This window comes from Vulpes vulpes, chromosome 2 (assembly GCF_048418805.1).
Source record: "Vulpes vulpes isolate BD-2025 chromosome 2, VulVul3, whole genome shotgun sequence".
In the NCBI taxonomy this organism is placed as follows: Eukaryota; Metazoa; Chordata; class Mammalia; order Carnivora; family Canidae; genus Vulpes; species Vulpes vulpes.
In genome coordinates this window covers 107,960,158-108,200,513 of record NC_132781.1, presented here as the reverse complement: position 1 = coordinate 108,200,513, position 240,356 = coordinate 107,960,158, and the positions used below count along the sequence as shown (strand labels likewise).

At 42.0% G+C, this 240,356-nt stretch overlaps 5 protein-coding genes across 21 annotated transcripts; 2 read left to right on the top strand and 3 right to left on the bottom strand.

The window, feature by feature from the left end:
- Positions 1-74,263: 74,263 nt before the first annotated feature.
- OPTN (optineurin) lies at positions 74,264-115,859 on the top strand. Of its 4 annotated transcripts, none has more exons than XM_026016493.2 (14): positions 74,264-74,474; positions 82,135-82,311; positions 82,920-83,122; positions 87,308-87,490; positions 90,091-90,164; positions 92,077-92,211; positions 100,014-100,116; positions 101,393-101,508; positions 102,925-103,074; positions 103,429-103,522; positions 106,383-106,541; positions 108,876-109,006; positions 110,909-110,988; positions 114,964-115,859. In XM_026016493.2, exons 2-14 carry the CDS (start codon positions 82,146-82,148, stop codon positions 115,089-115,091), a joined length of 1,722 nt encoding a protein of 573 aa, XP_025872278.1. In that variant the 5' UTR covers positions 74,264-74,474; positions 82,135-82,145; the 3' UTR covers positions 115,092-115,859. The 4 variants fall into 4 exon arrangements, with proteins under 4 accessions (XP_025872278.1, XP_025872268.1, XP_025872274.1 ...); XM_026016483.2 differs by having other exon boundaries at positions 110,906-110,988; XM_026016489.2 differs by having other exon boundaries at positions 74,282-74,474; positions 82,117-82,311; positions 110,906-110,988.
- Positions 115,860-127,063: 11,204 nt separating this feature from the next.
- MCM10 (minichromosome maintenance 10 replication initiation factor) lies at positions 127,064-208,594 on the top strand. Of its 11 annotated transcripts, none has more exons than XM_072749515.1 (22): positions 127,081-127,151; positions 127,707-127,780; positions 129,205-129,296; positions 132,103-132,444; positions 133,418-133,519; positions 133,654-133,791; positions 135,472-135,646; positions 138,277-138,442; positions 140,038-140,205; positions 141,302-141,418; positions 143,388-143,587; positions 144,955-145,055; positions 146,147-146,257; positions 146,344-146,461; positions 148,089-148,317; positions 149,569-149,713; positions 150,717-150,835; positions 152,559-152,672; positions 155,001-155,146; positions 164,430-164,472; positions 164,556-164,655; positions 170,269-170,884. In XM_072749515.1, exons 3-21 carry the CDS (start codon positions 129,290-129,292, stop codon positions 164,637-164,639), a joined length of 2,625 nt encoding a protein of 874 aa, XP_072605616.1. In that variant the 5' UTR covers positions 127,081-127,151; positions 127,707-127,780; positions 129,205-129,289; the 3' UTR covers positions 164,640-164,655; positions 170,269-170,884. The 11 variants fall into 11 exon arrangements, with proteins under 11 accessions (XP_072605609.1, XP_072605613.1, XP_025872254.1 ...); XM_072749509.1 differs by lacking the exon at positions 170,269-170,884 and adding an exon at positions 207,852-208,594 and having other exon boundaries at positions 127,104-127,151; positions 133,651-133,791; XM_072749510.1 differs by lacking the exon at positions 170,269-170,884 and adding an exon at positions 165,427-165,560 and having other exon boundaries at positions 127,115-127,151; positions 133,651-133,791.
- Positions 173,788-183,587, bottom strand: UCMA (upper zone of growth plate and cartilage matrix associated). Its single transcript, XM_025982725.2, has 5 exons — positions 183,482-183,587; positions 183,100-183,165; positions 182,905-182,997; positions 178,448-178,546; positions 173,788-173,964 (listed from the first exon to the last, which is right to left on the bottom strand). The coding sequence occupies exons 1-5, from the start codon at positions 183,537-183,539 to the stop codon at positions 173,867-173,869; spliced, it is 414 nt and encodes a 137-aa protein (XP_025838510.1). The 5' UTR covers positions 183,540-183,587; the 3' UTR covers positions 173,788-173,866.
- Positions 201,092-226,998, bottom strand: LOC112933299 (phytanoyl-CoA dioxygenase, peroxisomal). Of its 4 annotated transcripts, XM_026016451.2 has the most exons (9): positions 217,525-218,057; positions 215,806-215,864; positions 214,300-214,410; positions 213,321-213,489; positions 210,338-210,419; positions 208,819-209,000; positions 206,398-206,547; positions 203,754-203,888; positions 201,092-201,407 (listed from the first exon to the last, which is right to left on the bottom strand). In XM_026016451.2, exons 1-9 carry the CDS (start codon positions 217,597-217,599, stop codon positions 201,354-201,356), a joined length of 1,017 nt encoding a protein of 338 aa, XP_025872236.2. In that variant the 5' UTR covers positions 217,600-218,057; the 3' UTR covers positions 201,092-201,353. The 4 variants fall into 4 exon arrangements, with proteins under 4 accessions (XP_025872236.2, XP_072605620.1, XP_025872245.1 ...); XM_072749519.1 differs by lacking the exons at positions 215,806-215,864; positions 217,525-218,057 and adding an exon at positions 226,887-226,998; XM_026016460.2 differs by lacking the exon at positions 203,754-203,888 and having other exon boundaries at positions 217,525-217,896.
- A 2,443-nt stretch (positions 226,999-229,441) lies between these two features.
- On the bottom strand, positions 229,442-238,011 carry LOC140597922 (phytanoyl-CoA dioxygenase, peroxisomal-like). Its single transcript, XM_072749520.1, has 4 exons — positions 237,818-238,011; positions 233,004-233,085; positions 231,620-231,801; positions 229,442-229,728 (listed from the first exon to the last, which is right to left on the bottom strand). Exons 1-4 carry the CDS (start codon positions 237,938-237,940, stop codon positions 229,486-229,488), a joined length of 630 nt encoding a protein of 209 aa, XP_072605621.1. The 5' UTR covers positions 237,941-238,011; the 3' UTR covers positions 229,442-229,485.
- Between the last annotated feature and the right edge of the window lie 2,345 nt (positions 238,012-240,356).

Below are 240,356 nucleotides of genomic sequence, written 5' to 3'. Positions count from 1 at the left end.
ATGAGGGGGACACCTGGGTGGCTTAGTGGTTGGGTATCTTCCTTTGGCTCAGGTCATGATCCCAGGATCCTGGGATCGAGTCTCACATCAGGCTCCCTCAGGGAGCTTGCTTCTCCCTCTGCCTATGTCTCTGCCTCTCTCTCTGTGTCTCTCATGAATAAATAAAAAAAATTTTTTTAAAATAAGAGTGAGGGCTTCTCACAGATAAGAACTAATCCCTCCATAGCTAGTAGTCAGCCTAGACCTTCGATGAATTTTCCAGAAAAACCAGTTATCATTAGAGGGAATCAAGTCAACAGTCGTCCTGATGATATGACCCCTCCCCCATACACACACCCTGTGGTAGATACCAGACTTTCACAATGGGTAAATGGTGTTCAAGGATGACTTCCAACACCATTTGTCAGCACTGCTCACTTGTCTCTCACTGAATATGTAAATTAGGAAACCTTGTAATGTCATGGTCATAGTCTACTAGGGCTGCCGTAACAAAATACACAGATGATGTGGCTGAAACAACAGGCATTTCTTTTGTTACAGTTCTAGAGGCCAGAAGACCAAAATCCAGACGTCATGAGGGTTGGTTTCTGGGGAGGGCTCTCTTCAGGCTTGTAGACAGCTGCTTCACCCCGTGTCTTCACATAGCCTTTCCTTTCCTGCATGGAGAGAGAGAGATCTCTGATGTCTCTTCCTACTCGTATAAGGACACCAATCCTATCAGATTAAGGGCCCAGCCATGTGACCTAAGGATGTAATTACTTCCCTAAAGTCTTCATCTCCAAATACAGTCTCATTGGAGGTTAGGGTTTCAGCATGTGAATTTAGAGGGAAAGGGAAGGAAACACTACTTGGTCCATAACAGATATTTAGGAGGTATTCTGTAGGTTTGCTAGAGAAGGAAAGAGAGAGGATATAAAATGCTTGATATTCCCAGCAAGCGGACTTCAACCATGGACAAATTATAATATTAACAACTGCTAACATGTATTCATTGCTTACTGTGGGCCAAGCACTATTGTAAGGGCTTTGAATGTGTTATCTTAATTCTCCAAACAACAATCTGGAAGTACATACTACTCTCATCCTCCTTTTGTAGATAAGGAAACTTAGGCATGGTGAGTTTAATTGATGTACTCAAGATTACAGAGCTGGAAAGTGACTGAGCCAGGATTCAAACCCCAGCATCAGACTCCAGAATATATACATTTAACTACAACATGAGAATATGGACAAAATAGGCAATGTTTTCAAGATGCAAGTGAACCATTCATCTAGAAGCAAATATATGCATAATAATAACCTTAGCATACTCATCAGTGATGGCTAGAGCAGTATGTAATTGGACAAACATTCATTTTGTATTAACCAGCAGCCCTGCTCTGTGTTAGTCTCATGCTGTAACTTAAACAGATGAGATGGTAAGAAAGCTTTTCCGTTGCATCTTCAAGCATCTCAGAAGCCTGGGAAAGATTTGTTCACTTCAACAGATCTTAAAATCCTGAGTTTTCTTTCCATTTAGACAAGCAAATAAAAAATCAGTATGCATAGCTGATTTCTCCTTGCATAAACTTGACAAAATCCAAACTCTCCCAACACCATGCAGAATGTATTTTCCAGAAATGAGCATCATTGAGAGATTGTCTTTCTCCTAGACTTTTTACAGAAACATCAGTCATGCTTCTCTTCTCTGTCAGGTCTGGCTGAGTGTCACACTGCCTGGGGTTCTTTCTCTGGGGTCATAGGGGGTGTCCTCTGGTGAGCAACTTCTCTTTGGAGACTAAGAATTCCATATAAGCCAAGCTCAAGGTGGCCAGGGTGGGAAGTAAAACTTCTATCAATAAATGTTTGGGCTTAAAAGTGAATGAGCCACTTCTACTCCTTGATTCCAAGACCCATATGTTCTGACTATGGGAAAACAGCACCCTGTATTGTTCCAGATGCTCAAAGCACATCTGGAATTCTTTAATATAGCACCTGTTCCTTTCAGGGTGGGACTCTCAACGGACATAAATGAGTCTTCAGTAAGCCATTAGTGAGCTTTCAAAACTTGTCCAGTTGCTTCTAGTTGATGGAGCAAAGGATAAGACCAGTTGATTCCATGGCCAAGAGCCCACTGCTATTCCCTTTGCAGTAGAAGAAGCAATGCTATGGAAATCACTGATCAGAAACAGTGCTATGGGAGATACCATGATGGGGGGTAAGGTAGTGCTACTGACAGAAGCACTGTGTGGCAGGGAAGGTGTATCCATGTCCAGAACATGCCTGTCCCAATGAGGACAAATCTCTGCCCCCTCCAAGATGGAAGAGGTTCAATGTAATCAGCCTGCCACCAGCTGGCTGGTTGGTTCCCCTGGTGAATGGGACTATATCAGGGGATCAGTACTGGTCTTTGTTGTTCACACAGTAGGCTCTCCGCTGTGGTGTTTGCCAGGTCAGCCTTGGTAAGAGTAAATCTATGCTGTCAAACCAATGCATAGCCTCTATCCCTACCACCATGGCTGCCTTTTCATGGGCCTGCTGAGCAAGCACTGGAGTGGCTAGGAAGAGACAATGATATCCTTAGAGTACATGATTTGTCTGCCTAGTTACTGAGAGCTTCTCTTCAGTGAATGCCTTTGGTCATCATTTATGTGGGACACAAACATCTTATAATCTGACCATTCCAAGAAGTCTATCCACATACCTCTTCCCCAGACATCCTTGTCACCTATTTTCCAAACCTATTTCTTTCAAGTCCCTGGTAATCTATGATGGTTAATTTTATGTGTCAGCTTAAATGAGCCACAGGGCATCCAGATTAAACATTATTTCTGAGTGCCTGTGAGGATGTTTCCAGATGAGATTAGCACTTGAATCAGTAGACTCAGCAAAGAAGGCTGGTCCTCCACAATATGGGAGGGCATCGTCCAATCCACTGAGGGCCTGAATAGAACAAAAAGTGGAGGAAGGAGGAATTTGCACCCCATCTTTTTTTTCTTCCTGCATCACTCCTTTAGCTGGGACATCTCATCTCACCTTCAGAATCTACACCATTAAGTCCCCTGGCCCTTAGGCCCTTAGACTCAGACTGAATCATACCACTGGTTTTTGAAAGGAGAATAGTCAGATCCTGAACAAGGCATAGATTTGATCCAAACTCCTAGAGCTTGGTGCTGGGACTATCCCGTTGGTGCTTGCCCAGAGGCTCCTTACAGCATTCACATTTCCCATAGACACGTTAGATATCACTGGACCTAATGGGTAAACAAAGACCCAAGTGATACAGTGGCTTAAACCACAGCTTGAACTTGCAGTGGGGCATTCTTTTGCTTGTCTCAACTTAAAACTGGTAGCCTTATAGTTGACTCTGTAGACAATCCAAGTAGCACATTCAAATGCTGTATATACTGTATATATTGCTGCCCAAGTACAAAAAGGCTCACCAAGCATTTTTCCTCTTTTTTCATTGCAGGGGGTCCTGCAAGAACAGCTGCAAGAACAGCAGCTTTACTTTCACTTCAGAAAAGTGACATTTTTAAACCTCCAGAAACTTCACTGAGTTCATGGGCCCCTGAGTTTTTGTAGTATCTCTTTCCTACCTTCTAGTTCACATTAGGAAGGCCTCTAAAGTATCTACTACTTTATGAACATCAGAGCCAATCATCATAATGCCATCAACAATGTAGAGAATGATCTTTTGTGGAATGTCAAGACAATCAAGATCTCTATAGAATAAATGTACCAAAGAGTAGTATTGGCCTAGCCTGAGGCAAGACTGTGAAAGTGTACTGCTAGCCCTGACAAGTAAAGGCAAACTATATCTGGTGGTCTTTACAAACTGGCATAGAGAAAAAGACATATACCAGGTCAGCATCTCCGGAGCAAATGCCAAGGAACATGGCAATTTGCTGTAGGAAAGATGCCACACTGGGGGCAGCATTTGAAATTTTAGTTACTACCTCATTAGTTTACAGTAGACTGCTCATTCTTCAAGATCTGTGCGACTTTTGCCCAGGCCAAACTGATGAGTTCAATGGAGATGTGATAAGTATTGTGTTTTGTGTCAGTCTCAGCTGGAGACCAAAGTCTGGACCAGCAGCCCTTGTGGTTCTTATTATGAATCCTCAGCAATAACTATCAGGAAACTTTGAAAAACATGTTTATTACTTACAGGTCCTGGAAATTACACAACACATCTGAAGCCACAGAGTAAGCTCACAAGGTAGAAAAACAGAGCAGGGGCCACGAGTTCTCCTTTTATTGGAGTTGAGGGTGGGATGCCTAGGCTTTAATAGACTCATTCTTCATTGGTGAATTTAAACTGTAAGAGCAGAAATTTAAAGCATGGGAATAGAAAAACCAGCTGCTCAGATGCTCGTTATCAAAATCAACTAAAATCTCTAAAAGAAAGGAGCCTGAGGGCAGCTTGACTCTTCTTGAGTCCTGTGGCTGGCACTGTGTTTATTCAAGATAGCTGTCTTTGAAGTGCATGCTTCTTTGAAGTGCACGCCTCAGCAATCAAAGCTTAAATCAGGAATTTGCATCACAAAAAAAGAGAAAAAAACAACTGTCAGGGCTTACACTACAGTGCACTACCTGCACTTCTTTCAGGGCTTCAGTGGCAGCATTAGTTTGTGCAATCCCCCCAAGGATTGCAGTATTACTTCTGTCTTACTTTCTTGGTGTGAATGGAAGTCCTAGGGGCTTCCACTTAGCCCTTCCTACCATAGCAGCCATCACCCAGGGGTCAAAGAGCAAATATAGGGATTCTGCTAGTTGTCAACCATGTCTATTCCACTTATACCTTCAGAAACTGGGAAAACAACCAATAGCTGAGTCTCTGAACCAAACTGGCCTGATACAGATCTGATTTGAACTAAACTTCATCTATAATCTGAACATTATAAAATTTCACTTTGGTCTTGAGGCCCTCTGGGATTAATATCATTTCAGAGCCAGTGTCTAAAAATCCCCAAAAGGTCTTGGTACTTCCTTTTTCCAATGTAGTCATTCTGGTCAATTGCCTCTGGTCCTCTTAAAAAATCTTAGAAGAAAAATTGCAATGTATACTTGTGGCAATGGTTTGGAGTCCTTCCTCAAGGGTACCTGGCCTACCCTTCAATCAAAGGGCTGTGTCTCTGTGAATTTACCTATGTCTGGAAACTCGGTAAGAGGACTCTCCTCCGCGGCAACTTAAGTCCGGTTTTCTTCTATGAGGCTTACAGTTTTTCCTGTTATATAGATCAAGCAATATTCTAGTAGACTCCGTATATTTACTTCTGAGGGACATCATGATCAACTAGCCACTGCCAAAGAGCTCCAACATTCAAAACATTCTGATTACTAGTATGTCCCTCCTGTCCTTTACGGTAAATGTATTCACCTGCATTAGGCAGTTGAATGTGACTGCTTGTCCCCTGCTATTTCAAAATCCCATCATCCCCTTTGAAACCAGGAACCCAACTAAACAGTGGCATTCTCTACAGTCATACTTTGCCTAGGAAGAAGAGCAACCACAGAGATTTTTAAGGATGTGGGTGTTCCCCTCACTAATATATATCTCATTGCTTTTGTGAAGGGAGTACCTTTGGGCCATCTTGTGGAATGTAGTTGGGAGTTGGCCAAGCAGGTCACACATAAAACATTCAGTTCAATATTCCTAACTTCATAAGCCTTTGGATTCCCTCCTCCACATTATGCCATGGAAGCTCTGACATATCAGCCTCATTAAATAGATGCTATCATGGACTCTAAATTTTATTCAACCAATCAAGGAAACTATTAGAGCCACTCTAGAAGTACATTGAATCTACAATCTCTAGTAAATGTGTCAGTATCAACAAATTTGGCCAGAACTGGTGTTATACTCAGCCCACTTTAGTTCCACCCAGATTCTTTTGATATATATTGGCAAAGTCTTGCAATACCTTTAGTGTGTAGGCTATTTCCCCCTGGGTAATAGTTGTACCTGCCCCCTCAAGCATACTGAGCTTTGTCCTTAAACACAGCTCTAGCTGACCTTAATTGTGGCTTCAGCTGCCTCGTGGGAGATTCTCCTGCAGTGACAGAGCTGGACCATCCAAAGATGGAGAGACCCAGTACTGCCAATATGTCATTTCCTTCTAAAATAAGTTTGACAAAATCCCAATCAAAAACATGATGCAAGTTTTTTGAGTTTGATTTTAAGAAAATTATTCTAAGTTAATCACAAAATGTAGATGAGGGGCAGCCCAGGTGGCTCAATGGTTTAGCGCCGCCTTCAGTCCAGGGCATGGTCCTGGGGACCCAGGGTCGGGCTCCCTAGATGGAGCCTGCTTCTCCCTCTGCCTGTGCCTCTACCTCTCTCTCTCTCTCTCTCTCTCTCTCTCTCTGTGTGTCTCTATGAGTAAATAAATAAATATTTTTTAAAAATGTAAATGAGTGAGTTCTTCCTCTTCTTCCTCCCCTTCATATCATTTCCTGAAAAATTCAGTCCTAAACCCTTTGTTTGGGACCAAGCATGTTACATGTCCAACCTGGGGTGGGAAGAGATATATAGGAGACCAAACAAAAATAAGCAGTTTTCCAAACATAACTGCCCATTGCAGGCATGAGCCACAAAGGGTAAGGACAGCTCCATGCAAAGGAGTGGCCCAGCACAGGATGTCAGAGCTCCAGCAGGGTTGGGAGGGAGTCTCTGCATATGAACTGTACGTCATGGGGTTTTGGAACCCAAGAAGGTGAGGAACGTAACCGTGGGGGAAGCAGCCTTTGCAGAGATGCATGACTAAGTAGGCCAAAAGGGGGCCTTGTACGGGTAACAGCCCAACATGGGTTTCACAAGCCAACAGGGGTGAGGACACTCACAAGTGTCTAGTACAGGATGTCAGTGCATAAGCCAGTGGGAAGGGCTTCCACGTGGAAGGTGATAACAAGTGCAGAGCGTCAGAGCATGGTCAGAATAAGGTGGTGTGCATGCAGAAGAGCAGCTCAAGGCATGGAGTCGGAGGCTTAGCAGAGTAAAGGGGGTATCCATACTGGGGCAGGCATCAGCAGTCCAGTGAGCGTCAGAACCCAGGTGCATCTGCAGGAGGTATGAGATTGTGGCAATGATAGGCTGAATACACACAGGAAGTTAACCAATTATGCAAATACATTAAGGATAATGGAATCCAGGTTTCTACTGTCAGAGAAAGGAGTTTACAAATATGAAAAGGGAGAGAAACAGAATAAATCATGTGGCTCATGATTATAACAGTTGAAAACAATTATAAATTGTTTTTAAATAATGTACAAATATAAAGGTGTGTGACTATGCATGTATGGATATACATCTTTGCCTCAAAGTCTTAGTGCAACTTCAAGCTTTAATAAACGCAGAAATATACGTGTTACATGCTTATAAGAAAGAGAGAGAGAGAGAGAATTCTTGATTAAAAGCTCTCAGGAAACTAGCAATAGAAGAGAATTTCTTCAACCCAATACAGAGCATCTGTGAAAAATCTCTTGCTAACATTAATGTGAGACACTGAATATTTCCACTTAAGACCACTCTTACCACTTCTATTCAACACATTATTGGAGGCTGTAGCCAGCATTAGGCAATGAAAAGAAAAAAAAGGCATTGTGAAAGGAATAGGTAAAATTCCATTTATTTACACTTGACATAATCATGTATCTAGAAAATACAAGTGAATCTAGAGAAAAACTACTAGGACTAATAAGCAAGCTTAACAAGGTGCAGAATGCATGATCAATAGACAAATGTTGGTTGTATTCTATACACTAACAATGAAAATTAGAAATTGAAATTTTAAAAATACCGATTTGGCACACCTGGGTGGCTCTGTGGTTGAATGTCTGCTTTTGGCTCAGGTCATGATGCTGGGGTCCCGGGATCAAGTTCTGCATCAGGCTACCACAGGGAGTCTGCTTCTCCTTCTGCCTATGTCCCTGCCTCTTCCTGTGTGTATCTCATGAATAAGTAAATAAAATCTTTATAAATAAATAAATAAACCCATTTACAGTAGCATCAAATACATGAAATAACTAGAAATAAATCTGAAAAAATACGTGGAAGATCGTACACTGAAAACTAAAAAACATTTACTGAGAAAAATTGAGGATTTTGAGAAATGAGGATATATCCTTTGCTGATCGTTGGAAACTCAATATTGTTCAAGTGTCGATTTTAATCAAACTGATCTGCAAATTCAATGCAATCCCAATCAAAATCCCAGCAGAACGTTCAGTAGACATTAGCAAGCAGATTTTAAAGTTCATGGGGAATGCGAACATCTCAGAATAGCCAAAATGACTTAAAAAATGAAGGGCAAAGTTAGAAAGCTAATATTACCTGGTTTAAAGACATTATAAAGTTAGAGAAATCAATAAAGTGTGCTTTGCTGTTAGTCTCATAGACACATAGGTCAATGGAACAAAATACAGAGTGAAGAAATTAACTCATATATGATTTTCTACAGCTGATTTTCTGCAAAGATACAGAGGCAATCATTGAAGAAAGGGAGATGTTTTGAACAAATAGTGCTAGAACAATTGGATATCTATATGTCAAAAAACAAATCAAAGCAAAACAAAAAAAAAGCCTTGAATCCATACCTTGCATCATGTGCAAAAATTACCTCTAAAGCTTTTAAGAGAAAGCCTCTGATAACTTGGGGTAGACAAAAATTGAGCTTTATCAAAATTTAAAACTTCTGCTTGGGCAGCCCGGGTGGCTCAGCGGTTTAGCGCCGCCTTCAGCCCAGGGCTTGATCCTGGAGACCCAGGATCGAGTCTCACGTCAGGCTCCCTGCATGGAGCCTGCTTCTCCCTCTGCCTGTGTCTCTGCCTCTCTCTCTCTCTCTTTCTGTCTCTCATGAATAAATAAATAAAATCTTTTAAAAATAAATAAAATAAAACTTCTGCTTTTCAAAAGACATGGTTAAGAGAATGAAACATCAAGCTACAGGCTGAAAGAAAATATTTGCAAAGTCTTTATCTTATAAAGGATACATAACCAGATGCAAAAAGAACTCTCAAACCCAGTTTAAAAAAAGGCAAACGACCCAATATAAAAATGGGCAATAATAATAATAATAATGGGCAAAATACTTGAAAAGACACTTCACCAAAGAAGATATCAGGTTGGCAACTAACTGCATGGAAAAATACTTAATATTGTTAGTCACTACAGAAATGCCAATTAAAACCACTGCAAGATACCCTACAAACTTGCTGGTATGGCAAAAATTAAAGAGACTGACCATACCAAGTATTGCTGAGAATGTGAAGCAATTGGAACTCTCATGCTGGTAGGAATGTAAACAATACAACCACTTTGGAAAACAATTTCTTTAAAAGCTAAATATATGATCAAGCCATTCCACTCCTGAGTATTTACCCAAAGGAATTAAAGCATATTTAATACAAGAATTTGTATATCAATGCACATAGCAGCTTTGTTTGAAATAGTCAAAAACTGGAAACAACCCAAATGTCTACCCACAGGTAAATGGGTAAACTAACTGATATATAATGAAATATTACTCATCAGTGAAAAGGAACGAACTATTAATACACAAAAAACATTAAAGAATCTCAAAATAATTATGCTAGGTGAAAGACACCAGATGCTTCAAAAAGTAATATATCGTATGGTTTCTTTTACACAAAATTCTAAGAAATGCAAATTACTATGTAGTATCAGAAATAAGATTAGGGGTTGCCTAGAGCCAAGGGAGATGTGAGAATTATAGAGAGATGTAGTGAAACCTTTGGAGATGATGATGAATATGCTAGTTATTTTTATTGTGATTATGTTCTCAGGAGTATATTCATATGTCAAAACTTACCAAATTGTACATTTTAACATGTGCAGTTTAGTGTATGTCAATGGTAGTAAAGAAAACTATGTTTTAAATTTACATAATTACTATATTGCACTACATACAATTTTAGTCCATTTTCAAATTTTATAACATAAAAGATTTCCTTTATAATTCTAGCTTTCAGATGCTACAAAAAATTAGGGTTTTAGACTCTCATTGGTTTTGCTTTTCTTACTGAGACATAATTGGCATTTCATAAAATTCACTCTTTTAAAGTATACAATTCAGTGGGTTTTAGTATATTCACAAGGTTGCATAACCATTGCTGCTATGTAACTCCAGAACATTTTCATTACCCCAGCTTCAGACCCCAGACCCATTTCCAATCACTGCCAATTTCCTCTCTAATTTTTGGTAACTGTTAATCTACATTCTATATCTATAAATTTTCTCATTCTGGACACCTCTTATAAGTGGACTAAAACAGTATGTGAACTTTTGTATTAGGCTATTTTGACTTTGCATAATACTTTCAAGGTTTTTGCATGTTTAATATTAATTGGTGCTTCATTCCTTTTTATGGCTGAATAATATTCTATTGTATGGAAATATCATATTTTGTTTATTCATTAATTACTGAACATTTAGGTTGTTTCTACTTTTTGTCTATTATGAACAATGCTCCTGTGAACATTCATTTAGAAGTTTTTATATGAATAAATGTTTTCAATTATCCCAGGTAAATACATAAGAGTGGAATTGCTGGGTCATAAGATAAATATATGTTAACATTTGAGGAATTGCCAAACTGTTTTCCCAAGCAATGACACCATTTTACAATTTCACCATCAATCTATGAGGGCTCATATTTCTCTACATCCTCACCATTATTTGTATGTGCTTTTGATTCTAGCAATTGTGTGTTAAACCAATCTTGCATTCCTGGGATGAATCTGTAGATCACTTTGGGGAGTATTACCATATTAATTCTTTCTTCAATGAATGTGAGATGTGCTTCCATTTATTTAGGCCTTCTTTAATTTCTTTCAATGGTGTTTTGTAGTTTTCAGTATGTAAGTCATGAACTTGTTTGATCCAATTTATTCCTATGTATTTTATTCTTTTTGATATTATTTGTAAATGGAATTGTTTTTCCAATTTCATGTTTGTCTTGTTCATTGCTAGTGTGTAAAAGTACAACTGTTTTTGTATATTGATTTTGCATCTTGTAACTTTGATGATCTCATATATCTGACAATATTTTTTGTCAATTTCTTAGGATTTGTCTATAAAATATCATGTCATTAGCATATAGAGGTAGTTTCACTTCTTTACCAATCTTAATGCCTTTTTATTTCTTTGTCTTGCCTAATTAGCCTAGCTAGAACTTCTAATACAATGTTGAATAGAAGTGGCAAGAACAAAATCCTTGTCTGTTTCCTGATTAAAGACAGAAGCTCTTAGTCTTTTATCATTAAACATGATGTTAGCTGTGAGCTTTTCACAGATGCTCTTTATCACATTAAGGGTGTTGCCTCCTATTTCTAACTTCCAATTTGTTGAATTTTTTTCTTTAAGGATGCTGGGTTTTGCCTAACATTTTTTCTTTGTCTATTGATTTGATTATGTGTTGTGTTTTACTTCTATTAATACTGTGTATGATTTTCATGTGTTGAGCGAATCTTTCATTCCTGGGACAAATCCTAGTTGATCATGGTGTACAATCCTTCTTATATGTTGCTAGATTCAGTTTGCTAGTATTTTTTTTAGGATTTTTACATCTATATTCATGAGATATTGGTCTGTATTTTTCATTTCTTCTGGTAATGAAGGGTTTTTTTTTCTTTTGTTTTGATATCAAGGTAAGACTGGTCTTATAGGATGAATGAGAGAATGACCTCTCATCTTTTTTTTTTTTTTTTTTGGAAGATTTTGTGACTTGGTATTAGTTCTTCTTTAAATGTTTGGTAGACTACACCAGGGAAATCATGTGTTCCTGAGCTTCTCTTTGTAGAAAGAGTTTTGATTACTAACTCAATATCTTTCTCTGATATAAACCCATTCAGATTTTCTAATTCTTTTTTAATCAGTTTTGGCAATTTGTGCCTTTTTAGGAATTTTTCCATTTTACCTAGGTTCTCCAGTTTGTTAGAAGAATGTTGTTTTGATGCATAAATAACAGTTTTGACAAGAAAAACCTAATGGAGATACATCAGGTAACAAATGTGGCCAAGCAAGGGAACCTCCTCTACTGGGAAACAATCCACTGGTCTTAGAAATTCTCATCCATAAAACTATCACAAATAAAACCTTAAAATAAAAATTTATTATTCAAAATTCAAAACACGAAGTGTAGAGAAGTATAAAACTAACCTTCCCAATGATTTTTATTTATAGCATATGTACTTCTGAAGTTATTATAACCTAAGACTGCACTAAGACTTAGGGACACCCTGATATGCACGCATGCACACACACACACACACACACACACTCCCCAGCTCTGTCTACTGAGAGAACCTAGGAGCCATAACACGGCTCCTAGTGCCAGATCTAGGTTTCTAAATATCATTCTACAATAAAGGAAACAGGGCTCTTTGGAGAAATGGCTGATTCCATAGAGTAGTTATGGAATGAGTCAGGAAAATTGCTGTGCCAAAAGTCAAAAAGTAAGGGAGTACTCAGCAAACAATAGGGACATGTCAACACACACACACACACACACACACACACACACACTATCTAGCCTTAAGGACCTCCCAGTGATCAATTAAAATTAATAATGATAGTAATGGATTATACCCTATAGTTTATTATTTATGACAATTGTAGTTGTAAATAGCTTACTATTTAAAATCGTAAATGCATACATGAATGGATAAATAGAACATTTTAAGGATATGTTTACCTGGTTACATATAGCTCCAACAACATATTTGTTCATTACAAAGGAAAAGAAGAATAATCTATGGTTTAAAAAGCCTGGCAAATATCACCTTCCTCACAATAAATATCCTGAGTAATGGGACACATGGAAATCACATGATACTTGATAAAATGCAATGAGAATATCACTTCTATGATGTTCCTGCTGAAGGTAACACAAACAGTGAAGAAACATCAGACAAACAAAACTGAGGAATATTCTACCGAATAACTAGCCTATAGTCTTTGAAAGTGTTAAGTCCACAAAAATCAATAGAAGACCCAGTAGCTGTTCCAGGTTGAAGGATATAGAAAAGACATGCAAAAGTGTAAATGCAAAGCATGATTCTGAACTGGGTCCTTTGCTATAAAGGACATTATTGGGACAAGTTGCAAAACTTGAGTAGAACCTGACATTTCAATGATGACAATATATCAGTGTTAATTTTTTATTTCTATGGCCTTGAGTGTAGGAAATGCACACTAACATATTTGCAGGTAATGGGGCATCATGGACCAATTTATTCTCAAATGGTTCCAGAAAAATTTGTTGGTACTAAACCTGCAACTTTTCTGTTAGTTTCAAATTTAAAAAGGAAGGAAAATTACTAAGTGGAATAATATTTAAAAAGGACTGGCAGGAAAAATTTGCCCTTCCAGATATTAAGGTATACTGTGTAGCTACAATGCTTGAAATGGTAGTAACTATGCAAGAAGCAACTGGCATATCGGAGAACAAAAGAGATCTTGTTCATAAGAACTTAATATAGTATGCGGGAATGACCCAAATTGCCCAAAATGAGGGACTGCTTTATAAACTGTCACACATTTATAGATTAAATATTTATCACAATTGAACATATTTTAATAAATTCCAAATGACAGGCACATGATGTAATGCTAAGTGAGAGAAGAGTAGAAATGATCTGTGTTCACATGATGAATTCTTAAGGTTGTCTTGACTGTGGTGGTAGCCATATGGTCATTAATTTTGTTTCATAAATCTGTTCTACATATTTTCCTGACATTTGTTACAACAAAATATCTTTAAAGGACATCAAGACCCTTTATCATATGGACTATATTTCAAATATTGAGCTGCTAAATAGATCAAATTTTAGCAGTCTCCCATGCACATGAGAAACCATGTTCCAAAAAAGTTAAACCATTGCTGTCTGGGAGTGGATAGATACCAAGACCAGGATGTGGACTCCTCTGTGCTTTGGCCACAGCACTACCCTGTGTCCTCAGCATTAGTGGTGAGAGGGACAACAGCTACTGTGATTACATGCCCCCAAAAGTATGTCAGACAGTGAGCTGAGCACTTTACACATATCACTCATCTAACCCTCACGGTAGCCTGCAAAGAGGATATATTACTCTCAGTTTTCAACTAAGGAAAAGCACACAATATTGGTGAATGAAATAGCAGTTCAGACCCTAGTACACTCATTAGATGAACACCAATTTGCAGCTCTATGTCAGGCTCTGGAAAGATATTGGAGACATAAAGATGTTAAGACACAATTCCTACCCTCCAGGAGCTTACTATCTTTTTTTTTTTTTTAATCTGCTTTTCCTTTTTATTTTATTTTTTATTTTTATTTATTTATGATAGGCACACAGTGAGAGAGAGAGAGGCAGAGACACAGGCAGAGGGAGAAGCAGGCTCCATGCACCAGGAGCCCGATATGGGATTCGATCCCGGGTCTCCAGGATCGCTCCCTGGGCCAAAGGCAGGCGCTAAACCGCTAGGCCACCCAGGGATCCCTGGAGCTTACTATCTTAATGGACTCCAAATTTAGGCCGTTCCATCTATGCCTACAGCTGTTCTCCAACAGGAGTTCCTATCTGTTTTGCCTAAATACAGCCCAGTATCAAATACTTCTCCCAATAGCAATCAAGTTACCTCACCCCAAAGTTAGCAAATGAACAAAAACCCCCAGTAGCTATGATTTAGAGTTATCCTATCTGAATTAGATTCAGAACTTTCTTTGTACGTTTGTCTATTCTTTTACTACTGTACATAGAGAATAGACCCAGAAAGATTGACCAGAGACCAACTTAAAGATAAAAGATGTTCTTCCTATTATATCATATTTCCTACTCATGCAGTGCCTTTCTTGGAGGCTCCCAATGCAGCTATGTAAATGTTAACTCGTTCTTCCTTCTGGTATCCTTGGGAGGCAGGAAGCCAATGTTATTTCATAGATAAAGAAGCTGGAATCCCAAGTAGTGAAATGCCTTACCCGGGGTCACATAACTATAGGCAGTTAGGGGTGCTGGGAATGGGGCATGGGGTTAGGAGTCCCTGCCTGTGGCCCCCTGGCTCCCAAATGGGACCTCCTTCTTATGAAATAACTTTGTATGTTAAAACTCTGTTGGAATCTTGCCCCATCATAGGAATGTTACGGGACTGCTGAGAAAAAACTTTAATGCATGGTACGTTTTCAGGAGGTGGATTTATAACATGTAGCCACTGTCTATAATAGTTGAAAATACATCCAATTTGGAGACTAATATTTAGCCAAAATGACCCTTCCAGTGACCATGAGTCTATGACAATCTGTCCTATCGAGAAAGGACAGAAACAGGAGCCTAAAACTCATGGAAGACATCTCAATCTACGCCATTTTGGTGTCTACATTTCAGGGGGGGGGAAATGAGCTAAGTTTGGAGTTGACACGTACCCCATAACAATGCAGTATGCTTCCTTCCTTACTCTACTGCCCTGGTGAAGACACTACCAACAGCCCCCTTCACAGCTGGAAAAACAGAAACAGGAAGACCAGTTGATTTTTCAAGTAATGAAGATGAGGCTTTCAGATTCTTGTTATAATTCTAAGTCCATCAAATCAAGTTCTCAACATCCTCTGTGTAAATTTTCAAATATGAAATGGAAATACAAGGCATGGGTTGAGCATTTTATACTCTACTCTGTAATCATCACTCTGTATTTGTTTCAACATCTATGTTTCAACTACTATGGGCCAGGCACCATTCAGGTCCCTGAAGGAATAGAAATGAATAAAATAGAGATCACATGCCCATATGGGGTACACACATCCACCAAAAGTCAAATTGATACTATCAATAAATTGGGGAGAAGAAAAATGGCCTTTGAAGGCATAACCCTTTTCTTAGAAAGAACAGCTTGAAAATCTAGTTCAACACCCTCTTTAAACACCTTCATTTAAATGTATGTGTAACTGACAAGGTTAAAGTAAAGCATGCCAGGTGTCAGGTGAGTCCCTAAGAAGATACGCCCGCTTTATTTATGTTATAAATAACAAGAAACCCTTGGAAGGACAGCAAAGTGGTTTTCACTGACCATCCTTTCACATCAATATCCTTGGAATAAAATGGTAAAAAAAAAAAAAAAAGTCAAAGTTAAGGAGGGGTGGAAAGAGGGTATATATGTGATTATCATAAAGCTGCCCTGAGTTTCCCTGAGATACTGTCAACAAGTGGCTCTTTCCCATAGGAAGTGAAGTCTCCTGGGGAGATAGTAGAAGCCATGGAGGCTGGAGTGGAACAAAGTTCTTAAAAGGGAAGAGCCCTCCTGCTGACGGGAAGGCCCACAGCTGGGCCCACTCAATAGACTGTAAATTCACAAACTGTGCATCCTAGACCAATTTTCACCTCTGCGCACTTGCATGATATCTCAGCTCATCAGTATCTGCTCAGGGAATGTGCACAGCCGATGGAATAGCATGCATGGGAAAGTTTACAAAGACTCCAAACATACATACCACTACGTGTTTTCAATCTGCTGGTTCAATGCTTTTGCCAGCTGACGGAAGAGTTAAAATCCTGTTGAAAAGCTTGCGGGAGAAATGGCTTCTTATTCTAGAGGAAGGATCTCACAGGATTTTTGGCTTGGTGGGACATTGTGATGACCATTAAGAAATGAATAGAATGGGTGGAAGAAGTTTAGGTATTCTCGTGTTTCCTACAAAAGCACTGTATTAAAGGGCTTAACAAATATTGCTCTGAAACATAAATGAAAGTAGATAGTGCTGATTACAGCCCTTTTTGGGCATCTAACTGATTCGTTTATAACAAACCCCAAAGGCATCACAATTAATGTTTTTTCCCTAAGTGATTTTTCACTTGCACTCTGCATTTACTAACATTTCTATCTGTGCTCTCATTGCAAAGACGTAGTTGTGGTACTTCAGCAACTTCTATGCCTAAGGTAAAGTACTTTGTAGAAGAATATCTGCTTTTTCCAAATTTTCCATTACTGACTTTATTCCACTTAAAAATATTATGACTTAGCGCCAGTGACCCCACTTTTATATGTTACAGCTTTTAAAAATAAGCTTTCCAAATCTGCTTTAATAATATGAACACTAGATATAGTGACTGGCACTCATCAGGCGCTCAATGTTTGTTGAATGAATTAACGGATATGTATGTTCCATAGCTATAAATGTACAACTTCAGCTTTTTGAAAGTTTGTTCCACACTAAAACTATTTATTCAGTTTACGTGTTCTCTTGTGTATTGAATTTGTATGTTTAAACTCAAAAGGGTAAAAAAGAAATAAACTCCAAAGGGTGGGCTTTGAGGGGTAGATTATAGCTATGCTATAAAAGAACTATAAATGTTCTGCTAATTATTTACAAAAATGAATTTTGTGGAAATAACTAAGCTTAACATTTACCAATACAAAGTACATCTAACTCTTCTGGAACAACCTTTTATTTTTGTTTGTTTGTTTGCTTTTCCTTTATTTTTTTATATAAATTTATTTTTTATTGGTGTTTAATTTGCCAACATATAGAATAACACCCAGTGTTCATCCCATCAAGTGCCCCCCTCAGTGCCCGTCACCCAGTCACCCCCACCCCCCGCCCACCTCCCCTTTCACCCCTCCTAGTTCGTTTCCCAGAGTCTCTCATGTTCTGTCTCTGGAACAACCTTTTAAAGTAAACCCATTCAAAGTACACCTGTTCCTTCCCATCTTCGTACTCTTCTCAATCACAGCTTGATCTTGCCCCCATTTCTAGATCTTCACTAAAGAACACTTCCCTCCATTTCAAGCGTCTTTGGAGTTAGTGCCCTCCTAGTTGTAGTGCCAAACTTTAGGAAAACTTGTCTTTAAAAACTCTTGCAGCTTTTCTCAAGAATAAGTTATGAGAATTTCAACTCAGACAAGCTCATGTCCTATGACCACCTTCTCTTAGTCTTTTGCTAAGGTGGTTCTGCCCAGAGGAGAGCAATTCCTTTGCTTAGTTCTCTCTCCTCCTTTCCATGGGGAGAGAATGAAGAGAGAAATACAGAGTGATCTGCCCTGAGAGTGTAAGACTTGTCTTGTTCCTCAACTGGTGACTTCCCCACATCTCATCACCCAATGGGTAGATTCTCCTCCAGGAAGATGGTTATTGCCAAGGGATAAGATTCTTCAGTCCTCTCTTTCTACTCTTCTATTTCTCTATCCCCTCCTACCTCCATCCTCCCACAAAGGATGAAGATTAATTATTTTATTGATGAGAGCCCAGGGCATTCACTAGGTCCCAACTACCAGTGGGCAGGTTCTTGGTACCTTTAGGGGTGCCAAGGGTAACAGGTTAGCAGACCTCTTTCTCTTCAGCCTCCTCCTGTGTAGACTGTGAAAAAGCTGAATTCTCAGAGCATTCATCTATCCTTTTCCCACCTCTTCCACACCTGTAACAGCATGCTAGAACAGGCTTGGGGATCCACACTTCTCTCTACTTCTCTCCCTTCCCGAAGTTTAACTTGAGTGGGTTGTGCCAAGATTTAGATTCATGGTGGAAAGTAGGAAACTCCTCTTAGACCATGAACCTAACACACATGCTTCAAATCAGCTTTTACCAAAAAACCCAGCATTATCTGGTACCAGGGCCTGCTCAGCTATAAATATAGCAGCACAGGGCATCTCTCATTATATGAACATACGTTATCTGATTGTTGAAGAGAAGCAAAGTCATCATAAAGCAAAACTATGTATTGATAAACTGACTTCTTATAAAATTAATCTCCAACCAAAGCCCTTTTCATTCAAGACATCAATATCTACCTCACCATTATAGCAGATAATAAATTCAAATACAGTAGAGGTGTACTGTGGAAAGGAATGGTAAATACTGCAAAAGATGCAGAATTTCATGAAATTAATGAAAGAAATGTTGCAAAACTATTTGAAATATATGATGACATAGCACAATTTTCCAGTTAACAAAGAGAAAATAAACAAGAACAATAACATAAAATATACTTTAAAAATAAAGATATTCAGGTCACTCGAGTGGCTCAGGGGTTGAGCATCCACCTTTGGCTCAGGGCATGATCCCAGAATCCGGGATCGGGTCCCACATCAGGCTCCCTGCATGGAACCTGCTTCTCCCTCTGCTTGTGTCTCTGCCTCTGTGTGTGTGTGTGTGTGTGTGTGTGTGTGTGTGTGTGTCTCATGAGTGAATAAATAAAATCTTTTTTAAAAAATATTTTCAACTATCAAAAGATTAACAAGCACTTGGAAAAAACTAAATATAACTTTTGAATACTTTTACAAAGAATAGCCCTTTGATTATATGGCAAAAGTCAAATGTGAAGTGAAAGATATTTTATCCTGTTGTTACACAATTTTATCTAAAAAGTATTAGCTTTCTGTTTGGCTTATCCATTGCTGTGTAAACAAACCAACCATACATTTAATAATTTAAAAGAATGACAGTGTAATATTTCTCACAGTTCTATTAGTTCATCTGATAGCTCTTCCACATCACATGTTATTGACTGGGATGCTGGATTGACAAGGAACTCCAACATGACATCATTCGCATGGCTGGAAGTTGGTGCTAGCCATTAGCTAGGTGTCTAACTTCAAGTGTTTTCTGAAGTCTCAGTTTTCCTCTGCATGGTTGCTTGGGTTTTTCATAACTTAGTGTCTACATTTCAAGAAGTACTGCCCCAAGAGAGCAACACCCAATGTACAAGTGCTTACCAAGTCTCCTACTGCATCAAACTTGCCAAATTCCCATTTTCCAAAACTAATCACAGAGCCAAGCCCAGAGTCAATGTGGGAGAGAATACCAGGAGATAAAGTTCACTGAGGGCCACCAAAGTACAGTCTACCCCAAAGAACCCTCTGGCTTCTAATGGGTCATGTCTATTCAACATTCAAGATACACATACCTTCTTCAAAGATCCCAAGGCCTCATCCCATTATGCCATCAAGTACAGACTCTCATCATCCAAGTCAGGTCTAGAAGCAACCAAATTCTCTTGAGTGGAGCTTTTTTTTTTTTTTAACAGTTTTGTAGTATTAACTATTTTATTTTTTAAAAGATTTTATTTATTTATTAATGAGAGAGAGAGAGTGAGATAGAGAGAGAGGCAGAGACACAGGCAGAGGGAGAAGCAGGCTCCATGCAGGGAGCCTGATGTGGGACTTGATCCCAGGACTCCAGGATCAGGCCCCGGGCTGAAGACGGCGCTAAACTGCTGAGCCACCCAGGCTGCCTAGTGGAGCTCTTTTTGATCTGAAGAAGTGTGAACTAAAGAGACAAGTTTCCTGGTCCTCACACAGCCAACATGCAATGAAGAATTAAGACAAAGAAAGCTGCAGTAGATACTTCTACTCAAAAAGGTTGAAAATGGGAGGCACACAGCAGTTACTGGTCCACGGCAATCTTGAAATCCAGCCAGGCACATGTAGCCAGTTTTTTTATAATGATTCAGTTCTATTCCCTGAGAATGATTTTCTGTGGCTCTAACCTCCACCCTCTGTGCTCTAGACTCTGTTATGAGCTATTATTTTCCAAAGAGAAATGACCCAGGGGTACATTTTTTTTTCTCAGCTTGCTTTCTCCTCCCCATAGGAGTTTGAGGATCTTGAGGCATCTTCTTATTTTGAATTATCTCTGTCCTTTTAATTGTGTAATTTCATCACATACTTTGTATTTTTTTGAGAGAGAGAGAGAGAGCATAGAAGGAGAGGGAAAGGGAGAAGCAGACTCTCCACTGAGCAGAGCCGAACACGGGGCTCAATCCCAGGACCCTGGGATCATGATCCAAGCTGAAGGCAGATGCTTAACCAACAAAGCCACACAGGTGTACCACATACTTTGGTTTTTTTAGATATCAAATTATAATTCACCTTATTAAATAAAACCACACTCACGAATCTCTTTAAGAAAATCCTCTCTGTTTGGGACTCCAAATCAGAATCATATGGGAAAATATCCCTTAGATTCTTAGAAGTCTTCTTGTCTAGGATCTTTGAGATACTCCTCATATCTTTCAGAGGTCTTACTACAGACCTCGACCCTGAGGGTATATTTCACTACCAGCACCCTGGGTTTCATCTTCAAACCAGGCCATTTCTTAGTTGAGAAAATTGTTTTTTATAGAGCCTGGGAATGAAAAATAGCTTTATTATCAAACCCTCACATTCTAGCCACTCTTTAGCCCAAATTCCACTGGAAATTTGTACCGTTCCTTCTTTGGCAGAACTTGTTCCCCCTGTGCTTTAGTATAGGCAGCTAAAAGAAGCCAGATGGTACTTTCCACATATTCCCAGAAATCTCCTTAGCCACATCCACAAGTTCACTAGGTACCCTTTCTATTTCCCATAATACCACAAGCAGTTTTGATCATTGTTCTGCCAACACATAACTCAGGTTCCCTGTTCTTCAGCTTCCGATAGGAATTTCCTCACTAACTTCCAGCCTCCACTAACAATCTCCTTGTGATTCCTCCAAATTTCTCCCTTCCTTCTACAAGACTCAAAGTCAATGCCACATGTCATGGCAAGACCCCACTTTCAGGTAATAGTTTCTGTTCTAGTTATTTGTTCCTGTATGACAACCCACCCCAAAATTTAGCCACTTACCACAATTTGTTACTTCTTAGAACTCTGTGGGTTGACCTAGAGATTATTATGCTTCACATATTGTTGGCTTGAGATGTCTAAATGGACTCTAAGTGGAGTCTGTCTAAAATGGACTCACGTATGTGGCTGGAAATGGTACTAGCTACTGGCTGGGAACTCAATTAGAGTTGGCTAGAGGGCCTCAGTTCTCCACCATGTGGGCCTCTTCTCGTGGTTGCTTATGCTTTCTCATAGCATGGGTTCCTAGAAACATCCCAAGATAATAAGGCCCAATGTGCAAAGTCCTTCACTTGCATCACTCTTGCTAATGTTCCATTGGCCAAAGCCAGTAACATGGTCAAGCCCAAAATCAACATGTAAGAGGACTCATACAAAGAAACATGGTTCATTGAGGGCCACCAAAGTGTACCACACCCCTCAAACCAACACTTGATTTATTCAGCAAATGATTAATGCATAATTATCATTATAAAATTATTTTATTAATTATGAGCTGAAATAAACTTTTATAAGTTTTTGTTTTATTTTTCAAAAATCCTGTTTTACATTGTCTACTATGACATTTTGGTTCCTACTTTAAGTGGATTCCATTTGAATGGACTTTTTCTGGTTATTCTATTTCCCATTTGGTTTTTGTGCCTTAGTTTCACTGTCAGGTCAAGATCCCTTTGCAGAAGAAGAGTTACAAAACAGAATCTGGGCATCACTAGTCCTTGGAAATAATACAATCATAATAGCATCCACATATTAGCCCTCATCCTGACATAGTTTCTTAACTTCACTCATAGAGAATTAAATGGTCACTCTCTCAGCAGCCAACTAGGCACTGGTAGGCAGATGTGGCTTGAAATTATATACAGTAATACCTTCCTCATCAAGCCTAATAACCTACAGCTTTAACAAACTGCTTCTGTCTGAGAATTCTACACAAATTAGTTCTGAAAGGCCTAGAGTCTATACAAAGAACATTTAAACAAAGACATACTTTTTAAATAGAGGTTTAATTTTGTTCTCTGCTACATGTGTAAGTTTTAAATGAAACTTTAAAGAATAAAAGCACTTCATGTTTTATAAGACTATGCAGTCTACATTTGGCATTGGATAGCTGGGTTATGTCTTCTTTACATAACGATAGAAAAAATCTGGAGGGTCTGAAATCACTGAGATTTAGGGTGCACTCTCCATTTTTATTTAATCCTTGATGAAATTACAGGTAATTTGTAAAGGACAAAAAACAGATTTAAAGTCCAACTAAAAGGTATATATGTTGACCATTTTGTTTTTCTCCCATGAGATTCTCTGCTTAATCTATACTAGTCTATGTAACATAAGCTTTTTTTTTTTTTTACCCCAGCATAAATCTGACAGGTAGTATAACTGAAACTAATCAAAATGCTTCAACAGAGCCAATGATTTCAACAGTGCTGTTTTGAGCCTCCCCAAGGGTGTTGTTAACTATTTTTTCATTTCCTTTTCTTAAACAGATCTATCATCTTACTAGGCACAAACTTTCTATTCCTTTCACGTAACTTCATAAGCAATTAACAAAGAATGTCCCCGCCTTGGAGTTTTGTCATTTTAACTTCAGTTTCCATGGTAATCTCAGTCATTTTTAAAGGACCTATAAATGCTGCTTCAGTATGAGCTCTGTTTCTGTCACATTTGAAAACAAAACTTCCAAAGGCAAACAAGCTAGTCTGTCACCAAGCAAGAAGGTAGGACCTTTATTAGGGATGAGTTTGTGAGAAGCATCAGTGTCTAGGGTTCATACGTGAATTTCAATAGCAATTCCTCTGCTAACAGCATTTCCCAGAACCCAAAGTATACCTCAGGATGTGGTCCACTGTACAGCAAACTCTTTCAACAAATGAATACTGTCTTATATTAAAGAATATAATAAGAAAGAGATTCAATAGCTTACTTCAGAAGTACTTTCTGTTAGTTATAATATATCAGGAATTTCTTCACATCCCTTAATATTGTGAAGTCTTCCCCTTTTTCTTTCTCTCTGAATTCTCAGTACAGTAAAACACTAATCATTCATTCATCCACAGACACCATTCATTGAGCAGCCACCATGTGCCCATATTATATATCAACATTCTACTGGTTACTTTATCATTTCATCACTGTAACCTTACAAGGTAAATATTTGCTCCATCTCATTGATAATGAATTAAAGCAATAAAGCAACTATTGATAATAGTTAAAGCAACTGTTGCTTTAACTTGCCCAAGTTCTCATGGTTATACAGCTAGTAAACGCTGGAGCCAGCATTTAAACCTCATACTCTATCTTCTCAATTAGTGATGGAAGCCAAGATCAACACTCCTTCTAGGGAGATATCATTATTCTGCAGTAGAATATTTACCATATGTTTGACTAGGACCCCTTGACTTGCATGACCAGGTTGATGCAAAAGACAGTGTCACAATGCCAATAAATCAGAGGAATAGCCCAAAACAGAATTTAGAACACATGTGACCCAGACCACCCAGACACTTGAATGACCTTATTAGGGTTTCAAGTTTATTTTTTTCTAATGTGAGTACTCAATTCTCAATTCATAGAGCACCCACAGATGATAGAGAAGAACCAAACTTCTAGGAAATTAAGTGGATTGTCTTATTTCTCATACACACGCACAGGCACGTATGCGCCCACACGCGTGCGCGGATGCACAGGATCAGTAGAGTCCTACTACTAGTCCATAGGATCACCTCACATAATGTTGCCAATTTTTTAACAACCTAGACCTCATCCACTAAGTAAATGGTTTGGGCAGAAGTACAAGGAAGATTAATTGATGGCGTACAAGTACATAGAAATAGGAAATAGATGGACAGTAAAATCTAAAGGGCATTGCCTCTCTAATAGTCAAATCTACCAAAACCAAGATTCTGCCCCTTTACAAACAAGGTATCTTTCCAGACATTGCTGGACTATATAAATGACCTGAGGACAGGAAGAACAGTGTCTTAGTCCCTACCACACCACAGTATCCTGCAAAATGACAGCTATATATTATTAACACTCAACAGATATTGATTAGAATTTCCCTATGATTTAGAGTACCCTGTTCTACACCTAAGCCAAGTACGTGGGTATGTGATCAAGGATGAACGTGGACCCAGATGAGTTACCAGCTTCTCTCCCTGTGCTGCTATGGTGTACTCTGATCCACTGCTTTTACCACAGGTTCTACCTCCAACTCTCAAACTTCTGGAAATTTCCACAGCATAAGAAAAGTTGTTTTGACATTGCCTCAAAAATAAGTTTTGTTTTGTTTATTTGAATTCAAAACACGAATAACTAAAGGAAATTTACAAAACCCAGTCCTAGCATCATTTCAGGATGCCGTAAATAGAGAGCACTGTTGTGCTCTCCATTTCCAGATCGTTGTCTTACAGATGGAGCCTTTACTAGGTGGAAGTGGCCTCTACATGGCTTCAGTACATTTTACTCCTATTTCTGCTCTAGCATGTCTTAAAGTATTTTTTCTTCTAACTCCCCAAGAGCTAGACAAAAGAAATTCACTTTTTGGCATGACTCCTATTCATGGTCTGGTAACTCGGTTCTGGAATGAATGACCATATCCTTCAAAAACACTTTGCCCGGACAGGCCTCCTACCCTATGGGACCCTTTCAAAAAAATTCAACTTTCCTGTGGTTCCACATTTGTCATTTTGGCTAGACCTGTGAGCTTTTCAAGGACAAGAAACATCATGTTTATATATGTTCCACTGAACCAAGATTATTCTGCTTATTTGATTCGTATTAAGAAAGGGCCATGTTATCCAAAGGTATTTGTTAAAATATCAAGAATACTAAGGAGCTCCTAAATACATAAAGCAAATATTAACAGACCTAAGGGGAGAAGTAGACAGCAATATAATAATAATAGAGGACTTCAATACCCCATTTCCATCAATAGTAGATCATCCAGACAAAATCAATAGAAAGCATTAAACACATTGAACCAAATGGACTTGACGTTTAGAGAAACTTTCATCCAACAGTAGTGGAATACACATTCTTCTCAAGTGCACATGAAACATTCTCCAGGATCAATATTAAACCACAAAAACGTCTTAATAAATTTGAGATTGAAATTATATCATCTTTTCCAATCACAATGGTATGAAACTAAAAATCCATTAAAGGAAGAAAACTAGAAAATTCACAAATATATGAAGCTGAAACAACGTGCTATTGAAAAACTAATGAGTCAAACAAGAAATGAAAGGAGAAATTTAAAAATACCTTGAGACGAATGAAAATGGAAATGCAACACACTAAAAGTTATGTGATACCGTAAAGCGGTTCTAAGAGGGAATTTTATAGCAATAGACACCTACATCAAGAAAAAAGAAAGCTCTCAAATAAATAATCTAACAAGGAACTAGAGTAAGTTAGAAGAAATCAAGCCTAAAGTTAGCAGAAGAAGAGAAATAAAGATGAGAGTGAAATAAATGAAATAGAAATTTTAAAAAGGCAATAGAAAAAATAGATAATTAAAAGCAGGTTTTTTAAAAAGTGTAAACAAGTATAGTCTAGACAAGGCTAGCTAGACTAAACAAGAAAAATAGAGGACTGAAGTAAATAAAATTATAAACTAAGGAAAGACACTATAAGTAATACCAGTAATACCATACAAAAACAAAGGATTGTATGAAATTACTATAAACTATATGCCAATGAATTTGACACGGTAGAATAAATTAATAAATTCCTATAAACATACAACCAACCAAGAATGAATCATGAAGAAATAGAAAATCTGAATGGATCAATTCCTAGTAAAAAGACTGAATCAGCAATCAAAAATCTCTAAGGAAGGAATGTCCAAAATCTTCAGACTTGTCCAAATTCAGCAATACATTAACAGGATCACACACCACAGTCAAGTAGTATTTATTCTGAGGATGCAAGATAGTTTGACATCCACAAATCAATCAACATGATACACCACTTTAACAAAATGAAGGTTAAAATTTTTATGATCATCTTATAAATATATTTGATGTGGAAAATGCATTTGATAAAATTCAACATCAATTCATGACAAAAACTCTCAATGAAGTGAGTACAGAAGGACTGTACCTCAACATAATATAGGCCATATATGACAAACCCATAGCTTGTACTCATACTCAATATCATATTCAATGGTGAAAATGGAAAGCTTTTTTTCTAAGGTCAGGAAAAAGATGAGGATATCCACTCTTACCGTTTTTAATCAACATACTACTGGAACTCCTGGCCATAGCAATCAGACAAGAAAAAGAAATGAAAGGCATCCAAATTGGAAATGAAGTGAAGAAGTAAAACTATCTCTGTTGAAGAAAACACAAGTAAATGGAAAGATATTTAGCATTCATGGGTTGGAAAAATTAATATTGTTAAAATTTCCAACTACCCAAAGCAATCTACAGATCCAATGCCATCCCTACGATGGTATTTTTCATAGAAATAGAACAAACACTCCTAACATTTGTGTGGAAGAGAATTGTATGGAAAACAATAGCCAAAGCAATAGCGAGCAAGAAGAACAAAGCTGGAGGCATTACACTTCCTGAATTCAAACTATATTATAGAATTATAATAATCAAAGCAGTATAGTACTGGCATAAAAACAGGCACATAAATGAATGGAACAGAATAGAGAGCCCCCTCCCAAAAAAAAAAACCACCCATATGTGGTCATTTTTGACAAAAAAGTTAAAAATATGCAACAGGGAAAGGACCATTTCCTCAATAAATGGTGTTAGGAAAACTAGACAGCCACATGCAAAAGAATGAAATTGAACCACTTTCTTATACCACACACAAAAATAAACTCAAAATTTTCTTAATATTTATATGTTAAAGACCTGAAACCATAAAACTCCTAAAAGAAAATATAGAGGGTAAGCTCCTTCACATCAGTTTAAGCAACGACATTTTTTTATTTAACACCAAAAGCAAAAGCAACAAAAGTGAAAATAAACAAGTGGGACTATATAAAAGTAAAAAGCTTCTGTACAGCAATGGAAATCATCAACAAAATGAAAAGACAACCTACCAAATGGTGAAAAATATTTGTAAATCATATAAATGACTAAGCGGTTACTATCCAAAATAAATAAAGAATTCATACAATTCAATAGAAAAAAAATAATTAAAAAGTAGACAGAGATTATAAATAGACATTTTTCCAAAGGCATACAACTGGCCAATAGATATATGAAAAGGTGTAAACATCACTAATCATAAGAGAAATATGAATCAAAAACACAATATGAAATATCACCTCATACCTGTTAGAATGCTATCATGAAAAAGATAAGAAATAAGTATTACTGAAGACATAGAGAAAATGAAAGCCATATGTACTGCTGGAAGGAATGTAAGGAATGTAAACTGGGGCAGCCACTATGGAAAACAATATGGAGGTTTCACAAAAAATTTAAAATAGTAATACCATATGACCAAGCAATTTCAAAATATCAACTTCTGAATATTTATCCAAAAGAATTGAAATTGCTATCTCAAAAACATACATGTACTTCTATGTTCATTGTAGCATTATTACAATAGCCAAAACATGGCAATATCTTGAGGGTCTACTAATGGATGAATAAAGACAGTGGGATAGATAAATAAAATATTATAATATATAGAGGTATATATAACACATGGAATATTCCATACATTACTCACATAATATTCCATGTAACATATGGAATCATGAAATATTATTAAGCCATAAAACAGAAGGCAATCTTGCTATTTGGGACAACATGGATGAAACTCAAGGACATTAGGCCAAGTGAAATAAGTAAGACAGAGAAAGAAAATATTGTTATAATCTTATATATGGAATCAAAAAGCAAAAACCAAACTCATAGACACAGAGAACAGATTGCAGTTGCCCAATGGCAGGAGGTAAAGGGATTGGTGAAATGAGTAAAGGTCATCAGAAAGTACAAACTTCCAGTTCTAAGATAAATAAGTCCTGGGGATGTTATATAAAACATGGTGACTCCAGTTCAGGATACTGTATCACATATTTGAAAGCTGCTGAGAGTATAGATCTTAAAAATTTTCATCACAAGAAAAAAATTTTTGTAATTATGTATGGTGATGGATGTTTAACTAAACTTACGAGGGTGATCACTTGGTGATATATACATATAGTAAGATCATTACATGACACACCTAAAATGAAGACAATGTTATATGACACTTATATATCAACACAACATATATTATTTAAAAAAAAAGAAAAGAAAAGAACAACAAGGTGTTATGGTCACCACCCACATACAACTCATGGTTCTTTGACTTTAGGCATCCTACAGTTGGAACCACTTGGGATGACATTTCAGAAAATGGACTTGAGCGGAAATGTTCAGACAAACAAAACCTTTTCCCCTAGGGAGAAAAGCAAAAAGGAGCTGAAGTGTCTAATACTACCAGGAAGTGCCCATCCACCAGTGTGAAGGAATAAGAAGAACGTGGGAAACAGATTGCCCTGGTGAAAAGAGCTGTTACCATGAATCCTACTTTATCTCTTTTGAACTGTGGACATCCATATGTTTACCAGTATTTCCAGAACATTAAAAAAATCCATAAAATATATAGAATTTTAAATTTCAGGTAAACTGTTCCAAACTTTGCACAGATACCTCTTTCCCAAAGGGTTTAAATGCACAATTGTTTTTAAAACTACGCTTTCTCTAAACTCGACAGAAAGTAAAGGCCTTATATTGAGTACCTTTATCACACAACTAACACCCATATTTCTATATAAGATATTTAATTTTTTGTGTTAAATTATTTTGATAAAAATTTCCAAATGTACCCCAAGAGTATAACAAACCCCAGCTACCAGTTATCCACTTAATAATCATCATTTTGCCATATTTCTTTATCATTAATAACTTTTTTTAAGGCTAGAATAGATTAAAGCAAGACCAAGTTTTCAAGTCGTTTTGTTTCAATAGGCATGTTAAAAGAAAAGAATGCTCTAGCACATAACCATAATGCCATTAGCATCCCAACAAACTAACTTGATACCCAACTTCATAAAAGTACCTCAAATGTCTAAACAATCTTTTTTACCATAAGTTTGGTTGAAACACTATATAAGGTATTATGCATCTTAAGTCTCTTTTATATTTCTTTTTTTATGATTTTTATTTAAATTCAATTTGCCAACATATAGTATAACACCCAGTGCTCATCCCATCAAGTGCCTTCCTTAGTGCCTGTCACTCAGTCACTCCATCCCCCCACCCTCTTCCCCTTCCACAACCCTGTGTTTGTTTCCCAGAGTTATGAGTCACTCATGGTTTGTCTGCCTCTCTAATTTTTCCCCACTCAGTTCCCCTCCTTTCCCTTGTAATCCTTTCACTATTTCTTATATTCTACATGTGAGTGAGACCATATGATGATTGTCCTCCAATTGACTTATTTCATTTAGCATCATACCCTCCAGTTCCATCCATGTCGAAGCAAATGGTGGGTATTCGTCCTTTCTGATGGCTGAGTAATATTCCATAGTGTACATATATTACCTCTTCTTTATCCATTCATCTGTCAAAGGACATCAAGGCTCCTTCCACAGCTTGGCTATTGTGGACATTGCTGCTATAAACACCAGGGTGCAGGTGTCCCAGCATTCACTACATCTTTATCTTTGGAATAAATACCCAGTAGTGCAATTGCTGGGTCCTAGGGTAGCTCTATTTTTAACTTCTTGAGGAACCTCCACACTGTTTTCCATGGCTACACCAGCTTGCATTCGCACCAACAGTGCAAGAGGGTTCCCCTTTCAGCACATCCTCGCCAGCATTTGTTTGTTTCCTGTCTTGTTAATTTTAGCCATTCTCACTGGTGTGAGGTGGTATCTCATTGTGGTTTTGATTTGATGCCAAGTGATGTGGAGAATTTTTTCATGTGCTTATTCTCCATGTGTAGGTCATCTTAGGAGAAATGTCTGTTCATGTCTTCTGCCCATTTCATGACCAGATTGTTTGTTTCTTGGGTGTTGAGTTTGATAAGTTTCTTATAGATCCTAGATACTGGCCCTTTATCTGATATATCATTTGGGAATATCTTCTCCCATTCTGCAGGTTGTCTTTTAGTTTTGTTGATTGTTTTCTTCCTGTGCAGTAGCTTTTTATCTTGACGAAGTCCCAATAGTTCATTTATATTTTTTTCACACTAGAGCATTGTCCTCCCCACTTCCTCCCCATGCCGTTGGGTAGTTGAAGAAACTGGATCAGTAGTCTTTAAGAAATTGTCACACTCTGAATGTGGTTTCAAAGCCACTCCTAAGCTCTGAACACTCTGGTCAGGTGAGATTTCCCAGAGGAACATTCTTGGGTCTTGTGGGCACTCTATTGCCTTGTTTAGTGAAACTGGCAGGTGTGCAATCTGAGTGTCCACACAACCCAGTTCCCCTAGATCTCGGTGAAGGGATGAAACCGATCACTTAGAATCCAAGACACAGCTTTTTCAGGGAGGTCCCTAATAGATTTTACTGGAAAGCTGGAAGACCAGAGTAGCATTCCCATAACTCATTTATGAGAGAGAGCAGCCTAGCGCTATGTAGGAGCTCTGCTGGGAAAGAACAAAAGTTGATTGTTGAAGAGGGGGGGAAAAACAACATTTATTTCCAGAAGAGGAAGCTCGTATCACAGACAAATATATAGGACTTACTAACGCTTAAAAGTAGGGGTTTAATGTCTCTTGTTGGAAAGGCACGTAGCAAGAAGCAGCCTGGGGTGCTCAGATGCGTTTGTTTTGTCTACCCAGCCCCATTCCTTTCTTATTTGCAACACAGAGCCCAGGATCTGCAGATTAGAAACAACAATCAAGATGATGTTTGTACAGCACCTTGTTCCAGGCAGTTCAGAGCACTTGGCAGGCAGCCTCTTGCTCAAGGTGCTAGAACTCCCAGGTGGGAGGGATTTATGGGCTGGCAAGGAGGCTTGCTCTGTGCACCTCTCCCAGCAGTCCCAATGGCTTGTTTTGGCCACCTCTTGCACACCTGCTTTCGAGGAGACTCCTTCAGTTCCCACTCAACCTGGACTTCTTTCCGGGGTCCAGTTTCCTCTCCACAATCCAAGCAAGCCAGAACCAGAGCCTCTGGAGTAATCAGAAATGAAACTCCAAAGATACACCTTTTGACAAACTGGGAGAACTGCTCAAATGCAAACATGCCTTTGCCTCGGGTCCAAGGAACAAACATTGGCCCGCTGCCAGCTTTATGCCAGGCTTAGTGCTGGGACGTAAAGGGCATGTTCCAGACCTGTCCTCTGGCAGCTGTCACTCTGGGCACCGCTGTGCTCTTCTATGCATCTGTGATCTGTCTCTAAGAAGTACTTCCCTAATGGATTACCACGTAAATTTTTATTCTGTCATTTACACTGTTGTTCAAAGTGCCTTGGGCTACAAATCGATAATAAATAATCTGAGATATGTAGTAGGTTTTGCCTAGGACTATAAAACATTTCACCAACATTGCCCATTAATAGTAAATTAACACCTTGTCTACAGATGGATAGTAGCAGTAGGGCAATAAATTCAACAGATGGCAGAGGAAAAATCTGACCCCTCTACTAATTTGCATTCTGACCTCAGGCAAGTCACTCCCCACTCCCTGAACCCTGGCATCCTCTCTATACACAGCATTGTCAGCTGAAAGTCCTATGACCCTCTACTCCTCTCCCCACCGTATTTGGAAATGTCACAGTAACTGCAGCAGATGCATTAATGATGTTAGGGGCCAGGGCAGGGTGCTGTTTCTCCTGCACAGGAACATTTCACAGAAAAAGTTTTTCTGGCCCCAAATGTCAAAAGCCTCAAATTGACCCTGGGTGGTCACTTACACCCAAGTAAATGACCTCTAACCCCCTACCCAGTGTGACAGACTACGTACAACTGTCTCCGAAAGTTCAGCCACAAAGGGATTAGGCTCTATGTTCAAGCAGTCCGTCTCATGCTCAGTGACGTTTCAGAGGGCGTATCAGTACCAGAGGTGAGCAAAGAGAACCAGCAAGGTGACTACCATCTGCAAGGGCCCCACCCACTGTTTCCCCAGATTTGCTTTTTAAGTTCCACCGAAGAATTTAATATTTGTAACCCTGTCAACATGTGTTAACATGTTCACCAGCCCTAGATCAAGTCACAAAAGCAAGCAGGTCCCAGCCTGAGTAACCATCAGGTTAAGCTGTGCTCCAAAGTAAACAGCTGGAGCCAACCAATGAGAACAGGTTTAATAAGTTCCAGGTGGCTTACCTCCTAGTCATCTGCACGCGTGAACTTCCAGGTGGTCTTTGAGGCTGATCCCCGGCTGTTTACAATGCTTCAGTTCTCTCTTTAGCAAATTATTTCTTTGTGTGTGCTAAGAGGCCTAAAATGATTTACCATCTATCTTAACTACATATTTACTCCTTTACGACTAAGAGAATCCATCACTTTTAGAAATCCCACTTAAAATGTTCTTGAAGGGTCAGCTTCAATGAAATACCTCACACTGAGGAATCAAAAATCAAGGCCCCAAAAATAGAGTAATTATTTTATATTTTATATTTAATTAATATATGTCTAGCAGCTTGAAAAAAAAAGATCTCCTCAAAAGTTTGCAAAAACACACACACACACACACACACACACACACACATAAAGCATAGAGAAAGTCAACTTATTCAGCCAGAAATACCTATTAACTTGGGCCTTTTGAGGTTAATTGAAACAGATTTAGCACTTCAGTTAGTTTCTAAAAGTCTTTGTCTTTAATTAAAAATAAAAACTGAAGCTGGATGATTGGTATTTTGACATGCAACCAAGTGTTATTTCTGGTACAACTATACAAACTAAAACGCCACTTGCAGCAAATCTTGTGCATTTTTATGTGAATGTTTGTTTCTACTCATCTCATCTTGGCTCCACACCATTGTATCTTGTTCCACATCAAGTATGCATATGTGTTGACTTCCCCCTCACTGTCTGTAAGTCTATTCCAAGCTTCTGGCAAAGAATCTTGATGGAGACCCCCAGGAGGGGCCAGCAGACAAGGACACTGCACGAACACCCCACCAGCTGGTGGGCTCACTAAGGCCATGAGAAGTGGGCCTCTCCAGACCTGGGAGATCCCAATTGCTTGCTTTCACCTTGGACTAGAAAAGACTCTCAGTGGCAGTGAGACATCATAGATAAAGCATAGATTTTTTTATGACAGAGGACCCAGATCCAGGTGTTAACTCCACCATTTCTTGCAAATCACTTCAATCCTCTGAGCTCCAACTTCTTCATCTAATGCAGCGGGTTGTGCTAGAGAGTAAATGAGAGAAGAGGGAAGCACTTCAAAGACTGAGAACCTACAAATTAATGCTAATTGTTGAGATGGTGATGGATGGACCGGTCTCAGAGGCCTGGACCAGCTGTGAGCTTCCTATTATCTGAGAGTTTCTTGGATTAGGGCAAGAATGATGTGAGGGCATGTAAGGCAGTGAACCAGGAGGTGTCCAGAGGTCAAGTTAACACCGTTGGTTATCAAGTCTAAAGGGAAAGAGTGCTGGGGCAAGGAAGAGGAGGATGTTAGGGGTAAGGTAGGACATTACATTGGGCAGTGAAAGACCTAGAGCTGGAATGATGGATGGATGGATGGTTGGATGGATGGATGGATGGATGTGCCAGACCAGGGCGAGGGCTCCATAGAGGGAGGAAGTGAGAAATGGGCATGGGGCAGGAGGGACAACCCGAAGCTGATTCAGGCCAAACATTGCCATCTCTGGGTCCATACCTTTTCCTTCTCCTTAAGTGCTACTAGACCCAGAGGCTTCAACTTTCTGCTCGGTTGCCCCTGAAAATAATTTTTTTAAATGACATGTCTTCTCAAACCCTTTAAGGTTAACATCTAAAATATCTCTTCATCAGTTTAAATAGTTACAAAGGATATAACTGCTGGCAAATGGATATACTCGACACTAAAAAATAAAACTCATATGACCTTCAAAACTGTTTCCAGTGCAATCTAATGCCATAGCAATTTGATATCCACCATAATTCATTTTAAATATACACCAAGAAGCAAAAAATTATTTCATTTACTCCTAAAATTATATTTCCATTCTATTTTCCCCACATAAATGTATGATAATGTAATATTTTCTGCCTGAAATCCTTTTATTGATCACCCATAATTATCTGCAGCAGAAATATGTATAGAATTTGAAATTAATCTTGCCCATTTTAATTAATTTGAAGTTAATGTTTAAAATTTCCTGTGACTATATAACTCTAGGTACCAAAGAAATATTTCCAGACTGAGTTATTATAGATATTATTAATACACAACTTATGAAAACAACAGAAATACAATGTTTGCAAATAATTATTCAACATAAGATGAAAAATTTTTTGGAAAAACTACTCGTCTTCAGACTTCTTAGTAAAATAGATGGGATTTCTTATGAATATTATTCCCATCTTGCCATTATGGTTGCTACAGTTATTGTATGCACTCCGAGGCCATTTTCATAAAAGTAAGATTAGAATGGAAGGGTTTTATCATAGCTATGTCAATTACTGAGCCCCTTCTGTACGGCAATCTATCATCAAAGTTATTATTAATGATCTGATTCGCTGACAACTCCATTCACTGACAACTCTTCCCTCAATTTGCATGAAAGCAAAGAATTAGAAATCATCAGAGTTGCAAGATTAGTCAATAGACACATTCACGTTCTCAAAAAAAAAACAGCATTTGTCAGGCACCCCAGAGAGCTGCGTATCCTGGGGCAATGGAGCATCATAAGAAGGGCAGCCAGTGTGCAAGAAGAACAGAAAAGAGGCTCCACATCCTGCAGGAATGGCTCACTGCCACCCGGCTCTCTGCAGAGCAATTAGAGGCAAATGTGCCCATGGAAGTGGTGGACCTAGAATTTTTTTTTTAATCCTTGCATTTATGTACTCTTAGCAAACCTTTGTGTTAATTCCCACTAGGTAGGTCTCCAAATGTGAAGCCCATTGGGCTAGGACCTGAGTGTCACTGGAGCTGGTGACCCTGGACAGCTGGGGCTTCTCTGACTTCTCCAAACGGCATTCTCCCAAACTGGGTTTTGTGGAATTTTAGTGCCCTTTGAAATGTTAGAGATTCCCAGTGAGGAAGAATTCCCAGGTCAAAGATGCTTGGGAAAAGCTTCCTATTATTATGTACCCCTCTGAAGAGATTCACAATAAAATCTCAATATTAAAGGCTGAAGAAACCTGTCTCTTAATGCAAGTTTTTTTTTTTAATGCAGGTTTTTAATGCAGAATTTCCCAAACGAAATTTGATCCAGTCCCATTTTCACACACACACACACACGCCCTGGAGAATACCTAGTTATATATAAAGGCACCTTAGTAGTCTGCTATGGTCCTGACAGCTCCAAGCTGAATCTCCCGTGTCTTCCACTACGTGGCCTGACTTACCCAGGACAACTGCAGATCTCTCGAAAACACTCCAAAGAGACCAAGACCTCAGACTGCTTTGTTTCACGGACTCTGGTACCTACGACGGAAATATTACCTTTTGCTGTTGATTTCCTATTGAGTTCATCCATTTTTATTTTTCAATTTTTTTAAAGAGCTATTTATTTTAGAGAGAGCAAGCACAAGTTAGGGGGAGAGGGAGAGGGAGAGAGAATCTTCAAACAGACTCCCCATTGAGTGTGGAGCCTGACACAGGGCTCCATTCCAGGATCCTGAGATCACGACCCGAGCTGAAACCAAGAGTTAGATGCTTAACCAACTGAGCCACCCAGGTGGCCCGAGTTCATCCATTTTTAGATAGAGGCCCTGATAGAACAGGAAGGTTTCTAGGCTGTTGACTTTGGGTAGCAGCCTCTGGGGCCATGAACTTGAAAGTGCTTCCCAAAAAGCCACATGTGGATGATCAGCTTGGTGCTTTCCCAGCTGTCCCCCTGGGTCCCCTGGTCCCCTGGTCATAGGCAGTATAGAACAAGCCAAAAGAGGGTTATAATTAGATGCAAAGTAAAAACCCAAACATATATGAGTGGGATGTGTGTGTGGGAGAGAGACATCGTGTCTCCGTAGATGACTGTTTTTCATTATATCCATGGCCACGTGGGTTTTAACCATCTATTTTGAATTTTCCATATTTTCATTGCAAAACATGAAAAGTCAGCTATATAATAATAATGGTTATGAGCACACAAAGTTCATGTGTCACAGCTGGAGGGAACAGTCCAGGAACGAGGGCCAGGTCACCTGATGTGACTCCTGGTTTAGAATGTCTTAGGTATCTGATTCCTATAAGATATCACCATTGAAAGTAAACAAAAATATGCCCCTGCTACCCTTTCCCTTTATTCACCGAAGAGACTACCGGACTCCAAGTTAGAAATTACTCAGTATCCTGTACACAAGCCCTGAACATGTTGGTTAGTGGGGAGATCCAATTAGACGCTCCATTCTTGACTGGAGCTCAAAATTCAAACAAATCAGTCAATACCTGCTGGAAAAGGAGGTTGGAGAGTGAGCCTGCAGAGAACCTTTCTTCTTGGAATACAGGAACCACAAGGCATGTCTGTGTCTCCATTCGCACTACAGACCTCCTCAGAGCAGGCAAGGTGGATAGAGCCAAAGGCCAACAACACTGATTACTGACTCTACCTCAGGCAGAACCCACTTTGCTCTTTGGAAACCTCTGCCCTCACCTGTGAGGCTGGAAACTCATGCATTTTTATGAGCCTCTGCAAACCAAGGTGCACAAAACTCAAAATAGCTGCAAGAAAAGAGATGAAGAATCAAAACTCGCTTTTGATTGAAACCACTTGAGATTTCTTGGAGAATTATCTCCCCTAATCCCTTTCGTGGGAAGAGAAAGGCAGCAGAAGCCAAATGATTGGCCTGCAGTGTCAGAGGGAGTGAGCCTGGGAATATGAAGGAAATAGAAGAGCCCTCAGCCCTCCAGGTGTGGGGTTCTAGGAGCTAAGGTTGAGAGAAAGCCCCCCTGGAGTAGCTGGAAATAAAGAACAGGAGCAGGACCAGCAGCTGGACACTCACTTGAGGGGAAGGAGGTTTTCTAAAACCCTCCATCAGCAGGCCGTCCCCATCGGCTGGGGGAAATGCACAGACAGCCAGGGGCTGTCACCTTTCCCTTGGCAAGGAAGGGACCCCCACCCCGTTTCAGGACAGCTGATGCCCTACGTCCTGGTTCCACGTATGCGGGTGCGGAGCGCAGCTGGAGCGGATTTTCAGCACGCCTGCCTCGGCCTCGTCCCCAAGAAACGATGTTCTCTGCACCAGCACCAGCGCAGCTCTGGGGGGAGTAGCTACGGGAGGGGGGTGGGGCATAGAAGGAACCTGCGACTCCAGGACGCTTTCCCATCCAGCCCCACAGCGTTGCGTAAATCTGTTGTTCTGTTTGTTTTAAAGATTGTATTTATTCATTCATGAGAGACACAGAGAGGCAGAGACACAGGCAGAGGGAGAAGCAGGCTCCCTGCGGGAAGCCCCATGTAGGACTCGATCCCGGGACCCCCGGATCACGCCCTGGGCCCAAGGCAGACGCACAACCGTGGAGCCACCCGGGCGCCCCAAAGCTGTTGCTCTGATTCCACTGGAGACACAGCCGCAAACCTGAAAGGTGGACAGGTGAAGTCATCCCAGGTGTTAGCCAGAATGTGAGGCGGACTGGAGGGAAACTCTGTCATGGCCCCGGAGGCGTGTGGCAGGGGAGGGTCTGGTTTCAGCCCGTGGAAGTGGTTGCGCCCGTGGTCGTGGCCGTGACTGGGGACGTGGCTGTGCCTGTACATGTGGCCGTGCCCATGGATGTAGCCATGCCCATGGACATGGACGTGCCCGTGGACGTGGCCGTGCCTGTACATGTGGCCGTGCCCGTGGATGTGGCCGTGCCCGTGGATGTGGCTGTGCCCGTGGATGTGGCTGTGCCCGTGGACACGGTCATGCCCATGGACGTGGCCGTGGCCGTGCCCGTGGACATGGCCATGCCCGTGCATGTGGCCGTGCCTCTGGATGTGGCTGTGCCTGTGGATGTAGCCATGTCCGTGGCCGTGCCTGTACATGTGGCCGTGCCCGTGAACGTGGCCATGCCCGTGCATGTGGCCATACCCATGGATGTGGCCGTGCCTGTGGATGTGGCCGCACCCGTGGACGTGGCCGTGCCCGCAAGTCTTGCAACCGAGGGAAGTGCAGCCCGCAGGGGCAGCGGGCGGGCACGGCCGCTGTCGCTGTCACTAGGAGGGAGGAACCACATCAGGTGGACTACCCAAAGCTCTAGACGTTGGAATTCCTTTAAGTTATTATTCTGACTGCCCCCAGGTGAACCTCAAGTATCTCCAACTGCTATATTTTATTTATCTATTTTGATCACGGCCTGCAAAGTAGATTGTTTGCTTGGAGAGGAAAGGGGGACTTCTCTTTCAACACTGCTTTGACGTTAATATAACGCATCCCTCAGTACGCTGGGTACTGGTGAGGAAAGCCCTGGGGTGTGGCAGAAAGATCTCGGCTTTGGTCGCAAAGGGGTCCTTCGGGTACAAATCCCAGCTCGGGTGTCTGGGCTTACAGTCCCAGTCACAGTGATGTGGTCCCAAAAGGGGGAATGACAGCGTTCCCCTTAAAGAGTTGTTGTCAGCTTTGGAGACTATCTGTAAAGCACAGAGCACCAGGGGGCATACAGATGGCAGTTGTCACTACTGTTTCTATGGTATGATTACTGTTCCTTCAAAATCAGGGAAACAGGAGGGGGCACCAGTCCATTAAGGACAGAGTGTAGATACCACCAAGGCAGGGCTGGGGTAGCAGCAGCAGCGGCTGCTGGAGATGGTGGCCAGGAGCTCAGGAGGTGGAGTGCCTGAGACAGGGAATGATCGGCGCCCCCACCCAGGGGAAGGGAGGGCTGGGAGGATGGTGGAAAGGTAACATCCAAATCACCAGACAGGAGGAAAAGTACTAGACTGGGCAGGAGCAGGCTTCAGGACCAAAAGTTCTGCAACAAGATAAGCAGACATGGACCAGAGCCTAGAAAAGTGCTGCTGGGGAGGTGACAAGAGGGGCTCACTTGTCTAGGTTCCTCCTGCACAAGGTGTGCAGCTACTCACCTGAGGGATAAGGATAGGAGGGCCCCTCCTGTGGGACTTTAGGAGGAATCTGGAATGTGCAGACTGCTAGGGTGTACGTTCTCCAAACTTTGTTTATTGCTTACCTGATGAAAGTAGGTACTTTCCATATACATATTTTTATTTACACGTTATTCATCTGCATTGATTACATATAAAATATGGCTTAGATTTTTAAAACACATACATAAAATGGGGTACCTGGGTGGCTCAATCCATTGAGTGGCCAGCTCTTGATTTCACCCTGGGTCATGATCCCAGGGTCCAGGGACTGAGCCGTGAGTCAGGCTCCACACTCAGCGGGAAGTCTGCTCCAGCTTTCTCTCTCTCCCTCTTCCTCTGCTCTTCTCTCCCTCCCCACCCCTCTGCCCCGACTGGCTCACTCTCTAAAATAAATTAATTAAAACACACACACACACACACACACACACACACACAGATCTCCTGTACAACACCATACCCATAGGTAACAGTACTGTATTGTGCACTTCAAGATTTGTCAAGAGAGGAGATCTCATGTTAAATGTTCTTACATAATTTTTTTTAATTGGAAGTTTCAGTGGCTTTTTTTCCCCTGCCCCTCAGTGGATCTTCTTGCACACCCAATTTTGGATACTCCTCACCCCCAAAACGGGAGGTGGAGGAGGCAGAGGAAGGGCATTCGCCTCCATTCTCAGAAAGGTAACAAATCCTTTTTCTTTCTCTAATACCAGTCATCTGAAAGTGGAGTTATTCGCATTTTTTGTTTCTGTTTCTGTAGGTCAGAGGGGTAAAATCAGAGAGAGAGGAAAACGTTTGACTTATGTAATAAAAGCACACGGAGCCCACAGCAATGCTCTTTAGAAAAACAGGAGGTGATAGAAACAGAAAGATTACCACTTCTGCAAGTGAAGGATGTTGACTCGTTATCTTGTGTCACTTACCCTGTGCCTGGTACTTCGTCTGTACACCACTGGGACCAAAATAGGAGCTGCCTGCTCTGCTCCTCGTGAGGTGTATGGGCAGGCTCTAGGTCACACAACTCAACGTGTCAGTGGCACAGTGTGGCACTGGGTGCAGCCAGGTAGCCGTGGTAAGGCCCAGAGATCGCAGCAAAGGTGAGCCTCACCTGCTTTACCTGCTCTCAGTCCAGCTATGGCTCAGCCTTGTGTTTGTCCTATTTAGGGCCCGGATTCAGCTCTCCCCATCTTCGTGCCTACCCTCCCGCTGCCTGGAATGCTTTGGTTCCTCCCCTGCAATCTTCTCCAGATACTCCTTAAGTCTACTCAACTTACAAACTCAGCTTAAGCTTTTCAAAATGGATCGCTTCCACTGATTTCCCCCCAACTCAGTATCAGTTACAAGAACTAGTTGTTTATTTGCATTTCTGTCTCCCTCTGTTTTGCCATGAGCTCCATGAGGGCAAGGAGTGGGTCTCCCTGGCCTAAGAGTCTCAAGCTGACAGGGGGGACTTCAGTAATTCATGCTCCTGGAACTCCCCCAAGTGTGGGTCCAAACTGGGGAGGCCTCAGCTCCATGTAGTCATTCAGGGACTCAGTGTGGTGCCAACTCTGCCACCTTCATCCTACGATTCCAAGGTCATCCTGGGCATTGATACCCAGCTAGAGGAGGAGGGGAAAGCACAGGAGACTCATAAGCCAAGCCTGGAAATGGGGAAGATGAGGATCACTTTCTGCCATACCACACTGGCCACAGCTCTGGCACTGCAACCAAAACCAAGAAGTATAGTCCAGTTGTGCGCCCAGGAGGTGAGGAAGCAAGCTCAGTGGTGAACCAGCAGCCTCTGCCACAGCGTCCCCAGCCGACTCCCACTCCCTGTGAGCCCTCAACCCCAGAAGAGGTGGGTGAGCTTGCCCTTGCAATGAAGGCAGGGTTTTGCAGGGAGCTTGAGCACATTTTCTCTCAACATCTTTCCAGACTTGTGCACAGTGCCATCTGCTGCTCGGAATCAAAAGCAGGAAGGGAGGTGGCATTGGGTCTGGGGATCTGAGGAACCCGGTTAAGATAAAGAGCCAGAATTTAGTGCTCTGGAATCTTCACTGGCTTGGTAACCAGAGGAGATTAGAGGAAATTGATAAGGCAGTCATTTTCTTTTTTTTTTTTTTTAATTTTTTTTATGATAGTCACAGAGAGAGAGAGAGGCACAGCCAGAGGGAGAAGCAGGCTCCATGCACCAGGAGCCCGACGTGGGATTCGATCCCGGGTCTCCAGGATCGCGCCGTGGGCCAAAGGCAGGCGCCAAACCGCTGCGCCACCCAGGGATCCCCAAGGCAGTCATTTTCATCTCCGACCAGTAACTGTGAGGACAAGGGAGAGGAGCTGCTAGGGTGGTTTTGGAAGACTTAATTTTTCTGTGAAATTACTAGGAGGTAAACAGAGAAATGAAAATCAAGAGGAGTATGTGAGCGTTCCTATGTTGGAAGGAGCTAAGTCCAAGGGAACATTTGATTGGAGTCATAAGACCTAGATTTGACCCCTGGCTTTGCCACTAGCAGGCTGTAGTTTCCTTGGTTTTAAAATGAGGGAACAAGAAGATATTTGCAGGGCAGCTCCCGTGGCCCAATGGTTTAGCTCCGCCTTAACCCCCCGGGGTGCGATCCTGGAGACCCAGGATAGAGTCCCACATCGGGCTCCCTGCATGGAGCCTGTTTCTCCCTCTGCCTGTGTCTCTGCCTCTCTCTCTCTCTCTCTCTCTCTCTCTCTCTCTCTGTGTGTGTGTGTGTGTGTGTGTGTGTATCTCATGAATAAATAAATAAAATCTTAAAAAAAAAAAAGAAGATATTTGTAGAACCCTTCCAGCTGGGAGTTCTAATCCAGTCATATAATAGACCCTTTTTTTTAAAGTTTTTATTTAAATTCTAGTTAGTTAACATACAAGGCAACATTAGTTTCAAATGTAGATTGAGTGATTCAGCACTTCCATACATGACCCTGTGCTCATCGGGAAAAGTGCGTTCCTTCATCCCCATCACCTGTTTCACCCATCCCCCAGTCCCCCTCCCCTCTGGTGACCATCTGTTTGTTCTCTATAGTTAGGAATCTGTTTCTTGATTTCTCTTTTTTCCCCCCCTTTTTTGCTCATTTATTTGTTTCCTAAATTCCACATATGAGTGAAATTATATGCTACTTGTCTTTGACTGACTTATTTTGCTTAGCAGTATACCCTCCAGCTCCATCCATGTTGCTGCAAATGACAAGATTTCATTTGTGGCTGAATAAATATTCCATTGTGTATATACACCATATCTTCTTTATTCATTCATCAATTGATGGACACTTGGGCTTTTTCCATCATTTGACTATGGTAGGTAATGCTGGTGTAAACATAGGGGTACATAGATCTCTTTGAATTTATATTTTTACATTCTTTGGGTAAATACCTAGTAGAGTGATTGATAGGTCATAGGGTAGTTCTATCTTTAACTTTTTTGGAACTGCCATCCTGTTTTCCACAGTGGTTACACAAGTTCGCATTCCCACCAACAGTGCACGAGGATTCCCTTTTCTCCACATCCTTGCCAACACTTGTTTCTTGTGTCGTTAATTTTAGCCATTCTGCTAACAGTGAAGTGATATCTCATTGTAGCTTTGATTTCCCCGATGAGAAGTGAATTGAGCATCTTTCCATGTGTCTGGTAGCCATTTGCTTGTCTTCATTAGAAAAATATCTATTCATGTCTTCTGCCCATTTTTTAATTGGATTATTTGGGGGGGGCATTGACTTTAATATGTTCTTTACAGATTTTATATCAGATATGTCATTTGCAAATTATCTTCTCCCATTCCATAGATTGTCTTTTAGTTTTGTCGATTGTTCCATTTGCTATGCAGAAGCTTCTTGTTTTGATGAGTCCCAACAGCTTACTTTTGCTTTCATTTCCCTTATCTCAGGAGACCTAGCTAGAAAAAAATTGCTAAGGTCAATGCCAAAGAGGCTACTGCCTGTGTTCTCTTCTAGGATTCATATGGTTTCAGGTCTCACATTTAGGTCTTTATCCTATTTTGAATTTATTTTTTTGAGTATGGCATAAGAAAATGGTTTTCCCAACACCATTTGTTGGAGAGATAGTATTTTTCCCATTGGATATCCCTTCCTGCTTTGTTAAAGATAAGTTGGCCATATAATTGTGGGTTCGTTTCTGGGTTTCCCACTCTGTTCATTGATCTATGCATCTACTTTTGTGCCAAAACCATACTGTCTTGATGACTACAGCTTTGTAATAGAACTTGAAGGCTGGAATTGTGATGCCTCCATCTTTGTTTTTATTTTCCAAGACTATTTTGGCTATTTGGGGCCTTTTGTGCTTCCATACGCATTTAGGATTGTTTTGGTTCTGTGAAAAATGTTGGTATTTCGATATGGATTGCAGTAAATGTGTAGATTGCTTTGGGTAGTATAGACATTTTAACAATATTTGTTCTTTCACTCCATAAGCGTGGAATGTCTTTCCATTCCTTTGTGTCATCTTCAATTTCTTTCATCAATGCTTTGTAGTTTCCTGAGTACAGGTCTTTCATTTCTTTGGTCAGTTTTATTCCTAGATTTCTTATGGTTTTTGTTGCAATCATAAATGGGATTGATTCCTTAATTTCTCTTCCTACTGCTTCCTTATTGGTCTATAGAAATGCAACAGAACATGAAAGACTCCTTTCTCTGGGAAACAAACTAGGGGTGGTGGAAGGAGAGGTGGGCGGGGGGGTGGGGGTGACTGGGTGGCGGGCACTGAGGTGGGCACTTGACGGGATGAGCACTGGGTGTTATTCTGTATGTGGACAAATTGAACACCAATAAAAAATAAGTTTATTAAAAAATAAAAAAAGAAAAAGAAAAAAAAATGCAACAGATTTCTGTACATTGTTTTGTACCCTGTGACTTTACAGAATTCTTGTATGAGTTCTGGCGTTTTTTAGTCGAGTCTTCTGGGGTTCTATATATAATATCATGTGACCTGCAGATAGTGAAAGTTTTACTTCTTCCTTGCCAGTTGGATGTCTTTTATTTCTTTTTATTGTCTGCTAAGGCTAGGACTTCTAGTAATTATGTTGAATAAAAGTGGTGAGAGTTGACATCACTGTCTTGTTCCTGACCTCAGGGGAAAAGCTCTCAGTTTTTCCCCAGTTAGAATGATATTGGCTGTGGGTTTTTCATATATGACCTTTATAATCTTGAGGTATGTTCCCTCTACACCTACTTTGTTGAGGGTTTTTATCATGAATGTATGTTGTACTTTGTGAAATGCCTTTTCTGCATCTATTGAGCTAGTCACATGGTTCTTATCCTTTCTTTTCTTAATGTAATGCATTGCATTGATTGATTTGCAAATGTTGAACCACCCTTGCAACCCAGGAATGAATCCAACTTGACTGTGGTGAATGCCTTTTAAAATTCATTGTTGGATTCAGTTTGCTAGTATTTTGTTGAGAATTTTTGCATCTATGTTCATCAGGGATATCGGCCTATAGTTCTCTTTTTGAGTGCTATCTTCATCTGGTTTTTAAATCAGGGTAATGTTGGCCTCATAGAATGAATTTGGAAATTTTCCTTCATTTTCTATTTTTTGGATAGTTTGCAGAGAATAGATATTAACTCTTCTTTAAATGTTTGGTAGAATTTGCCTGTGCAACCATGTGGTCCTGGACTTTTCTTTGTTGGGAGTTTTTTGATTACTGATTCGATTTTTTTTGCTGCTTATCAGTCTGTTCAAATTTTCTATTTTTTCCTGTTTCAGTTTTGGTGGCTTATATGCTTCTAGAAATTTACCTATTTTTTACCGGATTACCCAATTTTTAGCATATAATTTTTCATAATATTCTCTTATAACTTTGTATTTCTGTGATATTAGTTGTTATATCTCCTCTCTGATTTGTAATTTTATTTGGGTCCTTTCTCTTTTCTTTTTGTTAAGTCTGGCTAGAGATTTATCAATTTTATCGATTTTTTTCAAAGAACCAAATCCTGGTTTCATTGTTTCATTTATTTCTGCTCTAATCTTTATTGTTTCCTTCCTTCTGTTGGTTTAGGCTTCATTGATCTTTTTCTAGCTCCCTTTGGTGTAAAGTTAGATTGTTTATTTGTGATTTTTCTTGCTTTTTGAAGTAGGCCTATAGTGCTATAAACTTCCCTCTTAGCATCACTTGTGCTGCATCCCAAAGGTTTTGGACTGTTGTGTTTTCATTTTCTTTTGTTTCCATGTATTTTTATTTATTTCTTCTTTTATTTCCTTGTTGACCCATTTCTTGTTTAGTAGCATGTTATTTAGCCTCCATGTATTTATGGTCTTTCCAGATTGTTTCTTGTGGTTGACTTCTAATTTCATAGCATTGTGGTCAGAAAAGGGCCATGGTATGATTTCAATCTTCTTGAATTTGCCGAAGTCTGTCTTATAGCCTAATATGTGATGATAGATTCTGGAGAATGTTCCATGTACACCTGAAATGAATATGTATTCTGCTGTTTTAGGATGGAATGTTCTGAATACATCTGTTTAGTTCATCTGGCATATAGAACCCATTGTAAAGATGGTAGCTGAAGCCATAGAAATACATTGGATCCCCCAGGGAGAGTGGCTTTTGTTTCCTTTTTTAAAAAAATCCAAATCCATATGTTTTAACCTTCATATCAGAAACATCTATTTCTTGCATTTAAAGACACATAAATGTGTATTTTTTAATTAGGTGAGGACTCACTGACTGATTGGCAGTCGGTGATGAGGGAAGAGAGTTTCTAGGTTGGTATAACAGGGCAGCTGATGAAGCCCTGCAACTAATAACAATAATAGTTAACCCACCTGTGAGCACCTACTGTGAGTCAAGCACATTCTAATTGCTTTCCATAGGTTTTCTCACTTTCCACAACAACCCCTGTGAAGATCACAACTGTTGGCGTCTTTCACAAAAGAGAAAACTGAGGAGGCACCTGAGTGGCTCAGTTTGTTGAGCATCTGCCTTTGGCTCAGGTCATGATCTCAGGGTCTTAGGATTGAGGCCCACCTTGGGCTCCCTGCTCAGCGGGAAGTCTGCTTCTCCCTCTCCTTGTGCTCTTTCTTCCCAACTTGTGCTCTTTCTCTCTCTCTCAAATGAAATCTTTAAAAAAGAGAGAGAAAACTGAGACTCAGAAAATACTGGTGGAAGAACAAATGAGGGAGGAAAATGACAGATGAAGACCTCTCCACCAAAATGTGGTGCTATGCTCCCTCTCACGGTGCAGACTTGGTGCTGGGATGTGCACTCTTCCCCTGGCATCTAGGTGGCCCGATGGAGCAGGAATGGAAGTAGCATGATGCTAAAACACAGATATGCCCGTGCCATGCTCTCCTCGGCCCCTTCTCTTGACTCCATGTTGATCCCAAGGCAATCTTGGATGCTACCTATGGAAGATGGCAGACCCTTCTTGAGTCTGGATACCTAAATGACCTTGAAGAGCAGACCTCCTGTGCCACATGTCACCCTCCCCCTCCTGGCCTACCTTGGAACATGACACAGATGAGAAATAAATTGTTATTGGGTAAGCCACTGAAATTTGGAAGTATCTTAAAACAGCAATTATAGAGAGTGAATATCTTGCTATATCTGAGTAAAACTGAGGGGGAAGTAAAGATGAGGAATAGCAGCCATGTTGAGTTTGAAATCGTTGGGAAAACCAGGGGATGGACAGCGGAGACACATGGGGTTGCCGTTAATGCACACAAATCCACCTGTGTGCTTGATCGTAAGTAAATAACAGAGGGAAAGAATTTTCTCCTTCTGCCTTCTCACCCCATAGCCATAGGCTCTAAGCAGGCGGTGAAATGGGAGGTATGAACCTGTTCATTCTCCAGGCAGTCTCATTTCCTTCATATGTCCTCACAATACGAACACCTCAGCACTCCGAGTAGAACTCCAGTCTGTAATGAAACAGTTTTTTCTACATAATGGCTCCAAATTGGAGCCAGCTGTTTCATCTCTTGTTCAACCAAAAAAAAAAAAAAAAACAATGAACAAGTCTCCCGTCGAAGAAGTGTTGTTTTTCCTCAGACCCTGGTCTTAGAACTCAACCTCACAGAGGATGTGACTCTCCTGCGTAAGTCTGGGCATTACTGTTTCCAGGAGGGCAGCTGATTTGTGTGAGAGGATTGGCTCTCTTGGGGAGTATGAAGAGAGGGCCAAAGATGGAACCCTGGGGGCCCCAACATTTGGGAGGCAGAAGGAGGAATGCTCTTACGGGCTAAAGAGCAGAAATGGGAGGTGAAGTAGAAGGACCAGGAGTATTTAGTGCTCCCCAAACCAAATGAGAACTGAATGCCACAGAGTGAATAACATTGTTTCAAATGTAAAGAAAAAAAAAAAGCAAGCTGAGAAAAAGGACCCTGCATTTGATAATCAAAGTAGCACTCGTGACTGTTGCCAGAGCAATTTCGGTGGAGCTGCAGGCATAAAAATCAGACATTGATGGATAAAACAGTGACTGAGCAGTGAGCTGGAGGGAGCTGGGCTCTGAGATGTCTGGTACTTGGTCAGGTCCGAAGATCCGGATGAGCTCAGAGAGCCAGCCCCTTCATCCTCCACCACCATTTTCTCACTGTCCAAGTACTCTCGAACTCAGTTTCTTTATCTGTAAAATGGGTTTAATGATCCCTGTCCCAGAGGTTTCTGAGGATTAAATGAGAAAACAGTTGTGATGGGCTTTTAAGAAACCAAACAACTTGGAATGCTAGAGAAATTTTGGGCATTCCAGGTATTGCAAAATCTTCCTCTCAGTGAGGATGGCCAGGCAGCCGAGCACCTGTCCACAGGTGCCACACAATCCATCTCCTAGAACTGTATCACTGAAGTGCCCGAGGGTGATGATTTGAGGAACATAATCAGAGCAGCCCTGTGAAACCCCGTAGTTCCATTGCCGGAAAGCTGTTGAAGATGTGTGTATTGCATTACAAATTCTCCTCCTAAGCTGACCTGGTGAGTGTTATCCCAGGTCACAATGGTGTAAATAATTGTGTTTCTCCTGAACAATGGGCCTGTTTTTATCTTGCAACCGATCACGTTCCACTTTTCTGCAGTGATAACCAGGAAGCTTAGAGACAAATGTGTGGTCCACCCATTGCAGGTACAGAAGACACCATGTGTACATTTTTGTACTAGACTCCTCTCCAGTACTTTATGTCCTTGTTACTCTCCTTTAAAATGTGTGTTATTTTATATTACACATTCTTAGAGTCTAAATGTTTGCTGTTACAAGAGAAGATAGAATTTTCTTGGGTGGTGAATAATTTTTAGCCCCATAGTATAGCTGATTTTCTTTTTTTTAAGATTTTATTTATTTATTCATGAGAGACAGAGAGAGAGAGAGAGAGAGAGGCAGAGACACAGGCAGAGGGAGAAGCAGGCTCCATGCAGGAGCCTGATGTGGGACTTGATCTCGGGTCTCCAGGACCAGGCCCTGGACTGAAGGCGGCACTAAACCACTGAGCCACCCAGGCTGCCCTATAGCTGATTTTCAAATATATATTAATACCTCTCCAGTCTACCTAGATATCCTATAAAGCTTGCCCCTGTGTATCGTCCTTAATACCAGAGCTCATGACAGTAGCTGACACCAACTGAACCCCTGCTATGGGCTGTTCTAAGTGCTTTTATATGTATAAATTCATTACTTATCATAAGAATCCTACTTCTGTCTGCTTTACAGATAAGACAATTGAGGCCCATAAAAATTAAGTAATTTTGCCAAAGCTACACAGAAAGTGATGGACCTAAGATTAAAAACCCAATTCTTTGGCTCCAGAGTCTGTGTCCTTTCTCACCAAGTATGGAGTTAGAAAAATGCCACTCCTCTACATGCTCAGAGACATAATACTTTAAATATTTGATTTCTGATGCTTTGTACGATACTGGCAAAAAGCACTAAGGAAGGAGAACAAGGTAGCTGAATTAATATTTTTTTCATGTAATGAAATGGGCAAAAGACAGCTAAGAAAAGTACCATATCTAAACACAAGTATTAGGAATACAGCTCTCTTTGTTAAATAAGTGATTTTTGATTCAACTAATCTCCCTCCCCTGGCTTCAAACAGTCCTAATCTTTCTCTTAGGGTGCTAATTGCCCATACCTGTCATGTGCCTTATCATAATTTTAACTTTTTGAAGGCAGCTGGATGAAATAGATATCAGTCTATGAGGAAAACAGGTTATTTGTAATAAACATGTCATGTCAAGCGTTTCTACCCTTCATCAACTTAGCAAAGTAGAGAGTGGTCCAGTTGGATATTGAAAAAACAAGGAAATGACGTTGCTGGTTCAGGAATTTATGGCTTCTCACCCTTTATTTCTCCTCAGAAGGCAGTAAACAAGATTATACTTTTAATCGCTGGCTGTGCATTGCCACTCTGCTATCTTTAGAGTGCATTGCACAGCTTATGGATGATAATAATATTCTTGCTTAATAAGGATATGAAGCTAATGCTGTTCCCACATTTCAAATATCCTACTCCCTCTCATCATTCAGGCCCCAGGCCATGTCCCACCCTTTCCACAGAATGATTCCTCCTTCCCTGAGCATGCCAGTTCACGTGGACAAGACTTCTTTCTCAATCCCTGCAATACCCTTTGACACCCATATCATTTCTACAAGCACAATACTTAACACCTGACATTGTCATTCATGTTGCTACGAGAATCTGTAGCAGGCATTATAAGTTCCTTTAAGCAGGAAGTTTCCTTATATTAACTATGTCCCACAGCACCAAGTTCAAAGGAAGGGCACCAGAAATATTAGGTGAATTATGTATTCATAAGAAAGGGAGGGAGTGAATGAATGAATGAATGAATGGAAAGAAGTTTGAAGGTTTCTGTGATTGACTAATCCTGCCTTTGCTTAGGGTAGTATTTCTCTAAGGACGGTCTTTCCACCTTCTGCTCTGAATTACTCGAAATGAAGAAATAACTATAAATTCAAATTCCTGAGCTCCACCCCCAATCCCTACAACCAGAATATCTGGAGTTGGGGTAGGAATTTGCATCTTAACAATGTACCCCAGATGACTCTTTTATTTTAAGTAGGCTCCATGACCTGGATCCCAATGTGGAGCTTGAACTCAGGACCCTGTGATCAAGACCTAAGCTGAAATCAAGAGTCAGATGCTTAACGGACTGAGCCACTCAGGTGCCCCCCCGCCGCCCCCAGCCAGGTGAATCTTTGGCATACTACTGTAGAGAGCTACTGTCTTATCAGAGTATGTTTACAAGATATTTTTTGAATGATGAATTGGAATAATCTGGATTAAACACTGTTCCTTTCCATTGATTTTGTAATTAAGCTCAAATTTGTAACAACCTGGGTTTCATACTCTTTGTAAGACATCAACTCTCATTGGGCTCAGCGGTTTAGCACCACCTTCCGCCCAGGGTGTGATCCTGGGATCGAGTCCCACATGGGGCTCCCTGCATGGAGCCTGTTTCTTCCTGTCTCTCTCTCTCTCAATCATGAATAAACAAATAAAATCTTTAAAAAAAAAAAAAGGAGATCAACTCATAAAAGAAAGGGATTAAAAAAATTTTTTTTCGCAAGCAGTGTTGTAAATCCACTGGAATTGAGGTAAATCGCAAAGCCCATAATTATATACTATTATGATTCAATGACACTTCTGCCTGTAGCATCAGTTCACTTGAGTTTTTTAACTTGCACATTTCCCAAGAGAAGCCATATCCCTCTGGGCAAACTGTGGTAGGATCTTAGTTTGGTCTTCAATGTATGATCATTGGACTATCTCACAAATTCTCTCCTTGCGTCTTCCCTTTTGAAATGTCTCCATGTAGGGGCCCCAGGACACAGACAAAGAACCATTCTTCCAAACTAGGGCACTGGTCCTGCTCTGGAAGCAGCTTCTATTCTGAGCAATAGATGCCCCCAAACACAGCAGGAATAAACCCCTTCTTCATATCCTTCTCCTTATCTGATGCAGACTTTTTATTTCAATGGGAGATTTTTCTTTTTTATTTAAGATTTTACTTAGAGAGACAGCACAGGGGAAGAGCAGAGGGAGAGGGACAAGCAGACTCCTCACTGAGTGTGGAGTCTCAAGGCACCATGGGGCTTGATCCCAGAACGCTTAGATCATTATCTGAGCCAAAATCAAGAGTTGGATGCCCAATCGACTGAGCTGCCCAGGCACCCCTTCAGTGGGAGAACCCGGTAGGTCTACCATGACCACTCAACTCTGTTTTGCTTTTCTCTTTCTGCAGTAGAGAACAGCCTCTCTCAGAACCCAAAGCTTTGATGTCACCTTCCATAACAGGCACTGTGTGCATATGGGTCCTTCCTAGTCTCTGAGAGTGCAGGAAAAATGCCTTGAAAGGAATTTCACTGAATTGGCTCTAGACAACTTTGAGTCTTTTTTCCTAATCCTCTACTTGCATGATAGTCATTGAAATTCAAGTCACCTGTTAGGATTGAAGAACTAGAGAAATGAGATCCTTTCTCCTGGAGTTTCCAAGTTAATAGTTTCAAAACTGAGTTGCCTGCTGTGGTCACTGAAGCACACTCTTTCATCTTCTCCAACATTTAAATTCTCTTTATAGGTTTTTAAATACTTTCTCAATACCTTTTTTTGAGGTGTTTTCATCACAAGTATGCATATGCACACACACATAGACACAGACACACACAAGTTTCCCATGTCTGCCCCATATTTGGGCACTACTTTACTAGGCTATCTCTTGTGTTTCCCCTACATTTCCATTATTCCACAACAGTGCCACATTCCAGGACAGGCAACCGTTTTCTTGTCCACTTCTTATTTTGATCCACAGGTCACACTAAAAGCAAAAGAAAGGGTCTCAAGGGGCAGCTGGCTGGCTCAGTTCGTAGAGCACGTGACTCAATCTCTAGTTGTAAGTTCAAGCCCCACGTTGGGTATAGAGATTACTTAAAAATATTTTTTTAAAAAGAAAGGGCCTCAGACAGACAATATAAGTGCCATGTTTAAGATGCCGGCTTCATAGAAATAGATTTCATGTTTTCCAGAGGAGGCTGTGCATCCTACTATAACCAGTCGTTTGGTGCCATCTGCTGGACACAAAGCATCGCAGGTTGAGGGGAAGCCGGTCTGGTTTAACGGGCATCAGGTGCCCCCTGCATACCTGGAACTGTTCGTGCTGGAAGGATGCCCTCCATCCCTTTATGACAAATAAACTCCCCAACTTTTAAGAAATATCTCAAAAGCCAAGGGGCTTTTCTATTCCTATTTCCTCTGCACTTCATAAAGCGCCTTTGTTTATTTAGTCAAGCAAGTCAGGAGAACTAAGGAGCTCATGATAACCAACAATTAGAAGTCACGTTTCCTTTGTCACTGTGTCCTTAGAATCCAGCATAGCAACTGGCACATGGTAGCAGCTCTGGCCTTGATTTTGTTTTGTTTTTGTGGCATTTTTTAAAGATTTTATTTATTATTCATGAGAGACACACAGAGAGGCAGAGACATAGGCAGAGGGAAAAGCAGGCTCCTCGCTGGGAGCCTGATGCGGGACTCGATCCCAGGACCCTGGAATCACAACCTGAGCCAAAGGCAAATGTTCAACCACTGAGTGACCCAGGTGTCCCTGTTTCTGTGGCATTTTGAATGCAACTGTAAGCAAGTATTACCTGAGGTGGGTGCAGATGACTCACAGAGATGTTTATTTGAAGAGAGAGCTTTCTAGACTTCTCTGCCTCGGTAGGTCCTTAAAAGCTCTTAACCAGAAACCTTCCACATCTTATGTAATAAATCTTTATTAAAGGAAGAAACACCATATGTAAAAACAAATCAGTAACAAACTCCTGGACGGGGGCAGGAGAGACTGGATTTTGCATTCTAGGTATTCCATGAAACCGAGCCTAAAACTGGAGCAATAGTAAATGCCTAAAATATATTTTTAAAACTGATAATTAAAATACTTGCTCAATGTGCTAGTTAATTTTATGTGTCAACTTGGCTCGGCCTTTAGTTCAAGTTGTTTGATCAAACACCAGTCTAGATGAGGCTGTGAAGTTATATTTCAGATGTAATTAATATTTAAATCAGTAACGGTGAGTAAAGCTGATTACCCTCCATAATGTGGGTGGGCCTCATCCAATCAGTTGAGGGCCTTAACACCAAAGAGTAAAGTTCCCCAAAGCGGGCATAGCTTCCGGTCAAGACTGCAGCATAGAAACCCTGCCTGAATTTCCAGTCTGCCTACTCACCCTGTGGATCCCAACCCTCTCTCATCTCACTCTTTCTCCCCATATAGAGAAAAAAAAATGTTTCCATCTGGAGAACCCCAATATATCCAGTACAGTACTTCCATGTGCATGCTACATCACTGGTTCTCAAACTGATAGGCATTAGGATACACACCATTTACATCATTGTCCCTGAGAGTACAGCCCAGGCGCCTGTATATGTAGTAAGTTCTATAGTTGGTACACTAAGTTTAGCAATGTGCATTACACCAGGTTCGATTAAGACCTTTTTGATGCACGTTATGTGCTTATTCTTTATAGCCCACATATATTCTTTTTTTAAAAGATTGATTGATTTGAGTGAGGGGAGAGAGGGTCAAAGGAGAAGAAGAAAGTGAGAAGCAGAGTCCCTGCTGAGTGCAGAGCACAATGTGGGGCTCAATCTCAGAACTATGAGATTATGACCTAAGCTGAAATCAAGAGTCAGATGCTGGGACACCTGGGTGGCTCAGCAGTTGAGCATCTGCCTTTGGCTCAGGGCGTGATCCTGGTCCCAGGATCGAGTCCCACATCGGGTTCCCTGCAGGGAGCCTGCTTCTCCCTCTGCCTGTGTCTCTCATAAATAAATAGATAAAATCTTTTTTTTTAAAAAGTCAGATGCATAATTGACTGAGCCACCCAAGCACCCCTAGCCCACCCATATTTTTTATGTGCTTAAAGAATATATTCTTTATAACCTGCATAGCTTATTCTTTATAGAAAGGGGAACTAACGTTTATTAAGTACCTCCCATGTGCCAAGTCCTAGACTAGGCTTTGAGTGTATTATCTCATATCTCACTCAACTCCCTTGTTATAGAGTAGACCTAGTTATCTCAAGGTTAGTAACCTGTTCAGGATACACATTCATTTGTTCATCAGATAATGCAGAGCAGCTGCTATGGGTCAGGCACTTTGCATGGCCCTGGAGCTGGCAATGTGAATGAGAGACAGAGTCCCCTCATGGAGCTAATTCTCTAGAAAGGATAACCAATAACAGTCAAGTGAACAAGAAATGAATACTGCCATAGGGCATGTGGATTGTGCCACCCAGGAAATGAGTAACGGGAGGTGACTGAGTAACTGGAATGGATCCACCCTGAGTTAAGTTAGTCACAGAGGGTGAACTTCAAGCTCAGACCTGCCTTTGTCAAGTTATACTGGAGCTACGTGTGCAGCACCCCAGTGGAGGCATTTCAAGGAGGCAGGTTGACAGACCAGCATGAAACTCAAAGAAGAGGTCTGACAGGGGATATAAGCTTAGGTGTCACCATGGAGAGATGGGACTTAAGGACATGGCAATGATGAAATCCCCTGGAGAGAGCTCACACCCAGAAGCAGAGCCCAGGAGCAAGACCTGAGGAGGATTCCAGCCCCAGATATCAACAAGAGAGCACCTGCTGAGGTGAGGCCACCTCCAAACAGGCAGCAGGAGGACCAGGAGAGAGGAGTATCAGAAACACAGCTAGTGCATGACGGGTCCAGAATTCAGATCTGCTCAGAATGCTCACTGCATTCACTTGGTGCATTTGGAGAGTGGAGCATTGCGTTTGTATCATGCTTGGACAGCCACGCTGGCATATGTTAGCTCAACTGACCCTAATGGCTTTAGAAGGCGAGCAAGGCAGGTGTTACTGTTTTACAGATGAGGACACTGATGCTCAAAGAGGTGAGGTAACTATTGGATGGTGGAGCTGGGACCTAGCCTGAGTCTTCAGATTCCTGGCCAAGCATCTTTCCTGCTTAGTTCACATTCTCAAAGATCATTTTTATGACTTCTTTACCAACAGGGAAAATCTTGCCTTTTTAAGAAAGTATCCATTTGCATGAGATAGTGTGCAAAAAAAAAATTGTTGCAAATTACTGGTGAAGAGGTTATCTGTGCCAAATGTAGGCAAAGAGAACACACCCATTCCAGTGTCAGAGATCAGAACCTAGAAGAACAGGGAAAGAAAATATGGATTGCGGGTTTTAAAAATAAAAACTCATGTATTTTATTTTTTCTTGACCTAAAATCTGCCAGTCAAAGCTCCAAAGGCTTTCTCTCAACTCCTTGGCTTCCAACACATCATTTTAGTGACATTAGGGAGACAGCTGGCTACCTGCTGAAAGACCTGGGAGAGCTTTCAGCCTCAGGACCTGAAGGAAAAACTGGAACTTTTGACCTAAAACTTAGTCCATCGTCACTGAAAGCAGGAAAAGCACATCTCAAAGGCATCTTGTAGTTTTGGGGGACTGCACTCTCCAAACATGAGAATAGATAGATGACAGTCATCATGGCAGTATAAGTGGGAGTGGGGGCAGAGGAAGTGCCCTTTCAGCCATATGGCAAAAGTTCAGCTACTGAGACAGCTATGTGTGGGGACAGTCTTTTTTTTTTTAATTTTTTTTTTAATTTATTTATGATAGGCACACAGTGAGAGAGAGAGAGAGGCAGAGACACAGGCAGAGGGAGAAGCAGGCTCCATGCACCGGGAGTCCGACGTGGGATTCGATCCCGGGTCTCCAGGATCGCGCCCTGGGCCAAAGGCAGGCGCTAAACCGCTGCGCCACCCAGGGATCCCGTGTGGGGACAGTCTTGATGAGCCCCGACCGTTTGAGTTACCTTCCCCGACATGGAGGTAAATTCATCTTTGAGATGGCTCCAGTTCCAGCTTCCATCTGACTGCACCTGCATCTACAGAACAAAATAGGGCAAGAGCTGCCTAGCAGACCCCATCAAATCCCAGATTCATGAGCAAAATAATTGCAATTGTTTTAGGCCACAATTGAGGGAGGAGCAATCGTTACACAGTAATAGGTAAATAGACAATTGTTAAACCCCCACCTCATCCCCAACACACACATGCAACTTTGATAATCGTATTTTAGTAATTAAGCATTTATTGCTTAATTTCATGGGTACCTGGGTGACTCAGTCGGTTAAGCATCTGCCTTCAGCTTGGGTCTCATGACCTCAGGGTCCTGGGATGGAGCCCTACATCGGGATCCCTGCTCAGTGGGGAATCTACTTCTCCCCCTGCCCATTCTCTCTCATGCTCTCTCCTTCTCTCTCAAATAGTCTTTAAAAAAAAAAAACTTATTTTAAAAAGTGTTTTTTTTTATTAATTTCAATGAGAAAACCACTGTTCTATATATACAAAGCTGGGGGGATGCAGAGCAAACACATAATCTCTCCCTCAGAAGCTTTTAGACTTATGAGAAAGAAAAACCAAGAACAAAACAAAACCCCATAAATACAAGGTTGTAAGTGCAGTAATCAAAGCCTGATGAGATGGGGCAGCTGACTCAACCTGCAAAATGGTCGGAGGGAGTTTCAGCTGAACTGAGCCTCAAAGGAAAAAAAAAAAAAAAAAGAAGAAGAAGAAGCCAAGAAACGATACCGAAGAGGTAGGCAGGGTTGTGCCTCCAAGAGCTCAACGCACTGGTAAGGTGCATGGATTGAATCACCCAGGAAGCCATCAACATCATTTCTGCAGGGAAGTGGCATGGTCAGCACTGAGTTTAGCAGCTGGCTACAGAATGTCTTGAGGGGAGAGGAGTTTGGAGAGGGATGGGCTGAGAAGCACCAAGGAAGGTTGGGGCCAGTGTGGACTGGAGCTGGTTTGTCCCATCTTGCAAATCCCAATGAAGTTTTTAGAAATTTGGGGGAAAGACTATTGGATGGCTTGAAATCAGCCATGGTGGGAGTATTTATGCCATAGACATAAAGCAAAAGGTACAAATCAAGGCTTCCCCTCAGAGCTATTTGTTAGTCACCTACCAGCACACTACTGATGGAGGCAGAGATGCTAACAGATTCCAAAAAAGCTTAAAAAATGTTGTTTAATGGGTCAGGTCTTGATGACTAAGTCAATGTGGGAGGAAGAGTCAGAGGTGCCCCTAATTTCTAACTCATACAACTGTCTGAACATCCATGACATGAATCGAGTTGAAGAATAGAGAGAGAAAACCAGTTTGGCCAAGGTGATGAATTCAGAGGTTGTAACATGTTGATTCTGAAGTGCCTAAAGGGTCACAGCAAGAAATCGGTCAAGAGGGTCTGAGGCTGGAAGAGACCAAGAGCAGGACCAGGAGTGGGAGAGAGACTTTCCAGGGTGAGGAAGGAGAGCGTTGAGCAGTAAGCATCAAAGTGCACTAAGAGGAGTATCAGGAAAACAAATTTCAGCTGTGAGGGAGGCCAGATGGAGCACTCAGGGCAGCGAGAAGAGAACACAGCAGCTACGTGTATGATCACAGCTGTGAAATGCAGCAGAGGCATCAATAAAATAACACAAGGGAAGCCTCTATAAGTCGTGCATCCTATCACATCCCCTTGAGGTACAAAAAAACAGCATTTCGGGATCCCTGGGTGGCGCAGCGGTTTGCGCCTGCCTTTGGCCCAGGGCGCGATCCTGGAGACCCGGGATCGAATCCCACGTCGGGCTCCCGGTGCATGGAGCCTGCTTCTCCCTCTGCCTGTGTCTCTGCCTCTCTCTCTCTCTCTCTCTGTGACTATCATAAATAAATAAAAATTAAAAAAAAAAAACAGCATTTCTTTAATATTCAGACCACAGTACGTTCCCAGCTGTAAGTGCCAGCAGCCCATTCTAATGTTCTTAAGGTTCCTATCGCAGGTAGGGTCTGAAACCCCCAGGCAGGCCTATACCGTGAAAGAGAACCATCCGAAGAAGTGTCACTTTACAGAGAAGGGGCAGGAGAGGTGGCCAGTCCTCCACGGTGTCTCTGCTAAAAGCCACCAGTTCCGTGCCAGGGATTTGAAACCATTGAGGCTTTTGATGTAGGATTTTGGGAGGCAAGATTGCCTGTGTCCTCAGTTTTACCTTGAGCTATGGTGCTACACGCCAAAGTAGGGCAAAGCTCAAAGGACTATTCGATGTCACACACTCACACTCACATACACACAATGCAGCCATTTGCCCCAAGACCCCCTATCCTTTGGTGTGTTTGGGACAGAAGCAATGACAGCATCGGTGACCTGCTGTGCGTTGAAAGCACCCCCCCATCAGGTACCCCAGGGTGCCTTCCCATCAGCTGATCTTGTTCTAACTCTCCCTGTCCCATTAATCATGCTAACACAGGTCAGGGGGACATATGTCTATGCCAAGTGTTTCCTGCAGGAAGAGAGGTAGGAGGGAGCTCACTTGGGGCTACCCTCCTGGATCTTGCCCATTTATTTACTTCAACCTGGGGGCGGGGCGGGGGGAGGCAGGGTGACTTAAATTTGGGAGGACTCAACGCTGCACATCACATGTATTCCCTCCCTTCTGTTTTTCTTCTCCAGATGGAGTTGCCCATGAAAGCCTGAGCTCTGCTTTGCTCCCCCAGGGTCCCCAGGGGTGTGGTTAGCCGGGCAGGGCCTGGGCCGAGGTGTCTGTAAAAACTTAGGGAGCCAGTTTCCCCGGTAGATAAGCCAGACCCTCCAGCCAAGCCTTAATCAGTCAGAGGAAAATGCTAATTTTCCATCTGCCCTTCTCTCTTGTCTTATTTCTCAATTTGTTCAGAAGCCAGGCAGGGAGGAAGATCTTAGACACAGCAAAAGGGCTCTCAGTCAAAAGCGCTCAGGAAATACTGACTAATGTGTGAATAATTCATGTCAGCATTTTTAAAGGCTGTGGAAAGGGAAAGGTCCTATTTTCAGAGCTCCCCACCCAAAGCCCCTGACAAAACCACAAAGAGAAAAGTTTTTAGTGTCTGCATCCTTCCTCCCTGAAAGGTCTTGTCCCTTGAAACCATCCCAGCAACATTTACCTATGATCGAGGTATGGGATCTACCTCAAGCCAGGGTCCCAGCCCCTGCCTGAGGAAAAATTAGTAAGTAAGCATGCTTGGGCACAGGTTCCCCAGAAACGGTGCAGCTCAAGAGCTAAAAGGGACGATTCCCATAGCTCTTCCCAGAACAAAGAAAGTCTGCCCCTGGATGACTGGGGTGTCCCAAGCCAGAAATAGAAAGGGCTTGAAATGTCAGCTTCTTCTGCCAAAAAGCAATTCTTCATCCTGTTACACATCCATTGAATTTAGCGACTGGAGGTCCTCAGTGTTTTTGGACAGAGCCAAAGGGTGCTCAGCCAGAAATATTCAGGAAATACTGAATTCTGTGTGAATAATGCATATCAGCATATTAAAGGGCATTGAAATTTTGCTCCTAAATTTTGTTTAACAGAGACTTTTTGGCCCACAATCATCCCTTTCAGGCCAAAAACCTATGAATGCCTTCAAGAAACATTGAAAATTCAGGGAGTCCAATATCATTTAAGACACCTGGATACAGGGGCTCCTGGCTGGCTCAGTGGGTTAAGCATCTGCCTTCGACTTAGGTCATGATCTCAGGGTCCTGGGATCAGCCCCGAATCAGGCTCCCTGCTCAGTGAAGAGTCTGCTTCTCCCCCTCCTTCTGCTTCTCTCTCTCCCTCTGCTCCTCCCCCTGCTTGTGCTCTCTCTCACTCTTTCAAATAAATAAATATTTTTTAAAAAAGACATCTTGGTACAGAAAATTAGAAAGGATGCCTGATGGTTGTAAAGAGAAGAGTAGAACCAAGACAGGCCTTTTTTACTTCATGATGGAGTTACTTTGGAAATGGTAGGGACCACCGTTATGTTTGTAGGCCAAGGGAGGAAGCCCCAAGAAAGGGATAGATGGTCAATAGAATAAACACAAATAATCTCAATCCCTCAAGGAGTTCATAATCAGGTAGCTTTGACTTGGTAAATGTGTCCCGTGTCAATGTAAATGAGAAGAAGCCTCAAACGTAAACGTTGTAAATGCAAAATACATGAGTAAATACCCTTTTCAGGTATTTCCAAAGATGTTGGCCCCCACCATTTCAAGTCACTCTTGCCGATATTTATTTTTTTAAGATTTTATTTATTTATTCATGAGAGACACAGAGAGAGAGAGAGAGAGGCAGACACCTAGGCAGAGGGAGAAGCAAGCTCCCTGCAGGGAACCCAATGCGGGACTCAATCCCAGGACCCCAGGGTCACAACCTGAGTCCAAGGCAGACACTCAACCACTGAGCCACCCAGGTGTCCCACTCTTGCTGATATTTAAAATGTAAGGCAGTTGTTCTTAATATTGGGGGTGTTATGAAAAAAACTCTAATTCCCTACAAAGGCTCCTACAATGAGCATCAGGGATTTACCCCTCATTTCCAGACTAGTCCCCAGAGCTGTGGTCCAGAAGTCAGAAAGTTGCAGCTGCCACCCAGAGGTCAGCAAAATGCAGAAAACCATTCTCAGTGGTCACAGGTGTCCACAACCTGGGGACTGAGAACCAACAAAGGTATGCAAGAGGGGTACAAATCCATCTGTTGAAGCCCACATACTTGGTACAGCCATAACTTTCCCAGCCTGGCACAGATGGATTTTTTAATTTAAATTCAATTTGCCAACATATAGTATAACACCCAGTGCTCATCTCATCACATGCCCTCCCTAATGCCCGTCACCCAGTTACCCCATCCCCCCACCTACCTCCCTTCTGCAACCTTTTGTTTCCCAGAGTCAGGAGTCTCATGGTTTGTCTTCCTCTCTAAGTTTTCCCCACTCAGTTTCCCTCCTTTCCCTAATGATCCTTTTCACTATTTCTTATATTCCACATGTGAGTGAAACCATATAACTAACTGTCCTTCTCCTATCTTATTTCACTCAGCATCATACCCTCCAGTTCCACCCACGTCGAAGCAAATGGTAGGTATTCATCCTTTCTGATGGCTGAGTAATATTCCATGGTGTATATAGACCACATCTTCTTTATCCATTCATCTGATAAAGGACATTGAGGCCCCTTCCACAGTTAGGCTATTGTGGACATTGCTGCTGTGAACATTGGGATGTGGTTGTCCCAGTATTTCACTACATCTTTATCTTTGGGGTAAATACTCAGTAGTGCTATTGCTGGGTCATAGGGTAGCTCTATTTTTAACTTCTTGAGGAACCTCCACACTGTTTTCCAGACCTGCTGCATCAGCTTGTGTTCCCAACAGTGCAAGAGGGTTCCCCTTTCTCCACATCCTCGCCAGCATTTGTTGTTTCCCGTCTTGTTAATTTTCCCCATTCTCACTGGTGTGAGGTGGTATCTCATTGTGGTTTTGGTTTGTATTTCCCTGATGGCGAGTGATGCGGAGCATTTTCTCATGTGCTTATTCACCATGTGTAGATCATCTTAGGAGAAATATCTGTTTGTGTCTTCTGCCCATTTCATGACCAGATTGTTTGTTTCTTTGCTGTTGAGTTTGATAAGTTCTTTATAGATCTTGGATACTAGCCCTTTATCTGATATGTCATTTGCAAATCCATTCGGTAGGTTGCCTTTTAGTTTTGTTGACTGCTTCCTTTGCTGTGCAGAAGCTTTTCATCTTGGTGAAGTCCCAGTAGCTCATTATTGCTTTGTTTCCCTCGCCTTTATAGACGTGTCTTGCAGGAAGTTGCTGTGGCCGAGGTAAGAAGGGCTGCTGCCCATGTTGTCCTCTAGGATTTTGATGGATTCTTGTCTCACATTTAGACCTATCAACCATTTTGAGTTTATCTTTGTGTATGGTGTATGAGAATGGTCCAGTTTCATTCTTCTGCATGTGGCTGATAGATGCACTTCCTAAGCCCTATCCTGAAGCCTCATGGCAAGGGAGTCCCAGAAATAGAGTTTCCAGACTTCTAGCCTCTCTGACACAGGGTAGAGTATAAGACCATAGGGATACCACTGCCCCGTCCCTTCTCTATGGTCACTCCTGTCCCTCTCCCCATGAAGAATCAACAACGGGACACTCAGTGACAAGACCAGATGGAAGCTCTGGAAATCAACATAAGAGGAATCAGAACCCTGGAAGTGGGGTGGGTAAGAGAAAAGTACAGAAGAGTTATGGGTGACAGAAGGGAAAAAAATAGGAGGTCTGAAGGGAAAGGGGCTTTTCTCCTGACCAGAAGATTTTGGCCCTGTTGGTGCAAGTATGGTCTGGCACCAGTGGAGAGTGGGAGCAGGCAGCTAGTTGCTTAGCAGAGCAGCCGTGGCTACACAGACCTTGTGAACTCTGTAATGCTGAAGGCAAGATTTTTTTTTTAACGAGTTCTTATTAATTTGACAGAGAGAGAGAGAGCAAGCACAAGCAGGGGGAGGGGCAGAGGGAGAGGGAGAAGCAGGCTTCCTACCCAACAGGAAGCCCGACCGTGGGGCTCAATCCCAGAACCCTGGGATCATGACCTGAGCCAAAGGCAGATGCTTAACCAACTGAGCCACCCAGGGCGCCCCTGACGGCAAGAGTTATATCTCCTTTCAGAGTTTAAGACAAGGTCTACACTGCTCCCTCCCTTTGGTGATCATATGGTTGGCTGAGGAGCTCTATAAAATGATCAAATCCAGTTCTCCGATGATCAATGTAGGGTCTTTGTGTAAATTAGAAAAAGGAATTGCTTCCCTGGGGAGAGGCAGTCACACTCCACAGTGCACGGCTGGGTGCTGTGTAAAGTGCCAGCTGCCCGGCAGCCTGCATTGGTCCCCACGGCCAAGCGCCACTATGCCACCAATAGCCTGCACAATCCTGCGGAGCGGCCTCAGGCAAATCCTCGCAAGACTAAACCACAGTAAATTCACATTAGCAAATTTATATACAGAAAGTTTGGGCCGTCTTACCATTAAGTCGGCCAGATTTTTTTTCCCCCAGATTATTTATTTAGTAGAGAGAGAGAGAGAGAGAGAGAGAGAGAGCGCTGTAGAGGAGGAGCAGAGGGAAAGGGAGAGAGAAACTCAAGAGAACTTCAGGCTGAGCGCAGAGCCCCACACAGGGCTTGATCTCAAGACCCAGGAGATCCCGACCTGAGCTGAAACCAAGAGTGGGGCACTGAACTCACTATGCCATTCAGGCAACCCACCACTAAGTCATTTTTTATTGGCTTTTTCTTCCCCATTGGTTCTTAGTTATCATAAAAAGATTCAAGAGTTTAGAGACAGTGTTGAGAAGGATCAAAAGGATTTACATGCTATTCCAAAGATAGAAGGATTCCCAGTCCATAGCAGAGATACAAATCTTGGAATCAACGAAGGGGAAATATGAAATGAGCAAACCAGTGTTTACAAACACAAGGAAGGAACATGGTGGGAAGACTCCCCTAAAATCCAGCAGAGTCAATATCGGCTATAATTAGCACCAGCCACTAAATGGGATGAATCATGTCGAAAAATGAGTTTTTGATCTTGAAAGTTAACATGAGCCCCAGAGATAGAAGCTAAGCTGAAGATCTCCCACAGATGACTTTCTAGAAATAACCAAAGCCACCAGGTGAATATTATGAGACAGGTTGTCTCTCACCTGCCTGCTCTTGTCACCAAAAAATTAGGCAAAGGAATTAAACAAGGCAATAAGCAGCATCAGCGAGATAGGATGAGAAGGAGGAAAGCATCCTTTTATTAACTGAATATTGAGATACATGTAGAATTAGGTTTAGAATAAATTTTCTCCTCAAATTCTCTAGCGTCTGAGTAAGGTCCAAGAAATATATAGCTGACCATATAAACTATATCTTGCAGCTTACATATAATGGCCAAATCTGTAGAGTCGGTTTTATATAACAAGTTTATTATTTAGCATGTATGAGCATATGTAATCAAATAAAGAACACAACCAGGGCAGCCTGGGTGGCTCAGCAGTTTAGTGCTGCGTTTGGCCCAGAGAGTGATCCTGGGGACCTGGGATCGAGTCCCACGTTGAGCTCCCTGCATGGAGCCTGCTTCTCCCTCTGCCTGTGTCTCTGCTTCTCTCTCTGTGTGTCTCTCATGAATAAATAAATAAAATATTTAAAAAAATTTTTAAATAAAATAATAATAAATCTTATTTAAGATTTAGCATGTAAATCCTTTTTTTATCTTTAGAAATCTTTTTAAATTTTTTTTATTTATTTATTCATGAGAGACACACACAAAAAGAGGCAGAGACACAGGCAGAGGGAGAAGCAGGCTCCATGCAGGGAGCCCAACGTGGGACTCGATCCTGGGTCTCCAGGATCACACCCTGGGCTGAAGGCAGGTGCTAAACCACTGAGCCACCCGGGCTGCCCAAATAAAATCTTTAAAAAAATAACACAACCAAACAATTTAGCATTATTGCTTTATTCTCTTGAACTCAATGGAAATGGATTGACTAAAGTCTCCAAGTTTCACACTTACTTCTCTGCTGCCATCCTCCTGATGGTTCTACAGCTCTTGATACTACTCTCTCTCCTGAGTTTCATTTTCTCAAATGATGTGGACATCACACACCTACCCCACAGGTACTTCACTTACCTGTCCCACAGGCACTTCCCATGCATGCCCCACAAGCGCTTCCCACACCTGCCCCACAGGCGCTTCTCACACTTGTCCCACAGGTCCTTCACTCATCTATCCCACAGGTGCTTCCCACACCTGCCCCACAGACACTTCCCACACCTGCCCCACAGGCGCTTCACTCATCTATCCCACAAGTACTTCACTCATTTATCCCACAGGTACTTTCCATACTTGCCCCACAGGTACTTCCCACACCTGCCCCACAGGCCTTTCCCATACCTGCCCCGCAGGTACTTCCCATACCTACCCCACAGGTAATTCACTCATCTGTCCCACAGGCACTTCCCGCACCTGCCCCACAGGTACTTCACTCATCTATCCCACAGGTACTTCCCACACCTGTCCCACAGGCACTTCCCACACCTACCCCACAGGTAATTCACTCATCTGTCCCACAGGCACTTCCCGCACCTACCCCACAGGTACTTCACTCATCTATCCCACAGGTACTTCCCACACCTGCCCAACAGGCACTTCCCATACCTACCCCACAGGTAATTCACTCATCTGTCCCACAGGCACTTCCCACACCTACCCCACAGGTACTTCACTCATCTATCCCACAGGTACTTCCCACACCTGCCCAACAGGCGCTTCCCACATCCGCTCCACAGATACTTCACTCACCTATCCCACAAGTACTTCACTCACCTGCCCCGTAGGTTCTTCAAATTCCTCAGATAGGACTAGTCATCTTCCCACCAACACGAATGTCCATCTGTGCTCCCATCTCAGCTAATGATTCTACCATCTATACAGTCACCCAGGGCAGAAATTCGTAATTGTCTTCAGCTACTCTTTTCTTCTCATCTGTCACATCTCATCATCCTGAAATTGTCTGCTCCACCTGTATAAAAACTCCCAAATGTATCCCCCCTTTTCATAACAGAGTCCAATATGAGACTTTATTTGTAGCTGAGACGGAGGTCCCCGATTTCAAGCTTACTGGGAAAGGCCCAAACTTGAAACAAAATCCTCCCTGCTGGTGGATCCCTGGAACTCCTCTAACAGGCAAAGTTTTTATCACAATGTTAGAAATGATCTGAAATGCAAAAGGGTCTGGAAGGGTGACAGCCTGCATTGAAGCACACCAAGGTGTTGCTGCTCTATCACATAGCCTTCCAGTGGGAGAGGTGATGGCACACACAGAGAGTGAGGCTGGGAAATCAGGGAGTGGGAGATCAGAGCAGGAAGGAAAGGGTGTACGGGGGCAGAGAGAAGTCGCTGGGTGATATTTCATGAACACATAGGCAAACAAGGTATGCTTGAGCCAACCAAGCCAGAATCAACTAAAATATACTTTTGCACTGAAGGTGAGTAAAGGAATTCATGAGGACATGAGCCAAGGCACAGGAAATGGTTTTATAAAAAGATCCACAGAGACTCTTCTTTTTTTTCTGTAATAAACAGAACGAAGCAGTTTCCCAGAATTTCAATAAGACCCACTGAATGGGAAAGCTCTACATTTATGTAAGATCTCTGAAATCATGGCAGTGGGAAATAATGCCTCAGCACTTCCAAGTTCACAAATAGACCTTCCTCTTAGAGTGTTCACAGCCAGCTTTTCAAAGCTTGGCCCCCACTGCCATAATATTCCATGAATATCCAATTGTCTCTGCAAGAAGCGTATTTTGGCTGAGACTTTTCCCCCCTCCCTGGGGTTGGATCACATTAACTTGGTGAAAACTGCTTTGTGTGAATTGCTTTATATGACTTCCACATTGGAATGACTCCTGTGTAATCAAAGTCATTTTTTCCCTTAGTTTCCAACAGAACCAGAAAGAGGAATGGATGAGGACAGGAATGTCAATGGAGTCATTGGTTGCAAAATTTAATGCTATATTAGCTGGAAGATTGACCCATGGACCTTAGGAAAGAAAGAAATGTGTTTCTGGCATCCACAGTTGTGAAGATCTGAGGAGACCGACCCTAGAGAAAGCTGATTTGCTGCTCAGCAGAATATCATGTCTATAAATTTAGTAACTGTCTACTGGCCTATGATGAGGGGAATATGACCTCTGTCCACAAAACCAGAAAAGGGTGAATGTAGTGTGCTGAGGGGAGCACTGAGGCTTTGTGGGTACAGAAGGTCAGGGACAGTCCAGCTAAGATTTTGTGTCCAGGTTTATCATAGTCTATATAGAAGCCATGAATGAATACATTTTTTTCAAGACACCTGCGACTTTTCAAGTTGCAAAGTCACTTATGATCATTTAACTAGCCAAGTATTAAGCCAGCTTTATAGAAATATGACAGTTAATTTTACGTGTCAGCTTAAAACTTGACTGGGCCATGGGGTACCCAAATATTTGAAAAACATGATTCTGGATATTTCCATAAGAGAATTGTAGCATGATTTTAACATTTAAATGAATAAGACAGAATAAAGCAGATTGCTCTCCCTGGTGTGGGTGGGTCTCATCCAATCAGTTGAAGCCTGAATACAACTGGATGCTGACCCCTCCTCCCAAATAAGAACAAGTTCTTTCTGCTTGACTGCCTTCAGCTAAGGCATCAGTTTTTTTCCTGCCTTTCAGGAACAACTTCATGGGTCTCAAGCCTGCCAGCTTTTGGACTGGAATTACACCAAAAGCTCTCCTGGACCTCAGCTTGCCAAATGCAGATCAAGAAGCTCATCAGCTTCTATTGGCATAGGCAATTCCTTATAATAAATATATTATTTTGTATACATATAATTCAAATTGAAAAATCAAAATAAAATTGTACAGACATGGGCAGCCCCCGTGGCGCAGCGGTTTGGCGCTGCCTGCAGCCCAGGGTGTGATCCTGGAGACCTGGGATCGAGTCCCATGTCGGGCTCCCTGCATGGGGCCTGCTTCTCCCTCTGCCTGTGTCTCTGCCTCTCTCTCTCTCTCTGTATCTCTCATGAATAAATAAATTTAAAAAAATATTTTAAAAAAATTGTACAGACATATACACACATCTATCCTATGGGTTGTTTCTCTGGAGAACTGTGATTAACATATGAAAAAAGAAGTCTAAACTGAAATTCAGTTAATTTGGCATCTACTAAAACAGAATACCAAATATAATAGACCAAAAGGAATGCCGCTTTTTCAGTGTTGGAGGAAGCTAAGAGATCACCTGCCCCAGCGTCTCTACTGATACTGATACAAAGGCCAAAGCCCAAGGAACTTTGTCCCTTTCTTGTGTTCTCAAGTCAGAACCAGGTAGCCTGATACTCAGAACTGTGTCCCCTACTCCACCCTGTACTTCTGAGAAGTGAAAAATTTTATTCTAGAAAAGAGTAAGTGAGATGGAAAAAAGACCAATCACATGGGCTTCAACAGTGACAGATGAATTATTTAATCAGAAGCAAGGAACTCTGTAGAAAATGAGACACCCAGGCCATTTCTCACTCACCAGGCATACAACGAAGACAATGGCAATGCTTCGCAGACCATGATGAAGAGCTGTGGTGTCTTAGAGTGATTATGTTCCCGAATCACCGGTTCTGACTAAAAAGTACTTTGATAGAAAATTTTGTTTCAGGAATTTTTAACAGTTCGATAGCAAAACACAGAAATAAGAATTGAAGGTGTAATCTACGCTCTGCTTTGACTTGAGAGAAAATGTGCCAGAGTCTAGGATAGCGTCTGTATGTACTTAATGGAGAGGAGCAGGAATTAATGGTTAGGTAGTAGCATTACTATGGTGTGTGGTTTTTTTTTTTTTTAATATTCACAGAGGACCAATGATCCCCTTAAAGATAAACACTGACTCCTCCCCAAAGAGTTCACTGTTTCAAGGTTTACAGTCATGAGGCAAAGGAGAGGAATTAAAAACAGACCACATTCACGCTGTACTCTGGCTTTTTAAAAGCAGAGTCATTGTTCCTAGCATTCAGGATACTTGGCTTGCAAACTGGTGGCAGGTTAGACTCTGGTCCCACAGCTCTCTTCTGATGGAAGCCTCCACTACACACCTCATTCCTCCTATGGCAGATACTGTTAGAAGAAATACACAGGCTCCTCTGGGTCCCTGTTTTCAATCCTTGGGGGTGTATACCTAGGAGTGGAACCGCTGGATCATGCGGCAATGCCATTGAACTTTCCCAAGGAACCCATCCTCAGAATGTGTGGAGCCAATGGTGAACTGAATCTAACTAAAATTCAAAGGAAGCCCAGACCCAGCTCAGCTGCAGAGGGGATGATGGCCATCTAACAGAAGAAGGGGTGTACCCTTCATCAGACCTCAGGATTATTCGCTTCTGGCTCCAGGGTGCTTTTTGGTGTTGTTTTTGCAGCTCTACTGAGGTATAATTTACATTCTATATATTTCACTCATTGTAAGCTCAATGTTTCTAATTAGGCCAACAGCACCGTACAATGATTGTTACTATCAGTTTTAGAATATTTTCATCACCCCCCAAAATTCCCTTGAACTCACTTGCAGTCAAAGCCACTTCCAATCCCAGGTAACCACAGTGCTGCTTTCTGTTTCTCCTTCCCTTTTCCAGACATCTCATACATATGAAATCATACTACAGGTAGACCTATAGTATAATTGAGGTGGTTTTTTTTTCATAGACTTTATTGTTAAGTTGCAACATACATGGCTTAATACAACAAAAAAGTATTTAATCAAGTGAAAAATAATAAACTGAACAATAAACAAATCAATACTCCAAACAAAAAATTTTCCATTGGAAGCATGTTACAATGGTATGGGGTTTTGTTACTACCTTACTGCAATTTTCCTATGTGTTACTAGCCTACATAATCATGCAGATGTGAATGGAAGTTTGAATGATTATATAAATAAAAAGTTTGTTTACTGCAGAGAATCATTTCAAAAGGAAGCCAAAGTAGGTTTGGAGAACATTATTCAAAAACTTCTCCACGTCGTTAGGTTCACTTTATAATCTATGAAGCTTAAGCTGTTCCTCTGTGACAATGCCAACCTCTGAGAGGCACTGACAAATGTCTTTTCTTTGGTCACCCCAAGGCTAGATAACCTCAATCACAGTATGGTTATAGGCAAAGGGGCTGAGGCTCGACTCTGTGATGCTCCTGAGACCACCAACCTCTACCCCTCCCACGCTGCCCTTCATCTGCTGTGAAAGCTCTCCACCTGATAAAGAAAATTTCAACCTATACTGCTGTGGGCTCTGCTCCTGGGATCTCAGGGAAGCTATATTTTTAACTTTTACCAAGATCAGAATGATTTAACCAAACTTCAGAGCGCAGGCATTATTTCTGCTGTGAGCACACTTTATACATCTGCTTCATTAGCAAATTACCTAAAAGAAACATTTCTAGAGTTAAAGAATCTCCCTAAGTTCCCATATCTCTGGGCAGCCCGGCAGGTTCAGCAGTTTAGCGCTGCCTTCGGCCCAGGGCATGACCCTGGAGTCCCAGGATCGAGTCCCACATCAGGCTCCCTGCATGGAGCCTGCTTCTCCCTTTGCCTGTGTCTCTGCTTCTCTTTCTCTTTGTATCTCCCATGAATAAATAAATAAAATCTTAAAAAAAAAAAAGTTCCCATACCTCTAAGCCCACAACTGTGTACATACTAAAACATAAGAGTTTGTAAGTTTCTGAAATGTCTTATGTCATGGTGAATTGTAACCCTTGATGCAAAAATATTTATGTATATATTTAACCTGTATGTTGACCCTGTATCAAACATTCTTTCTCAGGAGCACTCTCTTCTTTGTGAAGACAGTGTATCCAGGGCAGCTGTCCTTACTTGGGCTCAAATAAAACTTTCTTCCTTTTTTTCTTAGAAGCTAAAAGTTGGGGTGCCTGGGTGGCTCAGATGGTTAAGCATCTGCCTTTGGCTCAGGTCATGATCCCCAGGTCCTGGGATCGAGCCCTGAGTCAGGCTCCCCATTCAGCAGGGAGTCCGCTTCTCCCTCTGCTTGTGCTCTCTCTTTCACAAATGAATTTTTAAAAATCTTTTTATTTTTTTTTAAATTTTTTTTTAATTTTTATTTATTTATGATAGTCAAAGAGAAAGAGAGAGAGAGAGGCAGAGAGAGAAGCAGGCTCCATGCACCGGGAGCCCGATGTGGGATTCGATCCCGGGTCTCCAGGATCGCGCCCTGGGCCAAAGGCAGGCGCCAAACCGCTGTGCCACCCAGGGATCCCCTAAAAATCTTTTTTTTTAAATTTTTATTTATTTATGATAGTCACAGAGAGAGAGAGGCAGCGACATAGGTAGAGGGAGAAGCAGGCTCCATGCACCGGGAGCCCAACATGGGATTCGATCACGGGTCTCCAGAATCGCGCCCTGGGCCAAAGGCAGGCGCCAAACCGCTGCGCCACCCAGGGATCCCCCCTAAAAATCTTTTTAAAAAGAAACTAAAAGTCTTATTCATTTTGCTTTGACACATACCACCTGGCTTCTCCCCCCTTCCCTCCAGGACACCTGGGGTAGATAAGGTATAGAAAGATAGTTTGTCCAAGAGTCCTGCAAACACCCTTGAGGTAGGAACCAAGGAATGAACTGCCTTCTCCAAACAGAGGGGGTGAGAGGGTGGGGAGCAGCACAGAAAGCGTCAAACAAGTGAATATCTCAGTAAATATCCTGCCACACTGCTCTGCATTCACCTACCACAAAACCACAACAGTGAACAACTAAAAGCATGTTATAGTTTTAGTTTTATCTACCCTTAGATTTCACCTACTCACGGAAGTGCGAGAGGAAGGAGGCACCACTCTGGACTAGGCAAGCGAAGAAGCAGGGTAGGCTGTCCCACCAGCAACAATAGCAATGACACTGTGCCCCAGTGTTACTGTTACTTGATTTAGCCCTTCATCCTCACAATGGCCTTCAGCAGTCGGAGCTGTAGATCCATCCAGATCCCTTATTTAAAGCCTTCAGAATAAGCTCCAGTTTTAGAATTCAGAATTTTTAAGAATTCAAAAATCTCAACTCATTGAGGATTTTTAATATCTAAAAAGGTGATACAGTAATGTATTGCAAAGTATGTAATTTATATAACATACCTCCCCAAGAGTGTCTGAAGCAGATCTCATACAAACCAATTAATGCATCTTCAATGAAATAAATGATCCCACGGAGTGGTCTAAAGACTGCAAGTAACTTTCCATCGGTTTAGGTCAGGTTTTGCCACCAAACGAAGTAAGAAAGCCTTTGGGTTCTCAGGACTTTTTTGGATTTTACAGATAAAGAGAATGTGGCCCAGTGAGATCAGGCAACTTGCCCAAGGTCACACAGCTAAGAAGTGGCAGGGGTGCGCGACGCCTCAGGGCCCCCCTCCCTAACTCCCTCCACCACTTTCTCCACCAGAAACTCAACTCCAACCTCAGTACTCCTCAGCTGAGGGCAGCCTGTAAACGACCTTCCTCCTGCACCTCCCCGCCCCCAAATCCTCTTACACTCATTTTATCTTACCTTACTATGGTTTAAAATAGTAGAAGGAAACCCAGCGGGAGTGGGATTCACCCCAGAGACCCCTGCCAGACCCCGGGGAACTGAGTGTGGGATCAGGTGCTGCCTCGCTACCCTTCTGCCCAATTCTAGAGTTTATTCACTCACAGGTGGTATAAAAGACCGGGCAGGGGGAGCCCGACCAAAGCAGTCGGTATTGAAAGTGAAACTGAATCCTTCCGAAATCCCAGAAGAGGGCGCATCGGCCTTTTCCCATTTGGATTCGGCTTATTGCCTTGTCTTCCAACCGTTGGGCAGTTTGGACGCACAGCCACGTGCCGCGTATGACCACGGAGCAGAGTCAGCATCTTCATTACTAAATCAAGTTATTTCCCCATATGAAGTCCTTCCCCCCCCCCCCCCCCCTTGGTTAGGGGTTAGGGTTAGGGCATGTGCCTGGTATTTTGCAGTTCAGAGTCTCCAGAGAATAAAACCCCAGGTTTCTGCTGGGGTCACGGTTGACGGTTAGAGTTAGGGTATGTCTGGTGTTTGAACTCCTTTTTGATCTTTGGCACAAACCTATTCTCAGACCCTCTCCTCCTCCCCTTCTCCCATTTCTGTTTTCTCATCTTGCAACGCCTGGGCGGAGACCCTGCCCAGACCTTGACCTCACTATCACTTGCCTTCGGTGTCCTGGGTCTGCGTCCTTGCTCAACTCTCCTCGCTGTGCCTAGGATGCAAATTATTGTGGTTCTTTTTCCTTCCTCGTCTGGTTTCCTCCCTTTTCATCCTAATCCGGAGGCATCTTCCCTCCTCCGGTACAGCAGATCAATACTTCTGCTTGCCTAAACAATCCAGGTCACCCCAGTAATCCCATCTGCCAGGGGCACCCCAACCATGCCGGCGTCAACAGTTGGCGTGTCGCCTGGGACCAAAAATCCTGCAGGCTTTGTGTTTTTAATGAAAGGTCTTTTTTTTTTTTTTTTAATTCATGAGAGACACAGAGAGAGAGAGAGAGAGGCAGAGACACAGGCAGAGGGAGAAGCAGGCTCCATGCAGGGAGCCCGATGTGGGGCTCGATCCCAGGTCTCCAGGCTCACACCCCGGGCTGAAGGCAGGCGCTAAACCACTGAGCCACCCAGGCTGCCCTGAAAGGTCTATTTTAAGGGCAAAGTCGGATGGAAAGCCATGCAGGCTCAGTTTACTCCATCTAGATGTAAGGCTTTTAACAGAGGTGGAGGGTTCGCGCAAAGCATGCCTCGGACGTCCTCCTCTTACCGTGGGGCGCAGCGACCCCTGCGGCTCCGGCCTCCTAGAGGGACCCCAGCGGAGGAGACCGACTCCGCAATAGTCTTTAATTGATAATTTATTTAAGTGAGCACGACGGGTTAGGGCAGTTCACAGGCCCGCGTAGCCGCGCTTTCCCGGGTCGGGACCTCTCCTAGATAGAGACGCCGGGTGGGGACCGCGCCCGGGAGGAGGGGGCGGGGCCTGCGGGTGGGCGGGGCCTCGTGGCGGGCTGTGGGTGGGCGGGGCCTCGTGGCGGGGCTGCGGGTGGGCGGGGCCTCGTGGCGGGGCTGCGGGTGGGCGGGGCCTCGTGGCGGGCTGTGGGTGGGCGGGGCCTAGGGGGCGGGGCCTCGGGGCGGGGCCCGGGAAATTCCCGGCGGGGCGGGGAGGCGGGCGCGGCGGTCAGCTGAGCGGCGCTGGGCGGGGTCGCGAGGCCGCGAGTCCGCCCGAGGCTCCCCGGAGCGCGCTGCCGCCGCCCCCCGCCGGTGCCCAGGTCGGCGTCTGCATCCGGGTCCGGAGCCCTCCCCCCGCGGGCACCATGGCGAGGAAGCAGTGACCCCGAGCGAGGCCGGAGCGCGGCAGGGGTGAGCGGGGCCGGGGGCGGGCAGGGGTGCGGCAGCTCCCTTGCGTCCTTGGAAGCGGTTCCCACGGCCCCACCCCCCTTTTCCCTGCGACCCCGAGCCTGTCGGGGTGTGGGTGGCGGGGGATGGAGCGTCCTCTAGACCCGCCGTCGCTGCCGCCGCCCGGGGGAGGGTTTCCAGGCCCGGGGGTGGGGCGGGGTGGGGGGATCCTGACCTGGTGGGAAAGGGCAGCGGGGGCGGCCCTCCCCAAGCGCCCCCCTCCCCTCTTTTACCGGCCCGGCTGACCGCAGGTGACTTCCTCCGTAGGGCACGGAGGTGGTTTAAGGGTGACATCCTCCCGCAGCTCGGGAATGATTGTACAGCCAGTTCCTCTCTGTGGGGGAGTGGTTAAAGGGACACCTTTGAGAAACAACCACCAGCCCGATGTCTGTCTCTGTGCATGTACGTGCATACACGGTGAACACTCAAGGAGGCTGAGAACCCCAAAGGAATTGTTTATACTGTCGGAAAGGTGTGAGCTGGAGGCGGAGTAAACATTGCTGGGAGAAAACGAAACCCAGATTCTGGTCTGGCCTCCTCCTCCTCCTCCACCTCCTCCTCCTCCTCCTCCTCCAGGAAAACTGTTGTATGGAAATGTATGCCCCAGAGCTGTGGAAGGATGAACTGGAAAACAGAACCGTCGGCCAGTGAAGGTGGTGTTAGGTGGGACCTCAGAGCCTCAGATCTGGTTGAACAGGGCATCCCTACTAACACAGGAGCCGACTCCTCCCCCTGCTCTTTGCTGAGGGAGAGGAGAGCTAGGCAGCCCTGGCTACCTCCCAGGATATGCTTGCCCAGTTTGTACTGGGCTGGAAAGATCCTGGAGCACAGGCTGAGGCCAGGAGCTGTCCTGGAATGGAGAAGGTAAGTGAAGTTTAAATGTGGCCCAGAGAGAGAGGACAGTGACTGGAATCTTCCAAGTGACTGATCTGTTTTTCTACTGGGCCAGTTCTAGTGGTTCTTTGTACATGGTACACAACATTATAAAAATAGCCTCTTTTTTTTTTTTTTTTTGTAACTGATCTCAAGTTGCATATTATGCTATGGAATCCAACTAAATCCTCCAAAAAACAAAAACAGGCTTTATTCTTGAAAGGAATTGGCCATTGTACTACAGAACCTTCTCCCTTAAGTAAGGATGCGTGGGTATTTTCTTCTCCTAGCCCTGCTTTTTCCGAAATTTTTTTAAAGATTTTATTTATTCAGTCATGAGAGACACAAGTGGAGGAAGGAGCGGGCTCCCTGTGGGGAGCCTCATTTGGAACTCTATCCCAGAATCCCGGGATCATGATCTGAACCAAAGCCAGAGGGCTTAACCACTGAGCCAGGTGCCCTTCCAAATTTTATAGAGACTTGGGTTATTTGATATGTTCTTTGGAATCAATGGGATTAATAAATCCAAATGAAAAGGAAGGAATTAAACTCTGTTTTTTAAAAAGTGAAGTCTGTTTCATCCAGAGAAAAATATTATTTGGAAGGTTTGACGTGTATATGAGGATGGAATGCTAGAATGCGTGTTACAAAATGACACCCAGATCTTTTGGGGATGACAAAAGAAACAGTATTAATTTTCAAAACAAGTTCTGAAAGTTGAGTTCGAGATTCTGGAGAGGAGTGCTGTAGAGCTGTAGAAAAAAATACTACTAGCACCGCTGGCTTTGTCACCTACAGAGCAGAAAGTGTTTTACAATTGCTAGACCTTAAAATACCTTGTTACACTCTATTTTCGTTTCATTTCAATGAACATTTACTGAGAGCCTGCTATGTGCCGCTCACAAGGAAAAATAAAATAGAGACCTTTGCTGAAGTTTGATGCAAGATAGACTGGAATGGGAAGATTATAGGACTTTGCAGAAAGAGCCAAGTGCTACTGGGTACTTAGAGGAAAGAACTTTAACATAGGACATGCATTTCAGCTGGACATGAAACTGGTGAGTATTTGCCAGAGCAAAACTGTGGCCAGGCATTTTGTGCAGAGGGGAGAACAAAACAGAGACAAGGGCAGAGAAGCAGAAAAAATCAGGGAACTGTGAACTCTTTCATATGCCTTGCGTGTGAGTGGCATGGTGATGGGAGATGATACCAGTGGGTAAGTGGGGGCCAGACTCTGAAAGGCCATGTTTTTCTCATTTGGGAGCTGGAACTCTTGTCCTGTATGGGAAGGCTTTTAAGCAGGAGAGGGACTTCCTGCTGGGAAAGAAACCGTGGTGGTAGTGGGACTGCAGTGTAAAGAGGTGAGTCAGAACACGTAGGAGGCTATTCAGCAAGTATTCTAGGTACTGGGGACACAGTGGTGGACAAAAGAGACAAAAATCCTGTACTCTGCAGAGTGCAGCATTGCTGTAATTGAGACAAGACAAGAAGGGCCTGACCTGAGCTGGCAGGGATGGGAGGGAGGTGCAAGTGCCAGCACTTGGTCACCCCTCAGACTCGAATGGAGCATCAAGACACTCCCAGGCTCCTGCATTATGTGATAAGGTTAAATCGATTTCCATTTTCTGTATGTTAGCGAATTACCAAATCAGAATACCATTTCTGGCGTAGGAGCTTCTTTTACCCTCTTAAAAGGATACATACTTTGAGTTCTTTTCCTCTTAATAGGATACATACTTTGAGTTCTTTTTCCAGGATGATGATAATTTTAGTTGATGCAATCTTGGGTTCTTACTCAGCCCTCTCACGATCCCAAACCAGAATTTGCCAATAGCCACTTATCGTTTCTGATCAAGAAATAGGTTTGCACTGTTTAAAATTAATTTATCCATGTGCGGATTAAGCCTGTGAATGCTTATTAAGCAAATTTGGAACGTCAGCCATAGCAGGGTAAGGGCCTGGACTTACTTTGTATTATGCTGGTTGGTCCAACGTCCAGGGAGTAGAAGTCCGCATAAGGCAGATTTTTGTTCGATACAAAATGACTTTCTGACAATGGTAGTGGTCCTCCAATAGAACGGGCTGTTGCCTGCTAGTCATTGCTCCTATCTTCTGTCATTGAAGCCTTTCATGCCTGGTCTATATGACCATCTTCCGTGGAGACCAGATAAGACATTTTTGCATCGAATAAGTTGGAGTGGATCATTTGTAAGGCCACCTCAGAAATAAGATTTAAGCTCATGCTCACATCCACAAAGTCAGGTCATTGATATAATTACTTGACTTGTGAAAGTAAAACTGACATTTAAGAATTCAAACCGATCTGAGAATAAAATCCAAGAGGTTTTGCTTTTGCTCTTCCACATTCCAGGTGGTTTGCTTTCTTCCTTAGTGGTGAAATCTTGGCAAATCCTGTGCTAAATTAATTCACCCTTCTGTAGTTAAATACCACCTTAGCTTAGGAATGACACATTTCAGGAGTGCCTGGCTGGCTCAGTTGGTAGAGTTTGCGACTCTTGATCTCGGGGTGGTAAGTTCAAGCCCCATGTTGGACATAATAGAGTTTACATTAAAAAAAAAAAAAAAGAACAAAGAAAAAACTGACACATTTCAGATCCAGATTAGTTGGATTTTTATGAGAAATTCTGTTACTAAAAAAAGAAAAAAGAAATTCTGTTACCAGATAGAACCTTGGAATAAATGTCTTAGTTTCAATTTCTATAACCTTTGAAGATGCGTGCAAGAATTTATAATGCAGGGATCCCTGGGTGGCACAGCGGTTTGGCGCCTGCCTTTGGCCCAGAGCGCGATCCTGGAGACCCGGGATCGAATCCCACGTTGGGCTCCCGGTGCATGGAGCCTGCTTCTCCCTCTGCCTGTGTCTCTGCCTCTCTCTCTCTCTGTGTGACTATCATAAATAAATTAAAAAAAAAAAAAAGAATTTATAACGCATCTCTGTGTTCAATTGAAAATAGCTTAAGATGATGTTTAAAGATTTAGAAAATTCAGCTTTCTCTGATGGGTGTTCTACCAATAGATATTTCACATAGGCAGTGTATTCGTAACTCATAATGATGCCCCCAAAATACCTAAAATCATCGGATGCTCTTTGAGCCACCAAAAATCAAATGTATTGCTTTTGGTAAAAATTTGGTAGTATTTACATGCTTATGTTTGGCATATATGTTAACTTCTTATTACTCTGACATTTCAATTACCAAATAATTTTTCCTCACAGTGCTGGAAAATGAAGTGTTTGCAATGATTAGGTCAGGCATATGTATTAGTGAGAGAGGGTGGCATGACCATAATGGTGCTGGGGTGTATGTGTTGGATGGTAGGGTTGGGCCTTCCTAGAAACTCAAGAATACTTTTCATTTGCTTTTTGAGCTGAACCATCATTTGTTAGACAAGTCACTAAATTACCATAAGAGGTCACACATTTAGTTGAGGCACTCTGTTTTTTCTACTGTCCCCCTTAGCATAACCCTGCTTTTTTTTCCCTTCTGTCCTCCTAATATCTGGGCACCCTGATAAAGGTAAGAGCACTGATATAACTGGTAGAACCAATTTTTAACTTTATTGTGGTTGTGTCTAAAGGAGGCACAAAGGAAAGTCGAAGAAGAACAATACCTGGATAATTTTCAAGAGAAAATCTTTCTTTTCTCCCCTCTCCTGCCCTTTTCTCTTCTCTCCATCTCTCCCTTTTCCTCTCACTTGGAAAAACCATTAAGGAGAAATGTGTATATAATAAAATGAAACTAAACACACCAGTAGAGAACTGCTTAGGAACTTCTTTTAAAAAACATCTATTGAATGTTTCCATTTACTTTTGCAAAGTGTGTTATAATCATTGAATACCTGAGCAAATTCAATGTTGACATTCATTGAATTGATCCACTGAATCAATTGAATGATCCACATTGTAAGGATTTTTTTTTTAATTTTTTTTGTTTAAACTCAATTTAGTAGGGATCCCTGGGTGGCGCAGCGGTTTGGCGCCTGCCTTTGGCCCAGGGCGCGATCCTGGAGACCCGGGATCAGGTCCCACATCGGGCTCCCGGTGCATGGAGCCTGCTTCTCCCTCCGCCTGTGTCTCTGCCTCTCTCTCTCTCTCTGTGACTATCATAAATAAATAAATAAATAAAATTTTTTTTTAAAAAAACAAAAAATAAACTCAATTTAGTTAACATGTAGTGTATTATTTGTGTCAGGGGTAGAATTTAGTGACTCATCAGCTGCCCAGAACACCCAGTACTGGGGCTCCTGGTGGCTCAGTGGGTTAAGTGTCTGCCTTCAGCTCAGGTCATGATCTCAGCGTCCTGGGATCAGGCCCCAGCGCTGAGCAGGGAGCCTGCTTCTTCCCCTCCTTCTTCCACTCCCCCTCCACTTGTGCTCCCTCTATCTCAAATAAATAAAGTATTTTAAAAAAGAAAAAAAGAACACCCAGTGCTCATTCCATCAAGTGCCTTTCATTAAGAAGCCTATCACCCATTTACCCCATTCTCCTACCCACCTCCCCTTTAGCAACCTCAGCTTGTTCCCTAGAGTTAAGAGTCTCTTATGGTCTCTTATGGTTTGTGTCCCTCCCTGTTTTTATCTTATTTTATTTTTCCTTCCCTCCCCCTATGTTTATCTGTTTTGTTTCTTAAATTCCACATAGGAGTGAAATCATATGATATTTGTCTTCTTCTGACTGACTTATCTCGCTTAACATAATATCCTCTAGTTCCATCCACACTGTTGCAAATGGCAAGATGTCATTCTTTTTATGGCTAAGTGGTATTCCATTGTATATACATATATACCACCTCTTCTTCATGCATTCATCTTTCAGTGGACATCTGCTGCTATAAATGTTGGGGCACACTGCCAGGGTAGGTCTCTTTAGTATTCCTGTTATTTAGTAAAAACCCACGTTTGTGAATATTAGCTCTAACATCATACTGTGTAAAAATGAACTTTATGGAAAGCCAGAAACTGGCTTTATCCAAATTACTTTTGTCTAAATTATTTTATACAAATTATTGGTGGGGGGAGCAGTCTCTTCTAGCCACTGAATGCTAAGAGCACACTTCAGCATAATCTCTTTTCTAAATGCATTAGAATACCTGAAACAGATACCTTCTAAGGCTCATAGTTGAATAATATGCCTCATCAGTGTTTTTCACTTCCTAAGATTGCCACCCTCATTAAAGCATTTCATGGGGCTGCCATTCTTCAGATGGTTGCTCTGGGGAGAAGAGCCACGGTAGTACTGTCTCTCATGGCCTGCAGGCTCCTTCACACCAAAAGCAGGTCACCATCAGCCTGCTTCTGTCTCTCCCTCTTTGCTCCTCCCCCAGCTTGTGTGTGTGCGTGCTCTGTCTCTCTCTCTCTCAAATAAATAAAATCTTTTTAAAAAATGAACAAAACAAAAGCAAGTCACCAGGCTCTTGAGTCCAGGGACCTCCAGAGAACCCTTAGGCGTTGCTTCCAGTTGGGGGGGGGGGTGGGGGGAGGAAGCACCACACCCTGTGTGTTTGGTTGCATCTTAATATATGGCCAGCAAGAATGACTCTTAGATGTTAATGATACAGTGATGTATCAGAGTGCACTTATCTCTCTCCATCTTTCATGACAAGGCTTATCATCATCTTCATGAAGCACAGAAAAGAAAAAGAAAATATTTGCCTGTAGCATTTCACCAGTTGTCAGATTCCTGTGTATGCCCAGGTGGAAGCACATACTAAGTGGATTTGGGATACACTTGTCTATCTTATTTATGTCCACATTGACCCCTGTACAAAATGAAGTGGTATGCTTAAAATATTCTCAGGACATGCAGTAAGTGGGCAAGATACCTTAGTCTTTTTAGTATGCCTTGCAGAATTATCAAATACGGAAGCATAAATATTCAGTAGCATCTTTATTGTATTACGTGGCTGGGTTTTAGTCTTGTTAATTAACAATATTGTCAATATTGTTGCATGTCTTGTTAAGTGACCTTGGCTGAGCTATAAAGCCTCTGTGAACTCAGCTCCATATCCTAGAAAATAACTATCCAGTTGGGTTTTAGTGAGGATTAGAAACTGACATGTCTGGTGCAGTGATTCAGCACATAGTAAGCATCCAAAATATGTTTGTTCTCCCTTTCCACTTAGCCAAAAATACTAGAGATAAAATATGGAGATTTTGCAACAGTTTCGGCCAAAATAAAAAGAGCTGAGCTTTAAAGATTTGCATAGGAAAACCAATTTAAGGATCCTTTACCCACGTGCACGAATATATGGAAGCTTTCTTGAATTCCTCTCTTGGATTCCCAAGTCTCATGATATCATCGTCTTCTCTCCCTCCTCCATCTAGTGGCCCCTCACCACACCCACAGACACACTAAAGCTAGAATACACTTTTTTTGTTTAAAAGGAAGAACCAGGGGCACCTGGGTGGCTCAGTGGTTGAGTGTCTGCCTTGGGCTCAGTTCATGATCCCAGGGTCTTGGGATTGAGTCCCACATCAGCCTCCTTGCAGAGAGCCTGCTTCTCCCTCTGCCCTGTGTCTCTGCCTCTATCATTCTGTGTCTATCATGAATAAATAAATAAAATCTTTGGGGGGGACAAAAGGAAGAACTAAAAATGTCCAAAATACAATTGGAGAGGAAATAGACAGCTTTTGGAATACTGAAGAGCAATTGCCAGTGGATCTGTGGGACTTGTAGGGAGACCCCTTGCTGAGAGAAGATGGCTCTTTTCAGGTTGTGACATTTCCATAGGTCCTACTGCCATGTCCCACCAACCGCTTAGCTGCCTGACTGCAAAGGGGGACAGCTCCAATGAAACCACAGGAAATGGACCCCCCGATCTGGCTCACCCAAACCTGGACACCTTCACTCCAGAGGAGCTGCTGCAGCAGATGAAGGAGCTCCTAACTGAGAACCATCAGCTCAAAGGTGAGCAGCACCTGGCCTCTATGTTTCTTCATTCACCCTGGGCCTTGGTGAATGAAATATTTTTGCAAAAAGGCTTGTTGTTGCATTCCCTCCTCTCTGTTTCACTAGCAAGAGCAAGAGCAGAGTTTAGCTTTTGGTAAGACTAAAATTGTTTCCATTGTTCAGTTTGAGATACAGGTAAGAATAAAAAGCACTTGCATACCTCAGGCAAATGGCATAATGACATGTAGTCCATTTAGAAAGAAACAGGAAGAAAGGCTACTATTATTACAGTTAGTCCTAAATAGTTCACAGAAGGCATCCTCTGTCTCAGGCCATGGCCTCTGGCAGGACTAGTGTTCAAATGAGTCCTCTAGCATGTGTGCTGTAGTGGAGGTACCCAAACCCATTTTGTTTTCTGGAGTCTTTGAAGCACTGGAAATGACACTAGAACCCCTAGTCCTATCTGGAAGCAAAAACCACCCACCTTGGTCTTTTTCTGGCCAACCCTGGGGTCCAGGCCAAGCATGGCGTCTTTAGATTTAGAACTATGTGTGAGGGTGGTCTTGGAGGTTGGATTCATCAAATCGATACTGATGTAGGACAATCTCATTCCGAACCCCATGCAGAAGCCATGAAACTAAATAATCAGGCGATGAAAGGGCGATTTGAGGAGCTTTCAGCCTGGACAGAGAAGCAGAAGGAAGAACGCCTTTATTTTGAGGTACAGAGCAAAGAAGCCAAAGAACGCCTCATGGCTTTGAGTCATGAGAATGAAAAATTGAAGGAAGAACTTGAAAAACTAAAAGGGAAAACAGAGATGTCTCTTAAGGTGAGCAGACTGATCAGTTGTGATTTGATTTGATTAATATTTAAAGTGTAATCTCACTTGTCTAGACTTCTAGATCAAAACCTTTCATGGTTCAGGCTAGATGAGTATTTTGCATCGTCTTGAAAGAATTGTTCTTGCTGAGAAGGTTGGTTGCAATATCAAGGGTTGTCTACAATCTCTGTTGGGGGAAGGAAATTTGTACAGTTTTGACCATATTGATTATAGTCAAAAGAAGGTTGTAGTCATCAATCAGTATTTTGTATTCATTATAGATGATGCAGGAAAACCTCTGCCTAGAACCATCCAAGTGTTAGTTTCTAGTTTCTCTTTGATATAAAATAACATTTTAAACGTCTGTTACTCAGAAGTTTTACTTACTGATCTTATCCTTTCCCCAAGCCTAAAATAGAGATTCCTCCCTTTACATTTTACGTCTGCTTTTGAGAAATGGCACGACATATGTCATGTTGTGATAGAAGGCTATCAGGTTGTCACATTTTCATTACCCAAAAAATCTGAGAAATGTGCCCATGGCCAAGAGTGGATGTCAAAGATGTCAGTGAAAAAATATGTATTAGAACACATGTGAGGGCAGCCCAGGTGGCTCAGCAGTTTGGCGCCACCTTCAGCCCAGGGTGTGGTCCTGGAGGCCCAGGATAGAGTCCCATGTCGGGCTCCCTGCATGGAGCCTGCTTCTCCCTCTACCTGTGTCTCTGCCTCTCTGTGTCTGTCTCTGGTCTCTCATGAATAAATAAATAAAATTTAAAAAAAAACACATGTGAACCATCTGCCCATATTCTAAGGCTCACTGGATATTGTTCATTAGGGTGCACATCTGCCGTTCCTTCCCAACCTGGAACTTAGCAGCCCCCTGAAGGATAGAATCCCAGACATCAGTGATTTTCCTTGAGATACCTTGAACCCTGTTGATCTCTTATTTCTTGGGTAAAGTATGCAAACAAAGAAAAATAAGAAGAAATAACAAAAAAAGGATGATACAGAATAACATGAAGAATGAAAAGTTGTTTAGAGAAATTGTGGTTTATGTCAGTGCTTTATTCATCAGTCCCTGCTCATGGGATGATGTGAACATTCTGCTTTAATATACTTACATTTGTATAGGAAATGACTCATTGTTGATTAGATTTATCACATCTGATGCTTCAACTTGTCTTACACTTCAAAGAACACTAAGTCACTTCTTTGGGGGAAATCTCTTAGTATCTAAATATTTTCAAGATAGGATACTCTGAAGAAATGATGACCTAGGATGTATGAATAATTTTCTGCTCCCTGGAAGAAAATATCTTACACTGTTTTCCTCTTTTGGCTTTGGGGATGTGAACTGACAGTTGTCATCAGCCTGGTGGGGCCTGTCATATTGAGGAGCCTTCCGGAAGCAGTTTGTCTGCTTGAAATAGTCTGCCTATGGGTTTTCCGAAAAAGTCCTAGTATTAGAAGAAGTTGAGAACAGAAGCTAGAGCTCTAGACAACTTCTTTCAGTGCAGAAGATCAGGTGAAGCAAGCCATAAGCAAAAGCAGGACTCAGAAGTGAGTCCTTGGGACAGAGGTATAGGTGCTTGGACAAAGAGATATTTATGGGTCTTTAAAACCCTTGGTCATCAGCTTTCTCCCCCTTAAATGTGCCTTCCAGGCCTGCCTATTACCTCCCTGTCTCTTTAATTTTTATTTCATGGACCGGTTGAGGTGATTTGTAAAATCGAGGCTCTCATCTTCCTGACTTAAAGCTCTCAAAGCCTCTGACTTGTCTCACTCTTGCTGTCCATTCTTGCTGCTGTTCCTCCAGGGAATCCCCTCCAGCCACTAGGGCCTCTCATGTGTTCTATGCCACACAAGGAAGGGATTAGGGAATTTCTTTTGGAGATCTGCCTTCTGATCCTCAGGGTAAGGCTGAGGTTTTAATGGTTCTTTCCCATTTCACAGAATTATACATTATAAGCATCTGTAAAGAGAACTTTTTAACTTTTAATTGTACCAATTGCTAGGCAGAGGCCATTAGATGGATATTTCCTCTAGGATTCTAAAATGGCATTTTAGTCTGGGCGGATTTCCCGGACAGCAAGATGAAGACATGATACAAGTACACAAGAAGGAGAGCCATTGTGTTGCATGAAAATCAATGGCCGGCACTCAAAAGTGGAAAAGACAGTAACAAATAGTGGAGTTGAGGTTGATCAGAGAGATTAAAACGTGTGACTTCTAGTCTAAGAAGGGAATGGAAAGAGCCTCAAGTAGTAAAATGAAGAGAGATTTAAAATGTTATTTTGTGAATTGTTTTATGGCCTATCAAGTAGATTCAGAATTTCCAAACAATGGTGAAGGGATCCTTACCATTGCAAAAAAACAAAACCTGACAAGTCTGCGATTCTAGGATCATCTTATATCCCTGGTCCTTGGACACTTGCTTAAAACTCTGTTTCCTACTCTTATACCAGGGTGGTTTTAAAAATCCATTCTGGGCCACCTGGGTGGCTCAGTTGGTTGGACATCCAACTCTTGATTTCGGCTTAGGTCGTGATCTCAGTGTCGTGAGATCAAGACCTACGTCAGGCTCTGCACTGGGTAGGGAGCCTGCTTGGGATTCCCTCTCTCTCCCTCTGCTCCTCCCTACCCTCGCTGACATGCTCACTCACCCTTTAAAAAGAAGAGAAAAAAAAAATCCGTAAAATGTCCTCAAAGGGGTCCAGTAAGAAAATGCAAAGATTCCTAAAAAAAGCATGGCCTTCCCCTTACCCACTTGCTTCCTATTTCCAGGCTAAGCACCTCTTCTTTGATCTCCCCCACCCCCTTCACATTTACATTTCTTTCAGATGAGTCATTACCTAGGGAGGATGCAGAGGCTGATAACCTTTTGCCGCACACCTACCTCTTCAGCCTCACAAAGAGTTCTTTTCTCTCAGGCCCTAGTGGTTTCCTGGCAAGAGAACAATCCCAGTAAAGGAAGAGCACGATCTCACTGGTGTGAGGGGCGCTCCCATGATACATGTTAATACCTTTCCTTCCAGGTTTTAATAGTTCATGGACCAGCTGGTTTATGCATGTCCTCTCTGGTGCTTTCTTGGTTTTGCTCCCAGCCTTTGGGTCTGTTTGCAGTTCCTTAGGAAATCTATCACAGGCATGGGTGTGTGTGTGAGAGAGTTTTCTGAAGTGTTGTCATTCTCTGATAATCTCAAGTATATATTTCTGGCGGCACCATGCCCAGAAAAGCAGTGACAGTTTCCTGAGGAGGAAATCAGAGAGGCCTGCCTAGTAGGTCACAGCTGGAAGGTACCACAGAGACCATGTAGCACCTCATCTTCCTAACTCAAGAAAACCAAGCCCAAGACATTAAGCGAATCTTCTCAAGGCAACACACACAGGGATTAGCAGGGTGTAGACTGGAATCTGTTTACTCTACCCCGGAGTGAAAACACTTCATGTAAGCAGGGTCCATCTCTGACAACTTTGTCATGTGCAATAATTGTAATGAGGAACACAATACATACTGGTGTTAGTAAAATATGAAGACTTACCAATGTTTATATAGGCTGAAAGTTAATTTTTTTACCTTTGGTAGCACCCTCTGAATGTTCAGTTTTCTTATTTCTCCCCAGGGGTACTTTTAGCAACCTAAAAACACCATCATAGAGTATGATAGCCACCAGCTTGCATGCCTGAGAGAATTTTGGACTTTTGGTCTTTTTGGACATGGTCTTTTTTGGACATGGTCTTTTGCCATTCATGTATCAAGTAATGAAATATTTTGGTCCTTTGGCTTCTGATTGTCCATGATAAGTATGGGGAGAGTAGGGTTGGGTCTGCATCTGTGGGAGAGAAAGAAAAGGCAAGAGGTTGATTCTGGCAGCTTTTTGTCCTTTTTGACATTTTGGACTACAGCTTAACAGTCTACCATTGACAAAGTCCGATTGGTCATTTTCGTATCAGATTATTCTGTGGGCTGAGGAAGCTTCTCTTTCTTGGCATGAGGTTATTTTAACTTTCTGTTGTTTGGCTATAATAAAATAATGTAAAATTTTCCATTAGAATTGATGTATCAATATAGATCTCCAAGAAAAGGCTAGAATTTTCTACCATAAGGCATTGCTGCCTTGCCAGTGGGTGTGGGGACACTTGAGTGTGATAGTCAGGTGTGAGTTTGATTCACTTTCTTCTTGTCATTTCCAGGACCCGGCTGGGGACCTCAAAGCCCCCAAGGCAGAAGCAGACCAGGAAGTGGAACAGCTGAAGACCCAGGTGGCCTATCTTCAAGCTGAAAAGGCTGATCTGCTGGGGATTGTGTCTGAACTCCAGCTCAAGCTGAACTCAGGCGGCCCCTCAGAAGACTCCTTTGTGGAAATCAGGATAGCTGTGAGTGTCCCAGCTTTGATTCAGTTTTAAGCAAATTACAGAACCTCACCTAGACACCTAGATTACACCCCATGTCTCTTCAACACATGGAAGCCAGAAAGTGGAGAAGTTTCAACATCAACATCGCCAAGATAAATTGGCTCTTGTTTTTAAGTAGCACATAATCCTGGGGCACCTGGGTGGCTCAGTCAGTTAAGTGTCCATCCAACTCCTGATTTCAGCTCAGGTCCTGATCTCAGGGTTATGAGATCTTGCTTGGAGTGTGGAGCCTGCTTGGCATTCTCTCGCCCCCTCTGTCCTTACTCCTGCTCACGCGCACACACAAGCACTCTCTCCCTCTCTCTCCCAAAAAAACAGTGTAATATAATTCTCGTGAGGTTTATCATGGCTGAAATGGAAGACGATTGATTACCTTTTATGACAAAAGATATAGTTTCTTTTTCCTTCCCATAGGTCCTGGCTAATTAGACATTTTATGTCTGACCTAAAAAACAAAAGAGGGCAGCCCGGGTGGTGCCGCCTTCAGCCCAGGGCGTGATCCTGGAGACCCAGGATCTGGTCCCACATTGGGCTCCCTGCATGGAGCCTGCTTCTCCCTCTGCCTGTGTCTCTGCCTCTCTCTCTCTCTGTGTGTGTGTGTGTCTCTCATGAATAAATAAAATCTTTTACAAAAACAGAAAACATAAACTTTTTCAGACCAGGTCCTCAGCTGTGTCTGGCATTGCACTTAGGTGAGCAGAATCCTGAGCAAGTGCAGTGAACTGACTTTAAGACAGTTTTTTTTTTAAGATTTTTTATTTAAGATTTTATTTATTTATTCATGAGAGACCCACAGAGAGAGAGAGAGAGAGGCAGAGAGAGATTCAGAGACAAAGGCAGAGGGAGAAGCAGGCTCTATGCAGGGAGCCTAACGTGGGACTCGATCCCATGTCTCCAGGATCACACTCTGGGCTGCAGGCAGCACTAAACCGCTGCACCACCGGGGCTGCCCTTTAAGACACTTGTTAATAATAGAACCCTTTTTTCAGACCAGCCTTACAAGGAAACTCAGTTTATTAAAAACAAGAAGTGGAGAAAAGAGCGAGCAGAACCGCTGGGGTTGTGATTGAGGGTCCACCTTGGCTTTGCCCCCGCTTCTGACAGCAGCTGCCTGGGCACCTCCGGGAACAGAGTTGGGAGCCCACGGCATCTGACACATTTTGGTGAAACCAAAACCGAAGTGAGCTCAGTGACGTGTGCGCTGGGCCATTCTTGAGCGCATGAGTAGCATCTGTTGTGACCGAGTCTGGGTGTGTGGGTGGTCCCGCTAAATGAAGAGCAGGGCAGGTAGGTGATGGTCGCTGCATGAATAGTGAGGGAGAAAAACAAGGATTAGACCTTCTGTGATACACACTGTGGCATTTTAGCTTTGTCAAACTGCACATCTGACATAGGAAAAGAGATAGCACCTCTGAGAAAGAAGCATGTACCTCGTAGATAATATCGGGGGAGCTTGTAAAAAGCCAAACTCCTGGTGGAGCTTGTAAAAAGCCAAACTCCAGTCCCGGTGGTGTTGGAATTATTAGCGTATTACTTCCTTTGCCTTCCAGTTTGTTTGCTGCACTAAAGAGTAACAGCCTGGGGAAAGGGCACTTAATACCTTGGCCCCCCCCATACCCCCGAATAAATCTTTGGGTGCCTTCATAGCAGTTGAAATCAGGAGAATTGAAATACCAGATGGAAAGCACACTTCTGTAGACAACCAAAGATGATGAAACACAAGTTTGATCAAATAGCTTTCACCTTTTGCAAATAACTGGCAAAATTCAGGGAGGCCAAAGAACAGATGAGAAGTTTCCAAATGAGGCTTCTTCCTTTGAGGTACACAGTTAGCATAATATGCTGCTTCACTGATCTGATGACTGACAGTTATTTTTAGCGTAAACATGCTTTTCTTGCCTGACTTCTGTGAACTAGAAAACATTGCCCAAGATTTAGGAAGAATGTATGCATTCAGAATTATCTAGAACCATCTTTGTGCATTTTTGGAAGATTTTCCTGCTAGCTCATTAAAATATAAGTGTCTTTCAAATCATTTAACCAGTCTTAGACTTCTTGTTCCTTAAGTGGCCCACGATGTGTTCACATTTCTGATAGGAGCCAACTTTGTGCTTTGGGAGCTTTGCCCACAGAAAACAGCCTCTTTTTCAGCATTGCTTCAGCAAGTTCTGACATTTTGCATTTTAAAGGCCTGTACAGGGAAGGCGTGTGGAGTTGTCACTAGCTCTATATGACCTTAACTTGAGAGAGAAGGGACCTGCCAAGGAGAGGGAGGAGATAAGCTTTCATGTGTTTGGGGTCAGGTTGACTATTCTGGATGAGACACCAATCTTCACACCTTGGCCTAGATATTTATAATCCTGACAGGGTGTGCAGGGTGAGGGAAGAAGGGTAGATTTCCATTCCATTTCCTTGACCTTGTTTAAACATCTCGCATTTAAATGTTGGTAGGTTCCTTGGGTTGCAGGTCATCAAATTCTTGATCTTTTGCCTTTTTCTCTTTCATAATTTGTCTTGCAGGACATTATCATGTTAAAGCACTTTCATTTCTGCCTTTACAGGAAGGAGAAGCAGATGTGGCAGTGAGAGAAATCAGGACAAGTCCTGGTCCCACAAGAACTGATTCCATTGACACGTATGTGAAGAAGGGCTAGGGCCGTCGGAGACACCCTCAGGCAGTCTTGTCACTTGCAGCTCGCCACTGGGAGGTCAAACATCTTGGCTGCACAAGTTGATTCTTAGTAATTTATGCCTTTTAAGAATGTCGGTTTGAATGTGATTTGGTGTTGCAGCCCAAACTGGCAGAGAATAAACACTATGTGTGATGCCTTTGTGGGCTAACAACCCTCACCACTCTGTTGAGAGGCATTTCATTTCATCTGCCATAAGATGAGAAGTGAAGACAAACTTGTCCTTCATCAAAAGCCTCCTGCTTCCTAATTTGTTTATCAGCACAATTTGACCTGGACCAGGCTGTCCAGCTCGATAAGTGGGATGTTATCATTTTGTCTTCCCTGTTCATTCCCAAGGATAAGCCCAGGTGACTGAGTAATCTCTAGTGAGGACTGCGAGTGTTCTGAGTCACCGCCTTACCCAGTGGCCAGATGTCTTACCCGTGGCGTCTCAAGTTGACCTGTTCCCAGTAGATATTAGGTAGCATACATCTTAAATGGCAGAGGGCCTTGGAGGAAGAGATGGCAAAGGAGCTGGGCATTTGAGCCTCTCCCCATTGCAGGCTATTGACTCATCCCCTGTAAGCAGGTTACTGTTGTATTAGTCTATTTGAAAGAAACAGTTACCAGAAAATTTCTCTAGGAATCTTTTCTGTCTAAGGCTTTTAGTATCTTTTTTTCTATAACTTGACGAATGTTCTTATAAAACATGAAAATGGGCTAGTTTTTTTTTTCCCCACTTATGCTCCCAAGCCCTTGCATCAGGGAGAAAATAAGTGTTAGATAGTATTCTGTCATCAAACAGGGCAGTTGGTATAAATGAAAGTTACTCCCTAGCTTAGTTAGCAGTTCCTCAGCTTTTCCCCTGTATTGCTTTTTTAATATCAAAAGACTTTCCTGGAAGTGGTGGGAAGGAAGAAAGCCCTGTTTGAAATTTCCAAGCCACTTCCTCGTCATTTATATCAACCTGCCAAAACCACTTCCTCTTTTAAGCCACAGGTTGGTTTTTTTTTTCTCTAAGGTTGTATTTTTAAGTGATCTCTACACTTAGCGTGGGGCTTGAACTCACGATCAAGAGTCCCATGCCTCTCCAAATGAGCCAGCCAGGTGCCCTGAGCCACAGTTATGTTTTAATAACAGCTTCCTTACCTCATTTGAAAATATATTAAGGAGGCAGAGATTGATTTCTGGGTATGGAGTTCAGAGTCTGGAACTGGGATTTAATCCCGGCTGTTTATAAGAGGTGTGAACTGGAGTAGGTGCCATGAGCATTGGTGCAGTCACCCGGGAAGTGTAGTTACTGCACCGGTGGTCCTGGTTTTGTTTATCATCCAACAGCTTCTTGATGTAATCAAAGTCAAGGAAAATATTGTACATTATCAACAGTGCCTATATTTCTCTGCTGTAATTACTTGAAATAAAAAACAAACACTATTTTCTTCTCCTAACTTGAGAATATCAAGTTAGAGAAAGGCTGGTGGTCCGCATGTCGCCAGGCTGCACACCTGCTCGTAGACTTTGTGTGACTTTCCTCTTCTGTAGGAAGGCCGGGCACAAGAAAGCAGGGCCACCTCTGCTCCACCATTCCCATGGGTACTGGGGTCTAATGTTATGGGCACACTGGCTATTTGGAGAAAGTGAGTGCATACATGCAAAGTGAGCCTACCCGAGAGCCCCCACTCCTTTCTTGGAAGCACAGAGGAGTATGGCCCCAGTGGTCACAGGGCCAACTGCGTTTGGTCTGTAAATGAGAATTATTTGGAGAGTGTTCTGGAAAGAAGTTCCTTTATGTTGGTTCCAGTTACATTCTTAGACACTTTGACATTGGTGTTTTCTGATGAAAACCTGTTAATCTTTATACTGTTCTTGATGTAGGAACAAATCTACAGAAGGTGCAAGGAATTATTTGGAATTTGAGAAATTAACTGTGAGCCAGCTCCTGCTTTGTCTAAGGGAGGAAAACCAGAAGGTGGAGAGGCTTAAAACTGCACTCAAGGAAGCCAAAGAAAGGTATGAAATAGGTAACTCTAAAGTATGCATACATTGTTTTTTTTAAAACAGTTTTATTGAAATAGAATTAAGACACCAAATAATCCATCCATTTATGGTATACATTTCCATATTGCATAGAATATTCACAGGTTTGCAGCCATTACCACATTATAATTTTGGAACATTTTTTTCTCCAGACAAGAAACCTAGGACCTGTTAGCACTGATTCCTCTTTCTTCCCAGTAATCGGTTCTCTGTCTCCAAGATTTGCCTTTTCTCATCACTTCATATAGATGGAACCATTTAATGTGTGGTCTTTTGTGGTTGACTTTATTGATTTTATTTTATTTTTTTGGTTGACTTTATTTAGCGTCATGTGTTCAGAGTTCATCTACGTTGTAGCATTGTATCAGTTCTTCAGTTCCTTTTTCATTGCAAAGTAATAGACCATTGTGTGACTAGTCAGCATCTTGTTTATTCATCAGTTGGTGAACATTTTGGTTCCCACATAATGTTACTTCTAAACATTCATGCAGTTTTTTGTGTGGACATTTTTTTAATCCCCTGGGGGCATCTACCCAGGAGTGGGATTACTGGGTCATTGGCAACTGTGTGTATGATAGTTTGAGGAACTACCAAACTGTTTTCCACAGTGACTGCGCCGCTTTATGTTTCTACCAGAAACATATGAGGGTCCTACTTTCCTCCACATCCTCCTTAACCCTTGTAATTGTCTTCTTGATTATAGCCATCCTCAAGGAGTTAGAGTGGTACCTCCTTGCGATTCTGATTTCATTTTCCTAGTGACTGATAATGTTGAGCATCTTTTCATGTAGATCACTTATAGATCTTCTATGAAGAAATATCTATAAAAAAAGAAATATCTATTGAAGTCCCTTGCCTATTTAAAAAACTTGGATTTCCTTTTCATTACTAAGTCATAAGAGTTCATTATCTATTCTAGATGCAAATCCTTTATGAGGTATATGTCTTGTAAATACTTTCTCCCATTCTGTGGATTGCCTCTTTACCTCCTGGATGCTATCATTGACAGCACAAAAAAAAAGTTTTTTTGGATGTAGTCCACTTTATCTATTTTTCTTTTGTCACTTGTGCTTTTAGTGTTTTTTCTAATGAACCATTGACTAATCCAGGGTTACAAAGATTCACTCCTATATTTTCTCTTAAGAGCTTTTTCATTTTAGCTCTTACATTTAGGTCTCTGATCTATTTTGAGTTTATTTGTATGTATGATGTGAGATAGGGGTCCAACTTCATTCTTTTGTCTGTGGATATCCAGCAGCACTAATACCATTTATTGAAAAGACCATTCTTTCCCTCACTGAAGTGTCATGACACCCTTGGTGGAAATCAGTTGGTCGTGAATGTAAAGATTAATATCTAAACCTTCAATTTTATTCCTTTAATGTATATGTCTATCCTTTGCTAATACTACACTATCTCAATTACTACTGTTTGTAGTAAATTTTGAAATCAGGAAGTATGAGTTCTCCAACCTTGAAAGATCATTTTGGCTATCCTGGGTTTCTTGTTTTTCTGTATAAATCTTAGGATAAGTTTGCTAATTTCTGGGGGTCGGGGGAACCAGCTGAGATTTTGTTAGGGATTGCATTGAATCTGGAGTTCAGTTTGGGGAGCATTGCCATCTTAATAATATGAAATCTATTGATCCATAGAAGATAACGCATAGATTTATTTAGGTCATCTGTAATGTATTTCAATGATGTTTTGTCATTTTCAGTATACAGGTTTTAAGCTACTTTTCAAAATTAGTTACTATGTATTCTAGTCTTTTTAGTGCTGTTATACATGAAATTGTTTCCTTAATTTCATTTTTGGAGTATTCTTTGCTTGTGTACAGAAATATCACAACTTTTTTCCTTAATTTCATTTTTGGAGTATTCTTTGCTTGTGTATAGAAATATCACAACTTTTTTATATATTGTACATTGATCTTATAGCCTGAAACCTTGCTAGAATCATTTATCAGCACTAATAGTTTTTTCAGTGGATTCCTTCTCATTTTCTTTATATAAGGTCACATCATCCTCAAAGAGAAAGTATTACTTCTTTCTTACCAACAAAGGTACCTTGTATTTCTTTTTCTTGCATGATTTCTCTGGCTAGAACCTCTAACACAATGTTAAATACAAGTGGAGAAAGCAACATGGTTGTTTTGTTCCTGATCTTAGGGGGAAGGTGCTTTTACGAAGTATATATTAGCTGTAAGGTTTCATAGATGCTTTTATCAGGTTGAGAAGCTCCCATCAATTTCTAGTTTGTTGCACTTTTTATCATGACAGGTTTTGAATTTTGTGGAACACTTTTTCCATGTCTATGGGGATGATTACGTGGGTTTTTTAAACTTCTATTAATATGATGTATTTCACTTATTGATTTTCATATGCTAAACCAGCCTTTCATTCATGGGTAAATCCCATTTGGTCATGATGTATAATCCTTTCTATATGTTGCTAGTTTGGGTTGCTAGAATTTTGTTAAGGATTTTTACATCTTTATTCATAAAGGGTATCAATCCATAGTTTTCTTGCCTTGTGATGTCTTTGTCTGGTTTTGGTAGAAGGGAAATACTGGCCTAATAGAATGTGGTATATATGTATACACATATGCACTTACTTTGGAGTAAAATTCATCAGTGTTATAGAGTTGTGAAGTCAATGAATTCTTATGTGCAAATGCACTTTTTAGAAATGCAAAATGCAAAAAAAAAAAAAAAAAAGAAATGCAAAATGCTAAACCATGTAAGACATGGGAAAGATTATGCAATAGTTAGGGTTCCCATGATTGCAACATTTAATCATAAATATACTATGACATAATTAATTCTCTCAGACATTATAAATGGCTTGTTAATCTTAAAATTATAGCACTGTAAGAATTAGCACTTTCTAACTGAAGCAACTTAGATTTTTTTTAAAGATTTGTTTATTTGGGGCGGGGGGCAGAGGGCAAAGGAGAGAGAGTCTCAAGATCATGACTTGAGCCAAAACCAAGAGTCAGATGTTTAACTGAGCCACCCAGGCACCCTGAAGCAGTTAAAATTTTTAACTATTAAAAGATCTTTTCCTAAAATATGAAACATAAGTTATTTATTCAGATGAGGTTAACCTGGAAGACACATCAGCAGTGGTCCAATAACTTATTTGATAGCTTGTTTCAAAAGCTACAGAGGGCATGCTGGCTCTTAAATCCTAGGGGTTTACATCATATCCTACTGTTGTCCCTTAGAAAATTTCAAAGGTAGACTTCTAGGAGACTAGGGTCATGTATTCTAATAGAGCAAAATATTCATCCTATCTTTTAGACAAATCCCGAAATATAGTAACATGCATAGATAGATGGTAAGGTAAATAAAAGCACCCTTTTTACACCTTAATTACCACAACTGGTTTTTAAAGGGAAGATGTTCCACTTTGAAGAAGACCATTACTACCCATGAATAATCGGCATGTTTATATTCTGTGAGCACCTTTACTCCACCTGTGTTCTATCCACCATTCTCAGAAGTCAAGTTTAGCCAGTAGTTCATACATACTTAGACAACATTATTAGCTTTCATGATGAAAGTGTCAACTTAGGAATTTGCTAATTATACCTCCTCATCATTCATATGATGTATGTAATTCCTACTTTCAGAATAATTATAGCCTTCTCTCTGCAGTTATACCTCTTTAGATAGCACTAGGAAGTCAGGCATGCCTTTGAGATGGCTCTGTTTAGTCTCCCACCTTAAGCACCTGTAAAGGGTCCCTTTCTCAATAGTATTAAATTTCTACTCTGTAAGCCAGCCTTCTCTCAGTATTTGGTAACTGGCAAGTCAACAGTAGTTAACAAGACTTCATGTTCTCTGGGTGGGTACCAGAATGGTGATTTCTCCCTTGCTAAGATAGGCCCGAAACCAAGAAATTAAACCCCTGATACCTGGACAACCTGGCTTGCTTTCCAGGCTGTATAGGATACAATGAAAATGTATTCTAAGACCCAACATGTCTCTCTCTCAGACAAGTGAGTCTTCAACTATTATCATGAATCACAGCAAATGAGGGGTATAGACAGTATAAAATTTATTCTGAAAACTTTTAGGAGACTTGTGGGGAAAAGGGATCATAGATTGAGGTTTTTTTCTCATTGTTTTCCAGGATTAGTATTTCATGTAATTTGCATTTTCTAAACAAATTTGAACTGATAGCAAGTAAAGAGGGGGAGAGTGCATAGCAAGAGAATCAAGAGGTAGCAGAGACAGTCAGTCCAAGATGAAAATTTGCCCTAGGAAAGTAAAATAAGTGATCATTCAAATGTAGATCAGAACCCTAGGTCATGCTTGAGTGACATGAAAAAGGCTCATCCATCAACCCTGCCGCAGCTGGCTCTTAACCCATTTAAGCCTGTCTTAATGAAATAGTGCCTGTGCACCAGTTAGCCTGTCTTAGCCTGAAACAATGCCTGTGCACCAGCTAGGTCTGGCACTTTGCAATGGCTCTAGCTATTTTGATGCTTACCTCCATGCACCAGACTTAAATTACCTCCATGCACCAGACTTAAAACTTACTGAATTGTAACACACAATTAGCTGACCTCACATACCACAGGTGCTCCTGGACCCAGCTTACCTGTTCCATTTCCAAAATTGGCTATATTGAAATTCAGTTAGATAATTACCCAGTGTTTACATTATTAGGCACACACAGGGAGTACTCAGTTGAACTCTGTGCCTTGAACACTTTTCCTTTTCTTATGGAACTTTTTTTTTTTTTACTTCTATGCATAATTACATCTTTAAAATTTGCTTGGTTTCTCCATGCTCTTCCCCAATGGAGAAATCACTCAGTTACATTCAGACATGTTAGGAGTCTAGTGGTATTCTCTCTGGTGTCTGACCTACTTGCTTTCTAGGTCCTGCCACATGGTATCATCTTGGCATCTCCCTCTACCTTCACCCTAAGGAATTCCTTCACTGTCTTGTGTTCCATCACCTGTTTCCTAAATCCATTGCCTTTCCTACCCTTTTTTGAATGTTTTCTTGTTGTTGTTGTTGTTGTTGTTTTTCAAACAGAGTTCACTACATTTCCACTAACTTACTGAAAAAGAACATATGGGCAGTATATTTTCTGAGACCTGTATATCTGAAAATCTCTCCTGCCTTTATACTTCATGGATAGTTTGGCTGGGTATAAAATTCTGTAATTGGATAAGATTTTACCTCCACATTTCAATAACATTGCTTCATGTGTCCCAGCTTCTGGTCTTAATGCTGAGAGACCCACTGCCATCCTGGTTCTTCATCTTTGGGAATGAGACTTCTCATGTGCTTTGGTTTGAGCCCGTTTTTCATCTGTTTATTCTGGACACAATTGGGCTTTTCGTTCTGCAAACTCATGTCCTTCAGTTCTTGAAACATGGTCTTGAATTAATTTAGTGATAATCTCTTACCCTCAGTTTTCTTTGTTCTCTCTTTCTGGCATTACTAGTATTTTGAATAGGATCTCTTCTAATTTTCTTAGCTCCTTGTTCCTTTTATCTCTCTCTTTTTTCCCCTTCTGCTAGATTTGACCAACTCTGATCTTCTGTTTTTTGCAAGGGAGAACCTTTGAATGTTCCTTTTTAGTGTGTTTTACTTTTTGTGGTTATAATGTTTCCTCCTATCTCTAAGGATATTACTGATACTATTTTGACTTTTTCCCTCTACTGGCATTTTCTATTTTCAGTAAGTTACTTTTTCTGTTTCATATTAATATTTTCCTTAAATGTCTGGCAATCTTGGCTGTTTGACCAGATTTAGCAGAATTATAGGGTGTTAGAAGCTGAGCACATCTAAGGAGATCTGGCTGGGAGGTTTCCTTGGGGAAGCCCCACATCAGGAATTTTAAATCTTGGGGCTTTTGGGTGGCTCTGTGGTTGAGCATCTGCCTTTGGCTCAGGTCGTGATCCCAGGATCCTGGGTTCAAGTCCCACATCAGGCTCCCCACAGAGAGTCTACCTCTCCTTCTGCCTGTATCTCTGCCTTTCTCTCTGTGTCTCTCATGAAAAAATAAATAAAATCTTTAAATAAATAAATAAATAAATAAATAAATAAATAAATAAATAAATTCTTTAAAAAATTTAAATTTTTTCCCTTATCATGGTTACATACTGCACAGGAGACTCTTCCAGCCTCCTGCCTGGAAGATGTTGAAATTCTTGAAATGAGTAGAAAAAGGTGGGTGAAGGTCTTAGTGTTCTGTGTGTAACTGTGTGTCAGTTCCCCTTATGGAAGAACCCACTTCTCATCTCTAACATCTCAACCCAGAAACCTTTTATTTTGTGATATTCTTTCATTGTAGGCTCCACACCCACCTTGGAGCCCAACATGGGGCCTGAACTCACCACCCTGACATCAAGAGTCAGATGCCCAACTGACTGAGCTACCCAGGCACCCCTTCTAGTTCCTCTCTTTTTTTTTTTTAAGATTTTATTTATTTATTCATGACAGACACAGAGAGAGAGAGAGAGAGAGAGAGGCAGAGAAACAGGCAGAGGGGGAAGGAGGCTCCATGCAGGGAGCCTGATGTGGGACTCAATCCCGGGTCTCCAGGATCACACCCCAGGCTGAAGGCAGCACTAAACCGCTGGGCCACTGGGGCTGCCCCCTTCTAGTCCCTCTTAAACAGGCTCCACCTTTGTCCCTGTGTCCAGAGGAATCTGGTGTCACTGACTCCTTAGCCTTCGGGTTGCCATAATGTCAATTGGATTATATCTTGGCTTTCCCTGCTATGGCTTCAGACCTAGCCTTACTGGGCTGCCAAATCAATTCATTCATAGCCATGCCCCCTAAATCTTGCTGTTATTTTCTCTCTCTTTCTCTTTGTTCTTGTACGTTATGGCTTTTTTTTTAAGATTTCATTTATTTATTCATGAGAGACAGAGAGAGAGGCAGAGACATAGGCAGAGGGAGCAGAAGGCTCCCTGTAGGGAGCCAGATGGGGGACTCAACCCCTGGGCCCTGGGATCATGACCTGAGCCAAGGGCAGATGCTCAACCACTGAGTCACCCAGGTGCCCCTGTATATGACTTTTTTTTAAATTTTTATTTATTTATGATAGTCACAGAGAGAGAGAGAGAGAGAGAGTCAGAGACACAGGCAGAGGGAGAAGCAGGCTCCATGCATCGGGAGCCCGACGTGGGATTCGATCCCGGGTCTCCAGGATCGCGCCCTGGGCCAAAGGCAAGCGCCAAACCGCTGCGCCACCCAGGGATCCCTGTATATGACTTTTTAAAAGTCATTTTGGTGGCATCTAGGTGGGAGAAAAATATATTCAGTTCACCATTTTTAACTAGAAATCTCTTCTTTCATTTGCATTTGTGTTGGGCTGGCCTTCAGGTGGTTATTATTCAGTATAAGAATGTTGGTACTTTTTGTCTATTTTTCCTTTCTCTGCTGAATCCTTATAAAGGGACACACTCATGTAATACATATGCATGCAGGTATGTACACACAAAGACAGATTTTAAAAATATTTCTGTGTATTACTGAATACACAGAAAGAGGCAGTGTTTTTCAGTGTTTGTGATGATTTATGCCCATCTTTTGCCTCTGCATGAATTCATGCTTTAACTCATGTCTAGCCAATTTTAGGATGAAAAGCTAAGCCCAGAAAGGTTAATAGAGTAAATGTAGAGAGATTTTGAAGCCCCTGATCCTTTATCCAAATTTCAGACAATGTTCTTTTTAGTGTTACTGCAATTGTTATTCCTCTTAAAGCCAAAGAGAAAGTAACTTTAACATATTCTGTATTTTTCAGAGTTTTATATTTTGAAAAGAAAGCCAGTGGTGGTTCTGAGATTGAGACCCAGACAGAGGAGAGCACAGAAAAAGAGAGAGAAGAGGAGAAAGGCCCAGAAACTGTGGGTACTTAAGTTCTAAGGCTGTTGTCACACCTCCATTGTACCTAAGAGTCATATCTGAAGTCAAGTCTTGTGCTGTTATTAGCTTTAGAAACAGAAATAATTTTAATGTTGGATATATTCTGTTTCTCTCATATTTCCTTGTTCTGATTTGAATTTTATCCATAGTAAATTGTAGTGAGATGTGTTCCTATCCCAGTTATTGTAGGGAATCATACCTCTATCTCTTCTTTTTTTTTTTTTTTTAAGATTTATTTATTTTAGAGAGCAAGAGTGTGCGTGAGTCAGGGGGAGGGGCAGAGGGAGAAGGAGAAAGAGAATCCCAAGCAGACTGCCCTCAGAGGACAGAGCCCAACACAGGGCTCCATCTCACCACTCTGAGATTAGGACCCCAGCCCAAATCAAAAGTCAGATACCCAACCAACTGGGTAGGCCGCCCAGACGGCCCTACCTCTAAACTCTTCATGACTGATTTTCTTTCCTAACTTCGTGAATGAACAGATCCACTAGCAAAGAAAGCAATTTTGTCCACTTTATAATGAGATCACTTGAGAATATGACCCAGAAACTTGAGATAAAATTGAAAGACCTTGCTTCTACCCTACTACTGGTTTGAATGAAATAGTTTGAATGAAAAGGTTTATGTTTCTGTAGCCAGTGTTCTGTGGCAACTCAGAGATGTGCATTGGAGCCTGTCACACAGTCTTAAGCTAAGGAAAGGTTGACGAAGCCAGGAGGTTGTAAGTGCCGCAGTCATCCACATGAAAGACATTTATGTAAGATGCTCACTTTAGCCAGTTCATTTATTCAGCAAATATATGTTGCATGCCTACTATATGCCATGCTCTGGGCTGAGTCTCCTACTTTGAGAGACCAGAGAACATTTCAAACACTGAGATCAAGAGACAACCAGTTATGACAGGGCATCCAAATTGATCAGTTATGTAAGAAAAACAGTTTTATATATAAATATTGCCAGATGTATTAGTGATTATATATGTAAATTGCATATTATGAAATGTAAAATGTTATCTGTAATTAGTAAATGTAAACATATAAGGGAACAGAGTTGTATCTAAAACATTTCTTTTCAAAAAAATAAAAAATAAAAAAATAAAACATTTCTTTTCATGTAAAATATTTAGGGCATTGATTGTCCAAAATTTAATCACCGGTCTTCATTGGATACTAATGGTTCACTCTATTTTCCCACAAAGAGAGCATTTAATCTCTGATATGAATCACTTGTGCATGTTTGGAATTTCTTGAATGACAGGTTGGCAGTGAAGTGGAGACGTTGAACCGTCAGGTGACAACCCTATTTAAGGAGCTTCAAGAGGCACATACAAAACTCAGTGAGGCTGAGTTAATGAAGAAGAGACTTCAAGAGAAGTAAGAATGAGAAATGAATTTTATTCCCCTTCAGAAAATGGACATTTTTACAAAATGTATTACTATGTGTAAAAATATGGCTTTGTTACTATGTTACCCAAAGAAAAATAGAAACCGAATTAAAATATGAATTCAGAAAATGCTAACATCAAGATTAATGTACAGGTTCATTTATAAATATGAAATACTTGCGGATAGGGGGATGGGGCCCAGGGAAATCTGATTCTGCTGTTCAGAGATGTTTGTTATGCGTACTAGAGCCTCTGTGAGGACCTGTAAGAAAGCAGTAAGCCCAATTTTCTGTGACTTATGTGAGCTGACAATATTGATGTAAGCAAACATAAATGAAAACTGCCAAAGAGAAGGAAGAACTTGAGTGAGATTTATTGAGGACAAAATTCATTTTTAGTCAATTATGAAGGCTAATATTCAAACTGAGACCTTTGCATTTGCTTGTTTTTCTTGATGTAGCAAATTACTTGAAATTTAGAAAAGCTAAGTTGATGTTGTTCTTTTGGATTAGTTGGCAAAGATATATCCAGCACAACACATGAGTGTACGTTGCCTTAGAGCTACAGTATTATGGTAATCTGGCACAGCCTAGCAGCTAAAGGACTTTGGACAAACAGACTTAGTTGACATATGGATCTGGAATTTATCTGTGGTATTACCTTGGGCAAATTATTTATTAAGCCTCTGTGAGCCTAGTTTATCATTTGTAAAACGTACGCGTGTTGTTATCCCTACTTCATAATATTGTATTGAGATGTTTAACATGCTTGGCCTTAACGCCTTGCATATAGCAACCATGAGTTCATATTTGCTATTATTATATTGAAATTCTCTTTCTGATCTTTAAGAGAACTTAGGGCGCTTCCTTTCCCTTATTAAATCCTCGCCAGAAGTCATATTCTTTGTGCTTAAGGGAACCCAGACTTCTTAAAATATTGAAGATATCCATGGATCACTATATGAAAAGCATCTTTAGCCAATTACTATTTTGGTCTATATCTGACCAACAAAAATATACTTGCGTGACTACTGAAGACAGTTATTCCAAGCGGGCCATAGCTTGTGTGGTCTTATATCTGCACTTTTTTTATGTTAAGCATAAGGGTTCAAAATTGTGTAAATTTCTTTTCCAAAAAAAAAAACTATTTTTTTTTAATGTTTAGTCATGAGGGTTTAGAAATACTACTTGCTTCTGGTAAAGAAGCAAGGAGGATAAAATATTTTATTTTGCCGTTATATCCTTGAAAAATGCAATCCTAAAAAAAAAAAGAAAAATGCAATCCTAAATTTCTTTGTGTTTGCTACATAATCTTGGGATTTATTTAAAAGCCACTGAGGAAAAAAAAAAGCCACTGAGAAATGAAGGAGTGTTGTTTATCCTCATGAAAATTTGATATTTCTTAGATGTCAGACCCTTGAAAGGAAAAATTCTGCAACCCCAGCAGAGCTGAATGAAAAGCAAGAGCTTGTTTATAACAACAAAAAGTTGGAACTACAAGTGGAAAGCATGCGATCAGAAATCAAAATGGAGCAAGCTAAAACTGAAGAGGAGAAGTGAGTGTCCCACCACTGAATGACCCCTTGCTAGGAGAAGATAGAATAGTACTTTTATAAGATTGGAATTAGGATTTAACAACAAACTTTAAACTTTTTTATGTAATTGAAGGAGTACTAAGAGACTTTTCTGAGGAGATAAAATTTGTTCTATTATAACAGAATTATTAAAGTTCCTTGTAACCTATAGATTTTTTTTAAAATATTTTCTTTGAGAGTAAGAAAATGTCAGCAGGTGGTGAGATGGTAAAGGTAGGAGAGACGATTTTGCTAATTGAGTGTTCGGAAGAAGATTGGAGAACAGTTTTTATCATATTTCCCCCAAGATTCAGTTTCTTAATTTCTTTTGAATAGGTCCAAGTTAGCCACTCTCCAGTTGACACATAACAAGCTTCTTCAAGAATACAATAATTCACTGAAAACAATCGAGGAACTGAAAAGGAAAGAGGTACTCATAGAAAAAAATTATTTTCATGGCCTCATAACAAACAGGCTATAAACATTTTTATATGTAAAGCAATTGTGTTATTCCTTAAGTCTGTTTTTCAAAGGTTGTTCTTCAGTTTTATAGTTGATTTCTTATGTCTAAGTGCGTAGAACTTCTGATGGTCCACCTGTGTATAATTTGCTTCATGTGCAAAGATCGTGCTAATGTAGAGTCAGGGAGTAATGACTGTAGAGTCAGGGAGTAAGCTTTTAGCACTTCTTTTTTTTTTTAACATTTATTTATTATTTGAGAGAGAGAGAGAGCATGGTGAGCCTGGGCAGAGAGAGAGGGAGAGAGAATTTCAAGCAGACTGCCTGTAGAGCACAGAGCCCAACTCAGGGCTCGATCCCACAACCCTGAGATTATGACCTGAGCTGAAATCAAAGAGTTGGCTACTTAACCAACTGAGCCTCCCTGGCGCCACAGCCTTTAGCATTTCTAACAGGGTGGGTTTGTAGGAGAGCTACCAGTGTGGGCTCCCACAGGAACAGGTGCAGTAAGATTGTGGGCTGCCACTGGAGGGGTTGTCTCCATGGAGCTGTTACAGGGCTAGCTTGCTGCTGTCAATGACCTGGAGACCCTGGATTCACCAGATTGCAACTTACATTAATAGAATGCCAGTGTGGTGCAGCAGTTTAAACATGGGTGGATTTGTGAGGTGTGATAGGCATTTTAGTTAAGCGGGTGGGGTCAACCTTTTCATGGTACATATGCATATCAAATTGTCACCCTGTTCACTTTAAATATCTTACAATTTAATTTGTCAGTTTTACTTGGATAAAGCTGGGATAAATAAGTGAAGATCATGCAAGCTTTGAATTAGTAGAAGGGGGTCTTTGAGTTTAATATGCTTATAAATGTACTCTTCATTTTTCTTTTTTTTTTTTTAAGTTTTATTTCTTTTGAGAGAGAGTGTGTGTGCACAAGCGGAGGGAAGGTCAGAGGGAGAGAATCTTTCAAGCAGATTCCCTGTTGAGGGCAGAGCTCAGTGATGCAGGACTTGATCCCATAACCATTTAGATTATAACCTGATTCGAAACAGTCAGATGCTTAATTGACTGGGTGTTGTTGTTCTTTTTTTTTTTTTTTTTTGATAGAATATTGTTCCTTTCTAGAAGCTAGTAAGTTTTTTCATTATTTATTTATTTGTATTTAATTGAAGTCAGTTGACCTACAATGTCATACTAGTTTTCATTGTCTAACATAGTGATCAGATGTTTATACACATTATGAAATGCTCATGATTGTAGTTACCATCTGTGAGCATATAAAGTTATTACAATAGTACTGACTGCACAGTTGATCCTTGAATAAAAAGGGTTTGCACGGGTCCACTTAATGTGCAGATTTTTTAAAATACAGAACTGTAAGTGTGTCTTTTTCTTCTTTGTTGTTTTCTTAATAACATCTTTTCTCTAGCTAACTTTATTGTAGGAATACAGTATATGATACATATGTGTTAATCCACTAAATTATTGGTAAGGTTTCCTGTCAACCATAGTCTGTTACTAGTTAAGTTTCTGGGGAGTCGAAAGTTACATTGTGAATTTGCGACTCTGCAGAGGGTCAGTGGCTCTAACCCCTATGTTGTTCAGGGGTCGGCTATATTCCCTCTGCTGTACTATACATCCCCGTGACTTATTTATTTTATAACTAGAAGTGCCTCTTGGTCCCCTTCATTCCCATATCTCCCTCTCCTCTGGCAACTAGTTTATTCTCTGTATTTATGTTTGTTTCTATATGTTTTGTTTTTCAAATTCCACATATAAGTGAAATCATATGGTATTTGTTTCTCTGACTTACCTCACTTAACATAGGTGGACCTCTAAGTACATCCCTGTTGTCACAAATGGCAAGATTTCAGTCTTTTTATGGCTGAGTGATACATCTGTGTGTGCGTACATGTATAGATCACATCTTTATCCATTCAGCTATTCGATGGATATTGAAGCTGCTTCCATATCTTAGTATTGTAAATAATGCTGTAGTAAAAATAAGCATGGATATATCTTTTTTAATTAGTATTTTCATTTTCTTTGGATAAATATCCAGAAGTGGGATTGCTGGATCATAGGGTAGCTCTATTTTTAACTTTTTGAGGAACCTCTGTACTGTTTTCTACCATGGGTATACCAGTTTGCATTCCCACCAACAGCCCAGCAGGGTTCCTTTTTCTCCACATCCTCACCAACACTTGTTCTTTTTTGTCTTTTTGACACTAGTCATTCTGACAGGTGTGAGGTGACCAATTTTTAATATAAACATGTTTCTTCTTTTCCTCTGACTTCACCAAGTAACAGTAATATCAGTGGGGAGGATGACAGTATCAGCAAGTTACAACCTCACTGAGATCAGGGTTTGTTATTATTTCCCTTATTTCAGTGGGTTTTTTAAAATTGTTTTAAACTAAGAAAATGTAATTTGCAAGCTATAAGTTAAATGAATACAATTTTCTCAGTAAGTTATCATTGATTCCTAATTAACAGAACAGTTTAGAAGCCAGTCACTTAAAGAAATTAAACTTCATTTAATATTTTACTAAAATAGGTTGAATTAGGGGCCCCTGGGGGGCATAGATGGTTAAGCAACCGACTCTTGGTTTTGGCTCAGGTCATGATCTTAGGATTGTGAGATCAAAGCCTCACGTTGGGATCTGCACTCGGCACGGAACCTGATTGAGACTCTCTCTCTTCCTCTGTTCCTTCCTGACCTCACTTATGCCCACACTGTCTCTCTCTCTCTCTCTCAAATAAGTAAATCTTAAAAAAAAATAGATTGGATTATTTCACAGCCATTTCTAGAATAATCTTGTCTCTTTCAGTCAGAAAAAGTGGATAAGGTGATACTGCAAGAACTAAGTGAAAAACTGGAACTGGCAGAGAAGGCCCTGGCTTCCAAGCAGCTTCAGATGGATGAGATGAAGCAGACCATCGCCAAGCAGGAGGAGGACCTGGAAACCATGACCGTTCTTAGGGCTCAGGTAAGCTGTGTTCTGAAACATGAATTGAGTAAGGCCAACCCTGATCGTATTCTCATTTGGAAAAGCAATTGTGTTTAAAATATATTTTTGGATTTTATATAATTCCCACCAATATATTTAAAAAAAGTTTTATTGAAGTATATCATGTGTGGAAAGTGCACCAAATTTTTAAGGGTATAGTTCAATGAATTTATCCACTTATGGTTGATAGGTAGTTAGCTTATTTTCAATTTGGAGCATTATGATTATGGTTGCTCTTACATTCTAGTGCCTGTCTCTTTGTTTGGTTTGTGCGTTCATTTCTGTTGGGTGCATATCTCGCTAGTGGTGGAATGGCTGGTTCATGGAGTACACGTATTACTCAGTGTTACTAGATGTGACCAACAGTTTTCCGAAGTGGTTGTACCGGTTTTCACTCCTATCAACAGACTCCCCATTGATCGACATCCTTACCCTTACCTGTATTATCAGAATTTCAACCCAAGCCCTTTATAGCAATTCATTTATTTGAGTACCTCATGGTATTGTTGTCATATCCTTTGTCCTTCTGACATTGGTTGTGTTTTGATAGGTACTCTCACTCATTCAGCCACTGCTTTTTGAGCACCTGTAACATGAGCCACTGTTGTCATTGCAAGGCTGTATAGGAATGGACAGAACGACCCAGGTCTGACTGGCTTAAAGCTAATCAGAGAAAGAAGTAAGACTATAACTCAAATTGAGATCTGATTCAAAAAACCCCATGATGCATCAATGATAGCATAAAATGTTGGACCATTCACAGATGGCAGGAAGTCCCTTAAAATGACCTTTTTATTGCATGGTTGTAGTGAGGGGAGGTTGGAAACTAAAACTGTGATAGAATATTTAAATTTTTATTAATTTTACTTTTAGAGATAAACATTTGTATCCTAGAACCATAAAATTTGGGGGGAAAAAACTCATTTTAAATCTGGAAAGCTAAAAACTGGCGTTAGAGTAATGTTCATTTCACTATTGAGTTCATTTTTACTTTAGAATTTTGTAACAGGAAATCATATCACGCCATAATATTTATATATTTCTAGATAAGAAATTACCCTCCAGGGCAGCCCAGGTGGCTCAGTGGTTTAGCGCCGCCTTCAGCACAGGGCGTGATCCTGGGGACCCGGGATCGAGTCCCATGTCAGGCTCCCTTCATGGAGCCTGCTTCTCCCTCTGCCTATGTCTCTGCCCCTCTCTCTCTCTCTCTCTCTCTCTGTGTGTGTGTGTGTGAAATAAATAAATAAATAAATAAATAAATAAATATTTAAAAAAGAAAGAAATTACCCTCCAATTTAGCAGCTGAAACAACAAGCATTTGTTATCTTCGAGTTTCTGTGGGTTGGGCATCCAGGAGCAGCTTAGCAGGATGATTCTGGCCCAGGGCCCCTCATGAAGCTGTACTCAAGATCCATTTCCAAGCTGGCATGCTCACATGGCTGTGGGCAGGAGGCCTGAGTTCCTTACCCTGTGGGCCTCCAGGGTGTACACAGGGAGCTTGCACACCCTCATGACATGGCAGTGAGCTTCCCCTACAACAAGTGACCCAGAAGAGAACAAGACAAGCCACACACCATCCTTTCTGCAATATCCTAGTGGTTACACAGGTTGGCTCTATTCATTGTGGAAGGGGACCACTTAAAGGTGAGGATCACTGGAGCCATCTTGGAGGCTGGCTGCCATTGTGGGAAATGGCATAGAATGTGGGCATCAATCTTGGTTCAAGTGCTGGTTTAATCACTTACCTAATTTACCCAAGATTGAGCGCTGTTAAACTTGTAAATGCGAAATGAGCATAGCAATTCCACATTGCTACGTAGAATTTTTTGATAAGGTGAAATGAGGTAGGAATACAGGGACCCAACATAGAACCTTGTACATGTTTGGAATTTAATAAGTAGTATCTATTTATTATTATTATTTAAAATTAAAATTAAGACCAGCCTTTATAAATATAACTGGCAGAGTAAGTAAGCTATTAAGCTAATCTTGAATATTATTTTTTTAAAAGGCCAGAGAATCTTACTGAACAAATGTTACATGTGGTATTTAAACCACCTATATCAGTGTCATTGTCAGGTTCTAATTGTCTAACATGCTCACACACATGCACGCGCGCGCGCTACTTGTCTCCTTTCTGAAGGTGGTTGGAAAGTCTCAGTCACCACACTGGTTTCCAGCAGGAATATGTGCACCCATTACTTACAAGGCATATCACATGAGGCAGCACTCTGTCTGCACCCCATCACCAGGTGGGTGAATGAATCTACATTTGCCTAGGAGGTGACTTCTGCCTCTTTTACCTTCTATCAGATGGAGGTTTACTGTTCTGACTTTCATGCTGAAAGAGCAGCAAGAGAGAAGATACATGAAGAAAAGGAGCAGCTGGCGCTGCAGCTGGCAATCCTGCTGAAAGAGAATAATGCTTTTGAAGATGGAGGCAGGTAAGGCTCGGGAAGGCTCAGGGCACCCACCTGGAGCCCAGGGCACAGGCTGAGGACAGGTGGCCTGTCAGAGGTGGTGCTTAAGATGAGCGTAGAAATCACCCTGAGTACACTTCACTTGATTGTGTACCTGACACTCAGCATAACTTAGGAAGCTCGGCAGCATCTTGTAGGAACATGATAAGTTATTTGCTTTTGGACGTGCTGTATAAACATGACCACATGTGTTCCAAAGTCCTATCCTGCCGTTGTCAGTGACACATAGTCTTAACACTTTAAACAATACTCTAACAAGCTTTAAAAGGAAATATTGCTCAAATTACTTCTTTCTTTTAAGTTTCCATTTTGAGGGGCTCCTGGATTGCTCAGTGGTTAAGCACCTGCCTTTGGCTCAGATCTTGATCCCCAGGTCTTAGGATCGAGTCCCGCATCCGGCTCGCCATAGGGAGCCGGCTTCTCCCTCTGCCTGTATCTTGTCCTCTCTCTGTCTCTCATGAAATAAATAAATAAAATCTTTAAAAAATATAAATTTTCACTTTGAGAAAAATTTGGAACAGAGACATAGAAAAATACAGGGAATAAAATAACACCATGATGTATCCTATCCAGAGTTGACAGTTACATATATTTATTTGCATCATGTGTGGTTTTATCAAAAGAAAAAAGGGTGTCATAGGTGAAGTTGGAGGCTCCTCTGTTCACCACCCTTCATTAGTGTTTCTCTCCTTGCCCCATACTGCCTGGATTTTGGGGAGTAACATACCCATCAGTGCTTTTATGTTTTTATGTAGTATCGATACAATATCTATGTCATGTCTTGAAACAAGGTAATATTAATTTCTCTATGCTTAATCTACAAAGTGATCACCAAGAATTGTTCTACAGCTTGCTTTATATAAATAACATTATGATTTTGAACTCTGAGGGTGTGTGTGTGTGTGTGTATGTGTATATACACATGCAGATAAATTTCATTTTCTTTAACTGCTCTATACTGTCTTGTTTTAGAAATATGCCACTTTTTTTTAATCCATTCCCTTATCAGTTGACAGTTTGGTCATTTACTAGTTGATTTTTAAAATCTTAATTGTTAGTATCTTTCACTAAACTATGTTCTAGTGCCAATAACATTTAAAAACTCAGGTTAGGGCAGCCCGGGTGGCTCAGCCATTTAGTGCTGCCTTCAGCCCCGGAGTATGATCCTGGAGACCCGGGATCAAGTCCCAGGTCAGGCTCCCTGCATGGAGCCTGCTTCTCCCTCTGCCTGTGTCTGTGCCTCTCTCTCTCTCTCTTTCTCTCTGTGTCTCTCATGAATAAATAAATAAAATCTTAAAATATATATATTTAAAAAAAAACTCAGGTTAAGGGGCACCTGGTTAAGGGGCTCAGTCGGTTAACTATTTGCCTTTGGCTCAGGTCATAGTCTCAAGGTCCTGGCATCGAGCCCTACATTAGGCTCCCTGCTCAGTGGGGAGCCTGTTTCTCCCTCTGCCCTTACCCCAGCTTCTGTGTGCTTGCTTGCGCTCTCTCTCTCTCTCTCTCAAATAAATAGTCTTTTTTTTTTTAAAGATTTTATTTATTTATTCATGAGACACACAGAGAGAGGCAGAGACACAAGCAGAGAGAGAGAAGCAGGCCCCCTCTCAGGGAACCCAATGTGGGACTTGATCCCAGGATGGTGATCACACCCTGAGCCAAAGGCAGATGAGCCACTCAGGCATCCCAATAAATAATCTTTAAAAAATATTTTTTAAAAACCTCAAGTTAATCCTTAAGATCTGTTTTTTATGGACCTTATATCTTTTTTCAACTCTTTTTTTCCAATACTGTTGAATACCTGCTTAATGTTGCCATATGTCAGGATTTTAGAACATCACTATGTGTTACTTTTCATCCCAGTAGGCAGTCTTTGATGGAGATGCAGAGCCGTCATGGGGCAAGAACAAGTGACCCTGACCAGCAGGCCTACCTTGTCCAGAGAGGTGAGTCGCGTGTGGTTGTAAATATTCAAGGTCTCAGGGAAGACCTATCCTATGAAGAGAATGCTTGAAGACAAATTTCACTACATTCTGCACAATTCCAGCTCAAACTACAAAAGTACAGCACCTTTCAGTATTACTTCCCCAGTACCCCGCTCTCCGTACCTTACCAACTGAATCTGGACACCATACTTTCTTCATGCTGGCAGTTAAGGCCTGGCATAGCCCAGCTTTTAACCTTTCCCCCTCTAATTCCCTACAGTTGTTAGCCAACTAAATCACTCCCTATTCCTTGAACTTGTACAAGGCTAGTATACCTCCTTATGCAGCGTCCTTCCCTCACTCACGTCCCTGTCTCCCTCCCATCTCTTTCCAGTGAACTCCTACCCCATCTGTAAAACCTATTTCAAATACTATCTCCATGATTCCAGCAGAATGTGACCTCTCCCTCCTAAATTTTCAAAGTACTCTCTTCCTGTTGTAGCACTTGTCTGCTGTTTTATAATTCTGTGTTCTAAATGTGCTACTAAGTACCATATTAACTAAGCTCTCTCAGCTGGTATCTTTACCCATTACCTAGTATTATGCAATAATAATGTGAGCATTTACTGAGTTTACTGTGCACAAGTACCATGCTGATCACTTCGTACACATTATTTCTTGTGATCCTCACAAAATTCCATGAGTTATAGATGATCACAATCTTCCAGAAGATGAGATTAAATAACCTAGGATCACAAGGTTAGTTAGGGGCAGAACTGGCCATGGAACCTAGGCTTATCTGACTCTAAATGGTACTACATGTAATAACTTGTCATCTAGTTTTTTATCACATCCAGACTTTAGTTGTCTAAGTGAAATTGATCGTGGCCCTCATTAAAAGTATGATGCTGTGTTTATTACATGGTTTAAATACACTAGTCATAATGTTCTGTAACATATAATAAATCCCTATGTTATAGTACATCAGTGAAAGGAAAGTAATATCCTGGAGTCTAGATTTGAAAAAACATAAAATTCAAGGGGTCGAAGACTGACATAGCTAGACAAAAAGTCACATGGCCACTGACATGAATCTTAGTTTAAGATGCCATCCTAAATTTCACATAAAACTGGCATTTTAACCTTTCTTTGATGGTGGACCAGTCTGAGTTCCTTCCACACGCCAACTGATTACCAAGGCAAATTCCCATCACAGTGTTGGCAGCAGCAAGGAAGCAATGTTAGTGTGTGTCATCGACTGTTAAATCTTTAGGAAATTTCTCTGAGTATCCCTCCTACCCCCTTCTCTTCCTGTTCCCCCACCAAAGTTCTTTTACAGGAAGAAATAGGTTAAAGTAATTGAGGTTGAAAATAAACACAATATTCATGGGGCGTATGTGGAAGTAGCAGGTAGACAGACGTGAACATTGGCCTCAGGCATGGTTAGTGCCACAGAGTGAAGCTGTGCTCTTCTTTGGAAGCTACATCTACCCACCTGAGCACCATCAGACATTTTCTCTAATCCGATTTTAAGTATCCCAGAAACACCCGTCTATACCTCTTTTATCAAAAGTGCCTGCAACATTGTTTTGAGTCCAAATAGACAATCTCTTGCACCTGAATTTCTTAGAGGAAGATTTTCTTTTGTCATAATTAAAGAAGGCACATGCCTATTTATGTTTAAAAAAAAAGTCAAACACTCTTTGACTTGTATTTATAAACTAAAAACCATCACAGAAAAAAAATAATAAAATAAAAAAATAAAAACCATCACAGAGTACAGATTTAGTCATGATAATCCTAATATGCTTTTTGTCTTGTAAAAAGCAACATTCCAAATAGAGACTGCATGAAAATTTTTATTTTATTTTTTTATTATTATTTTCTTAGCTTCATAACAAAGGTGCCTTATCTTCACCATAAGTCATCCTTATTTATGGTCTTCTGTGGCCGTCAATGCATCTGCCCTGATCCAGGACTCTCAGCTGAGAACTAAAAGGGAACTAAAAGGCACAAGGCAAGGTCAGGCCTGCGGCAGCGTATAACCTAGTTGGAGAGACAGACTCTCCACAGAAAAGGATGGATTCATAAAATAAGATAATATTTAAGTAATAGAAATAATGCTGCTAGAGGTCAGAGGACAGGTTGATGACTGAGGACCGGGGGAGCTGAGAAAGGCCTTGAAAAGGTGTGACTTTAAGCTTGAACTTGAAGCTAGGATTCACATAAGCACAGGATGAGAATGAGGGGTCCAAGGCGGAGAGGAATGTGATGTGTTAACAGCAAAAACCTTGGGCAGCCCTGATGGCTTAGCAGTTTAGTGCTGCCTTCAGCCCGGGGTGTGATCCTGGAGACCCCGGATCAAGTCCCACGTCGGGCTCCCTGCATGGAGCCTGCTTCTCCCTCTGCCTGTGTCTCTCCCTCTCTCTCTCTCTCTCTCTGTCATGAATAAATAAATTAAAAAATCTTAAAAAAAAAAAAAAAAAGCAAAAACCGAAGAAGTTTTTTTTATAGCAAAAAGCCAGGAGGTACAGAGAACCCATTAATGGACTAATAGCAACAATCAAAGTCTGAGTGTCGAAACCTAGATAAGGACCTAAAAAAAAGGCACAGATGGAAGCAAAAAAGTTTAAAAATGAAGAATCAGCAGTTGCTGATCAGTGACCAGTTGTAATCTATAGTGGAAAAAGTTGGCTGAGCCATGATCTAGGATCATGATACCACGAGACGAGAAAGTCCCCAGCTTTCAGAACTCATGTCTGGGGATCAGTATTTCTATTCAAGGGTGCTTCTGGAATTTGCTGAACACACACTGTCTGCAATAGTCTCACATGTTATTCAGTTCAAATAATATGCTCAGAAGCCAAAAATTATGTATAAGGTTGCTTCCACTGTCAGCCTCCAAAAGCAAACATTTCGGTGGGCCAACTGAAAGTCTTGAGACCAAAATGGTTTGCTTTGGTCCAGAAAGGTCAGACCAAGGAGATGTCCCAGGAGCTGGAAGTCATTTCCAGTTTTCATACGTGGGACCTGCTTAGAGTCAAGGCTTATCTCAAACATTCTTTATTTTTTGAAAAATTTATTTCTTTATTCATGAGACACACAGAGAGAGAGGCAGAGACATAGGCAGAGAGAGAAGCAGGCTCCCTGTGGGGAGCTTGATGCAGGACTTGACCCCGGACCCCAGAATCACACCCTGAGCTGAAGGCAGATGCTCCACTGTTGAGCCACCCAGACATCCCATATTTAATTTAGACCTGACCCTCAGTCCAGTTCCAAAATTGGACAAAATGACATGACCTGTTATTCTATTCTTTCTCATCATTGACTTTGAGCAGCCTTTACTTATTCTTAAAACTCCTCTCAAGTGCAACGGGTCTCGTCAGGGGACCTTTCTCTGTCGTCCGACTAACCCACTAACAGGACACAGTGTGACCCTTCCGTCCTGCACTCCTGCTGTCATTTTTCTCGCCCAAAGTCCCCACCATCTCTGTATCCCTCTCTACAACCTCCCAGGTACTCAGACACATGGGCCAAATGAATGTCATTATTGTCTCTCTTTCCAAGAAGGTTCTCACTGTTGTGAGATTTCCTGCCCACATGCTGCTCACTGTTTTCTCCACCTTCTCTTCAGCTCATATCCTCATCTATCTTGTTCCTTCCCTCAAATATTCTTGTTTTCATTAGAACACATATTGTCCTGTCCCTAGAACTGAAACCACATATTTTCACATGCCTACAACCTGAACTAGAGCCCAAATCACAAAGTAATAGGAAAGCAGGTACCATTTTGGGAGATTTTTCTCTGTGTATAGATTTCTTAAGTAAATAAGGACCTCCCCTCCCCCAACAAAAAAACCCTTTATTCACTCCCCACTAGGTATCAGTCGCAGAGCTTAATGGGTGTTAACATTAATCACCCATTATTAAAATCAAACAAAGTCACTTGCAATGTGAAAGAAATGGAATAGCTTTTCATTGAATGCTTATTCCCAGGAACTGAGGATAGAAGCTGGCAGCGGCAGCAGCAGCGGAATATTCCGATTCATTCCTGCCCCAAATGTGGAGAAGTTCTACCCGACATAGACACACTGCAGATCCACGTTATGGACTGCATCATTTAAGTGTTCAAATGTAACTTCCCCCAAACCGTTGGTAAATATCAGATTTTTTCCTCCAAGAGTTGTGCTTTTGTATTATTTGTTTTCACTCAAACATTTTGCCTCATTGTGTTTTAGGAGAAAGAAAATCAAAATGTTCTAAGTAGGACATTTTCTGTGGATTTCCTTAGAATCCTTAACGTACGATTCTTCTGATAATAGATTATTTCTTTTTTCTTTTCTTTTCTTTTTTTTTTTTAATGTTCTGTGTATGTGAGCTAAACTGTTCATGAAGCTAATGAGTGTGTGACATCATGGGACAGAGTTAATGTAACCAAAGGAAGAGGCCTCACAGATAAACTTTGAGGATCTTTTCAGGAGGCAGGAAAAATGATCACAGATTTAATCAAGAAAAGGACCTTTGGAGTATTTTTTAAATAAATTATGTTGTTATTTTTCTCCATCCATTTAAGACACCTCTGTCTGGGGTTGTGTGTATGTTGGGGTTTTATTGCAGCCACAGTAATTATACCAAAGTTATGATATGGCTCTTTTCATATGAGCACTGTGGGCTTTTACTTGATTGTTAGGACGATTGAAAATACACTGGCATACATGAAGTACATACATTAGGTTTGCTGGTTTCATGTGCCACAGGTATACAGGCTTATACAGTAGATGGTTTATTAATTTCTAAAAAGCACTGTTTACTATAAATTTTCCTGGATTAAGCTGTATATACATAATCACAAAAATAGGTATTGCAAAATAAAATTTTACTTTTGAATTGTTCATATTGTTTGTATATGATTGGCCAATTTCATGAGACATGTTTCCCATATTCAGCTTCATATAAGCGTAATACTTACTCAGATCTGTTTTGCAGATTCTGTGAATATGAGCAAATCCCTTTACTAGAAACAACTGTGTGTTGTTTGAATTTGAAATTATTCTTGCTAAGGAGGTAAAGAGAGAGGGATTTGCTGTATTTTGTAAACCCACAGTTTACTGAGATTAGCTAATACTAGGCTAGTCATAGAAGTAAACAATGTCTTTGTCTATATCCTAAAACATTTAAAAGAAAATTAAAAGATCTCCTCTGGATTTGTTATAATAATATCTCTTAGGCAAACTTGATACACACACACACACACACACACACACACACACACACACGCTCTGTTCTTCTAGGAATGCCTTCCCTCAAGGGGAACTGTTTTACCAGACCCTAACCTGCTGGGATATTATCAGAGCCTGACTGACCTGGAGGAAAGGAGATACCCAACTCCAGCCCCCCTCTAGCTTTACTCCTCTCACTCAAGGAGGAGAAAAAAGTCTGAGAAGCACTTGTGAGGTCACAGCCCAGAGGCAGAAACTCAGTAAGACTGAGAGCTTATCGTAGGACTGTGGAATTTTTCTCACCCATACCTACCTTACCACCACATCAACAAGGTGCTTGTATAATAATGGGATTACAACTGGAGAAACTGCTCATCTTTGGGTGTATTGAAGAAGAAGTATATAGGGAAACTCAAACACAACAGAACAAAACAAGGACACCAGAGAAAATTTTAGCCTATAATACCCACAGCTGCAGCAGACAGTAAACATAGTCCAGTTCTTAGCCAGGTAAACATAAAACCTCACACTACAGACTTATTTACCTCAGTTCCTTTTACCTACTACATCATTTCCATTTTTCAACAAGAAATTATGCTACATACTAAAACACAAAACACAGTTTGGAAAGATAGAGCAAACATCAGATATGATAAATATAAGACTAGAAATTTAAAACAACTATGATTAGTATTGTAAGGGCTCTCGTGGGAAACGTGACAACGTGAAGGAACAGAGGGGTAATACAAGCAGACACGTGGAAATTCTAAGAAAAAATTTAAAGGATATACTAGAAATCAAAGGCGCTATAACAGAAATAAGGAATGCCTTTCATGGGCTCATGAAAAGACTGAACATGGCCATGAAAAGAATCTGTGTGCTTGAAGCAATGTCAATAGAAACTTCCAAAATTTAAATGCAAAGAGAAAAAAAGAATGAAAATAGAATATCCAAGAACTGTGAGACAGTGTTTTAATGTAATATATGTGCAATGAGAATATCACAATAGAAAGAAATTGTATTAAGTAATTATGACTGAGAATTTTTAAAAATTAATGACAGATACCAAACTACAGATAAGGAAGGTCAGAGATCACCAAGCATGTTAAAGACCAAAAAATCTTCGCCTAGGTATATTGTATTCAAACTGCAAAAAATCAAAGGCAAAAAGAAAATCTTGAAAAAGCCAGAAGGAAAAAAAACTTACCTTTAGGAGCAAGAATATGAAATACATCAGATTTCTCTTCAGAAACTATGCAAGCAATAAGAAAGGGAGTAAAACATTTAAAGTGTTGAGAGAGAAAAATCACCAACATGTAACTCTGTGTCTATGGAAATTGTTCTTCAAAAGCGAAGGAGAAATAGCTTTCCTAGACAAATAAAAAGTGATGAACTTGTTGCCAGTAGGCCTGCTTTGTTAGAAATGTTGAAAGTTCTGCAGAGAAAATGGAAGCTACATGGGTAGGCAGCCTCAGTGGCCCAGTGGTTTAGCGCACTGGCTTTGGCCAGGGGTGTGATCCTGGAGACCCAGGATCAAGTCCCATGTCAGGCTCCTTGCATGGAGCCTGCTTCTCCCTCTGCCTGTGTCTCTGCCTCTCTCTCTCTGTGTCTCTCATGAATAAATAAATTAAATCTTTAAAAAAAAAAAAAAAAAGGAAGCTACATGGGTCAGAAACTCATCTACATTTTTAAAAAAAGGAAAATCATTAGAGAAACAATAAATGAAGACAAACTCATGTTTTCCATATTATTAATTGAACAGATTAACAGTTGGTTCAAAATAATAATAGCCACATGTATTTAGTGATTATAGCTAATGGATCAATGAAGTGAATAATAGCAATATTATAAGGGATGGAAACAGGGCAAGCAGGATATTCTATTACAGGGTATTTGCGCTATACATAAAGTGGTACAGTGTTCCATGAAAGTGAACTTGGATTGGTTGTTTACATTGCAAACTCCAGTGCAACCACTGGAAAGGAAATGTTAAAGAAGTTTATGCTGAGATATGCTAAGGGAGGAGAGAAAATGGAATAACATAAAATGCTGAGTTAAAAGCAGAAAAGCCAGAAATAGAGTGAAAGACAATAGGAGAAAAACAAGGGCAATGGATAGAAAACAGTAACAATTATAGTAGATATTAATACAATTGTATCAATAGGTTAAATATCATTGGTCTAAATATACCAATTAAAAGACAGAAATTGTCAGAGTGGATTAAAAAAAAAAAAACAAGTTTCACCTATATGCTGTCTGTAAGAAACCCACTTTAAAGACACATAGATTGAAAATAAAGGGTGGAGAAAGAAATAGCAAACTAGCACTAATTAAAAGAAAGCTACGGATGCCTGGGTGGCTTAGCAGTTAAACTGCCTTTGGCCCAGAGTGTGATCCTGGAGTCCCAGGATTGAGTCCCACATCGGGCTCCCTGTGTGGAGCCTGCTTCTCTCTCCATGTCTCTGCTTCTCTCTCTGTGCCTCTCATGAATATATAAACAAAATTTAAAAAAATAAGAAAGCTAAAGTAATTTAAGTAATTCCAAGCAAGAAGAATTGTCAGGGATAAAAAGAGATTACAAAATGACGAAAGGGTCAATTCTCCAAGAAACATAACAGTACTTCCTGTATATATACCTAACAACATAGCATCAATATACATAAAGCAAAAACTGATAGAATTGCAAGCAAAAATAGATGAATCCAGTAATACAGTTAGAGAATTCAAAATCTCTATCAGTAACAAACTGATAAAAAGTAAAAAAAAAAAAAAAAATGAGTAAGGACACAGTTGAACTGAGTAACACTATCAACAGGATCTCACTGACATCTACAGAATACTTCATATTCTAAATATAGCAGAATATGCATTTTTCTTAAGTTCATGAAGAACATTTCACCATGATAGACCACATTCTGAGCCATAAAATACAGCTTAACAATTTTTTTAAAAATGCAAGCCATACATAATATGCTGTCATACCACAATGGAATTAAGCTAGAAATCAAAACCAGAAAGATACCTGGAAATCCTCAAACATTTGGAGATTTAACACACTTGTCAATAATACGTGGGCTAAAGAAGAATTCTCGAGAGATTTAAATAAATTTTTAACTAAATTAATTGGAAATATAACAAAATTTGTGGGCTGAAATGAAAGCCATGTTTAGCAGATGTATAGCATTGAATGAAAGATCTAAAATCGGTAATTGAAGCTTCCACTTTAAGAACCTAGGAAAAGAATGGCAAATTAAACACAAAATAAACATAAGAAAATAAATAATAAAAATTAAAACACAAATCAATGAAATTCAAACCAGGAAATCAGTAGAGAAAATCAATGAAAATGAAAGCTGTTTCTTCGAACTAGGGGTGGTGGAAGGGGAGGAGGGCGGGGGGGTGGGGGTGAATGGGTGTCGGGCACTGAGGGGGGCACTTGACAGGATGAGCATTGGGTGTTATTCTGTATGTTGGCAACTGAACACCAATAAAAAATAAATTTATTATTTAAAAAAAGCTGTTTCTTTGAAATCAACAAAATTAATAAACCTACCTAGCTTAATTAAGAAGATGGAAGACACAAATTACCAGTATCAGTATATCAGCAATGAATGACTGGAACTTTAAAAACACAATAATAATAACACATTAGGGGCAGCCCCTGTGGCGCAGTGGTTTGGCGCCACCTGCAGCCTGGGGTGTGATCCTGGAGATCCGGGATCAAGTCCCACATCGGGCTCCCTGCATGGAGCCTGCTTCTCCCTCTTCCTGTGTCTCTGCCTCTCTCTCTGTGTGTGTCTATGAATAAATAAATAAAATCTTTAAAAAATAATAATAATAATAACACATTAGTACCAAAGTATTAAATACTTAAGTAGAAATCTAATAAAATATAAGATCTAATTAAAGGAATCAAAGAGCTAAATAAATAAAGTGATATTTCGTATCCGTGTATAGGGAGACTTAGTATCATCAACTTGATCTACAGAGTCAATTACAATCCCAAGAAGTTATTTTGTGTTTGTTGACAAAGTGATTCTAAAAGTTTATATGAAGACACAAAAGACCCAGAATAGCCAACATATTATATAGAAGGAGAACAAAGTTGAAGGACAGACACTACCTGCCTTCAGACTTACTCTCAAGCTACAAGAATCAAGATTGTGATATTGATGAAAGAATAGACAAATATATAAATAGAGCAGAACAGAGCGCCCAGAAATAGACCCAGATAGTCAACTGGTCTTTGATAAAGGAGAAAAGGCAATTCAGTGGAGAAAGGATAGTATTTTTAAGGAGCGATATTGGATACCCACGTAAAAACAAAACAAAACAACAACAACAAACAAACAAAAAAAAAACGAATCAAGACACAAACCTTATACCTTTTACAAAAATAAACTCAAGCCACAGACTGGAAGTCAATCTTTACAAAACATTATCTGATGAAGGACTGGTATCAATATATACAAGGAATTCTTAAAACTCAGCAACAGGAAAGCAACCCAATTTAAAAATGGGCAAAAGATAACAGATACCTCACCAAAGAAGATATATAGTTGGTAAATAAACACATTAAAAGATGCTCGACAACATGTTATTAGAGAATTGCAAATTTAAACAATGAGATACCACCACACACTTATTAAAATGGCTAAAACTCAAAACACATCAAATGCTGGAGAGGATCATGAAATAACAAACTGTCATTCATTGCTGGTGGAAATGCAGAATGGTGGTTTGGAAGACACTCCAGGGGTATCTTGTAAAACTAAGTGCACCATCCTTGGTACCTACCCAAATGAATTGAAAAGTTATGTCCACACAAATCCTGCCCATGAATGTTTACAATAGCTTTATTTCATAATTGCCCAAACTCAGAAGCAGCCAAAATGTCCATCGATAAGTAAATGCATAAATAAACTGTGGTACATCCATACAGTGGAATATTATTCAGTGCTAAAAAGAAATAAGCCATCAAACTGCAGAAAGACATGGAGGAACTTTAAATGCATATTGCTAAGTGAAAGAAGTCAATCTGAAAAGGCTGCATGCTGTATGATTTGAACTGTATGGCACTCTGGAAAAGTAACTGTGGAGACAAGATCATGGATTGCCAGGGGTTAGGTGGAGGGAAGGATAAATAGGTGAGAGCACAGGATTTTTAGGGCAGTGAAACTATTCTGCATGATACTGTGATGGTGGATACATTTGTCAAAATCAATTGAATGTATAAGTATGAATCCTAATGTAAACTGTGGACTTCAGTTAAGAATAATGTGTCAGTGTTGGCTCATCCATTGTAACAAATGTCCCATACTAGTGCAAGATGTTGCAGCTTTTAAGTATAACAGGAATCAAGTATATGAACCAATATTCTTAATGGAATAACATAAGGTACCAAAACTGCTTTGCTCTGAAAAGCAAATAAAAAATAGAAATAATTGTAGTCTTTTGAATCCTTTGATTTAGAGTTTATCATTTTAATAATTACTGAAATAACATTATATTCTCATTGCAAACATGTTAGTCATCACTGAGTAGGTTTTTTTTCTAGCAAAGTACTTGCAAAGCTGTGAAATACACAAAAAAATATTCATTCAGAAACTCTCTGTAAGTTGATGGATTTAGATAGCAGTTTGGGCTTTTTAAATATATGGAGCCAGGGATCCCTGGGTGGCGCAGCGGTTTGGCGCCTGCCTTTGGCCCAGGGCGCGATCCTGGAGACCCGGGATCGAATCCCACGTCAGGCTCCCGGTGCATGGAGCCTGCTTCTCCCTCTACCTGTGTCTCTGCCTCTCTCTCTCTCTCTGTGACTATCATAAATAAATAAAAATTTAAAAAAAAAAAAGATACACTCATATTTTTAAAAAAAAAATATATGGAGCCATAATTATGGGTAAAATTTATCTTGTATATATGTACATGTATTATATTTTAGTAGTAGTAGTAGTAGTAGTAGTAGTAGTGGTGGTGGTGGTGGTGTTATTATTTACTGGGTTTATAACCCAGAAAGGAAGAAATGTGTTGAAGAAGTGGAAAAAATGTGTTGAACAGTCTTATGAATGAATTAAAACCAGCACGGCTGCTGGTTTTATTGGCTTCCCTTTGGAAAATATCAGTTGAGGTAACTACAGGAAGGAACATACCTCCTTGTTTAAAGTAACCTCTAGATTGATTAAAAAGCAACAGATATTTCCTTGCACAACAGAGACAATATATTCTGTTAGTAAAATCAGGGCAATGGGATTTCCCCTCATTCTCTAAGTAGAGAGGTTGCCTCTGAGCAAGGATAACATTTTTCTCAGGACAGGATCTTTGTCCTCAGACAGACTCAAGTTTTGGGATAAGACTCTAGAGAGTTCTGCACATATAGCAAGAAGACATGAATGCAGATGTAAACAGATGCGTGCAGGGAGGAGTTGGTGGTGGAGGAGCTTTGGAAACTGGCTATTACTCTCAGTAGAAAGTCTGACTTTCTGATTTTGAATAGCATTGCCTGCCAGGCCTTGGATGGAGGAAGTGGTTTAATCACCTGGTGCATTAACTAGATAGACATACTCAAGGACATTCTGCTTCTACAGCCTCTGCTTTGGAGAGCTCAAGTACACTCACTACACCACATGCCAGGCCCATGTGTGGAGCCCTGACATATTCTCCAGCTTCCGTCACATAGTTTAAAGGCACCTGCTGAAGTCTGCACTGTCACCTCAGACTGAACTGGCCATCTCGCTCCTGTCCACAGAAAGCTCCTTCTGGACGCTCCAGTCCATTTCTGTGAGGCGCCAGGTATTGCCAACCAGGCCATCATCCTCTCCTTTTCCTGCGAGAGGTCACTTTCTTTGGCCAGTTCTTTTGTTCCCAAAGCAGACAGACTTTCCTGTCTGGTGCCCTCTAAAGCTCTAGAACCACTGCTGTAAAGGATGCAGCGACCACAAGGCTGAAAGCAGAATGTTGGGTCCAACCCTCAGTTTCTGATTCAGTAGATCTGGTGTGAGGCATGAGCATTTGATTTCTCACAAGTTCCCAGGAGCTGCAGCAGCTACTCCTCCGGGGACCAGCCCTGGAGAAGCCCTCCTATGTCACATTGATATTTGCCATTTCCTTCGTAACACATTCTTTCCTCAGCATCCTCGGCCATCTCTTTCCTGCAGCTTCACCACTTACACTGGAAAACTCTGGGGCCAGGATACAGGCAGAGATCCTATGTGTAAAGTTTTAAAATTTAGAAATAAAGCTCATAGTCTCCTTGGAGTTTCGTACAGAAGCATGGCACCTTGAGAATTGGGCCCCAGCCCTGCAAACCCTGCTTGTCCTCTCACCTGGACTCAGTTCTGTGTAGCACTTGGCAGCCTCTCTCCACCCCTCCCTGCTGTTCAAGCTCCCTTTAACTCCCACTCTACCCGCAGCCCACCCACCACCAAATAGCCACCCCTTCAACAGAGGGATCTGACCTCAAGGACAGCTAGGGGAAGAGGACACGCCAGGCCTCAAAGCAGACTCAGAGCCATTGGGTAAGAAAAAATCCCAGCGTCCCAGGATTAGAGCTTTGGCTATCCGGGGCTGCCCAGGGTTTGGATGAGTGCATCCCATCAGCCCTGGGACACTTCACCCTGTGGAGGGACAGTGACATAGCTAGAAGAGGATCAACATAAGGCCACATGAAGCTTAGGCCTAGACCTAGGGCTAAGAGTGGCACTGCTTTCCTAACCACTCCAGCTGCTCCTGTTCAGCTTCTGTCGCTGGCTCACATGTCTCAGGTTTCTGGCTTTCAGGTTCTTAACTCAGAGTGTTTTTAGGAAAATACGTGAGTCCCCTCAGAAGGTATACAAAATCTTGAATGTAGGAATGTACATTTTTCTTCGGGGAGAAAAAACATTTTCCTTCTGTTCTCAAAGGCGTCTGAGATCACCTATGCCAAAAAGATAAGAACCACTGCAATACGGACCTCTCTTTTGAATCCCACATCTGCAGATCAAGTTTTTCTAAAGCAATATCTTTCATACCTCGTTCTGAAATCTAAAACCAAGCCTGTCTTCTCCCCTAAACCTGTTCTGTGCTTCCTATGTCCCCTACGTCAACGGATTGCCTCAAAATCCACCCTAAACTTTGGTGTTTTCCTACCTTCCTCCCTTCCATCTGGACACTCCAGTCCATTTCTGTGAGGCCTGAAACTACTCTCCTAATTCTTTCTCAAAATCACCACTCTACTAACCCCAATAATAATCTCTCTATCCCTCACTGGAGGGAAACTTGAGAGCTTAGATCGGTACTATCTTCTACTTCTTGCATGGATTTGGGTGCAAAGTAGACCTGGAAAGTCAAGTTGAAGAAAAGAACTTTGGGAAACAAATCAGAATTGGTCCAGGAATGTCTGCATAATGGCCAGTAAGTCTGTGATGAACCTTTACAATTAGATGTGGTGATACATTTAATTTTCTTCAATTTGATTATAATAGTTCCTCCATTACTGTGAATTTCTCAACACTAGCTGCTCTCAAAAGTATTATTCCCATTCCTGGGACACTATAATAAGTTCAGATAATAAGGAGCATTCATACTCCATTAGGACACAGGGAAAAAAATCGATGTAGATGGTATCCAGACTGTTTATTTTCATCCTAAAGCTGATTTTAGTTTTTCTGAAAACAAAGTCAAACACAGTGGATACAGTCTTACATGGAATAATTAGTGGGGCGATGCAGGGCCTGAACAGTGGCTGCAAGAGGGGGGATTTTAAAAAAGACTTAAAATGGTTATTTGCAAGTCCCAGAGAAAGACAAAAATATGCTCTCACTCATAAGTGGAATTTAAGAAAAAAAAAAAAAAAAAAACAGATGGGGGCCACCTGAGTGGCTCAGTAGTTGAGCATCTACCTTTGGCTCCAATCCTGATCCCGGAGTCCTGGGATCACGTCCCCACATCGGGCTTCCTGCAGGGAGGCTACTTCTCCCTCTGCCTATGTCTCTGCCTCTCTCTCTCTGTGTCTCTCATGAATAAATACATAAAATAAAAGAAAGAAAAACAGACGAACATGTGGGAAGAGGAAAACGAAAAAAAGAGGGAAACAAACGATAAGAGACTCAATGATATAGAAGCAATGGAGGGTTGATGGAGGGAGGGGAGGAGATGGGGCGAAATGGTGATGGAAATTGAGGGCACTTGGGATGAGCACTGGGTGTTGTATGTAAGTGATGAAGCACTGAATTCTACTCCAGAAACCAATATTGCACTGTATGTCAACTAAAATTTTAACTAAAAAGTTAATTTTAAAAGCATTTGTTCCATCAAAAACTCTTCTGCTTTGAATTCTGTTAAACTATGTAATTATTTAATAAGCTAACTTTAATTCTGCACTTAAACACGGCAGTCCTCAGAATTAGGTACAAACACAATTTTTAGAATGTAAATACCTAACAAAGTCTGAAAAAAAAAAAAAAAAAGGCAGCTCTGTGAAAAACATGGTCTCCTAACAAGTTAATCTGACGTCAGTTACAATTCTGCAAGTCTGTGGACTGTCACAAATTCCTCGGTCAAGAGCGATTTCTACCGCATCAAAGGATGTCATCTAGACTTCAAGTCTCATTTTACAGACGGTGAAGCAGAATCCCAAAGGGACAAGTTGCTTCCCCAAGGTCACACAGAATCAAAAGTGAACCAGATTTGTGTTCCCGGGTCCAGCCATCTGCACTGAACACAAGAGGCTGTGAAATAACCAAGTAGCTTATTCAGATCCCTCTAGGATCCACCAACCACAGGACGTTTGCAAGGGCGGGAGAAACGCCTGGAACGTGCGCCCTGTAGGAGAGTTCCCGGCCTCAGGCCTCACCCTCCGGGTGGAGGCTCCTCAAAGAGTTAAAAATAGAGCTACTCGGGCAGCCCGGGGCGGCGCAGCGGTTTAGTGCTGCCTTCAGCCCGGGCCGTGATCCTGGAGACCGGGGAGTCCCACGTCGGGCTCCCCTTTGTCTCTGCCTTTCTCTCTCTTTCTCTCATGAATAAATAAATAAAATCTTAAAAAAAAAATAGACCTGCCCTACGACCCAGCAATTGCACTGTTGGGGATTTACCCCAAAGATTCAGATGCAATGAAACGCCGGGACACCTGCACCCCGATGTTTCTAGCAGCAATGTCCACAATAGCCAAACTGTGGAAGGAGCCTCGGTGTCCATCGAAAGGTGAATGGATAAAGAAGATGTGGTCTATGTATACAATGGGATATTACTCAGCCATTAGAAACGATGAATACCCATTTGCTTCCGCGTGGATGGAACTGGAGGGTATGATGCTGAGTGAAGTAAGTCAATCAGAGAAGGACAAACATTATATGATCTCACTCATTTGGGGAATATAAAAAATAGTGAAAGGGAATAAAGGGGAAAGGAGAGAAAATGAGTGGGAAATATCAGAGAGGGAGACAGAACATGAGAGACTCCTAACTCTGGGAGATGAACAAGGGGTGGTGGAAGGGGAGGTGGATGGGAGGACGGGGTGACTGGGTGACGGGCACTGAGGGGGGACTTGAGGGGATGATGAGCACTGGGTGTGATGCTTTATGTTGGCAAATCGAACTCCAATAAAAAAAATACAAAAAACAAATCGAGAAGGAGGCTCAGAAGGACTGCACGAGGCGCCCCCAGAGAGCGTGAGGAACTGCGTCCGACCTCCGGTGTAAACGCCCTGCAGGACGCTCGGGGGCGCCAGAACACTGCGTCTAAGGCGCCGGGCTTCACCCGCCGGAAGTTTCCGGGCCCCCAACCAAGAGGGGCCCTCGTCACGTGGGCCAATCAGATGGCTCTACGCAGCCGGGCATTTCGCTATCTCTTCCGGGTAGCTCACGCCAAGATCGCTGACGTAGCCAATCAGCGCGGCCTTACGTGGGCGTGCGTCTGGCGTCAGGGGAGGGGTGGGGCCAAGTTGGAATTTTGGCGGGTCTGGCTGCCGGGCAGGAGCCCGCGCGGAGGAGGGTAAGAAGCGGGGCCGTGGGCGTGTGGCTGGTCTCTGACGGCTGGTCTCGGGAGAGCGTGGAGTGGAGGGTGGGCGGCGCGGAGCCCCGGGCGGTGAGGCGGGCGACGCCGGCGCGGGGCGGGCGAGCGGGCCACGGGCCGATGGGCGCCGCGTGAGGAGCGCCCGCAAGGTGGGGGCGCCGCTCGCCCGGGCTGAGGGGGTGCCGCGCGGTGGGCCTTCTCTCTGCTTAGGGGCCAGGTTTGTTTGTTGTTGGTTTTTAAGATTTTGTTTACTTATTCCTGGTTTTTAAGACTTTACTTATTCCTGAGAGACACACAGAGAGAGGCAGAGACGCAGGCCCCCTGAGGGGAGCCGGATGTGGAACTCCGCCCCGGGACCCCCGGGGTCACGCCCTGGGCCGCAGGCAGGCGCTCGACCCCTGAGCTGCTCAGGCGCCCCTGTTTGGGTTTTTTCCTACAGGAACCTTTTTAAATGCCTGCCGAGTGCCTGCGATGTAGACATCTTATTTGTTCATTCATGTTTTTTTTTTTTTTTAATTCACGATTGGCTCCTAGTCCCTGAAAGTGTGCTGTGCGCAGGCCTCCAACATCACTTACGCCCTGCAGTTAGGCAATAAAGAGAATATGGGGTAAGGAGCACACCGCAGTGGAAAGTGCTGTAAAGTCGCGGCGAGGGTGCGGGGCTTGGCGGGGGGGGCACGCTCAGAGAAGTGGGAGCCTGTGGGGTGAGAAGGACCCCGGGGGAGCCTCTCCCCAAGAGCCGGAGGCCTAGGGAGCACTCCGTGTGTGGAGGAAGCTGAGGGCAGGCTGGCCTGACGGAGCAGGAAGCGGCGAGAGGGAGTATCCATTTCTTCATAGACTTTTAAATTTTGTTCTAAGGCAAAAATCATTTCAGAATCTTTTTTTTTTTTAAGATTTTATTTATTTGAGAGAGTGGGCCGGCAAGAGTGAGGAGAGAGGGAGAGGCAGAGGGAGAAACAGACCCCTGCCCCCTTCCCGGCTCAGCCCCAGGACCCTGAGGTCAGGACCTGAGCTGGGCAGATGCTTAACCAACTGAGCCACCCAGGCGGCCCCCGGCTAAGGAATCTTTACTAAGGGAATACCACGGTTTGCGTTCATAGAAGATTATGAAGGAAAGAAAAGATTATTGTGGCCACTGTGTGGAGAAGAAGTAATAGAGAGACAAGAGACCAATACCAGAAGCTCATGCAGTCGTTCAGGCAAAAGACTGAACGATATTTTGGAGACAGCCGCTATGGGCTCGTAGCAGTTGGGTGGTCCTGGACGTGAGGGTGACGTAGAGTACACGGCTCTGGGGGGAAAAAGACGCTTGGTCATAGGGATGAATGAGACCGTTTGCTTACCCTCAGGAAGGTTACAACCCAGCAGGTTTCCCAGGAGACAGTACAGTGTGGTGTACACAGTACTTCCATAGAAATATTTGTCGAGTAAATGAAAAGGAAGCATCATAATGAATGTTTGACATTGGACAGATCAAGATTAGCTATGAAGCTCGTATTAGTTGAATAGTAATGTAGAAGAAAGTTTACTTTTTTCCCCTCGCAGTTCTTAAAATCACTTAAATGAAATAAGACAAGTGCACAGAAGTATACAAACTTACCTTACTTAGCTCTGCCAAGTGTAGGTTTTGCTAAGTAGTACTGAATTGAAATCCTAATGTGACAAGGGTGCAACTAAATAAAACCACTCACTAGACTGCTGTGGATAAGGTAGCTGTCACATGTGTCACAGTCAGTAAAATGGGATAATAGCTCTAATATTTAAGCCACCCTCAATAATACTTGTTCCCAATCTGTCCCATCCACATAATCTAGTATCCTACAAATGACTCCATATTGCAACCAAGTTTCTATAACCACAGTGTGAAGTTGTGATAAAGTGGGATGGTGTTGGTGGTGGGGATGAGAAATGGCCAGATTCTGGATGAGTTCTGAGCTTCAAGCCCATAGGATTTTGAGATCCTAGGTTTATTACATATGCTACGTGAGAGAGCAAACAATCAAGAGTGACTTCTCCCATGCTGATTTCGTAGCATAGCCGAGATTCGACATTATTGCCATTTCCTGGGCACCTGATTCTCCTTCGAAGTTCTCCACCACAACTGTTCTCTTCGCGGCATGGATGGTAAGTTCTGTTTGTTTCATTGAAAACCACCCTTTTGTCTACAGTAGATTTGTTATTTATTCTACTTACAAAAAAGCAAAAGTACCACACCCTTGAGTATTGTCTGAGTGGTTCAGAGAAGATCTCATGTCAGTGAATGTTGCTCGTTTTAATCAGGTGGGATTTTTTTCTCCTGGTAGTGGTGATTGTCTTTTATGATAATGGTAGTTGGCATGTACTTACAATGTGCCAAGCACTGTTCTAAGGTCTCTGCTTATATTAAATGTCTTAGTCCTCTGAGCAGCCATATTTTTTATCCTGGAAGACAGATGTTTAGTATAATTTGTCACAGATGAGACTGCCAGAGCAGGGGTTTGAACCCAGGCAGTCTGACCTCAGAGTTCACAATTAGTATTGAAATCTGTTGAAGTAGATTTAGTCTAACTGAATTAAACTCTTGTCCTTTCTAATCTTACTTTGTAAGGGTATGTACAAAATTTTACCTAGTAAAGAGATGCTACTGTAATTAGCAGAGCTTAGCCTGGGAGCAGCACAAAAATGATGATGCTGGCTGCAGAGAGACCCTGACTAATAAAACACATTTTTTTTTCTGGTTGTGTGATTGGGCTCATTATCTGAAACTGGATTTTGTTTTTAAATCCAGGTTTATTATACCCTGCCCTTTTCAAAAAAAGTAGAACCAAATGTTGTTGAAACTCTTCCACTATGATAACATGTGACATTGATTATACCTTTGGTAGATTAATAATGTCCTGTTTCCTAAAATCATCAAATTATCTTCAGGGCAGTTAATGTATATATATAGCATAATTATTTGCTATGAGACAGTTAAGAAAATAAGTGGCAAATGGTATGTGTTTTCTAAGAAATCATTGTATCTAATAAGCATTCATTTGGTTGGCACAGTGTTAACAATTTGGTTCCATATAGATGAAATCGAAGTGTTTACTGGTGCAAGTGTTTACTGGTGCTAGGGATACACGTTTGAGCAATATTTCTGCCTCCATTCTAGTACAGAGAGCATGATGATAGCAAGTAGGAAAATACCAGGTAGTTCCTAAGAGAGAAGAAGCTAGAATGAATTTGTATGCTGAGAGGAATGCTCCAGAAGATAGGGAATAATGGGCAATGTTGGGAAGAGAGCTGGTGATTATAGGCTGAAGTCCCTGAGGAGCCGAGAGGAAGAGGGTCTAGTATATATAGCAGAGTGAGGAAGCAGGGAGATTGGGTCAGCATACCATGCAGAAGACAGGATTTTTGGTGGTGCGTGAGTTAAACCAGGATGGGAGGTATCACGGGATTATCTCTGGTGCTCTCCTGAAAGAAAATGGAGTTGAGGAAGGATATGGAGGCCAGTTGGTAAAATTTGTCCCCTGGGGCTCCCAGTGGTGTGAGCCAAGGTCTCTTTTTAGGGTGTGCTCTTTTCCACAGCTGGGAACAAGACAGAGGAGGGTCTGTTGGCAGTCTTGAGGCAATGTGGCAGTCTCACCCCTTGCACAGGGAGCCAGACTGCCTCTTCTGTCTTGCCGCACCCTGCAATTATGGAGTGTTTGTTGAGTAAGCAATTCAAATTATTATGCAACCTTGGACTTCAAATTTTAGACCCTTTTATCTGATTCTAGGCCATAAGTTTGGCTACTGGTCATTTTCCATCTGATGAGAGTGCAGAGTGGTGGGAAGAATACTGTTTGCTAGCCTGGATATCTCCATCCTAAGCCAGGATCTTGTGCTGGCCTGTCTCACCACACATGGTCCTGAACAGGCCTTTGACCTCTCTGGACGTCAGCCCTTGTCTTTGAAGGGAAAGGGATGCATGAAATATCCTTGATGTCTTTGCTTTAAAATGGCTCAGATTTATAAAGGATTAATGCCCAAATAGAAAAAACGGTCACAGAAAATAAGCAAATCAAGAAAGAAGAAATCCAAAGGGCCAATACAGTAAACAATTCTTTGCTTTGTGAGATTTCTGGAAATGCAAATCAGAACAATGAGTTGCCTTTTAAAATCATCCATCAGACTAGCACGAAATTTGAAGTGAAAGATATTGGTGAGGGGGGTAAGGGAGAAATGGTACTTGCATACAATGCTAGTGAGGGTATAACCACTTCGGGAGCAGTTTGACAGTGTCTGGGAAAGTTGGAAAGTGTGCATACCCAGCAGTCCAGCAATTCCACTTCTGATAGGTATTCCCAGGGAACTCACATGTATGGCTAGGCAGATTTTTGGTTGCCACCTAGTTTGTGGTGGGAAAGTTGGAACTAGCCCATCTGTCCTTAACTGGAATATGAGTTAATAAAATGGGATAGTCTTATGGAATGCCATCTAGCAACTGAAAGAAGTAAACTAGAAGTCTGTGTTTTGATTTAGATCAGTCAGATATGCAATGTTAAATGAAAAAGTATGAAAAATACCTGCCCCTTCCACCTTAGCCTGGTGCCCACTAAGCACTTGGGAAGAGGAAAGGTGAACACAAGACAGCAGAGTCATTTCAGTTGCCCTTTTTTTTTTTTTTTTTTAAGATTTTATTTATTTGTTCATGAGACAGAGAGAGAGAGAGAGAGGCAGAGACACAGACAGAGGGAGAAGCAGGCTCCATGCAGGGAGCCCAATGCAGGGCTCGATCCCGGGACCAGAATTACTCCCTGAGCCAAAGGCAGATGCTCAACCACTGAGCTTCCCAGGCGTCCCTCAGTTGCCTTATTAATGGTGAATGTTTTAATTCTCTGTGCTTTTTCTCCAAAGCACATTTGATACTTCCATTGATACTTTTTCTCAGGTAGGTCTATTTTCGATCCTTTTTCCCCAGGGGAGGAAGATGACTTATCTCTGCTCACTGCACTGCTGGAGGAGAATGAGTCTGCCTTGGATTGTAATCCAGAAGAAAGTCACCCCTTGACCCAGGAGGATCGTGAACCCGACGCCTATGATGAGCTCTTTGATGCGGATGACGATGGTGAATCTTACTCAGAGGAGGCCGGTGATGGAGAACTGGGAGAGACTGCAGTGCAAAAGGAAAATTTGGCCACTCTCTTTGGAGATATGGGGGACTTAACAGATGAAGAAGAAATTCCCACACGGCAGTCACCTGAAAATAGAGTCCCCCCCACTCCTGCTCCCAGTCAGGGGAAAACTAATCAAGAGTTGCAAGGTGCCCTAACTACTAGCTTTTCTAATTTCTTCAAGATAGACTAGGTGGAGCCTGATGGTTCTCATCAAAATAGCTGCTGAGTCAGGTGGAGATAAATGGCTTGGCAAAAAAAAAGCGTGGGACTTAGATAAGACAGACACTTAAGGCAGGCATTTCAGCACGTAGAGGCCCCCTGTCTCAGTGTCATCCAGCTATAATTGGTCCTTCCCACAATGGCTCCAACATCTTTCGTGCCTATTACCAAAGAATCTTACTTAGAGATTTGTTTGTTTTTTATTTTTTTTATTTATGATAGTCACACAGAGAGAGAGAGAGAGGCAGAGACACAGGCAGAGGGAGAAGCAGGCTCCATGCACCGGGAGCCCGACGTGGGATTCGATCCGGGGTCTCCAGGATCGCGCCCTGGGCCAAAGGCAGGCACCAAACCGCTGCGCCACCCAGGGATCCCTTAGAGATTTGTATGTGGAGCCAGGGTCAAGACTGCTGGCTCTTCCACAGTCTCTTTGGGCAGGAGATCCATTTCTGAACAGAAGCTTTGAGGAGCGCCCTTTTCTTATTTGTGACATCGGCTCACACATTTTGAAATTCTAATAAAATTCAGTGGTTGGCTGTTTCTTATGGTAAAAGAGCCCTTATTTATTGTATATTAATTATGGCATTCAGTTTATAAAATAATAATCATTCTCTGACACCGAAAAACTTGTTAACTGGGGATATGGATCTATGATATTTGTCAGTAGTACCAGTTCCTAACCAGCTTAGGTATTATAGGCTCGATTACTGAAAATACCAAGTTTCTTTCTCTGAGGGGCCTCTTTGAGGTACAAAAGTTGGTGGTAGTTCTCAGTATGTGAGTATACTGTCTTAGAGTTTCGAGGTGGGGGAATGGCACCAAAAATAATTCCAGCATGTTTATCATGTATAATATTTCTTCTGTTCTGGATCTTAAATCAATATATTTTTTCTTTTCTAGATGAACTAAGGAAGTTGCAAGAGCAGATGAAATGTTTGCAAAAACAACTAGAAATAGCGACAATTAAACAGCCTACAAGTCCACCCCTTCCACCTAAATCTGGTAATCAGACTGTTAATTCTAGGAATACTATGCAATTCCATTATTAAGAAATTATAGCATTACTTCTGCATCCAGCTGCTGGTAAAATAGCCTTTGAGCCCCTTTCTGAATTTCCTTTTCTCTTAATAAAGTAGATAAGTCATCACGTCCACCTCTTAAAGAGAAGAAAGTTCAGAGAATTCTGGAGTCGACATGCTTTTCTGCAGAGCTTGATGTCCCTGCTCTCCCAAAAACCAAGCGAGTGGCTCGGACACCAAAGGTTTCACCTGCAGGTATAGTACTCAAGGTCTCCCTGGTTTTTCACTACTTTTGCTCTATTTGAAACTCACTGTCATATTGGTCTGCAGGGAGCACTGTCATCTCTGCCAATGGGAGAGGGCCAGAGCTCTGTCTTGTCTGCCTATTGAGAAAAGTAAGTTTGTTGGGAATGAGAGCCATTGCTGTATTTTGTAATCTTTCTCTACATCTCAAAGTGCTTAGAAAATCCTTAGGTACAAAGTAGATATTCACTAAAACAATGAATTGAAGTTTTCTTAAACTCTGTGGTCCTGTAGTTGAATTGTAGTAAGTATAACTACTGGCTTGAGTTCTCGTGCAGTCTAGAGATTGAATCTTTGGGCTTGTGAGTTCAAGGCACAGATTCCTTTCAAAATAGCTAAGTTTTATTTGAAGCCAAGTTGTATTAAAGCAGACGGTCCATTCTTTGGAGAAGATTTCTTTGTCTGGAGTAGAAATGTACACTCAAATATCATTCTAGTTCAGCCCACATATAAACACACAATTAAAATGGAGAAAATATGTAAGCCCTACATACTGATTTTGTTGCATTGCCTCAGTTTGCAAATGGTGGTAATAATTCTTCAGAAGATCTAAGACAAAATGGTCTGGATAACAAAGCTCAGAGTAAGCAGCATATTCCTAACCATTCATGTTCAAAAAGGCTCTTTTGAATAGCAGTGACGTATGACATAATCGCAGAGAATAGCAGCTTCTCTGTATTTATACTTGACATAAATTATATATTCTGCATATCCACTTATGAATGGCATCCTTTCCTTTAGGACCTTTGACATTACTAAGGTATTTCATTAGGTCATGTTCAAAGTTTAGTTTTAAGGCATGGGGCATGGGTATGCTTTCTAGAGATTCTAAAGTTCTAGGATTGTCCTAGCTCCTAGCTTGGGAGCAGTGACCCAAAGTTTCTTTGAGGGTAAACAACAGTGTTATTTAAAAGAAAGTGGTATTTTTTAAGAAAAACATTCACGTTTTCTGACCTTCAGGAACATTATCAAACACTTCTAGAAGAAGAAAAATACAGGGATATTTAATGCAAGCAAGGCAATAAAATACCCTGGTTCCCCTAGATCACCATCACCACAAATAAAATCAAATGAAACAATGGAATGAGATGAAACCAGAAACAAGAGAGCTGACTTTAGGTTTTCTTCAGGTAGAGGTTGGTCTGCACACAAATCACTAATCATTGCTCCCTGAAGATGGCTCTTACTCCCTTGTGGAGTGTACCACAGCACTCTGTATGGGGAATACTCAGGAAATGTCATTGCAGAAAGGAACTGTGTTTGAAAGCAGCACTATAGTACAGCAACCACCTGCTACATGTGGCTAATTAGGCTTTAATTGGATGCAGTAAAATTAGACGTTGATTTCTTTAGAAACATTCATCCATTTTAAGTGCCCAGTGCGTGTGGCCATCCCATAGCCACCCTATGAGACCGCATCGGTATAAAACCTTCGCATTGTCACAGGAAGTTCTGTCGGACTGCACTGCAGAGATTTGGAGGGTAGTACAGAAATGGTCTTGTGGGCTTCCTTTGTTCTCAAGATTTGGTTATTACATATGTTGATTAAAAAAAAAAAACAATTTTATATAAACAAATTTTGTAAGGATCAGTGTGATTTTTTTTCCTTTCACTTTTATGCTAATTTTCTAGAGCCCAAAAGCTCCTCTTCAAGAATGACAAGTACACCCCCTCAACCACTCCAAACTACTCCTGGAAACAAACCTAGTGGGATGGCCAGAGGTCAAAATGCAGGGACCCCTAGGAGTTCTGGGGAACCGGCTCAGACAGTAGTCTCCGTGGAAGCCTTCTCAGGCCTGAGGCTCAGGTCAGTAACTGTAAAGGCGTCTCACTTGGTTCTCGTGCCCCACTAGATGCCTGTCCTCCTTCCCAAGGATCGAACCTTCTAGAAATGACGTGTTTGTACAGCAGATCCACTTAACACCAATATTTCTTTAATTTGGCAAACGTTGGCAGTAAGACTAGCCATAACATCCAGTACACTTCACATGTGAAATGTCTAAAGGCGACTTTTTCTTATTTGAGTGATGAATAAAAGATGATGTATCTGTAAAAGGGAAATGGACAAGTAAATAATAGTTTATTTAATCAGAAACTGTGATAGAGATTATTTTTAAGTCCATAAAGGTGTATCCAGTTTAACCAGAATAGTAGTGACTTCTTGTAACTAATGTTAAGAAAAGGACCCTGTGCTCTTTTTCTAATAACTTTTAAGGCAAACTTATGTCCTTTGCTTCAGTTATAACTGTGGGGAAATTAAGATACTCAGTTAAAATAGGAATAAGTCCCAGGATCATTTGAGTTAAAAGCTTTCAAATCTTCTGTGTTCCATATCACTACTCCATTGTATCTCTATTCTGTCAAAGCCCAGGGCAGAACAGTAATTCTTACTCTGAGACCAGATTGCTTTTAGTATAGTCCATCTGAGTAGCTAAGTGCAATCCCTTTAGAACACCTAACCCTTGTCAATCTAAACTAAAACTGCTAAGGTCTTAAATTATATAATATTGAGCAGAGGGAGAATAAGCTGCCACCATGAAGTAAAAGCGTATTGTAGAGACTCCATACTCTCCAAAATTGGAAGAAAGTAGTCAGTATCTTAATTACATCTGAGACAGTCTGTGGGCTGGGACACAGTAAGAGCTATGGTTTTCACTGCAGGGTTTTTTTGTCTTAAGGTAAACCACCCCCAGCAAGATGATAGTGCCTGCTGTAACCAGTTCTCTGTTGAAATTTCCCACAGAGAGATGTTGCTAATGAAACTGTACATGCAGTAGACAGCCCAAGCTTCTGAGTGGCCTACAGATTTAGGGGACCACAATTGTTTGAATCTCTTTGTAATTGTACCTGGATCTCAGGCTCTGAAAATACTCCAAAGGGCAGTAATGTGATAGTAATCTATTAATTCACAGAAATCAAGCCACAAAAAGGATTTCTCTACCTACATCAGTGTTTTTCTCCCGAATATTCTTCATTGCTTCAGAGTTAGCTCTATGACTTTTTATTTCTTTTTTTTTTTTTTTAATTTTTTTTTAAAATTTATTTATGATAGTCACACAGAGAGAGAGAGAGAGAGAGGCAGAGACACAGGCAGAGGGAGAAGCAGGCTCCATGCACCGGGAGCCCGATGTGGGATTTGATCCCGGGTCTCCAGGATCGCGCCCTGGGCCAAAGGCAGGCGCCAAACCGCTGCGCCACCCAGGGATCCCTGACTTTTTATTTCTAAAGACCTTTGAAATAATCAAAAGGCATGTTTTATTCTGGTTTTTCTTTTGTTTTTGAATATATAATATCCAGTACGGAATAGGTATTAATATTCCCCTAGAGAAAAATAGCTTTTGCAAATCCACCAATGTTTGGCCAGTCATTAGGATTAAGAAAATATTAACTGAAGCTAGATTATAAGCTTTTATTTATTGTTATATGAAAATGTTGGGTTAAAAAAAAATCCAATTAGAAATTAAAGACCCTGGGCAGCCCGGGTGGCTCAGCAGTTTAGCGCCACCTTCAGCCCAGGGCCTGATCCTAGAGACTTGGGATCGAGTCCCACATTGGGCTCCCTGCATGGAGCCTGCTTCTCCCTCTGCCTGTGTCTCTCTGCCTCTCTCTCTCTGTGTCTCATGAATAAATAAAATCTTTTTTTTTTTTTATTTTTTTTTAAATTTTTTATTTATTTATGATAGTCACAGAGAGAGAGAGAGAGAGGCAGAGACACAGGCGGAGGGAGAAGCAGGCTCCATGCACCGGGAGCCTGATGTGGGATTCGATCCCGGGTCTCCAGGATCGCGCCCTGGGCCAAAGGCAGGCGCCAAACCGCTGCGCCACCCAGGGATCCCCTAAATAAAATCTTTTTAAGAAAAAAAAAATTGTAGACTCTGTGAAATTATTACAGAATTGATGAAATTTAAATCTTTTTTTTAATATCAATTCATCATTTTGTATTAAATGATCTTTTACTTTCAAAAGACTATTATATGTTATCATTTATAAGAACTTAGAGTGTGTACAATCTTGTTTTCTGTATAAGCTCCAGTTCTCTATCCAAGTAAGGGTAAACTAGCCTTAAGAATTATCTTACTTTGGGCAGCCTAGGTGGCTCAGCGGTTTAGCATTGCCTTCAGCCCAGGGTGTGGTCCTGGAGACCTGGGATCGAATCCCATGTCAGGCTCCCTGCATGGAATGGAGCCTGCTTCTCCCTCTGTCTCTGTCTGTGCCTCTGTGTCTCTCATGAATAAATAAGTAAAATCTTAAAAAAAAAATTATTTTTATCTGCCATAAAAATCTTTCCCTTGTCCTTACTATATAACTAAGCCTCCCTGAGAACAAGTATTTCAGACAATATTTCTATCCGTAACGTCTCTTCTAACCAACCTGCTACAGTGCTAGGTAATCTTTTATTAGAATTATAATCTAACCATTGCTGGTTTCTTGACCCAGGCGGCCTCGAGTGTCCTCCACAGAGATGAACAAGAAAATGATTGGCCGAAAACTGATCAGACTGTCTCAGCTCAAGGAAAAGATGGCAAGTGAGAAGCTAGAAGAAATAGACTGGGTGACTTTTGGGGTTATATTGAAGAAAATCACTCCGCAGAGTTGTAATAATGTAAGCCATCTTACGGATTTCTTAGCTGCTCCATCACAAGCTGACCGTGGGGATTCATGTTCTTGATTTCTCTACCCCAAGCCTATTAGTATTTTATTTTGAAATAGCTGCTAGTGAGTTCACAGATTGCCTCACCATCGTTGGATTGCTATCTGAAGGTTAAATACGTAAAGAATGTCCTACTTACAGACCTGATTGTACAGGGTCCTTGGGCTTTTCACTGTATTATTCCTGCCGTATTTCACTGGTCATTGTTTTGGTGGCACAAGGGTTGCCCCTGTGATACTGTCCTCCCATTTGAGGGGGAGAGGTCGAGTACCTGGATCCTCTAAAGAGCCTTTCTAGAAAGAAAAGGTCAGCCTCAGAAGTTCTGAAATTGCTGACTGTGCCAGCACAGTGCATATTACAAAATATCTAACAGATTTTAAAATTGCAGTTGACGGAGAGGTAATGAGAAGATGACTTTGTGGTGTGGGAAGTCAGAAAACCTGCATCCTAAGTAAGCCCCATTCTCACTAGCTATGTGGACTTAGCCTGACCTTTAATCTTTAAGTACTTTCATTTCCTTATTTGTAAAAGGAAGGAAATGGCTTTTGTTTATATCAGAATTCTCTTCCAGCTCTCAAATACTAGGCTTACTCATGCACAATCCTGATTTCATTCTCTAATTGAGATCTTGGTCAATCTTACATTGTTCTACAAGTCCTGCTCTAGCCCTCTTACTGTTAAAAGTGAAAGTGAACACATCTGGTTCTTTTAAGTTCTTAATTGTGTCACTACTGGTATTGTGGCTGGTAATGACTAATGACACTGACTGTAATGATTTGAAATGATAGGTGTAAAATTTTATTTGAACCCTCCCAAGAAAGGAGTTGTACACATCCATGGAAACATAGTTAAAACACTTGAATCCAGTCAATAACTCAGCATAACCAATAACCACACCCATTCCAGGATGCCTGTGTGAAATAGCTTGATTGAATATTCAGATTATTTTGCCTTTAAAAAAAAAACTGAAAGTGGACATTTTTATGTAAGTGGTTAGCATTTTGAGTTGCATTTCTTCAGATATAGAATACTTCTGAAATTTTACAGTTAAACATAAACCAGTTGTTTTTAAATATGCTTTTGTTTTTCTTGTAAGTTAGGCAAAGATTGAATAGCACAGAGCTGACACCTTTTTTATTAATAATATTAATAAAAATTAATATAAATAAATTAATCAGTGATAAATAACAGATCCACTAAATTTATATCAATAAGTCATTAAATGGTAGTGCCACAACTTGACTCTGGTCCTTTTAATATTGTGTGTGTGTGGTTAGAAAGGTGGTGCTATCGCATTAACGATTTAGACCTGGGAATTAGAGACTTCACTAACGTGTGTGCTTCTGGCTTTAATTTCATTTCTAAAATGAGAAAGGTAGTAAATACTAAAGCCTAGAGGTAGGATTAATTCATAACAAACAGGCATTTTCAAGATTATACAATAAGACTGGTTTATGTTTATATATGTTGCCACAGTAGAGGACTTGAAACACAGTATAGCCCATTGTGCAAAATTTATTAAAAAGAGGGGTAAATATTTATTCCAGGGGAAAACATTTAGTATCTGGCGACTGAATGATCTTCGAGACCTGACACGGTATGTGTCGTTGTTCTTATTTGGAGAAGTTCACAAAGAACTCTGGAAGACTGAACAGGGTGCTGTCATAGGTCTGCTCAATGCTAACCCCATGAAGCCCAAGGATGGTTCAGATGAGGTAAGAATCTGTTTCCATGATCTTTCTTTCTCTTTCTCTCTGGTCTTTACAGCTGAGCCAAGTTCTATCAAAAACTGGTCTATCTCCAGAACTGAGTCATGCTTTTATATATCTCCAGTAATTAGCTTTTTGTTTGTTCCTCACACACCAATATTCTGAACTTCTGTCTACTCTTAAATGTTTCACAACGATTGCTTTCATTAAATCTTTCCACATTAGTTCCAAGTTTCCTAGAGTGTTTTAAACTGTTCTGCTCAAGTCTCATTACATTTTCTTCATAGATCTCCATTGGCGGCATCAAGCAGGCAGGATTTTATAGTTGATTCCATTAATTGTACAGCCATAACTGCAACTTAGAACCAGAGTGATTTCATCTTCTCAACAGCAGCAGAGGTTCCTGCTGCTATAGCCTGAGATCTATTGTGAATAGCAACAGACCTTTTCTCCACCCAACCAGCAAGAAGTATCATTTTGTTGTTACTATATGTTATCATTAATATAATAAGGGAGAGTGAGAATCAAAATTATTTTCTTTTCTTCCTTTTACCAGAGAACAGCAACAGATCTTCCATCCTTACATATTAATCCCAACATAGACAATGTAGTGATGTCAGGGCCAATGTCTCTGAGCCTCTCAGCCTTCTCCTCTTGGTCACTGCATGGCTTTGAAGCTATTGCCCTCATACCACCATTCAAGGCAGGAGTGACCCAGCCCTGCCCTGTCTGCTTTTTTGGGACCTCCTGAATCAGTCTCCTTGGCCAGAATGCAGTCCTGTGACCATCACTACCTGCAAGGGATGCTGGGAAAATGAACAGGATCCATCACCTGAGGCTGAGAGTTGGCCCACCCAAATAAAATCCAAATTCTGCAGCAGAAACAAAGGAGACAGGAGAGAATGGATACTAGGTAGAGAATTGAGCATATCTCCTATACTCCTGTTCCTAAAGCTGCTCTATAGGGTCCTGGCTTCTAATTCCTATAGACTGCTACAGCCTCGCTAATTCCCACCAGCCAGCCTCTTACTCATTCTTGCTGATAAAAGGCCATATCTTTGTCAGCTTTTAACTCCCATCCCACTCTGTGTCTTCTCTGTAGGTGTGCTTGTCTGTTGATCATCCTCAGAAGATCTTAATCATGGGTGAAGCTCTTGACCTAGGAACCTGTAAAGCAAAGAAGAAGAATGGACAGCCGTGTACACAGACTGTTAATTTGGTTGGTTTCAACTCTTTTGGGATGGTTTCTGATGAGGACGGGATCTAATGTGACTAGATTGTAGATAGCATAGTGGTAATGGTCAGTTTGAAACAGAGTTTCCTACATAACAGAAAGCACCAAAGTAAGAAAATTCGGTGTGTAGTTAGTAACTGCCAGTTTAAAAAACTGAGGACAAGAGAAGGATTTAACCTCTCAGGAAAGTGATCTTTTATTGCCAACTGACTGGAAGGTATAAGGAAGACAGATTTTTAGTTTGCCCTAAATTCTGAGCAGTGCCAGAGATCAAACAATGATGAAATGTACTGAAAGCCTTATTTTCATCTCTTTAAGTCCAACTTGTATTTTCTTAGAGCCTTTTAAAATGTAAGTCATAACTTAAGATCCTCATGTACCATACAATTCAGCCTTTTATGTACAGTTCAGTAGTTCTAATGCTGAGGTGTGCAGTTATCACCACTATGTAATTTCAGACCCCACCCCCACGAAACCCCATACTCCTTAGCAGTCACCCCCCATTACCTTCTTCCCCCAGCCCCTGGTAAGTACTACTCTGCTTTCTGTCTTTATGGATTTTTTTCCTTTGGACATTGCATGTCATGGAAATGTACAACACGTGACCTTTTGTGTCTAATTTCTTTCACTTAGCACGACGTTTCTGGGATTTGTTCACATTGTCACATGCATCAATATTTCATCTTTTTCGTGGTCAAATAATATTCCATTGTATGCGTACAGCAGTTTGTTTATTCATTAGTCATTGGGCATTTTATCAATACTGCTGCTATCAGCATTCTTGTATAGGTTATTATATAGATGGATGGATGTTTTTAGTTTCCTTGGAATTTCTGGGTTGCCTGGTAACCTCATGTTTTGGCTTTTGAGAAACTGCCAGACTGGTTTCCAAAGTGGCTTTTACATTCTCACTAGCAGAGAGGAGGGTTCCATTTTTTCCACCTCCCAGCCAACCCTTGTTTCTGTGTGCTGCTGATGACAGCCATTCTAGTGGGTGTGAAGTGGTGCTACTTAGAGTTCTGTGAACAAATTAAATGGCGGGTTTTGGTTTCATCACCTTTTAGTTCCCTCATTGCTTCCTAATAGATGAGCTAGTGAGCAGGAAATAGCAGGAGGGAGATAGTTGGAGAAAGAGGTCTCAGAAGAAAGTGCTTGATGGATTTCCACAGACCAGTGTGATCATTAAAACCCTATTGTTGCCCATCTAAGGCCTCACCCAGTAGAATGTTAGCATGTTTCCCCTTTTTTTTCTTCACTGAAGATAGTTTTATTCTCTTTTTTTTAAGAGAGAGAGTATGCACGGTGGTGGGGTCAGATGGTAGGAGTAGGAGGAAAGGGAGAGAGAATCTTAAGCAGACTCCACACTCAGTGTGGAGCCCAACATGGGGCTTAATCTCACAACCCTGAGATCGTGACATGAGCCGAAATCAAGAGTCAACACCTAACTGACTGAGCCATCCGGGCACCCCTGATTTGTTTTATTCTTAAATCAGTTTGTATTGAGGTAAAATACACATAACCTGTAATTAACCATTTTAAAATGTACACTTGAGTGATATATTCAGCATGTTTCCTCTTGTGCAACCACCAGCTCTCTACTTTCAAAACCTCACTACCCCACAAAAACACCCTATACCCATTAAGTAACCACTCTCCACCCCTCTCCTCCATCCCCTGGTGATGGGCCTAGTGTATCTGACTTCTTTTATTGTCAAGGTAGAGCGAGGGCTTATGGGGTGAACAGTATCATTTTTTCTTTCACCCAACTAGAGCTCTCAAGTGGAATTTCAGAGAAGTCACTGCATAGCTACACTTGAGGAATGGCCCTGGAGATCAGTAGGGGGGGCTCTACACTCAGTAGCACCCCATGAAGCTGGGAGAAAAGAAAGTGTTTATTGACACTGTCCCTGGGTGTGTCACCCTAATCCTGATGCAGCCACTCTTCCTTTTACAGAACGACTGTGAGTACTGTCAATATCACATCCAGGCTCAATACAAGAAGCTCAGTGCCAGGCGAGCTGACCTGCAGTCCACCTTCTCCGGAGGACGAATTCCAAAGAAGTTTGCCCGCAAAGGCAGCAGCCTAAAAGAACGGCTATGTCAGGACGGTTTTTACTATGGAGGGGTTTCTTCTGCATCGTACGCGGCCTCAATGTAAGACATTCTCTGGGACTTCTTTCAGGACAGGGATCTTGCTTGTCTCCTTATAAGAACAAACCAAATGGTTGTACTTTCCTGTAATGGTCCTAGAAAACTTGTACAGGTTTGCTCTTTCATAAACTCACTGCCCAGAACAAGGTAGACAAGGACCTCCTTTATTCCCAGGGAAAGAGGAAAACACAGGAGGTGGAGGGAAATTAGGTAAGTTGTGTCATGATGGTCTTTCACATAGAGCCCACACTTCTTTGGCTTCTAAGGTAAATAGTGCAACTTTGTCAGGGTTGTTATACGGCCACTAAAAGTCCACTAGTTCTAGTGTTGGCATCCTCTAAGTCCTTTCCCTCACAACTCCTACACTGAAATGACAGACCTCTTAGAGGCCATGTTTAACTCAGTGAAGTAATAGCAGTGAAGCCTCACATAGGATTGGGATGCTGCTGAGGCAGACATTCGTGGCCTCTCTCCTGGGCATGTCAGGCCTTCCATAGAGTCCTTGAAGTATGTGATCGATGGCCTTGTCCCTGTAGAATAGAAAGCACATCTGAGGACATGGCCAGTGGGGACCTGTCACAAAGGAGCTACCACTGGTTGAGAACAAAACATTTTGTTTCTAGGCTCACAGAAATTGGGCAAGGGAACTCTCACCTCTTGCCTAACTTATCATATCAAGCACATTTAAAATAATGCTTGTATTTTCACAAACTACAAAAAGCAGTTCTTCTACATTATAAAGATGTATCTGTATATATACAGTTCAGCCAAAAGGAGACAATAAAAACTAGATGTAGGATAATCATTCCTTGCTATATATCCTTCTAGATATTTTTTCCCATATGTATAAGTTTTCAGTAATACAAAATGAGATCATACTGCATCTATACTTTTTAGTCCCCCCACCATAAAATAATTAATGCTTTCATTATCGAATATGCATTTACAGCATTATTTTTAGCAGCTACATTGTTTTTTACATGGCTCTGATAAAATAGTTCCTTGTGGATAAACATTAATGATATTTCTTTTAACATTGAAAACAGTATTTTACCCCATTAATATCCTAAGTTTTTGCCTAGTCCTTAATTTTTTAAGGTAAATTTCCAGACTGCTTGATCAAAGTGGTGGCATATTTTTTATTTCTTTTGCCATATTGCTTTTCCAGAATGGCCTTCACCAAACTTGGAGGTTGCCTGACATGATGCATTCAGCACCTATATTGTAGGACTGTAGTATTAAGAAAGTTTCCTTATACAGTGCTTTGAGAAGCTTCGACAGTTTGTAATAAATGAATACTTCTGTGCTTTCATCAGAGCATTAGATTTTAGTGACTATCCTTTGGGGGGGGGTGACTCTTGTCATTTCAGTGCGGCTGCTGTTGCTCCTAAAAAGAAGATTCAAACCACTCTGACTAATCTGGTGGTTAAGGGGACAGACTTGATCATTCAGGAAACCCAACAAAAACTTGGTAACTTTGTTTCTCAATACTATATTTCTTTCTGTAGCTTAAATATGTAGTCTCTAGGATTGAAAATGGTCACAGTCGTTCATGCCCTAAATTATAAATACCCAGTCATCACTATAGTTACCGAGTAATGTGGCCTAAGCTGAAGCAATCAGGCTTGCTTAGCTGCATCTTAAGGAAAGCATATTAATCATAGCTGAGTCTTTACGTAGATGCTGTATAAATTTTCTTTTCTTTCTTTCTTTTTTTTTTTTTTTTTAAGATTTTACTTATTTATTCATGATAGACATAGACAGAGAGAGAGAGAGGCAGAGACACAGGAGGAGGGAGAAGCAGGCTCCACACCGGGAGCCCGACGTGGAACTCGATCCGACTCCAGGATCGCGCCCTGAGCCAAAGGCAGGCGCTAAACCGCTGAGCCACCCAGGGATTCCCTAAATTTTGATATATCTGGTCTAACTCTTAATGTCCAGCATTAGAATCAGTAGTATAAGGTTCCTGGCCAAATCCATCGTTACCTTCTTGTTAAAACAGATCTTACTCAAAAAATGACACCTCTGCCCTTTTCACTTGGGGCTTTGTTCCTAACAGTAGTGAGGGCCTAGCACAGACCCTACCCATAGTGCACGTTCCAGACATAGTGTATGAAATGATCCCACAGACACTGGTGTTCTAATCATAACTTGAAATAAGATCTGCTTGTCATGCCTTCAGAGTCCTATTAGTTTGATGTTAGAAACTAAGGATTCTTTTTTTCTCTTGGCATTCCATGTACTTCATTTACAAATGACTAAGTTGTGAATGCAGAGTTTTATTTTTTTTTATTATTTTTTTTTAAAGATTTTATTTTTTATTCATGAGAGACACAGAAAAAGAGGCAGAGACACAGGCAGAGGGAAAAGCAGGCTCCATGCAGGGAACCCGACATGGGACTCGATCCTGGGTCTCCAGGATCATGCCCTGGGGTGAAGGTGGCGCTAAACCACTGAGCCACCCCGGCTGCTGCCCTGAATGCAGAGTTTTAAAAGTAACATCATATAATCTCAAACTGTTGGAACTTTGAGTCCTCTAAAGCTGATGTTTGTATATTCCAGGAATACCCCAGAAGAGCTTGTCTTGCTCTGAGGAATTCAAGGAACTGATGGACTTGCCTACATTTGGAGCCAGAAACTTAAAACAACATTTAGCCAAAGCCAGGTTACCAGGTAGAGTCAGCCTGCCCCTGTTCTTGTGCCCACGCCTGCGTTCCCACAGCCCTTCGGAGCCCCTCAGTCTGTGGCTTGTGTTTCAGGGATAACAGGAAGCCCGAAACCTGCTTTCCAGTCTGTCTCAGCATCAGCCCTCTTAAAGCAGCAGAAGCAGCAAATGCTGGAGATGAGGAAGAAGAGGTCAGAAGAAATACAAAAACGGTAAGAATAATGGGTTTAATATTTCCTATTTAGATAGTTTATCTCCGGGATCCTCAGAACGTCTTAATGGATTTCCAAAATGTAGCTTTAAATTTTTAGATGGTTGGATAGCTTTTTAAGTTTGAAAGTTCCAAAGCAATTTTAACATAACCTAAGAACACAGCCTTTCGGGTTCTGTATCTCTGACTCACGCTGGTGAATTTGAGACCAGGTGGTACAAGTTATAGTAATTAACACCCTAACACCCCAGGGAAGAAGGGAAAGAAGGAACACTTAAAAAGGGTATTGTGAAAGGGAAAAGCGCATGTTGACCTCTTTTTCTCATTTTTTAGTTCTACCACAATTAGTTTTTTTAAGTACAGGCTAAAGCCAGTAAATAGATTTTACAGTTGTTCACGTAAATGATAAAAGTGAGGCAGTGAAAGTGGAGAGTCATTTTAGAGGCAGAAACAAGTGGAAAATGCTGCAGAAGGTAAATGAATCAAAGATTCTTAAACTCAAGTTATCAGAATAGTGATAAGAGTATCAGTTTAGAGATGCTTAACAGGTATGGAGCACATGTTATACATCAAATCAACAGTGTCTCTTTTAGTCCTTACCATAGTCTGTGAGATGCTGTTATCCTTGTTTTATGAGTGATGTAACTGAGTGCCAGAGAGCTGGTTGGTGATGGAGTCAGGTTAGGACTCATTCCTACCTGTTCTGCCCTAGTTAAAACAGTTAGGCTGCCCCAGATCTGGGCCACTGAAAGGTAGATGGTTCAATAAATAGGAAAGTCCACTTTAAGCTACCAGGAAATTCTTTGGAAAAATCAGAGCATAGATTTGGCTTCAGGCAGGTGAGTTTGAGGTGCTGATGGAATATCTCTGGAGATGTTCTTCATGTGGCTACAGATGATGTAAGTAGATAACATGGGGTTGTGGCCTTGTGTGAAATAGGGGGCACCTGCCCATTTAAAGGTGTTACAGTTGGAAGTTCTTCAAAATTTTGCTGGCCAAATAACATATCACTGGGCAGGGTCTCATAGGCAGTTATAGGAGTGGGCATGTGGTAGTGGAAAGAATCCTAGCCTGAGATTACCTGGAACTAGTCATCAGCCTGTCACTTACAAGCAGTAGGATCTTGGCCCTCAATTCCTTCATCTGTAAAATGAGAGTTCTGGACTACATAATGTGTGGCACCTGTTGTTTCTCATTAGCCCTTTTGACTGCTTACAAAATAAATCACCATGTGAATTATGTCTTTCTGTGAAGGATTTTCACATATATCCTGTGTGTTACCTCTTCCCAGTACACTAAAATGAGACCTTCCATGAGTTTCTGAAGGTCCCAGCTAACCAGAGAGCTAGGAATACAGCACACATCTCACCTTCAGGGCTATGTTCTGTTGAGAGGCACCCACAAGAAAGCCAGTTGGCAAAAATAGTAATCAGTTCTAAATTGCTAAAACAACAAGAGCTTATTCAATGAATAGTCAGTTAGCCAGAGTTGGGAAAGCCCGCACTTTCTCAGTGTGTGCTGGTCTTGACCATGGAGGGGCAACTATTTTACTAGTGACTACTTACCAGCTGGTGGTCTATCTACAGTGTCCCAGTCAGCATATTTTGTGACTATGTATTTCTTTAAAGATTTCTCCAAAGCTCAAGTGGGATCAAGAGCCCAGCCGTGACACCCTCTTCTCAACGGGTCCCTTCCCAGTCTCTGCAAACGGCGGCTGTGTTGCCCAGCCTGGAAGGAGCACCAGCCACACAGATGCCCAAGCTGGGGCGAGGCATCTCAGAAGGAGATGATGTTCTCTTTTTTGATGAGTCACCACCACCAAGACCAAAACTGAGTGCTTTAGCAGAAGCCAAAAAGGTAAGTGGCATCAATTTTTTTAACATTTGAATTTGCATTCTGTAGGCCATAGCTGGAGTTGAAAGAGAGTAATAGATATTTATTGATCATGAAAATTAGAGTGAAAGGAATATCAAGTGATAATGACATCAACATAATGCCACTGGTTCAATCCAAGAACATTACCCATTCTCAACACTGTTCCTTGTGAGGCTGAGGGAGATGGTCTAAACTCTGGCTGGCCTGAGGGAAGCAAATTCTGGGAATTATTAACACAAGACTGTAAAATGGTGGTTTACAGAATCCTTCTTTGAAAGCAATCTTACACAGGAGCTAAGTTGCTCTGATTGCCGTGCTCAGAGCCCCACTTTTCAAACCCTTCGTGAGTCAACCCGAGCCCCAGTAAGAGCCTGTCTTCTCTTTTTCCTAGTTAGCCACTATCACCACTTGAAGGGCAAAGGCTAGTCATAAGCCAGAGCTGCACCTGCAGTAATGATAGTGATAAGAGCACCTGTGAGCTTGGGTCATGAGTCCCAGCCCCACCTCAGGTGTAGAAAAACAAAAAGCCCTGTAAAACAAAACGATTGGACATGTGCTTGTGCTATATACACACATGCTGTTTAGTCTGTATAGATTCGTGCTTTGCCCACATTCTCTCATCTGCACAGCCTAGTAAACACTATCCTCTCCATTTTATAAATGTAAAACCTGAGGCTGAAAAATTAAGTAATTTTAATAAGGTTACAAACTAGTAAGTAGCAGAGCTAGAATCTTATCCTGATTCTGTCTGATTGTAAAACAAACTTCCACAGTGTTTATGTGGTTCCTCTATGGGTCCTGAAGCCCGTAGTGTAATGATTTTAAACTTGGTATTTAAGTAAGCTGAAACTTTATTAGCTTATAGAGCTGTCTCCATACTTTAAAAAAATTTTTTTTTATTAATTTTTATTTATTTATGATAGTCACACAGAGAGAGAGAGAGAGAGGCAGAGACACAGCCAGAGGGAGAAGCAGGCTCCATGCACCGGGAGCCCAACGTGGGACTCGATCCCAGGTCTCCAGGATTGCGCCCTGGGCCAAAGGCAGGCACCAAACCGCTGTGCCACCCAGGGATCCCATACTTTAAAATTTTAATAACTGGGTAATGTTATAAAGAGAAGATATATTTTGCTAATTTATATTTGAGAATATAATTCACTTGTTAATAACTAGAAAAGGAGTACAGGGCTTTAGAGAACTGTCTCATTAAGATTTTTTATCTCTTTTTTCTAGTTAGCTGCTATAACCAAATTAAGAGCAAAAGGCCAGATTCTGACAAAAACAGACCCAAACAGCATTAAAAAGAAGCAAAAGGACCCCCAGGATGTCCTGGGAGTGAAGGACCGTGTAGAAAAGAACCACAACTTTTCTCCTGAAGGTACTGTGGGTTTTAGAGTTAGCAGTGGGAAGGCTGCCATCTATAAGATGTTCTAAACTATAACCAGCATCCCTGATACCAGAAGTTTTTGTTTTACTTAAATTTGCCTCTATTACAGTACCTAAATAGAATTTCTGCAACTGGAATTGACCTTTTTTTTTTTTAATTAGTTTATTTATTTATTTGAGACAGAGAGAAAGAGAGAGAGGCAAAGACACAGGCAGAGGGAGAAGCAGGCTCCATGCAGGGAGCCTGATGTGGGACTCGATCCCGGGTCTCCAGGATCACGCCCTGGGCTGAAGGCGGAGCTAAACCGCTAGTGCCACTGGGGCACCATTTTCAATGATCACATTAAGTTGAAGTGAAATTATACACAATCTAAAGGCTTAAGAAAAAGATTACTTGGGACGCCTGAGTGGCTCCATGGTTGAGCATCTCCCTTCAGCTCAGGGCATAATCCTGGGGTCCAGGGATCGAGTACCACATCCGGCTCCCCACAGGGATGCTGCTTCTCCCTCTACCTATGTCTCTGCCTCTCTGTGTGTTTCTCAGGAATAAATAAATAAAATCTTAAAAATAAATAAGAAAATGATTACTTATTAGATCTTTGTACAGAGATATATTAGTATAAAGATTTACTTTGAAAGAAGTAGAATTTGTTTCCAAATTGCCATTTTTATTTTAAAAACTCTGAAGTTGGCGGTGACATTTTATTATCAGTTTGTAAAAAGGAGTTTTCTTGACATTACTTATCATCATAGTCTGTTCCTGTCTTAAGAATGGAAGAGATTCTAATCCAGTGGTTAAATCTGCCATTCCCCATATGCTAGGGCCTACTTGTCAGCTCACTCCTCAAGAGTTTTTCTCTGCTGGTACCGATTGGGGTAAATTAAATTTGAAGGGCCTTGTCAGAGATGGAGAGAACAGGAAGAAGCTGAGTCCATGAGGCTCCTTGGCTTCCTGAAATTTCTCAGTGACGGCTACTGTTTCCTTTCTGCTCTAGCTGAAGATGAGTTGGAGCCTGCCAGGAAAAAAAGGAGAGAACAACTTACCTACCTGGAATCTGAAGAATTTCAGAAAATTCTAAAAGCAAAATCAAAGCACACAGGAATACTCAAAGAGGTAAAAGCCAAAAAAGGTCAAAAATGATAGTGATGCCCTTCAGACCCGCACTTTGTAATGGGACTAAGAAGAATCTATTTCTTCGACCTCAGCCAGGACATAGTTTTGTCTGAGTTGACTTCAAGGAACAGGAACATTCTTGATAGAATTTAGCTTTGCCTCTGTCCTTGTGAAGAATATCATTTATCTTAATTTTAATAGACATCGATGTTATAAAAATGTTGCTTTCTAGGTATAGCTTTGAATTTATCTTTCAGTGGTTTGCCACTATAGCTGTTCTTTTGAATATCAGTATAGGGGTACCTGAATGACTCAGTAGGTTAAGTATCTGCTTTTGGCTTAAGTCATGATCCCAGGGGCCTGGGATTGAGCACCGAATTGGGCTCCCTGCTCAGCGGGGAATCTGCTTCTCCCTCTGGCTCCCCTCCTCCACTCTTACCCTCTCACTCTGTCTCTGTCTCTCTCTTTCAAATAAATAAATAAGCTTTTCCCAAAAAAGGGTATCCATAACTTATGTGTAATGTAAAAATGAGAAAAGGAAATATTTATATTAAAAATATATATTTGATTATGTATATATATAGGCACAACTATCCCAGAAGAAATAAGAAAGTTGTCAGAGGATTGGGTTATAAACGTAAATAAGACAAATAGAAATGAAGCCTTCTTAGGTGTGGGTTTTTTTGGTTACTTAAATACCATGCGTCTGTTTCTTTGACAGTGTGATTTTTTTTTTTTTTTTAAAACAACAAATACTCCAAGGAACCTTTTGAACACACCAAACTATGGTTGTCCCTCTATATACACAAGAGTTGCCTAGTGTGCTCTTAGTATATTCAGTGTATATTTGAATGATGCACAAATGTTGTAGGGTCGGATATAAAGCAGTTAGTTTTGGGCGTTATAATGGGGTTTTTCATCCACATGGGTGCCTTCTAAAACAGTCAAATGAATCCTTTCATATCAAGGGACTGTTTGGTGCATTGCGGGTGCAGTTTCCCTGGTCCCTGCGAGTAGCAGGGAAGGGTAGCAATCATTGGGATAACAAAACAAGGGCTCCCACCAATTTTTACGGTGTCTCCATTAGTGCCAGTACTCTGAATGCTCTGCTCTGAATGTTGTGCTTTTGATAAAACTACTGGTTAATCAGACAGTTGTGTATCCTACCACTCTACCAGACCAGAAACTTGGCCCGGAGAGGTGCCAAGGCCATCCCTGAGAGGTTGCAGAATTGAGCTCCTGGTCTTTGCATCCACCAGAGGCCTTGGGCCTTGTGCAGCTGCACTAACTCCAGAGCTCTGAATATCTCTTCCCTCACCCAGGGATGGCTCCTGCCAAGTGCTCGGTCTAGAAAATAGTATCAAATAGACTGGGCCGTCATAAGTGGAGAGGCACTGAATACCTTCCATAGCTTGAGTCTATACGGGGACAGGAGAAATAATTCCCTTCTGGTGCACACACTCGATGTGATGACACTGTTAATAATGTTAGTATTTAAGTTTGTATTTCGTGTTTTAAAAATCACCAGGTGCCTTCAAACCAGTTTTTGGAAAAAGTAAGAGCTTATGTTTACTTATGATCATCTTTTGGTTTGCAGTTCTTTGAGTTCTTATCAGGTGTCCTCATAACAGCTTGTCTCTGGTGGTTTTTACTATTATTGAATTGGTGCCTGAGTACAAGTTGGATTTGGTGCAAGGTCTCTTGTACGCCTTGTCATTTCCAGGCTGAGGCTGAGCTGCAAGAACGCTATTTTGAGCCATTGGTGAAAAAAGAACAAATGGAAGAAAAGATGAGAAGCATCAGAGAAGTGAAATGTCGAGTAGTGACATGCAAGACGGTGAGTGGAGATGGTTCTAACCCTGGGCCCTGTTCTGAGCTGTTGTGACTCAGCAGAACATGGAGATATATGGGATATGGGGCCATGTCTTGTGACTGGAGTCCTGCACAGGTCATTTAATTAGGCTGGAAACCAAGTGGTTCACGACAGCCAAGGACCTGGCTGCCATCTGACTTGGTCTCTGAGCTCTGGTGGCAGAGCATTGGCAGTGAGATTCTTCTCTCATTTGACCACAGCTCCTGGTTCTGCAGGCAAGCCTTGAACGTTGGATCCAAGTTATTCTTAACTGTCCTTCTCAAGTTTCTAGCACATCCATAGTCCGTGGTTCACAGTCCTGGGACATGGTATGATTTCCTTTGGCATCACATGTTATGACCAACTACTATTGTCCCTTTCTACTCAGGGCTTAACTTGCTAAATTGAATCTCAAGGCAAAGTGTAAATTGCATTATTTTCAGTGTTTGCAGATTTTTTACACTAAATCCATTAGAAAAATGATAATACCCTTGTCCATCAACATTGACAAATAGGACCAAAAAATAGTTCTTGCAACAGTATCCTTTCATTACCACTCATTTTATACTGCCTAGCTAATCTTCCTTGTAAGCATACATAAGAGGAGGAAGAGGCTTAGCTTACCAAGTACAATTTTCTCTGTCTTTATTCCTTTTCAAACCTCCGACTCTCCTTTACATACATACATACATACGTACGTACATACATACATACATTTATTTTTTATTTTTTTATTTAAGATTTTATCCATTCATGAGAGACACAGAGAGAGAGGCAGAGACACAGGCAGAGAGAGAAACAGGCTCCATGCAAGGAGCCTGATGTACGACTCAATCCCGGGACTCCAGGACCATGCCTGGGGCCGAAGACAGATGCTTAACTGCTGAACCATCCAGGGATCCCCTCTCCTTTACATTTAGAGGATGCCCCTGAACCAGCTGTCACCAAAAGGCAGGGCTGCCTTTGAAAGTTCAGAATAAGTAATGGTTTTATTTCAGATTAACAGATTTTATGCTGATACAATGGCAAACCTAAGGACATAGCTGGTGTTAGTTTCCCATTGCTGCCCAAATAACCACCACCTTGATTGTTTTAAAAGACACAACTTTTTTATTTTGCTCTTCTGTAGTCTCTGTGGGTCTCACAGGATTAAAATCCAGGTCAGCCAAGACTGTGTTCCTTTTGGAGGTTCTAGGGGAGAATCCATATACTTGCCTTTCCAAGCTTCTGGATCCCACTTGTTATTCTTTGGCTTGCAGCCACTTCCTCCATCTTCGGAGCCAGCCATGGCAGGCCCAGCCCTCTTATCACATCCTCTGGCTGCCTCCCTATGGTATCCCACTTCCACTTTTAAGAGCCCTTAGGATTCCATTGGGCCCGTCTGATAATCCAGGATCATTTCCCAATCTTAAAATCCCTCTTTGCCACGTTATCTAAAATGCTCATGGGTTTTAGGGAGTAGGGTATGTATGTCTTGGGCGGGAGCGTCTGTTCTATCTACTACAGCTGGCATACCACTCTGCTCTGTAGTTTATGAGGCTGCCAGAACCAAAAGTTACCAGAAACCATATGCTCTGTCCCAGGACCTACCTGTTTCGACGTTCACCCTTCATTTCCTTCCTTCCTTTCATTTAAATGTCTCATACAATTCCATTTATGCCAAATACAAAACCAGACAAATGAATCTCTGCTGTTAGAAAGCAGGGTAGTGATTATGATTACTCTTGGGGTGCAGGGGGAGCAATGCCTGGAAGGGGGCATGGGGAGGGCTTCAGAAGTACTGGGGAGGTTCTCTTAGTATGGTGCTGCTTTTTGTTCCTATTTTATTCAGTCATTCTGAGGATCAGAATTACAAGTCAATTATTATCATCTCCACTTGATTTTGCTGCCTGTGAAAGAGGAGTAATTATAAGCTTACATCCTTTTCTGAGGCTTTTTAAAAGGAAATGCAAGGGCTACTGCATAGGCCCCACTGTCGGTGTCCTATAACCAAGCAACTGGAGTGAATTTAGGACAGACCTAATGAAGCTATTGAGAGGTTCCCAGTGCTTTTGTCTTGATGTTACAGAAGGTTATTGTACTTCATTCCTGCCCCAAAGTTGTGGCAAACACAAGAAAAAGTGGCATCATTCTGCAAGACTTGAGAAATCATAGGCATCACCACAGCTAGTAGATAAGGTGGTTACTCTGTTCATAGCTGCCTGGGTGGTGGTAAGAAAACAGAAGTTCTCTGGAACAGAACACCCTCCTAACAGCCAGTTTCTCCTTCAAAGCTCTTGACCAAATGTGTGTCCTTCTATTGATTATATGCAGTGCGCCTATACCCACTTCAAGCCTTTGGAGACCTGCATCAGTGAGCAGCACGACTACCACTGGCATGACGGCATAAAGAGGTTTTTCAAGTGTCCCTGTGGAAACAGAAGCATCTCCCTCAATAGGCTCCCCAAAAAGCACTGCAGGTAGGATTGCCTGGTGTTCTTTAACCTTTCTTTCCAGTTCCCATATGATGCCATTCTACTGGAACATTGGTCAGTCCATTTTGAGGGTCAGGCCTTCTTTCCATCCCTCTCACAGCTCCGGGTCATCTCCAAAAGCTCATGGAGAGAAGGGACGCTTCCTTCGTCACTGCTTTATCCCCAATACTTGGTATAGTGCCCACCCCATGGTGGGTCCTGACAAATGCTTGTTGAATAGATGACAGAAGTCATTTCTCTGAATGTCCTGGAGTTGCTGGGACAAGAACTAGGGAATCAGAACCAGGATATAATCTTAGAGCCATGAGCTAACTAATTTCTGTGGCCACTTTTGCCTTGGGAGCATTGGTGGACTCTAGCATTGGTTGATATTCCCTTTAGGATATCTATTCCATTCAGTTTTTCTAGTTGTTCTCAAAGCACTTGTCTAAGGTCTATCCCACTCAGAAGTAGAATTAGGATCACATTTAAGTGAATAAAACAATTTTGTGGAAACTAATAATAATGTCTTTTGTGGGGACTAATAATGTCTTTTATATATGAAGTCATCCCTTTTTAAGATCACGAAGTATCTTCCCATTTATTCATCTAATCCTCTGGCTTTTATTAATTTTTAGAATTATCTCCACTTCAGGTGTTGAATATTATTAATTCTTAGATGAATCATCGTTTTTGTTGATGCTGTGAATGGCAACTTATATTTTAGTATTTTGTTGTTGTTGCTTATTGGTGTAGAGAAATGTTATCAAATTTTTTATATGTTGATCTTGCCTCTGACAAGCTTATTAAACTCTTATTAAACTAGTAATTTGTTAATTTCTCTATGTAGTTCATCATCCACAAACAGAGGCAGTTTTACCTGTCTTGTTCTCATCCTTAATACCCTCTATTTCTTTGTCTTTCCCAATAGGGTTGGCCAGACCTCAAATACTTTGTTAAATAATAGTGATGAGAATGGGCTTTCATTTCTTTATCTTTAAGTGAATATATCCTTCACAGATTTCTCCTCCAGGTGTAGCCTTTACCAACTTAAGGAAAGTTCTTGTTATTTCCAGTTTACCAAAATTGTGAGTAGATATCTTTTTTTCATTTTACGATCTTATCCTTTAGCTTATCAGTGTGTTGTTACGGACTAATTTCTTTATGTATTTTGCATATTAACCCCTCATCTGATCATCTGATAGATGACTGGCAAACATTTTCTCCTGTTCTATAGGTTGTTTTTTCATTCTGTAACTTGTTAATTTTGCTGTGCAGAAGCTTTTGAGTTTTGATGTGATCCCATTTGTTGATTTTTTTGCTTTTGTTGCTTGAGCTTTTGGCATCGTGTTAAAAAAATCAGTGCCAAAACCAATGTTGATGAGCTTTTCTCCTACATTTTCTTTTAAGAGTTTTATAGTTTCAGATCTTACATTTAAGTGTTCCATCCATTTCAAGTTAATTTTTGTGAGGGATGTGAGATAATGGTCCAATTTCCTTATTCTGAGTGTGTTTCTCCAATTTTCCCAGCACTGCTGGTTGAAGAGACTGTCCTTTCCCCATTGGATATTCTTGGCTCCTATGTTGAAATATTAGTTGACCATATATACTGGGATTTAAATCTGGGCCTTCTGTTTTACTGGTCAATATATCTATTTTTGTGCCGGTATCATACTGTTTTTATTACTATAGCTTTGTAGTATAATGTGAAATCTGGAAGCATGATGTCTCCAGCTTTGTTATTTTTTCTCAGCATTACTTTGACTATTGAGGATCTTCCCTGGGTCTGCACAATTTTTAGAGTTTGCGTTCATTTGTTCTTCTGTCTCTCTCTTTGAAGGATGCCTTTAGTATTTTGATAGGGATTACATTGAATGTCTGCAGATTCCTTTGGATAGTTTGGCCATTATAAAAATATTAATTTTTTCAGATCAATGAACTCTGGGTTGTCTTCCCATTCATTTGTGTCTTCAGTTTCTTTCAGGAAAGTCTCGTAGATTTCCATTCACTTCCTTGGTTAAATTTGTTACTAAGCCTTTTATTGTTTTTGAGTATATCCTGAGTGTAAAGGAAGGGAATTGATCTCTGTGTGTTTATTTTTATTTATTTATTTATTTATTTATTTATTTATTTATTTATTTATTTATTTATTTTTTAAGATTTTATTTATTTATTCATGAGAGAGAGAGGCAGAGACACAGGCAGGGGGAGAAGCAGGCTCCATGCAGGGAGCTGGATGTGGGACTCAATCCTGGGTCTCGGGATCCCTGGGTGGCGCAGCGGTTTGGCGCCGGCCTTTGGCCCAGGGCACGATCCTGGAGACCCCGGATCGAATCCCACATCGGGTTCCCGGTGCATGGAGCCTGCCTTCTCCCTCTGCCTGTGTCTCTGCCTCTCTCTCTCTCTCTCTCTCTCTCTGTGACTATCATAAATAAATAAAAATTAAAAAAAAAAATAAATAAACTTGGCAGATAAAAGCTGTTCCAGTTTAAAGAGATTCTCACAAGGGACTTCCTGTTCTTAAATCAATAGCTACAGCGACACTGCAGAGCCACAGAGGGGAGCCAAATAATCAGCAAGGGGATCATTTAAAAAAAAAAAAAAAAATCCTGGGTCTCTGGGATCCGCCCCTGGGCCAAAGACAGCGCTAAACTGCTGAGCCACCGGGGCTGCCCTGTGTGTTGATTTTATATCCTGCTGCTCTACTGATATTGTTAATTAACTCCAGTGTTTTTTTGGGGACTGACTCTGGGATTTTCTACATATAAGATATGTCATCAGCAAATAGTGACAATTTTACTTGTTCCTTTCCAATTTGGATACTTTTTATTTCTTTGTCTTACCTAATTGCTCTAGCTCTAGCAAAGATTTCCAGTACTATACTGAATAGGAATGGTGAGAGTGTGCATCCTTGTCTTGTTCCAGATCTTACAGGATATGCTTTTATTTTATCCCCTTGAGTATATAATGTTAGTTCTGAGTTTGTCATATGTGACTTTTATTATGTTGAGGTATGTTCCTTCTATACCCAATCTGTTAAGGTTTTTATTATGAAAGGGTGTTGTATTTTGTGAAATGCTTTCTCTGTATCTATCAAGATGATTGTGTAATTTTTATCTTTCATTGTAATGGATTAAATTTGTTGACTTGAAAGAAAAATAAATTTGTTGATTTGTGTATGTTGAACCATCCTTGCATCCCAGGGATAAGTCCTACTTGGTCATGGTGTATAATCCTTTTAATGTGTTCTTGAATTTGATTCACTAATGTTTTATCGACAATTTTGATCTTTATTATTTCCTTCCTTCTGCTAAATTTGGGCTTAGTTGGTTTTTTGTTTTTCCTAGTTCCTTGAGGTATAAAATTAGATTATTTGAGATGTGTCTAATTTGTTAATATATGCATTCACTGCTGTAAACTTTCCTTTTAGAACTTCTTTTGCTGCATCCCACAATATTTGATTTGCTGTATTTCCATTTTCATTTGTTTCAAGATAATTTTTTATTTTAACCCAGTGGCTGCTTAGATATTTGTTGTTAAATTTCAACATATTTGTAGATCTTCTCACTTTCCTCTTGTTGATTTCTACTTTCATACCATTGTGGTCAGAGAACACAGCTGTATGATTTAAGGTTTCTTTTTTTTTTTTTTTTTTTTTTTTGATTTAAGCTTTCTTAATTGCTAAGATTAGTATTGTGCCTGTCCTGTGATCTACTCTGGATTATGCTGCCTGCACTTGAGAAGAGTGCATGTTCACTGCTGTTAGATGGGTATTCTGTATATGTCTGTGAAGTCCATTTGTTTTAAAGTGTACACCAATTTCCATGTTTCCTTGTTGATTTTCTTTCTGGGCAATCTATCCATCACGATACTGGGGTACTGAAGTCCCCTACTATTACTGTATTGTTATCTGTTTCTCCCCCTAAGATCTGTTGGTATTTGTTAATATGTCTCGGTGCTCGGGTGTTGGAGCATACAGATTTACAATCATTCTGTCTTCCTGATGTATTGATTGACCCCTTTATCATGACATAATGACCTTTTTGTCTCTTTTCGGCTTGAAGTCTATTTTTGTCTGATGTAAGGATGGCTCTATTTGCCTTCTTTTGGATTCCATTTGCCAGAGATAACGTATACCATCCTTTCACTTTGCGCCTGTGTGTTGTTAGAGCTGAGATGTGACCCCTGTAGGCAGCATATGATTGGGTCGCTTTCTTTCCATCTAGCCATTCTGTGCCTTTTGACTGATGGATTCAATCCATTTAACTCTTGGGTGATTATTGATAGGTCAGGATTTACTACTCTTTTTTTCTTCTTCTCCTTCTGATTTTTTGGTCTCCGCATTGTTTCTTTTTCCCATTTCTGCTTGCTTTTTAAGTTAGTAGTTTTCCGTGGTGATTTGCTTAGTCATAAATTATTTCCTTTATGCTGTGATGTCATCACCAGGGAGTAGCCATAGTTCTTTTTAATGCTCTTTTGCTTTAACCTTTATACCATAATTAAGAGTTTAATATAATATTCCAGAAAAAACTTAATTTTCTGATTGTGACCATTTATCACTTTAATCAGAGTTTCATGTATTTCTGTCTGTTTCACCTTGAAGAGCTCCTTTCTGTGTTTCTTATTATGATGCATGCAGGTCTAGTGGTGATGAACTCTTCAGTTTTTGTCTGTCTAAGAAAGTCCTGATTTCTCCTTCCTATCTAAATTTAGGATAATTTTGCAGAATAGAGTATTCTTGGCTGGCAGTTTTTAATCTTTGAATATTTTTTCATGTCATTCCACTCTTTCCTGGCCTGTAGAGTTTCTGCTGAGAAATCTGAGAGCCTAATCTTGTAGGTTTCTACCTCCACCCCACCCCACCCCCTGTTGCCTTTAATTTTTTTCTTTATCATTGACTTTTGACAGTTTTGATACAGTTGTCTTGGAGAGATCTTCTTGAATTGAGATAAGAAGGTGTTCAACTAGCTTCATAGACTTTGTGTATCCAGGTTTAAGGCATTCTCAACTATTATTTCATTAAAAAACTCTCTGTTCATGTCCTCCTCTCTTCTCCTGGAATACCCATCATTCTTACTTGACCTTTTCCAGTGAAATCTATTTTCTACATGGAATCTTGGAGGACTTCATTTCTTTTTTAAAATCTTTGTTCTCTCACCTCTCCCATCTGCATCATAAATTTTTAGGTTTCGGTCTTCTAGCTCACGCATTCCATCTGATTTGCTATATTTCCAATGCATTGTTTTGCATTCTCCATCTTACTTAGTTCTTCCACTCCAGAATTTGTTTAGTTCTTTTTTAGAATTTCTTCTGTGAAGTTCTTCTGTTCATTAATTTTATTTCCAATATCTTTCTAAGTTTCCTTGTAGCTTGCTGAATTTCTTCATAAAAGCTCTTTCAAATCTTTATCAGTTAGATCAGAATGTTCTTTGGACTCTTTTGCTGGAAAATTGTCGGGTTGTTATTGTTTTTATTTTTAATACTAAATTACTGTGATTTGTCATGGTGTCTGAGGAAGAGTGTCTCTGCCATCACATTTGATGTAATGAGCCCTTTTCTTACTTAGGCAAAGTTTTGTTCACTTTGATTCTGAACATTCAACCCCTTGGTAATTAGGAGCCTTTCTTTTGTTTTCCAGAAGGTGGCACCATAGCATGTGTTTTTTGGTTTCTCTTGGCAGAGTGCACTAAAAAAGTGAATAAAAATAGAGTGGGGGGCTGTGACCAACTAAGGGGAGGTATGTACTGAGCACTCTGGACTTTGAGTGAGCCCAGAAGTCCATGGGCCTGAATCCCTGGGCAGGCAGGAGGAGACACTTCCCTGCAGTATCTCCAGCTGAAGAAGCTACAGGATGGTGGCGGACCCCCACTTAGCACCTTCACTCTCCACCTCCTACCAGAAGGGTGTTGCTGACCTGCCATCTCTATGACCACTCCCCTCCTTCTCTGCTTTTCCTGCTCCAGTTCACCCCTGATAACCTGGTATGCTGTGCTCAAGTACTTTTTTTTTTTTGTCCAATTACTTGTAAATCAAAGGGGAGAAGAAAAAGGAATAGCTCCCCTTTGATGATCACATCACCTTCAGAAGTATCCTTTCATTCTTTGCGTAAACCCTACCTGAGGGGATCCCTGGGTGGCTCAGCAGTTTAGCGCCTGCCTTTGGCCCAGGGCGCGATCTCTTTCTCTCTCTCTCTCTCTCTCTCTCTCTCTCGCTCTCGCTCTCTCTCTCTCTATCATAAATAAATAAATAAATCGGGATCCCTGGGTGGTGCAGCGGTTTAGCGCCTGCCTTTGGCCCAGGGCACGATCCTGGTGACCAGGGATCAAATCCCACGTCGGGCTCCCGGTGCATGGAGCCTGCTTCTCCCTCAGCCTATGTCTCTGCCTCTCTCTCTCTCTGTGTGTGACTATCATAAATAAATTTTTTTTTAATTAAATAAATAAATAAATCTTAAAGTTTTTTTTTTTTTAAAGTCAGCATTTAAAAAAAAAACCCTACCTGATGTTTTTTTTTTAAATCTGAAATTCTATTTATCCATTCCACTCATCTCACCACTGACCTCTCCTCTAGCAACCACCAGTTCTCTGTATTTAAGAGTCTGGTGGGTTTTTTTTGTTTTGTTTTGTTTTTCTTTGTCTCTTTTTTTCTTTGTCCATTTGTTTTGTTTCTTAAATTTTCTCTGACTTATTTTACTTACCATTATACCCTCTGAATCCATCCATGTTGTTGTAAATGGTACAATCTTAGTCCTCTCTATGGCTGAGTAATACTGCATTGTATGTGTGTGTGTAGGTAGGTATATGTTTCCATAATTTGATTAGTAAATAATGCTGCAGTTTTCATTTTCTTTGGGTAAATCCAGTAGTGGGATTACTAGATCATAGGATAGGTCTGTATTTTATTTTTTTAGGAACCTCCATACTGTTTTCCACAGTAGCTGCAGCAGTGTGCAGAGCACCATATCCTCACCAACACTTGTTATTTCTTGTCTTTTTGATTCTAGCCATTCTGACAGGTGTGAGGTGATATCTCGTGGTTTTGAATTGCATTTCCCTAATCAGTGATGTTGAGCATCTTTTCATGTGTCTGTTGGTCAACTATGTGTCATTAGAAAAAAGTCTATGCATATCTTCTGCCCATTTTGATTGGATTATTAGTGGTTTGGGGGTTATGTCAAGGATTTCTTATTTTAGTATGCAGTTATATTCAATATTCAATTTATGAAGGATTCAATTGCCTAGCTCCACTTATATGCAGATTTTTTTCGATAACTATGGTATAGTACCTAAATGTATTTTCTCTTAGGATTTTCTTTCTTTTTAAAGATTATTTATTTATTTATTCATGAGAGACATACAGAGAGAGAGAGAAGCAGAGGGAGAAGCAGGCTCCATGCAGGAGAGAGAGAGAGAGAGAGAGAGAGAGAGAGAGAGAGAGAGGCAGAGACACAGGAGGAGGGAGAAGCAGGCTCCATGCAGGGAGCCAGACGTGGGACTCGATCCCAGGACTCCAGGATCATGCCCTGGGCTGAAGGTGGTGCTAAACCACTGAGCCACCCGGGCTGCCCAGGATTTTCTTAATAACATGTTCTTTTCTCTAGCTGATTTTCTTTCTGTTTTACTGATTTCTGTCTTTATCTTTCTGTCCTCCTTGTTTCTTTGGGTTTTCTGTGTATCCTTTTGACAACTTCAGCTAATTGCTTATCCTCCGCTTACTAGTTTTTAACTTTTCTTGTTCCCTCATCAATGTGTTTAAAGCTACATGCTTCCCTCTAAGGAGTCCTGCTTCAGTGTTTCCCATTACATTTGGCCTGTAGTTAAAAAGTATTTCTTGGGGGACCTGGCTGGCTCAGTCAGAGGAGCTTGCAACCTCGGGGTTGTGAGTTCAGGCCTCACATTGGGTATAGAGTTTACCTAAATAAAATTTTTTTAAGTGTTTTTTAATGCCTTTGATGACTTCCTGTTTCATCTAAGAGTTAGTAATACTGTTTAATTTTCAAATATGTGGGATTGATTTTTACTTTTTTTTTTTTTTACTTTATTGACTTATTCTTAAAGGATCAAATATGATAATGAGTCTTAGGCAATTTCAGGATCTCCTTAGGCTTCCCAAGAATGTCTCTCCAGGAGAGTGTCACCTCCTACTTGATTGTATTTTGTGTTTTGTTTACTTCCTGGAACTCATACTTCACTCCCAAGTTTCTCCAGGGCTGATTGGGATTGAGGAGCCCCAGACCCCATGCTAGTTCATTACCTTGTCAGGAGTTGGTTTGTGAAATTGTTACAATCTGGATTATAATTTTTCAAAGTATCTTTCTGTATATTGATACTTTTTTTTTTTGTATATTGATACTTCTCCGAAATATTTTAACAGCAAGAGCTTCTATAAAATTGAGTATCAGAAAAATTCCATGAATAAGGAATAAGTACAATTCACAAAGGGAAGAGCAAGATGCTTTTTCATCCTCCAGGCAGTGCTATTATTTTTGTCACAACTGCTTTTCTAGACTTTTTCTTGTCAATTCTTGATCTAAAACAGAACAAGGCAAACTTTTTCTGTCAAAACCCAGATAGCAAATAAATTATGTTTCATAAACCAGGTGGTCTGTTTCATGACTACCCAGCTTGGTGTTAGACCTCAAAAGCAACGTAGGTAATACAAAAACAAACGGACATGGCTGTGTTCAAATAAAACTTTATGTACAAAAGCAGGTAGCTTTATTTCAGCAGAGTGAACGTTGTAGAAAAATAAGCTTTCTGTGTAGTAGCCATATCTTCTCAGGGTTGGACTTATCTTGAACAAAAGTCTCTAGGCCCTCTGAACAATAAGAGAGTAAACATCTTTAAATTTGAAAAGGGTGAAGGATTGGGCAGATCAGAAGGAAGTTTAAACTTCTCTTATCACAAGCTTTTAGTTCCAGAAAAGGGAAACGGGGGAAGCCATAACTACATGACATCAGAGGGCTAGCTTCATATTCTGTGTCTCTTCCTGATGCCCATCAGTAGAAGCCACTCTTGTGTTTATCACCTGCCATGTGCATACCCTGTTACACTATGATTTCATATTCCATCTTTGAAGTATCTAGCTTTTTACAAAAGATCTGAAGACTATCTCTCAAATCATTGGACTCTGTATTTTCAGTAGCGTTAGAACGTAACCTGTTATATGAGTGTTACCTTATCTTTTGTTTGAATGGCATGTTCTCTTCCTGCAAGTGCAGTGAACCCAGTTGTTTTTAAGTATCAGCCCATACTTCACCATTGAGTGAATCTCATCTGTTCTGTTTCAGTAACTGTGGCCTCTTCAAGTGGGAACGAGATGGAATGCTGAAGGTAGGTCATTTGCAAGGTAACCAATTTTAGTGATCTGTGCAAATAATGATCCATTTCTCACTAAACTATTTTCATTTTTCTAGGAAAAAACAGGCCCAAAGATAGGAGGAGAAACCCTATTACCAAGAGGAGAAGAACATGCCAAATTTCTGAATAGCCTTAAATAGCCCTGACTTCAAACAGGTACCCACGCATGTTTTGCCTACTTAAATTTGGTATCAAAGCAACAAAACAGAAAATAACAATGATCTTTAAGTGATGAATCAAATTACTGTTTTCTCCCATGTTCTTGCTACTGATGGCTGCATTTGTGCAGATTTTTTGCTCAGAAACTGAAAGGTAAATTGAGAGCTGTGTTGCTGTATGTCTTGGGTTATATAATGTGTAGCGTTGCTTCTTGATCAGAGTAAAGTTCTCGTATTTATATGGGCACACAAAAGTAAAAGAATTAATTTAGCTCACCCTGGATAGGTTGTGTAACTTCTAGGCTTCTGTTTTCTTACCTAGAAAATGAGGAGGCTTGGAGTAAATGATGTTGGAAGTGTACTTTTCAGCACTCAAATTCTGCAAATAATACAACTTTTCCCATATGGATAATTATATTCATCAACCTTGATATAATCTTGATATATTGACATCAAAGCCAGGTTCCTTCTCTCAATTCCATTCTTACCTTTCTTTTGCTTTTCAAATATAATAATTCACTGCCTCATGTGGCATTTAATTCATATTTATATGGTTTGTGCCTTTACAATATTGTGGAGCTCTTTAATAGAAACACCTAAAATCTCATCATTTTAAAGTACACAGCTTTGTTTAAATGTGGCTTAAAGAAACTTCAAAACCTCTAACCAAAATGAATGCAGAGTTTAAGAAGGTGTGAACAATGATTAAAAAACAAAAACAGGGCACCTGGGTGGCTCAGTGATTGAGTGTCTTCTGCCTTTGGCTCAGGTCATGATCCCGGGATCCTGGAATCGAGTCCTGCATCAGTCTCCCTACAGGGAGCCTGCTTCTCCCTCTCCCTATGTCTCTGCTTCTCTATGTCACTTATGAATAATAAATAAAATCTTGAAAAAAAGAAAAAACAGAAACATCTCTGAAAGACAGGGAGTTTGAGATTTGCAGATATATTTTATCAAACACATCAAGAATTATAGGTCAAACCTTGTTCAAAGTAGCACCCAAAAAAATGCTATTTAGGAGATTCCTACACCTGGGCAACCTGCTTTTCCAAGTGAATGCTGATACCATCCAAAGATCGAGTAAATTGGTAAGATTATTATATTGGGATTTTAAATTCTATCTAGAAATAGATCAGGTTTCCCCCATGATGGTATTATGGTAGGGCATAATGCTTACAGGAGCTCATTGTGGGAAATGTTTGTAGGTTTTCAAGAGCCAGAAAACATTGTACATGCCTTAGATTTCATCAAATTCTGCTCAATAGGAGTAGAAGGTGCTGTGTCTGACCCTTTGCATTTCTCCTAGGGTTATATTGTAAAAGGTATATTTTTAGGAGTATTTCACTTCCCAGGAGCTATTTGTTTTAATTTTTAACTAATGAAGAAAAGAATAAAGTGTTTGATTCTTAGTAAGGACCAAAGGCACTTGAAACTGTGATATTTTTAATGGCTCAGTTAGTTTATGCCATAAACTTAAATTAGAACAATGTATGTGAAGAAGTGCCTGACAAGGACTTGAACGCCAGCAATCCCATTCATATGAAAGAAACGTACACATTCCTGTTGGACCCAAGGGCGCCATAAGAGTCCCCGTTCACTTGTATATCATAAATAAGTATTATAAGGTACTATAATAATTTAAAAAATCATCAAATTATCAGTTACTCTAGATGTTGGGGGGCTTTCATTGGAGGTCTCATAGAGTACTCAACGATGAGAAGGGGCGGAGGGCCAGAAGGGGAACTTACTTGTTTGGATTGAAATTATGATTCATCAGTGAGATCAGTCTTTTAATACTATTCTGTTTATCAATGTATTAAATGCTTTTATATAAGTCCAAACATGTGTTTAATTTTTCCTTACCCTGTTATTGGCAATGTAGGGTTTATTATGTGATCATAGTCCATCCAAACAGAGGAAGTACACAGTAATCTAAATTAGCAAACAACTTTTTAGCAAAGTTGACAGGAAGAGATAACATGAATTGGATTTTTATGTAAAAGTGGATGAGGATGCAAGTGAAGCTTGATGTGTATAGCAGATTAAATGTGCCTGAGAACGTGGATTTTTAAAAGTCAGGAGAGTAAATCTGTTTGCCTAAGTGTGTCACTCATAGGAGCACATCAGAGCTGTCCTTGACAGGTAAAATAGACATCTGATCCCATGGGTAGATGTTTGGAAACAATACAGCTCTCAAGGATGGATGGCTCAAAAAATGAAATTCTATATTCACCAATATTGAGGAAAAAAACAGTGATATATCTTATATATAAGAAAATAATAGATACAAAATGGAAGAAATAGGTTGATTTAATAGCAGTTTGTGGAAAAGCTGTGAAAGTTTTAAAATTTAAAAGAAGCTGAGGGGCACCTGGGTGACTTGGTTAAGCTGCTGGCTCTTGGATTTTGGGTTTTTGTCGCTGTTTTTTTAATATATTTTATTTATTTATTCATGAGACACAGAGAGAGGCACAGACACAGGCAGAGGGAGAAGCAGGCTCCATTCAGGGAGCCCGACGTGGAACTCGATCCCAGGCCCCCAGGATCACGCCCTGGACTGAAGGCAGTGCTAAACCGCTGAGCCACCAGGGCTGCCCAAAGATTTTTTTTTTTTTTTTAATTTATTCAGAGAGAGAGAGAGGCAGAGGGAGAAGCAGGCTCCATGCAGGAAGCCTGATGTGGGACTTGATCCCCAGTCTCCAGGATCACACCCTGGGCTGCAGGTGGCGCTAAACCGCTGCGCCACCGGGGCTGTCCCTGGCTCTTGATTTTGGCTCAGGTCATGATCTTGGGGTCCTAGGATCAAGGCTGGAATCAGGCTCCACACTGGGCTGGGAGTCTGCTTGGTCATGATCTTGGGGTCCTAGGATCAAGGCCGGAATCAGGCTCCACACTGGGCTGGGAGTCTGTTTAAGGATGCTTTTTCTCCCTCTCTCACTCTCCCTCTTGCTCACCTTCCAGTCAAATAAATAAACCTTAAAAAAAAAAAAATGTTGACAGTATAGGCACAATGCCAAACTGTATAGATCAAAATGAGAATGAGCCCTGCTGTGCCCTACACAGGTTAGACCACACAGACTTATATTTTGTCTTACATTTTGTAACCTTGTTTTATGTGTGTTTCTGTTTAGACACCATTTTAAATAAATATTGTTGATACATTAATGTGGAGCTCAGAGAAAGCAGCACTATAAATCATGACTGAATGAAGCTGATCTTAGCACATATCTTCTCCACATGGCACACCACACAACCTTCCTGTACTGAAGAACACTAGATAACACTTAAACCATTATGCTCAGGGCCATTTTGAACAGCAAGATCATCCACAAAAAGCACAAAAATGTGAAAAACATGACAAAAAAGGACATTTGCTTACAGTATCAGGGCTGAAATGAGCAAGAATGTCAGTTTGACACCAGCTGGGAGTGTGTGCATTGGGTAACTCATATTTTTCATTGCTCTGCACATACATAGATGACCAGAAAGACCCCACAAGTAATGATTTTGGGGTTACTAATAAATTTTAGCAATTAAGGGAATCCACGAATAATAAGCAACTGTATGATTTTTTTCCAAAACAAGACCAGATTGAGTGTGTCTCCTTTTTGCAGAATTAGGAAATTGATTTAAGGGATTCGAAAACATAAGTTGAAACTCAGATTGGAACAAAGGCTGTGGTAATATTGCTTGAGCCAAGACTTCTCTTTTGGTATCTTTCTTTCCAGTTTTAGTATCTGTGCTGCCGAAGCAAGCAAGTATTGGTCTTTTTCTTAATCAGCTTTAGTAAGGCCTAAATTTCACATAGTAAAGGCACACATTTTAAGTGTATGATTCATTAAGTTTTGATGAATACAGACACCCAGGTAAGCACCACCACAAGCAAGATGTAGGACATTTCCATCCCATCAGCAGCTTTTGCGATTTCCCTGTCTTCCACCCCCATCACAGATCCGCTTTCTATCCCTGAAGTTTCAACCTTCTTTTAAGCCTCACTTAAATAGAATCCTGCAGAACACCCCCTTGTATTTGGCTTCCTTCATTCAGTGTATTTCAAAATGTATCCATGTAGGTGCATAGATCAGTAATTCATTGTTTTTTTATTGCTGAGTATTTTGCTGGATGGATATGCCCCACAATTTATTTATTCACCTGTTGATAGACATCTGAGTTAGAGTATTTCCAGTTTGGGGCCATTATGAATAAAGCCTCTACCAATATTCAGGTAGAAGTCTTTCTTTGGTTATGTGTTTTTGTCTCTCAGGTTAAATATCTAGGGATGGGATTTCCAGGTCAAATGGTAAGTGTATGTTTAGCTTTTTTTTAAAAAAAGCTGCTAAACCAGGGTGGCTCAATTGGTTAAGCATCTGACTTCAGCTCAGGTCATGGTCCTGGGGTCCTGGGATCAAGCCCTGCATCAGGCTCCCTGCTCAGTGGGGAATCTGCTGCTCCTTCTCCCTGTGCCCTTTCCCTCCGCCCCTCAAATGAATAAATAAAATCTTTTTAAAAAAGGAAAGAAAGAAACTGCCAAAATATTTTTTTAAAGGAATTGTACTGGGGCGCCTGGGTGGCTCGGTCAGTTACACATTGACTCATGATTTCAGCTCAGGTCATGATCTCAGGGTTGTGAGATCAAGCCTGCCTTAGGCTCTGTGCTGGGCATGGAGCCTGCTTAGGATTCTCCCTCTCCCTCTGACCCTCCCCCTGCCCCTCCCCCTTGCACACGCTCTCTTTCTCTTAAAAAACATTTAAAATAATGAGTTTTGAAGGCACCAGGCTTGCCTCAGTGGAGCATGCAACTCTTGGCCTTGGGGTTGTGAGTTTAAGCCCCACATTGAGTATAAAGGTTACTTAAAAATAGATAAAATCTTAAAAAGTAATAAAATAAATAAAAATAATGAGTTTTTGCCAATTCATCCTTCAACAAATTTGTTTTTAACCACTTACCTGGAATCCCTATAGGACTAGGGGAGAGTAATGAAAGAACAGAGGAGTCCAAAAGGCCACACTTTTGACAAGGCCAGTCCCTAATAAAGTATAAATTGTTTCATTACTGATTTCCTAGTAAATGTGGGTGCCCAGATTCCCGCTCGTGTTACCTTTGGCATGTTTGTCCCGACCCAGGAAAAATGACTGATTGGTTTTCAGTGAAGGAATTCTGGGTGGAATTTGAAAATACTGAGGTATAATGGGGTCCTTGCTAAGGATGGGGGTAAAACGAGGTAATAGATTGCTTTTTTTTTTTTTTTTTTTTTTTTGCCAGAGTTCTTTATCGGGCCAACGTGCCAAGCATAGCCATTGAAGAGGCAAAGACAGACCGTTTTATTGTCTTAAACTGGTTATTCAGCCCCACTGTCCTGGATTCTTGACATCAGTATGGCCTGAGTATTCCTTCCTGCTGGTGTGGGTGGCTGTGGGTCTGAATCCTTCAGCTGCCCTCTACCTAGTTGCTGGCCCTTTTACCAGAAGGCATTTAGATGTGTTATCACCAGTAGGACGCAAAATGTGGCTCCTCCATTTTCATGACTAAGGTGGAGAGCAGTGCTTTGCTTTTTCTTTTTGTTTACATAACTTGGATGTGTAAACACACACATTCCCCCTTGTCAATTAGGGTTACCAACCGAACAGCTCAGAGACTGGATCTGGCCAACCAAGAAGACTGTTTCAGTTCCATGCGGTTGATGTAAAGTACAAGGTACTTTCACCTGTACCCCTGACCCAGCAGCCTGCGGACTGGCCTCGGGATCAGAGCGAGCCGTCAGCTCAGCTTGCAGTGCTTCTGCCCAACTACCAGCCCTAGTTGGTTGACTCACCAGGTCTTCTCTCATTTAGTAACCCAGTTAAGGACAGGGATGTGTTGTTCCTACATGCCTCTCAGCGAGAATTTCTCATCTAGGTGTGGGATTAGGCACTACAATGAGGAGCCCCACCTGCTAGAGCAAGACAGGCAGGGATCTGGTCTGCCAGTCAGGGGTGCAGTAGGAAGCAGATGGGAGCCCACGCATGCATCTCCTGCCCAACAGTTCAGAGAGGAACCTCTCTGACCTTTTTTTCTACACAAGCTGATGACTGTCTCCAGTTGGGATCAGAGATGGGAGGTGGCTAACAGCAGGCAAACTCCATTCCTTTCTGTTGAGATTTATGTTTTGAAACTTTGAACTCTCCCTTCTCAAGTAATTTGTCTCATCAGGTAATAAGTAAAAATAGTAATAAAATATTGAGCCATCTGCAAAGTTTCTCATTTAAGGCTGCCGGTCCTTCCATTGAGGCTTTGGGGTTGTTGGTAGAAATGTATGGCTGCTATACATGGGTGTGATTTGGAGGCTAGACCTGAAGGGGACGTTTGCTGTCTGAGGAAACACCATGGATTGCGTTTCCTGAAAGAGTTCCCCCTTCCTAGCCTTTCCCCCAATATTCTCAGTCTGCTTGGTATAGGAAAGGATTGGCAGATGTGTACAGTGACAGCGCATAGAATGTCTTCGAAGAGAAACCTGATTTATCCAGTTTAACGTGTATAAGTCCTGACCCATCATTTCATTTCCAGAGGTTTGTCTTATTAATAGAGGCATGGGTAAGTAAAGTGGCATTTTCACCGACGTGCAAAGGGAGCAAAGACACACACAAACACCCCCCCACACACACACACATACACTCAGGCCATGTGATGAAAATACAAAATGGGCTATTGAGAGATAACTTAGGAGCCCAGACAATTACCTGAGCACCCCCTACCCCTTGCCTCCCAAAGAAGTGTGCTTACGCCGCAGAGAGCCATACCAGCTGCACCGTGAGAAGGTTTACAGTAAAAGGACCTGGTTCGATGATCATTTCCTTGTTTATGGAAAGAAGCAAGGAACATGCCTGTGACAATATAATAATGGGCTACGTGGTCAAGGCAGATACTCTTGTTAGATCTTGTTAGAAAGAGGGAGCTTTCAGGGACGCCTGGGTGGCTCAGTGGTTGAGTGTCTGCCTTCGGCTCAGGTCGTGATCTCAGTCCTGGGATTGAGTCCCACAGTGGACTCCCAGCAGGGAGCTGCTTCTCCCTCTGCCTCTCTCTGCATCTCCAATTCTGAGGGAAGTTTTCCTTATTCTCCTGGTTCCCTTTTGGAAGCATTCTACTTTGATCCAACTTAGATACCCACAGACAGGGAAGGCGTATGTTGGTAGCACAGCTTTAGCATACACACTGTGGAGCATAGTCAGAGTATTCCAGAGGCTCAGCTACTAGTCCTCATGGTTAAGGCACATTCAACACAAGTGCATCATGCCACTGAAAAATTGGGCACTGCTTTGGCTTTTGTGCAGGGACTTGTGCCCCAAGCCTCCAAAGTATGAATCCTAGGACTCCTGAGAAGAGAAGGGCCCCTCCATTCCACCTGCCCAGGTGACAGCGTTTAATGATAGAGTGTGCCCTGTGCCACTGTTACCTCCCTGAGGCCAGTTCAGCTCCTGCTTGGAATTTGTGAGAGAAAATAGAGTGCTAACTATGGATGAAGTGATTTTTGGATATGCATGTTTGCTTAATCGCTAGGTTTTATCAGCCTTTTAAAAGATTACTTAGGGGCACCTGGGTGGCTCAGTATTCTGCCTTTGTCTCAGGTCATGATCTCAGGGTCCTGGGATCGAGCCCATTGGACTCTACTTAGTGGGGAGTTTGCTTCTCCCTCTACCTCTATGCTCTCTACCACGTCTCAAATAAATAAAATCTTTTTTTTTTTTTTTAATAAAGATTACTTTAAAATACATGCATTTGGTACAAAATGTCCTGCTCTGATAAATCATCCCATCCCTGGTGAAGAAGTATTTTACCACAGCTGAGCGGCTTTTCCTTAAAGCAAAGGGGCAGGGAGATGGCTAAAAGAGAATGCTTCATTTAGAGTCCTCTGTATTTTCTAATATACTATGACCCCACAGAGGTGCCTGCTATAATTGTTCTTAATCGTTCTGCATTCTTAGTGTAGAATTGCTGAGGGTAGTTGAGAGCAAGGATAAAGTAGGATAGTTGGTGAGTCTGGGGCTGGAAGCAAAGTGGTTTGGAGAGAAGGAAGGATCACTGTAAGAAGCTGGTTGTGTCCTCCCCCATCCCTTTATTCAGTATGACTGCTGTCCTTACAAAAAGGTAGAGCATGCAACTCTTGATCTCGAATTTGTGAGTTCGAGGCCTATGTTGGGTGTAAAGTTCACTTTGAAATGATATTGAGAAGAGATAGAGAAACACAGAGGGAAGAGATGTGAAGACACAAAGGGAAAGGTCCTGTGACAACAGACGTGGAGATTGGAGTGACGCTGCCAACAGCCAAGGAGTCCTACAGCCACCAGAAGCTGCAGGAGGCAAGGCAGGATCCTCCCCTAGAGAGAGGGCATGTGGCTGTGCTGACGCCTTGAATTTGGACTTCTGGCCTCCAGAACTGTAAGAGAATACATTTTTTACTGTGTGAAGCCACTGGGTTTGTTATGCAGTGTTATAGCAGCCTTAAGCTAAGGTGTGCAGGCAGTAGGAGGGAAACTGAAGTACCTAACACCAAGCCTAAATCTCTTCTGCTTTATTGTTTTGGTTACAGTTGGCCTTGCTGTAACCCTGGCTTCTGATTTGATGCTGTTAAGGAACCGCAGTTGAACCTCAATATGTCAGAGACATGGGGAAGCATCTGGGCCCAGTAACTCCCAGAGAATGGTCTTAATCTAAACAATTGTGTGAACATTTCTGTTGCGCTTATGTGACTTGGTGACACAGACTGAGAAGAATCATGAGCCATACTCCTTGAGTTTAGGCTTTCAATGCCTAAGTCAGAGTAACTTGTCACTAGGGGAGACAAGTTGGCATGGCTCCGTTTGATGAGTTTTCAGAAGATAATACGCAGGGTCAACTCAGCACATTTATTTCTAAGCTGTAAGCAAACGTCATGTTTTCTTTTTACTGTGATCCTTTTCATTGTTCTATAGGACAGGAATCTTACTGTGGGAGACAATGGCCAAGTAAGGGGAAGTCACTGTTAGTTTGGTGCTAGGAAGCCCCACAGATGTTTGCTCACCTCAGAAAATCATCTGCAAAGAAGCAAAAGCCGGGGCATCTTGATCAGAGCAAAAGGCTTGTGTGTTTACCACACCAAGCCCCAAAGAGGCCTGTTTGTGTGGAAGCATTGTTCAAACACGTGGGGTAGGTATGTGAGTCTCAGTCTCCATCGTCTTGGTCAATAAAGATGAGGTCAGATGTGGTGGCGATTATAGAGATACGATGGGTACAGGCCATCATAATGCCACTGGCGCCACTGCTCAATAGCTTCCCGGCTTCTCTCTTCCTGTTCTGGGGAGCAGAGGTAAAGTCGTCGTGTTAGTATGGAGAGGACTCTGGTCTGAGGAGAACCACCAAGCAGTCATCAACCCAAACTGCCTACCCTGTGATGACATGAACACACTGTGCCTGGGTGTACTGGTGACAGAACAATCTGAGCTTGAAAGACCTCACAGAACAAAGTCCAAAAGCCTCGCTTTGGGGACCAAGCCAGGCAGGAGAAAGAGCTGGTAGCCAGGAGAACCAAGATCAAGAACTATTTCCCAATTCTGTGCTCTTTCCCCTACACAGTCAGCAAAGCAGGGAAAGGTAGCTAATAAAGTGCAAAGAGGACAAAACAGCATGGAAAAGAAATGACAGGCTTTACGGCTGAAAAACTAAATCACAGAAAGAACTATGAACTTCAAGTGATGGCGTCATAAGTAATTTTTTTTTCCTCAGGCTTTAAAAAGAAAATTATGTTTTAAAAACTAATAAGAAAATGGGGTGGATGAAGTGGAGGGAAATTTGATAATCGTTGATTCTGAATGATGGTTATATGGGAGTTCTTTGAACTACATTGCCATTTGAAAATTTTCAAAGTAAAAGGCTAAAAGAACAGAAGGGAGTTTTTAGTGAGTAAAAGAGTCTTATTTAATGAGTAAGAAAGTCTTGATTTTGCTGCCTTTAATCAGTTCTCTGAATTACAACTTCATTCAGTTGTCAAATTAGGCTAACCTGATGCCAAGTCCACACTGCCCGTTGTTGGTAGGGACCACTAAAGCACAAGCAGATTTACAAGTCCCTCAGTGTGTAAAAAGGCAACCATAAAAAGTTCAACAGCATTACCACATAACCTCACAATTCCACTCCTAGGTATATAACTAAGAGAAGTGAAAATAGAGACAAATGAATAGATAAACAAGAAGCTATAAACACACACACACGTATGTATTATTCAATCATAAAAAGGAATGAAGTTCTAATAACATGCTACAACATGAATGAATCTTGAAATGCAGTCAGTGAAACATGCCAAAAGACCCATACTGTGTAATTCCACTTCTATGAAATACCTAGAACAGACAAATTGGTAGAGACCAAAATGTATTAGAGGTTAGCAGAGACTGGGGGGAAGGAGGAACTAACTGTATTATAATGGGTACAGAGTTGATCTTTGAAGTGATGAAAGGGGTTCTAGAAATCCCTAAGTGTTGCTAGTTGCACAACCATGTGAACGTACCAAATGCCACTGACTTGCACACTTAAACATGGTTATGATGGCAAATTTTACATAGATTTCTTTGCCACAATTTTTCAGTGTTTGTGGAAAATGTTGGAAGGATAAGTTTTTAACAGAAAAAAGATAATACTAAGGATTCAGAACCCCAGAAGTTATCCTTGCCTACCTCTTACTTTTTTAAGTGTGGGCTTCACCACCAAAAAGCCTGTGAACCTGACTTTGGTACTTGAGAACCTCATTCTCTGGGGCATTAGGTGAACAGGGTGGCATCAGGGTTTGGAGAAAATGGGTGTGTCCCCATGGACCTTAGACACCCATGAGAACCAGATGCCCTCAACAAGAAGGACCCCTTGTTACCACTGGGTATGTTTCCTTCCTATGGGAGCTAAGAGTCAGTGCTACCCTTGATCTTAGAAATCCCTTTTGAGACTTAGTAGCCCAGAACAGCCCAGAGCTTAGAGTCAGAGTCAGGCCCCAGCTGGGCTTTGCGAAAGCCCATCAGACCTTTCTCAGGCCAGATAGATCATAGCTACTCTTTGCCGACCTTAAGAGGCTGATTTTGACATAGAAGTTGATTTTTTTTTTTTTCTCCAGATCATGCCAATTTTTTCATACACCATTTCACTTAGACAAATTGAAGGCGTCTCTGGTAAAGGTGCTAACAGCATGGCTTTTGTGTAGGGGACCACTTGCTGCTGAGCAGCTTTAGCCAAGCCGGGTGTCATGCAAGCAATCCCAGATGGGCTGACCCAAGCTTCTTGCTCTGAAGGTGGAAGCAGACTTTGGCTCCCACACAGACCTTAGAGGTAGGACTCAACACAATTTATCCTGGCACTTCCAGAGGCAGAACTCAAAGGCCTAACAGCATCTTTGGCTCATAAAACTGGTGATTTTGAGTAGAGAAGCAACCAGGAGCCACAATATTCCCAGAACAGGTCCCGTGTCCTGGATGGACGGATGGGCTTTTGAGATGGAGTGCTCAGGCTCTCAGGAAGGTCACTCTGGTCCAGATCACGTGCCTAAACTTCCTCCTTTGGAAATCCTAGTCCTTTTGTTTAGCCATGGTCATCCCTCAGCTTTTGCTTTTAAGGAGTGGGGACAAACCTGCAACTGCTGCCAGTTATTCTGAGAATAAGTGACACTGTCAGATCATGATAGCCAACTGAAAAACCAGTGTCCTGACTGAGGAGTATGTGGGGGCCTCAGCACTACCCCAGGGTCAGGATTTCACCAACCTGGCTACCATGCAGCAGTTTTCTGGGGCATACGTGAGGGAGGAGGAGGAAAATTGAAATGCATTTCATGTCATTTACTCTCAGGTCGGCTGGACCTGCTCCATCTCTTTGCCTCCTTTTATCCAGCTCTGGGGAGACTAGGGAGTGGGGGTGGGGCACACTCTCCTTACCTCACTCTGTCCATCTGCAGGGACCAAGTCCTGGATTGAAGAAGGTTCCCCCAAGACCTCCACACATGTGATTATCCTTCATTTATAAGAACATTTCTAGGCTGGCAAACATACCTTGGTTCAAATCCCTGACTAGCTATGGCAGGTTGGATATTCAGGCACCCTTTCTGAGCCTGAGTTTTTAAAACAAAAGCACAGAAATTTTAAGACCCAAGAGGCTGGTTATAAGGGTTGGGTAGTTCCAAATAGCCTCTGTCAGAGCAGGTGTTCAACCAGTGACAACAGCTCTGTCACTACAGTGCCCTTAGACCCACAGCCTGGCCTGTGGGGTCTTCATCTTTGTGGGTAAGTCCTGAGGCCCCTAAATGCAGTCTCCTCTGCCTTTGGTAGAGGGCTGGTCATCCCTCAATTGCCTGACCCCTTACCCCAAGGTTTTCCTCATTGTGAACAAAAACTGAATATTCTCCACCCAGATCCTAGGGATTTGGACCTGAAACATTTACAAATGCCCAAAATAGATGACTTAAAATAACCAAAAAAACCCTGAAGGAATTTTTGCAGGCCATATTCTCATTTTTTAAATGCTTCACCTTAAGTTGTTCACAAAGGTAAATAAATGTCCAACAGAAATATTTGCCTCTGAGTTACAACAGCCTGGGGTTTTTTCCAGGATGTTCCCAAGAAAGCTTGATTTGGTAGGATCCAAGCCCAGCACCTGTTTGCAGAGCTCCAGTGCCACTTGTGAGGCAGTGGGCATGAGGCCTGCAGCCCTTGGGTAGCTAGTGATTGTATCCTGTTTCTAAGAGATGCCCTTGGAGAGCGTTACCCCCCAAGTCCACAAGAGCATACAAGCCAGGAAGCTTATGACTTAAGAATGAAAATCAACTCTCTAGCAAAGGTCACCTAAACTGGAGCCTTTTCTCCAAGCTCATGAGCATTAAGGAGCTTGCTTGGGAACATTTCCATCTTGAAGTGTGAGGAAAGACCCAAATAGAAATAAACATAAATACATACCCTGGACTACTAGCCTCAGCCCTATTCGATATTTCTATGGGGTTCTGCTCTGGGTGACACTTGGGAACACTTAATAGATGCAATGCAAAGTCCCATCCCATGCCTTGGGAGGGAGACTGGTTCAAAGATAGAACCTCCCTCTGCCTATACCCAGTTGCCCCACAGAAGACTTGGTGAAATAAGCATTTCCTGAGAGAGGGAGGAGTCCTGTCTGCCCAAGGGCTGAGGCAGGGAATGATGTGTGCTGTTTGCCTGGCAAGAGACTCTGAGGCAAAGGCCCAGGCTTAGGAAAGACCAGTCGCGTAAGGGCACAAGCAAAACATATAAAAAACTTACAGCGTGCCCAACATTGTGGGTGAGTTGTTTTCTGAGGTCAGGGTTCCTGGTTTGGTTGCACGAGTCAGGTAAGACACTGATTATTAGAGTGATTAGGTGAACAAAGGCCAGAATGAGTAGTTCCTAGAGCCATCACGTTGATGTGAATCCAGGGGGGTGGAAAGTGAGTTTGAGATCTTTCCAATCCACATGTAACCAGAGCTAAGTCACCAGTGTAGGTGCCAAGACAGAGAACATAGGCCTCCGTCGTGATCCCCCAAGGAGAATGAGAAAATACAATCAGCCAGAAATTCCCCGATCCTGTGGAAATCCAGGTGTTTCCTCCCTCTTCATGCCTTCTCAAGTTCGGGAGCCATTTGTGTGACTTTCCTCCTTCAAGACTCCAATAGACGTGAACTGAGGAAGGAGCCTCTCCTACCCCTCCCGCCTTCAATTACAATATAGGGAGAAGTGGAGGCAACTTTTGATTTTCCCCCAAAGACCCACTTCCTTGAAGATGCTGGTGCTAGAGTTCTTACCGTCATTTTGTTCCTCTACGAAGTTCTCAAACTCATTCCTTTGTTCCTCATGGTACTCCCTCCGCAGCTCATCAGCCCGCAGTTTCTGCCTGTTTTCCGCTGGGAAAGCGCAAGAAGTGAGAGTTGCCTTCAAGAATGGGGGCAGTTGTACACATTTAGGGGAACACAAATCATTTTGTCTGAGAAACTTTAACCTTCAAGAAGATGATTTACTCCTGAGACAGACTTTAAAACGTGAAGGTCCCAAGAACTCACCTCGTCCAAGCACTGCGTTTTGCAAATGAGAAAATCGATTTCACTTCCCTCATAAAATTAATGGTGCATTTAAGTATACTGGGCTAGTTAGAAACTAGAAATGATGAGAAATGAATTCTAGGGGCACCTGGGTGGCTCAGTGGTTGAGCATCTGCCTTTGGCTCAGGATCCTGGTATCGAGTCCCGCATCAGGCTCCACACAGGCAGCTTGCTTCTCTCTCTGCCTGTGTCTCTGTGTCTCTTGTGAATAAATAAATGAAATCTTTAAAAAATAATAATAATAAAGAATTCTAGGAGGGAATAACCAACTTAAAGTAAATTTCACATTGGAACATCTGGGGGGCTCTGTTGGTTATGGGTCTACCTTCAGCTTAGATCATAATCTCAGGGTTCTGGGATAGAGTCCCGTTCAGTGAGGAGCCTGCTTCTCCCTCTTCCTCTACCCCTCCCCCTACTCGTTCTCCCTCTCTCTCTCTCTCTCTCTCTCTCTCGTGCTCACTCTCTTTCTCACTCTCTGATGCACTCCTCTCTCAAATAAATGAAATCTTAAAAAAAAAGTTAATTTCACATTAATATCTTCAAGTCCATCTTTGAGCACTTGTTCCAGCCAAAATGCGTGCCAGGCACAGATTAAAAAGGCAAGAAAGATTCTGTTCCTCTATTTTAGAGGCCTATCGTCCGGATAAGGAGAAAGATACAAAAATAAGTCATGCCCAGCATTATGGCTACTGTGATACAAACGTATGCAGGGCAAAATGATGGTAGGGATGATAAAATTAGGTAGGGCAATCTGGAGGATCCTTGATATTTGTGCCCTTAGGCAGTTACCTCCCTTTATGTGGGCTGGCCTTATGGCCTTATTGACTCTGCTAATGAACAGAAGATGGCAGACATGATGGAATGTGGCTTCCTTCTTGGGAGTCCCTTGCTCTGAGGGAAGCCAGCTGCCATGCAAGTGATCTTCTGGAAAGGCCCACTCAAGGCAAGGAACTGGTGGCCTTGACAGGTAGCCAGCAAGGCGTAGAGGCTTGCTTGAAGGCAGATCTTGCAGTCAGGCCTTGAGATGACTGTAGCCTGGGAGGGACGCTGACCCTGAGGCCCCCAGCTAAGGCATATCTGGACTGCTGATGCCAGCGACTAGGAGTCCGTAAATGTGGTTTTAAGCTGCTAAATTTAGGGGCCCATTGGCACACAGCAGTAGGTAACTGGTACAGAATATGAGGTGACCAGGTAAACTTCCTGATGAGGAAGAGACCAACTGCTTCTTTTGTAAGGCAATGCATTCTAGTAAAGGTGACCGTTAACGTGTTTTGTTTTTGTTTTTGTTTTTTTTAAGATTTTGTTTGAGAGAACAGGGAGGAGCAGAAGGAGAGAGAATCTCAAGTGTAGAGCCCGACACAGGGCTCCATCTCTTGACTTGAGCTGAAAGCCAAGAGTCTGACATCTAACTGAGCCACACAGGTTCCCTGGCTATAAACTTTTTATGAGAAATATTAGTTTGAGATGATAAAATTGGAGGGGGGGAGGGTACACCTCTATGGTCAGAAGAAATACCCACAATGATAACTGAAAACTGTCACCCAACCGTACCTTGAGCCCCAGCGGGAACCCCCACCTGAATCACTACATCACGCTTTACCTGCTCCAACAGGTGCAGCTGTCTCTGCTTTAATTTAGCCTGAAAATAAATCTTTCTAGATTGGAGGCTTTTTTTTTTTTTTGGATGTAAAATAGTTTCCAGGTTCATCCATTTCTACCCTTAAATCTTGACCTCTTTCCATGTGAGAGCTCTAGTTGTCTGAACGAAATTACCGAAAGCTCTCTTAGTCTCAGAATTGTTTTTAACTGGGCTTCAACTGAACAAATCCACAACAGCAGGAAGGCTATGTCTGATGCCAGAGGAACTGGCCCCTCAAGGACAACTCTACTCCTCTGGTATCACCACATCAAAGAGGGGAGACTGAGGTGCTGTTGTCCCCACCAGTTTGGCTGTGCAATAGGAAGTCAGGGGCAAAGTGGTGACAGAAGCCAAGAAATTGAGGAAGCCATTGGTTTCCTGCCCCACCCCACATTACAGTGGTGCTGGCACAAACAACACAGTATTTCTTTGTGAAATGATAATACCATAAGCCATCTGAAATCTTTGAAAGTTAAGAGGCTTAGAGTAATACATAAATAAATACTAGTTATTTATATTATGTTATTTTAACTCAGAGTAAAAGTCCAGTTACCTGTGAATTGGTCTCACTGCAGATTCCATGTTTTTCCCACACTTGCCCCTTTACCCACATAGTTGTAGGACTCTTGAGACTGGCGAAGGAATTGGTACTCCAGTCCTCCCCCATGCATCCACCTCCCCACCACCACCACCAGCTTGCCCCACATCCATACATTTCTCAAGAGGGAATTGAGGCTCAGAGACGGGCAATGACCTAATCAAAGTTACACAGCTGGTCAGGGCATCACTTGGGACGAGCAGAGCCCCAGGTGCCCATGCTCCAGGCACCAGAAAGCCACTGGGGAGGGCAGACAAGGGGGTCTGGAGTGTAGGAAGCAGGTGCTTAATGAGCCATCACCAGTTCCTAACCAAGCATTTTCCATTCCTTTGTACTTAAAAAAAAAAAAAAAAGCGGTCTTCCCAAGTTGCCTTTCTGGAGGAGCAGCAGATGGGACTCTGGACTCAGCGATGGCTACGGACAATTTAAGTCCTGGGACAGAATGCCATGTTAACACCGTGCATCCTGTGCACTGTGTACATCCCTTCTCAGGTTCTGCATTGTATTCTCAGCGTCTCCTCTCATCCCAGAGGAACGTCTCGCATCTTTATCCAGAGGATTAGAGATGTCAGATGCCTGTTTCCTGATTCCAGATTGCATTCTATCAATGTTACCTGCCTGTTACCCAGCCTGAGACATAACTGGGCTCTGTTCTCCTGCCCCTGCACAGGAGTTGACTGGGTGACAGCAGGTGAACTCAGGTGTGTCCTATGTCTTCACTAGGCTGTCCTGTCCCACCCCACCCTCCATCCACCCACGACTGACCCACAGAGCTTCTGTTTGAGGAGAGGACCTCTTGGCTTCATCACACTCCTCATGGTTTTGAATCAGCTTAGGAGAATGGAAACTATTCGCCTCTCCCAAATTCACACCTGTTCCCCACTGGAAGTCTGCCAGGAGGCCGCTTCTCTGATCTCCATCACAAACTGCCCAGCCTTCATCACAGCCCTTCCAGTATTCGATGTTTGCTAACTTCTAAATCTCAAGTTGTGAGAGGCCTGGAGATTTTCCCGGTGTGGTTCATTCTTATCCAGTTGGAGGGGGTGGGAAAGGAATTTCATCTTCAAGCCTTTTTCATTATTTGAAAACAGTCTTGTTATTTTTGACAGAGCTTGTAAAGCTTTCTGAGTGTGCCGAGGGACACAAAGAGTTTATTCAGACACGTGCACAAGTAATGAATCAAGCCACAGCCTCAGAAACAGAGCTCAGAGTCCTTGGAAGAATCTAGTCCAAGGGCAGAAAACTCAGATGCCTTCCAGGGTCAGCAGGTGGAAATGAGGATCCTTGCCAGGCAGGGGACACCAGGGCCTACTTCAGACTGAGAAGGAGACACACTTCCAAGCTCCAAAGTCTTCCAAATGCATTGGAAATGAAAAATTACAAAAACAAAAAACCCCACAACCACTGCTGGCTGAATACCACAATTTCAGGAGCTTATAAATAAGGAAACTTGGGGCCAAGGGGAGGAAGTGGCCAAGGCCACTTAGCACAGCTGTCACCAAGCCCATAGTCCGAGCTCCCGGTTCTGTGTGCCCTCTCTCTGCTATAGTGCCATTTGTTGCTCTTGCATGGGGGGCACTGCCCGATACCCCCAGAAAGCACACACCCAGATACTGCATTCCCTCTTGACTAGAACATAATTCTTAACATTTAAACTTTCTGGAATTGGGAAGCGTCTCATCCCTGTTAGGTGCATTCAATGTTGCACTGTCTCTTTGTGTGTTCCTTACCCTGATGGGGCAGTCCCAAGATGTGACCTGCAGTTGAGGAAATGTGGAATTTCTAATTCAGAGCCGCTGTCACTTCGATACCCGATAGTCTATGTGGAACCCTCCCTCTGGGCTCCCTTTGCAGTCCCCAGAGCCCAGCTGACTGTGAGAAAGGAATGGGAGGTGGGGGTTAGGTGCAGATCTCCAGCATCCTTACCATTGGCCTCATCTCGGGATTTGGGGGACCGCTTGTCACGCTTCTTGAGGAAATTTGAGGCATCTGATTCCTGCATGAAAATCTGTTCCACATCTGAAACCCAAGAGAGGCTAGTCATGACCGACGCAAGTTCACCAGGGCTACTACAGTGGCTGGCCCACCTGCTTTGCACCCTTCGGTGACCCTTGCACTCACCTTCCTGGGCCTCTTGTTCTGCCACCTGCTGGGTACCCACTGATGCACCAGTCCCCTCCTGCAGCACTGTGGGAAAGCACAGCATTGAGGGCTGCAGCACCCCAAGAGGAGCCTTTGCCCACCTCACCCACAGCTGGGCTGGGACAGTCCTTCCTGAACACTGAGACTTGCCAGGCCCCATTGTGGGGTCCTGGGTCCCTCACATTCCTTGCCTAGGAAACCACCAGGCAAGCTGTTCTTTCTGTGTTGTATTGTGTTATACACACACATAACACACACACCCCAGGTACTACAGTAAGCACACACACGCACACCCGATCTGGGCCAGCTGAGAAGCCTCATCTAACACCAGTCCATCCTGGAGCCTCCCCCCCATACTCACTGGTCAGGAGCACAGCAGCTAAGAGACCGGAGGCAAGGAGCAGCTGTCTCCAGGCCATCTTTGCCAGGGGCTGAGACTCCGTTAGGGAACCTCAGGGCAGAGAGGGTTCTACAGGACTTGAAGCCGGCCGCCAGATCCTCACTTCTGTGCCAGGCATGCCAGGAGGGAGGGAGGCAGGAGACCTGGATGCCCCTGGCAGGGGTGGGGAGGGGTGGGGGGGAGTAGGAGGGGTCTCAGTTGTGACTTCCATTGGCTGCTCCTTCTGGAGCACTGGAGATGTTTTTGGCATCACGCAGACCTTCACAGAAGCAGAGCCTGTCGTGGGGCTCCAGCTGAGACAGTTTTGAAGTGGCCTTTCCAAGATTCTGCACCCAAAGAGTTGCTGTTGGAATTCCCAGCCCAAGAATCAGGATTCCAAAGACTTCCAAAGAGATCCTGGCATCTGCTTCAGGGAAGGTGGGGACTCTAGTCCTGGAGGCTGAAGCCTGTGGAGGGAACCAGGTTTCAGTGGGAGACTGAAATGTCAGGCAAGGAGGGACCAGAAAGCCTGGAAGACCCCCTCAGGTGACTCTCACATGGACATATAGGCTGTTACGACAGTAACCAGAGTACCCCTCACCTTGAAGTATCCCCCAGCTGATGTTCACTGTCAAGCAAAACATAGACTCCTGTGCTGGGGTCCCTTTCAGCCCTTTCAGGACTTTGAGGGAAGAGTGCCAGTTCGCCTTTCACTGCAGAGAGAGAGCAGTGCACAGTGTGTGAAGAGCCCACAGTTGAGCATGTGTCTCTGGAAGGAGACAAAGGTACACTCCATGTAGGGAAGGAAGTGAGTTCCTAGAAGTGAGAACGCTAATGGGATCATAGCTCTGTGTAGCCATCAGGGTACAGTCCCTTTGGAGGTATGTTCTTGACATTCTCCTTTATTATGAACGATCCCCAACTCTCTTACTAGCTGAAGAGTTGCACTTTGGACATTTTTATAGAGTTTTCTTAATGGTGACCATCACTAAACCTAGAGCACAGCCCGCACCTACCTGAAAGTGTGGGGAGATGGAGGGCACCCATGGGAGTCATGTCCCCCATTTGTCTCATCAGTGAACTTTTTGGCCATACCCGAGGTGGCAAGGCTAAGTGAGTCCATTTCGAAGAAATGCAGACAGTTCAGTATTTCCAGAGCCCCAGAGCCTTTGGGGAGCAGGGGTTAGGCAGGGCTGAGGTCACAGGAAAGAGTTTGGTCTCCATTGTCGTGAGGCAGCCTAGTGTGTGGGCTACAAGCACAGACCCTGACCAGGCTCCCTGGATTCAACTCCAGCTCCAGGCTTGGCCAGCACACGGCCTTGGGTAGATCATTTACCTCTTCATGCCTAATCCCCTCCTCTGCCACATACTGATGTGAGGATTAGAGTTAATGTACCCAAAGTCAGGATGGTGCCTGGCACACATGGGGTATTGGATATGTGTTTGCTGTCATGACAGTCATGAACGACTGAATGATTTTGAGCAGAGTAGGGACACAACGGGTGTTTTTAGGAATACTGCTCTCCCAGTGATGTGGAAGGTGGGAGGTATTAAACTCTAGGACTTAGAGAAGGCTTTCACAGTAGACCAGGTGGGACATGATGTTAGGAAAAAGGCAGGAGGATCAGGAATGGAGAAGACAAAGCATTTCAAAAGACTGAAGAAAGAATTGATAGGGCTCCACTGATTAGCTGAGGGCAGCGAGAGGCTGGGAGATGTGCATTCAGATGGCTCCTGTGTATCTGGTTTGGGGAACCAGGCGAATGGATGGCAAGACCATTCAATGAGGCAGAGAACACAAGAGAAAGTTCAAAGGACATGCATTTGACAAGTCAAGTATCTGACACTTGTGTTCCAACCAGATCTCCTAATAGCAAATCTAGTGCTCTTCTCATTTTCTCACAACCATAATATTGTTACTATACTAAATCATCACCACAGTCCATTTTAGGACACTTAACCACACCAAAAAGAACCCCATACCCATTACCAGTCTCTCCTCATTTTCTCCAACCCCCAAAGCCCAAAGCAACCACTAATCTGCTTTGTGTCTCAGGATTTCCCTGTTCTGGGCATTCTGTCCAAATAGGATCACACAGTGTGTGGTCCATTGTGACTGGCTTCTTTCACTTCAAATACTGTGTTCAAGGTTCGTTTATTTGTAGCACATGTCAGATCTCATTTCTCCCTGCTACAGAAAAATCTGTGTACAGATATGCCATATTTTATTTATCCATTCTTCATTTAATGGGCATTTGGTGGTTTCTACCTTTTGACTATCATAATAAATAAGGCTGTTATGAACATTCCTGTGCACAGTTGTGGGTGGGCATACATTTTTATTTCTGTGGGGTAGATGCCTAGGAGCAGAATTGTTAGATCACATGGTTCCTTCATATTTAACTTTTGAGGGACTCTCACATATTTTATATCTTCATTTACTCATCTTTCTTTCATCTTTCTTGCTTATGAAGTCTCTTTGAAGAGAAGTTTCCATGTTGCTCTACTAAAATGATGCCCAGCACAGAATAGGTACTTCATAAATATTTGTTGACTTATTCAATGAAAATAGTCTTGGGTGAGGGCATTAAAAGGAAACATTTATAAGCTTATTTCAGTGGGCTATTCATAAACCCACACAGAGACTCAAAATTTCCAAGTTAATGTATCCATGGGTTCAGGATTGTTCTCAAGCAAACAGGAACAAATTCTGTGGTGCATTTATAGATTTCCTTAGAGGGTAGCCAAGTTGACTTTAACATTTTCCTCCATTTGACTAAAGTTTAGACAGGTTTCTTCCTGATGGCAGGCCCCTGACCTCCCTTTTCTTAGAGCATTTACTTTAGAAAACTTGCAATTTATAAATTCTTTTTCTGCCCCTCTGAAATCTATGCAGATCTTCTTCCAGTCTTTTGCTGGTCTTACAGTCCAGGAATATCTTTCTCAGGGACCTGGAGACCTTCTTTTTGAGATGAAAATATCACAGGAGATAGCATCCCCATTTCCCAGTCTCTGTGGGAGGGTAGACACTTGGCTTTGGTGGGCACCCCGCTCCAATTGTGAAGGGCAGGTAACAAATGCAGGTGGCCTGAGATTCCCCTGACCCCACCTCTTAAAAACTCACCAGGTCCTTGCTTCAGTGGAATTGAGTTTAGTGTCACTACACTATTGCAATATCCCTGAATAAAGTCTTCCTTGCCTTTTTAGCTGTCTTTTACAATCTTAACTCTGAAAAAGTCATTGATTCAGCATATCACCTGATCCACCAGGGCCTATGGGCATGACTCATGTAAGTCGAAATGGCCCTTGGGGACAGTGTACCCAGCCAAATGAGATCACTAGATGCTATGGCCCGTGGTAAATGTTCTCCCAAAACAAATATGTAAATCCCATTTTCAGCACCTAATATTAAGAATATATTATGCTCTGGGGCTACTGGGTAGCTCCATCAGTTGGACTTCCAACTCTTGATTTTGTCTCAGATCATGATCTCAAGTTTGTGAGACTGACCTCCTTGTCAGCTCCAGACTCAGCAGGGAGTCTGCTTCCCCTTCTCCCTCTCCTTTTGCCCCTCCCCCACTCACACACTGTCTTTCTCCCTCTTCTCTCTATAAATAAATGGGTCTTTAAAAAAAAGAAGAATATATTATGTTTTTTCATGTTATTTCATTTTCAATGGACTAATTATGTTCCTAAGCTCATTCCCCCTGCCCATTTGGTAGGGTGAGTTAAGGATTATACCAAAAGAGGGACTCATGGGACACCTGGGTGGCTTAGCAGCTGAGGGTCTGCCTTCAGCTCAGGGCATGATCCTGGAGTCCTGGGATCGAGTCCCGCATCGGGCTACCTGCGAAGAGCCTGCTTCTCCCTCTGCCTCTCTCTCTGTGTCTCTCATGAATAAATAAATAAAATCTTAAAAAAAAAAAAAAGGAACTCATGACCCTGGGAACAAGGAGATCCCCAGAACTCAACTTCCTCAGGAATCCCCATAGCAAATATAGATGAACATTTTTTTCTGCCACCTCCTCAGGTTGCAGGAGCAGTTAGAAAACCTTAGATGTGAATGTGAAGGCTTGTTTTTTGGGCAAGAGGGTGACATTTACAAAAAATGTCTCACCTGGTTTGATGTTCCTGGAGCTAATGGTGTTGACACAGTGGGGTGTGGACAATGAGAGCTTCGTGAGTCAGGACATTTCTAAAACCTTTCTTGTTGGTTATTTTCCTGTGAAATACATTTATTTCTCTCCTAGAGTGTCATGGAGCTTCTTTATAGCTTTTCTCCTCATGTCGTGTGACAGAATTTTATTAGCCCCTATGAAAATGGTCTCTAGTGGTCTCCCTGTGGAGCTAAGTCTGACAAGAGTTGTTCCCTTCAGAAAAAGGCATGAAATATTCTACAGCTGCATAGAGTACTGCCAGGAGATCACTCGTATCTGGGTTGATCTTCATTCAGCAGGCAAGCACTGTGTTGGCTACAGTATTCCTAAAATATTAAAATACTTTCTTATTAGTGGATAAATAGCCACTTTCTTGAGCCATCTTCCCAAAGCCCTCTTCTGCCCCCAGTGCTCCAGGCTCTTCTCCATAACCCATGCTTTCCACAATCCATTCTCGAAAGGGGTGATGCTTGGCCCAGCAGGGAACTTGCAGAACCCTGCTGTGCTTCCACAGTTCACCTTGATTCTGATTGATCACTGACCTATGCCAGCTAAGCATATTTCCTGTCACTCTGAATTTCGGGCTTTCTGATCACCCACTGTTCCTCTGAACTTGCCTTGTGTTTTGTCTACCTCTCAGGAGCAGTGAGGAACACCTCTGTTCTATTTTCCATATGAAAAACTACCCCCAACCACCGTCATAAAAAAGGCAGCTCACCGGTTTAGCACCTGCCTTCGGCCCAGGGTGTGATCCTGGAGTCCCAGGATCGAGTCCCACGTCGGGCTCCCTGCATGGAGCCTGCTTCTCCCTCTGCCTGTGTCTCTGCCTCTCTCTCTCTCTGTGTCTCTCATGAATAAATAATAAAAAAAAAATCCCACATCTACTACAAACCCACCATCCCAAGCCCAGATTCCCAAGATACAGCCAAGGCAGGCTTTGCTGCTGCCCTCAAAACCCTTGATGTACATTGGGGAAGAGACTGAATTTCTGGACTCTGCCATTGTCATCAGATGGGGGTCTCTAATGTTCTCATTCTTGGGATGGATGGAGGTTCATTCACTTTACTCTCAAGGGTCTAGAGATGTGGACCTCACATTTGCACATTCAGATCTCCGTGGTGCTGTAAAAATACACGGTGCCTGGATGTCAACATCTGTGTGTGTGTGCACTTGAATGTGTAATCAGTACATGCTGATTAAAAATCTCCATATTTTATTTTTTCCAACTTTATTTAGGTATAATTGACAAATGGAAGTTATATGCATTTAAACTGTACAACTGATGTTTTGATGTGTACATTGTGGAATAATCATCACAATTAAGCTAATTAACGTATCCATCACCCCAACCTGTAAGGCTTTTCAGTTTATGTGAGGTCTCAGCACTGATATCTTTTACAATCATTGGAGGTGGTTATGATGAACAGCTAAGGCTGAAAACCACTGGTACAAGTATGTGTATATATATATATATATATATATATATATATATATAATACTTATGTAGAGATACACATTCACATACTCATCCAATTTTAGATTTTTTTTTTTTAAGTGTTGGTGATGTCTTTTTTTTTTTTTAATCTTTATTTATTTATGATAGTCACAGAGAGAGAGAGGCAGAGACATAGGCAGAGGGAGAAGCAGGCTCCATGCACCGGGAGCCCGATGTGGGATTCGATCCCGGGTCTCCAGGATCGCGCCCTGGGCCAAAGGCAGGCGCCAAACCGCTGCGCCACCCAGGGATCCGCAATTTTAGATTTTATTTATTTGAGAGAGAGCACAAGCAGGGAGAGGGGCAGAGTGAGAGGGAAATGCAGACTTCCTGCTGAGCAGGGAGCCCAATGTGGGGCTCGAACCCAGGACCCTAAGATCATGACCTGAGCCAAAATCAGATGTTCAACTGACTGAGCCACCCAGGTGCCCCTCTAATTTTTTATTAAAGTGTGTGTGTCTGTGTCTGTGTCTGTGTTGGAAAAAAAACTTATAATAGGAGTGGGCTTGATTTTCTTTAGTTTTTTGGAGTTGTTTTTTTTTTTCAAGTTTTGTACAGTGTCATGCAATCATTTATAATCACAAGAAGCCAACGTGCTGTTTGTAAAATAACTTTACTGACCTTTCTAGATCAGCTCAGCTTTCTGTCTGAGCCCCTTCAACACCCAACAGACTTCTCTCCCCTAAATTCCTCCCTGCCTGTGGCCATTGTAGTGCCTCCAGCACTTCACAGAGACTACAGATGCTTACTCTTTGTTCATGCTGGTATGGTGCCTCCCCCAGCCAAGGAGTGCCCGGAGGGAAGGGTCTGGCACATTTTTGCAGGGACAGAGGCATTATTGATAACTTGGGCCTGAGCTGGTGCCAGGAGTCATTCAGTTCTCTGAACAGACACTCTCTATTTCTCTCTGGAGATGAAGCCCAGAGCAGCTTTCCGGTCTCCAGATGGGCTATCTAGGAGAACGGAAGGGAAAGGATGGATGCATTGGCAAGGTCTGTGGAAGAACATACAAGTGAGGTCTGTGGGATAAGAAATGTGGGCTAAGCTGACTAGGGTTTCTGTCTGTCCAGGAATCTGGTGAATGTATGGTTTGTATTCTGAGTTCTTCACAGTTCTGGCAGCTTGACACATCTTGAGGCAGACCCAGGGAGGAAAGGAACTGAGTCACGTCAGGAAGCCTATGTAGAGGTGAGCTGTGCCAGAGGAAAATAAGCACACTGGCCCCTGCCTTGCCATCCTCATGGGGATGGCTTTGAAGGCAAGCCTCTGTGGGGACTCTGTTTGGTAAGTCCTGCATTGGAAGTCTGAGAAACCAGAGGGACTAGAAAATGGCAGGTAAGATCCCTGGCCTTCTTCCTCCTAGTAAATGTCAGAATGCATCTTACTTGGAAGGAGAAAGTGTCATCCTATGTGACTTCCCAGTTGTACCCTAGCAGTGGGGAATATATTAGGATGTAGCTTCCCTAAATTTTGGACACACCAGCACAGCAAAATGCTTGAAGACAAAAGGGTACCAGAGTCAAATAAATTTGGGAACTACTAGACTATCCCTCTCCTCTCTACCAGATTCACAATGCAGAAGCATATTAAAGGCTCTAACAAGTCCTGCAGCTGGAAAATCCCAGCATGCCTCCAAATTTAGTTGACCATACCATCTTAATTCATGGTATACCTGTTAATATTCAGGGTCCATTTTGGGAAGATCTGAATCGATTACTTTATAGCAAGAGAGTCCATAGCTAGAATGGTATTTGTCATTAATCAATTCCCTTTCCAAGAAAAAGCTTAATTTGGGGCACCTGGCTCACTCAGTGAGTAGAGCATGTGAGTCTTAATTTCAGGATTGTGAGTTTTAGCTCCATTTTGAGTGTAGAGCTCACTTAAAAATAAAATCTTTTAAAAAAGCATAATTAATAAGTATTACATATTTGGGTCACTGTCCTCAAATAATATACTGGCCAATTGACAGATTATTAACTGGAAACCGTTGTGGGTTTTTTTTAATGATAACATAATAAGCTATGAGCACCAAAGTCATTGATAGGGACATAGAATTGTCCAGAAAAGAGAGTGGTCAGTGTAAGCAGGAAAGCTTCTAACAGAGTGCCAGTGTAAAGAAAGATGCAAGTCTCTGAAGGATGAATACAGTATGCTTCAGGATAGAGAGTAGGAGAAGAAAATCATGTCCCTCCTATGTCCAACTTTGGACCAGATTAGAAAGATTCTGAATTCGAGGCCATCTGTTCTGACCAGCGAGAATATCAGGAAAAATGGCATCTCATCCTATGACCTAGTTAGACTCATAAGCACCCTTTTGAAAAACAGTCCAATTTAGGGCATGGAAGCTCAAAAATCATTCATTTGCATATAAACAAAGCCTTGAACATATAATAAACCTGTCCTAGAAACAGCAGCCCTTGACATCTCCTTACATGCACACTATCCTTCATGTTATCGATTCTCCCAACATCTCTGGGAACTCAGGGCAAGTGGCAAGCTGTGGCCATTGTTGCCAGGGCAGGCTCTGCCCCAGCTCTCTGCTGCCAGACAGCCTCCAAGGAAGGCTGGCTGGCTTCCTTCTACCTAGCTCAGGAGCCTGGCTCTTAATTTTATTTCGATCTGTTTATTGTTTTCACTGAAGTAAAACAAGGGAAGGGGCTACTATAAGATCGTACAGTGTGTTAACAGCTTGAATTGTCCATGCTGGTAAAATGGTTAAAATTGAAAAAGAAAACAAAGTCCCCTGCCCCAGGTCTTTGCCACTGGCACTTTTTAGCACAGCTGATTCCAGGGAAGGCAGCTAGAGATGGACAGGTAGAGAAGCAGCTCCTGGAGACATGGGCTGGAGGGAGGCTGATCCTTGAGGCTCTCATCTTTATAGAAATAGCTGGGGAGTGAGAGAGGCAGAGACTGGCTGTCATGTGGCACAAAGAGGGTAAGGGGACAGAATCTTCCAAGCATGGAAAGAGCTATTCAAGGAAAAGGTAAGAGGAAGCTTATGTATGATCTTGTAGAGTGTCTGGGTTGTCCCAAGGCCAGAATTACCACATTTGATTCTCAGAACAACCCTCAATGCCGTGGTGAGGGGACTATCACCATTTCAGAGATAAGATTGCTGAGGCTCTCTTTTTCTCACTGGGGTCCTAGACAAATTAAAGAACAAAACAGAAGGTGGAGGTTAAAACGTCACCTTTATGACTCAAAATCTAGAGTGTGAGGAGCCAGCAATGTATATGAGTTCCAGTTGCTCTACATCTTCACCAACATTTGGTGATGTTACTGCTTTTAATTTAGCCCATTGAGTGATTGTTATTAAAACTATATTATGCTATAGTTTCAGTTTGCATTTTGCTGATGACTGAGGATGTTGAGCTTTTTCTCATGTTTTTACTGGCCATTTGTATGTGTTCCTTTGTAGAGTTCCTGTTCAGGTCTGCTTTTTTTTTTTTTTATTGGTTTGTCTTTTTATTATAGATTATTTATGTTCTTGATATGATATTTTGTCAGATATAAAATTTTTAATGTATTTTTAAGTACTTTGTACAAGGTTTCAAAGGTCTTCTCTAATTTCTTATACAAGTTTTGTATAATTGGGGTGCCTGGGTGGCTCAATTGGTTAAGCACCTGCCTTTGGCTCAGGTCGTGATCCTGGGGTCCTGGGATCCAGCGCCACATCAGGCTCTCTCTGCTCAGCAGGGAGCTTCTCCCTCTGCCTATGTCTCTGCCTCTGTCTCTCATAAATAAATAAAAAGCTTTTTAAAAAAAAGTGTATAATTCACCTTGAACTGAATTTTGTGTATGGTATGATATAGGAGTCAGCATTTGTTTCTTCTCATTTTGGATATCCAATTGTTCCAGCACCATCTGATGAAAATTTTTTCTTTCTCCATAGAATTGCTTTGCTGTGTCTGTCAAAAATCAGCTAACCATGTATCTGTGTGATTATTCTGTTCCATTGATCTGTTTGCCTCCCCTGATGTCAATACCAATTGTCTTCAGTTCTGCAGCTTTTTATGTCTTAAAGGCACATGGCCTAAGACCTCCAACTGTGTTCCTAATTTTGCTATTCTTCATTCTTCTCTACTTCCATATACATTTTAGAAGCACTTTAGGTGGATTACTTTGGGGACAATTGCAAGCTTAACAATATTGGTCTTCCAATCAAGGGGCGTAATGTCTCATTCCATTTATTTTAATCCTCTTTAATGCCTCTCAGCAATGTCTTAATACTGTTCTGTATAGAGGCCCTGCACAGCTTTTGTTGAATTTATTCCTAGGTATTTTATGGGGGTTTTTATGGAATCTAAATTTTTTATTTTTTAATTGTTTGCTGTTAATATATACATATGCTATATATTTTTGTGTATTGACCTTTTCTCCTGCAATCTTGATAAATTCCCTTTTTTATATTAGGCTTTTGTAGGTCCTTAAGGATTTTCTATGTACACAGTCATGTTATTTGTGAATAAGAGTTTTCCTTCTCTCTTTCAAATCTGTATGCTTTACATTCCTTTAGGGCAGTGGCTAAAGTCTATGATGAGAGGCTGCGTAAAAGTGGAAGAATACCATCTCGGGGAAAGTATAGTTTGTCCTCACTAAGTGTGGTGTCAGCAGTTGGTTTTCTGCAGGTGTCCTTTATCAGAATGAGATCGTTTCCTTCTACTTCTAGCGTGCTGGGCTTCTTGTTGTTAATGTTACTGGGTTTTGTCAGTTGCTTTTACTACATCTACTGAGATAATGTACAGGTTTTCTTTTATTACCTTAATGTGATGAATTACAGTGATTGACTTTCAAATGTGAAACCCACACACCCTGTATTCCTGGGGTAAACCCTACTTAATGCTACTGGATTATCTTTATTATTTACTGCAGAATTGTACTGTGCTCGTATTTTATTTACAGTTCTTGGATCTGTGTTTTAGGCTATTGGTCGTAGTTACTTTGTAATATCTTTTACTGATTTCAGTGTCAAGGGAATGCTGGCCTCCTTGAAGGAGTTAAGGAGTGTTCTCCTCTCCTTTCTCAAAGATGTGTGTAAGATTCATATTATCTCTTGAAATGTTTGATAAATTCACCAGTGAAGCCATTGGAGCTCACAGTTTTCTCTGAGCCTGGAGTTTTGTGGGATCTAAATTTATGTACAAATTATGTAATTTATATTTAAATTACAGCTTCAGTTTTTTTTTAACAGATATAGATATGCAGATATATAGCTATTCAGATCTTCTATTTGATGCAAGCTGCCAAATTAATTGGAAGAAAGCTGGACATAATATCCTGTTCTTTTTTTTTTTTTCCTATTCTTAACCTAGTCCCATTTCTGTGCTGTGTATTGATGTCCCCTCTTTCATTCCTAAAATTGGAAACTCACATTTTCATCTTTTCTCTTTATCAGTCTTGCTTGGTGTTTATTGATTTTATTGATCTTTTCAAAGAACCAGCTTTTGTTGTCACTGATTCCCCCCCCCCCATTGCTTGTTCATTTTCTATTTAATTGACTTATACTCTTTATTATTTCTTTTTTTCTGTCTTATTTTTTGCTAGCTCCTTAAGAGGAAAGCTTAAATCTAATAAGCTTATTTCTTTTCTTCTTCTTTTTTTTTAAGATTTATTTATTTATTTATGATAGACATAGAGAGAGAGGCAGAGACACAGGAGGAGGGAGAAGCAGGCTCCATGCCGGGAGCCCGACGTGGGACTCAACCCCAGGACTCCAGGATCGCGCCCTGGGCCAAAGGCAGGCGCCAAACCACTGAGCCACCCAGGGATCCCCTAAATCTCTTTTTTTTTTTTAAAAACAATACTACAGATTCCAGGCTCACAGCACTGCCCAGCGCATAGTAAGGCATAATATAGGTAGTAGCTGCCATTGCTGTTACTAGTTAAAAGGAGAGATTGGTATTGTTCAAACATAATTGAACATGGTACAGATGCACCACACAGGAACCTCAGAAGCTGAATTCCCCAGCAAATGCCTGGAGAGCCAGAAACACAACCCAGGAGGGAGAAGGGAAAGACTAAAGCTAAATTGCTCAACTGCTGACTCACTCTTCTTCCTGCGTCAGGGACTCCAGGAAGCCTCTGTGTGGCCCTAGGATAAAGAACAGGCTGTTCTGTTGTGACACACTGGCCACGTGCCACTCACTTCCTCCTGTTTCCTGCTGCACATCCTCTTTCTGGTCCCCGGGTGACTGCATTCCCCAGTAAAGACTTGGGATCTCCACTTTTGCCTCCACCCGTGATGTTTAAGGAACTGGGGCTAACATAGACATTTCGCATCGCATATCCTCCATGCTTCACGAAAGAAAATAAACTACAGCCCATGGTTTTCTTTGGAATTATGGGTAAGGAGCATCAGCAGGGGTTCTGAGTGTGGTGTGGTAGGAAATGCCTAGACTGGGAATCAGAACTCTTGGATTTACCAGTCTCCTCTCTTGCCCAAACTCCTTTTCAGGGAACATATTACCATAAAATGGAGCAACATATATCCTTCCTCCCAACTTCACACTTACGAGGATTCATACATACCACAACTAGTATTTATTCAGTGCCTGCTGTACTATATGATCTCTTGATATTCCACCCACAAACTGGATGGCTTTACTTTGAAAGACAGGCCTTCTCACTTCCAGTTTTCAAATGAACACTGTAAGGCCCAGAGAGGTTAAGTGATTTACCCAAGGCCACGCAGCTCATTAGCAGTAGAGCCAGGAATTAAATGCAGATTTTCCTGAAGTGCTTCCAGTAAGCCTGATGAGTTACCCACTTTTCAGGAACTTCAGAAACTGTCAAGATGTGCCACATTCCTGTCTGCACGATATCTAATTAATGGTACCCTCATTACATACTTCAGACATCACCCCTGCCCAAACCCTCGTCCCCACCCTCCTTCCTCCCTACCTACCAGGACATATATCACCACCCCTCAGTGGGTTCAGGACTGGACGTCACATTCTGCTTCTGTTAAAGTCCCTGAGGCAGGGAATAACAACATGGAGTCAGGCATGCAGTGAATGAGAAGGAAAAAATAGGCTAATCTCTCAAAACATTTGAGCCATGTATGGCTATGTGAAATCTTTTCTACAACTTTTATAGAAGAAGGTGTACCTAGAACTAAGAAGAAACCAGCATTTAGCAGGTCAGTCACAGAAAGCCTATAAAGATGAGACAAGTCAGGCAGCCTGGGTGGCTCACTGGTTTAGCACCGCCTTCAGCCCAGGGCGTGATCCTGGAGACCCGGGATCGAGTCCCACGTCGGGCTCCCTGTATGGAGTCTACTTCTCCCTCTGTTTGTGTCTCTGCCTCTCTCCCTCTCTCTCTCTCTCTCTCTCTCTCTCTCTCTCTGTGTCTCATGAATAAATAAATAAAATCTTTTTAAAAAAATCCTCAATCTCATTATTATCAAAGGAATGCAAATTCTTTTTTTTTTTTAAGATTTTATTTATTTATTTATGAGAGAGAGAGAGAGAGAGAGGCAGAGACACAGGCAGAGGGAGAAGCAGACTCCATGCAGGGAGCCCGATGTGGGACTTGATCCCCGGTCTCCAGGATCACGCCCTGAGCTGAAGGCAGTGCTAAACCGCTGCACCATCCGGGCTGCCCCTTTATTTTTTTTTTTTTAAAGGAATGCAAATTCTAATAATCACTTACATGTCATTTTCCTCTTACATAGTCAAAAATTAAAAGGATTTGGACCATCTAATGCAAGCACGACTTAGAGAAAGAGACACCCTGAGCTGAGAGACATTCTGAAATGGGATGGCCCATTAGAGTTGCCTTGAGTTGGGCTGAGAAGTGTCAGCCTTGACACCCCCTACGTAGTACCAGCTGTAACACTGTACCAGCCACTGTAACAGTACCAGAGCTGCCTTGGCCACTTGACATTGGCCAAGGCAGCTCTGCAGCTGAGACCCTCTCTTGAGGGCTGACACCTGAAGAATATCTGCTGACAGCCCTTCCAAAACTAGAGATATATATTTTTTTCTTTTGTTTTGTTGTTTTTTGTTTGTTTGTTTGTTTGTTTGTTTGTTTGTTAGGGAGAGAAAGTGCACACACATATCAGCTGTTGAGAGGGGGTGGTAGGGAGAAGGAGAGGGGGAGAGAGTCTTAAGCAGGCTCCAGGCCCAGAGCACAGGTGCAGAACTTGATGTAGGGCTTGATCTCATGACCCTGAGATCGTGACCTGAACTGAAATCAAGAGTCCAACACTCAACGGACTGAGCCACCTAGGGGCCCCAATTCTTTATTCCTGAAAAGAATCTAAGCAGTGCTGCATGCCCCATACCATATATTCTGTCACCCTAGAGGTCAGACATATGTGTTGCTACCTTAGATTAAGGAAACAGGCTCAGGGACATTAACTTCCTAGGAAGTGGCAGAGCCATTCCACCCCAATATCAAAACCTTCATGTTCCTGTGAAATCCCCCTCCTCCAAAGCCTCCAGGAGGACCATCTGTGTTTGGGGCGGGGGTGGGGGGGAGCAGAATCATTGTGCCAGGGTTTCATTTGCAAGGCAACCACAAGTCCTGCATGCTTTATTAGCATGATCATCATAAACAATAAACATAGAAAACAGCTTTGTAACATCATCACTCCCTTCTTTTTTTTTTTTTTTTAAGATTTTATTTATTTATACATGAGAGACAGAGACAGATGCAGAGACATAGCCAGAGAAAGAAGCAGGTCCCATGCAGATAGCCCAATGTGGGACTCGATCCCGAGACTCCCGGATCACGGCCTGGGCCAAAGGTAGGCACTAAACCGCTGAGCCACGCAGGCGTCCTGCATACATAGATATTATTCAGACTTCAAAAAGAAGGAAGTTTTCACACATCAGCTACAACATACATCAACTCTGAGGCCATTATGTAAGGTGACTAAGCCAGTCACAGAGTAACAAATACTGTAGGATCCCCCTTGTCTGGGTTATCCGTGTAGTCAAATTCATAGAGATGGAAAATAGAATGGTGGGTGCCCGGACCTGGGGGAAAGGGAATGGGGACAAAGTGTCCCATTAGTGTTTAATGGGACAAAGTTTCAGTTTTTCAAGACGAAGAGTCCTAGAGATGGATGATGGTGATGGTTGCACAATGATTAGAATGTACTTAATGCCACTGAATTGGAGGCTTAAAAATAATAAATTGTATGTTCTGTGCATTTTATTACCATTTTCAAATTCTTTAATAATATCAAAACTAGAGGTGACTGGGTGGCTCAGTCAGCTAACCATCTGCGTTCTGCTAGGTCATGATCTCAAGGTGCTATCCACCCCCACTTCAGGTCACCCTGCCTGGCAGGGGTATATTTCTCCATCTCCCCTGCTATCCCCCTGGTTTGTGCATAGGCCATCATTTATAATCTCTTGAAAAACAAAACAAAATAAATTTAGGGGCGCCTAAGTGGCTCAGTTGGTAGAGAGCAGACTTTTTTTTTAATAAGATTTTATTTATTTATTCATGAGAGACACAGAGACAGAGAGAGAGAGAGAGAGGCAGAGACACACAGGAAAGTGGAGAAGAGGGCTCCATGCAGGGAGCCCAATGTGGGACTCAATTCTGGGACTCCAGAATCACGCCCTGGGCCAAAAGCAGTTGCTAACCGCAGAACCACCCAGGTGCCCCGAGAGCAGACTCTTGATCTCAGGTTTGTGAGTTCAAACCCCACGTTTGGTGTAGAGGTTAGGGGCCTACCCTCTCTTTTTGGGAAGGCAGGATCTTAACATGGGGAAAAAAAAAATCAACCCTTCTGGAAAAGTATCAAGGCCAAGTGCTGGGCTATGCTGTACATACAGGATGGGTACGGGAGCTGAGCTGCCGGCCTGCCCAGGGTTAGTAGGAAAAGGTCTTGCACAGGTGGATTTGGTTTGAACCAAGCAGCCATATTACTAGGATTGGCTTTGGGAAAGGTTACCACACTTTGTTGATTCAATCAGAAGCTTTTCAAACTGGTTCAGTCTGTGGCTCACAAAGGAGGAACTCCAAGCAGATACCAGGAGCCAAGGTCTGTTTTTCTGAGGTTGTCAGTGCCAATCATCAACAAAAGGGATCCTTTCTATTTGTTTTGGTCTGCACTTGGAGTACCTCCTATAGTCCTTTGAAGTGAGTCTCTGGGGAAATAAAAGGTTAGCCCAGGATAAATCCCTCCCCTTTGCAGCCACTGGGAAACCAGGCTGCTCCTCATTCTGCTAAGATCCGGTGGTAATCCTGTCCCAGCTCTCCATTCTGCAGCTGATCCTCCTGCCCACCTCTCCCAGGTGGGTCCACACAGACAAAATGAGCCATCCTAACTCCTCCATTTGTTGTCTTTCTTCGACATCTAGTCCTATAGTGCTGAATAGGAATGGATGCTTGGATGTTTGGGAAAATGAATTAATAACACCAGGGACACAGAACAAATGGGAAATGAATTGTTTCCTGATAGACTAGTTGGCAACCAGAAATGCCTAAGGGACATAAACTGTGCTGTCTGCTTTCCTTTTTTTTTTTTTCTTTTAAGATTTCATTTATTTATTAATAAGAGACATAGAGAGAGACAGAGAGGTAGAGAACAGGCAGAGGGAGAAGCAGGCTCCATGCAGGGAGCCTGCTGTGGGAATCAATCTCTCGACTCCAGAATCACAACCTGGGCTGAAGGGAGGTGCTAAACCACTGAGCCACCCAGGGATTCCCTGCTGTCTGCTTCCCCGTTGAAGTTTATTTTTTCATAAGTATTTGAAATTTGAAAAGAGTTCGAAAGGTTTTTGCTAGAACAGGGCTACATACATGCTGATTACACTGCATTCCTTATGTACATTTTATGACCAATTCTTCCATAATCCAATTTCCTTAAAGCCTATCAGGGGTTGTCTTGTCTTTTCCGGTTTCCAGCTGGATATGAGCTTAAACTGTGGCCTCCTGGCGCCTGGATACTCAGTAGCTTAAGCATCTACCGTTGTCTCAGGTCATGATCTAGGTTCCTGGGGATCGAGCCCCCATTAGGCAAGGAGTCTGCTTCTCCCTCTCCCTCTGAGCTCTCTCTCTCAAAGAAAGAAAGAGAGAGATAAAGAGAAAGAAGTAAAAAAGTGTCCTCACAAAGAAACCAACAAAAAAGGTGAACGTACATTTTTGCACAATGTACACAATTTGTGCTTAGCAGATTGAAAAAAAGGGGACTCCTTGTTTTTCCTGATCTAAATTCTAACTGGTATGCTTAATAATCAGTAGTATGTGTCTTTGCTGCCCTCAGTTGGTGTAGAAACACAGCTCTGTATTACAAGAAAGTCCCCATGGGGCACCTGGGTGGCTCAGTGGGTTAAACATCTCTGCCTTAGGCTCAGGCCCTAATCTAAGGGTCCTGGGGTTGAGCCCCCTATCAGGTTCCCTGCCCAGCGGGGAGTCTGTTTCTCCCACTCTCTCTGCCCCTCTCACCTGCTGCTGCTTGTGCTCTCTCTCTCTCTCTCTCTCTCTCTAACATAAATAAATAAATAATCTTTACATGAAATAAAACAAATTTCCCCAGTTCATGTCCATTAGAAATCGAAAGTAACAATTTCACTGTACCTTGAGAGAGTTTAGGTTTCATTCATAAATGCGAGGGTTTCCAGCTGCCTAACTCAATAAAAACTAGCAGTGGGAGTCACTTTTGTCTTCCTTGTTCAGCAACAGAGAAAGGGATTTGGAAAGATCCTGTCTATTTTAAGGAGGCTGGCTGGGTTGGAGTAGTCATGCAAGGGACTCCTGTGTCAAAGCATGAGCATCCACCCTCGTCCTCTCTCCACAAGGCCCTCCATTAAACGTGTGTGTAGAGGACAGTGTTCTAGATCTGAGAAGTCTCTCATGCCATGAAATCACTGGTGGTGGGATTTCCAGAAGAGGGATGCAAAAAAGTCAGCAGACCCTGAGTTTAAAGCATTCCTTCTTGCTTGGGCAAAGAGCTAACTGAATGAAAGTAACTGAACACACTTAAATTAGACATCGGTGACCTTTATTAGGTGCAAAGTAGTATTCCTGACAACAGTAATAGGCCAGTGTTAGATCTGTTCATCCATTAAAGCAACAGCCCCTCACCCAGAGCTAACCAGATACCATAAAGTTCCCTGTAAGTGCATTGTGATCTTCATAACAAGTGACAGGAAAGATTAGGACAGCTCATTAATAAAACATGTTCCATAGGCATCTTGATTCCTTTAGGTTTTCTCTCAAAGAGCTCCAGCAGGCGGCTACTTCAAAGGCTAATTCTTTGTCCTTTCACCAGCCGGGCTCGATATCTAGACACCTCCTGGAAATAAAGCCAAATACAGTGAATCCATGGAACACTGAGAATCTGTTGGGCATCAGACAAAGAAGATTTCTAGCATCTACCAATAGTTAAATCGAAAAACTCTCACAGTGGTCCTATCAGTAAATGAACCATATTCTAAGACTACCAATAATTTACTTGTCAATATCTGATATCGTGTTGAACAAACTGAGAGAGCCAGAGGCCAGTCAGCCTGTGCCAATTGGTGCTCCTGTTGACTACAGATGTCCTCAATAGGCTGGGCAGGCTTTTGGTAAAGGAGACCCCCATTCCTTGTCTGGCTTTCCTTTAGCCACTCGCTGCCTCATCTAGAGTGATCTGCTGCTCCTCAGTGAAAATCAGGTCATGATTTGGTATTGGGTTGATTTGGTATTATTGCTTTGTTCTTAATCAAACAACTGAGACTTTTGATTCAACAGACTTTCTGGTTTCTTGTTTATTTTTGAGCAGACAGCAAGGTCTGGTGGAACGCTTAATTTCAGAATTGAACCTGACTCTGAAATGTAGCTCTGTCACCTGCATCACTTCTTGTAGCCTCTTGGACTTTTCATTTTCTCCTTAAGAGTGTGGAGGGAGGGCACCTGGGTTGCTCAGTCAGTTAAGAGCCCAACTCATCTCAGGGTGGTGGGATGGACTCCATGTTGGGGTCCTGGCTCAGTGGGGAATCTGCTGGAGATTCCCTCCCTCTCCTTCTGCCCGGACCCCCACCTCCTGCTCACGTTCTCTCTCTCTCTCTCAAGTAATTGAAATAAATACTGGAGGCAGTTCATTCATTTACAACCCTGACAAACTGCTAACACAACATATGCTTTTCTTTCTGCTGCAAGAATCAGTGTGTTAACCGGAAGCCCCACTTGACAAAAGAGGATGCCTTCATAAAAGCGTTTTAAAACTGGGCAAAGAGAGAAGGACAAGACTTCCCACCATCGGCAAATCTGAAATGAGAGCCTCTTCTGATATGGGGTAGATTCATAGGTTCTAAAGGGAGAAGGGGCCAAGGGGGAAGTAAGATTCTTCAGCTGGGAATGAGTTTCAGAAGTTGATTCCCAGTGGCCCAGTAGCGTAGTGCTGGTGTGCGGTACTCTTCACAGTACTAGAGGGGCCGAGTTATCATTACATTCAGTCTACGTGGAGGTCCTGTCACCCCCTAGGAAACACATATATTGGTGATTCCTGCAAATTGGAACATAGGATCAGCTTCTTGGTTCGGAGGCTAAAATGTCTTTGTCTACCAGGCAAATATGTTTATTTCTTTGGCTTGACTATAATTTGTCTGGGGATCAGCAGCAGCACACTAGCAGTGGGCTAGTGAATGCCCACTAGCTACATGCAACTACTTTACAAGTCTTGTGTATTAAGTAGCAAAGCATATGAAATAATGTCTCATGTCCCCTCTTGATAAGCATCAGTGGTTTTTGCCATCAGCTCCATGGAACCCCAGATGCTAACTGACCCACACAGAAACCTGCTTGAGAATTGCTTCTGGGACAGTTATTGGATCTGCATATATGTAAATACTCTGTTGTATAGAAATTAAGGGAGGCCTATGGGTAACACCCCAAACCTTTAACTTTCCTTATGTGCATTCAGAAGGTGGCTTTTGTCGCTCACTTGCTCTCCTCCAGATCTGCTGTTTCCTTTCCTACCTGCCTGTTCTGGAACAGGATAGCCTACACAGCACAGGGCGGCCAAAAGACATAAAGAAGTCTGGGATGCTCAGGTGCCCCACGTGGGGGAAGCAAGTACTAGCTGAAATTCTCAGTGGATCTCAGCAAGGCTTCTGCACGGTGCTCTAAACAATGCACATTATGCTTCCAAATTAAATCAGGGAAAACTCAGGTGCCTGGTGGCCCAGTTGGTTAAGCCTCTATGTTCCACTTAGTTCATGATCTCAGGATCCTGGATTGATCCCAGCATCATGCTCCCTGCTCAGCAGGAAGTCTACTTCTTCCTCTCCCTCTTTCTCTCCCCACTGCTCATGCTCTCTCTCCCTCTCTCTCTCTTTCTTTCTCAAGTGAATAAAGAAAATCTTTAAAAAAATAGATATGAGGGATCCCTGGGTGGCGCAGCGGTTTGGCGCCTGCCTTTGGCCCAGGGCGCGATCCTGGAGACCCGGGATCGAATCCCACATCAGGCTCCCAGTGCATGGAGCCTGCTTCTCCCTCTGCCTGTGTCTCTGCACCTCTCTCTCTCTCTCTCTGTGACTGTCATAAATAAATAAAAATTAAAAAAAAAAAGGAATATACTTTAAAAAAAAATAGATATGAGTATTGTCATGCATTGAATAAAATAGTCTTATAAATCTTTCATCTCGTACAAACGTACCTTCAGGCTGGTATCTTTCGGAATTCCATATAATCTGTGTACTAACTCCATAAATTCCCTCTCAACGATTTCTTGACTGGTGCCTTTCACATCAATGTAGTGGCAGTCAGCACTGGCGAAATGGCAGCAAATTGCCTGTGCAGGGTGAAATGATTAATATTGGGGCAGAAAAAAATCTGTTAACAGCAACAACCAAACAGAAAGACTTCTTTTAGAACACCAGCTAGTTCACTAGCATTTGATTTCTAGAATGTTCCATCGTGTCTTGGATTAGTCTCTTTGGGGTTGGGGTCTTTTCTCCCCCTAGGTACAGCTAAAGGCTGACTGAGAATTTCCAAGAGGTTTTAAGCTCCCTGGGATACCTGTTTTCAAAATGGGCAGAGAACATAATGACAAGAGTAAGAGGACTTTAAACATGTGATTTATCTAGCGAGTGCATGTCCTCAAGTCCTAAACAGGAATGGGTTCAAGGGTTCTTCATCCTCTTCTTAGTCACAGAAGTTAGTTACTCAGCTTAATCAGGGGGGAAAAGAAAAACACAATAAGACCTTGCAAAGATAAATAATATACACACCCACCCTTGTCAAATCAAAAGGACATTTGAAGTCCAATAGCATTCATATACTGCAGTCATCTTGTTTCCTTCTGAAGGTAAGAGGAGGTTACTTGGTTCTCCCCATTCTTTTTTTTTTTTTTTTTAAGATTTTATTTATTCATGAGAGACACAGAGAGAGAGGCAGAGACACAGGCAGAGGGAGAAACAGGCTCCCCATGGGGAGCCCGATGCTGGAGTCAATCCCAGGACCCCTAGGATCATGACCTGAGCCAAAGACAGACACTCAACCACCGAGCCACCCAGGTGCCCTGGTTCTTTCTATTCTTGAAAAGGTTATCAGCAGATAAACTTAAAACTCACTTTCCTCGTCGCACGTTAGCTCTCTTGTGGTGACTTCGCTTCTCAGAAGGTCTGCCTGCTTTGCTTGCAACATGAGATTTTTTTTTTTAAGATTTTTATTTATTTATTCATGAGAGACACAGAGAGAGAGAGAGAGAGAGAGAGCAGCAGAGACACAGGCAGGGGGAGAGGCAGGCTATATGGAGGGAGCCTGATGTGGGACTTGATCCGAGGACTCCAGGATCACATCCTGGGCTGAAGGCTGCGCTAAACCGCTGAGCCACCGAGGCCGCCCTCAACATGAGATTTCTAGACAGTGGTATCACAAACTCCATTTCCCATAGATGCCCCCACACTACACCAAGAAGTAGTGACACCTGAGGCCAGAGGCGATATTACTATATACGTGTTTTGAAGTCTTTTTGTAAGGTTCATCTTTTCCCAAATTGGTAGTTGAAAAACTATTGAAAAAAATTGCAGTGTTAGGATGTTATCAACCACATTACTTGGTTTTCTTATTTACCTTTTAGGTCCTAGAGTAATCATTTTATACTATTTTGTAAGGATTTGACATGAAATCTTTCAATATGTAGCTATCCTATATTACTTTATGATCCTGATCATATAGGAAGTAATAGAATTTTCTAACTCATACAGACTTTCAAACTATCTTAGCTTCCTGTTTTGATACACATATACCTAAATTTCCATTTTTCATTTCAAGTTGAATGTTGACACCAAGGATACATGATAAGGCCCAAATTCATGAATTTCACAACACTCACATTATTTATGTCTTGTTTCTGTACCGCCTGCTTGCATACTTCTGAGGGTCATGCTGGTGGGGAGTCTGATCTAGTCTTTATTTAAAATTTTGGCATTGTGTTAATCATAGATATTTTTTTGCATTGATGTTGATTTTCTAAATACTGCCTTAAACTATCATTTAACTTGATTGTTGAGGTATTTTAGCACCATCCTCCTAACCCCGTTATATTTTCCCTGGAGGAGAGGGCTTTCTTGCCTCACCCTCATCCTGGCCCTGTTGACCTGGTGGAAATATGAATGAATAGAAAATGAAACCTGGTAGCTAACCCTGCACCTAGGGAGACAACGGGTGTTGGTGTGACAAACTGGCACGCTTCACTCAACCCCAAAACCCCCTAATATATTGTAATAAGAGCCATGTAATGTGGGTAATGTCAGTCCACAGTGCTGTCAGAGCTGCTGAATTTTTGAGAAGAGAGAAATCTGGGAATGTGGGAAATTTTGTCAAATTTTAATGTAAGCAATGAAATCAATAGGTTTTTAATATATTCATAGTTAAGGGGTGAAAAACATGGCTTGCTGCTAAATCTTATTTCTGGGCAGCCAATTCAATAACAAAGCTATTATAAACTGCCGTCATAAATGGTTCCTATACCCATTTCCCATTTTAAGATTTTAGTACATCAGCCATTGTTTCTGTCTCCAAAAGCACAGGCTGTGGGCTACCAAGTATTTTCTTTCTCTGAAGCAATTCTATGAATGTTCCTAATTCAGGATCAGTAGGATTGGGAAACTGAGGTCACTCGCCTCCTATTGATAACTTAGCAAAAAAAGCATGAGGTATCAAATATATTTCCTGGTAAATAAACCAGAGCAAGAGCAGTTTAGTTAAACATCACAAATCTCATAAAGTTTCACATATCTTGACATTTTTGCTTCTAACCTATTCGTCTTTGGAAAGCACGGTGATGTAATGCATACCTTGCGGTATCCTTGAGTTTTGTTCCAGCCAGATCCGTGGATGAGCAAAGGATGAAAGAATACGGTGTCTCCCTTCTCCATCACGAGGTGCACACGGGGGCTGTTTTCATCGTAGTCCTGGATCCCATAGAACATTAAGTTCACGCCCCCCTAGAACACATAAGAGAACCCAACTCTGTATTTGAGGAACCCAATGACTAACAAGTAGATTTCCTAAGTTCTTCCAAGAAAAAGATAAATAGATTCTTAACAGGTACTGCAAATATACAAAAGCTTCTCAGATGTGTGGCTGTGAAAGTCACATTGTGATATTAAAATCATGGATTTAGGGAGGCAAAGGAAGATGCTGAAATTTCCACATACCCGTCATAAGTGTATTATATTTGAGGATCTAGATCAACGTTGCATTTTGCAGTTAACATGGGAGATCACCTTTCAAGCCTGAATGTATAATCATTCTTTCCCAGGATGATATTCTCCTCACCTAGAACTTTGCCTGAACCATTCTTCTATAACTCAGGAGTACCTCTAAGAAGCTAATTGTTCTCCCAAACCAGCAGAGCGAAAATCTCAATTTTTCTCAGCTCAGAAAGCACTGGTGTCGGGGATCCCTGGGTGGCGCAGTGGTTTAGCGCCTGCCTTTGGTCCAGGGCGCGATCCTGGAGACCTGGGATCGAATCCCACATCGGGCTCCCCGTGCATGGAGCCTGCTTCTCCCTCTGCCTGTGTCTCTGCCTCTCTCTCTCTCTCTCTGTGTGTGTGTGTGTGTGTGACTAATAAATAAATAAAAATTAAAAAAAAAAAAAAAAGCACTGGTGTCACATCCAGAGTAAGGAAAGAAAAACAGTAAATTAAAACATTCTGTTCTTTATAACTATTTCCCAAGTCAGTTATTTCATTAAGTAATAGTTATGGTGGGAGGACGGCATCACATTTCCCTTCCTGAGACTGTGCCACGTTCTTCTGGGGAAAGGACTGCTTTCCTGCTGGACTCAGTTGTGGTTTTGATCCAGTGCACTTCTCTCCTGGCCAGGGTTGATACGTGACCTAAGCTAAGTCAATCTAACCTCCCACTGTGGTCACTTTGAATCTGAGCAGAAGATGGAAGGCACTGGTCATGATCACAGTTCAGTTGACCCCACCAGGTGCCCCACCCCGAGTGTTCCCACTGAACATAACCCCCACTCTCCTGCTCATCAGAGCTAGCCAGCCTTTCCATGGACTCAGCAGGTGCCTGCCACCCTCCAAAACACTCCGTTTGGCTTAAGTCAGCCACAGCCCACTTCTGTTGCCTGCACCAAACTTTCCCCAAAACTCAACTGAATTTGTGAATCTCACAGTTTCAGCTATATCAGAATCCAGACCCCAGTATTTTCCTTGGCACTAATCCTCAGTGCAAGAATCTAACTAATTGAGACAGAAGTCCTAAAAGCTATATTCTTTACTTCCTACAGATCACATCCATTGTTCCTGTCTTAACAGCCCGCGCTCTATCCCATTCTGACCATCATTATGGGATTTCAAGACCTTATTGTCTGATACCTAAAACACTTATCACCTCCTCTCTGGTTTCTCTGCCTCTGGACTCTCACCTCCAGTATATTCTTCTCTAGGCCTCTAGATTATCATTATTGAAGGACCAATTTGATGTCACCATTTATGGGCTCAATAGCTTTCTATACTCTTCCAACAGCACTAGCTCAATCCATAAGCCATGCAACGGTTATGAATGGAATACTACTCATGCTTCCACAGGGTCTCCGTTGATCTCTCTAGAGAGAAAGAGATGATTCCTCTCTCTTCTTTATGCCAAGAGCCATCAATCAGTGAGTAAGAAGTACTCGGCACTTGACACATGCACATGGTGTTGCAAATGTTCCCTGATCCTAATTCCAAAACCATGTTTTCTTAAGAAGGAAATGCCATCTCATTGTTAAATCTCTTTATGGATACTGTTGGAGAATCAAAACAAAAAATATTATGGTTAAGATTTCTCCCTGGGACACGTGGGTGGTTCAGTGCTTGAGCGCCCATGTTGGGCCCAGAGCATGATCCCTGAATCCTAGGACTGAGTCCCACAGTGGTCTCCCTGCATGGAGCCTGCTTCTCTCTGCCTATGTCTCTGCCTCTCTGTCTTGTGCATCTCTTGAATAAATAAATAAAATCTTAAAAAAATAATAAAGGATTTTTGCCTCTAGAGGTCCTGGTGGCTCAGTCAATTTGGTGTTCAAGTCTTGTAGCCAGCTCAGGTCGTGATCTCAGGGTGCGACGTTCAAGCCATATATCTGACTCATGCTCAGCAGAATCTGCTTTGTCCCTTCCCCTTCCCTTCTGTCTCTCCTGCCCTCCTCTCCCAAATAAAATCTTAAAGATAATAACAAGAACAACAACAAAAAAGATTCCTCCTCTAACGAGACATACCTCCCAGTTTGGATAATCGTGTGGCTTCAGAGAGCCTTTGTGTGTGCCTGGAAGCACACACAGGCAGCCATTGTTCCTGTCAATGTGCTCCATGGCTGTCCAAGCACAGACAATTTTATTGCTGGGCCTGAAGGATATGTAGTGCTCATCCTGGTGCAAGGGATGGCGGGATGTCTTCTTGCCTGAAACAGAACCTGCTGTTAATACACACTTGCATCTCAGATTTCATCTCTTTGGCCTGCAAAACCACGACAATGACTTCCTGCAAAACCCAAAGAAGTGAAACAACATTACAGAAAAATCAGTCCAGAGAGATAAGCATCAAATTGGAATATCAAATCCAAAGGGCAACTCCAGATCCTCTACTTTTTTTCTGGGTTCCTGGGAGCCGAGGACTTACACACAGCATTCACTAGCAATTCATACACTGAATTGTCATGAACTCTATTGTATTTTATTTCTTTGTAATTGTGGTTTGGGTACAGAGCAGAGTACCAAAAAAAAAAGTTTTAATACTTGAAGAGAGTAACCAAATTGGAGGTTCTCTGTTAGCCTTGTAAGTGGCTGATGCAAAAAAAGTATCATTAACTAAATTAATAAAAGGTTTCCAAAAAGTACATCACAGAACGAAAAGCACTTGGTGTACTTCACTATGGAGGATCACAGCTCCCTCAGCCATGTTTATGTTTGTTTTATGTTTTATGACGTCTCTAAACAAGACATCCAGGGTAGGAAAGATTTGGTGATTTTAATTAAACTACAAGCCTGTCAAATAAAGTTCTCCTGGCTCTTTTTCTCCAGAAAAAGTGGAGAAGGATAAAGGATCTTGAAGGATCACTTTATTACAGGTAGAGCAGAATTTCTCAGCATGGTCCAAGAGCTGGGGATGGCTTCAAAAATGCAGATTCTTTGGGGCACCTAGGTGGCTCAGTCAGTTAGACATCTGACTCTTGATTTCAGCTCAAGGCTTGATCTCAGGCTCATGAGTTCAAGTCCCGGGTGAGCTACACAAAATTTTTTTAGAAATACTCATTCCTGGGTTTTAGCTTTCAAATCACTTTCTGTGGTAATGAGATCTTAGGAGCTACATTTCAGCAAGGACAAGGAATTTTAAGAGCAACTGTAGTTTGTGATTCATAAATATAGTTTTAATTTTGTTAGTAATCATAATGTCTTCAATCAGAAAAGCAGAATTCTCCCTATCATAGGTGAGAATGGTTAACAAACCTTACAGGTGATGATTATAATAATAGCAACCAATGGTATATGAACAGTCATGTTTATTTAATCACAGTTTTTAGAAGCAAGCCTGTCTTCTGAAAATGCAACAATAACTCTCCAGTTAATATCTGAAATAACTATTCTACCTCAACTATTATGATGTGTGCTGTTTTGAGACGTAAATGAAAGTATATAAATATTTATTTATCAAAGTTTAGCAGTATTACACACAGCTATAGTTGAAATGCTTGAAACTTCCTGTTTGTTTGTTTTTCTCCTTGAAATAAGAGTCCTTTACCAGAATCTGGCGGTTTGTTTATCAGCATTGTATGCATGGCCATAATATTGGGTCCAGTGAAGCACTCCACATATTTCAGAATCTAAGAGAAAACAGGAAAAAAATTTTCACAGAAAATCAAATAAACAGGCCCATGGTACAAAGTACAATTATTTATTACAAAAGCCAGGACGCCAATAGTTATGCAAAACACTTGGTAGAAGTTCCTGGGTGACTCAGCTGGTTAAGAATCGGATTCCTGATTTCAGCTCAGGTCATTATCCCAGGGTCATAGGATCATGGGCTAGGTTGGGCTAATTGCTCAGTGGCAAGTCTACTTGTGTTTCTCTCCCTCCGTCCCGCCCCCCTTCTAAACCTCAGTGACTCAAGAGCCATTTTATGATGTCTAGCATATGTTGCTAAATGCCCAATATTAGTCAATAATTTTCCTGAATAGCAGCCCTGGTGGCGCAGTGGTTTAGCACCTCCTGCAGCCTGGGTGTGATCCTGGAGACCCGGAATCACGACCCACGTCAGGCTCCCTGCTTGGAGCCTGCTTCTCAGTCTGCCTGTGTCTCTGCCTCTCTTTCTCTCTCTCTCTCTGAATGAATAAATAAATCTTTTTTTTTTTTAATTTTTTTTATTTATTATAGTCACAAAGAGAGAGGCAGAGACACAGGCAGAGGGAGAAGCAGGCTCCATGCACCGGGAGCCCGACGTGGGATTCGATCCTGGGTCTCCAGGATCGCGCCCCGGGCCAAAGGCAGGCGCCAAACCGCTGCGCCACCCAGGGATCCCTAAATAAATCTTTTAAAAAATAATAATTTTCCTGAATTAACTCTTGTATTATCCTGATTAATAATATTCTTGAAGTGATAAGTTTGATGTCTTGATTACTTTTTCCAATACACATTGAAATAAATATCCAACTACTAAATCATCCCTACCTCCTAAAAAATCATTGCATGAAGTAGCAGGTGCATGGTGCACACCTGAGAATGGTGGGAACCCTGGAGGCCTCATCAGGATTCATCTAACACAAGTTGCCTCTAACTTCAGGCTTTTCCTCTTTGATCAATGCGCACAAGTTCCATTGCCATAGCAGGACTTGAGAGTGAGGAGAATGGATGGTTCAGTTACGCAACATCCCCTTTTGTCCCCAGCCCAAGGGGGGCTGGACATCATAGGTGGCCTGTGTATACGATCTTCTCTCAGGAGGGAAATTTTCTTTTTTTTTATTTGTTTAAAGATTTTCAAGATTTTATTTATTTATTCATGAGAGACACAGAGAGAGAGAGGCGAGACACAGGCAGAGGGAAAAGCAGACTCCATGCAGGGAGCCCGACATGGGACTCCATCCTGGGTCTCCAGGATCACGCCCTGGGCTGAAGGTGGTGCTAAACCACTGAGCCACCTGAGCTGCCCAGATTTTTTTTTTTTTTTAAGTTTTAAGCAATCACCACACCCAACCTGGGGTTCGAACTCAAAACCCAGACATCAAGAGCCAAATGCTCGAGTCATCTGGGTGGATAAGTTGGTTAAATGTCCACCTCTGGATGGGGCTGAGGTCATGATCTCAGGGTATAAGGGTCCAGCCCTGTGTCTTGCTAGGCACTCAGAACTCAGCAGGGAGTCTGCCTGAGAATTCTCTCTCTGCCTCTCCCTCTGCCCCCTTCCAGTTCTCCTGCCTAAATAAATACGTAAATCTTAAAAAAAAAAAAAAAAAGCATACACTTAAATAATAAAAAATGTCGCAGCTCTCCCCACTAAACCAGCCAGATTCCCATATGAGTCAAATTATCTAATAGCTCTTGCAGTTATAATTTCCAAAATGTTCTATATGCAAAGTGCCGCATAAAACTATTCAAGGAACATATGGGTGGCTCAGTGTTGAGTATCTGTCTTTAACTCAGGTCATGGGGCAGCCCTGGTGGCGCAGCGGTTTGGCGCTGCCTGCAGCCTGAGGTGTAATCCTGGGGACCTGGGATCGAGTCCTGCATCGGGCTCCCTGAATGGAGCCTGCTTCTCCCTCTGCCTGTGTCTCTGCCTCTCTCTCTGTGTCTATGAATAAATAAATAAAATCTTAAAAAAAAAATAACTCAGGGCATGGTCCTGGGGACTGGGATCAAGTCTCACATCAGACTGCCCACAGGTAGCTTATTCTCCATCTGTCAATGTCTCTGCATCTCTCTCTGTCTCATGAATAAATAAATAAAATTTTAAAAAAGAAACATAAGTAATAGTATGTAAGTAATATGAAAAGATGTGTGAGATCTATTATAAGTGGACAAAACACAGTGACAACCAGTACGTTCCGTGTAACACAAAAGGTAGGGGGTTACGGATGCATTTTCATGACCATGAAACAATTCTAGTTGAATACACCTAAAAGCTTGGCAGTGAGTGGGGCTGAACGTTGGGAGACTTCACTTTACATTTTCTATATTATGTGGATAACTTTATAAATATGATTTATGCTTAAAGAATGATAATTTTTTAGACAAGTTTAACTCTAAAGACCTACTTGAACCTCTACTACCAGGTTCACAGAAACAAAAGCAACAATAAATGGATGTACAGTGAGTGGGATCTGCAATGTGACTCCTGTTGATATGCCCATATCCAGTGTGAGAGAGGCTCCCCCTCTCGACTGCAGAATTCCCGCCCTTCTCCCCCAGATTAATTACCAGGCGCCACAGCAGGGTATCTCCACCTGGCCAGTATTGACATTTGGGGCCGCCCCTTATTATTTGGGGGGAGGGGGCTTTCTGTGCATTATAGGCTCCCTGGGCTCCATTAGCAGCATGCCCAGGCTCTACAGACCACACCTTGTGACAACCCGACAGGGCTCCAGGTGCCACCAGATGTGCTCCTCCAACTGAGAACCACTGCTCTACAGCCACCAGAGAGGGGTTCAGATAAAGGAAAAGCAGCAATTCCTGGGGCAGGCATGTAGGTGGGCTGTTAACCTAAAAACAAAGAAAACACAGGAAGGTTCTCCAACCTCAGGAAGAGTGCAGTATCTGAAGAGTTCCTTGTCATCTTCGAAGTATTGGATCTTTGAAATCATCCTTTCACTTGGAATATATTCTGATTTTGCAATGGACACATCTCTCATTATCATCATTTGTTCTAGTTTCACCTCCCCTCTGCAGATCCTTTCAAACTGGTCCCTAGGAAATGAAATTAGCAGATGATGTCAATACTGTAGGCTCCAGGCACCTGCCTGGCCAGTTCTGTGGAAAGATCCACAAAGATTGAGGAGATGGTGTCTTTGCACCAAGTTGATCTCCAGGCCAGGCTGAGCAGCTCTGAGCATAGGGAGGAGAAAATGGCCAGCTCACAAGCCCCTGCCTCCTCAATGTGAGGCCAGAATTCGCTGTGAGAACCCATATCTTCTTTAGCCTAAGAAAACAGTGGGGAAAATCTGTGATTTGGTTGCATCTGAGTAACAATGGCAAATACTTCTCTCCTCCATTCCATGGGCCAGGCCCGGTTGGAAGCACTCTGTGCGTCTTTTACTTTATTCAGTCCTCACAACAACACTAGGGCTCAGTACTATTATCCCCATTTTTTTTTAAGATTTTATTTATTTATTCATGAATGACAAAGAGAGGCAGAGACGGGCAGAGGGAGAAGCAGGCTCCCTGCAGGGAGCCCAACATGGGACTTGATCTGGGGGTCCAGGATCAAGCCCTGGCCTGAAGGTGGCGCTAAACTGAGGAGCCACCAGGGCTGCCCCTATTTTCCCCAATTTACAGATGGGAAAGGAGAGGCATGGAAAGTAAGTTGCCCCAGGCACACAAGATTAAGTAGAAGGGCTAAGATTAAAGCCAGCCTTTCTGGTTCCAGAGTTCATGTTCCCAACCACGTCCCAAGGAACCAATCCCTGAAAAATATCTGAACACGCACACTCTCCTCTTACCCATGTTCCCAACGCAAACATACAACATATTTTGTAAAATAACGAAAGGTTACTGTACCTAAAGCGTTGAATGTCAGCATCAGACACCAAATTTTTAATGACAAGAAACCCATTTTCTTCATAAAAATTTCTCTGTTCTAGGCTTAGGACATCATTATCCCGAGTATACCTAAAAGAAAGAAAACTTTCAAATTATCATAGAGCCAACTCATAATTCCGAAGCAAGAGTCATGTGCTCTTTCTTCTGAGTGAGCCAGCTAGGAATCCCCAATGTGAACATTTATTTTAAAAAGTTTTAAATCCAAACATTAACTACTGTCACCAAAAAATAGAAAAACAATTAATGACTTATATCTAGTCAATGGGATAGGTAGGACTCAGGCATTAAAAGTGAAGAGCATGTGCCCCAGGTAATTTCCTGTCAGGTCATGATCTTAAGGGTCCTGAGATACGGCCCCATGATTGCTACCTGCTAAGGGGAAGTCCACTTCAGAATCTTTCCCTCTGTCCCTCCCCTCACTCGCTATCCCTCTTGCTTTCTGTCTCTTAATTAAAAATCTTAAAAAAAAAAATGAAGACTTTAAGAGCATGGACAGTGATTATAATATAAAGTATAATTAGATTTGTGCAAAACCAAGACACTATTTGGGAAAAAAATGAAAAATAAAAAAAGAACCACATGTTTTAAGTGATTGCCTTTATGTAATGGAATTGTGGGTGGTTTTTTTCAATTCCTTTTATTTCTTTCATTTTCTAATTTATAATTTGTCAGGAATATTATGACTTTTCAGGTGGGAAACAATCACATAGATCTTATATTTTAAATTTTATTTTACATATAACAGATTTTATATTTTATATTAAATCATACATTCTCAGAAGAAATCAAAGTGGCAAAAAGCAAACTCAGTGCATAGCATATGCACAGCTCAGAGCACCCGATCCATTATTCTAGATCAGAATTGTGGCTCTGTGATAATATTCCATGATTATCAAGTCTTCCCCGAGAAAGGTAATTTAAGATAAGCCAAAGATACCAGCTAATAGAGCAGTATGGCCACAAACTATAGGCTAACTTCAATGAGATGTAACATGCCTGAATTTGAAATAATCAGACTATACACTTCTGATATTTTTTGCCTTTCTGGATGTTAAAATACATATAAGTATTAAAGTCAAGGTCTTTAACATTTTCCCTAGGTTTAAAAGGAACAAGTCCTGGCAACAGAGGATTTCTATAACGAATTATATTTTTAATTTTATTTATTCTCTTTAGGGAGGGAGGACAGGCAGGGCAGGGTGAGGAGCAGAGAGAAAGGGGCAAGCAGACTCCCTGCTGAGCACAGAGCCCTCCATGGGGCTCCATCCCACCATCCTGAGACCATGACCTGAGCAGAAATCAGGAGTCAGACACTTAACCCACTGAGCCACCCAGGCGCCCCACCCCCTGTGTAATAAATTCACCAGACAACATGATATGTTGTATTTTATATCTTAATTCCACCTAGAAGAAGATGTATATATGTATATCATATGGTTTTTAATGACCATTAGATCTACTTACTGGAATTGTGGAGGATGGAAGCTGTTTGGAGACACAGCCCCCGAAGTGGGGTAAGCTACCTACGATATGAATTAAGGCAAATAAAATTAAATTTCAGAGTCAGCATTTTCTGGAACCCACAGTTGGCCCTGGATTAGCCCTCATCCGAGAAGACACACAGAGCTGATGACAGGTATGCACCCTTGCTTCCATCATTTCAATTCACAAAATCCTGAGGAGGGGCTGGAAGCCCCAAGACCTTTATCAGCATTCCTGCTGCCCAGAGCAGGTGGCCTAGACCCCTGGGCTCAGTAACTGGTCCAAGGTCACCCAGCAGAGAATGGCTGAGCCCACACTTGAGCCATCACTGTTTCCTTCATAGATTTCCCTAGTTTATTCTATGTGACTATTCCTTCCACTAAACTGCTGAACAAATAAACATTGTAAGGTTCATGTCTAACAGTGAGGAGCAATGTATTCTTCAAAAGAGGTATTGAAGTTAGTGACAGTCCAGACCAAAATAGGAGAAGGAATATGGCTCGTTAAAAAATTAAACAAATAAAGAGTCTATTAAATCAACAGGCTCCACTCCAGAGCTGAGCCAGAAACAGGAATCAGATGCCTCATGGACTGAGCCACCCAGGGGCCCATGGTATCAAATGTTAACCGTAGTACCAGACTGGACCCAGTTATCCCTAGTCCCAGTATGTTGGTGCTTCTCACTGTTGGGCATGTATCCGAAACAAGTGAAAACAGATGGCTGGGCCCCACTCCCAGGTGTTTGGAGTCCAGGGTCAGAGATGAGCCTGGAATCTGCCTTCCTAGCAAGTTTCCAGCTGCTGTTGACGGTGCCCGTCCGGGAACACACTGCTTTAGTTAAATGGCTTCGGTCAAGAGTGGCCTCTCCCCTGGCCTGGGTTTCTGCTTTCTGGCCCGTCGGATGAGATCACATCATCAGCCTTGTGGGAGGGCGGCTGGACTTTCGTTTACCGCTGCATCGAGGCTTGGAACTCAGAGCAATCCTACAACAGCTAGTCTCATTTGTAGGAAAGATGCAGGACCCTGCCCACAGCAGGACAGAGACTAGTCCCGGGCTGAAGGGAAAATCGCGTGCAGCGTTTCCCAGGCTCCCCGAAGTGGCCCCCAGAGGGATCAGGAGACCCGGTTCTATCCGGCAATTGGGTGTCCCTGCCCTGCAGCGACGTGTCCTGGATGCCACAGCAGCGCTGCCCTCGTGAAGGCCGAGGCCGCGGAGAGCGCGGGCCCCTGGGCTTGGCGGGCGGCGGGGCGGCGGGCGCGCACGCAGGTCCCGGGCAGGAGGGGAGCGCCGGGGCCGCGGCCAGAGCGGGCTCCCCCGCGGAGGGGGCCGGCCCGGCCCGAGGCTCCCGCTGCCGCCCGCCCGGCCGCCCCGGGCAGCTCCGCGCGCGGTGCCGGGCCCGTGCTTCGCCTTTCCCGGGCTCCGGGCGGCCGCGGCCAGAGGCCCGGGGAGCTGCGCGCACGCCGCCTGCTCTCCGCCCGCAGCGCAGGGCCCTGGGCCGGGCCGGCACGGAGGCCGGGGGCTGGGGGCGCGCATCAGCCCCGGGCCCGCACTGCCCGCGCCCTCCGGGCGGCCGGATGCCCCCTGCCCCCCGCCCCGGGCGCCCGGAACAGGCGGGACCATCACGGGGACGCGGGCGCCGACCCAGGGGACCCTGGAGGCCACCCCTCCTGCAGCCCGAGCTCCCGCAGCCCAAAGGATACGCCGGCCCTGGCCGAGGGCTGGCCGAGGTGTCCCAGCGCGACGCGCAGGCGAGCGGCTGCCTGGCACTGGTTCATGGCCCCGACGGGAGACGACAGGAGACGGCTCAGCAGGGCCTAACAGCTGCTGCAGGGCTGGGCGTGGGGGGGTGGGGGCTGATGAGGAGCAGTAGTGGCCCAGGTGGAGGGCCTGGAGCTCCCGGATTCTGCGTGGTGCGGAGATGCCCCGGGCCTCCTGGGTCCACGCACTGGGCGCCCCGGGCGGAGAGGATGGATGCCCGCACACCCTGCTCCTCCGTCGCAGAGATCCTCACTGCCTCCCAGAGCAGAGCAAGTGCTTTTCAAGGGCTTCAAACCCGGTGAAGTTCGCCCAGTGACAAATGAGCCAACACATCACCCACGCTCCCAACTGGGACTTTCAGTCGGCTTAATCCCACGTGACTCGGCCCGTCCCTGCGCAGATGCTCTGACAGTTCACATGGTCGTTCACTCCTACAAGTAACGTACTGATCCAAAGAGGAATTTGGGCATCCAGTCTGAGGTAGCCAAACATATTGGCTTCTTATTTATTTATTTATTTGTTTGTTTATTTATGATAGTCACACACAGAGAGAGAGAGAGATAGAGGCAGAGACACAGGCAGAGGGAGAAGCAGGCTCCATGCACCGGGAGCCCGACGTGGGATTCGATCCCGAGTCTCCAGGATCGCGCCCTGGGCCAAAGTCAGGCGCTAAACCGCTGTGCCACCCAGGTATCCCACATATTGGCTTCTCATTCAAGAAAAAGAAAGTCCCTGAAGGAATGACTCTGAAGCTAGTGTGATCCTCACAGTCTAGTATTTTAAATTTTCTAAAACTCTCAACTTTTATCTTTCTCTCTCTCTTTTTAAATTCATTTATTTGAACTAATTTCTACCCTTAACATGAGGCTCGAACTGACCACCCTAACATCAGTAGTTCAGGATCCACCAACCAAGCCAGGCCTCCCTTCCCTTCCCTTCCCCTCCTTTTCTTTCATTTCCAACAATTCAGTTTCTTTGGGGTAAGTATACTGCCACCATAATCGAGGTCATAACCACCATCCCTTCTCAAAGTTTTCTCCTGTACTCTTCACCTCACTATTTTGTTTGTATGTGGGAAGAACACAAGATAAGATCCACTGTCTTAGCAAATTTTAACTATATATTGCAACATTGCTAGCTGTAGACACTATGCTGTATTATAGACTTCTCGAACCATTTATGTAGCTTCACTGAAAGTTTGTAGCCTTAAACCATCACCTCTCCATTCTCCCCTCTGTTTAACCCCTGGTAACCACCATGGTCTCTGCTTCTATGAGTTTGACTCTTAAATTCCTTGTGTAAATGGGAGAAGGAGGTACCTGTCTCTCTGTGACTGGCTTATCTCACTTAACCTAGTGCCTTCAAGCTGCATCCATGTTGTCACAAATGGTAGGATGTCCTTCCTCACTAATGCTGAATCATATTCCATTGTATGTGTGTACCTTGTTTTCTTTACCTTTTCACTTGTTGACCACCACTTAGGTTTGCTTTATCTTGGCTCTTGTGAATAGTGCTAGGTGGAGGTGGGAGTGCAGATATCTCTTTGAGATCTAATATCAGTTCCTTGGATAAATACCCAGAAGTGGGATTACTGGATCACATGGCAGTTCTTTTCTATCCTTTTTTTTTTTTTTTTTTTTTTTTTTAAATAAGAGAGACAGAGAGAGAGAGAGAGAGGAAGAGACAGAGACCTAGGCAGAGGTAGAAACAGGCTCCCTGCGGGGAGCCCAATGTGGGACTTGATCCCAGGTTCCGGGATCACCACCTGAGCCAAAGGCAGATGCTCAACCACTGAACCACCCAGGCGCCCCTCATATGGTAGTTCTAGTTCAAATTTTTTAGGAACTTCCATACTGCTTTCCATAATGACTGTAAGAACTAGAGATTCTTTCTGGAATATCTTTACATCCAGTCTCTGAAGATGATTAACATAGCATCTCATTTCTTTTTTCTTCCTCATTTTTCTCATTGTTTCTTTGTTTTAACATATATCAGCACCCCTCAGTGGGTTCAGGACTGGACATCACATTCTGCTTCTGTTAAAGTCCCTGAGGCAGGGAATAACAACATGGAGTCAGGCATGCAGTGAATGAGAAGGAAAAATAGGCTAATCTGTCAAAACATTTGAGCCATATATGGTTATGTGAAATCTTTTCTACAAAAATCTTTTCTATCCACCCATGGCAATAGAAGAAGGTATACGTAGAACTAAGAAGAAACCAGGATTTAGCCGGTCAGTCACGAAAAGCCTATAAAGATGAGACAAATCCTCAATCTCATTATTATCAAAGGAATGCAAATTCTCATAATCACTTCTATGTCGCTTTCCTATTACATAGTCAAAAATTAAAAGGATTTGGACCATCTAATGCAGGTACAGCTTAGAAAAAGAGACACCCTTGGCCAAGAGACATTCTGAAAAGGGATGGCCTTTTAGAGTTGCCTTGAGTTGGGCTGAGAAGTGTCAGCCTTCATACCCCCTACGCAGTACCAGCTCTAACACTGTACCAGTCAGTGGACACGGGGCAAGGACATGACCTTGACAAAGGCAGTTCTGCAACTGAGGCCCTCCCTGGAGGGCTGACAGGAAGAACGTCTGCTGACAGCCCTTCCAAAGCTAGAGATATATTCTTTTTTTTTTCTTTCGTTGTTTTTAGGGAGAGAAAGTGCACACACATATCAGCTGTTGAGAGGGAGTGGTAGGGAGAAGGAGAGGGGTAGAGAGTCATAAGCAGGCTCCAGGCCCAGAGTTCAGGTGCAGAGCCCAACGTGGCGCATGATCTCACAACTCAGAGATCATGACCTGAGATGAAATCAAAAGTCTGACACTCAACAGACTGAGCCACCCAGGGGCCCCAATTCTTTATTTCTGAAAAGAATCTGAACAGTGCTGCATGCCCCCACAGTATATCATCCTGTTTATCCTCTACTATCACCCTAGAGGTCAGACATGTGTGTTGCTACCTTACAGTAAGGAAACAGGCTCAGGGATGTTAACTTTTAGGAAGTGGCAGAGCCATAATCCCAAAACCTTCCCCGTTCCTGTGAAATCCCCCTCCTCCAAAGCCTCCTGGAGGACCATCTGTGTTCAGGGAGGGGAAGCCCAGAATCATTGTGCTAGGGCTTCATTTGCAAGGCTTTCCTCTGTAGAGTCAATCAGAAAGCGTGCCTGCTTTATTACATGGTCCTTATAATCAATAAACATAGAAAACAGCTTTGTAACATCATCACCCCCCTTCTTAACACCAGCTCTTTTTTTTTTTAACTTGTCTAACCCTCTAGCTTAAACCTAGCTATCCTCACAATCGGTTTGTCCCTGAGTCATTGTGAAGGCATAGTTAACATCCAGTTGTCCTTGGAAGTACGAGCTAAGATTTTTACTTAAGTTAAAAATATCTAACACAACACCATCTCACCTCTGTGAGGATGAATACTGCCAAGAAAACCAGAAAAAAAACACACACAAAAATAGAATAACAAGTACTGGTAGGGATGTAGAGAAATTAGAACTTTCATGTAATGTTGGCAAGAATGCAAAATGGTGCAGCCACTATTGAAAAACAGTATGAGAGTTCCTCAAAAAATTAAAAATAGAAAAACCCTATGATCCATCAATCCCATTTCTGGGCATATATACCAAAGAATTGAAAGCAAGTTCTCCAGGGGCGCCTGGGTGGCTCGGTCACTTAAGTGTATGACTCCTGATCTCAGTTCATGAGTTGATCTCTATGCCTTGCATGGAGCCTACTTAAAAATATGTATCTTGGGGTGCCTGTATGGCTCAATAGGTGAGAGTCTGCCATTGGCTCAGCTCATGATCACCAAGTTCTGGAATCATGTCCACCATCAGACTCTTGGTAGGATACCCACTTCTCCCTTTGCCTATTGTCTCTCCCTCCCTCTCTCTCTCTGTCTCTCATGATTAAATAAATTAATATTAAAAATATACATATGTGTATATGAATATGTGTGTAAATATGTGTATCTGAAATAAAAGAAAGCAATGTGTTTAAGAGATATTTGTACACCATGTTTATAGCAATTTCACATTTGATGAAAGATGGAAGCAAACCACATGTCCACAAACTGATGAATGGATAAGCAAAACTGGGTATATCCATACAATATAATATTACTCAGCACTCAAAAAGAAGGAAATTTTCACACATCACCTACTACATATATCAACTCTGAAGACATTATGTTAACTGACATAAGCCAGTCACAGAATGACAAATACTGTAGGACCCCCCCCCCCATCTGAGTTATCATTGTAGTCAAATTCATAGGGATGGAAAGTAGAATGGTGGGTGCCAGGACCTGGGGGAGAGGGAATGGGGAGTTAGTGTTTAATGGGGACAGAGTTTCAGTTTTTCAAGCCAAAGAGTCCTAGAGATGGATGATGGTGATGGTTGCACAACGATTAGATTGTACCTAATGCCACTGAATTAGAGGCCTAAAAATGATGATGATGGTAAATTGTGTTATGTGCATTTTGCTACCATTTTAAAAATTCTTTAAGAATACCGAACCTAGGGGCTACTGGGGGCACCTGGGGGCATGCTCATTTACTTAAGCCTCTGTCTTCTGCTCAGGTCATGATCTTGGGGTCCTGGGATTGAGCTGTACTCTAGGTTCCCCACCCTGTGATGTGTCTGCTTCTCCATCACCCTCTGCCCCTCCCTGTGCAGGATCCACCCATGGCCAAAAACAAACAAACAAAAAACAAAACTGGGGTGCCTAGCTGGCTCAGTTGGTAGAGCATCTGATTCTTTTTTTTTTTTTAATTTTTATTTATTTATGATAGTCACAGAGAGAGAGAGAGAGAGGCAGAGACACAGGCAGAGGGAGAAGCAGGCTCCATGCACCGAGAGCCTGACGTGGGATTCGATCCCGGGTCTCCAGGATCGCACCCTGGGCCAAAGGCAGGCGCCAAACCACTGCGCCACCCAGGGATCCCGAGCATCTGATTCTTGATGGCAGATTCATGAGTTCAAGGACCAAATTGGGTATAGAGATTACATTTTAAAAAATGAATAAAACTTAAAAAATAAAGAATATAAAACTAAAACTTACAAAATGTTGAATTCAACGGAAACATTTTCTAGAGTTCTGATGAGTGTGCAAAAACTCAGCCACAGTCACCACATTTCCAGTGCCCCCCCCTCCCATACCACCACCTATAGGGGAGAGGTTTGGTGAAGAGAGCCCTGGAATTTGAAGTGGTTGGAACTGGGACACCTGGGTGGCTCAGTGGTTGAGCATATGCCTTGGGCTCAGGGCATGATCCCAGAGTCCTGGGATTCGGTCCTGCAACAAGCTCCCCAGAGGGAGCCTGCTTCTCCCTCTATCTATGTCTCTGCCTCTCTCTCTGTGTGTGTAAGTCTCATGAATAAATAAGTAAAATATATTTCTTAAAAAGGAGAAGTGGTTGAAACACTCAGAAAAAAACATGTCTGGGAACCATAATGGGTACCAATGCCGTGCAGGTAAAGAGTCTACATTTCCAAGAAGACACTCTCTTATGTAGGAGGGACAGCTACAAAAATGAGAAGTTTGGTGTTCACATTGAACAAGCCATAAATAGTACGTGCCTCGAGTGTGAGTGTGCTGGAAGTGGTCACGGGGGACAGGAGGGGTAAAGGAATAGGGCTGCCAAGGAGCCTACCCTCTCTATTTGGGAAGGCAGGGTCTTAACATGGAGAGAAAAGAACATCTTCCCTTCCGGAAAAGTCAAGGGCCAAGTGATGGGCTATGCTGTACATACAGGATGGGTATGGGAGCTGAGTTGCCGGCCTGCCCGGGGTTAGTAGGAAAAGGTCTTGCACAGGCGGATTTGGTTTGAACCATGCAGCCATATTACTAGGATTGGCTTTGGGAAAGGTTACCACCCTTTGTTGATTCAATCAGAAGCTTTTCAAACTGGTTCAGTCTGTGGCTCACAAAGGAGGAACTCCAAGCAGATACCAGGAGCCAAGGTCTGTTTTTCTGAGGCTGTCAGTGCCAATCATCAACAAAAGGGATCCTTTCTATTTGTTTTGGTCTGCACTTGGAGTACCTCCTATAGTCCTTTGAAGTGAGTCTCTGGGGAAATAAAAGGTTAGCCCAGGATAAATCCCTCCCCTTTGCAGCCACTGGGAAACCAGGCTGCCCCTCATTCTGCCAAGATCCGGTGGTAATCCTGTCCCAGCTCTCCATTCTGCAGCTGATCCTCCTGCCCACCTCTCCCAGGAGGGTCCACACAGACAAAAGGAGCCATCCTAACTCCTCCACTTGTTGTCTTTCTTTGACATCAAGTCCTATTGCGCTGAATAGGAATGGATGCTTGGATGTTTGGGAAATGAATTAATGGACACCAGGGACATAGAACAAATGGGAAATGAATTGTTTCCTGATAGACTAGTTGGCAACCAGAAATGCCTAAGGGACATAAACTGTGCTGTCTGCTTTACTTTTGAAGTTTATTTTTTGAAATTTGAAATTTGAAGAGTTAAAAAATGTTTTTGCTAGAACAGGGCTCCATACATACTGATTACACTGTATTCCTTATGTACATTTTATGTACAATTCTTCCATAATCCAATTTCCTTAAACCCTGTCAGGGATAGTCTTACCTTCTCTAGTTTCCAGCCAGATGTGAACTTAAACTGTGTGTCCTCCTGCACCTGGGTGCTCAGTAGGTTAAGCATCTACCTTTGGCTCAGCTCATGATCTAGGTTCCTGGGGACTGAGCCCTCATTAGGCAAGGAGTCTGCTTCTCCCTCTCCCTCTGAGCTCTCTCACAAGGAAAGAAAGAGAAGGAAACAAAGTGTCCTCAAAGAAACCAAAAAAAAAAGGTGAACGTCCATTTAGAACAACTTCTGCTTAGCAGAATGAAAGAAAAGGACTCCTTGTTATTCCTGATCTAAATTCTAAATGGTGGGGCAGCCCCGGTGGCGCAGCGGTTTGGCGCCGCCTGCAGCCCGGGGTGTGATCCTGGAGACCCGGGATCGAGTCCCACTGGGAATGTGTTCAGCATAAGAAAAAAGTAGATTTCTAGCATCTACCAATAGTTAAATGGAAAAACTCTCACAGTGGTCCTATCAGTAAATAAACCATTTTTTAAGACTCCCAATAATTTACTTGTCAACATCTGAAATCATGTTGAACAAACTGGGAGACCAGATGCCAGTCAGCCTGTGCCAATTGGTGCTCCTGTTGACTACAGGTGTCCTCAACAGGCTTAGCATGCTGTTTGGTCAAGAAGACCTGTACTCCTTATCTGGCTTTCCTTTAGCCACTCACTGCCTCATCTAGAGTGATCTCCTCCTCAGTGAAAATCAGGTCATGATTTGGTATTGGGTTGATTTGGTATTATTGCTTTGTTCTTAATCAAACAACTGAGACTTTTGAGTCAACAAACTTTCTTGGGGCAGCTGGGTTGCGCAGTCAGAGTCCAACTCATCTCAGGGTTGTGGGATGGAGTCTGTGTTGGGGTCCTGGCTCAGTGGGGAATCTGCTGGAGAATGCCTCCCTCTCCTTCTGCCCGGACCCCCACCTCCTGCTCACGTTCTCTCTCTCTCTCTCTCTCTCTCCCTCTCTCTCTCTCTCTCTCTCTCTCTCAAATAATTGAAATAAATACTGGAGGCAGTTCATTCATTTACAACCCTGAAAAACTGCCAACGCAATATATGCTTTTTTTTTCTGCTGCAAGAATCAGTGTGTTGCCCGGAAGCCCCACTTGACAAAAGAGGATGCCTTCATAAAAGCGTTTTAAAAACTGGGCAAAGGGATCTCTGGGTGGCGCAACGGTTTGGCGCCTGCCTTTGGCCCAGGGCGCGATCCTGGAGACCCGGGATCGAATCCCACATCGGGCTCCCGGTGCATGGAGCCTGCTTCTCCCTCTGCCTGTGTCTCTGCCCCCCTCTCTCTCTCTCTCTGTGACTATCATAAATAAATAAAAATTAAAAAAAATTTAAAAAAATAAAAAATAAAAACTGGGCAAAGAGAGAAGGACAAGACTTCCCACCATCGGCAAATCTGAAATGAGAGCCTCTTCTGATATGGGATAGATTCATAGGTTCTAAAGGGAGAAGGGGCCAAGGGGGAAGTAAGATTCTTCAGCTGGGAATGAGTTTCAGAAGGTGATTCCCAGTGGCCAGTAGCGTAGTGCTGGTGTGCGGTACTCTTCACAGTACTAGAGGGGCCGAGTTATCATTACATTCAGTCTACGTGGAGGTCCTGTCACCCCCTAGGAAACACATATATTGGTGATTCCTGCAGATTGAAACATAGGATTAGCCTCTTGGTTCAGAGGCTAAAATGTCTTTGTCTACCAGGCAAATATGTTTATTTCTTTGGCTTGACTGTAATTTGTCTGGGGATCATCAGCAGCACACTAGCAGTGGGTTAGTGAATGCCCACTAGCTACACGCAACTACTTTACAAGTCTTGTGTATTAAGTAGCAAAGCATATGAAATAATGTCTCATGTCCCCTCTTGAAAAGCATCAGTGGTTAGTGTAGCAGTGAATGCCCACTAACTACATGCAACTACTTTACAAGTCTTGTGTATTAAGTAGCAAAGCATATGAAATAATGTCTCATGTCCCCTCTTGAAAAGCATCAGTGGTTTCTGCCATCAGCTCCATGGAACCCCAGATGCTAACTGACCCAACACAGAAACCTGCTTGAGAATTGCTTCTGGGACAGTTATTGGATCTGCATATGTGTAAATACTCTGTGTATAGAAATTAAAGGAGGCCTATGGGTAACACCCCAAACCTTTAACTTTCCTTATGTGCATTCAGAAGGTGGCTTTTGTTGCTCACTTGCTCTCCTCCAGATCTGCTGTTTCCTTTCCTACCTGCCTGTTCTGGAACAGGATAGCCTACACAGCACAGGGCGGCCAAAAGACATAAAGAAGTCTGGGATGCTCAGGTACCCCACGTGGGGGAAGCAAGTATTAGCTGAAATTCTCAGTGGATCTCAGCAAGGCTTCTGCATGGTGCTCTAAACAATGCACATTATGCTTCCAAATTAAATCAGGGATAACAGAGTTGCCGGGTGGCTCAGCTGGTTAAGCCGCTATGTTCCACTTAGTTCATGATCTTAGGATCCTGGATTGATCCCAGCATCAGGCTCCCTGCTCAGCAGGAAGTCTACTTCTTCCTCTCCCTCTTTCTCTCTCCACTGCTCATGCTCTCTCCCCTCTCTCTCTTTCTTTCTCAAATGAATAAAGAAAATCTTTAAAAAAAACATAGATATGAGTATTGTCATGCTTGAAGAAAATAGTCTTATAAATCATTCATCTCATACAAACGTACCTTCAAGCTGGTATCTTTCGGAATTCCGTATAATCTGTGTACTAACTCCGTAACTTCCCTCTCAACGATTTCTTGACTGGTGCCTTTCACATCGATGTAGTGGCAGTCAGCACTGGAGAAATGGCAAGAAATTGCCTGTACAGGGTGAAATGATTAATATTGGGGGAGAAAAAAATCTGTTAACAGCAACAACCAAACAGAAAGACTTCTTTTAGAACACCAGCTAGTTCACTAGCATTTGATTTCTAGAATGTTCCATCGTGTCTTGGATTAGTCTCTTTGGGGTTCAGTATCTTTTCTCCCCTTGGTACAGCTAAAAGGCTGACTGAGAAATTCCACGAGGTTTTAAGCTCCCTGGGATACTTGTTTTCAAAATGGGCAGAGAACATAATGACCAGAGTAAGAGGACTTTAAACTTTTTAACATGTGATTTATCTAGCGAGTGCATGTCCTCGAGTCCTAAACAGGAATGGGTTCCAGGGTTCTTCATCCTCTTCTTAGTCACAGAAGTTAGTTACTCAGCTGAGTTTGTGGTGCTTTGTTATTTTAATGTCTAAAGATCAGGGAAATCAACATAAAAAATACCTTGCAAAGGAAAATAATATACACACCAACCCCTTTCAAATCACAAGGACATTTGAAGTCCAAGATCGGTTACATAAGGTACTCATCTTGTGTCCTTCTTAAGGGAAAGGAGGTTACTTGGTTCTCCCCATTCTTTTTCTTTTTTTCTTTTTTTTTTAAGATTTATTTATTTATTCATTCAGAGAGAGCGAAGAGAGAGGCAGAGACACAGGCAGAGGGAGAAGTAGGCTCCCTGCAGGAAGCCCAATATGGGACTCCATCCTGGGTCTCCAGGATCACACCCCGGGCTCCACGCAGCGCTAAACCGCTGGGCCACCAGGGCTGCCTGGTTCTCCCCATTCTTGAAAAGGTTATCAGCAGATAAACTTAAAACTCACTTTCCTAGTCGCATGTTAGTTCTCTTCTCTTGAGATGACCTCACCTCTCAGAAGGGTTGTCTGCTTTGCTCACAACATGAGATTTGTAGACAGTGGAGTCATAAATTCCATTTCCTTTTTTTAAAATTATTATTATATATTTTTTTAAAAATTTGTTCACGAGAGACACAGAGGGGGGCAGAGACACAGGCAAAGGAGAAGCAGGCTCCATGCAGGCAGCCCAATGTAGGACTGGATACCCGGACTGGGATCACCCCCTGCGCCAAGGCAGATGCTCAACCGCTGAGCCACACAGGGACCCCCATTTCCCATGGAAGCCCCCACACCACACCAAGAAAAAGTGACACTTGAAGCCAGAGGGGATAAGTACATTACCATATACGCATTTTTAAGTCTTTTTGTAGGGGTTCATCTTTTCCCAAATAAAGTAGTTCAAAAACTACTGAAAAATTACAAGTTAGGATATTATCAATCACATTACTTGGTTTCTTACTATTTACCTTTTAGTTTCATACCGTAATCACTTTATACTATATTTTCAGGTTTTGACATGAGATCTTTCAGTATGTTGTTATCCTACTCAGTTTATAACCCTGATCATATAGGAAGTAATATAATTCTCTAACTCATACAGACTTTCAGACTATTTGTCTTAGCTTGCTGTTTTGATACAGATGTGTATACATAAAATTCCATTTTTCATATCCAGTTGAATTTTGACACCAAGGACACATGATAAATGGCCAAATTCATGAATTTCACGAACATTCACATTATTTATGTCACTGTGGCTGTACCCCTGCTTGTACAGTTCTGAGGATCATGTTGGTGGGGAGTCTGATCTAGCCTTTATTTAAAAATTTGGCATTGTGTTCATCAAGATATTTTTTGCATTGATTTTGATTTTCTAAATACTGCCTATCTAAATGATAGTTAAACTATCATTTAACTTGATTGTTGAGGTTTTTTGCACCATCCCCCGACCCCTGCTAAATTTTCCCTGGAGGAGAGGGCTTTCTTGCCTCACCCTCATCCTGGCCCTGTTGACCTGGTGGAAATATGAATGAATGGAAGATGAAACATGGTAGCTAACCCTGCACCTAGGGAGACAATGGGTGTTGGTGTGACAAACTGGCACGCTTCACTCAACCCCAAAAACCCCCGATATATCGTAATAAGAGCCATGTAATGTGGGTAATGTCAGTCCACAGTGCTGTCAGAGCTGCTGAATTTTTTAAAAGAGAGAAATCTGGGAATATGGGGAAATTCTGTCAAATTTTAATGTAAGCAATGAAATCAATAGGTTTTTAATATATTCATTGCTATGGGGCAAAAAACATGGCTCGCTGCCAAATCTTATTTCTGGGCAGCCAGTTCAATAACAAAGCTATTATAAACTGCCGTCATAAATGGTTCTTATATCCATTTCCCATTTTAAGATTTTAGTACATCATCCATTCTTTCTGTCTCCAAAAGCACAGGCTGTGGGCTACCAAGCAACTCTATGAATGTTCCTAATTCAGGATCAGTAGGATTGGGAACCAGAGGTCATATGGCCTCCTACTGATAACTTAGCAAAAAAGCATGAGGTATCAAATATATTTCCTGGTAAATAAACCAGAGCAAGAGCAGTTTAGTTAAACATCACAAATCTCATAAAGTTTCACATATCTTGACATTTTTGCTTCTAACCTATTCGACTTTGGAAAGCACGGTGATGTAATGCATACCTTGCGGTATCCTTGAGTTTTGTTCCAGCCAGATCCGTGGATGAGCAAAGGATGAAAGAAAACGGTGTCTCCTTTCTCCATCACGAGGTGCACGCGGGGGCTGTTTTCATCGTAGTCCCGGATCCCATAGAACATTAAGTTCACGCCCCCCTAGAACACATAAGAGAACCCAACTCTGTATTTGAGGAACCCAATGACTAACAAGTAGATTTCCTAAGTTCTTCCAAGAAAAAGATAAGCTCAGTCAATCTAACCTCCCACTGTGGTCACTTTGAATCTGAGCAGAAGATGGAAGGCACTGGTCATGATCACAGTTCAGTTGACCCCACCAGGTGCCCCACCCCGAGTGTTCCCACTGAACATAACCCCCACTCTCCTGCTCATCAGAGCTAGCCAGCCTTTCCATGGACTCAGCAGGTGCCTGCCACCCTCCAAAACAATCCGTTTGGCTTAAGTCAGCCACGGCCCACTTCTGTTGCCTGCACCAAACTTTCCCCAAAACTCAACTGAATTTGTGAATCTCACAGTTTCAGTTATATCAGAATCCAGACCCCAGTATTTTCCTTGGCACTAATCCTCAGTGCAAGAATCTAACTAATTGAGACAGAAGGCCTGAAAGCCATATTCTTTACTTCCTACGGACCCCATTCATTCTTCCTGCGTTAACAACCCGTGCTCTTCTCATTCTGACCATCATTATGGGATTTCAAGACCATATTGTCTGATACCTAAAACACTTACCATCTCCTCTCTGGTTTCTCTGCCTCTGGACTCTTACCTCCAGTATATCCTGCTCTAGGCCTCTAGATTATCATTATTTTTTTTTAAAGATTTTTTTTTTTAAATTTTTATTTATTTATGATAGTCACAGAGAGAGAGAGAGAGAGAGGCAGAGACACAGGCGGAGGAAGAAGCAGGCTCCATGTACCGGAGCCTGATGTGGGATTCGATCCGGGGTCTCCAGGGTCGCGCCCGGGGCCAAAGGCAGACGCCAAACCGCTGCGCCACCCAGGGATCCCTAGATTATCATTATTGAAGGAACAATTTGATCTCACGATTCATGGGCTCAAAAGCCTTCTATACTCTTCCATCTTCACTAGCTCAGTTCCATACACCATATAACAGTCATGCGATGGAATACTACTCATGCTTCCCCAGAGTCTTTATTGGTCTCTCTAGCAGAAAAGAGATGAGCCCTCTCTCTTCTTTATGCCAAGAGCCATCAATCAGTGGTAAGAAGTAGTTGGCACTTTACACATGCATGTGGTGTTGCAAGTGTTGACATCTTACCTGTGCAATTGGGCTTGATAATTTCATATCGTATATAATACCTCCCAAAGTGCCCCACGCTGGTCAGCTTTCCAACACTTCTTGAAGGAAAAATGGTTATTTTACCTGACATCCTTGAATCTTCCCTGATCCTAATTGTAAATCCTATAATGATGTTTTGTTAAGAAGGAAATGCCATCTGATTGTTAAAGCTCTTTATGGATAGTGATGTGAAATCAAAACAAACAATATTCTGGTTAAGATTTTCCTCTAGGGGTGCCTGGGTGGCTCAGTCAGTTGGGCGTCCAAGTCTTGATGCCAACCCAGGTCATGATCTCAGGGTGCGAAGTTCAAGCCACATATCTGACTCGTGCTCAGCAGAGTCTGCTTGTCCCTCTCCCTTCCCCTTTGTGTCTCTCCTCCCCTCCTCTCCCATGTGCTTGTGCTCTTTCTCTCTCTCTCAAATAAATAAATAAAATCTTAAAAGAAAACGACAGAACCAGACAAAAAACAGATTCTTCCTCTGAGCTAGAACATGAGACTCCTAACTCTGGGAAAGGAACAAGGGGTAGTGGAAGGGGAGGCGGGCAGGGCGATGGGGTGACTGGGTGACAGGCATCAAGGGGGACATTTGATAGGATGAGCACTGGGTATTATACTATAGGTTGAAAAATCGAACTCCAATAAAAAAATACAAAAAAAAAAAAGCTAACCTAAAAAAAAAAACAAAAAACAACAACAAAAAAATGATTCCTCCTCTACGCAGACGTACCTCCCATTGGAGATAATTGTGTGGCTTCAGATAGCCTTTGTGTGTGCCTGGGAACACACACAGACAGCCATTGTTCCTGTCGATGTGCTCCATGGCTGTCCAAGCACAGACAATTTTATTGCTGGGCCTGAAGGGGAAGTAGTGCAGATCCTGGTGCAAGGGATGGCGGGATGTCTTCTTGCCTGAAACAGAACCTGCTGTTAACACACACTTGCATCTCAGATTTCATCTCTTTTGCCTGCAAAACCACAGCAATGACTATTCCTACAAAACCCAAAGAAGTGAAACAACATTATTGAGAATCAGTCCAGAGAGATAAACATCAAATTCGAGTATCAAATCCACAGGGCAACTCCAGATCCTCTACTTTTTTTCTGGGTTTCTGGGAGCTGAGGACTTACTGACACACAACATTCACTAGCAATTCATACACGTCATGAACTCTATTGCATTTTATTCCTTTGTAATTGTGGTTTGGACATAGAATCTAGTATTCAAGAAAAAAAAAGTTTGAGTAATTGAAGAGAGCAACCAAATTTGAGGTTCCCTGTTAGCCTTCTAAGTGGCTGATGCAAAAAATATCTGCTAACTAAATTAATAAAAGGCCTCTAAGGGCTCCTGGGTGGCTTGGTGGGTTAAGCATTTGCCTTCTTCTCAGCTCAGGATCTCAGGGCCCTGGGATCAAGCCCTGTATAGGGTTCTGCTTAGCAGGGAATCTGCTTCTCTCTCTTCCTCTATGATGTCTCTCCCTCTCTCTCAAAAAAATTAATAAAATCTTTAAAAGTAAGAAAAAATAACCCTGTAGTTGACATCTGAAATCCCTACTCTACTTCACGATTCTTATGATACATACTGTTTTAAGACTTAAAAGTATATACACATTTTTTTTAAAGATTTTATTTATTTATTCATGAGAGACACAGAGAGTGAGAGAGAGGCAGAGACACAGGCAGAGGGAGAAGCAGGCTCCATGCAGGGAGCCTGACATGGAACTGGATCACTGGTCTCCAGGATCACACCCTGGGCTGAAGGTGGCGCCAAACCGCTGAACCACCTGGGCTGCCCTTATTTTATGTTTTTAAAGATCTTATTTATTTATTCATGAGAGTCACAGACAGGGGCAGAGGGAGAAGCAGGCTCCCTGCGAGGAGCCTGATGCAGGACTAGATCCCAGGACCCAAGGATCACCACCTGAGCCAAAGCCATACCCTCAACCACTGGGCCACCCAGGCGTCCCCACATTTGTTTTTTAATGTTCAGCAGTTATACGCAAAGCTATAGTTTGAATCCTTGAAACTTTGTCTTACTTTTCCTTTCTTTCTTTATTATTATTATTATTATTATTTTTTTTTTGGCTTCTACTTAACAAATAAAAGCACTCTACCAGAATCTGCAGGTTTGTTTATAAGCATTGCATGCATGGCCATAATATTGGGTCCAGTGAAGCACTCCACATATTTCAGAATCTAAGAGTAAAGGGTTTCATGAGATCAAATAAACAACCACGTAATGCAATGTACACTTATTTGTACACGAGTCAAAATGCACATAGTTATACACAACACTTGGTAGAAGTGCCTGGGTGACTCTGTTGCTTAAGCATCCATCTCCTGATTTCAGCTCAGGTCATGTTCTCAGGGTCATAGGATACAGGTCTGCCTTGGGGTCCTTGCTCAGTAATGGGTCTACTTCAGGTTTTCTCCTTCTGCCTCTCCCTCTCTATCAAACAATTATTTTAAGAAAAAAAAAAACAGTTGGTATTTCCCAACGTTGCAAACAAAGAATGAAAAAGTCAGCACTGGAAATCTGTAACACTTTGAATTAAACAGTTTTTTTTTTAGGATTTTATTTATTTATTCATGAGAGATACAGAGAAAGAGAGGCAGAGACACAGGTAGAGGAGAAGCAGGCTCCATGCCAAGAGCCCGACTTGAGACTCGATCCCAGGTCTCCAGGATCACACCCTGGGCCAAAGGCAGCGCTAAAGTGCTTAGCCACCGGAGCTGCCCTTAAACAGGCTTTTTAAGCCAGTTGGAAACCAAACCCCATTTTCTACGAGAATTCAAAGAGTTTCTTCAGCTTTCGACTGGGCGGGCAGGAATGCCCTCCTTTCACCTGACACTGTCCATTGATGCCCAGGGAGAAGGCACCTTCCTCTTCCCTTCAGGGAGACTCTTCATAAGAAGGGACCAACAGGGGCACCTGGCTGGCTCAATCACTAGAACATGAACCTGTTGATCTCGGGGTCGTGACTGCAAGCTCCTCCTAGAGTGTAGAACTCACTTTTTAAAAAGGTGGTAGAGGGACACCATTGCAGCTCAGTCAGTTAGGCATCTGCCTTCAGTTCAGGTCATGATCCCCATGTCCAGCTCCCTGCTCAGAGAGGAGTCAGCTTCTCCTTCTCCCTCTGCCCCTCCCTGCCACTCATGTTCTCTCTTGATCTCACTCACTTTCTCTCTCAAATAAGTAGAATCATTAAAGAGAATAATAAATGAAAGGACCATGAGAGGCCCCAATAACGTGGAGCTGCCATGCAGAGCCCAGGGGACAAGAGAACAGCAACAAGGAGACACTTCACAGTCAGGCCACCTCCCTTTCCACAGCTCTTCACTGAGGGCTACAAACCAGACAGTGATAGAAAAGGACACGCAGCAGGGAGTGAGATGAGCAGGTCCCTCCTCCCATGGCGTCTATATTCTGTTGGAAGGATGTTAAATAATGACATGGGCACTGGTGCTTGACAGCAAGGTGCAGTTACAGAGTATGAGGGAGCGGAGGCGGGGTGGGGAGGCTGAATTTGGTCAAAGGTCTGGCAGTGGGTGTGCTCCCTCCTACGTCTAACCCACTAGGGAGGAAAGCACTCAGCTTTGCATGCCTACCACCTGCCAGGGGCTTTATGTGTCAGCCACTTAAGTCTCACAACAATCCCTGAAAAGTAATGCCCCCAGGAATTAAAGATCCTTTAAATGATCATTATCCTGCAGATAATAAAGTGCCCAAGGTGGCAGAGCAATTTCAACGAAAAGGACGGTATTCCATCTCCAGTTCTGTCTGACTCCAAAAAATGAAGCCTCTTCTACTGCTTTCTCACTACTTGATCTCCCGTATAAGCCATATTGGCAATTTGAGCATGAATCACTCGAAATGGTCCAAAATCCTAGGAGTCGGGGCTCATATTTGTTTTTTTTTGTTTGTTAGTTTGTTTTTGTTTTGTTTTGTTTTGTTTTGTTTTTATAAAGGGTGTCATCTTTTATATTTTCTTATGATATTTTCTTTGAAGAATATATTCCTCAAATATATTTCTTCATATATTTTCCTTTCCTGTTTCCTGGTTTTAAGTAATCTCTATCGCAACATGGGGCTTGAGCCCACGACTCTGAGATCAAGACTCACATGCTCCATCGGGCCATGCCTGCCCAGCATCTCCTACCAGTATTTTCTAAACTTCAGTGACTCAAGAGACATTTTACCATTTCTAGCATATGTTGCTAACTGCCCAATATTAGTCAATAATTTTCCTAAATTAACTCATGTCTTATCCTGATTAATAATATTCCTGAAGTCATAGGTTTGATGCACCAGCTACTTTTTCCAATACATATTGAAATAAATACCCAACTACTATATCATACCCATCTCCTAAAAGTCATTGCATGAACCAGTAGGTGTATGGTGCACACTTGAGAACAGTGAGAACCCTGGAGGCCTCCGGGTCCCCAGGGCCTCAGGCAACACAAGTTGCCTCTAACTTCAAGCTTTTCCTCCTTGATTGCTGCTCACAAGTTCCATTTCCATTGCAAGACTTGAGGTTGGGAAGAATAGATGATTCAGGGACCTTGTCCCCCTTTGTCCCCAACCCAAGGGGCTGGACATGATAGGTGGCCTGCTGTACAGTCTTCTCTCATGAGGAAAATATTCTTTCTTTTTTTATCATTTGTTTAAAGATTTTTTTTAATTTAAGTAATCTCCACACACAACTGGGACACTTGGGTGGCTCAGGGTTGAGCCTCTGCCTTTGGCTCAGGGTGTGATCACAGTCCAGGTATCAGATCCGTCATCGGGCTCTGTGTGAGGAATCTGCTCTCCCTCTGCCTATGTCTCTGCCTCTCTCTCTGTGTCTCTCATGAATAAATAAATAAAATCTTTAAAAAATAATAAAAATAAAACTAAAAGCATTTGAAATAAATGGTTCCTAAACTGTGGTACATTTTACAATGGGATGCTATGCAGAAGTTTGCAAGTATGATATAGATATAGATACACGTGATAATATGTAAGTCATATGGGAAGATGTCTGAGGTCTATTATAAGTGGACAAAACACAGTGACAACCAGTTTGTTCCCGTGTTACACAAAGGGTGGGAACCCTGGAGGCCTCATCGTAATTCATCTAACACAAGTTACCTCTAACTTCAAGCTTTTCCTCCTTGATCGATGCTCACAAGTTCCATTTCTATTGCAAGACTTGAGGTTGGGAAGAATAGATGATTCAGGGGCCATGTCCCCCTTTGTCCCCAACCTAAGGGGCTGGACATGATAGGTGGCCTGCCTGTACAGTCTTCTCTCATGAGGAAAATTTTCTTCCTTTTTCTTTATTATTTATTTAAAGATTTTTTTTCTAAATTTTAAATAATCTCCACATGCAACTGGGACACCGGGGTGGCTCAGCGACTGAGCATCTGCCTTTGGCTCAGGGCTTGATCCCAGTCCAGAGATCAAGTCCTGCGCAGGCTCCATGTGAGGAGCCTGCCTCTGCCTCTGCCTCTCTCTCTGCCTCTCTCTCTGAGTCTCTCATGAATATCTCATGAATATCCTTAGTATCTCACTTGGTTAAATGTCCACCTCTGGGTTGGGGCTCAGGTTATGATCTTGGTCTAAGGATCCAGCACTGTGTCGTCCTCTGCACTCAGCAGGGAGTCTGCCTGAGGATTCTCCCTCTACCTCTCCCTCTGCCCTTTCCCTTTCTCATGCCTAAAATAAATACATAAATCTTAAAAGAAAATAGTGCATACCTCTTAAAAACTAAAAAATCCCCCATGCTCTACCAACTAAAGCAGCCAGGTTCCCATTAAGTCACATTATCTAATAGCACTTGGGGTTATAATTTCCAAAATGTTCTATATGCAAAGTGCCCCTTTAAAAAAAAAGTGTGCCATGTGTCAAGGGACATATGAGTAGCTCAGTGTTAAGTGTCTGTCTTTGACTCAGGTCATGGTCCTGGGGCCTGGGATCAAGTCTCACATCAGGCTGCCCACAGGTAGCTTATTCTCCATCTGCCTATGTCTCTGCCTCTCTCTGTGTCTCATGAATAAATAAAATCTTTAAAAAACAATAAAAAATCTAAAACCATTCTAAATAAATGATCCATAAACTGTCATATTTATGCAGAAATTTGCAAGTATGATATAGATATACATACATAAGTGATAATGTGTAAGTGATATGGAAAGATGTCTGAGATCTATTATAAGTGGACATGACACAGTGACAACCAGTTTGTTCCCGTGTTACACAAAAGGTAGGGGGCTACGGATGCATTTTCATGGCCATGAAAGAATTCTAGTTGAATACACCTAAAAGCTTGGCAGTGAGTGGGGATGAACGTTGGGAGACTTCACTTTACATTTTCTGTATTATGTGGATAACTTTATAAATATGATTTATGCTTAAAGAATGATAATTTTTTAGACAAGTTTAACTCTAAAGACCTACTTAAACCTCTACTACCAGATTCACAGAAACAAAAGCAACAATAAATGGATGTACAGTGAGTGGGATCTGCAATGTGACTCCTGTTGATATGCCCATATCCAGTGTGAGAGAGGCTCCCCCACTCGACTGCAGAATTCCCGCCCTTCTCCACCAGGTTAATTACCAAGCGCCAGAGCAGGGTATCTCCACCTGGCCAGTATTGACATTTGGTGCCGGAAAATTCATTATTTGGGGGGAGGGGGCTTTCTGTGCATTATAGGCTCCCTGGGCTCCATTAGCGGCATGCCCAGGCTCTACAGACCAAACCTTGTGGCAACCCCACAAGGCTCCAGGCACCACCAGATGTGGTTGCTCCTCCAACTGAGAACCACTGTTCTACAGCCACCAGAGAGGGGCTCAGATAAAGGAAAAGCAGCAATTCCTGGGGCAGGCATGTAGGTGGGCTGTTAACCTAAAAACAAAGAAAACACAGAAAGGTTCTCCAACCTCAGGGAGAGTGCAGTATCTGAAGAGTTCCTTGTCGTCTTGGAAGTCTTGGATCTTTGAAATCATCCTTTCACTTGGAATATATTCTGATTTTGCAATGGACACATCTCTCATTATTATCATTTGTTTTGGTTTCACCTCCCCTCTGCAGATCCTTTCAAACTGGTCCCTAGAAAATGAAATTGGCAGATGATGTCATTACTGCAGGCTCCAGGCAATTGCCTGGCCAGTTCTGTGGAAAGATCCACAAAGATTGAGGAGATGGTGTCTCTGCACCAAGTTGACCTCTAGGCTTAGGACATCATTATCCTGAGCATACCTAAAGGAAAGAAAACTTTCAAATAAGTCCAACTGAAAAATCAAAACCCAACACTATGTATCAGGAACCTGAGAAATGTTTCTACTACTCTTCCATCTGGCATTTCTATTTTTTATTTACTCTAAGAAAATAATCTGAACCTTTTTATTTAATGTCTAATCATTTCTTTTAAGTTTTTTCATTTTTTTAAAAAGTAATCCCTATATCCAACCTGTATCTAGATCCCATATGGAGTTTGAACTCATAACCCCAAGATCAAGAGTCATGTGCTCTTGAGCCAGCCAGGAACCCCTAAACTCAACATGTATTTAGAAAAGGTTTATTTTTTTTTTAATTTTTTATTTATTTATGATAGTCACAGAGAGAGAGAGAGAGAGGCAGAGACACAGGCGGAGGGAGAAGCAGGCTCCATGCACCGGGAGCCCGATGTGGGATTCGATCCCGGGTCTCCAGGATCGCGCCCTGGGCCAAAGGCAGGCGCCAAACCGCTGCGCCACCCAGGGATCCCTAGAAAAGGTTTAAATCCAAAACATTAACTACTGTCACCAAAAAATAGAAGAATAATTAATTACTTATGTCCATTCAATGGGATAGATAGGACTCGGGCTTTAAAAGTGAAGAGCATGTGCCCTGGGGTGGCTTAGTCGGTTAGGGTCCAACTGGTAATTTCACATCAGGTCATGATCTCATGGGTCCTGAGATTGAGCCCATGGCTTACTATGGCCTCAGTGGGGAATCTGCTTGAGATTCTCTCCCTCTGTCCCTCTCACTCGCTACCACTCGTGCTTTCTCTCTCTTAATTAATAAATCTTTTTTAAAAATGAAGGACTTAATAGCATGGATAGTGCTTATAATAGTAAAATATACTTAGATTTGCATGAAACCAAGATACTACCTGAAAAAAAATGAAGAGAAATTTTTTTAAAAACACTTTTTTTAAGTGATTGCCTCATGTAATGGAATTATGAATGATTTTTAAAAATTCCTTTTATTTCTCTGGTTTTGTAATTTGTTTTGTAAGGAATATGTATGTTTTTTTTAGGTGGGTTCAAATCGAGTAGATTTTATATTTTACTTTTATTTTAAATATAACAGATTTTATGTTTTATATTAAATCATACATTCTCAGAAGAAATCAAAGTTGAAAAATCCAAGTCAGTGTATAGCATATGCACAACTCAGAGCACCCCATCCAATAATTTACATCAGAATTGTGGCTCTATGATAATATTCCATTGATATCAGTCTTCTCCTACAAAGGTAATTTAAGATAAACCAAGGATACTACCTAATAGAGCAGTATGACCACACACTAAGGGCTAACTTCAATGAGGTGTAACATGCTTGAATGTTAAATAACCGGGTTAGGGGATCCCTGAGTGGCTCAGTGCTTAGCACCTGCCTTCCGCCCAGGGCATGATCCTGGAGTTCCAGGATTCAGTCCCGAATCAGGCTCCCTGCGTGGAGCCTGCTTCTCCCTCTGCCTATGTCTCTGCCTCTCTGTGTCTCTGTCTCTCTCATGAATAAAAAAATAAATAATCTTTAAAAAATTTAATCAGATTATACACTTCTGATATTTTTTGCCTTTCTGAATGTTAAAATACATATAAAAATTAAGGTCTTCAACATTTTCCCTAGGTTTAATTAGAACAAGTCCAGGCAACAGAGGATTTCTATAATGAACTATATTTTTTAAAATATTTATTTATTTATTTATTTATTTATTTATTTATTTATTTGAGAGAGAGAGACACACACACACAGGCAGAAGGAGAAGCAGGCTCCATGCAGGGAGCCAGACGCGGGACTCCATCCCAGGTCTCCAGGATCAGGCCCTGGGCTGAAGGCAGGTGCTAAACCGCTGAGCCACCCGGGCTGCCCCATGAATTATATTTTTAATTTTATTTATTTATTTTTATTTATTCTCTTTTGGGAGGGAGGAAGGGAGGACAGGCAGGGCAGGGTGCGGACCTGAGGGAAAGGGGCAAGCAGACTCCCTGCTGAGCACAGAGCCCTCCATGGGGCTCCATCCCACCATCCTGAGACCATGACCTGAGCAGAAATCAAGAGTCAGACACTTAACCCACTGAGCCACCCAGGCGCCACACCCCCTGTGTAATAAATTCACCAGGCAACATGATATGTTGTATTTTATATCTTAATTCACACTAGAAAAAGCTGTATATATATTGTATGGTTTTTAACGACCATTAGATCTAC

Coding starts and splice junctions, on each gene's coding strand:
- UCMA (XM_025982725.2), bottom strand. CDS start 183,539: ATGGCCTGGAGACAGCTGCTCCTTGCCTCCGGTCTCTTAGCTGCTGTG. Junction 183,166..183,481: donor AGCTGCTGTGCTCCTGACCA/GTGAGTATGGGG, acceptor GCTTTCCCACAG/TGCTGCAGGAGGGGACTGGT. Junction 178,547..182,904: donor ATCCCGAGATGAGGCCAATG/GTAAGGATGCTG, acceptor GCGCTTTCCCAG/CGGAAAACAGGCAGAAACTG.
- LOC112933299 (XM_026016451.2), bottom strand. CDS start 217,599: ATGAACCAGTGCCAGGCAGCCGCTCGCCTGCGCGTCGCGCTGGGACAC. Junction 203,889..206,397: donor AAACTCAAGGATACCGCAAG/GTATGCATTACA, acceptor CACCCTGCACAG/GCAATTTGCTGCCATTTCGC. Junction 201,408..203,753: donor CGAAAGATACCAGCCTGAAG/GTACGTTTGTAC, acceptor CTTTATTTCCAG/GAGGTGTCTAGATATCGAGC.
- LOC140597922 (XM_072749520.1), bottom strand. CDS start 237,940: ATGATAATAATGAGAGATGTGTCCATTGCAAAATCAGAATATATTCCA. Junction 233,086..237,817: donor GATACTGCACTCTCCCTGAG/GTTGGAGAACCT, acceptor CTTTACTCTTAG/ATTCTGAAATATGTGGAGTG. Junction 229,729..231,619: donor ACAATTATCTCCAATGGGAG/GTACGTCTGCGT, acceptor TATGTGTTCTAG/GGGGGCGTGAACTTAATGTT.
- MCM10 (XM_072749509.1), top strand. Junction 146,258..146,343: donor AGCCAAAGCCAGGTTACCAG/GTAGAGTCAGCC, acceptor CTTGTGTTTCAG/GGATAACAGGAAGCCCGAAA. Junction 152,673..155,000: donor GAGTAGTGACATGCAAGACG/GTGAGTGGAGAT, acceptor GATTATATGCAG/TGCGCCTATACCCACTTCAA.
- OPTN (XM_026016483.2), top strand. CDS start 82,146: ATGTCCCACCAACCGCTTAGCTGCCTGACTGCAAAGGGGGACAGCTCC. Junction 82,312..82,919: donor TGAGAACCATCAGCTCAAAG/GTGAGCAGCACC, acceptor AACCCCATGCAG/AAGCCATGAAACTAAATAAT. Junction 87,491..90,090: donor TTGTGGAAATCAGGATAGCT/GTGAGTGTCCCA, acceptor CTGCCTTTACAG/GAAGGAGAAGCAGATGTGGC.